The 288,358-nt window shown below is 32.9% G+C and overlaps 2 protein-coding genes across 4 annotated transcripts in view; both read left to right on the forward strand.

Annotated features, from left to right (window-relative positions):
• Positions 1 to 50,405: 50,405 nt before the first annotated feature.
• Positions 50,406 to 237,666, forward strand: LOC126881398 (cytochrome P450 4V2-like). 2 transcript variants are annotated; one of them, XM_050645661.1, is made up of 8 exons: positions 50,406 to 50,618; positions 108,747 to 108,947; positions 140,787 to 140,972; positions 175,162 to 175,532; positions 188,198 to 188,266; positions 202,232 to 202,403; positions 216,931 to 217,104; positions 237,348 to 237,666. In XM_050645661.1, the coding sequence occupies exons 1-8, from the start codon at positions 50,408 to 50,410 to the stop codon at positions 237,506 to 237,508; spliced, it is 1,545 nt and encodes a 514-aa protein (XP_050501618.1). In that variant the 5' UTR covers positions 50,406 to 50,407; the 3' UTR covers positions 237,509 to 237,666. The 2 variants fall into 2 exon arrangements, with proteins under 2 accessions (XP_050501618.1, XP_050501620.1); XM_050645663.1 differs by lacking the exon at positions 50,406 to 50,618 and adding an exon at positions 73,380 to 73,396.
• Positions 237,667 to 272,419: 34,753 nt separating this feature from the next.
• Positions 272,420 to 288,358, forward strand: part of LOC114332797 (probable tubulin polyglutamylase TTLL2) — a 312,654-nt gene continuing 296,715 nt past the window's right edge. For both annotated transcript variants that reach the window (XM_050645643.1, XM_050645638.1), the window contains exon 1: positions 272,420 to 272,587. The gene's annotated coding sequence lies outside the window, so the exon portion shown is untranslated. The remainder of the gene's footprint in view (positions 272,588 to 288,358) is intronic.

Raw genomic sequence — 288,358 nt, forward strand, 5'->3', positions numbered from 1 at the left:
ACATGGGGGTGGGGGGGAGGAAGCACGCAACACCCATCACAGCATCATAAGCAGGTTTGTTTGATAAACATATTTAAAATTAACTGGTAAAATTTTTAAAGGTTCCTACTCCAGTAGTTGTCGGACGCACCAAAGTTTAGAATATTTCCGAAACGCCCCCCTCTAGAAAATTTCCGAAATAGAAAAGTTGTCCGACTCGATATGAATAACTAAATAAAAATAGTCAGTTTTTTTAAGCGTGGGGCCAAGACCTAAATATTTATAGTTATATAAATAGTATATTATGTTATAGCTATAGCTGATTGCTAATTTTAATTTTGATTTAGTTATTTATTGTTACTTTTTTGTTGTTTTAAGCTTGTAATTTTTGTTAAACAAATACTTTTGTACTGGTGCTAGATGAAGAGGCGTATACAGTGATGAGCGCGCTAATAACTGGCAAAATAACGCAAACGATGAAAAACATATTAAGTTGTGATATAAAAAGAAATGAAACTAATGAAGGTGAGAGATTTAGCGATAAAAACCTATATACTTACATTATATTTATGGTTTTCCACCTTTAGACATATGTCAACTAAAACTGTCACTGTCACAGTGGCAGTTGCCAAACTCGTCTGATACGTGTAAAGGTGGGAAACAAGTAGAATGTAAATTTATAGGTTTTTATCGCTAATTCTCCCACCATCACTAGCTTCGCTTCTTGTTATCTCACAAGTTAATGTCTATTCCATCTTTTGCGTTATTTTGCCGGTTATTAGCGCGCTCATCACTGTATTATAAGCCTTGAAACCGGTAGCACAAATCTAACACCAATAAAAACTAATTAAGTTTTTCAGAATTGACTATACTCAATTTACAATCAAGATGAAGTAGAAATAAACAAACCAAGACACGTTAAATGCTACTAGGAGCACTCCCAAATCATAATTTACAATGTTTTGGAAATCATGATTTTTGATTTACAATGTATATACATTGTAAATTATGACTCGGGAGTGCTCCTAGGAGCATTCAACGTGTCTTGGTTTGTTTATTTCTACTGCATCTTGATTGTAAATTTAGTATAATTTCCTATACATTTGAATTAATCTTAAATTTTTTGCATTCGTTCCTAAAAATTTTACGCTCTACTTTTATGCTTGTATGCATCCTGCAAATACTCCAGTTTCAAATTATCAGTAGTAATTGCACAAGAGCTCTAAAATTATTGAATTTTTCCCGAGTGACACTTTGACAGTTTTAATTATGTCAAAGTGTCACGGGGGAAAAATTCTATATTAATTTTAGAGATCGAGTGCAATTTGTTGCGATTATTTCATGAATAAAACTGTTCAAAACCAAAATTTTATGGTAATTTATTTATGTAAGTACAAATTAGTATCTACAATTAAACACACAGTTGTTATAAATATTTTACGGTTGAAACTCATCACTTTTATAATTTTTAAAACATTAATTGTCATTAATGTCACTGAATGTATTTTTTCATAGCAACGAAGGGCACCTGACGTAATATACTTGACGACGGGAAATTATCAAAAATTATCAGTTTAATTTAGATTTCTGTAGCTTTCTATTGGTCAGAATCTCCTATGAATGAAATAATCTTTAATATTTCTACATGCTAGTAGATCATAGTACATCATATTACTTTTAATTAGTAAGTACTTCTACTAGAACTGTGTAACATTATAAACGTCAAGTAGTTCTTAATCTATTTTCAAATAATTATTTTATTCCAATTCAATGAATAATTCATTATTTTCTTAACTTCTTCTATTATTTTTACTGGTTTTAGTTAAAAAATTAATTGGCGCCCTCTCTATTTTTTTCTCTATCCGTCGATTTGTATTAGAAACATCTGATTCTATCATACGACATTTTTTATGTTATTTGCTTTGCTGTAATTTCGATGGCAGTAACAACTTCATCTCCATCATTCGGCCACATCAACCTTCTATGGAAGTGGCAGAATTATTTTAGCTAGGTATTTAAAAAAATGTAGCCTGGTAATATAATTCATATTACTGTTCGATCTGTTGTAGTAAGCTTAATTTCATAGTTGTTCTTATAATCATTTTATACATATATTCAACCTCACTTGTCCAAAACCACATGTTCGATTTTATAATTTTATACTTTCATTACTTATATGTATGTAGGAATCTTACAAAATTACACTACTTAATGGTAATAATAATTCTATTTACTTTATCCTTGCCATCTGCTAGTTTTTTATTATGTTTTGAAGAATGGCAAGGGACTTTTCAATGCTTTTTGATGTCACTAATACATAGTTTATAGTCTAGCTTTTTTGGCAGAATCATAAAGGAACCTTTCTCCTTTCGGGAAGACTCCCTGAAGTCTCCTCCACCGCCGGCGATGTAATCCCGATGCACCAATGAGTAACAACTACCAACTGCAGTAGACCTTGTGGCCACATCTCGGAGCTCAGTCAGTCGCAGAACCAACAGTGAACCGACGTCAAGAAGTCAAATACAAAAAGCCATAGATACATTCCAAATTGTTAACTTTCGGTAAGATTTTGAATACACCATTTTTTGTATATTATTAATGAAAAATAAACATGATTATACCAAAGTCACAATAAAGAGGCACTAGAAATAAACAAACCAACACGTTGAATGTTACGAGGAACACTCCCGAATCATGATTTACAATGTATAAACTTTGTAAATCATGATTTGAGATTTACAATGTATAGGTATACATTATGATTTTAGAGTACTCTTCGTAACATTTAACGTGTCTTGGTCTTGGTTTGTTTATTTCTAGTGCACCTTTATTGTGATTGTAGTATAGTTAGAGTTGCACAAGTTTGACTTGAATGTTTGAACTTAACTTGAGTTTGACTTAATTTCAAGTCAAACTCAAGTCAATCCCTCTAACAAATAATTCAAGTCAAGTCAAACTGGTCAATTGTACAGGTTTGAAAATTCAAACTGTTTGTCAAACTAGTTTCGAAGAGTTTGATTTATTCGCTATCAAAAGTGTAAGTTTTATATCGAAAAAATCAATGTTTTCTGCTTATAACTCCAAAAGTTTTCGTTTTATCAAAACAACTTTACTTATCAAAAATGCACCTTTTAAAAAAATAAACAAAACGGTTTTTTAAAATTTTCTTTAAGGCCAATAGTAATCAAGATATACTTTATTATATATTAGCTCTTCTTCGTCAAATTCTAAATATTGTACTTTCAAAGTCAAAAAACGGGAAAACTAGGCGTTTTTGAGGACAACTTGTGTAAACTAATTTAAAGTACCTACTTAAAAATACATATCTTCAGGAATCAAAAAACTCTCTACCTCAAAAATTAACGGACTTATAATGAAAAGAATGTCAGTCCCTATCTTTTTCAGCGAAAAAGTTATCGCAAGCAACCCCCTAATCACCACCCTAATTAAAATTAGTCATTGACCTTATTTGGCCTTTTTTATTTATATAATTAATAGTATTAATTATATAATTAATTATTTATATAATTAATAGTATTAATTGTATAGTATTAATAAGTTCTCGAAGTTTGACCGGCTTAGAATGATTAGTTTTTACAAAATATAGTTAAAAGCGAATAACGAGTTTTTTCCGTTTGGAAAAAAATGGCTTTTTTTTCAGAAGAGCAAGATTAACATCAGAGATAGGAAAAAATGTTTTAAAATGAAATTGTACTTTATTTAATTTCCAAGAAGATAGTTTAAAAACATTTTTATACGGCAAAAATTGAGTGAGCTATTGATGATTAAAACTTGTAATAACATGCAAAAACCCCCTTTACCAACAGTTTCACAGTCACCTCTTTTCGCGACTCAAGATTTTAAAAACATTTCATATTAATAGGCTTATAGACCTTATAAACACCTACAAAATTATTTTTTAACAATCTTTCTAAGATAAAAAATAAAAAAGTTACGGTTAAAAACTCAATATATTTTTTTGCAAAAAAAAAAAGGAGAAATCCAATTGGAAGCATAATAATTTAAGTTAACGGTGTATTTAGTCATTGGCCTTATTCATTTTTATTTATTTATCTACTCTCATACTTTAATACATCAATTATGATTTCACTACCTGTATCATAATGAACTTCATTATGATACAGATTTTCATTATGATTTTTAACCAATAGAATCGCGACGTGACAGTCACGTTAAAGGTGGCACATGTGTAGTGACCAATGTCGAGTCAAGTACATACGCTTTCACAGTTATCGATATGCAAACAAACTGACTAATTTAAAAATTTGTCAGTTACAAAATTAATAAACTTGAATATTTTTTTGTTGTGAATGATCGTAGATAAAATCATGTATACAACATGCATTTAATTATCATTATGAAGCTCGTAATCTATAAGAAATTCGCCGCTACGCAGCTCGTTTTTTATTCTTCTTACTCGCATCATAATGACCATCATTAAATGCTCGTTGCATAATATTCTATTATGTATTATTAATAGATTCTATAAGTTTGACTGGCTTAGAATGATTAGTTTTTAAAAAACTGGACTTAGAAGCGAATAACGAATTTTTGCAGGTTGGTAAAAATGCCATTTTCTTCAGAATAGAAAGATTAGCATCAGAGATACGAAAAAATGTTTTAATATAATATTGTAGTTTATTTAATTCCCAAGAAATTGGTTTGATTTTTTCTACGGCAAAAATTGAGTGAATCGTAAATGAGTATATCGAAAAACATTGAATTTTTCTATAGGTACAAAACTAAAACTTCCGATAGAGAATAAATCGAAAATTATTAATTTATTAAAAACATGTATAGAACATTTTTTGCTCAGAATGAATGTTTTTATCAAATTTTGCTGTCAAAATATAAAAAAAATTCCACCCCCGAGATGGGGTGGCAACCATCCCCATGGTAAAAGCGCCTTTCGGAATCATATAGATTTTGATCCTTGGACTATCCACTACTTATTCTCAAATTTTCAAGCAAATCGACCCATTCTGTAAAAATTGCGAGGTGAAAAGCTTCAGTTCCTGGCCTAATGCTAGTAGTATTTGTTTACCTTTCATCATCATCATCATCATTGGCTCGACAACTCTTTCTGGGTCTTGGACTGTTCCAGGATTCTTCTCCATTCTGATCTGTTTCGTGCTTTTTTTTCTCCAGTTTTTTATTTTTAAGGTTATTATATAATTTTCTATTTGTTCTAAATATCTCAGCCTCGGTCTTCCGCTTGTTCTTTTTCCTACTGGCATCTGTTTGAATATTTTGTTTGGTATTTCGCCTTCTTCCATTCTTTCTACATGTCCCATCCAACGCAGCCGTCCTATTTTAATGAATGTTATGATATCCGGATCCTGGTATACTTTGTATAATTCAAAGTTGTACCTTCTTCGCCAAATTCCGTTTTCTTTTGTGCCCTTATATATGTGTGTATAATTTGTTTACCTTTACTCAATTTTAAAAATTATCTACAATAGAACACTGACAGTTTCACAGGAAACTATTTTAAACACGCACAACAAAATTAAATAAAAAAAATACTAAATGAAGAGTTTTTGGGTTAAATGGGATCTATGTAGCTATTTTTATAATTTTCTGCTTTTATAACCGATAACAATAAACACCTGCACCGTCTTAAAAAGGTTTTGGAAAGTTAAAAAGGATAGGAACAAAGAACCTTCAAAATCTGTTTTCGTACCAACCACTTTTAAGCATGTTAATTCCTTGAAATTTTATGGTCAAATTTGGATGAACGGGGTCGAGTTCGCTCCCAATGGTAAGAATTTTACCTGAACTAAAAAAGGTAGAGTCCGAATTGGCTCCCATAGACAAAATTTATTTTACCTAAACATGTCGAAAATATCACCCAGCGTTGTCACTTCTTTCAAATTTTCTCTTTTTGTTAGAAACAGGTACCTTCTTAGAAATATCCGGCATTATCGAAATGCCTCCCACTTTTTCAGGTAAATATTTTCATACATAGAATGCCACCCAGGTACAATCGAAATGCCTCCGGTTTGTTAAACCTTTAGGCTGATATTTTGTCTACTTAATCTCTGAATAATGAGACAATGTTGCCAAATCATAATTTAAATAGGTACTAAAATGTACATATGGTAACATAAATATTTCACAGTATGACATATTTCTTTTTAGAAAAGAAACTTGTTCCGACAATCTAATAGCCAGCTTTTCTGGGTAATTCCAATTCCGATTCTTATCTCTTCTTAACGATTCCATGAATAGGTACTTTTAGCTTAATCTTTTTGTTTGTTTATATTGTACTAAATATGTACTAAATATGTATCAATGTACTAAAAAAACCTGCAAAGCATTTGTAAAAACACAGGGATGTGAAAATACGATAATTAAATCAATATTAGATCATAAACACGAGAAGTTGTCTGCCGAAGTTTACAATAGAAAAGTCGTAAGCAATCCAATAAAAAGAGCAGCCGTGGAAGATCTCAGCGAAAAACCAATGAAGCTCATCTGTAAAGAACTTAAGAAGACAAATATAGAGACATTTACTATCAATGATATCAATAAGTTGAGACAAAATTTATATTATGCTAGAACCACTGATTCTTTAATTAAACTTCCCAAAAATATATCTGAATTTCATCAAGCTCTTGATTTATCTTCTATTATTTATTATTACAAATAGAAATGAAAATTTTATAATTAAAAATGACAAAGATAATCATATTGTTATATTAACATGCTTATCAAATCTTCGTTTTCTTTCGACTGTTTTCAGTTGATATGTTGACGGAACTTTTGAATACTGTCCTCGTTCTTTCACTCAATTGTTTAGTATACATGGCTTGAAAAATGGACATTATATTCCTCTTGTCTTTTGTTTACTTCAAGATAAAAAGTCGTCTTCATATTATCTCGCCTTTAAATATATCATAGAAGAATGTTTTACAATTAATTGTCCTCTATCCTCTAAAGTAACAACTTCAGACTTTGAAATTTCCATTCATAATGGTATTCGTATAGCATTTCCTGAAGCAGATCTTCATGGATGTCGTTTTCATTTGGGACGGGCATGGTACAGAAAGGTTCAAGCACTGGAATTAGCTCCAGAATACCAGAAAAAAGGTGTTAACTCAACCGAAATTACGCATTTTCTTATTTATATTTTTGGTCTTTCATTCTTATATCCTGAAGTTCTTAGCGATTTTTTTGCTATAAATTTGGCAGAAATTAAACCAGTCGATGAAAGAGTCACCCAATTTTGTGATTAGCTTGTTGATAATTACATATCTGAAAATTCAACACTTCCTCCACATCTTTGGGCTGAGCACTCTTCATGCTTACAAAGAACCACAAACCCATGCGAAAGTGTTCATTTCAAGTATAATTCTTCTTTCTACTGCCCTCATTCCAACATTAATAATTTTATCTAACAATAAAACACTGAAAACGTTTGTTTTCTATACTTCCACAAAATTTATTATAACTAAGTGACTACAGCTGTTTCGGCGGAGCGCCTTTCTCAAGTGATATAGTTTACAATGTTTTTGCCTTTTTACTCCCCACTTATGTGTTTAAACAGCTCCCCACTCCTCAACCTCTTCAGTTGAAGACTTAAAAAGGCAAACACATTGTAAACTATATCACTTGAGAAACAGTGCACTCCGCCGAAACAGCTGTAGTCACTTAGTTATAATAAATTTTGTGGAAGTATAGAAAACAAACGTTTTCAGTGTTTTATTGTTAGATAAAATGAACTTCCATCAAGTAACGGTCGAATCCATCAATTATTAATAATTTTATTGATATAATTTTACAATTTCAAATAAATACCTATATTAAAGTGAATTCTGTTTCGACACCAAAAAAAAAAATGTTGCCGAAAATAAAGCAAAAATAAATTTTCTAAATGAAAAATTTTAGAATTAAGAGAATGTAAAATAAATAGATTAGAATTTGTCAAAGTAGTATCATATAAATTTAGGAAAAATATTTTGTAATTTTATATTTCTATACACATTTTTTAATATTTTTCAAATAAGTTTTTTGTGATGTTATTTTTAATAAACCTATAAAATATGTACTTATTATGTTTATGTTATAGTTATTAAGGTACCAAGGGTATTATAAGGATAATAACGCTTGAAGTCAATGGTGTATATACCGAGGGCCTTTGGTCCGAGGGATATAAGTTGACCGAAAGCGTTATTATCTATAATACCCTCGGTGCCTTCAACGTTTAATGTCCGATTAAATTATTTTTTATATGCAAAAAATTTGAGTGAATTTTTAATTAATTAGTTTTAAAATAAGTACATTTACCAGCAATAGTCGTAACGTAATTGTGGTAACCATAGTTTTACTTAGGTTGTTATTTGTCAACTTGACAGTATTTAACTAGCCATTTAAATTTAATGCCCTATGGCGTTAGGGCGTTGTTTTTAAAAATAACGCCCTAGGGCATTATATCATACTTAACTGACTTCGAAATCATGTCATTATTTGTTAAATAATATACCAGTCGAACATTAAATTATTAATGTCCGACTGGTTTATTATTTGACAAATAATGACATTATTGCGAAGTCTATTAAGTACGATATAACGCCCAAGGGCGTGTTATTGAAAAATAACGCCCTAGGGCCTATTAAATTTAAATAACGAGTTAAATACTGTCAAGTTGACAAATAAAACTCTAAGTAAAACTATGGTTACCACAATTACGTTACGACTATTTCTGGTAAATGTACTTTTTTGAAAACTAATTAATTCAAAATTCATGCAAATTTTTTGCATATAGAGAATAATTTAGTCGGACATTAAACGTTGAAGGCACCACGATTATTATAATAAAAACGCTTTCGGTCAACGTATATACCTCGGGCCGAAGGCCCTCGGTCTATACACCAAAGACCTCAAGCGTTATTATCCTTATAATACCCTTGGTACCTTAATAACTATAATAATAAAAAAGAATGGTTATTATAAAATATATTATAATGGTTATAAAACTAATTGTATATTATGTATAAGTAGTTAGTTGAAATTTATAAATACCGCCTAGTGTGAATAACAAAATACCACTTTTGCCAAAAATTTACAAAGGGAGGAAGTAGTGGCAACGTTTCACCTTCACATAAAGATTAGAAGCATGTAATTTATTTAAAGCTTGGGAGGCAATTCATATGTGACCATTTTAGCGACAGGTAAGATCCCTTTTTCGGGAGGCATTTCATATGCGGCCGAAATATCTATGGGAAAGGAGGAAGACCTAACCCTTCGGTCCTACCTTAACTTTCGGGTATTAGAGTGTAGAGCGCAAACCGGCCGATTTCAGGTAAGAGCGCAAAACGGTCGAGCGCATACCGGCCGACACCGATAATTTGTGTTAAAATTGCCACATATGCCAATGTTGAACTAAAGCAAACTCTAAAAGTATTTGTCTAAAAGTATAATTTTCCTATAAAAAGTCTATATCACTATGTAAATTTCTTAAGCAGTATAAATATTACACGATTTGGCAACAATGTCTAATGTTTCCGCGATTATATGAGAGCCTACCCGCATTCATGCGGGAGCCAATTCGTATCCTTCTAAAATATACCTGAACGAAGCGGAGCGAACTCGACTTCACCCATTTGGATTATCTACATTTTTTCAATACAAACGACCCAGAATCTCATAACATGTGGTGTGGGTACTAAAATTATATAAGTCAAGCTGCGTAAGTGAAAGCGGAAAGTACTAACAGTAATAAAATGGAATAAAATCAATATTTATACATGAAAAACAGGCTATTGACTTATACTCTTAGTACAGAAATGATTAATAAACATTCAAATAGAAGAATCCTGAAAGGTCCATTTTATAACTTATACTTAGTACATAGCACGTTAGATATAATATAGAGATTTTATATAGATTATTTGTATTTTTCAATTTAATCATATATATAAACACAACATTTTCACTTTAAAAAAATTCGATCATGTTTTGACCGAAACTTCAAAATTAATGTGTACATTAAGGGGTACAAAAATGTTATTCTGATTAAACGCTTAGTTTAGCATAACCAGACTCAGACAAAGACTCAGACCAAAGACGGTTAGTCGGCGCTTAGTCTTCTTCCTTTTATGTTATCTTCTTTTTCTTCTTAAGGTGCCTATTCGTTCCGGATGTTGGCGATCAGCATGGCTATCCTAACTTTGCTTGCTGCTATTCTGAATAGTCCGGTTGTCGATGTATTAAACCACTTTCTCAGGTTTTGAAGCCAAGATATTCTTCTTCTCCCTGGTCCTCTCTTTCCAAATACCTTGCCTTGAAGAATGAGTTGCAACAAGTCATATCGCTGTTCATTCCTCATAACATGGCCAAGATATTTTAGTTTGCGCTCTTTGATTGTGTTAATAATCTCGCATTCCTTGCTTATTCTACGTAGAACCTCAACATTAGTCACACGATCCACCCCCGAAATTCTTAAAATGCGCCATAACACCACATCTCGAATGCCTCGAGTTTTCTCAAAGAAGCCTCGAAAAATGTCCAGGCCTCTACTCCGTATAACAACGTAGAAAATGCATAGCATCTGATTATAGAGATTTTGGTAGCAAGTGGTAAATCGTGGCTTCTGAAAAGACACTTCCTCAGTATGAACGCTGATCTCGCTTTTCCTATGCGTTGTTTTATTTCACTTGAGTGGTCCCACTGGTTGTTTATGTTGGCACCAAGGTATGTGTAGCTGTCGACCCTGTCAATTAGTTGTTGGTTAACCAAAAGCTGTGTATTTAATATTTCGCGCTTACTGACTACCATGTACTTTGTTTTTTTCGTATTAAGATCAAGTCCGTATTCTCTACTTATATATGATATTCGCGACATTATTCTTTGCAAACTATCTAGACTGTCTGCAAAAACTACAGCGTCGTCGGCATATCTAATGTTGTTCAGACGCACTCCATTGACTAATACGCTTTCCTGTAGTTCTCTCAACGCTTGCTCGAAGATACATTCAGAGTATATGTATATTAAACAGCACCGGGGACAAGATGCATCCTTGTCTCACTCCTCTATCTATGGAGGCTGCCTCTGTCAATTGGTCATCCACTTTAATATTGGCGATTGGTTGTAATACAAATTATATATGATTCTCAAATCTCTATCATCTACTCCAGCTTCTTTCAAGATATTTATGAGTTTATAATATTTTACTCTATCAAATGCCTTTTTGTAGTCGATAAAACAAATAAACACGTCACAGTTAACATCCCTGCATCTTTGCATAAGCACTGTTCTTCGCATTTTTTATATATTCTGCCGTGTATCACTTTCAGAAACGTTTTAAGTAAGTGGCTCATTAGGCTAATAATTGTTCTGTAGTCTTCACATGTTTTGGCATTTACTTTTTTGGGTAAAGTTACGAAGGTCGACTTTAACCAGATTTGGGGTATTTTTCCAGTTACGTGTATTTCGTTAAATACAGTTGTTATCCATTTTATTCCTTGTTCATCCATAAGTTTTAGGAATTCTACATAAAACTGGTCAGATCCTACAGCTTTACCATCTTTAGTTGTTTTAATAGCTGACGTGACTTCTTCAATGGTAATCGGTGTGCTGTTTGGCATGGCATTCAGTGTCTTCAATGGTATTCTGCCTTTCATCTGCAAAAGTTATTTCCACATATTCCTTCCACGTGTCTAGTTTTTCTTCCACACTTAACAGTGGTTTGCCTTGGTTATCTGTCAAACACCCAACTCTTCTAGGTTTGTATAAGCCTGCAGCTTCTTTAACTTTTTTGTGCATATTGAATGAATCGTGTTTATGTTGCAATTGCTGGATTTCCGCACACTGTTGTCTAAGTCGTGTATACTTAGCAATTCTAATTGCTTTTTTGAGATCTCGTTATCTATTTGTTTGTATAATGACATGTCCTGATCTTTGGACTTTCGCCTCTCTTCCATTATATCTAAAATCTCGTTTGCCATCCACGATATCTTCTTTATTTGAGGAATTTGGTGGTTTGAGGAATTTCTCACGTATGTCTTGTGAAACTGTATGCAACTTTTCTATTTTTCTGTTATGAATGGCAGTTATTAATATATGGCAGTTATGAATGGCAGTTAAGAATGGCAGTTATGAATATGCTTGTTATGCAAAACTAAAAACCCTATTAGACAGAATGTCGCTTGGTTTATTTTTGTTTTTCTTAGTAACCGTTAACGTGACAATAACAGGGATTTTTCCAAGATAGTTTTAGCTATGTGTCACCAGAATTCGCTGTTATCTCGATTTTAAAGGAATGTCGCTTGGTCGAGTTATGCATAACCCTGTCCTTGTTTGTGATTTTCTAACGCTGTGCTTTATTTTTACATAATAGAAGTACCTATGTATGTACTATGAAATTTTCATTGTTTTGAAATCACCTGCCGCAACATCAAATAAATCAGTATATTATTTATTTTTCTTAATTAATACTGCTTCGACTACAGATTGTTTCTCTTAATTTTTGCAGTGGGAATACCTTCAATATCAGACTCAATTTGTTCTGGTACTTATTCTGAACCGAAAAATATCCAAATTCAGATATTATCACCCAAAGCCACACACTTCAAAACTAACGTAATAAACAAGCCAAACATAGACGTCTAAATATGAATTACAAACTAATTTGCGGAGTAGCAGAGTACCTACAGATTGAGACCTACCCAAATAAGTCACAACAAAATCTGTACGATCTCAATTAGAATTGGAAATAAACACGTTGCCAGTATGATATTCAACCTTCAAACAGTTTGAAGAAGTTTGATTTCAAGTCAAACCTAAAGATATCGAAATCAAGTCAAGTCAAACTTTTTTACAATAAAAAGTTTGATTTTCAAGTCAAGTCAAGTTTGTTGAATAAAATCAAACTAGTTTGACTTGATGCATCTCTAGGTATATTTTACCATGTAATAGCGTTAATTCCAATGCAGTAAAATTACATTAATAGAAAATTCGAGTATACAGAATTTTTAAACAGGGGAAAACTAAAGAAAACAATTTTAAATAAAAAAAATTAATCTACACATTAGAAAGAATCATTACATAAAAAAAAACAAGAAAAATGTACAGTGTGTTAGATTGTTACCTTTATTGGTCATCTATTGGAAAATCAAGTTCACCATTAAATCCTTCAATGTCATCTTCCACATCATTGTTACTAAACAAGGAGTTATACACTGGCCTTGCATCCAATGGTATAAATTGCAGCAAAGACCTTTTTTTATTGCCAAGACTGTGTTGTCATTGTAAAATGATATTTATTTATCTATTAACTTGCAGTAAGGACCATTGACAATTCATAAATTGAATTTTGTTGAATTGATAAAAATCTGTTGTTATTGGAAGCGATAGTGTACTAAACCAGTGTTTTTCAATCGTCGGGGGGGGGGGGGGGGGTCGTCAATTGAAAGAAAAAGTTGAGGTTCTTACAACACAATTTTAGTGGGAAGGATGTGCTTGTTTGTTTTTCAAAAGTTTATCAAATTGTGGTACTATTTTTGAAAGGTTACTAATCAAATCATTTTCTAATTGGCGTATATTTCCCTTTTTAGTTTTAATGTCTACCACTGAAGAAAATGTCAGTTCACATAAGTATGAAGTGGCGAATTGCACTAATATTAAGAGATTCCCTTGCCAGCTCTAGATATTGGTGTTTTATTTTTATCCAAAATACGTCGACACTTTGCGAATAAAATTCCATTTTAAGCATGCCATCAGTAGCTAAATCTAGAATACATCCTTTCATTTTTTTTGTTGACATGAGTCAGATCTATTGATGTGTCCAACAAAGGGTTTAGAATCCATCTACGCCTATTGTCAGCTTCAGAGTGCAACCCTGGAAAGTATGTCAAAAGTTGCTCTTGTAAATTATGCAGGCTCTGTATAATGCAAGGAATGTGAGCTGATACTGCAAAACTTTGGTCTGTTGAATTATTTTCATCAATCTTCTGAACACATGTAAAAGACAATAGTTTTGTTTTGCAGAGAGGTTGACCACAAACGAAGTTTTGCGTGAAATGTTTTTCCTTTATCTTTAGCTGTTAAAATATTCTTTTTTCTCCCTTTAAGGTTCTTGTTCAAATTGTTAAGGTGGCTAAAAAGATCTGCCAAAATGCTAATTTCAAGAGCGAATAGGTTCAGAAAAATAATTATTCAGCTCTCAGTTCCAGAATTCTTGTCAACACTATTCCTCTTTTGGATAGCCAACTGACCTCTGTGTGATAAAGGAGATTTTGATGAAGCGAGTCCATACCTTCACAAACGATTCTGAATAGCCGGGTTTGCAAAGCTTTATCTTTGATAGAATTTACAATTTTTATTGCCTCCTTGAGCACGTTATTTATATCAAAAGGTACTACATTAGAGCCTGTCGATGAAGAAAACAGTATGTCCAGGATATGTATTTGGCACTATCAGTAGTAATTGCACAATAGCTCTAAAATTCTATATTAATTTTAGAGATCGATTGCAATTTGTTGCGATTATTTTATGAATAAAACTGTTCAAAACCAAAATTTTATTGTAATTTATGTAAGTACAAATTAGTACAATTAAACAAACAGTTGTTATAAATATTAATTTGACGGTTGAAAGTCATCACTTTTATAATTTTTAAAACATTAATTGTCATTAATGTCATTGAATGTATTTTTTCGTAGCAACGAAGGGCATCTGACGTAATACACGGGAAATTATCAAAAATTATCGATTTAATTTAGATTTCTGTAGCTTTCTATTGGTCAGAATCTCCTATGAATGAAATAATAGATTTTATTTTGCAATGAGTCCGCTATTTTTGCCATTCATAGCTTTAACGCCATCGCTACAAATAGCGATATATTTTTCCCAATCAATATTGTAGTTGCAAGTGCTTTCTAAAAACATATCGTACAAACACTGGCCAGTAGTGTTTGCAGGAAGTGCTTTGCAAAATAAGATTTCTTCCATGATATTGTCATCTGCTTCAAAGCGCACAAATACTGCAAACTGTGCACAGTCGGAAACACCTGTAGATTTGTCAAACTGAAAAGCAAAATGTTGGCTTTTCTTTAATTTTTGGCCCGCGTGAATAAAAGATAAATGTAGCAAAATAGGAAAAAATTATTACCTAGCGTATGTAGTTTTTAATTAAATTATTTCTTTGGCTTTCTATGACACCAGGGGGTCGCCAGAATATTTCAACCTGTAAAGGGGTCGCAAAATCAAAAAGATTGAAAAACACTGTACTAAACAGTGGTACATAGATACCTTTTTTTATTGCTCAGAAAGTGTTACGACGTTGTAAAATGAGATTTATTTATTAATGACTTGCAGTCCCAACCATTGACAATAATTGATATCTATGAATTGAATTTTGTAGAATTTTCAGTATTTTGTTTTTATACAAAACGTTAGGGTATTTGAAGCAGTCTGAAGTAAATCGTGTTTTTTTTATTCTTAGAACTATTTTATGCCTTATATATAGAGATTTTATATAGATTATTTGTATTTTTCAATTTAATTATAAATAAATACAACATTCTCACTTTAAAAAAATTCGATCATTTTTTGACCGAAACTTCAAAATTAATGTGTACGTACATTAAGGGGTACAAAAATGTTATTCTGGCCAAACGCTTAGTTTAGCATAACCAGACCAGAGACGCTTAGTCGGCGCTTAGTCTACTATTGCGAAACTAAGAATGGCCGTTATGGATATAGTCTTGTTATGCAAAACTAAAAAGCCTTAATAGACAGAATGTTGCTTGGTTTAATTTTGTTTTTCTTAATATCCGTTAACGTGACAATAACAGGGATTTTTTGCAAGATAGCTTTAGCTATGTGTCACCAGAATCCGCTGTTATCTCGATTTTAAAGAAACGGCGCTTGGTCGAGTTATGCATAACGCCGTCCACATATTTTTGAGTGCCATAAAGGCATTCAAAACTTATCGTTATTAAAATTGGGGTTAAAATGGTGTGTTTTAGGCAGTGTTGACAATCGTCCGATAATCATCCGATTTGCGTACCTTTTTGAGAGTTGTATCTTCTTCGTATCTTGAAATAAATCGGATATTTGCGTATATTTTTCAGTGTATCTACCATCTACTAAAACTTTCTCATCCATATATTCCCAACACCAACAACACATTAATTTTCTTTGGTTCCACCCAAATTTTATACTGGATGAATATTAGTGACATCCGATACTTTTCATCTTTTGACAAAAGGGACATATGCCAATTATTTTGTTTAGAATTTAAATGCAAAAGTGCGTCCACTTAAGGCATACTAATCCAATTCAAATTTCAAAAACCGTCGGCCGATGTTATTTATGAGTTTTTAGTTTTTAGTCTTTAAACTTATGAAAGCTAATTCACGCACGATTTAGTTTTATTTTCATTTTATGTAGTGCAGTGCTTAAGTAAACGTCTGTTGAAATAAGTTTTGGTTTGTGAAAATACTTTCCGGCACAGAAACGTCACTTGCAGGCACACTACTGTCAGTTATTCTGTGGGAAAATATTAAGTTTTTTAACATAAAATTGTGCAGAAAAATGCATTTGGAATAGTGGTTATAGAAAAATCTACTTATTTGAAACTAGTAATATCTAGATATCTACTAGTTAACTAAAAAATTCTTCAAATTTTTTGCCTATAAAAATTATTTAGTCGGGCATTAAACGTTGAACGCACCACGGGTATTATGGATAATAACTTTGATATCTTAATAACTACAAGCCTGTCAAATAAATTTCTATTGTTTTAATTGTAATAAATCTTTAGTTGTTAAATAATCTTTAAACGTATTCATTTTTTTCGAATCCTGAGAAAACTAATAAATATTTTTGAAAAATTTGAACCCAGAATGAAAGATTACATTATTACCGAAGGCCGAAAGTCCCTTAGAATAAACAAAATGTTTCTTTTGAATGAGATATTTGAAATTAAAAATCAAACTCAATATTCTCTTTTCCTTTCACCCCTGTAACTTATTAGAATAAAAATTATAGAAGTCTTCAGGGATTTTCGGCCCTCGGTAATAATGTGATATTTCATTCTGCGTTTAAATTTTTAAATAATACTTATTAGCTTTCTCAGGACTCGAAAAAATAATGCATTTTAAAAGCATTGACCAGAAATTTTGCGCCTATGCTATTAATGTAGCTGTAGTTTTTTTTGTATTGATTTATTTATTATTTATTTTTCTAGTATTTAGTTTTAGGTAGTTATTACGTTTTAATAAAATAATATTTAAAAGTGTTTTTTTTTACTTAAATAATTATAATAAATATAACGATCCAAATACAGTGGAACCCCGATAAGTCGGCCCCCTATAACCCGGAAGTCCGGCTAACCCGGACCGAGTTTCACCAGATAAACATTTTGATTTTCAATATTTTGTATTTTGACAAAGACCCGATTTGGGCGTCGAAACAATAAAATTATTTTTTTTAGTTAAATTGTGGCTAATTTCCCATCAAAATAGTTAATCATCAGACAAACATTTCAACAATAAAAATGTTTGTAATATGATATTTGAGAGATAATGTGTATTTGTGTAATTTGAACTATACGATAGTAAAAATGAGTCATAGCACACGGCGCAGAAACAACAGGCACCTGTCTGTAGTACCTATTCCTTTTTATTTCAAACTGTCTTAGCAATGTTTAGGAAAGACTATTTAAAAAATTCTTTTATAAACAGTGGTCTTTAGTTTTCACTGTTCCTTGTGACTTCCTTGTGACTGTATTGTGTGTCTTGTATTGTTCACTTCCGTTTGCTTACGTTTGTGTTTGGTGTTTTAAGTAATTTAGATGTGTAGGTACTGTGCATATTTATAAATATATTTCATGTTATTTCAATTCTAACGGAGTTTATCTGTAAGTATACCGTATTTTATTAATTTTTACCATATTCTCCGGCTAACCCGGATTTTCGATAACCCGGATTTTCGATAACCCGGATCGGCCGCGGTCCCGATTAATCCGAGTTATCGAGGTTCCACTGTAATGAAATATTTAGATTTATTTATTTATTTAGAATTTAACACTTACGATTAGTGTTGCCCAAATGCAAAACCAAGACGAGACTTGGACAGTCTTGGTCTTGGTCTTGCACCAGTACACCTGGTCTTGGTATTGGTCTTGGTATTGCACTCCCAGTCTTGGTCTTGGTCTTGGTCTTGCAGCAAGAGTCTTGCAAGTCTCGCAGTTACCCACTAGCATATTGCTATTTATTAATAAACAACTCACATTAGGTGGGTTTGAACCCACGATCTAAACTATCCCTGCCTATACTCTAACTAACTGGGCTATCTACCATGTCCCACAGGAGTCAGTCTGTTTCTTAATAAACGTTTGCATATTTAATAACCTGACATGTGCTAAAACATGGTGAAAACACAAAAAATCAAACAAATGACATAAACTTATCGAGACTGTATTTTAAAGAACATTATCTGTCTAGAAAGGGATTGATGGACTCTCACATTAGGTATATGCAATGAAATGGAATAAAAGAGTTCTACAATTTGCCATTTATTCAAATAAAAAATAAAAAAATACAAATTAAATTACAGCACAGTACGCAATAGCTTTGACACTATTATTAGTTGAAAATTTTTGTTTGCTATTAGTTGAAAATTTTAAGATTGACTTTTTTTAACAAGAATTAATACAAAGTAATACACGCAGTTTAATTATATAACATTTATACAGAGTGAGTTTTATGTATGGAACGCCTCAAATATCTCGGAAACGACTTGAACGATTTTTATAGAATTTGGTGAGTAAAGGTCTTCTAATGCGGCCGATATTATAGTGGTAATTACAGATTGTTACCAGATCTTGCGTTTTTTTGAAAATAAAATGAACTTTAGTATTTCGAATAAAACACCCTATATATTTTTGCATTTTGAACCATAATAACTACTAATTAATTTTCATGTAATATTTCCTATACCGAAATGCCGTAATTTCTGAGTTATTTCTATATTTATTTAAAAACAAAATTAAACAGATTATAAAAATCAATTGTTTCAGCCCTGGCAGACTTACTTTAGGTTCTTTGAATCATATGGAACAAAAAAGGTCTTTTGTAGTTTTTGTCTAAAGTTATTCGTTTCCGAGTTATAAACAATTTAAAACTGAAAAAAATCGAAAAATGACGATGTTCAAGGCTTAAAAACACAAGTAATAGCTATTTGTATAACAAGGAAGGAAAGTGCTACTTTTTCTCCCGAGAATGAAGTTTACTGCCCGACGCGTAGCGGAGGGTAGTAATCATTCAAGGGAGGAAAAGGCACTTTACTCCCATGTTATACATATGGTTTTTCCACCTTCCTCAAATAACAAGTCATTTTTTCATTTTTACTTAATTTATTTTATGTAACTAACCAATAAAATTTATTAGAACTAAATCTAACAAGTAGGTACAATATAACTGTCAACTGTCAAATATAAGTCAAATTACTAATGTAAACATTGTTAAATCAAAATAACAATTTACTGTTTTTTACCATTCTGCAAAATACAGAGTGTTTTATAAATAAATGTTAAAATGTATAGATACTTACGTAATTGAAAATAGATATTATACAGGGCGTCAATAAGTTATATTTCATGAATAACATACCATGACCTTACTTTTACTTTTCCTCCCTAGGGAGGAAAAGTACAACTTTGCTCCCTACAATCAGGTCCGGAAAAGTATACTTTCGGTAGAGGTAGGTGGAAAAAAATATTATTTTCGAAATCTCGAAGTGCCTAAACTGAAGTTTAAACTTTATTTATCAGTTGTCGATAAGCAATTTGATTATTTCATTTTAAAAAACATTGCTTTTTAGTTTTTAATGCAGCCCGATCACCCATCCTCTCATAAGTTCTTCATTAACAATAAAAAAACAATGGCAAAATCACACATCGGCCAATATCTCTTTTTATATAATAATAAATATCTCTTTTTTTGAAATTTGAAGGTTTTGTAGCATTTTACCGTGCGCGAATGATACATGGTCGTCAGGCATCATTTTATCTACTGCTTTTTCAGCAAAAAATTTTGTTTGGTCGATTGATCTAATATCTAATTGCACACCCTGCAAAAAGTAGGACGTTTAGTCTTTACGATATGGATAAGGAAAAACAATTGAGTGGTTGTCCGTAACAGTGAATATGGTATTCGTATTATATTTTTATCACCTTATAGGCGACATACTTCTTTAAAAGTTTCAATGCGATATTGTTATACACACAACACAAGATTATTTTATGAAAGGTTGCTATTCTCAAAATCTAGACAATTGCTCAATTGTAATTAATTTCGGAGCGAAGGCGTCGTCTGATATTAGGAAAGAATGAAATATTTTATTTTTTCATTGTATAATAATTTATTATGACCTCTGAGTAGGTATCCAAGTGTTCATATTTTTAATTCGGTATGTATGTTCATCGTATTGTTAAATTTTTGTTACATATTTTTTTGTATCTCAGTCTCTCAGCATATACCCGAACTAATATACAGGGTGTAACAAAAATACAGGTCATAAATTAAATCACCTATTCTAGGACCAAAAATAGTTCTAATGAACCTAACTTACCTTAGTACAAATATGCATATAAAAAAAGTTACAGCCCTTTGAAGTTACAAAATGAAAATCGATTTTTTCCAATATATCGAAAACTATTAGAGATTTTTTATTGAAAATGGACATGTGGCATTTTTATGGCAGGAATATCTTAAAGAAAAATTATAGTGAAATTTGTGCACCCCATAAAAATGTTATGTTTATTCCCTTAAACCCACCCAAACTTTTGTGTACGTTCCAATTAAATTATTATTGTGATACTATTAGTTAAATTCAATGCTTTTAAAACTTTTTTGGTTCTTAGTATTTTTTCGACAAGGCAGTTTTTATCGAGTTGCGGCTTCTTTTCTAATATGTATGTTTACGTAGAGATTTTATGGGGGTTTTGTTCCTTTAAACCTCCCAAATAGTTGTGTACGTTTCAATTAAACTATTACTGCGATACCATTAGTTAAACACAGTGTTTTTAAAACTTTTTTGCTTCTGTGTATTTTTGCGATAAGGCACATTTTATCGAGATGTGACTTCTTTTTTAATATGGTTTAAAATATACCTAAATATGTAAATCATAAATAAATTTTCCTATTATTATCAAGTCTCCATAATCGTACTTAGCCATATCACAGATGTACATAACATATTATTATGTGGCCATATACAAATATGTGGTGGATTTGACAAATAATATGCAAAATATTTCGACAAATACTGACTTTTCGAAAAAGTACCAAGAGGCAAAGAAGTTTTTAAAGCATTGTGTTTAACTAATGGTACTACAATTATAATCAAATTGAAACTTACACAAAAGTTTGGGGGGTTTAAAGGAACCAAAACCCCATAAAATTTTTATGGGGTGTCTAAATTTCACTATAATTTTTTCTTAAGATACTACTGCCTTAAGAATGCCACATGTTCATTTTCAATAAAAAATCTCCAATAGTTTTCGATATATTGGAAAAAATCGATTTTCATTTTGTAACTTCAAAGGGCTGTAACTTTTTTTATGTGCACATTTGTACTAAGGTAAGTTAGGTTCAATCGAACTATTTTTGATCCCAAAATATGTGATTAAATTTATGACCTGTATTTTTGTTACACCCTGTATTATTCCATAAAACGACACTCAAACTGCAAGACGCAGGAGTCTCGCAGGCTTGGTCTTGTTCTTGCTCAAGTCTTGCACGGTCAGTCTTGGTCTTGGTCTTGATAAAATAAGGCGGTCTTGGTCTTGGTCTTGGTCTTGCTAAAACGCAAGAACAAGACCAAGACTGCAAGACCAAGACCGATTTTGGGCAACACTACTTACGATAATACAAAATACGAATAATAGGTTTAATCTAGCATCAGTTTCAAACGGTTTGAAACCATCAGCGAATAGTCGACCAGCGCGAGTAGAGGGGATAGCACTGGTGACTGTATTATGTTCTTTCACTGACCAATTGTTTGCTGACGGTTTCTGACTAGTTTGACTGTTTGCTAGAACAAACCTATTATAATAATAGTAAGTAAATAGTATTTACATACATGAATTAGGTATAATCAGCTAGGATACGAGATTTTCATCTATAAACGAAAATTTTTTAAACTGTGAAACAGAGAATCCAGTAGAGTAGATTAAAGGGCCGATTGTTCGAACGCTACTCAGAAATGGAATCAACTGATCATTATCAAATATTTAATTACTGTCAATGTCAACTTTGATTGGGTTGCTGAAAACATAATTGATTACAATTATGAGATTAATTGATTAATTAATCAATTATGATAAATATTGTTACGTTAATTGAAAATTAATAATTAATTAATCAATTAATTATGTAAATTATCATAATGATAACTGATTCCAATCAACTGATTGGCGTACGAACAACGGATTTTGTTATTTGATGGTTGTTAAGGGCACTAAAAGAATAACATTGGCAACATTGATTTTAATAACAGAATAATTTTTGAGCTAGTGTACCTTTTCGTGACAAATCGGATATTTTTCGAGCGATCATCGGATAATCTAGAGAAATGCGATTGGCAACACTGGTTTTAGGGCACTTTTCACATTCTGTTGAGTGCCATTAAACATTCAAAACATCGTTTATTAAAGTATTTTTATTTGTCTAGCTCAGTCTGCAAATATTTAAATTTATATTTTTTTAAATTCTCGGAGGAGGCCATGGCCCCCATGGCCCCCTCCCTGGAACCGCCCTTGGAACAAACCTAGCATTAACTGCTACAGTTGTGAACAATATATTGGGAAATGGGGCAATACAGGTTTACAGACATAAACTACACCACCATAATCCATATATTATATTTAAAATAATTATAAGAAGTTTTCGGTTCTCCAAAAAATGTTATTATAATTTTAATAATCACACCAATGCCCGAGAGTGGTCTATTAGGGCATTTTCAAATATGTTTCGAACAATAAAAAAATCACGTTTTATCTACAACAACATTAGTGTTTTTAAAATCAAGAAAGGTACATAAAGTGTTCCAATAGACCACCGTCGTGCATCGGAGTGTTAATATTGGAAGTGCAAAAGGATGTCTGTTTGTATGACTTTAAATCAAAGGACTACAAAAACAGAGTCAAAAAATTAAAGTGCGCAATTCCAATATTACAGCAACTTTTTGTTGAAATGATAGATTATTAGCCATAATATACTAACGGTATGAATTTACTGTATTCTATTTGTTCCGTCTCCTTATAATTTAAACTCCTGGACAAAATTAACGCACAACTTTAATTAATCTAAATATTTACAATATGAACACAAAATAAAACTAAGTTACATTGAAATAATAATACACACCTACAAATAAGTCCAACATGACTTTATCATGACCTTAATTTCCCTTATTGTTTCTTTAAAAAATTGTTTTTGTCGGATATGCGTAAATAAGCTAGCATAACTCCAAATTGCAAAAATGCAAAAACACAATACCTGGGCATCTGGGCCAACACTAATACCGTGTAGACCCTCCTCTACTTCTTAAGACTGCATTATGCGTCGAGGCATGCTTGATTTCAAATGTTCAACAAAAGCTTGCGTAATATTCTCCCATTCTTCAATAACGCCCTCAATGAGTTGGTTGTGTTTGGCAAGAGTTTGGCAATAGAGCAGGCCTGTCCAACATACGGCCCCCGGGCCACAATGCGGCCGCGTAGGCCCTTCATCCGGCCCGCGAGTCCCTTCTCACCGAACCCACACCCACGCAGAGCCACAGAGCTCACGCACATCCAGTGATGCCACAGCTACCGATTTTTCGGTAGATCTACCTGAAATGTCCGAAAACCTGTAAAATCTACCGTTCTGCCGAAATCTCCTTTTTTCTACCGCAAAAACAAAATTATTACAAAATTTCTTTAGCGGATAGATTTGGCAACAGAGTTTGGTTAATTTTCAAGAATTTTTGAATCACTTTACTTAAATAGCTTGTAACACGTGCGAGCCAGGCAGCAGATATCAGATACGGATTTACTAATACTTTTATGACCACTTACCAGTCCTTTGTGCTTTTATAAATACGATTTTGGGGGTAAAATGTATCTACCTGAATGAGTGAATAGTGAAGGATTGTGGCTTATTTTGATATAGAAGATAATTCCAAACTAAAAATAGTATTTACTATTAAAACCTTAAACAGGAGAAACTTCTGTACCTGTACCTTTTAACTTTATTATTTATACTCGCGTATAAATACGGCTAAAGCAAGAAACCCATTATGAACGGCCAGCACGGCACAGCCCGGCACGGCACAGCACAGGCCGGCCCATCCAAAAACCCATTTGTAACGGCCAGCGCGGCACGGCACCGGAAAAATGATCATTTGCCATAAATGATAATGTATTTTTATTAATAAAATATATACAGAGAGGGGCTAAATTATCGAATAAATTCATTTTCTCTAAGTGGACGGCTTTGGAAGAAAATACCAAAACAGGTCGATTTTTACTTTTAAATTACAATTTTTTGGCATATACAGTGGAACCTCGATTATCCGTCACCTCTGTTAACCGTCAGGGTCCATTAAGTTATATATTGTATACACAAGTAAAAATTGAGTCATCAATTCATTTTGTTTGAGCATTGCGATAAGCCAAACGAAATTCATTGAAATGTACACGTGCAGTTATGCCATCACCGCATTTTTTTATGTAAATAATTTTTGTTCTTATTCAGGGCTCTGGATTAAATTTCAATTTAAATAGGTAATGATAAATGATACCATACAGTAAAACCTCGATAGAACGGACCTCTACTTAACGGACTTCGGATATAACGGACAAAAAATCAGATCAAATGTAAAAAAAATTGAATGCAAAAAAAATTGAATTCTAGAAGGAAAGACAACAAGGACACGAACTCGGCACTGCTTTGTGCTAATGCCAATGGATCGCATGGATTGACTACTATAATAATTGTTGGTAAATCTCTTAAACCTAGTGTTGTCAAAGATATAATCATCAAAAGGCATCATCTGCCCGTTTCGTATTATAGCTCTAATAGGGCATGGTTCACCAGATATTTTTAAAAATTTCTTTTTAAAGGATTTGTACTTGCAGTGAGAAAATTTCAAGAGAAGAAACTGGTAACACTGCCTAAAGAGGTGAAATGTTTATTGCTTTTAGACAATGCTCCTGCTAATCCCCCTGAAAGTATTCTAAATTCCGAAGATCGCAACTTTAGTTGTATGTTTTGCCAAAAAAATACATCGCTTATTCAACCCATGAATCAGTGAATAATTTCTTCAACCAAATGAAGTATATCGTAGAAAGTTTTTAGATCAAGTAGAAAAGTAAAAAACTAGTGAACAAAACTTTATTCCTTTTTTAACTTACAGATTTGTATATACAGTACCCACATAATTAAAAAAAAATTTGATTGATTTTAAACCTATTTTTATACAACGGACTTTCGGCTTTAACGGACATCCCGTTCCCCCAATTAGTCCGTAATATCGAGGTTTGACTGTACTTTTAGAGCTCTATTTTTAGAATCGCAAGCCGAAAATAAAAATGTACATCACACAAATTATTAGTTAATATCTGTGTGTCACCATAACAGTATGATTTTTATTTTTTTAATGTTCTGTTAACCGTCTTCTCGATTATACGTCATACCCTTGGTCCGGTGCCCTGACGGATAATCGAGGTTCCACTGTATTTCATACTAGAGACGTCATTCATCTGAGCCTAATGATGTAATCGATGATTTTTTTAAATGGGAATAGGGGTTGTGTGGCATCTCATTTGAAAGGGTGTTCAATCCTCTATTCAGTAATATAAACAATAATATCATTATTTATACAGGGTGGCCAAAACAATAATTTTTAAATTACATTAACTGACGCAAAAAGAAGAATGTATGTAATTTATTTAACTCAAAATACATTGTACTGCTGTCAGTAAATAGAAAAAAATGTTTATTTCACAAATAAACATTTCGTTTCACTTAAATTAAATCACAAACAGCCTCCCACCTACCTCTTGACAGTTTGAACATTTAATTTAAGCGAAAAGCAATGTTTTTTTGCCAAATAAACATTTTTTCTATTTTCTGACATCATTAGAAAGTATTTTGAGTTAAATAAATTTCATACATTCTTCTTTTTTCGTCAATTAATTTAATTAAAAAAGTATTTTTTGGCCACAAATGAGATGCCACACGAACCATATTCCCATTTAAAATAATCATAGATTACGTCATCACGCTCAGATGGATAACGTCACTAGTATGAAATATATGCCAAAAAATTGTAATTTAAAAATAAAAATCGACGTGTTTCGGGATTTTTCTCCAAAGCCGTCCATTTTAAAGAAAATGAATTTATTCCATAATTTAGCCCATCTCTATATAGGAGAAAAATGTTATGTATTGTTTTAATTTTATTTTAGAAACGCATCATGTCATCTATGATATATTTTAAAAACTATCGTATAATAAAAGTTTTTAAAAGACATAAACTACACAATTTTAATGAATATGCATCATGTTAAAAAAACGAATTCATGGTTAAAAGATAATGTACGTACCTGTCCATTGATCAAAATGTTCGGATATTTGTACCTATGCATTGTCCTTTTTCTTGCTATCGTGATAACCTGGGTCCGATGCATCATACAAAAATGGGTATTCTCTGACACTCTCAATTAAAAGTTCGTCCATATTATTTCAAAAGAAACAACGCGCTTTCAATTAAAAAATCAACAATATAATATTTTATAACAATTATGACACACTGGCGCCGACTGGCCGTTGAGGCCGTTCGACTCCAACGGATTTTATTCTACTCGGAGAATTTCGGCCGTTCCGTTTGCGTGCTGGCCTGTGCCGGGCCGGGCTGGCTGCTCATAATGGGTTACGTTGCATTTAAAACTATACAAATGAATTTGGACTGTCCTGTGCCGTGCCGGGCTGTGCCGTGCTGGCTGTTCATAATGGGTTTCTTGCTTAACGGTAAAGCAAGAAACCCATTATGAACAGCCAGCACGGCACAGCCCGGCACAGCCCGGCACGGCACAGGACAGTCCAAATTCATTTGTATAGTTTTAAATGCAACGTAACCCATTATGAGCAGCCAGCCCGGCCCGGCACAGGCCAGCACGCAAACGGAACGGCCGAAATTCTCCGAGTAGAATAAAATCCGTTGGAGTCGAACGGCCTCTGAACGGCCAGTCGGCGCCAGTGTGTCATAATTGTTATAAAATATTGTATTGTTGATTTTTTAATTGAAAGCGCGTTGTTTCTTTTGAAATAATATGGACGAACTTTTAATTGAGAGTGTCAGAGAATACCCATTTTTGTATGATGCATCGGACCCAGGTTATCACAATAGCAAGAAAAAGGACAATGCATGGGTACAAATATCCTAACATTTTGATCAATGGACAGGTACATACATTATCTTTTAACCATGAATTCGTTTTTTTAACATGATGCATATTCATTAAAATTGTGTAGTTTATGTCTTTTAAAAACTTTTATTTTACGATAGTTTTTAAAATATATCATAGATGACATGATGCGTTTCTAAAATAAAATTAAAACAATACATATAACATTTTTCTCCTATATAGAGATGGGCTAAATTATGGAATAAAATCATTTTCTCTAAAATGGACGGCTTTGGAGAAAAATCCCGAAACACGTCGATTTTTATTTTTAAATTACAATTTTTTGGCATATATTTCATACTAGTGACGTTATCCATCTGAGCGTGATGACGTAATCTATGATTATTTTAAATGGGAATATGGGTCGTGTGGCATCTCATTTGTGGCCAAAAAATACTTTTTTAATTAAATTAATTGACGAAAAAAGAAGAATGTATTCAATTTATTTAACTCAAAATACTTTCTAATGATGTCAGAAAATAGAAAAAAATGTTTATTTGGCAAAAAAACATTGCTTTTCGCTTAAATTATATGTTCAAACTGTCAAGAGGTAGGTGGGAGGCTGCTTGTGATTTAATTTAAGTGAAACGAAATGTTTATTTGTGAAATAAACATTTTTTTCTATTTACTGACAGCAGTACAATGTATTTTGAGTTAAATAAATTACATACATTCTTCTTTTTGCGTCAATTAATGTAATTTAAAAATTATTGTTTTGGCTACCCTGTATAAATAATGATATTATTGTTTATATTACTGAATAGAGGATTGAACACCCTTTCAAATGATATGCCACACAACCCCTATTCCCATTTAAAAAAATCATCGATTACATCATTAAGCTCAGATGAATGACGTCTCTAGTATGAAATACAGTGGAAGCTCGATTATCCGTCAGGGCACCGGACCAAGGGTATGACGGATAATCGAGAAGGCGGTTAACAATTAATAATTTGTGTGATGTACATTTTTATTTTCGGCTTGCGATTCTAAAAATAGGACTCTAAAAGTATGGTATCATTTATCATTACCTATTTAAATTGAAATTTAATCCAGAGCCCTGAATAAGAACAAAAATTATTTACATAAAAAAATGCGGTGATGGCATAACTGCACGTGTACATTTCAATGAATTTCGTTTGGCTTATCGCAATGCTCAAACAAAATGAATTGATGACTCAATTTTTACTTGTGTATACAATATAACTTAATGGACCCTGACGGTTAACAGAGGTGACGGATAATCGAGGTTCCACTGTATATGCCAAAAAATTGTAATTTAAAAGTAAAAATCGACCTGTTTTGGTATTTTCTTCCAAAGCCGTCCATTTTAGAGAAAATGAATTTATTCGATAATTTAGCCCCTCTCTGTATATATTTTATTAATAAAAATACATTATCATTTATGGCAAATGATCATTTTTCCGGTGCCGTGCCGCGCTGGCCGTTACAAATGGGTTTTTGGACGGGCCGGCCTGTGCTGTGCCGTGCCGGGCTGTGCCGTGCTGGCCGTTCATAATGGGTTTCTTGCTTAAACGTGCAGATACAGTTCCAGTTCGGAAACAAAGCGAAGATCAGCGAATACTTAAGGGCGATACAAGCAATTATAACGGACTTAGTGAAGATTCTTTTGGCGATTTGGTTCATTTGTGTTGCAGTGTTGATTTGTGTTTGTTGCAGAACATGATGTCATCAGAAAAAAAACGTAAAGTTGACAAAGAATGTCGAATATTTAAAAACAGTTGGACTGACACCTTTTTTATCATAGAACAAAATGGTAACATACTGTGCCTCATATGTCATGAAAAAATATCAGTTTGCAAGGAGTACAATATAAAGCGGCATTATTTCACAAAACACGCTTCTAAATACGATGAATACCAAGGTCAAATTAGAATCGATCGAGTAAATTCGTTAAAAAAAAATATGATCGGTCAACAGGCGATGTTCAGAATACCAACAGAAAACTCCGAGACAGCCACAAAAATTAGCTTCATGATAGCAGAAGCCATTGCCAAGCGAAGCAAACCCCTATCAGACGGAGAATTTGTCAAGGAATGCTTGGAGATGTTTGCACCGGTAGCGTGTCCGGAGCAAGAAGCATTAGTTAAAAATAAAAGCTTGTCACATCAAACCATAGCAAGAAGAATTGATCACATGACCAAAGATATTGAATCGTCTTTAAAAACGCAATTGAAGAAATGTGTTTTTTACAGTTTCGCACTCGACGAAAGTACTGATGTATCAGATACCGCACAGTTGGCAGTTTTTGTAAGAGGGGTAACAGAAGACTATACCGTGATCGAGGAATTGCTTGATTTGCGTTCAATGAAAGATACAACCACCGGAAAAGATATCTACGAAGAAGTAAAGAGTTGCATAGAAAAATATGAACTACGAATCGAAAATCTTTGCGGATTGACTACAGACGGTGCGCCAGCAATGACAGGAAGAACAAGTGGTTTTGCAGCTTTAATGCGCAAGAACGTCACACATACAATCATACAGCATCATTGTATTATTCATCAAGAACAGTTGTGTGCAAAAGTACACGTGATGGATAAAGTAGTGCAGACAGTTAATTTTATACGTGCAAGAGGACTGAATCACAGACAGTTCCAGGCTTTTCTGTCTGATGTCGGTTAAGATCACGAAGACATCGTGTACTTCAGTAGCGTTCGCTGGCTCAGTAGAGCATCCACACTTAAACGATTCTATTCGTTGCTCGACGAAGTAAAGATTTTTCTTGAAAACAAAGGTCAAGAAATTGATTTCCTAACTGATGAGCAGTGGTTGGCTGATCTGGCTTTCCTGGTTGACATTACTAAGTACCTCTCTGATCTTAACTTAAAACTGCAAGGAAAAGATCAATTATGCACGCAGTTATATGAACACATTCAAGCTTTCACAAAGAAGCTCATATTGTTAGAAAAACAACTGGAACAAAAACAGTTGGTTCATTGGGAGACTCTATCTGCCAGAAATCAAGAAATGTTGGACTTAGCCAAGTACGTGTCATTGTTGCAAATATTGAGGAATGAGTTTGAAGAGAGATTCGTAGACTTCAAATTACAAATTCCTAACATGAAAGTGTTCCAAAATCCGTTTGAAATTGAAATTGATGGTGCTGTGCTGAACTTACAGATGGAATTGATTGAACTGCAAAGTGACTCTCTTCTAAAAACGGCATATCAAAGTTGCCTTCCGAACGGATTAATTGAGTTTTATAAAAAATATATTAATCGGAACCAATACCCAAACCTTACCAAATTAGCTCTTCAACAAATATGTTTATTTGGTAGTACATATATTTGCGAGCAGCTTTTTTCTCGCATGAAATATAATAAATCGAAAACGAGATCATCTTTATCAGACAATCATCTGACAGGCATTCTGCGCATAGCTACTTCTAAAATACCAGCTGACATAGATACACTGTGCAAACAGAAAAAATGTCAAACATCTCATTAGTAATAAGGTTTTTAGAGTGATAAGTAAAACTAAGGTTTTCTTCCTTAATAACGTAGGGACGTAGAAAATATTCTTGTATATTTTTATTAACTGTTGTTTTTTTGTTAAATATTTCATTGATTTCAATTTGTTATTGATTGATTTTCTTTTGTTTGTATATAAAAAATACCTAGGTATTTGAAATAAAGATATCCAACTTATTTACTTTTTTTTTCTAGGTACTTATATTATAAGTACCTACTTCCTATTTAACCTTTAACTACGGGCGCCCAACTATGAATCTCAAATACGGGCGCGGTGTACTCTATACACCAGTTACAAATAGCTACAGAAACAAAATTTCTTTAATAATTAGAACTATATTAAATTGCACAACTTATGTTTAATCAATAATTACTTATTATACAATAAAAAATAAAACTAAAAAATAATTCAAAATGGTAAACCAGTGAGAAAAAACGAAAACAGTAATTTATTTACATATTGAAACACCAACCTAAAAAAATATGCGAAATTTTTTAAATTTTTAACTAGGTAGAAAAATAAACACATACGAGTCTTTATTCACTTTCGTCTTCTTCCTGGTTATTTGAGTTAATACACTCAGGACAAATATTGGTGGAATGTTCTTTGCAAACCAGTCTCCTGCATGTCTGACACGAAATGGTTGTCACTCTATTTTTACGCATTCCGCAGCAATAGCACCTTCCTCGTATTTTTGCTGGTGGTTCTTCTTCTTCTTGTTCCACTACAGTAGCTTTATATTTCTTCAGGAATAGTTTTAAATCTAAGGGCAAACTCTGTATTTCAGCTCGTTCTGAAAGGTGTGGTCTCAACAAAGATAAAGATAATTCCTTTAAAAATATCCTTCTATATTTTTGAGGATTGTTTATATTTGCAGGATTATAGAGGATTTGGCTGTTAATTTCTGCGATGTTTAGGAGCTGAAAAAATAGAATCATCGGCCACCTTTGCGTTCTCCTTGATACCGAGTATGTACCGCACATTTTATCTACTTTGTCGACACCTCCTTTGTGAGAATTATAATCTAAAATTATATTTGGCTTTTTTTTCTCCGGATCTACTGCAGAATCATTATGCATGGTTGATGACACTATAGTTACCTCTTTTTGAGATCCGAAAAGGGACGATCCAACTTCTCTTTCTTTATGTGGTAGGAACTCCAACGGCAGCTCCCGTTTATTTTTCTTTAGTGTGCCAACCATTATTACTTTATCTTTCAAAAGATCATTGGCCAATGAGTAACTTGTGTAGCAATTATGACATGTCAAATTCCGGTTTTTCCCTTTCCAGTCTTGAAGTAAACGGTGTACAATATCAGCAGGTTTATTTGATTTGTTTTAAGGTCCTTGTGGCTGATTACCACAATACACCTCTAAATTTGTAACATAAAATGTCTGGGCATCACACAATACAAATACTTTTAACCCATACTTTGCAGGCTTGGAAGGGATATATTGAATAAAACTGCATCTACCTCTGAAAGGTATTAACATTTCGTCAATTGTTACTTCTTCTCCTAAACAGTAGTTATTGTTGCATTGCTCCACAAAACGATCCAGTGTAACTCGAATAGCAGCAAGCTTATCAGTTTCCTTGCGTATCCCTCTACTATTTTTGTCATCAAATCTTAGAGCAGCAAGCAAAATAAAAATCGATCAGCACTCATGCACGCTCTAAATATTCCTGAGCCGGTTCCGTCTTTAGTCCACAATTCAAGAAAATGTGTATGGTTTTGCTTTTTAGTTCCTGCAAGAAGTAGTAGTCCGATAAATGCCATAATTTCTGTTTTTGTTGTGTCTTTAGCCCGTCTCGTCCGGTTATACTTTATTCGCATATTTGCAATTTTCAAGTTTGTACACTCAATTATATTTTCAATAATGTCGTCACTAAAAATTTTTTCGAAAGCACTTCTCTCATTGGTAATATCTCTAGCACTCAACTTTGGCCCAGGAATTATTTTTACAATAATTTTGCTGGAAGTTTTGCTAAATTTGCTCACCACTGAATTTTTATACCACTTTGTTTATCTTTCGCTACAAAATACTCATCTTCATCGCTTTCTAAACTCTCACCATCGCTCTCGTTATCTGAATCAGAAGACTCTTTTTCATTTAGTTCTATCTCTGACTCAGTGTTATAATCGTTGTCTTCCGTAATTTCTTCCTCTTCTTCTGACGAACTAGCACCCTCTTCTCCCCTAACTTCTTCCTCAGGTTCTTCTTCGAACAATGCTTCAGCCATAGCTCTAAGCTCATCTTGTGTGAGACTTTTAGGGTTTCTAACACGCACTCGATCCCTATAAAAAATATTTCTCCTAAGTTTCCATTTCACATTTTTGTATAAAAAGTACAATGTAACACTTAGGTACTACACAGTAAATAACTCGTTTGCAGGTAATTTAAAGTTTAATATTCGTTAAATTTACTTACATAACTATGTGCGTGGTGTACTGAAGGCACCGCTCGGGAACTCACTTTGATATTTTTTATCACAAATCAACTATTCGATCAAAAATCACGTATCGACTGTAACAGACAATGGTTGATACTATACTGATGGGTTACGTCGAGCGCCGTAAACGCAGACAATAGTTTTAAGAAACGGCAACCAACTTAACACGCATGGTGTACTGTGTACACCGTAGCCCGTAGTTAAAGGTTAACCTACTTATCTACTTAAGTTACTGTTTTTTACTAAAAAAAGGTAGTTTATCTTTCAATACTTGCTGCCCATACTTAAAGTATCACTTTTTTGCAATGTAATAGCAAAAAAAGCAAAAAATAAAGACTACCGAAATTTGACGATTTCTACCTAAAAAAATCTACCGAAATTTGATGGATTCTACCTGAAAATTAGCAGCAGCCTACCGAAATTTTGTCCAAGACCTGTGGCAACACTGCGCACATCCATCCATCCAATAGTCAGTCGGCCCGCTACAGTTACAAAATTACAAATCCGGCCCTCCACAAAATTATGTTGGACAGGCCTGCAATAGAGGGTCTACGACTTCGAATCTTTTTTTTGAGATAGTCTCATAGATGCTCTATAGGATTCATGTCCGGACTGTTAGGTGGCCACTCTAATAATGGAATATCAACATCATTTAGGTAGCCAATAACCTGTCGAGCCACATGAGGACGAGCGTTGTCTTGCATGGATAAAAAATTAGGTCCAAGAAACGGAGCAAAAGGCATTACATGTTCGACAATAATGTTGTCTAAGTAATAATGGGCATTCATCGACCTCGTACGTGTGGGGACCAACTCCGTACGATCTTCAAAACAAATTCCCCAAAAACACTTTAGAGCCACCACCAAAAGGTACTTTAGGAGAGATATTGCAGCTGGCAAACCTTTCTCCTCACCTTCGCCAGACACGCTCACGACCATCTGGAGCTTTTAGGCTTACTCTAGTCTCATCGGAGAAAAGAACTCGTTTCCAATCATCGATGGTCCAATTTTGATGAAATCTTGCAAAATTCAATCTCTGAACACTGTGTTCTCTGGTAAGCAAGGGTTTTTTTGCCGGTTTCTTGTTGCTCAACTCTGCTTCATGTAAACGTCTTCTAACTGTTCGAGACGATATCACGACATTCTGAACATCTGCTAGTTAATTTTTTAGCAAATTGCTAGTGACTCTCCTATCTCTGAGAGCACATTGTCTCAAAAAACGATCATCAATTTGATTAGTGCAACGTTTTCGCCCTTGCCCTGGTCTTCGATGGTACGACCCTGTTTCATTTGCCTCACCTTGAGACTGATGCTGGAATGATGTCTTCCTAACAAACCTGCAACGTATCGCATTGGATATCCTTCGTCTAGGAGAGTCGATGCTCGCACTGCCTCCTCCATTGACAAATTCCTTTGGCGGTTCATTTTTTTATTTGATTTCATGCAAATGAACTTCCAAACATGCATGTGATGAAAAATGTCACAATAAAAAGCTTTTTGCACAAGCAACTTTGCTTTAATCGGCACTTTTTATGAAAAGTTTAACTCACTTTCAGTCTAAAATGAAGTTTAAAACAAATTATTATTAAAACAAGACTATTATTAGCTTACATAACAACTGTCACTGTCAAACAAGGTCCATAAGTAACGTGTCGTACAGTAAATTATCAATAAATAAAGATTATTGAGAAAAATATGAGTGGTGCGTTAATTTTGTCCAGGAGTTTAGTTACTTTTATTTTCTCGATTTTATTTTACGATGTAAATTCATATCAGTGATTCTTAAAGTTTTGGGTAAATTAGTTTCCAGAAATCTCTTAGAAGATTTAAATACTTTCATTTTTACCTATATTTCTGGGTAACATTTGTCATTTTTATCCTAATCCTTTAGAAATTAACAGTTAGGCGAGTCAAGCGGTTATTGTCAGCCTCTGAGGAGGACAGTGATGCCGATTTTGTAATTACGTTTTTGCCAAGGTGAAATTTTGTAGGATAAATAGACATTTTTGTGTTCCCCACCAACAAGGATTTCTGGTGGGGAGTTGTTTTGTATTTTTAGTAGTATTCAGTAGCCAGCGAAAATTAGATCTGTAAACACCTATAGTAATCAATAAATAGTTTTATCGAAAATTGTCGTCGTGTATTATTTTAATTTGCTAAAGTAATATTTTATAGCACGTATACTCACATGGCCCTTCAAGATTGATGTAATTAATGGTTTTCGTGTCGTATTTGAAGAACTGACTTAGTTATTATTGTCGAAAAAATAGAACTTTTTATTGTATTGTGATTTGTCGCGCTTTAATCAAAATAAAGTGAACATTCGAATACTAGTGGTGCTATAGAACCGTAGTGAAGTGTTTCAAGAATACATTATCGCCTTTTTATCGGAATTCTCAACGATTTATCACACATCGTCGTCATATTCCTGTACCATCAAGCAACAACGGTCATCATAGCATAAAATCAATTGTGAGCTGTTATCACCAGAAGCCTTGAAAGTCACCAATTCAGAGTAAGTCATTTGAACCACTCAATTAATCTACTATTTTTACTCTATTCCTTTCACTACTCATAAAAATTAATATCCTGTCTATTTCGAGTTTGCTCAAAATTAATTAGTATGAACTTAATACACTGATCATATAATTTCAATTATTTATTACCTACCGTTTTGTCGTGAGAAATTTGTGTTTTTCGGTTATTTGGTTTTATTTTTATTTATGCATAGATATTCAGCCCTATTCTGTAACTTTTAACAAATCGAATAGAAATGACCAAGTCGAATCGTAATTACCCGAAATCGGAATGTTTGATATCTATCGCGTCATTTTTGTGTTTGGATTGGTATTCTGTAACTCATATCGTAATCAGTTTAAATCGAAATCTGTGACTTCTATTTCACGCGTTTCTGAGGTGGTGGCAACCCTGAATTAACCAGCGAAATTAGTGTTCTGTGACCTGTTTGTTCTGGATCTAAATTTGAAATATGACACCGTTGCCATATTCTCAATGTTTTCATATTTTCTTCATACTATCCTCAAGTTTTAAAAAGTAAGCAAAATATTTGTGTAAATACTGGATGCAAAAAGCTCAAAAGCGGATAAATGGTTTTAAATTAAAGTTAAGTAAAATTGATATAAAAAATAAGATAAACTGATAAATAAAAAAGATAAGTAAAGATAGGAAGTATAAATGCTTTTAAATCAAAGATATTTAAATTGATGTTATTAATTCATTATTAATAATGAATTATTTAAAATCTATATTACTAATAATATGCAGTCTTTAAGATTCGATTCCAGCTGAAATAACTGCTAAACAACTTTTCCAAAATGGCATCTTTTCTATAATTTGTTCAGACTATGAGCGTTGACTGATAAATATACAAGTATACTGGTATATTATATTTATCAATTAACGCATAAGAAATATATCGTATGCTATTCTTGTGCATTATACCATTGATTAAAATTGTACAAGAAATAAGCGAACAAAATATGGCAACACTGTGGATGGGAAACATTCAGACGCCAAGTAGCAAATAAATAAGGTTAGGTCCAATACGGCTTTTCATCGATTATCATTTGTTTCGAGCTTCTGTCATGTGTCAAATAATATTAATATATCTCCGACATACGTCTGTGGTTTTTATCATTGGTAGGATTATACCAATATCGTATGACGTAGATATAGTAATATTATGTGACACATGACAGAAGCTCGAAACAAATGACCGTGAACGAAAAGCCCTATTCATACGCGTACAACATGTCTAAATGAAATCTATAATTCTCTAAATAAATAACACCACAGACTAAAAATTGAGCAACTAAAAAAAGGTACAAATACTATAAATAAAGAGTAATCAATTATTTTTATATATAAAATATAAACGTCAAAACAAAACAAAATGCGCTTGCGTCAATCACGCAATTCCGATAATCGAAATCTCATCTCGACAGGGTAAATGCTGTCGAAGTGATTTCTATTCACATTACTATTGTAGAGATTCCGAAGTAGTTATGGAATACGGATTTGGACTATTTCTATTCGACTTTGCCACTTCTATTCGATTTTACTGACTTCCATCATCGAAATGAGTTACAGAATAGGCATGATTATAGAAATTTAAAATGACTGAAGAAGTAATTAAACCCCTAATGTCAAACACGGTAATGCCAAGCGACCTTTAACGGTACCTATATGAAATTTTTTTAAATAAATACAATCACGAAAAAGATTTTCTAAGCTTACAAAAACGGTATCAGGACATAGAAAAAGTTCGTGAATATTTTGAAGTGGTTCAAACGGAATTAGAAATATTACAAAAAGAATCGGATGAACTTTACTAATTATCGTTTAGAATTTGAGGAAAAATATTATAAAACATACGCATAAGGAACGTTAAGTAAGAATGAAAAAGTGGATTAGGAGCTAAAATTAATAAATTTAACACCTTAAAATGGAACAAGGATAAGGATTCACTTCTTTATTCAGAAAAATGTAAATTTTTCTAGTGGGTCTAAAATAAACAAGCAGTTAGAATTCGTAAGTCCTAGTTTTTCACCCAACGTTACCGGAAGTAGATCAGGAAGTCGGCACTTGAACTGTTCGTGTAACTTTGCGTCTATTGATATACGATTTCACAAATTTTGAGTGAGTTTTGTCAAACTTCCGGTTATAACTTTTTAACCGGAAATGGCTTAAAAACCGGGATTAAACATTACAGCTCAATATTTCTGTGACTATAATGTGTCACTTCCGGTTACAACTGTTTAACCGGTGATATACTACAGTAAACTCTCTTAACGGACACCTCTCTTCTCCGGACACCTCCTCTATACGGACGATTTTAAGACAAAAATTATTCGGCCATATAGGAACCTGTACCCTTTAACTCCCTTCGACGGACACTCTCAACAACGGACGCGGACAGTAAATAATATGTAAATGCGGACAGTAAATTTACATTTTTTTCCAAATATTTTACAATATAAAACTATGTGTATATTTGTATATGTTACAGTGAAAGTTGACGTTTCAGGGAAGGTTAACCTTTACTAGTCACGGTCGACTCTCGCTGGGCATCTTAGTGAAAGTTGAATTCTGAAATAACAAGATCAACTTTCACTAGTGAAGGTTGACCATTCTTAGTGAACGTCAACCTCCCCTACAGCAGTCTAGGGAAAGTTACACAGACGTACAAACAAGATCAACATCCACTAGTGAAGGTTGACAATTCCTATAGTGAATGACAACCTCCTCTACAACAGTCTAGGGAAAGTTAGAGAGAAATAAAAGACTAATCTTAAATCACGTATACTTTTATAACAAAAGTAAATTTAGAATTTGAAAGATGAACAAATAAGAACAAAATAAAACGTGAAACTATAGTCTACAATTTAAAGACTATAATAGAGACGAAAATACTATAGCCAACAATAATAAAATTATTTGTTGCAACATGATAATGCTTTATGGCATTTGGAATTGCATAAAACATTGTTTTTTATGCAGTAACACTTCTTTGTTTGGCACTTCTTGTTACAACTGCACTTAAAAAATCCTTGCCCACTTCCGGTTGACTGAGTAGTAGCAACTGTTCGTAAAGTAAGTGTCTTTTCCATTGGAATTTCATCTTCTTTTATAATGTTTACTGGACAAGTATTAAACTGGGATCTGCAAATAAAAAGATACTTGCAGGCTTAAATGTAAAATTACTAATTATTATACTATGCGGTATTAAATACGTTCAAACAAGTTAAACTTCATAAAAGTATTAAAAATGTAAACTAAATTGACGACAGGTCAAGGTCGTTCGCCCGCCGTGCACATCCGCCAGATGTTCAACATTTCCTAGGCTGATTCCGTGAAGGTTCACCTTCCCTAGTGAAAGCTGATATATATTTTCTACTATCAACATTCACTGGTCATTTCAGTGAAGGTCGACAATCACTAGCGACGGTACACCTTGACTAATATTCAGCTTTCACTGTAACATATATAATACATTTATTATTTCAAATCAAGACAGATGTCCAAGACCTGATATTTGATACTGTTCACGTTATCAACACTACATAAGTAATAAAAAATCTAATGTTTTTTTTGGTCGGCGAAAGAAATGCGTCACCAGGAAATTTTTAATTGTGTTTTGACTGGTACAAGGATTTAAGAATTTTAACCGGAATGTCTGATTAAGCATATCCAATAGACGTCGTTGTATTTGTATTAGTGTTTTCTTAAAAATTTTATTTTCGGATTAAATTTCATAAAAAATTTTGTGTCCAGTTTTAGATTTTTTTAAGTTTGAAAGAAAAGAGAGAAGCACAAGTTAAGTGTTAGACAGTTAGCTGAAAAATTTGGAATTGGAAAACCACAAGCCAGTGAAATTTTGAAACATAAAAGTGGTTTAATTAATCAGTTTCCTGAGAACGGAAACCTGGAAACGAAAAGAAAGTTTTTAAAAACCCATAGTACTGCATTAGACCTATAAATAATGGTTTTCGTTTGGTTTTGTGAAGTGTGATCTAAAAATATGCTTGTTTCTGGTAAAATTATTCAAGAAAAGGCATGAGACGTTGCAATGGAACTAAGCGTTGATATGAAAGATTCTTGTGGATGGCTCTAGAAATTTTGTAAACGACACAATATTTCTTTCAAATATGTATGTGGCGAAGCAGCTGCTGTAGGTTTATTAGTAGTTTTTAACTAGAAGAAAAACTGCTCATTTTAATGACAGTAGGTAGGTACTCTCCGCGAGACATTATTAACGCAGATGAGACGGGATTATTTTTTAGAGTTTAGAGCATTACCCAAGAAAACTTATACCCTGAAAGGAGAAAGGTGCATTGAGTCAAGGCTTCTAAGGAGAGGATCACAATTCTATTTTGTACCAATATGATATTTTGATAGAAGAATGCAGGGAGTAAGTCGAAAAGTTCAATAATCAATGTTCACAGCCAATGCTGCGTGGTCATCCACAACTTGTGTTATGTAATATTAAACTAGTATCTCTTTTTATATAATATTATACATGCATACATGCACTTATGTTTAAAACATTTAAGTTAATATTTTTTTCTCTTCAATGGACACCTCCTTTAAACGGACACTTTATGCGAAACGACTACTGTTTGTTAAAGGGAGAGTTCACTGTAATCGAAATTACATATTTGTTCTCGTCTTACTAAGGCGAGTAGAATAATATATCGTCCTAGGTCAAATTTCTCACCTGTAATACCATCTTTGGGTTATATGTATGTACCACATTCGACACATAATTTGTCATTGTATACCTATCTGTTCTAATAACAGCGGAGTTGTGTTTACGGACGGAAAGATAGGCATGGATAATTCAATATTTTTGAAATTTTAAAGTTGTTAAATGTAAAAAACTACTTCTTGTTAATGAAGTATATAAAACCGGAAAAATACCTCAGGAATGGTTGGTGTCCACCTTGGTAACAATACCTAAAACAATATATGCCAAAGATTGTTCAGACTATAGGACAATATCACTAATAAGCCATACCCTCAAAATATTTCTAAAGGTGATTCATGGAAGATTATACAGAAAGCTAGAAAATGATATGGATGATACCCAATTTGGGTTCCGCAAAGGACTTGGAACAAGAGAGGCATTGTTTGCATTTAATGTCCTCTCTCACAGTTGCTTAGATATGAACCTGGATATTTATTCCTGTTTCATCGACTTCGAAAAAGCGTTCGACAGAGTCCGACATGAAAAACTAATAGAATTATTGAAAAACAGAGATATAGACAGACGAGACTTACGAATTATCATCAATCTGTATTGGAATCAAAAGGCCAATATAAAGATAGACGAACAAGAGTCCGAGAATATTGATATAAAGAGAGGGGTAAGACAGGGTTGTGTACTGTCGCCGCTACTGTTTAACGTGCACAGTGAAGCCATATTTCAGGAAGCGATAGCGGAACTAAGTGATGGAATCTCTGTAAACGGAAGAACAGTAAATAACATAAGATTCGCTGATGACACCGTTATAATGGCAGACACCCTTGAATCGCTACAAGAATTTTTAAATAGAATTAACGATTATTGCATTTGATATGGACTCAAAATAAACAAGAAAAAAACTAAATTTATGATTGTCTCAAAAACACAACATGGAAATGAAAGGTTAATACTAGAGCAAACCCAAATAGAAAAAGTAAAGACATACAAATATCTGGGAACCTGGGTTGATGACAAAAATGACCAAAGCAAAGAAATTACAGTCCGAATTGAAACTGCAAGGCAAGCATTTATAAAAATGAAGACACTGCTTACAAACAAAGACCTTCAGTTGCCTCTCAGATTGAGGGCTCTAAGATGCTACATATTTTCTATATTACTATACGGAATGGAAGCTTGGACATTGAAAAGGCAACATATAAGAAAAATAGTAGCGTTTGAAATGTGGTGTTACAGAAGAATGTTGAAAATTCAGTGAGTTCAAAGGATTACCAATGTTGAAGTGCTAATAGCCATTATGATATCCAACCTCCGCTAGGAGATGGAACTTTAAGAAGAAGAAGACTTCTTGTATTCAATAATATAAGTAAATTAAACTTTCTTAGTGATGCATACGAACAAAAAAAATTATACTGTACTGCAATATACACTCATCGGCACAAAATTCCGCCACCCAAAATTTTGATTAAGTTTGACAATCTATAACTTTCTTATTTGTACTCCAATTTTCAAGATTCTTACATCAGATTATAGGTACATGTATTGTTGTCGTTTGTTATTATTCCGGTAACAAAAATTTTTGCTTAGATGGCACTATACGTATACGGGGGTGAATGGAAACGTTGTATTTTCTCCTAATTTTAAAAAATTCTGTGGAAAAATTGAAGCGGTGATTTTGTTTCATACTTCCTTTGTATTATCCTGGAGGTAGGTATTACCACATTACTAAGGTTTTGTTTTTTGAATTATCCGAATACCTTGTAATAGCTGTAAATAAAAAACTGCTTTGAAGTTTTCATTAATAATTAAAAATATAAAAGGCACTAAAATTAACAAAACAAAACAAAATTAAGAACGAAACAAAAAAATTCAATAGCCGGTATGTCCACCTCTTTCAGCAACTACTGCTGGTAATCTGTTTGGCATCGAATAAAGATGTGTTATCCTTGCCTGGGGAATAGCCCGATACTCCTCTACCAACGCCATAACTGTACCAAATTTTCTGGAGACCTAAGATGACGGCTAATAGCTTTTTTTAATTCATCCCATAAATGCTCAATAGGATTGACGTCTGAGATGCATGCAGGCCATTCTAATCTTATCAATCCAGCCTCTATTTTATGAGTTTATCAGTATTTTTATTTACAAAAAATGGTACAGCTCTTACAAAAAAAAAGATATTCGAATAATTAAAAAACCAAAATTTTAGTGATGCCTCCGGGACCCGGGATAATACGACAAGTACTATGAAACAAAATCAGCTCTTACATTTTTTCACAGAATTTTTTAAAGTTAGGAGAAAATACAACGCTTCCATTCACCGCTGTATAATGCCATGCAAGCAAAATGTTTGTGTTACCGGAATAATTCCAAACGATATCAATACATGTAGAGGAACCCGGGGTGGAACGGGGTACCTAAGTTTGATAGTAATTTGTGCGATATTTAATGAAACCACACCATCATTTGACAAATCTTATGTTTATTTATTTATTTCTTTACCTGGAAAATATAGCTAAAGTTATAAAAAACAAACGTTTCTGAGAAAAATGTGCATGAAAATGAAGGGAAATTTCCCATCGTGCCCCACTCCTGGGGCACAATGGGGTGCCCCATACTATAGCTAATATCACTGGCAAAGTTCGCAGACGAGAACACTTTCATCATCGTCACTATCTAAACCAGCACATGCTAGATGTGCCAATTTCTTACAAATGCTACAAGAACACCAGCCTTCATCGGAGTTAGAGTAGTAATCATGGCAATACAAGCAGGCCGTATCTTCTTCTTCTGCGCTATCTTCGGATTCAGTTTCAGATATTTTTTGTTTCTTTACCTTAGTGTTAACCTGTTTGTTTTTATTTTCTTTCCCTTTTAATTGAGTTTCAATTTTTCTTGGTTTGTTTTTATCATTTTTAAACAATAATCTCTGTTTAATTTTTTTCTCTTTAGCTTCCTTAATAGCTTGCATCTTTTTTAAAGGTTCTTCCAGTTCAACCTTATAAGGTGAGGCGGTAAGGGCAGCAGTCTTTCCACGCTTTTTACAGCTCTTTTTGTTCCGGCAACGGAATTAGGTCTCTTGGCGACGTGACTGAAAAATGTGTGTCGGCATTAGTACGAACAGGGGAATCGGGCATCTAAGAACATCCGGGTTTAGGGACATTCACTGGTGGGGGAAGATTTTCGTCAATTGTCAGTACGAATGGATTATTTTGGACAGGATTAACAACTACGCGTGTGGGATGAACATGGGGTGAGGAGAAATGCTTCTGTACTGGTGTAGTTGGCGTTGAGTCAGTTGTCTCTGGCATAGCCAGCGATGTTTCCTGGAAGGAATATCTGTTGTTGCTGATGGTAGAAAGTCATCATCAGTGAATTTATTCATATTGGATGGCCAGATACCAGATTTTTCAAAGCCATTAATAGCAGTTCTCATATTTGCTGCACTTAAGAAAGCCTGGCCAAAAAGTGTTGATACGTCGAAAAGCTAAACCACTCTCCTTGGATGCGACCTGAGCCACTTCCTTATTTCATCTTCATAATACGAGCTCAAGAGCTTCATGAATGCAACGTGCAATGTTTGAATTTTGTGAGAGCAATGAGGAGGAAAGCACAATATTAACACAGCACTGTCACGTGCTAGATCTATTGCGGCCAAGTTCTTTGTATGTGACGTATGCCCGTCAAGAAGTAACAGAACTGGGTCTTCTTTCGTCGCTTTAGAAAACAGAATAAACTGTTGTAGCCATCTTACGAAAATCTCTGAAGTTATCCAACCAGAGTCACTAACTTCAGCCCAGCCTCCTGGTGAGAGACCTGTTTCAAATTCACGTTGTTTCTTTTTTCGCAGAAATATTAACATTGGGGGCATGTAACATCCGGCAGCTGAGCAATATATTTCGGCTGTAACAGTGGTGCATTTTCAGCAGAACTTAAGACACCTAGTTGACGTTGTCCTCTAACAGCTATTATTTTCGAGAACTGCTTGGGAACTGCTCTAATTCGTGCTTGTCCAGAATTTCATTAAGCAGATTAAAAAAATTCGATACTGATACTCTATTGAACCCCATAGCCCGTGCTCCAGAAGTTGCTTCGGGTTTTCTTAAGCTTAAATCAGGGTGACGTTTGAAAAAACCTTTACACCAGTCTTCTCCTGCCATTTCCGATATTCTGTTGAAGTTATGCTTGCAGTTATTCTTTTCTGCTAGCTGGTATGCTAGTCGGCGAAACTCTTTCATAGTCATATCGAACAGTTGTTTTTGCATATTCAGATAAACGACAAGGGCAAGCTCTTGCTCAATAGTGAGAACAGTTTTATATTTTCCTAACGTTTTATCAATCATAGAAAAAAGTGTTCTGTGATTGGGTAGAATGCGATCTTACCCTTCCAAAAATATGTCACGTATTTCAGCACCTGGTTAATTGGAAGGATGTTACAAATCTGGCCTTCACATAAGTGGTCTGTAGCTTTGACATGATAGGTGTGAAATTTTAAACGTTCTTGTTGTTGATTGGATAGGAAGGGTAGCGTAATCTAGCCTCCATGCTAGGTACATCATAGCCTCCATACGGTACTTCCCATATTTAATATTATTTTATTCAAGTGGATAATAAAGGTAAAACACAAACAACTTTTGTTTCTTAATTATTTATTTATACAATAATGTAACATTTTACATAGAAATATGAGTATTTAATTTGGATTAAATAAATGTTTACTTGTTGAATTTTTTCACCGTCTGCACACAACAGCTGAACGGAGCCATTAGACCTAACAACAAAACGCGAAATAAAGTGTGTATTTTAAAACTGTTGGATAGACAGTACCTACAATTCGAAAATCTCTACCTTACAATCAGAAAAACTTACCTTTAAAAAGGTACTCGATTACAAAATAACAAAAATACCAAAAAACACGACTGAATATCAGCTTTTTATGGTGACACAAACACATCACATAACCGACCATATAAAATAACTGAACGACAACGAAAGAACGAACACGAACACTGAACACAGATTCACAGATAGCGCAGGATTTGTCAAAAGTCATGTTCCACCAATCACAATGCCGACATCAGCGCCTCTGACAAAATGGAAGGAAAATAAATACGATTACATATTTTTTATTAGAGTGCGCGGGGCATGTTATCAATGACAGCGTCTGGATTCTCTCGTCTTTTCTGAACATATCGCTCCAGCGTTGATGATGGGACACCAAACCGATTAGACGCAGCCACATATACCAATTGTCCACTGATAACCGCATCTACAGCTTGCTTCATAACATCGGTAGACCACGACTGCCGGGTGGCTTTCTTTTTGTAGTTACGTACCATCTGCGATCAATAAAAAATATAATCAATGGGAGAATTTCAAACGAGAAAATACGAGAAGAAAAATATTTATCAATACTAAATATAATCGGGGGCGGAATGGGGTATACCCCATTGTGCCCCAGACAACCGTTCCCAGAAGCACTAGTGTTATAATAGGTTAGGTTTATTAGACGCGACTCTTTACTACAGTTTTAGAAAGCTAAAAGTATATTGAAACAAACATGTAAGGTTAATTTCGAAAAAAAGAATAGTAAACAGTATAATTACCTTAGCGACACAACGAAAAAATTAGAATTTACAGGTTTCTTCTTTGATCTCCGATAAAACACCAACCATGTCTACTCCCAGACTGACAATGACCACTTCATACGACTCGAAATGACGAACTACGCGTTTTGTGTGATATTCGCGCGTCTATGTCGTTTGTAGGACTCGATTCTAGATCCTGATCCGTTGCTTAGCGGCGTGTAATTTGTGTTGCCTATATAAACTTGAATCGCGAAATGGGCCTGTTTTTTATTAAAAAAATATTACAAATGTATATACAAATCAATGTAGTTACTATTTTATTCTTCCAAGAAATAAAGTCGTCATGGTTGGAAAACTCTATTGTATCGTATTGCTTAGGAATGCTATGAGAAGTTTTATAATGTTTAATAAAGGCCTTTTTAAAAGTTGCATGATAATTACACAGAGAATATTTATTTTGAATTGTTTTAGTTTCTGCAGAAACCGAAGCAGAAACTGATACATGTGTGTGCACTTTTTTGACATGAACGTTTAAATTTGACTTATATCTAAATTGTCTAATACCACAATGTGTGTACTTATAGACGTTGCCTTTAAGCACTTTAAAGGGGCAATTACATCCAATTTGTCGGGATGCGAACTTTTTACATGTAGTTTTAAATCATGTTTACGTGTATACACTTTTCCGCATTTCACGCACTTATTAATTCTTTCCACACCGAACATTTTCGTTGTCAAGAAAATGAAATACCTACTCAAAAGCAAACACCGAACTGTGAACAGTATACAGTAGAAATTGTTAGGTTCAGGAAACAGTAGAAAGTAGAAACAGTAGATTCAAGTTTATATAGGCAACCCAAATTACCCGCCGCTAAGCAACGGGTCAGGATTTAGACAGAATAGTTTGTAGGTAATATCACGTCGGTTTCCCATTCTGCCCCGGTACCCCGTTCCACCCCGGGTTCCCCTACCAACAAACTGGTACAACAATCTTTAAAATCGGAGCACAAATAATAAAGTCGTAAATTGTCAAACTCAATCAAAAATTTTGGGTGGCGGAATTTTGTGTCGGTGAGTGTAGAAAAAAAAATCCATAATAAATGAAATATTTTTAAAATATAAAAATAATATTAGAAGTGGCTAATAGAGAATACAGCATAATTTTCTTGATAATACGTAATTACCGTCGAGAGTGGATTCACCATGTTATTGTATCAAATTATAGTTAAAAATTTCACGTAATTTTACAGTTGGCAATGAATCTAAAACAAATTAATAATAGGTTTATTTTTGTAGTTTCTATAATTTTATCTAATGTTTATCTAATAATCAAAAATTAATAAAAGAAAAAAACAAATTAAAACCGAATTAAAACAATCATCATACCAATTTTGAACCACTAGTAAATATTCCCTCAACAATTTTTACAGTATTTGATACAATTTCCCAATTCTCATTATCCGAATCATAAGTATTAGTCCATTCACTCACGGTAAAATATTGCAAAACCTCTAAATTTTAAAGAACCGCTTGGATTGATATGAAATTTGAAATACACTTAGCTAACACGTCAGTCAAAGAAAAAAAGTGATATTGTGCTTATGTGTGTTTTTGGGGATGAGTTGCACCCTTTCTCGGGGGTGAAAACATATGCGTTCAAAACCGTGGTTTTTTGTTGAAAAATGAACATATTCACTCGCAAAAACTCGAGTATTAATTTAGTGAAAAAACGCTATATAACAAAAGTTGCTTAAAAGTGGTCAGTTTATCTATTCATTTTTTTCGAATCCTGAGAAAACTAAAAAGTATTTTTGAAAAATTTAAACGAATAATGAAAAATTACGTTATTACTGAGGGCCGAAAGTTCCTTATAATAACTTTCTCTTTTATTTTCACCCCTGTAACTTATTAAAATAAACATTATAGAAGTTTTTAGGGACTTTCTGTTCTCAGTAATAATGTAATCTCTTATTCTGCGTTTAAATTTTTCAAAAATATTTATTAGTTATCTCAGGATTCTAAAAAAATCCATACATTTAAAACACATTGAAATTTTTGATTGGCGACATTTTGCGCCTTTCCCCTTAATAAATAGTAAGTACTTTATCGAGAAAAACATTCTTAGCAAAAATATAGTTTATGAAAAATTCAAAAAATGATGTATGTGTATGAGGTCTCTTTACACCCAATAGAAGCAGCGTTGTAGCTACTAAAAAATGAGTTCATATTTGTGAAATTCCAAATCGAATATTTCAACGTGAAATAACCAAAAATTTAAGCACCTCTTTGGGAAGACTGTTTACAACTTTTTTAAAGTGTTTAAAAAAAGCTTTATTTTTGTTTTTTAAAAAAGTTTCTAGCATTAAAAGTAAGCAATCTATGCTCAAAATAAAGTTGGTCCCTTTTTTTGGCAAATATATCGTGAAAATCACCCCCTAATTAACGTCCCATATGAAATTATTCGTTACCACTTCTCAAGTTGCTTTACTCGTGTATTTATTAGTTATTATGGTCTCTGTAAGTTTTATCTGTTCAAAGTGCTTATTTTTAAAGGGCTGTAGTTAAAAGGGCTTGAACCATTCACTCATCACGTCTGTATGAAAATTTTGAACAACCACATCTTAACCAATTTTTCTCTTACAGAAAAACAAAAATCCAAAATTTTCAAATAAGCAAAGCCTACATTTTTTTACTCTTTGAGATTTTTGGTATCACTAAAAATTTTTAAGTAATTTTGACAAAAAAAAGAAAAAATTAAAAAATATATATAATACATAAGTAAAGCAACGTGTGAATCTCAAAATTTCGTTTGAGATGCTTATTAGGGAGTGATTTTCCCGATTTTATTTACCAAAAAACAACTTTCTTTGGGCGTAACTCGCTTACTTTTCATTCTAGAAACTTTTTTACAAAATAAAAATAAAGCTTTTTTAAACAATTTAATAAAGTTGTAATGAGTTTTCTTCAAAAAGTGCTTAATTTTTTGGTTATTTTACGTTGAAATATTCGATTTGGAATTTGACGAATAAGAACCTATTTTTCATTAGCTACAACTCTGCTTCTTCTGGGTGTAGAGACCTTATACATACACCATTTTTTTCACATTTTTATAAGCTATAATTTTGATAATTTTTTTTAATACTTACTTTTTGAGCTATTTGGGAAAAATGGTCTAAAAACGTGTTTACTCACAATCGGTTAGTAATTTATGGATTTCTAACCTTTGAAGTATTCAGGAAGCGACTTATTACTTACTTTACTTTCCCAGCTAGCCGGGAAAGTACTTTCCCGGCTAGCATCTGTCACTTTTCTACCTGCAAATGTCAATGTCATTTTTGATTAAAAGATGGTTTAGAAAGAATATAATCCACTCAACATTTATTTAATTAAGAAACAACAACAGCAATAACAAAAAGAAAACTATTTGGAATTATAAATATTAATAGTTACATTGGAATTATGATTACTATTAACGGTTAAAGTAAGACCGTGTTGCTCAAAATTATGAGTTTCAGAAATAGATGATGACGCAAGGTTATTAAATGATTTCAATAATAACAAGGTTACTTAAAATAATTCATCTTATCACATAATGAAAATGGATACAGATATTTGAAACGAAATTATTATTGGTAGATTGTGAGTATTAGAAATCCATAAACTACTAACCGATTGTGATTAAAATAGTATACAAACCTCGCGGGAACTCATTCTAGCCTCGCGTCTGTAGTTTACCTCGGTGCTTCGCACCTCGGTAAACTACCTTGCCGCTCGGCTGAAATAGAGTACTTTCCCGCTAGGTATGTAATATACTATTTCTTTTTGGTAAAAAATGAACATAATATTCACTCGCATATAACTCGACAAGTATTGACTTAGTGAAAAACGCTATAGAACAAAAGTTGCTTAGAATTAGTCAGTTTATCCACTTCTGGACTTATTTTTAACGTATATTGTTTCACCCTCAAGAAGGGGTGAAACTCACCCCAAGGTAAAAGCAAACATTGGCACAATATCACTTTTTTCCTTTAATATGTTAGTATGTTAGCTATAGCTATGTGTATGCCAAATTTCATGTCAATCCAAGCGGTTCTTTAAAACTTAAAGCAAAATCCGTGAGTACATGCACTATGCAGGTATAAGCAATTTAAATTCAAAATTTGTTAAAGTAAAATCCAATGTCATCCCAATGCCAGTCACCAGTCAGTTACAGTGCGCCAACCGTATCGATACCATGTTCGTATTATTATTCTGTGCAGCAATCGTTTCGGGGATTTTGTGGCTAATATATTCTCACAGAAACTTTGTAAACAGACGAAAAAAGTACTTGCAGAATGTGCCGGGACCAAAGCCGAATCCCATTTTTGGGAATATGTTGGAGTTTGCTGGCCCCTCTTACAGTAAGATTTTATTTTTAAACAAATCAGCAGAACCATTAATTAAAAATGTTTTGATATCTAAAATATGTATCGGAATAAATGGAACTGTGTAGGTACATTTCTATATTATGAAGAATTTAGTAGTTATTCGTTACAGTTATCTGTGATTAACTTTTGAGTTTTCTGGATTCTACTGCCTGTCATTCGGTTTCTTGTTTTACTTTATATCTTTTTGTGCTTATTACTGACGCTCTTTTTAATTTCGAATAAAAAAAATAAACATTTTTCAAAAACGTTTTTTCTTTGAAAAATGTTTTTCCACCTATTCTAAATATTACCATTTTTGTATTTACTTTATTTCTTTCCTATCTGATACTTACTTTTGTGTTCACATTTTAAGAATATTTATTAATTTTCCGTTTAAGGAGGTGAACGCAAAATCTTGGTCCAATGCTATTTAAATGCATTTTTTTTTTCGAAACTTGAAAAACTAATAAATATTTTTGAGAAATTTAAACGCAGAATGAAAGATTGCATTATTACCGAGGGCCTAAATTCCCTGATAACTTCTAAAAAGAAAAAAATGTAGTGTGATTTTTAATTTCAATTATTTCATTCAAAATAAACTTTTTGTTTATTCTAAGGGACTTTCGGCCCTCGGTAGTAAGTAATCTTTCATTCTGCGTTTAAATTTTTCAAAAATATTTATTAGTTTTCTCAGGATTCGACAAAACTGAACGCAATTAAATAGCAATCAAGATACAATTGTAATACCGTAGATACGGTATTACAATTTGTATTATTAAGATTGATCATATTTCTTGAATATAATACTTACGTACCAAATATTTGTTGAGTGACTTCAATAAGGAAAATAAGTAAAAAAAAAATAAAATGTTTATGAATCTGCTGTTCGTCTTGTTAATTTTTTGATATTCCTTGAATGCTGTGGTATGGGAAGCACTTAATGCGTGGCAGTAGCATCTTCATGCTCAATCGTTGCCAATCCTGTGAGTTTAGCACAACCGAATGAAAGCTAAGAACAGCTTAACTCAGTGGTTCTCAATCTTTTTGAGGCATGTACCACAAAATACTTTTTAATATTTTTGGTACCACCTAACTGAAATAACTACCTATCTAGATATGTAATCTAATTAACTGTAATAGTGATGATTTTGACAGTTTTGCGTTTTGTGTACCACCGCAAATAATGATATGTACCACCAGTGGTACATGTACCACAGATTGAGAACCGCTGGTTAACTTATATCAGGGATAAACAGATGTTATTACCCTCTTCTCGGTGTGTGAGGTTTTCCAGAAGTGATCCTATACACCCCATTTATAGCATAGTATTTGAAAAATAACAAAAAAACAAGCAGCCTCAATTATCCAAAATCAAAAAAATGGATCCAGTTAGGTGCCATGCACCTATAGATGAAGAGGAGTTTGCTGGCCCTCAGCCAAGCCGTGATGAAACTCAATAACCCTTGAGCCGAACTCAACAACCACCGAAATATGTCTAGCGAGCGAGAGCATCGTGGTGTCCTGGTATCCGAGTGAGTGGTGTGATGGAATGGCTGATCTCCATATTTCCCTTGGGGGAGGGGACTGCCAATGAAACACCAACCAAAAGATATAAAAAAGATAAATCCATAAAAGACATAAAATATATAAATAATAACTTCTATTGCATAACAAGTTCCCTTAATTTCGTAACTAGCTGGTTTATTGGGTTGAATTTGTATGCCTATGGTTTAAGTTTCATGCCAGCTAAAAAGTATATTTTTATAAAAATAAAAAATAAAAATGTATACCATTTTTATTCTGTTGCATTGCGAAGGTAAAACAATCTTATCTTTCAATTAGAATACGGAGCGCAGTCCAGCACTCTGAATCGACGATTTTCGACTCTTATTGGAGTCTCATCGGAGAGACGTAGGCCTACTGCTCCATACTCTAAGTGACCAGTAAAGAGAGTTTATCCCCCACACCGCAACTGACGTGAATGGTTTAGGTGACTAGCGTCATCTGGCAATTAAAAGATAAGGTAAAGTTTTTAATCCTAACAGCGACATTAGTAATATTGAAAAATATTAAAAATATTACTAAAATATTTTTAAATTGAAAACTTATTGGTCCATTTCCCTGGTACAGCTCCAAGGCTTCTAGAATATGCAAGTCAAATGGATGCTGCAGTGAAGACAAAAAGGAAGGAATTCTACACTATGCAATTCACTACAACTTGGTAAAGTTCCAACGGAAAATGGACCTAATTATTCTGTAGGAGTAATACTAACATAAAAATAAAAATGTATACCATTTTTATTCAGTGGCAATGGGAAGGCAAAATAATCTTATCTTTCAATTAGAATACGGAGCGCAGTCCAGCACCGACGAGACTCCAATAAGAGTCGAAAATCGTCGATTCAGAGTGCTGGACTGCGCTCCGTATTCTAATTGAAAGATAAGATTGTTTTGCATTCGCATTGCAACTGAGTAAAAATGGTATACATTTTTATTTTTATATTAGTACTACTACTCCTATAGAGTAACTAGGTCCATTTTCCGTTGGAACTTTACCAAGCTTCAGACGGGGGTTGTGAATTGCATATTGTAGAATTCCTTCCCTTTCGTCTTCACTGCAGCATCCATTTGGCTTGCATATTGTAGAAGCCTTGGAGGTGTCACCAGGGAAATGGACCAATAAGTTTTCAATTTAAAAATCTTTTAGTAATATTTTTAGTATTTTTCAATATTATTAATGTCGGTATTGGGATTGAAAACTTTACCTTACCTTTCAATTGCCAGATGACGCTTGTCACCTAAACCCTTCACGTCAGTTGCAGTGTGGGGGATAAACTCCCGTTGTTGGTCACTTAGAGTATGGAGCAGCAGGCCTACGTCTCTCCGATAAGACTCCAATAAGAGTCGAAAATCGTCGATTCAGAGTACTGGACTGCGCTCCGTATTCTAATTGAAACATAAAATTGTTTTGCCCTCGCATTGCAACTGAATAAAAATGGTATACATTTTTATTTTTATATTAGTATTACTCCTATAGAGTAACTAGGTCCATTTTCCGTTAGAACTTTACCAAGCTGCAGGCGGGGGTTGTGAATTGCATAGTGTAGAATTCCTTCCCTTTTGTCTTCACTACAGCATCCATTTGGCTTGCATATTGTAGAAGCCTTTGAGGTGTCACCAGGGAAATGGACCAATAAGTTTTCAGTTTAAAAATCTTTTAGTAATATTTTTAATATTTTTCAATATTATTAATGTCACTATTAGGATTGAAAACTTTACCTTACCTTTGTATATTTTTATGTTTCAACAATTTTTTTTTTAATTTTGGACCTTGTTATGGGGGAGAAAATTCCTCCTACCGGCAGACTGGAGAAGTGGCAGACTGACATGGTAGTGTGAGCGTTAGCATTGTAATGGAATACGGTATTTTATGTGTCTCGAGGTCTAGAAATGTCTTCCAAGAAGAGTAACAATGACGTGGATTCTTTTTAATATATTTGTGGCGAATTCATTAAAGTGGGAGCCAAAAAATTTGGTTTGCCAGCTCTACAAGAAGTTTAAAACAATTGTTTTTCACAATAGTAATAGACTTCCATCTCTTTCTCTGGTTCATGCTGTAAAATTACCAGAGCGTTAAAATGGTGCTTCAAGTTTTGAAGTATGAAGGGTACGTCTGGCCAGTGATAAGGGATTTGAAAATGTTTGGTTTTCTGGTAAGAATACAAGGCGGATACACTAAATATCCATATTACCTTTGCTTGTGGGATAGTAGAGCCGATGTTTTTCACTACTAGCAGTACTCATGCTCTCATCGAAGCGAGTTTCAAATGTGGAGTTCCATCATGCTTCAATGTCTCCATTTCACATAAAATTAATTCTCATCAAGCAGTTAGTAAAGACTTTCAGTCAAGACTCTGAGCCCTTTCAATTTTTAAGACAATTTTTCCGAAACTGTCAGAGGCTGACAATTACCAAGAGCTTATTTCTAATATGCTTAGCAGCTTCAAAGTCATGGGTTGCAGGATGTCTCTAAGTACACATACTACATGCTCACTTGGATCAATTTAAAGACAACTTAGGTGCATATTCAGAAGAGCAACAGAAACGTTTTCGACAAGATGTAGTGTCCAATAATAAATATTGAGAATTCATATTCGATATTGAACAGAATTATTTTATCACCCAGTAGACCGCACGAATTTATTTATTTTATATTCACGCACGTAGATTAATTAGTTTAGATACAAATTGGTCAATTATCAACAATATAATTTGGAAATGTCACGAAACTCCTGACAAAAGTAGAATTATTTACCTTAATTAGATATACAAATCACGGGGGACTAGCGTCACCTATGACCCAATTTAAGCTTCTATAAAACTAGGCTCTTGGGCCTAGAAAGAGAGTTCTCATTCAATCTTCAGCTAATCGCGTATCAATTATCAGTTAGTGTTCGGCGGTTCTCCCGGGATTGAAATATATCCTTGTGTTCGTCTATATCAATAAACGTATTTATCGCTACTCACGTCTTTTACATCCTACGTATTTACACATGGTCCTTATCGAGAAAAAAAAAAGGAGGCCTACAAGTACAGTCCACACCAATCGAAATCAGTAGCAAATAGACGACACTAGGCCCGGGAGAACAGAACCCGAGCGAAGCAGAAGCCGTATCCAGAAAACTACAGGCCAGAAGCCGTATCCAGAAAACTACAGACCAGAAGCCGTATCCAGAAAACTACAGGCCAGAAGCCGTATCCAGAAAAATACAGGTCAGAAGCCGTATCCAGAAAAATAACGGTCAGAAGCCGTAACCAGAAAAATACAGGTCAGAAGCCGTATCCAGAAAAATACAGGTCAGAAGCCGTAACCAGAAAAATACAGGTCAGAAGCCGTATCCAGAAAAATAACGGTCAGAAGCCGTAACCAGAAAAATACAGGTCAGAAGCCGTATCCAGAAAACTACAGGTCAGAAGCCGTAACCAGAAAACTACAGGCCAGCTGCCGTATCCAGAAAACTACAGGCCAGAAGCCGTACCCAGAAGAGTTACTGCAGATCCAGAAAGAAAACTGCAGGTCAGAGGGCATATCCAGGTGCGCATGCAGAGCCAGTCCAGAAACATAAAAAAGAAAAAAAAACCGTAAGTTTTTGAACAAATTAACATTTTTCCAACTATTTCGTATCGTATAACGCAATATTCTTTCCAATTTTAAACCGAATTATTCGACCTATACATATTTACAAAAATTTTAGTGCATTCTATACAATAGTTGCCATTCAAATAAATTTAAATATTTACTAACTATTTACTCTTTTATTTTTGTTAACTATATTTGCCTATATTTATTTATTGATTCTAACTATATTTGCCTTATATATTAACTATACTTTGACTATATAATAATAATAAACGGTTAGCCCTACAAATATTTACTACCTACCTATTTCTTTATGTTACAAGTTGATAAAGAAAAAACATTATACCCTAATAATTTCATAGTGCTTGGTATTTCATTTACATAATTTTAGATCGCATTATTTTAAATACTCATCGTAATACAGAGGTTGTATTCTTATTATTCTATTTATAACTGTGCAACATAATACTTTGATTGACATTAACCCACATATAACACTGACCTACAGATAAATAAGCAAACCTCAGCAAGGTCTACAGAATTACTATTTACGATTCAGCAAAAGGTGAATCACAGTAAATTGAAAATATAAATAGTTACGAAAAAATACGGTAAAAACATTTATTACTGCATAAAATAGAAAGTAAGTGGATTTAAACATGGAAGCGTTACAGAACAAGCAAGCTGAGCTTGGAGGAGAGATTTCTAAACAGGTGTCGTCTCTTAAGAGAGACCCTGGATCTCGCAAGAATCAACAATACATTAAAGAGCGTCAGGATAGATTAGAGGATTATTGGACAAGGTTTGGGCATAACCACGAGAAATTATTAGATAGCGGAGTAACGAAAGACAAGTACTTCGAAACAAAATACTACGAGCAGGTTTTTAAGACATATATTGAGGGAAAAACCCTATTGGAAGAATATGGAAGAATATTGAAAAGAGGAAAGACAACAAAAGGAAAGGAGATACAAATAAGAAAACAAAAAATCGAGGAATTATTACAAGAATATGAACAGGAGTTGCAGTACGATGAAGAACTGCAAGCAGAATTGAAAGAACACATGGAGAAAATAAACACACTCATCATAGAAGCAACAGTAAATGATGAGCTAGACGTTATAGACAGTGATGAAGTAGAGAGGATAGATCAGCTAAGGAGGAAGGTCAGGGAAACGATAAAGAAAATGCGGCCTGCAATGCAACGACCAGAGAGCACACAGAGAAGAGAGGGAGTAACATTACCGCAGGTAAAAATCCCTGTGTATGAAGGAAGATATGAAACGTGGAGAACTTTCCACGATCTGTTTACAAAGGTAATACATGAAAACGAACAGTTGTCGAGAGCAGAGAAGATGCAGTACCTCAAAACACAAGTAAGAGGGGAAGCCCACAGGATGATACAACACTTGCACATAACCGAAGCCAACTACGAAGTGGCATGGAACATGTTAAAGGAAAGATATGAGAATCCGAGGATGACACTGTTTAAACTAATAGACAGGATGTTACTAGCACAGGAAGTAAAGGATTCTTCCGCTAGAGCACTGAAATCACTACATGACACCTTCCATGAGTGCCTGGAAGCCATAGGAGGGTTGGGAACAGACACGGAAGCGTGGAGCCCATTGATAGCGCGAATTAGCATAACAAAATGGGACAATGAGACAAGGAGACTATACGAAAACCACAGCGGAGACAGTAGAGAGATACCGACGTTCAAGTCAACACAAACGTTTCTACAGCGACGATTCCAAACACTGGAACTGCTGGAGTCAGAAAAGAGACAAGAGAAACAAGGAGGCACGGGTAAGAAAACAAGAATGGGTTGCGTGATATGCAACGGAGATCACGGAGTACCATACTGCAGAGAATTTCTGGAACTCAAGGTAAAAGACCGGAACAGGATAATACGAGAAAAAGAATGGTGTGCGAATTGTCTAGCACATAAGAAGGAGAAACAATGCTTTTCACAGGTTAGGTGCAAACACTGTGGCGGAGACCACCACCAAACGTTGCATTATGAAACAGGAAACACAGGCAACAGAAGAAACACAAATGAAACAAGAGGAGAACAGATACAGGAAAGAAATGGAAGAGAATCAAGTAGAAGAAGAAACGGGTACCAATCGGACAGGTACAGAGGAGGAAATAATTATTCCAACAACGCCAGAGAACAAAATAACGGAAGACGAGACAATACGCAAGGGAACAATGGGCAAAGAAACAACAACACACAGCAAAGAGGACAGAACTCAGTTAACTGTGCAAGCCATAAGGAAGGTGAAGCATTACTAGCCACAGCAGTGGTACGCGTTAGGGATGCGAATGGAGAGCCTCACATAATGAGAGCATTGATCGACCAAGGGTCACAATGTGCATTTATAACGGAACAAGCGGCGACGGCGCTAGGAACAAAAAGGCAGCCAATACAGGCGACCATATCCGGAATAGGCTCGTCAGGGGAAAAGACAGCCAACTGGAGTATGAAACTATTGATCGGAAATCATTACCAAAGTGACTTCGAGATGGAAATAGAGGCACTGGTACTACCGAAAATAACAAGGGATTTACCGGAACAGGACATAGTCCTACAGGATTACAACGAGAAGAATGTGCTACTGGCAGACCCAAGATACTACAGGGTAGGAAAAATAGACTTATTGCTAGGAGTAAAAGAATATAGTTACATATTGACAGAAGGGATGCACAGAAGAAGTAATGGACTACTAAGTCAAAACACCAAACTAGGATGGATAATTTCGGGGATAGCGAAAGAAAGGGAGACTACTAAAGCAGAAGTATGCTGTATGATATCCAGACAAGAAATGGACATACAAATAAAGAAATTCTGGGAATTAGAAGAAGTGAATCAAGAAACAAGTTTATCAGTAGAAGAGCAAGAATGTGAAGAAATGTATCGTCAGACAGTAAAAAGAAATGAAGAAGGTAGATACGAAGTGAGAATTCCGTTTAAGGAAGACGTCACAAAGTTAGGAGAATCTAAGCAGCAGGCATTCGCCAGATTGATGCAACTTGAAAGGACGTTCACAAAAGACAAACAGTTAGAAACGAATTACAGACAATTCATGGAAGATTATGAAAACCAAGGTTATATGGCAATAGCGGAAGTCCAGGGAGGAGGTTACTACCTACCTCATCATCCAGTGAGAAAGGAGGACAGCACTACAACAAAAATAAGAGCCGTGTTTGATGCATCAAGTAAAAGCTCATCAACAGTAAGCCTAAATGATATTATGCACACGGGGCCAAAATTACAACAGGATTTGACAGATATACTATTGAGATGGAGATCCCATAAGGTAGCATACTCAGCGGATCTGGAGAAAATGTTTAGACAGATCAGAATGGCAGAAGAAGACCAAATGTATCAAAAGATACTCTGGAGAAAGAACACAAAGGATCCAGTGCAAGAATATAAATTGAAGACGGTGACATACGGCACGGCCGCAGCACCATTTTTAGCATTAAGAACAATACAACAGTTACAAGAGGATGAAGGAGGGAATTTCCCTACAGCAGCGAAAATAATAAAAGAAAATATGTATGTAGACGATATATTAGGAGGAGCGGAGACGTTAAAAGAGGCAGAAGCAGCCCAAAAGGAACTAATACAAATTTTTAAGAAAGGTGGATTTACACTTAGAAAATGGTTGAGCAACGAAGAAAAAATAATGGAGAACGTACCGGAAGAAATGAGGAATGTAGACTCAAAAGCATTCAAGCAAGAAGAAATACGAAAGACGATAGGAATACATTGGTCACCCAAAGAAGATACAATCAGATTCAAGATAGAAATAACGACGACAAAGAAAATAACGAAAAGACACATACTGTCAGAAGTAGCAAAACTATATGACCCATTAGGATGGATAGCACCAGTAGTAATTCAGGCGAAAATGTTCATACAAGAACTTTGGGAGCAAAAGACCAGTTGGGACAAAGAATTAACTAGCGCGCAACAAAGCCGGTGGAAAGCATATCAGGCACAATTAATAAATCTTGAGAGAATAACATTATCCAGGTGGAACAATTTAAATAAAACAAACAGAGTAGAACTACATGGATTCGCAGATGCGTCTCTGAAAGGATATGGAGCGGTTATTTATTCTAGGGTATTAGACCCGGAAATTAAAACAAATCTATTGATAGCAAAATCTAAAGTCGCACCATTGAAAGGGAAAACGATATTACCAAGATTGGAATTGTGTGCCGCGGTACTATTAGCAAATTTAATGAAGAAAACCCTACAAGCATTGAACAGGGAGAACATGGCAATATATGCATGGTCGGACTCAACAATAACCCTGGCTTGGATAAAGGGATCATCAAAAAGATGGAAAATGTTCGTCGCCAACAGAGTAGAGGAGATAAAAGGAGTTATAGCGCCAGAAAATTGGCATAAAGTGGATACGAAAGAAAACCCAGCGGACATCCTCTCACGTGGAAGTACCGCTTCAGAGTTATTAGAAGCAGAGTTATGGTGGAAGGGACCAACTTGGCTAACGAGTAAAAAAGCACTGAGGTTACCGGCAGAGGATATACCTGAAACAAATGAGGAGGAAGTCAAAACGAAAGTAACGACGCACATGGTAACGATAAAGGAAGACATATGCGAGAGATTCTCGAATTTAGAAAAAATGAGAAGAGTGGTATCATATTGTATGAGATTTGCAAACAACTGCAGAAAGAAGGACAAAACTCAAGGACAACTTACAGTCCGAGAATTAGAGGAAACATTGTTAAAAGTGATAAAACTCACACAAATTAACAACTTCAAGCTAGAAATAAATAAACTGGAAAAGAAACAGCAACTAGACAGGAAGAACAAATTAGCATCATTGGTACCGTTCCTGGATAAACAAGGGATTCTAAGAGTCACCGGAAGGCTAAGGCACACGAAGCTACAGTACGCGGAAAAACATCCTATAATTTTACCTAAGGACAGCGCATTAACAAAGTTAATTATATCGGACAGTCATACAAAAAATCTACATAGCGGACTACAACAGACATTACAATACATAAAGAGGAAATATTGGATAATAAACGGAAGAAGAACCGTGAAAAGTCAGTTAACTAAATGTATAAAGTGTAGGAGGTATAAAGGACAAGTAGCACAACAGTTAATGGGAGACCTGCCGGAGGACAGAGTGAACCCGAGTCATCCTTTCACGAATACAGGGATAGATTACGCCGGGCCGATAAAAATAAGTACTACGAAAGGCAGAGGACAAAGGAGTTATAAAGGATACATTGCAGTATTTGTGTGTCTGTCAACAAAGGCAGTACATCTTGAGGTAGTAAGTGATATGTCTACAGATGCATTTATTGCGGCGTTCAAAAGATTTACGGCACGCAGAGGACAGTGCGTCAACATTTACAGTGATAACGGAACCACATTGGTAGAAACGGCAAACTTACTAAAAAAAGAAAATCAAAACCTAGAGGACGAGATGAAACAAGGATTAATTGCACTAGGCACCCAGTGGCACGTCATACCTGCATATGCGCCACACTTCGGAGGATTGTGGGAAAGCGCCGTGCGAATAATGAAATATCATCTGAAAAGAATCATAGGGGAAACAGTACTGACATATGAAGAACTGAGTACGGTGCTGACACAAATAGAAGCCTGTATGAATTCGAGACCATTATGTGAATCATCAGAAGACCCAGAAGGAAAAATAGCAATCACACCAGCTCACTTCCTTATAGGGAAAGAAATTGTATCACCGAATCGGGAAGAAGAGCTCACGACGTACTTGAAGATGCCAGCAAGGTGGCGAATATTGGAAAAAATAAAAAGGGATTTCTGGAAGATTTGGAGGCAAGAGTACCTGCAACAGTTACAACAAAGAAATAAATGGCATAAAACACACCCAAACATAAAAAAAGAAGAAATAGTCATAATTAAGGAAGAGGATACACCTCCAGGTAGATGGCCACTAGCAAGGGTAATAGAAACACACCCTGGAGCGGAGGGATTAACCAGAGTAGTGTCAGTGAGAAAGGCAAACGGGAAAATAACAAAAAGACCTATACATAAGCTGATAAAATTAGAAGAAGAGAAACAGGAAAAACCAAAGAATTCATCAGGATCAAGATGGAAGAAAATATTAATCGCAATAATGTTTTTAACACTATTGAAACCCATGAATGCAGAACTGTATAAAATATATAATCCGGAACCAGGGTTATTTACTGAAGACCTTGGAGAGGTTTACATAGATCGAGGAACATTCCGAATAAAAGTGCTAATCGAAAAAGGAAGAGTTCAAAAGGAGCATCAACTGATAGGAAGTATGATACAAGGCATACGGGATCTGTGCCAAGAGACAAAAATCGTAAATTGTAAGGAGATAATAGGGAAGTTAGAGGAAGGACAAAGGAAGGCGGAGTCAATAAGTGAAGCGTTGACAGTAGAAATAAAAGGAAGAGAAAAAAGAGGAATATTAGGCACAATATTAACCTCCATATTTGGAGTGAACGACGAAGCCTATAGTGACATTGAGACACTAGACAAAAACCAGAGAGAATTAATAAAGGGGTCACAGCATCAGGCAAAGATAATGTTAGAGACAATAACGTCAATAAACCACACGGAGATGAGGATAAATGAACAGATGAACAAGTTTAACAAAGCACTATTCACAGGCCTACGAGAAATATCAAAAGGACTCAATGAAGTAGAAGACAAAGCATTAAGACTAGAAACCGAATATAGCACGTTACGAATACAAACCATAGCATTACAAGTTACGGAGTTCATAAACGAATATATTCAATTTTACGAGGGAATATTAAACCTGCACTACAACCACGGCCATTTCGTTGATATAATAAAGCCGGGTCAAATAACCAAGTTAATAGAAAGAGCGGGGAAGATACTACCACAAGGAGTGGAAATACGACGACAACCCATTATAGAAACAGAGGTCAGCCATGACGACAAGTATACAAAGGTCATCGGCTACTTCATAGTGACAGGGAGAAATAATTACAGCATGCTCAAGATCACCGCGATACCACTTAAGGTCGAGGGGTCAGTGTTGCATTCGTTTGTCGCCCCAAGAAATCTACTGATTGTAGATTATAACACTCTCCACTACTTCGAATTGACCGCAGAAGATAAAGCAAGATGCTTACAGCTGGCACGGGCACAGATAGCGTGCTCTCCAACGGCCGTAATGAACAGGGATACCAAACCAAACTGTATACTGGAAGAAATTTATGAGCGATCTAAGAATAGCACATGTCCAGTGGTTACCCGGGCAATACATCAAGCTCAGTGGAGTAAGATGGGTACACCCAACCTTTGGTTAATAATCACACCGATTCCGATACACCTGTCCATTATCTGTGATGGAAATCGGAACGAAAGGGTTCTGGAGCGAGTCTCATTTCTGAAACTCTCGCCCCGATGCATCGCCCAAACGAAAAACATTACATTACTTCCCACTAGCAGCGGGGTGGAGACAGCGATAACCAGCTACCTGAAGACTCCGATCACTCCTGTAGCGCAGTTGCTGACGATGCCAAGACATCTGTTAAATACGATTCAACCCACACACATTAACACACAAGGCGATGAATTCCGTACTATACTATTGGACGAAGAAAGTCTGGAGCAAGAAGTAGCGCATACGCCCTGGCGAAAGATACATGAGTCACATTGGACTTATTTAACGGCCACCGGGGTCATTACTTCGATTGTGGTGATTGGTCTGCTGATATTGTGGAGATACTGTCCTGGTATACGAAAATGTCGCTCAGGCAAAGCACTTAGGCAGACACCCGACCACGAGGTAACTTCTTTAGCTCGTAACCGGAAAGACGCCTCCCCGTCGACTTCCAAAGCCGACATCCCCCTCAACACTTTTTCATCTAGTAGTCCCAATTTTGATCTAAATATAGAGTCGGACGGTGAAAGCTAAGTTAACAGTTGGAAAAATATTGATTATTCTTAAACTACTTATTAATAAATTACGTATGTTGTCATATTGGAGATATGGTTGTTATATTTTATATTTATGTTATACTTGTAAACCTCGAACACTGATACTTGGGACAGCTTCCGGCGGGCAGTATGTCCAATAATAAATATTCAGAATTCATATTCGATATTGAACAGAATTATTTTATCACCCAGTAGACCGCACGAATTTATTTATTTTATATTCACGCACGTAGATTAATTAGTTTAGATACAAATTGGTCAATTATCAACAATATAATTTGGAAATGTCACGAAACTGCTGACAAAAGTAGAATTATTTACCTTAATTAGATATACAAATCACGGGGGACTAGCGTCACCTATGACCCAATTTAAGCTTCTATAAAACTAGGCTCTTGGGCCTAGAAAGAGAGTTCTCATTCAGTCTTCAGCTAATCGCGTATCAATTATCAGTTACAGTGTTCGGCGGTTCTCCCGGGATTGAAATATATCCTTGTGTTCGTCTATATCAATAAACGTATTTATCGCTACTCACGTCTTTTACATCCTACGTATTTACACATGTAGTGAGCTTTGAACAACTGTATCAAGGAGAATATAATGAGATCATGATAGGTAACTACGTTTGGGGGCTCCTTCGAGACAGTCCTTGTTTTCACAGTGTAAATACCAAAGCTATTCATTTTTAATTTTTTTTTTATTCTTTTTTGTATTTATGGGTTTCACATATTGCGCCGTTTATAATTAAAGTTAATAAAAATATCTATATAATTCAAAATTTGTTTACTTAAAAAAATTTAAATTAAAAAATAGAGCTTTTTCATACAATTTTAAATTTCGTTTTGGTAAGTACAAAAGCAAATTTTATTAGATAAAAATATTTTTTCTTTCTTTAATTAGGTTTAAGTAATCAAAATCAGAGGTACAGGACTCAGACTCAAAATTCATGTTGACCTGTGTCACCTGACCATGGCCTACAAGACTGTAGGTAGAACAATGTAGTTTCAAAAGCCTACATTGCGATTAGTTCTCAATCAATCTATTAAGATTTTTAGTTAATTCTTAATAGTTCTTATTTATTTAGGTACTCTTGCAAATAACATAATATATCCCAAGACGTTAAAAAGTTTGGAGCCTTTAATAATTTGACCCATGAATTGTTTTTCATTAGAAATATACTAAACAAAGCCATCATCGTTCCAATATTAGGTGATATTTAGTGGATTTTCAAGTCATATTATTCCTTAATTCTAAATTGTGTTTCCGTTTCTATTGAATTCTAATCAAGCAAATTGTCTCTATTCTGTGAAATTTGAATTATCAATTTAAAATTTTTATACGTTTATTGACCTATCGGTGTTCATTATACTATAGCTCTTTATCTTAAAATAAACATTATTGTTCAAAGGAGACATTATTTTTATTTTTATATAAATATAATCCTGGCTTCATTTTTTGATTAAATTATCTTATTAATTAAATTTATTAACTAAGCATACAGTGATGAGCGCGCTAATAACCGGCAAAATAGCGTAAAAGATGGAAAACATATTAAATTGTGAATTAAAACGAGATGAACCTAGTAGAGGTGTTAAATTTGGCGATAGTAACTTATAGATTGACATTATATTGATTGTTTCCCACCTTTAGACGTATTAGAGGAGTATGTCAACTAAAATTGTCACTGTGACAGTGGCATTTCTCAAACTCGTCCGATACGTCTAAAGGTGGGAAACAATCAATATAATGACAATCTATAAGTTACTATCGCTAAATTTAACACCTCCACTAGGTTCATCTCGTTTTACCTCACAACTTAATATGTTTTCTATCTTTTGCGCTATTTTGCCGGTTATTAGTGCGCTCATCACTGTATAGGCTATTGATTATGTATTATAGAAAGGAACTACAACGTTAACGGGGTTTTATTGTTTAATATAGTCAATGGACCTCTAGATATGAAAAACCCGCGGAGTGCTACCATTTAAAGGGGTGCGTTTTTGAGAAAGGGGTGAATTAGTCCATAGGCACAGGGCGAATTAGGGTGAGTTCTATGCACTTTTGATACAAACACGTCTACATGATAATTGTTCCAGGTTAAATTTACTATTGAAATATCACATTTCAAAGTGAAAAATAGTTTGTTTTGCAAAAATATAGTCAAAAGAAAAGCAAGAAAACAACAAGAAAGATAGCAATTTTGTTTTTTGTCCCATAACTTTTTTCCATGGGGATATAGGTAAAGGCTTTGCTTTACAGAAAAAAACATCAGTCCTTCCTCTTTAAAATGGTGTTTGGTAGAAGTCTCTATAGTTTATAGTTTCTAGAATATGGTTTTTCTAACTTCGCTACTCACAGCATTTTCCTTGTTACTTCGCAAACTTGTTCTATAACTTTCTTCTACGCAGCTTTAGGTATATACGATGGTACATTTAGTAGGAAGAAAAGTCAATTATCTTTAAAATGGTCTATTGTAGAAGGCTGTATGACTATTTTATGATTTTTGAAAATTGTATACTTTCAACGTTTTTTGATATATTTTTCGATTATTTTTAAATTTCTCATTATAATTTTTTTATTGTATATTCAGGTATATACATTGTGCATTAAAAAAGAAAGCCTATTTTCTTTCCTTTAAAATGGTGTCTTGTAAGAAATTCTAGGACTCTTTTTAAACAAGATATGCGTTCTCAAAATGTGGCATATACACATAACTTTATGAAAAAAAAAATTATTCTTTATAAATTGCTCTACATAATCTAAAACCTGAGATGCAATCATCAGATATTAAATTTTAACAATAGTGTACGAGGTATGTTAAAAAAGATGAATGTCGCTCAAGAGTGAAGTACCTTTATATTTCACAATATCGAAAAGTGTTATTAAGAAAAGTTATTTGGAATTAAAAATTATGTTATAATATGAAATTATATTCTTCTAATTGAAAAAAATAAAAAAATTTTAAATTTTTCTCAAATTACGGATACTCTTGAATATCCTACGAATATCTTGTTTAAAAATAGTCCTACAATTTTTTTCAACACACCATTTTAAAGTAAAGAAAACAAGCTTTTTTTATTACACAATTTATATATTTAAATGTACAAGAAAAAAAGTCATAATAAGAAATTTGCACAATAATCATAAAAAATATACAAAATCATCAAAAGTATAAAACATTGAAAAAACATAACTTGCTTAAAAATAGTCGCACAACCTTATACGAGTGCAATAGACCATTTTAAAGGTAATTGACTTATATTTCTACTAAATGCACCATTACATACCGTAGAAATGCGTAGAAAAAAGTTACAGAACAATGTTTGCGAAATAATGGGGAAAATGGCCCTAAAAATGCTGTGAGCGGCGAAATTTGAAAAATCCTATTTCGGAAAATATAAATCCTAGTGATTTCTGCTGAACGTTATTTTAAATAGAAAGAACTGAAGTTATTATTTGCTGAAGCAATACCTATACCTATATCCCTAAGGAAAAAAAGTTGTGGGACAAAAAACAAAATTGCTTTCTTTGGTGTTTTTTCTTGTTTTCTTTTGAATATATTTTTGTAAACAAAATATTTTTAACTCTAAAATGTGATATTTTGATACAAAATTTAACCTGGAACAATTTTCCTGTAGACGTGTTTGTACGAAAAGTGCATAGAACTCACCCTAATTCACCCTGAGCCTAGGGACTAATTCGCCCCTTTCTCAAAAACGCACCTATTTAAATGGTAGCACTTCGAGGTTTTTTCAAATATAGGGTCCATTGACCATATGAGACAAAAAAATCCCATTAACGTTGTAGTTCCTTTTAGCTCTCCTATTTTGAACATAATCGATAGCCTAATATTTAAGATGAAGAGACAAAAGCAATGAGAAAATATAGTAGGCAGTTAGAGAAGTATCAGTTACTTGATGGATGTTAATTTTAACTAACAATAAAACACTGACAAACTTTTGCTTCCAATATTTCTACAAAATTTATTATGTGTAAATGTCACTACAGCTGTTTCGGCAGAGTGACTTTCTCAAGAAGTGATGTATTTTACTGTGTATCTGCACTTTAAAGTCTTATAGACTGAATAGATTGAGGAGTGGAGAGCTATTTGTCTCGAGTTGGTCATTCAAAATTATATCAATATTTTTAATTTTTTTAATTTTCATAGATTCTCATAAACATGGATTTAGGCCCTTCAGGCTCATTTACACTTGGCAAGTTTACTGGCTGTAAGTACATGCGGCCACTAAACTTGCCATGTGTAAACAACAGTCGGCAAGCACCTGCTAGAATTTAACAGACCGGCTAGTTTACTTGCCACTTGCCTACTATATGCACTATAGTATAGTATAATTGGTCCAAAGTGGAAGTTCTCCTCTAACACCAAATTGTTCAATATGGTCCACATAATCTTCAGAAAAGAGTCACACCATTTTGAGCGTCGGGGAGAGAGAGGGGGGAGAAATTGGCAAATTCTTAGTTTTTTATGCTTTTATCATGAACAACATTTTATACAAAATTGTTCTACATTAAATTTGAAATAAAAAAGGCTCTATGCATAATCCTTCGAGAATGAACGGTTCCAAAGTTACGGAGGTAGTATAGTATAATTGGTCCAAAAAAAGGCCTAACCCAGAAATCCAAAGTGGAAGTTTTCCTCCAACACCAAATTTGTTCTATATGGTCCACATACTGTTCAGTAACAAGTTACACCATTTTGAGCGTCTGGTTTGTGGGGCGGGGGAGAAGGCGGTTCGGCTAGTAGTTTTTGAAAGTTTTTCGTCAATATTTCTAAAACAATGCTTTAGCGAAAACAACGTTCTATACGAAAATTTTCTACATAACATTTAAAACAAAAAAGTTCCTATACATAATTCTTATAGAATCAACGGCTCCAGAGTTACGGAAGGTGAAAAGTGGAGGTTTTCGATACTTTTTATATTTTTTGGGCAATTAATGATGATTTTGGGTGGTGAGGTTGACGTTGCTTTAAGGGCTTATCACTAACATACCATCGTCCGCTAAAATAGCAAATTTTATTTACAAAACACAATTCTGTCAAAGAAAATTTTTTTCATCAGTAATAATATTATAAATTGCCCAAAAAATATAAAAAGTATTGAAAACCTCCATTTTCATCCTCCGTAACTCTGGAACCGTTGATTTTGTAACAATTATGTATAGGAACTTTTTTGTTTTAAATTTTATATAGAACATTTTTGTATAGAACATTGTTTACGCTAAAGCATAGTTTTAGAAATATTGACGAAAAACTTAAAAAAATTACTAATTTACCGACTTCTCCCCCATGTCCCCCTCAAACCGGACGCTCAAAATGGTGTAACTTTTTACTGAACAATATGTGGACCATATAGAACAATTTGGTGTTGGAGGAAAACTTTTACTTTGGATGTATAGGTTAGGCTTTTTTTTGACCAATTATACAATTCTACCTCCGTAACTTTGAAACCGTTCATTTTAGAAGGATTATGCATAGGATCTTTTTCTATTTCCAATTTGTAAAACATTTTTGTATAGAAGGTTGTTCATGCTAAACCGCATATTTTCAGAAATATTGACGAAAAACCTAAAACTGCGAATTTACCGATTTCTCCCCCACACCTCCCTTCCCCACAAACCTAACGCTCAAAATGGTGTGACTTTTCTCTGAACATTATGTATGGAACAATTTGGTGTTGGAGGATACCTTTCACTTTGGATGTCTGGGTTTGGGTCTAGTTACACCATACTACTAGTTGTTGTGTACTTTCCATGTGTACCTAAATACTGTACCAGTTCGGACAAGTAAAAGTTCTATTTACAGTGAGTGGGATACTAGCAAATAAAATTGAAAATATTTAGGAAAACCACAAGTCAGTTTAGTGGCCGCAAGTACTTTCATCTATTAAACTTGCCAGATGTAAATGAGGCTTTACTTTAAATATGATGAAGTTGAAACTGTTCATTAAAAGAATGATTAGATCTACAAGGTGATTTTGAATTTCGGGGGTTTATTATACAGTTTTTGGTTTAAAATTTTGATTATGGTTTGTTCGTTGTACACATTGTTTATTGCTATTTGCTTATGATATATTCAATTCTACACACAGCGTGTTATATAGTATATTTCGAATTTCCTAAACCTGTTGTCCGATTTGCTAGGAGTACTCCCGAATCATAATTTACAATGTATAAACTTTAGAAATCATGATTTGGGATTTACAATGTGTATGTAAATTATGATTCGGGAGTGCTCCTAGTGGCATTTAACGTGTGCTGGTTTGTTTATTTCTACTGCATCTTGATTGTAAATTTAGTATAGTTGATTTCAGTCATATCATAATTGTACTTAGTCTTTGACTTTCTTCCTGACCTAGTCTCATTAGGTTATGTATGTCTTTTTCTTCGTCTTTGGTTTATTGGCCTCCGCCTTCTTGGATGTTTGGCTAGCTCATCGCCTCGGAATAAAGGAAAAATGCCTTATTCACCTACAATTTGGAGTTGATATGGGACAAATACAACAAAGGTATAAACTTTCCTCGCTCAGTGATAACTGCCGACCATTATACAATCTGCTTTAATAAGCCACAATTTTAGTTTAATATTGAGTTTATTTGACGTTTCTTATTCGATTTGACATTTACTTGTCAGCCGAATCAAATATTGTCCTTTTCATGATCATTTTTCAGTGCGTAACAAATGATAGGAAAAAGGGTAAGTCCGTGATAATACACATTTATGACATTTATTCTAACAGGACATTTTAGTTAAATCTGACAGTTGTCACATTTTATTTTCAATTTGGAATAAAAACAAATCAAATGTGTTTCTTGCATTTATAAAATGGTATTTTCTTTGATTTGTATAGTCTTATAAATTATACAGATTATATTTGTAATATTATTATCTAATTAAAAAGAAATTATTTTTTTTTAAAATGGCGCCACCTATCGACAACTAGAATAATTAGAAGAAATCTTATAAAAATGTCACCGACGAAATGTAATCACCGACGTGCCTTTTTTCTGTCACATACAATTTAATGCGTTAGAAAGAAATCGAAGAACTGTGACGCACTGAAAGATGATCATGAGAAATACTGTACCATAAGACATTAAAATAAAGTGTTTTTCGACGGCATACGTATAATATTATGACTGAAGTCAACTAGTCACGTATAAGAACTACCTTTATCTTGTACTATCTCACAACTTAAGAGCATACAGTAGCGTGTCATCAATATAACTTCGGGAGATAGTATCATACCTTTTTTCGTAAAGTCTGCGAAACTTTGACAACAGTGGTAATAATTGACATTATCTAAAATCAATATTTTGACAACTGTCTCATCAATTGACTCATAGGCCTGCTAAATGGAATTAATTGAAAACAATTTTATTATTAGTAAATAAATATTTATAAAAATAAACCAAAATGTGTGAAAATTTTAAGTTAACATAGGTGTTTGCACAAAATAATAATAAAACAATAATAAATAATCATTTCCTTGTGAAGGGAAACAAGAGCCGTCTTATTTTCTTTAGCTCATAGAGCGCCAAATGCACTCTAACTAGTTTCAACCCCTTTTTTTACATAGAACTTTAAATGAACTTTTCCCATTTTTTAAACTATTGATAATATTTTTAGAATAAAAAATCCTCCTAAAACTTTATATAATTAAACGTAAAATATACCTACCTACATATAACTAAAACTCACAATTAACAATAATCCAGTTTTTCAAATAGGCCAACAACTTAGTCCTATTACACAAAAATACAGAGTGGGCCAAATAAAAGGAGCCACCCCGATATTTGGCAGTATTTATTGGATTTTAAGAAAATAAAAAAACAGGTCAATTTTTGATCTAACGGGGACACATTTTTACGGTACAAACATCTGTCATTTGTCAACTCCCTCCCTTCCACTTCCCCCACCCCTTATTTTTAAATAGGGAATAGGGGGCGTGTGCTAGCTCATTTGAAAGGTTATTCAATTCTCTATTCAGTAATATCAACATTGACATAAAAATTTATACAGGGTGTCCAAGAAAAATTATTTTAAATTAAATTAATTGACACAAAAAGAAGAATGTATGTAATTTATTTAACTCAGAATACATTCTACTGCTGATAAAAAACAGAAAACAATGTTTATTTGATAAATAAATACTGTTTGTTGCTTAAATTCAATATTCAACCTACCAAGAGGCAGATGGGTGGAAGCTTGAACATTAAAATTAAGCAAAAAGCAGTGTCTATTTATCAAAAAACATTTTTTTCTGCTTTCTGCCAGCAGTAGAATGTGTTCTGAGTTAAATAAATTACATACATTCTTCTTTTTGTGTCAATTAATTTAATTCAAAATAATTTTTCTTGGACACCCTGTATACATTTTTAAGTCGATGTTGACATTACTGAATAGAGAATTGAATAACCTTTCAAATGAGCTAGCACACGATCCCTATTCCCTATTTAAAAATAAGGGGTGGGGGAAGTGGAAGGGAGGGAGTTGACAAATGACAGATGTTCGTATCGTAAAAATGTGTCCCCCTTAGATCAAAAATTGACCTGTTTTTTTATTTTCTTAAAATGTAATAAATACTGCCAAATATCGGGGTGGCTCCTTTTATTTGGCCCACTCTGTATAATAGATTAACTACAAAATAAACACTATTTTTCTATGAAACAACAATAACGAATTCTTAAAATTCGATAAAAATAAAAGAACGTGGCTCACGTGGGCCTCGATTAGAGGAATTTATTAAATTAGATTAGAAACGAGATTAGAGAAAATCTGATGCAGGTTTGTCAAAATGACAGTGACAATTTCTCTTTGTTGCCTAATTAGTTAGTAGTTATAATATGTTCAATTTCTTGCAAGAAATAAAAAATTTTAGTAGGCCCAAAATGACACAAAATCTGTGCATGAGATAAAAAAGCTTATTTGAAGAAAGTGTAATTATTTGTTCTTCTTAATGGCGGTACAGGCTCCTTTTTGCAATATTTTATTTGGAATTTATAGGAATAAAAGGCAGATTTCGAGCATATAGTTTAATCAAATCTTGCCCAAGTATACTTTGGCTAACTTAGCATCATCAGGGGCATTTCGTTAAAACAGGAAGATATCCCAGCAAAATGTAGATAACATTTGTATGGCTAATGCATGGATAATATTTGTATGGCTATGGTAAGGTTCTTACATTTCTCTTGCCAAGATGTAGTATCCGGCAAATTTTAATTAATTTTTGACCTGTTTGTCCTTCGTCCAGTGTGTGTTTGATAGTATTTATTAGTTACAAAATTCTTTGAATTGCGTTCTTGCCATACAAATATTATCTACATTTTGCTTGGATATCTTCGTGTTTTGAGGAAATGCCCCTGTTGGAATTCCGATAAAATTGATTTGGTTGTTTAAATAGTTCGAAATCGTGTCCCTTTTTTTCCCTTGTCGACGCCGATGTTGTTCCTGGCGATCATGTTATCGAAATTCACATGTGGCGAAGAAAGGGACTTTCAACCACTTGAAATCCAAAAACTCTGCCCCTACGAGAAAAAGAAGAGATGCATCCCGACCACTCGAGTGAAAAGACGTGAAATAGTGAATCCGTTCGTTTGTTGTTTTCGATCGTGGTGTCTCCAGCCAGATGTGGTAAGCTTAACCTGAATTTAATTACCTATATAATATATCCTTTATTGTTTTTTGAGTCATTTAACACCCAACAAATTTGAATATGTGTATATGCGCCTATTGAGAAAGTCCACTTTCCTTTCCATATTAGAGCCATCAGAAGGGATAAAAAGATTGTGATAAAAAGATAAAAAGCAGGTGTTGTAATTATAGTTTGATTGCTTGTTTTGATTTTATTAATTGTTTCGTTCAACACCTGCTAGTAACCATACAGCCCCTGATGATGCTAAGTTAGCGAAAGTATACTTGGGCCAGAATTGATTAAACTATATTCTCGAAATCTGTCTAGAAATACTTCTATTTTAATATTTTATTTAGTTATAGATTAATTTCCACATACTAACATATTTCTAAAATTGGGCTCTGTACCGCCATTCTTTATTATATTACGAATATGAGTGCCAAATATCTCGACAAATTATTCAAAATTACGACGGCAATCTTGGACCGCGTTTGTTGCTACCTGTTGATCGCTACTGTTTCCTCTTAAGTATGTTTTCCATCTTTTCCGTTATTTTGCAGGTTATTAGTGCACTCATCACTCTATATTCCATTTTATTTAAGATGTTAAACTAGTTATGGCAGATTAATACAGTGATCAACGCGCTAGTAACCTGCAAAAGGAAGCAAAAGATGGAAAACCTAACACGTTGTGTAATAAAAAACAGAAATTAAACTAGTAAAGGTTTAAAATTATCGATAGGAACCTATAAATTTACATTACATTACATATATTATGTTCCCACCTTTAGACGTATTGAAGAAGTATGACAACTGTCACTGTGACAGGAGAATTTTATAAAATTCCCCTGTCGCAATCGGCTAAAGGTGGGAAACAGTGTAATGTAATGCAAACTTATATTAGGTTCCTATCGATAATTTTACACCTCTACTAGTTTCATCTGTTTTTATTCACAACGTATTATGTTTTCCATCTTTTGCGTTATTTTGCCGGTTATTAGCTCGCCCATCATTGTATAATATGGTTCGAATTGTGTACCGACCGTCAAATGCATAATGTAGTAAAAAACATAATATATTTTATTTGTAGACGATTGTCATGTATCTAAAATATCAAGGTCTATGAGTTTTATAACAGCAATTTTATAAAAGTAAAAAATAGTAGTAACTAATCAATACCCCGTTTACGTTCGTGAGATCAAAACACTTCAGATAATTTAAATTTTGTTACTTTGAACCTATGTCTTTAAAAACATATAATTTAAAAGTTGTATCTAATTTGATAACAACTACGTTGAATTTAATTAAATGAAACCACGATGAACGATGCTAGATAACATTGAATTATATTGTAATAGAAACAAACGTATTAAAAGGCAGCAATAGAAATTAAAAAATATTTAAAAATTTAAATACACGAGATGATGCTTAAAGACTCCAAGTCCAAAGATCAACTGCATGAAAATCAATTCTACATAAAAACGTAGAAATTAAATTGTCGAACCTCGTTCAATCGCATGCGCACAGGACTGATCACAAGAACTGCAGGTCTTCTTTGGTTTTCCTCTCCCAGTCCTTATAGGAATCCCAGGTCAGAAGTTCTTCGTATTGTATGATTATTGTTCCAACGTTGAACATGTCCAATCCATCTTAACCTAATATATGTAATAAAACCTATGAAAAATTCTAGCTCTTGAAGATTTTAACCTTCTCGTTCTAGCCTAGAGGAATCACGTAAGACTGTAGAAACTCTTATTTATTTATCTTAACTATAAAGAATAATTTAGATACAAATTCATAATAGAAAATGCGCCATCAAGGTAACGTTTTGTGACTGTCTACCTTTGTATTTGTTATATATGTACTTCAGAAATACCATCTCTTGTAATTTGCAGCACCGTATTATACAAGGGAAGACTTCCAAAGATATTTTGACAACCTCTTAAAACATAATAGATAGATACTAGATACAGATGGATTCAGTTTTCGCATGTTATGTGGAAATGTCCATGTCAAAATTTAACTTCGGATTTCCTTAAAAGAAATTTCTTCGAACTTCTTAAACCTGTTGTCGGGTTTGAGTGATTTTTTAGTATGTTATAGCCTTATTATTTAAGAAAATCGATGTAGTAATCTATTGAAATTAAAATTCAATTATAGCCCTAGGCTTTGTTAATATTTTCTTTTTTTTATTCATTTACTTATGTTGAACCATAGAATATAAAATATGTAAGATTATAAATTTAGAGATTAAGTTTAAGATTAAGTTTTTCAATTTAAAAATCTTTTAGTCATATTTTTAATATTTTCAATATTATTAATGTTGCTTTTAGGATTGAAAAACTTCATCTTTCAATTGCCAGATGCAGCTAGTCACCTACCCAATTTGTTTCAGTTGCAATATGTGGGAAAAGCTCTCTGTGCTGGTCAGTTAAGATATGAATAACAAGCCTGCGCTCTCTCCGATGAGATTCCAATAAGAATCGAAAATCGCGATTCAGAGAGCTGGATTGCACTTCGTATTCTAATTGAAAAGTAAGATTGTTTTTCCTTCGCATTGCAACTGAATAAAAATGGTATAAATTTTTATTTTATATAATGTACTTTTATATTAAAAGTGAGATGTGCAATTTGGTCTTGATCAATATCATTCCAAATCCCGAGAACTAGTGTTTCTACCTCTTGTAAGGTCCTAGTAGGTGACAAACGCTGTCCTGTTCTTCTGCCAATTATCTCACACAAATGTCCGATCGGGTTAAGATCTGGACTATGCTATGGCCAATTCAAAGTCCGAAGATTTACCTGTTGTAAATATTCGATTATAGTTTGTGAACGGGAGGTCTTGCATTAGCAAAAAATTGTTACCAATATAAAGAGCCGATAGTATGGGCCTTCGCTATGTAATATCACTGCTTGAACACATCGCGGGTCAGATTCCTTGTAGCGCGTTCCATTTCCACCAAACAACAAAAAAATACGGACTTAATTGATACTTTAAATAATAAATCTACTAATTTTCACAACAAACCAGATACTTTTTGACTGTTAACAATTTGACAGCTACTCAATTGTTAATTGCTCATAGCCTATGTACTTTAGGCTTGTCTGTTAAGGCTATGGGTACATAATTCGCAAATATTTTACGTGTATCCCTACTTTTTCTGTCTTTACACGGCAAATTACGTGTAGTAAAATTCACACTGGTGTGGATATGTAAACATTACTAGAATGTCATTCTACTTGAAAATGTCATAATTAATTTAAAGAGATGGCTTTTGAATGTTCTTGGATAACTGTTATTTTTATAATTGCAAATTATTAATTCAGTTAATAAATGTGATAATTTTTTCACTAACTATGTTTTCAGTGATTGTAATAATTTATTTGTACAACAAAAACTAATAATCAATCGAGAAAAGAGGAAAAGTGTTAAAGTGATTTTTTAATAATATGTTGTTATTTTGGAACGCTTACAATTTTGAACATCTCTAACAACAAAATACTTGGATCACAGGATATATCTGATGTATTCTCTGCTTGGATCTTCCACAAATAATACACAATAAATAACTTTTTATTAAGTTCACGTCTTAAATCAATTATTTATCAAATACACTATATATCAATAATATTTAATCAATTTCTCAAAATATTCCCGATGCAATGTCAAATATTTAAAATTGTCACTGATTGTCAGTGTCTGACTGACAATATATGCTGACAATATTATATTCGGTTGAGTGCGTTGTAAGACAAAGACAGATTTGGAAAATATTACCACGGCATTGTGTTCATTTTTTTCAAATCCTGAAAAAACCAATAAATATTTTTGAAAAATTTAAACGCAGAATGAAAGACTAAATTATTACCGAGGGCCGAAAGTCCCTTAGAATAAATAAAAAGTTTATTTTGAATGAGATATTTGAAATTAAAAATCACACTAAATTTTCTCTTAGTTTTTTCACCCCTGTAACTTATTAAAATAAACATTATAGAAGTTCTCAGGGACTTTCGGCCCTCGCTAATAACGTAATCTTTCATTCTGCGTTTAAATTTTTCAAAAATACTTATTAGTTTTCTCAGGATTCGAAAAAAATGAATCCCCATTTGAATAGCATTGCAGCCGAAAATACGTACCGATCCTCTTAAACTAAGCAGAAAATGAGGATTAATTGATGAAAACAATTCTAGTTGTTTCAATCACATATTTGCTCCAAACCAATCCAACATAAGCAAATGAATCAAAAAAGAAAATGTTAATAAAGCCTAGGGTTACAATTGAATTTTTATTTCAATATTTTATATGTGCTAGAATATTCCACAGGGTGTTCCAAACTTTAAATAAGAGAACACACTATGATTGTTACACCCGGTATAAAATGACGTACCTGTCTAGCAACAATATTATTACATACAGATTTTCTTAAATAATAAGGCTATAACATACAAAATAATTACTCAAATCGGACAACAGGTTTAGGAAATTCGAAAATGCGGTTTCCCAACTTCATTGCACAATTATACCTGTTCGTCCCAAGAAAATAGCCGCAACTATTTTCTCCACTCGAACGCTCACTGTCCACGCTTCGCTCAAAAGCCACCTCCTGACCGCCCACGAGGGACGCAGGTTCGCCTGTCGTTGTACAATGGTTTCTAGGGAGACTGGTCGAGAGCAAAGCACGGACAGTACACGTAAATGTCTATGGAACCAACAACAATCCATCAAAACTTTCTTCTCTGTTGACTTTTGGCCTTCTGGACACCACCGTCCGGCATAACCAAAGAAAAACACCAGGACACGACACTTGCCCCAGTGTGTTTTTCGGACTGTTTGCTTTTACTGCCACACAATACATTCACTACAAACCCTGAAGAGGACAAAATCCTAAACGGGGACGCACATTGAACGCATTTCTTCTTAGCAATTATCTAGAAAAGCAAATCAAACAATGTGGCATGGAAATTCGAAATATATTATATAACACGCTGTGTGTAGAATTTAACATATCATAAGCAAATAGCAATAAACAATGTGTACAACTAACAAACCATAATCAAAATTTTAAACCAAAAACTGTATAATAAACCCCCGAAATTCAAAATCACCTTGTAGATGTAGATCTAATCATTCTTTTAATGAACAGTTTCAACTTCATCATATTTAAAGTTAAGCCTCATTTACATCTGGCAAGTTTAAGAGATGAAAGTACTTGCGGCCACTAAACTGACTTGTGGTTTTCCTAAATATTTTCAATTTTATTTGCTAGTATCCCACTCACTGTAAATAGAACTTTTACTTGTCCGAACTGGTACAGTATTTAGGTACACATGGAAAGTACACAACAAATAGTAGTATGTGTATGGTAACTAGACCCAAACCCAGACATCCAAAGTGAAAGGTATCCTCCAACACCAAATTGTTCTATACATAATGTTCAGAGAAAAGTCACACCATTTTGAGCGTTAGGTTTGTGGGGGAGGGGGGTGTGGGGAGAAATCGGTAAATTCGCAGTTTTAGGTTTTTCGTCAATATTTCTGAAAATATGCGGTTTAGCATGAACAACCTTCTATACAAAAATGTTTTACAAATTGGAAATAGAAAAAGATCCTATGCATAATCCTTCTAAAATGAACGGTTTCAAAGTTACGGAGGTACATAGAATTGTATAATTGGTCAAAAAGAAAGCCTAACCTATACATCCAAAGTAAAAGTTTTCCTCCAACACCAAATTGTTCTATATGGTCCACATATTGTTCAGTAAAAAGTTACACCATTTTGAGCGTCCGGTTTGAGGGGGACATGGGGGAGAAGTCGGTAAATTAGTAGTTTTTTTAAGTTTTTCGTCATCTAAAACTATGCTTTAGCGTAAACAATGTTCTATACAAAAATGTTCTATATAAAATTTAAAACAAAAAAGTTTCTATACATAATTGTTACAAAATCAACGGTTCCAGAGTTACGGAGGATGAAAATGGAGGTTTTCAATACTTTTTATATTTTTTGGGCAATTTATAATATTATTACTGATGAAACAAATTTCCTTTGACAGAATTGTGTTTTGTAAATAAAATTTGCTATTTTAGTGGACGATGGTATGTTAGTGATAAGCCCTTAAAGCAACGTCAACCTCACCACCCAAAATCATCATTAATTGCCCAAAAAATATAAAAAGTATCGAAAACCTCCACTTATCACCTTTCGTAACTCTGGAGCCGTTAATTCTATAAGAATTATGTATAGGAACTTTTTTGTTTTAAATGTTATGTAGAACATTTTCGTATAGAACGTTGTTTTCGCTAAAGCATAGTTTTATAAATATTGACGAAAAACTTTCAAAAACTACTAGCCGAACCGCCTTCTCCCCCGCCCCACAAACCAGACGCTCAAAATGGTGTAACTTGTTACTGAACAGTATGTGGACCATATAGAACAAATTTGGTGTTGGAGGAAAACTTCCACTTTGGATTTCTGGGTTAGGCCTTTTTTTGGACCAATAATTATACTATACTACCTCCGTAACTTTGGAACCGTTCATTCTCGAAGGATTATGCATAGAGCCTTTTTTATTTCAAATTTAATGTAGAACAATTTTGTATAAAATGTTGTTCATGATAAAAGCATAAAAAACTAAGATTTTGCCAATTTCTCCCCCCTCTCTCCCCCGACGCTCAAAATGGTGTGACTCTTTATATGATATGAAGCTTTGCTTAAATGTATTAGTGGACCTATTTAACAGGAATCATCAGGGTAAATACCAAATTATTAATTGAAGTCCACCTTCAGAATTTTTTGTAAAAAAGCAAAACACAAATCAGTGTAATTACCATAAATTTATTAGTGTAATGGGTCACGCGCAGAAGCTTTTTCTACAATTTATTCAAGTACGCATTAACCGTAAGTGTAATGATAAAAAATATAATCCACACAATTTAGTTTGAGAAATTATTTTTGGAACAAAAAAATAGATACTACTTTTTGAAATGTAGTCATTGAATTTTACTCATTTCCCTATTATAGAATTAACCCAATCATCGAGAGTAAAAAACTTAAGACACCAGGTAGCCGTCTCCGTGCTTTTAGAGGCGGCTCTAGCCCAAGTAGCGCCCGTGTGCAGTCGATGCCCTGGCGCCCTTTGGTAGACGCGCAGTCAAAGTAGAATAGTCAAATAGGTACCTACCTAGTACTAGTACATAGGGTATAGAGGGTATTAGGTACGTTTATAATGTAAACAAAAATCCAGATGCAAATAGTGTAATATTAAAAATGATGTCCGGAGCCAATAGGTATTCACGGCGTTAGAACAACCTACCCAAATCTATTAAAATTATTTAATTAAAAATTAATTTTTTCATCTATGAGGCAGTGGCGGCTCGTGATTTTTACAATAGGGGAGGCTATACCAAACTGTAAAATACCTAGACAAATTTGCAGTAGCAAAAAAATCCGCCAAAGAAATCTAATTTAAGGCCCCATTTTTTATTTACATTTTATAATATCATCATAATTCATAATTTCATAATATCATATCATTTTAAAAATAGTAAGTCTAATTGTAAAAGTGTATTACCAAAGTTTGTGTCGTTTATTTGGTAACAATTCTATCTCTGTAAGTAGATATGCATATCAAAATAAATACAGATTTGAAGTTTTGCAGACTATACAGGTTGAAGGTTCACATTTTTTAAGATACTCAACTGAATTTTTTCAATTCTAAAAGCGGCCTACTGCGGATCCAAAAACACAGTAAATTACCGATATTTTGCTTTGCATTACAAATATCGGAAAAAGTTATTTGAACAAGTTGTTCCAAATATTATTCTAACCCCACATACCAAATTGTATCACAAAATTCGCACTTTTAGTTTTTTCATTATTTGTAGTCAGGATCTTAAATTGGAGCGGAGGATGCTGGCCGATCAGCCGCCCTTGCTAAATCTCCGGGCAGCATGTGCGTTAAGCGATAATGCAGCTTTAAGGAGACTGGGTTTCCTTAAACGCTGCTGGGCTGCGCGAAGCATTAGCAAGTGAGACTTTCCGGTTAGCAGCCTCCGCTCCAATTTTAGGATCCTGACCACAAATAATGAAAAAACTAAAAGTGCGAATTTTGTGATGAACTTCGGTATGTGGGGTTAGAACATTTAATTGGAACAACTTGTTCAAATAACTTTTTCCGATATCTCTAACTCGAAGCAAAATAGCAAAGTTAACAAAACAGTGTAGCATGTGTAAAAATTTATGGGGGGCTAAGCCTCCCTTGCCTCCTCTGACCAGCCGCCACTGCTATGAGGTAAGGTTGAAAATTGGTTGAGGAAATTAGATAGGTTTGAGTACACGAGTAAATAGTACTTTTAGGAAGGAATTGGTTTTAGATGAATAAAAAAGATCAACTTTGTGATTATTATATGAATTAAAAGATTGCTGCCCGTCCGTTAGACGGACAGCCGGGCGGGTGGCAATCTATAAATCGCGCTTAAGTGCCAATGTACTTTTTCATTAATCATTTTAAAGCATATTTTATGTTGAAACAAAGTAAAGGACCCGCTCTTTGATGCTCGGCGCCCCCAACATCCCGGCGCCCGTGTGCACCGCACACTCTGCACAATAGGTAAAGCCGCCTCTGCGTGCTTTTACAATAATAGCAAAATAATAGCAAAAATAAAACAGTGGTCAACATATTCGATATGTGTAAATTACACACCACATATCCAAATTTTTGTTTTAATTAGCTTAATGCCTCGACAACTAATGGTCATTGGCATGGTACAGTTGAATAATTTGAAATCAGATGCCTAGTTTAGTGTCTGTGTTGAGTAAAATAATATTATTGTTACTTTGAAAAGTCGACTTCATTGTCTTTGCAACGTCTGCGGTCCCTCCGATAAGTACCGATCAAACAAGGATATCCAAAATTTGATTATATTCTTGTTTGTGGTTGACTCTTTTTTACAAACTTTCGATATACTTTAGCAATCATGACATTACTTGTTTTAGGAACCCTTGGGCCCTTCACTGTCATGACGCCTGTACCAGTTCCTAATGTTAAATAGTTAATTACTAAATTGTATGTCCACAGCAGGCTTGGGCAAACAATATGTATTAGCTACATGTCAAATGTGGACTAGGCAAAATTTTTTTTATAAATCAAAGCAACTGACAACATTAAAATGTGAAAACCTTGAACTGACCATTATTAGAATAGATAGGCTAACAAATGAGGTGTCGAATAAGAGCTTATTATCCAAAGGTAGTATTAGAGGTGAAAATTTCACCTCGGACTTCCGCTTTCAGAGTTGCAACCAGAAGACCTGTTTTAATGTCGCCGAAAAAGTACAGGCGATATATTATATTATATGATACGCCTATAGGAGTACGTGTCTGATGAGAAGAAATATATAAGGATATTCACTTCACCCTATTATCTTGGTGGTTCAGGCATGTTATTTCGAATTTAAAATCTTTGTTGTCTTAATGTAGCCATGTTTAGGGATTTTTTAAATATACCCTTTACAAAAAAAATTAATATTTTTTGTGATCCATGGTATAGTATACAGCCAGCTACAGGAATTCAATTTCCTTGTGAATTAAAAAAAATGGTAGAAAATTAATTCAAATTAAATTTTAGAATGAAAACTAGTAGAATAGAGAAAGTAGTTTTACATTTTTATATCGTGTAATGGCATTCATCATCTCGTTCGCACAAAATAAAGTTCAAGATTCCAAAATTGTGCATCCGTTTCGTTCATTTACGTTCATCCCGATAAGATGGATAATAATTTTGTTTTCTGAACGTGTTCTGACTTTTTCTTTATTCGACTTTTTAGAAAATTTGGTATTATTATGTGCCAAAAAAAGTTTCGTCATTATCTCTGGTTCCAAAGTTTTACCTTCTTCTTTCTCTGTGTTTACTTTTTCATGGTGAGCCAGAGATTTATGGTTTATTATTTGGAATGATATAATTTTCCCGTCGCCAGTTCTGTTGTCGATTTGGAAGGATTTGATTAATAATCATTCTCTGATCAGTCAACGCGCCAAACTCAGTCTATAGAGCTTGCACCCATTGCTGGTCTTGTTCATAAGACATTATTCGAAGGTATAATACATAGTTATAGTTATTTTAGCTGGCTACCGTGGTAAAATGTAATAGAATTCAGACATTACCTTAAAAATTAATTTAATTTCAAAACATCATATCACATTTATGCTGAGGCCACACTAACCTCTAATGCCGTTAATTAACGCAATATTTGCATTACAGAGATGGCAAATAATGCGTTAATTAACGGCATTAGACGTTAATGTGGCCCCAGCATTAGTGTAGGTACTATGATACTGAGCATGTGCGAACAATCATGGACAGCGTTAACTAACAGCTAAAGATTGACTAACGATTGAGGTATAATAACATACCCCAGATACCTAAGTAAAGGTTTAGGTAAAAACGTGACCGACTCGTTTCATAAAATAATCTAATGCAATTGGGTAATTTGCTTTTAGTCCATTGAAATGTTACATGTAGGGTTGCATTTCTTAGAGGAGTCAATTTTATTTTTTTAATGTGTAGGGGAGTTCAGTAGCAGCTTAAGTTCAAGTTTTTGGGGTCGCCGCCCTTGTCCCCCGGCCGCTATATTGGAAAAAGGGATGCAAAGGGCTTTCGCGCTGTATCTCCTAAACTAGCAACCATACAGAAAATGTAATTACATATAAAACGTAGAAAATTAAAATTTTACAATTTTATATATATTACTTTTTTTCGTCAAGTGACCAACAAAAAAGTTATAAACAAAAATAAGAGAAGTTTCTTTTGAAGGTTGTAACTTTTTTTCCCTTTATTTTACAATAAAATAGCATCATAGCGATTTTATAAAGGATTTTTCAACGAACCATTTACACTATAAAGTTGTTTCAGTTTATTTATTTATCTAGGTTTTACAGCGCTTCAAACTTAACCAGATTCTCGAATTCTCATAGGAATAGAATAAAAACAAAACCTTGGACTTACTTTTCTATCTATAATCTATATATTTATTTATTATGGTTATAACATTCCTATGCTATTACTCAGCTGTTTTTGACCCTTTTCTTGGCCACCTATGAGGTAAGTCTGAAGGCGCGTTTTTTGTGTCGTATCCCCAATAGGCCTAATTCACGGACAATTTTTAAAGAAAATAATATTATTTATTATATTTTAAAATATATCTGTCATAGTTATTAATTTTTCATTTTTTTCGATGGCCCAGGTTGTGAGTCAAGATCTGAATCAGTATCCGGGGTGAATTTTTGTGGTATAATGAGAGTTAGGGTAGGCTTCATTGTGGGTAATTCATCTACCAATTCATTTTCTTTAATATATAATGATATGTCCACGATGTTGCTGCAACTTTCACCACCAAAATAGAGGCACACTGCTGAACATTTGAGGTCTGCTTTTCGGCAACCACATGCACTTCCAGTTTCCATTGCATCTGCTAAAGATGAATTTCATAAGCTCGGGCATACTGGATTCTTGGAAGTCTGGATTGGTATCCAAAATTTGCCATGCTTTTTCCAGCCCCAATTTTCTGGATCACAATGTTTACTGAGCCATAACTCAATCTGGTGACACACACGGATTCTGTGGTAACGGGCTGCATCTTGTGTTGGAGGAAGTGAAAAGAGATTAAATGCATTTTTTGTCACTGTTTTAGCGAATCGTTTGTATCTCAGGGTTTCCAGAGAATCGTCTTTATTTCTGCGATATAAAGAGATGAAAAACGTTAGCCGACGACAGTGATGGCTCGACTTTCCCACTGACAAATAATTTTCCCTAGAGGTTTCTTACAAATAAAATAACCACCACTCATGATGCGTTCTTACAAGAAACACAAAATGCTTATCAAATCATAACAATATAAATTTTACCCACAAGACGACAATACTATTACCTATAAAACTCAAAATACTTTTCACAATTTTTAATACGACAGCACGTGGCCAAATAGGTCGCACAACTGTAAGAATAAGGTAGAGGGGGACCGACTGCTGTGCCACCTAGGATAAATTATAATAATCAAAGTAATAGCAGGCAGATATTCAGTCCGGTACGGAAGAAAAATGACGTAATTTCAAATTTTGTCCATTCCTGTTTATTGCGCAATTAACTTCTAAAATAAGCCAACTAACTAGTGCTAAGCCACTATAGGATAGTTGCGTCGTTACTGAAATACGCGCTATGTTCGACCTTGTTTCAGAGGCATAAATAATGACGCAACTGTAGATAGGGTTGAAAATGGGGCGATTAAATTAAGATAATGAAATTCGAACCAATATCGATGAAAATAAAAGCCATCGTTGTCAAAAAACAAACGCCATACCCATGCTCCTGGACGATAACTCTTCATTTAATCCCTATTTTAAATATTTCAAAATCGTTTTTTTGTGCTCTTTTGAAGAATTTTGCATTTTTAGGTTGCGTCATTCTTCTTCTGGACCGCCGAATTTGTCCTCAAACAACTTCTTGGGTGTTTTCTGTAATATGCTTAGGGTTCTAAGCTTTGTAGTGGGGAGAAAGGTCAAAGTTAGATTAATAATAGCATAGGAATGTTAATATCGTAAGAGATTGTATGAATAAAACAATATTAAGATAGAAAAGTAAGCCTAATGTTTTGTTTTTATTGTATCCCTATAAGCATTCGAGAATCTGGTCAAGTTTGGAGCGCTTTAAAACCTAGATTTAAATAAAATTAAACACATTTATAGTGGAAATAATTGTTCTCTGAAAAACTCTCTACAAAATTGCCATACTTACTTACTTAGTCCTAAGCCTTTCTACCTTTAAGTGTAAGGCTGGTGGAGTTGAGTTTGGCATTGTAGTCTCCATGCTTTCGGATCTTGCGTTAGGTTTCTTGCACTTTCCAATGTCAATCCCTTCTTCTCTACTTCTTTCCTGATTTCATCTAACCACATAACTCTTGGTCTTCCTCTTTTGTTTTTCCCCTGCACTCTCGTTTCGAACACTCGTTTTGTAAGCCCCTCGTTCGATATTCTACACACGTGCCCGAACCATCTAAGTTGTCCCTCCACTATTTTTTCATTGATTGGTTCCAGTTTTAGGTTTTGTCTAATTGTTTCGATTCGTATTTTGTCTGTCCTCTTTCTGTTTGCTATTCTCCCCAGGAACTTCATTTCCATAGCATTGACTCTGGATTTTTGTCTCCCCGTCAATGTCCATGTCTACATGATTGTTGGTCTAACTACTGATTTAACTACTGCCGCTTTTACTTTCTCCGGTATCCCTTTTTCCCCAAAAATGTTGTTTTCATAGCGTTAAACAAGCTTCCTCTTCGTCCCATTCTCTCGTTTATTTCCATGTCTGGTTTACCATTTGCTTCAATGATTACTCCTAGGTTTTTAAAATATTCCACTTGCTCTAGTTGTTTCCCGTCTAATTCTGTTGCGTGTGTCTTCTTCGTATTTGAAATTATCCTTGTTTTTGTTTTCTCTGTATTAATTTTCATATTTATGTTTGATAGTTCTTCTTCTAGGATTTCAAGATTGTTCTGTAGGTCTTCTCTGTTTTCTGCTATCAATACCATGTCGTCTGCGAATAGTAGCTCCGATAGTTGAGTCCGTTTCATTTGCCAGTATCCTAATGTTAGTTTTCTCATTCTTCTCTTGGCTTTCTTTATCGCTTCATCCAGTACCACTGAGAATAGCAGTGGACTCAGCACGCATCCCTGTTTGACGCCTTGACTTGTAGTAAATTCTCGGGATTCCTCGTTATTGGTTCTTATTGTATTTATATTATTTTTGTTCATATACTTTATTACTTCTATTATGTGTCTGTCGACTCCCATTTCTTTTAGTGTCTTCCATACGTCCTTTCTTCGGATTCTGTCAAACGCCTTTTCCAGGTCAATGAAGCACATATGTATCTCTCTATTCTTCTTGATTACCTTCTCACTTACTTGTCTTAATGTGAATATTAGGTCTTACGTGCTTCTGTCCTTCCTGAATCTACACTGTGTGTCTTCCATAGTTGGGTTTTTATTGTTGTCTCTATTATTCTTGCGAATACCTTCCCAGGGATACTTGATATGGTGATACCTCGGTAATTATTACAGTTTCTCTTGTCTTCTTTTTTGTGTATTGGTAGTGTAATGTCTTTCTCCCAGTCCTTTGATAATTCTGCTCTATTTATGATATCATTCATTAGTTCTTTCATGCTATCCATTCCCTCTGTCCCCATGAATTTTATCATTTCCGGGGTAATATCATCCTTGCCTGGTGCTTTGCCCAATTTTACTCTTTCTATTGCTTTCTCTAATTCCTCTCTTGTTATGGATTCCACTTGTTGTTCTTCATTCCTTTCTTGTATCTCCCCTATGTTGTCCGTGTCTGCATGAGTTAGCTCTTTGAAATGTTCTCTCCATCTTTCCATTATTTGTTTTTCTTCTGTTAGTACGTTTCCATTCTTTTCTTTTATATTGGGCATCGTGTGCTCTTTCTTTTGTCTGAGTTGTTTTAATGCGCCGTAGAAGAGTTTTTGGTTTTCCCTATAATTTTTTGTCATTTTTTGTCCAAATCTCTCCCATGACCTTTCCTTTCCTGCTTTCACCGCTATTTTAACCTCTTTTCTTTTTTCTTTATATGCCTCGTAATCTTCCGGGTGTTTTGTACTTAGGTATCTCTTCCATTTTTCTTTTTTGTTCTTTATTTTCTCTCGTCTTTCTTCCGTCCAACATTCCGTTCTCCTCATGTTAGTATTTGCTATTTTTGTTTTCCCACAAGATTTCTCAGCTGCTTTGATTATGCTGGTTTTTAGATATTCCCATTTTTCTTCTATATTTGTATTTCTTGCCCTACCTTTCAGAGTATTATTTAATTTTTCTTGGAATTTCTTCTTATATCTTTCCTCTTTTAATTTGTAACTTTTTATTTTTTCGTTTACTACCTTTCTTCTCTTTTCTTCTTTTTCTTCTGTTGTTCTAATTCTCATTATTACTAGATGGTGGTCACTGCCAATCTCTGAGCCTCTTTTCACTTTCGTATCCTGTACTCTTTTCCATTTGTTGCTGCTTACCAAAAACTAATCTAATATTGATTTTTCGTTTCTGCTGTCTTGTACTCTCGTGTATTTGTGTACTTCTTTATGTTAAAATTTTGTATTTGTTATAACTAGTTTGTTCTCCATACATATTTCTATTATTCTTTCACCATTTCTGTTTAGTATTTCTTCTCCTTCTTTTCCCATGTACTCCTCTATTCCGCTGTTGTTGTTTCCGACTCTACCGTTTAGATCTCCCATTACAATTATGTTTTCTTCGCCATTATCAATTTGCATTTGGAGCTCATCGAAAAATTTATCTTTCTCTTCCTTTCTTGCATCTTCATTTACTCCGTAGGCTGTTATTATTGTCCATATTTCTTCGTCCATCAGTTTCATTTTCACCGATAATATTCTCTGGTTAACATATGTTTCTTCTATAACGTGTTGTAGTCTATTCGGTGCAATTATTATCCCGACTCCTTCTTTTGCTCTCTCTTTTGTATCCGCTCCTACCCAAAGTAACCACTATCCTTTGTGTATTTTCTTAAGACCTTTTCCTATCATCTTCGTTTCCGTTATTCCTAGTATTTCTATTTTTTGTTATATCATTTCTTCTACCAGTTCTTCCTCTTTTCCGTTGATGTTTCTCACATTCCATGTTCCCATTTTTATCTCTCCTTTTTTCTGCAATCTAGTTTTCCCTTTCTTTTTATTTTCATCTTCGTTTACCTGTGCATTATCTTTTTCCCTATCGCTTTTCCCATTCATTGCCTTGGTCGTCATTGTTGTGTGTTCGGTCTCATTATTTTTTATTACTTTTTTGGAGTCCTTTCCCCGATGTTTCTGTGAATTTGTATAATTTTCTCATTATTATGGTCCCATTTCCACTCCTTCCCATTAATCTCCAGTTTCATATATTCTATCTTCGTAGTATTACCTTTGTCTTTTTCTTCTTTTGCCATTTTCCTAATTTTTGCCATTTTCCTAATTTTTGCTTGTATTTCCCTTTTCTTTCTTGTTAAATCTGATTCTATATACAACTTTTGTCCCTCTAGATTCTTCAGTTTTCCTTTGTTTTTTAGTACACTTAGCTTATCCGTTAGGTTTTCCATTTCTGCTACAAAAATTTGGTCTCCGATCTTCACCGCTCCTCTCAGTTTGACCTGTAATTTCAGATTTCTTCCTATGAAGTGTTCTACTGACTCCTTTACTGGTTTTCTGTCGTTAGGATCCAGTGTTAGACCCTTTAATACTATATTATTTCTTCCTCTATCTTTTTCCAATTGTTCTATCCTCAAACAACTTCTTGGGCGTTTTCTATAATATGCTTAGGGTTCTAAGTTTTGTAGTGGGGAGAAAGGTCAAAAATAGATTAATAATAGCATAGGAATGTTAAAATTATAAGAGATTGTATGAATAAAACAATATTAAGATAGAAAAGTAAGCCTAATGTTTTGTTTTTATTGTATCCCTATAAGCATTCGAGAATCTGGTCAAGTTTGGAGCGCTGTAAAACCTAGATTTAAATAGAATTAAACACATTTATAGTGGAAATAATTATCGTTCTCTGAAAAACCCTCTGCAAAATTGCTATAATGATATTTTATTGTAAAATAAACTGAAAAAAAGTTATAACCTTTACAATAAACTTGTTAAACAATTTTTACTTACTTTTGTTTATATATTTTTTGTTGGTCACTTGACGATAAAAAGTAATAAAAACAAAATTGTAGGAAATTTAATTTGCTACATTTTATTAGTTTTTGTGTAGGGTTGGTAATTTACGAGATATAGCGCGAAACCTCTTTACTCCCCTTTTCCAAGATGGCGGCCTGGAGACAAGGTTGGCGACCCCAAAAACTTGAACTTAAGCTTCTACTAATCCCCCTACACATTAAAATAATAAAATTGACTCCTCTAACAAATGCAAGGTATGGCCTAAAAATGTACCATTTCAACGGACTATTTTTAAATAGGTGATTAGGAAATGAATTAAAATCTTTTGTTTATACTTCTTTTTAAGCAATTTATGATGATTGTTTCGAAATCCATTTATAATATTTTTTCATATGAATCCATTTATCTTCCATACAGTTTAACTAATAATTATATGTAAATGAAGTGTTTTTAAAGCTCGTATGGAGTGCTAAAATTTGCATTTTTAACACGGTTGTAGAAAATAGTTATTTATGATATAAGTGTTAAAAGTACACGTTTAAGGCACGCATGTGAAAGTTTGCAGAATGAGCGATAGCGAGTCCTTAAAAATGTACTTTTTAACACGCATATCATACAATATTTTTTCTACAAACGTAATTAAAGGACAATATCTACAAAAACTTTTACTTGAACTTGACTGACATTCCAATTTTATATTTTTTTGACAATACATCAAAATTGCATATACGGTCAATACGAACTGCAGTGCCTTAAATTTTTTTTAAAGCGCTAGTGCCTTAAAGTATCATTTTTAACGCTCGTATGGACTGCTAAAAATTGCATTTTTAACACGGTTGTAGAAAAAAATATATAAAAGGGTTTTTTAAATCATTGGTGGATCAATTAAGAGTACCACCACTATCTAAGCTGTTTAAAATAGTGGTCTCAAAATCAACATGCCAAATATAATTTCTTAACATTTCAGAGATCTCAAAACTAACCTCTACTTACGCCATATCATGAACACAAATCAGAATCTAATGTTGCTTGATGAGTTGGAACTACTCCCATTTTCGCCGCCTTAAATTTCAAAACTTGTGTTTTCACCTTTTTGGTTAGATTAAAGCCATTTCTATAATATTTATTTTAATAAGTTACATGGGTGAAAAACTAAGAGAAAATTTAGTGTGATGTTTAGTTTCAAATATCTCATTCAAAAGAAACTTTTTATTTATTCTAATAGACAAGGCGGAAACGGCGGGTTCGTTGGGAAAAATATTCCCATGAGATATTTTTGCATAATCACATTCGTGAAACATCCCAGAATAAGGTTCAAGAAGTCGCCCACGAGAAAAGTGGGCCAATTTTTTTTAACAATTTTTTTTTAATCAAATTGAAAAAATCAATATTTTGGCCCGGACTAATTTTTTTTAGTTTTTTTGGACTATTCTGGACAAAAAAGATCTCTTATAATTTTTCTCTAAAGTTGATCTTTTTCGAGTTATAAGCAAGTTAAAATTTGAAAAACGCGAAAATGGCCATTTTTAAGGCTTAATAACTCGGTCAAAAATTATTATTTTGAAAGTCAGAAAGTGACTAAATCAAAGTTTAAAGTCGCCGTTACATGATCCTGAAGAAATCTGTGTCATTAATTTACTACTAAGCTGTTATTTTTAATTAATAACAATGAGTGGTTGTATCGTATTGACCCTGCTGTAAATGTGAGTGCGAGTAAGATGCACAATTGGACTGCTGGAATAGCTTCTCTCTCGCACTCAGCATTTACAGCCCCGCACACGTGCATGGCGCTTATTATTATTACTTAAAAATAACAGCTTAGTAATGAAATAATGACAAAAATTTCTTCAGGATCTTGTAGGGGAGGCTTTAAACTTTGATTTAGTCACTTTCTGACTTTCATAATAATAACTTTTAACCGAGTAATTAAGCCTTGAAAATCGCCATTTTTCGTTTTTTTCAATTTTAAATTGCTTATAAGTCGAAAACGATTAACTTTAGAGAAAAATTATAAGAGACCTTTTTTGTCCAGAATGGTCCAAAAAATTAACTAAAAAATTGTTCGGGCCAAAAATATTGATTCTTGCAATTTGATTAAAAAAAAATTGTTAAAAAAAAATTGGCCCGTTTTTCACTTGGGCGACTTCTTGAACCTTATTCTGGGATGTCTCACTAATGTGATTATGCAAAAAAATCTTATGGGAATATTTTTCCCTTCGAACCCGCCGTTTTCGCCTTGTCTATAAGGGATTTTCAGCCCTCGGTAATAATTTATCCTTTTATTCTGCGTTTAAATTTTTCACAAATATTTATTAGTTATTTCAGGATTCAAAAAAAAATAACACCATGTCGGTAGTAATATTTTCTAAATCGAATATTCGTAGTCCAAGATCCCAATAGGAGATCAAAATGTACCCATCTGCTTGCCGGACGAAACATTTTTTTTTATTAAATTCCATACATAAACAAATATTTATAGCATGGGTTGCCTATCAAAATCGTGTCATAGCTATCCTTAAGGGAGGCAGAATGAGTTGAAATCAATATTCCAAACATATTTTTTTAAAGTATGGTAGAATTATTTTATTTTTAAATTAAATAGTCATATTCAGTACAATTCATAGATTACTCAAGAATAAAAATCAAGAAAAAATACTGAAAAATAATCCAACGGTGGCCAATTTTTAAAAGTCACCTTAAAATATAATGAATTTTGCGGTGGAAATCAGAACTTACCATTGAATCATATTAAACAAAAAATTCAAAAATATTTTATTAGCTTATGAGTTTTTTGAGGTAACTCTGTATACTTTTTTAGTTTTATCTAATTTTGACTTTTTGATACCACACAGAAGTCAAAACAACAATTTTTTTTGTAAAAAAGGGTGAAAATTAACATATTTTTTTATTGTTAAACAAAAAATGGGCATGCAACAAAAAATATCTCGACAGGTTTACCTCAAGGAATGTCTAAAGAAAATATATACAAAATTCCAGGTGAGTTGGTCAAGTAGTTTTTGAGTTACAATGTCTACAGCCGTTGAAAAAAGGAGTTTTGAGAAAAACGCGTTTAACTATTGTCAACTTTTATTTTCAATTCCTTATTTGTCTTTCAAATCGTAAAATAATGCACACCGGAATATCTTTTTGAATCGCGAAGTAATTTACAAAAGAAAATAAAAACAGCTGTTGACCGTTGTTCACTACGTTCAAGCGTGCTGGCGCGAACCAGCTGCAAATCGAGTCGAAGCTAGGGCTATTTAACACTATCTCCTTACCTCCCTACCTTCGACTCGTTTATAGCAAGTTCGTACTCCAGGGAAATAAGGTTTTTGTCGGGACACTTGAGCAGCCAGGTTGCAAATGGGTTTTTTGGGTACTATATACCTAATACATTATACATACAAAAATGCCCGTCACAGTTCGGACGAGAATTTTAGTTATTAACAAATAAGGGTCAAAAATGGTAGTTTTTTCGTTTAAATCGCTACAGGTAAAAATAGGATAATTAAATATCTTATTTATAGTATTCTTCTTTTAGTAGATGAGCCAATGTTTAAAATGACAGTTTTTTAATTTTGGTCCGATCATTTGTTGCTTCGAAAATTGCAAAATAAAACTAAAATTTCGAAAATAAAAAATTTGCTATAACTTTCGCGAAAGTGACCTTACGACTTTTATATTTCACAAAAAGTTGAGTCAAAGAGTCCATATACTGCACAAAAAGTTTTAAGATGATTCGTCAATTAGTTTAAATTTTATTCAATTTGTTTATCCCAAAGAGTTTTTCTTTGTAATGTTATTGTTCAGAAAATAATAATTATATAGAAATTCTGTGAAAACCACATGAAATAACAATAGTCTTTTTTCAAATTATTGAAGAAAATCATTAAAAATTAATTTTTGTCACTACGAAAACATTTTACTAAATTGGAGTCATTTTTGGCTTGAAAACAATTTGAATAGCTTTGTTAATATTGGCTGTAGAGTAAATTTACCTTGGAATTTCAAAAGCTGGTATTTTTACACAAATTTTCAAAACAAACTTTTCGCCTATGTTAATTACGGTCAAAGTTAGCCACTTTTATTATTTAATTCACAGTTACTTCAATATACATAAAATTCTCCTGTAACAGTGTTAGTTACCATACTACTCCGAAACGGCTTGGCCGATTTTTATGAAATTTTACAAGTATATCCTATGGGACTGAGAATAGGTTTTAATCTATTTTTCGTACACATAAGTTATAAGGGGGTTGCCCCCCTGACATTTCTTTAAATTTTTTTGGACAAAATTGTCTATCTTAATTTTATATGATGTAGGATTAAAAATACATGCAACCCTTAATTTACACTTTTCCATCACCAACCCCTATTTGTTAATACCCATCTAAATATTTACATCTATAAAATTCTCCTGTCACAGTGTTAGTTGTCATACTCCTCCGAGACCGCTTGACCGATTTTTATGAAATTATACATGTATATTCGGTAGGTCTTAGAATCGGTCGTAATCTATTTTTCATATCCCTGAGCGATAAGGGGAACACCCCTAACATTTTGAAATGTTAGGTGGGGATTTACGTACATAACGTACTCTACAAGACTACGAGTACATACAATTTAAAAAAATTATGATCAAAATCCATCAACAAGCTCTGGAAATATTAATCGCAGCATATTATGTTTGAAGAATCAGTTTCATTTTTTGAGTACACGGATTTTAATATTCATTTCCACCGACCACAAATCGATTTCGTTAAAACGTTATTTTTAAAGCTTTATTAACAACTCTGTTGACGTTTAAAGTTTACTCAAACTTTTACACATAAACTATATACCTTCAACTTCGAAATGGCGCTAGTTGGGTTGCTTAATTGTTATAAACAAAGTAGCTGTAAATTAAATAAAAAAAGTGGCTAACTTTGACTGTAATTAACCTAGGTAAAAAGTGTTTTTTTGAAAATTCGTATAAAAATACCAGCTTTTTAAATCTCAAAGTAGTTTTAATCTACAGTCAATATTAACAAAGTTATTCAAATTGTTTATGAACTAAAAATGACCCTACTTTAGTAAAATGTTTTCGGAATGACAAAAATGACTTTTTAATGATTTTTTTTAAATACTTTGAAAACATGACTTTTCTTCTTTCATGTGGTTTTCACAGAATTGCTATTATATTACTATTTTCTGAACAACAATATTGCGAAGAAAAAGCTCATTGGGATAAACAAATTGAATAAAATTTAAACTAATTGACGAATCGTCTTAAAATTGTTTGTGCATTATATGGACTGTTTGTCTCAAGTTTTTGTGCAATATAAAAGTCTTAAGGTAATTTTCACAAAAGTTATAGCATTTTTTTTATTTTCGAAATTTTAGTTTTATTTTGCAATTTCTGAAGCAACAAATGATCTAACTGAAATTCAAAAACTGCCATTTTAAACCTTGGCTCATCTACTAAAAGAATAACGGTATAAATAAGAAATTTAATTACCCTATTTTTACCCGTAGCGATTTAAACGAAAAAACTGCCATTTTTTACACCTATTTGTTAATAACTAAATTTCTCGTCCGAACTGTGACGGGCATTTTTGTATGTATAATGTATTAGGTATATAGTACCCAAAAAACCCATTTGCAACCTGGCTGCTCAAGTGTCCCGAACATGGTATATTTTTGCCTTATTTCCCTGGAGTATTCGTGCCAACGCGCTTGAGCGTAGTGAGAAACGGTCAACAGCTGCTTTTATTTTCTTTTGTAAATTACTCCGCAATTTAAAAATATATTTCGGAGTGCATCAATTTACCATTTGACAGACAAAAAAGAAATTGAAAATAAAAGTTGACAATACTTTAAACGCGATTTTCTCAAAACTGCATTTTTCATGCTGAAGACATTGTAACTCAAAAAACTACTTGACCAACTCAACTGGAATTTTGTATAAAGAATAGAATAGAAATATGCTTTATTGTCATGAAAAAGTGTACAATTATCTCGACAAAGCTTATAAAAAGTCAAGAAAACAAAACAATAACAATCCTTCTTCTTCTTCTTCCTTCTTGTATGTAGGCTTTAAAGCCTGTTTCTTCTTCAATATTATCCTCCTAAATTGTTTAGGTTATCGCACCACCTTTTTCTTGGTCTGCCAATACTTCTTCGTCCATTTGGTGACTTATCTCGTGCTATTCGTACTATCCTATCCTCTGCCATTCTACTAATGTGTTCGTTCCACTCCTGTTTCCGTTTTGTCAATATTTATAGCATGGGTTGCCTATCAAAATCGTGTCATAGCTATCCTTAAGGGAGGCAGAATGAGTTGAAATCAATATTCCAAACATATTTTTTAAAGTATGGTAGAATTATTTTATTTTTAAATTAAATAGTCATATTCAGTACAATTCATAGATTACTCAAGAATAAAAATCAAGAAAAAATACTGAAAAATAATCCAACGGTGGCCAATTTTTAAAAGTCACCTTAAAATATAATGAATTTTGCGGTGGAAATCAGAACTTACCATTGAATCATATTAAACAAAAAATTCAAAAATATTTTATTAGCTTATGAGTTTTTTGAGGTAACTCTGTATACTTTTTTAGTTTTATCTAATTTTGACTTTTTGATACCACACAGAAGTCAAAACAACAATTTTTTTTGTAAAAAAGGGTGAAAATTAACATATTTTTTTATTGTTAAACAAAAAATGGGCATGCAACAAAAAATATCTCGACAGGTTTACCTCAAGGAATGTCTAAAGAAAATATATACAAAATTCCAGGTGAGTTGGTCAAGTAGTTTTTGAGTTACAATGTCTACAGCCGTTGAAAAAAGGAGTTTTGAGAAAAACGCGTTTAACTATTGTCAACTTTTATTTTCAATTCCTTATTTGTCTTTCAAATCGTAAAATAATGCACACCGGAATATCTTGTGACAATAACAATCCAATTTACTAAAACTACATAAATCGTCAATATTTTTACAATAATAATAATAGGTTTGTTCTAGCAAACAGTCAAACTAGTCAGAAACCGTCAGCAAACAGTTGGTTAATCAGTGAGAGAACATAATACAGTCACCAGTGCTATACCCTCTACTCGCGCTGGTCCACTATTCGCTGATGGTTTCAAACCGTTTGAAACTGATGCTAGAACAAACCTATTAATAATGAAGTTAAAAAGAAATAATCAATTGCAAAATTTAAATAAATTGCAAATGCATACTCTACCTAGTAATTAATAAGTTTAAATATATATTTTCTTTAGACATTCCTTGAGGTAACGCTCTCAATATATTTTTGTTTTATGATTACTTTTTGTTTAACAATAATAAATATGTTGATTTTCATCCTTTTTTGCAAAAAAATTCTTTGTTTAGATTTCTGAGTGATATCAAAAAGTCAAAATTAGATAAAATCAACAAACTTGACAGCGTTACCTCGAGAAACTCAATAAGATAATAATTTTTTTTTGAATTATTGGTTTACCATGATTCAATGATGAGTTCTGATGTCCACCGCAAAATTCATTATATTTTAGAGGTGTCTTTTGAAAATTTGCCACCGTTAGCTTATTTTTAAGTATTATTACTTAATTTTTTTCTTGAGTAATCTATGAATTGTACTGAATATGCCTATTTAATTTTCAAATAACATAATTCTACCATACTTTACAAAAAAAAATGTGTTTTTAATATTGATTTCAACCTCTTCGGCCCCCATTAAGGATAGCTATGACACGATTTTGATAGGCAACCCATGCTAGAAATATTTGTCTATGTATGAAATTTAATAAGAAAAATGTTTCATCCGGCAATCATATGGGTACATTTTGACCTCCTATTCGGATCTCGTACTACGGCTATCTTTGTCGCAATCAGTCGAACAGAACCTGCTGACAGTGACAATTTTAGATATAGTCCCTGTGGTGAGACCGCTCCCGTCTGAAAAAAATTCTGATTCGGTTTCTTTGTGGATTTCTATTCAAAAATGTCCCCTTTAAACAAATCTGAAGGGTGCCGGGCGGAATTTTTGGTCAGAAATTATTTAAACAATTTTTTTAAACAAATACAAAAGATCACCTTTTTTGACTCGAAAAATATGTTTTAGCTTTTTTGGATCATTTTAAACAAGATCTCAATCTTTGATATTTATTTACCGATTCCATCCACTGAGTTAGTAAAGAAATCTATATTATATTCCGCAAAGAAACTGTACAATCATCTTCCGTTACAACTTAAATCTGCAACATCTTTCCCTAAGTTCCGTAAAATGACAAAATCCTATCTATCCAAAAGACCATATTATTCAATAGAAGAATTTCTTAATGAATAACTAAGAAAATTGGGTTCCATGCGCAGTAGCATAAACTTGTCAGTTCCTTATGTTGTACCTATTTTATTTTATTTGTTGTATGTTCAATTTGCAATTTATATATTGATGTGATCTTGATTATTGATATGAGATAATATTCTGATATGTCATTTAATTTAATCAATGCATTAATAATAATCTAATTAATTAACCAGATCACATATCAATATGTTTTCAATCTCAGGGCGAATTGTAAAATTAATTACTTACTTACGTGGCTTCTAAGTATTTCTCAATGGTTCCTAATCGGGATAGGAAAGAAAAGAGTAAAATAATACACACATATGGGTTACAATTATAATCAAAATATTGTTTATTTTATTTAAATGGCAATCACTGCTTAATATTTGCTAGATCTTATTATTCTTAAACATAACATTTACAAATGGGAATCTTATTTCCTTTTGGTTTCCAATTGAAAGTTTTTATTAACATTTAACTATTAGGATTTATTAGCAACTATTCTATTTAAGTTTGATGAAGCTTTTCTGATATTATTGATTATGTTCTTCAATTTTTAATGTGGTATTTAATACGAAAAACCCATACATTCATGTCCAAACAAATGAGACTGACCTTTTTCTGGTGAACTGAGAATGTCTTCACACAAGACCCGTTTCCTGCTATCCTTGGCTGCGATCAAAACCTCGTCCTGGCTTTCAGTAATGTTCTCCTTTGAAAACTAGCTCGTATAGCTCTCGTTCCTGCTTCTGTCGTGATGCTGTGTTCTACCTTTTTCGAAACTTCAATCCGCTACCGGGACACTCTTGGCTCAAGGAGGTTCTTTACTCTCAACCTGGCCTACCTCTCGTTCCACGATAGATACTCCACACTCACGGAACTACACCGGCTTTCTCACTCTCCGTACACTACCGTCTACTACTGGACTTCACTTCTCGACAGCTTAAAACATTCTGATCTCTATTTGTCATTCATTCCCCTACTTTCTAAATATCCCTTCCAGATTCACAAATCAACCTTCCACCACCAACTCTCATTCGCAGTATTCCTCAAAACCAATTTTTAATCTTTCTAAATATGCTTAATGGATTTCAAAAAAAACATAGTTAATTCCCATTCTAAAATTACTTTCTACTATTTACAAAATTTAATGACCTATTATCTACTTCAACTGAGTCTTATTTAGCATAGGCTAATGATCGAACCTTCCGCGAACAACGATAATGACCTATTATCGATTTCAACTGAGTCTTATTTAGCATAGGCTAATGATCGAACCTTCCGCGAACAACGATAATGGTACGCGCCATTCACTTTGTTTATTCTAAGCGCATTGTCCCGAGTTTCGTAAGCTTCGTCTAATCACTTCTTAAAATTAAATATAACAATTTGTTGTATACAGGTTGTTCTAAATTTATATGCCCGTGGTTGAGAAAATTGAAAATATTTTATATTAAATTGAATTCTGCTTATAATTATCAAAATTTAATTTTCATATCAAATAGAAATATAACAAATCCCCGCCTTGTATTCGATAAAATTTATCTGCATTTTTAAATAAATTTTCTCGAGGCAAAACCAACTCCCTGTATATTTCCTAACTTTAATCTACGTCTTATATCCTAACTTACTATCTACTTCATGTAATTCTGTCTTTTATTCGTGATATTTGTATACATCGTGAATATTATAAATTCCTCGGATCTTTTCCGAGTTCCTGTGCCTCAACTCATAACTATTTATCCCATTTTCATTATTCACGATGTACGGGCCTTCGAAAACAGGCATCAACTTTGCGCAAATGCCCCCAGGACGATTTGATACTCGTAATGCCCTCACGAGTACTTTTTCACCCTTTTGGAAAGTCACTGGTCTTCTTTTTCTATTTTGTTCCTGTCTTTGGATATATTTTTCGTTGTTTCGCCGTAATCTTCTCTGTACGGTTTCAATCACCTGTTGATATTCTTTTGGCTCTTGGTCTTCCCATGGCCTTATCGGCAGTACACCCTTCATGATGTATTCTGGGGTCTCTTTTGTTACTGTGCTCGGAATTGTATTTAGATACCTTTCTATTTCCGCCATTTTCCTGTCCCAGTGGCGATGTTGACCATCTGTTGCAATGCGAAGAAATTTCGTCACTTCCTGTATGAATCGTTCCGAAGGATTACTCTGTGGATGCCTGATGCTGACAAAATTTGTCTCTATTCCTCGTTCTCGAAGTTGTCCCTTGAAACGATCATTTCGGAAATACGTTGCATTGTCCAGTAGAATCTTTTTTGGTGTTCCTACTATGGCTATAAAATTGTCGATTTTTCTTAATATTTCTTCCCCCTTTGTGGTGCGGCAACTATATAATTTTACGTATTTTGAAAACACATCCACCATTACCAGAATATGTTTGTTCCTTTTAGTGGTCATAATTAGATCGCTTAACATATCTATTGCTACAATGTCTAGTTTGTTTCGGGCTTCAATATTTTTGGCAACATTTTCGTTTTTGAAATTCCGACTCTTATATTTTTGACATACATCGCACTTCTGGGTAATTTCTTTGCAATGCGGTAATCCTGTCGGCTGATGTAATTTTCCCTAAAAACGAGCCAAACTTTTCTGCTACCGATATGCCCATTGTCCTCATGTAATTTCTTTATTATCCTTTCGGCCAATGTGTGTGTCACTAAATATAGTTCCTTTCCGTCTATTCTCTTAAAATATATGTTATTTTCTACTTCCGCTCTTCTTTTCTCTCTTTCCTCTAGGTCTTCCTGGTTTGTCCTTATCTCATTTAACGAATATATCCCTTCTTCTTGTATTAATCTATTTAGTCCCACCTGTAGAGTAATTGTTTCCTTTTTTCCGGTGTCCTCATCCCGTGTTAGAGCGTCGGCTATTATGTTGTCTTTTCCTTTTATATATCGGAACTCAAAATCATACTCCTGTAATAATAGAATGCCTCTATGTATTCTATTATTTACTAATCTATTCTTCATGATATGTACTAAAGCTGCATGGTCTGTTTAGATTGTGAATTTTGCTCCCAATAAGTAAAACCTCAATTTGTTTACGCAATATAGTACACTGGCAAACTCCAATTCTGTAACACTATATTTTCTCTCATGTGTTTTAGTCACTCGAGATATAAAACATATCGGCACTTCTTGGTCGTTTTGTATTTGAGACAGAACTCCTGCAAATTTTTGTATGGACGCATCAGTTCGGAGTATAAAAGGTAAATTGTAAATGGGGTGGTATATTTTCGTTCCTTTTGCGAATTCTCGTTTTAATGTTTCGAAAGCTTCCTCCTGTTCTTCTTTCCAATTCCATTTTATTCCTTTTTTAAGCAATTTTATCAGAGGGATTTCCTTTTGGCTCAAATCGGGAATCAGCTTTTTAAAATAATTAATCGTGCCAAGAAAACCTCTCAATGTTTTCAAATTCGTTGGTCTTGGGTATTCATCTATGAGCTTGACTCTGTCTTCGGCTAATCTTACTGTTTTGGTGTCCAATTGAAAACCCAAATAAATGACTTCTTTTTGAAAAAATTGACATTTTTCAATGTTTAATTTCAATCCCGCTGTGTCCAATTCTTCCAGAATTATTTCTATGTGTTCCAGATGACTCTGAGTATCTTGTGAAAAAATTAATAAATCATCGATATAATGAACTATGAAATCTTCATGGCGATTCAAAATGGTATGTAGAGCTCGGACGAATGCAGCACAAGCACTCTGCAATCCAAATTACACTACCTTAAACCGGTAGACAATACCATCAATAGAAAAAGCGGTGTAGTTTCTACACTTTTCAGCTAACGGTATCAACCAAAAACTGTGTTTTAAGTCAATTTTTGAAAATATGTGTGACCCGGTGATTCTTCCAAAAATGGCCTCGATGTTTAGAGGTGATTCATATTGTGATACAGTGTGCTGGTTGATATTCCTGGCATCTAAACATAATCTCAATTCTCCATTGCTTTTCTTTACTATCACAATCGGGTTAACATACGGTGAATCACATCTTTCGATGATTTGATCTTCCAACATTTTATTTATTTCTTCTTTCACCTCTTGTCGATACTTGTAAGGAATCGGGTAAGTCTTTGATCGAAAATTTCCCAAGTTTTTCACCTCAAATGAATGTTCGTACTTTTTAGCCACTCTGTTTTCCTCATTGATCAAATTTTCGTAGTTTCTTAACATCAACCGCAATTATTTTTCTTTCCCTTCTCCACATATCAATTTTCTGTCTTTTTTCTCAGATTCTTCACACACGTTTACCGTACATTCTGCATCCTCGTTTGCATATACCTCCTCTTCAAATACTACTGTTTCAATCATATTCTTTTCACTTTCATTTTTTAGCTTTATTTCTTCTTCTCCTGAGCTCGTCTCTTCTTTTGAGGAATCCCACGTTTCCTTTGTTTCTGATACTCTCAAATTTTCTTCTTCTGGGCTCAACTCTTCTTTTGAGGAGCCACAGGTTTCATTTTCTTTTATCTTTTTCTGACCTTTTCTCCTTTTTTTTCTTTGTCCTTGCTTCGCTGCCAAATTCATTTCCACTGTTTGTTCTTTACCTGATTCGTCCATATTTTGTTTCTCATGTTCCTTGTCCTGTTCTTTTTCTTTTTCTTCTGTTAGTTTCATCGTATTATTTTTAAAATCTATCACTACATGTTTTTCTGCCAATTCGTCAACTCTTACTATCATGTCATGTGACATGTTTGGCATTATTACACATTGTAGTGCATACATATTCTTACCCAGTCGTACCATTACTCGTATGCCTTCATTTATAGTTGCCAGTGTCCGTTTGTTTGCGCCCACTAAATTTACCCTAGGTATTTTGTAAATTAAATTTGTTAAGTTAACTTCTTCTATTAGTTTTCTGTTGACCAATGTTATTTCAGATCCAGTGTCTATCATAATTTTAATTGGTTTCTCGTTGATAAATCCATCCACAAATTTTAAATTAACTCCATTTTTCTTTTCGTTGTTTCCTGCCAATTTAATAAACTCCTTGGGGTGACAAAAGATTCCTGTTTGATTTTTGGTTTTTAGTGAGCGCCGTCGTGAAAAGACGCCCGTTGCTCATCGTTGTTTATATTTTCGTCATAATGTCTCTCTCCGTCATATTCATCTGTCTGGGTATTATTTACTTCTCTTCTATTTTCTCTTGGTCTGTCGGATCTGTTTCGGTTTTCTCGATATCCCTGTTCATTTTGTCTACCATTATTTCTGTTTTCTTGATTTGAGCGTGTGGTGTTTCTATTCTGGTATTCTCGATTTCTGTCCTCATTCCATTGCCTATTTCTTTGTTCATAATTTCCTCTTCCGTTGTCTCTATTTTCGTTTTCCCTTCTGGGATTAAAATCTCGTCTTGTATAGTCCCTCCTATTTTGATTTCTATCTCTGTAATCTTGTGTTTCACGGGGCCTGTAATCTTCTCGCGACCTTCTTGATTTTCTTTCTCTTAGACGTGATTCTCTTATTTGTAGGAATTGGCATAAACTATCTATGTCTTTGTAATTTTGCAATGTGATATGGTCTTCCAGCGTTTCCTCGAAATGTCTTGCAATCAGTTCGACTAATTGTTCCGATGAGTAATTATATTGTAAATGTTTTGCATTATTGTAAATTTGCAAAGAATATGTCCTTTCTGATACACCCATCCTATCATTGTATTTCCCATTTTGCAATTCCTTGTTAATTTCCAATTGTTGGACCTTTCCCCAGAAATAATTCAAAAATTTTTGTTCAAATTGTTGCCAATTGCCGAATTCTTCTTCTTTGCTATCGAACCATAGGCTTGCTTCATATTTGAGATGGTTTCTGATAGTTTCTTTTGCTGTTTCGAAATTTCCGATGTGCTGTATTTTCTTTTTCAGGCTATTTATGAACGGCACTGGGTGTAATCTTCTTACGTCCCCGCCAAACCTTATCTTCACGTCATCTGTGCTATGTATAACCATTTCTCTTCTTTCTCCGACATTTTGTTGAGTACTGATTTCCGCAATCTTTCTTTCGACTTCTTCTATGTCTGCTTGAATAGCGTTTTGCAACTTGTTTTCCAAACTTTCCATTTCTTTTTTCTGGCAATTCGTTATCTCCTTTATTTTATTTTGAATTTTCATTTCTTGTTCTTTCATGTGATCCTTAATTTTCATTTCATACTTTTCTATGCGTTCCTCCATTTTCTTGTTGTTCTCTTCTATGTCTTGTTTTGTTTCCTTCTGATTTTCTTGCATTATTCTTTTTGTTTCATCCATTTTCTGATCCAATTTTTGTTGTGTTTCATCTATTTTTTGTTGTGTTTCATCCATTTTTTGTTGTGTTTCATCCATTTTTTGATCCACTTTATCCATTTTCTTTGATGTTTCTTCCTGATTTTTATCCATTGTCCTTTTTGCTTCATCCATTATTTGTGACTGGAGTTGCATCAGTTGTAATAGTTTATCTATTCCTGATAATTCTTGCTGTTCTGATGCCATGATTGTCGTGTCTAAGATATCTTCTTGGTCTGAATGTTCTTTTTGTTTTTTGTTGTCTTTGCTTTGGCTTCTTGTCACAGACATTTGTTTTCAAGAAGTACTATCCCCGCCAAATATGAAATTTTACTAGTGTTACCAAGACGACTTTTTCTCACCCAAATATTATAAATTGTCAATAAATATATCAAATGCAAATATCGTAAAAATAAAATATTAAATCAGTTATGTAAAATTTGTACCTAAAGAGATCTAAACTTTTATGTTATCAAATGTAAGTATCTCACTTTTTACAACAGGCATATAAATTTTCAAATACCGGCTTTACTCTTTCTATCCTTCAAATTTGCCACTAGAAATACTTTTCAATGCTTTCCACGTTGGACGACAGTTCTCTTCTTTCTCCGACATTTTGTTGAGTACTGATTTCCGCAATCTTTCTTTCGACTTCTTCTATGTCTGCTTGAATAGCGTTTTGCAACTTGTTTTCCAAACTTTCCATTTCTTTTTTCTGGCAATTCGTTATCTCCTTTATTTTATTTTGAATTTTCATTTCTTGTTCTTTCATGTGATCCTTAATTTTCATTTCATACTTTTCTATGCGTTCCTCCATTTTCTTGTTGTTCTCTTCTATGTCTTGTTTTGTTTCCTTCTGATTTTCTTGCATTATTCTTTTTGTTTCATCCATTTTCTGATCCAATTTTTGTTGTGTTTCATCTATTTTTTGTTGTGTTTCATCCATTTTTTGTTGTGTTTCATCCATTTTTTGATCCACTTTATCCATTTTCTTTGATGTTTCTTCCTGATTTTTATCCATTGTCCTTTTTGCTTCATCCATTATTTGTGACTGGAGTTGCATCAGTTGTAATAGTTTATCTATTCCTGATAATTCTTGCTGTTCTGATGCCATGATTGTCGTGTCTAAGATATCTTCTTGGTCTGAATGTTCTTTTTGTTTTTTGTTGTCTTTGCTTTGGCTTCTTGTCACAGACATTTGTTTTCAAGAAGTACTATCCCCGCCAAATATGAAATTTTACTAGTGTTACCAAGACGACTTTTTCTCACCCAAATATTATAAATTGTCAATAAATATATCAAATGCAAATATCGTAAAAATAAAATATTAAATCAGTTATGTAAAATTTGTACCTAAAGAGATCTAAACTTTTATGTTATCAAATGTAAGTATCTCACTTTTTACAACAGGCATATAAATTTTCAAATACCGGCTTTACTCTTTCTATCCTTCAAATTTGCCACTAGAAATACTTTTCAATGCTTTCCACGTTGGACGACAGTTGATGTGATCTTGATTATTGATATGAGATAATATTCTGATATGTCATTTAATTTAATCAATGCATTAATAATAATCTAATTAATTAACCAGATCACATATCAATATGTTTTCAATCTCAGGGCGAATTATAAAATTAATTACTTACTTACGTGGCTTCTAAGTATTTCTCAATGGTTCCTAATCGGGATAGGAAAGAAAAGAGTAAAATAATACACACACATGGGTTACAATTATAATCAAAATATTGTTTATTTTATTTAAATGGCAATCACTGCTTAATATTTGCTAGATCTTATTATTCTTAAACATAACATTTACAAATGGGAATCTTATTTCCTTTTGGTTTCCAATTGAAAGTTTTTATTAACATTTAACTATTAGGATTTATTAGCAACTATTCTATTTAAGTTTGATGAAGCTTTTCTGATATTATTGATTATGTTCTTCAATTTTTAATGTGGTATTTAATACGAAAAACCCATACATTCATGTCCAAACAAATGAGACTGACCTTTTTCTGGTGAACTGAGAATGTCTTCACACAAGACCCGTTTCCTGCTATCCTTGGCTGCGATCAAAACCTCGTCCTGGCTTTCAGTAATGTTCTCCTTTGAAAACTAGCTCGTATAGCTCTCGTTCCTGCTTCTGTCGTGATGCTGTGTTCTACCTTTTTCGAAACTTCAATCCGCTACCGGGACACTCTTGGCTCAAGGAGGTTCTTTACTCTCAACCTGGCCTACCTCTCGTTCCACGATAGATACTCCACACTCACGGAACTACACCGGCTTTCTCACTCTCCGTACACTACCGTCTACTACTGGACTTCACTTCTCGACAGCTCAAAACATTCTGATCTCTATTTGTCATTCATTCCCCTACTTTCTAAATATCCCTTCCAGATTCACAAATCAACCTTCCACCACCAACTCTCATTCGCAGTATTCCTCAAAACCAATTTTTAATCTTTCTAAATATGCTTAATGGATTTAAAAAAAAAATAGTTAATTCCCATTCTAAAATTACTTTCTACTATTTACAAAATTTAATGACCTATTATCTACTTCAACTGAGTCTTATTTAGCATAGGCTAATGATCGAACCTTCCGCGAACAACGATAATGACCTATTATCGATTTCAACTGAGTCTTATTTAGCATAGGCTAATGATCGAACCTTCCGCGAACAACGATAATGGTACGCGCCATTCACTTTGTTTATTCTAAGCGCATTGTCCCGAGTTTCGTAAGCTTCGTCTAATCACTTCTTAAAATTAAATATAACAATTTGTTGTATACAGGTTGTTCTAAATTTATATGCCCGTGGTTGAGAAAATTGAAAATATTTTATATTAAATTGAATTCTGCTTATAATTATCAAAATTTAATTTTCATATCAAATAGAAATATAACAATATATTTTGCAATAAATTGTTTTTGTCTTAGCTTTTATATCTTATACGCTCTGAGCTTCGCTGGTGTCGCTCCTAGCGGTTACTAATTCAACTTTTACCGGTAATTTTTAAATTTATTATTTAATTGTTATCGTTTAATATTTACAACGCAAAAAAGTAATTAAATTGTAATCGATTTTTTTAAGATTTTTCTAATCATTTTGACGTTCTATTGATAAAATATCAATTTCTTACTTCGGATACTTTGACAATAATCGTGTAGACGGCGCTAAGATTATAATAGATTTTTTATAATTAGATATTACGGAACATTAAAAAAACTTAAATTCAGTATTTAAAACGTAAGTATATTTAAGGTAAAAATATATACCACAGCTTTGACCAACTAATATTGTTTATAATTAATGTTTTTAATTTTAATTTTAAATTAATCACTTTGACATTTATGTCAAATTTCCAGTAAACGTTTACAAACTTGTCATACATTATTGACGATTTATCTAATTTTAGTAAATTGTAGTTTTTATTTGTTATTTATATTATGTTTGTCTTTTGACTGTATGTAAGCTTTGTCCATAAAATTGTAAAAATTTTCAGTGAGAATAAAGCATATTTCTATTCTATTCTATTCTATTCTATTCTATTCTATTCTAAGAAATATACCTTGTGATTGTTCGCAAAAATTTATAGTTTTCGAGTTACAGGCGATTCAAAATCTGAAAAATGCGAAAATACGCATTTTTAAGGCTTACAAACGCATATTTACAATACAAAAGGCAATGTTTATTTGTCAATCATCCTCTGGTTGTTTTTTAAACAATACAGTAAAAGTCTCTACAGACGGATCCTTCTTTTGAATTTCTTCTCTGAGAAACCAAATAAATTCTTTATCAACCCAAATTGTACTTAGAAACTAAATCACTATAATAGTTTACTCTTCTGCGAAAACACTTCTTAATGCTACATTATTTTATTTACAAATTTACCATATAAAGGGTCTTACAAATTTATGGTTTCGTGGTCTTTGCCATAAATTATTTTATTATTAACTTAATTTTGAAATACAACAATAAAATATGTATAAGAAATATCGACTAATTAACAAAATCTTTATTTTCAGAAATATTGGACACCATGAAAAAATTTTTAACAAATCACGGTCCGATTTGCCATATTTACCTTGGACCACTGAGTGATGCTGTGTTAGTGTCAGATGAGAAATTTATAGAATTTATCCTTAGTTCCAGTAAGATTATTGATAAAGCTAGTCAATACGACTATCTTCATAGTTGGTTGGGAACAGGACTTTTAACTAGCACAGGTAACAATTATTATACTAAAGGTGCATTTTGAACTTTTCTTCAGTTTTCTTCCACTTTCTTCGGTTCATGATCACCGGTTATAGTTTAAGAGCTAGTGAACCCTCCGAGTAACGGTCTTCCTGTAAGGCTAGAAATTTGTATAGTGATAATTCATAGCACACCAAAGCTAAAAACCATGACTTGGCAGGCATCAGCCCTGCACGTGTATCTACCAGGTAAATCGAAAAGTGCATAGTTTGGGGGTAAAATAAACTTTCTGCCAAAAAGTTTAAATTTAAGTATGTGTTTCAGTCATTTAGAAGAAATGTGTATAATGACACTCGACTCTGAACAGCATAAGACCTTGCCAGGCGAGGGGAAAGATTAGGGTTTTTTCCTAAAATTATTTTTTTGCATCGAACAAAGTTTTTTAGGTTTTTTGAATCATTCCAAACAGAAAAGGGGTTTAGTGACTTTTCTCTTAGGTTAATACAGCGTTTCTCAACCTTTTACCCTTTGCGACCCAATTTTCCATATTTATTTTCACCGCGCCCCCCTCGTACAATAACAGTATATCTATGCAATAATTTGAGTATTTCGACAAAAAACAGTAAAATCTTACTTTTTAGTATTGAGTGCTCTTTGTGATTATAACTCCTCATTACTGTTCATGTGTATTTTATTTTTTATTTTGTCAGAATTTTGTTTTGCTTTGATTTTAGTAAATTAGGTAATGTTGTTGGTGTGTATTTTTATATGCTCACGCCCCTCCATTATTAAAAGCGCGCCCCCCTATGGGGGCGCGCCCCACAGGTTGACAATCACTGGGTTAATAGTTTTATTAACACATTAATATAAGCGATTAAAAATTAAAAAATTGCGAAATCGGCCATTTTTATCACTGAATCGGACATTTAACTAAAAATTTCAATGTTGCCAAGGTAGGTAGATATTCTTTAAATATCTATCGATGAAATTTCGAAGAGTTTTTTGCAATACAATATCGAAAACCCTTTGTTTTTTAATTGCTAGTCAAGCGGGCGCGACATTCTAGTATAACTGAGGACGTTTGAGTTCATAAGTTCATAGTGAGCATAAATTCATTATCTCAAGAATGGGAAAATTTGAAGAGACATCCTCTTATCCATGAAGACACGTCATCCATCAGGGCGTGAGGACGTAATCGATTATTTTTTTGAACGCGAGTAGGGGTCGTCTAATAGCTCCTTGGAAAGGTTATTTAATTCTCTATTCAGTAATATAAACATTAACCTAATTATTTATACAGAGTGTGCAAAAAAATTTTCTTCTTTTTGTGTAAATTAATTTAATAATTTTTTTTGTACACTCTGTATAAATAATTATGTTAATGTTTATATTACTGAATAGAGAACTAAATAGCCTTTCAAATGAGCTATCAGACAACCCCTACTCTCATTTAAAAAATCATCGATTACTAGTATTATATATATATGCCAAAAAGTTCTAATTTGATTATAAAAATCGACCTGTCTGAGGATTTCTCTTCAAGTTTGCCCATTCTCGAGATAATGAATTAATGCAAACTCAAACGTCCTTATCAATCTTCAATTAAGGACGTAAGCTCCTACAGAGGAGCCTGTGCTGACTCAGATCATTTCATGGTAACAGCAAAAATAAAACAAAAAACATGCAGGAGTAAAAATAAAAGCAAACAAACGAAATGGGACATTGATAAACTAAAAGAGGAGCAAGTAAGAAGGAGATATCAGGAAGAACTGGAAAAATATCTAAGAATGGATGACAATCAAGAATGTGTTGACGTGAAACGGGAGTGGAGCTGCATAAAAGACGCCATACAGGAAGCAGCAGAAAAAACAATTGGCAAAAAGAGGAAGGAGAAGAAAAAAGAATGGTACAACATCGAATGTCAAAAAATTATGAAAAAAAAAGTGGAAGCGAGATTAAAATGGATAAGAACGAACACGGCAGAAGACAGAGAAAACTACGAATTACTGAGAAATGAGGGCAAAAAAATTAACAGAAAACAAAAACGACAATGGATAGATCTAAAGATTCAGGAAATAGAGAACGAAAAATACAACAGAAATTCAAAAAAATTCTATAATAAAATAGGAAACAATAGAACATTCAAAGGTAAATTAAAAGGAATAAAAAACAAACAAGGTAAAATTGTCGAGGAAGAGAAAGAGTATAAAGAAATATGGACAAGTCACTTTAAAGAATTACTAATTGAACCAGTTATAAATGATGAAATAGAAGACGTGGACGAAGAAGAAACGAACACACAGGAACCAACATTAGAAGAAGTAGAACACATTATAACGAAAGGGAATAATGGAAAGGCACCTGGGAAGGACGGAATAAATCTAGAACTAATAAAATACGGAGGAGACATATTGCATGAAAAAATACATGAATTGATTAAGAAAATATGGAAAGAGGAGACAATGCCGAACGAGTGGGAAATTGGACAGATTACAACGATCCATAAAAAAGGCGACCAGCATGAGTGTAAGAACTACAGAGGTATTACACTATTAAACGTTGCCTATAAAATATTATCGTCAATAATACAAAAAAGGTTAACAGATGAAACAAAAAATATCATAGGACAATACCAATGCGGTTTGGTAAAAGGCAGATCAACAACAGATGCAATACATACCATTAAACAAATCATGGAAAAAGCACACGAACATCAACATGAAATAGAAATATTATTTATAGACTTTGAACAAGCCTTTGACTCAATAAAGAGAAAGGAAATAATGAAAGCCCTAAAATATCAAGGAGTAAGTAAAAAACTAAGAAACCTAATAAAAATGTCTATGAATAAATCAAAAATAAGTATCCTAACACAAAAAGGGGAAACAGAAGAATTCGAAATAAATAAAGGAGTGAGACAAGGTGACTCACTGTCAGCAACACTATTTAACCTGACAGTAGATTTTGTGTTAAGAAAGATCCATAAGGGAAACCTAAGAGCATCAGGTTACCAACTAATCGCCTATGCAGATGATATAGCGATAGTAACAAAAACACGAAAAATCATAAAAAAATTATTAGTGGAGATAGAAGAAGAGGGAAAGAAGATAGGACTAAGAATTAATGAAAAGAAAACAAAATTAATGAGACTCGGAAAAGCAGAACAAAACAGAGAGATAAGATAGGAAATAAGAAATTCGAGGAAGTACAGAAATTAAAATACCTGGGCGTTATGACAAATAACAAAGGGGAAAGAAAAACGGAGATCGAAGAAAGAATAACTGCGACAAACCGGGTATTCCAAGCAAATAGAAAACTACTAAAGAGTAAAATATTGACCAAACAAACAAAAATGAATATATATAAAACAATAATAAGACCAATAACGATGTATGCAGCAGAAACCATGACTATGACAAAAAAAGAAGAAGAGAAATTAAGGATAAATGAACGAAAGATAATAAGGACAATACTGGGTCCAGTGAGAATCGAAGAACAAGACTATAGAAGGAGAACGAATAAAGAAATTTTAGAAGAATTAAATGGTGAAGATATAGTAAAGAAAATAAAAGTACAAAGAACCAAATGGCTAGGTCACATATGGAGACAAGGACCAGAATCAGTATCAAAAGCTATAATATTGTGGCAACCAGGAGGAAAAATGAGACGTGGTCGACCCAGATCGAAATGGTTAACTGAAGTACAAAATGGAAAGAGAGGGCAATAGACCGGAAGAAATGGAGACATATTAGTGAACAAATACAATGATCATGGGGACTGATCCACCCCGTAAAACGGATCTAGAAAGCGAAAGCGGCGAAACCCCACATGGGGTGTTAAGCCATATACTATACTATACAAACGTCCTTACTTATACTACAGTGTCGCGCCCGCTTGATTAGCAATTAAAAAACACAGGGGTTTTCGATATTGTATTGGACAAAAAACCTTCGGGATTTCATCAATCGATGCTTAAAGAATATCTGTCTACCTTGGCAATATTGAAATTTTTAGTTAAATCCGATTCAGGGATAAAAATAGCCGATTTAGCAAATTTTTAATTTTTAGTCGATTATATGTTAATAAAACTATTAACCTAAGAGAAAAGTCACTAAAGACCTTTTCTGTTTGGAATGATTCAAAAAACCTAAAAAAACTTTGTTCGATGCAAAAAAAATTATTTTATGAAAAAACCCTAATCTTTCCCCTCGCCTGGCAAGGTCTAATGCTGTTCAGAATCGCCTGTCATTGTACACATTTCTTCTAAATGACTTACTCAAACACATACTTAAATTTAAACGTTACAGGAGAAAGTTTTTTTACCCCTAAACTATGCAATTTTCGATTCACCTGATAGATACACGTGCAGAGCTGATGCCTGCCAAGTCATGGTTTTTAGCCTTGGTGTGCTATGAATTATCACTATACAAATTTCTAGCCTTACAGGAAGACCGTTACTCAGAGGGTTCACTAGCTCTTAGACTATTACTCAAAATTCTTATTCTTATAAATCTTCCTAGATCTTCTAAACAATTTCAGCTACATTTTTCGTAGTACTCTATTCTATTCTTTTCTTTACTCTCAAAAAGAAATCAATAGCAATATGCAAATGACGTGATTTTTGTATTAATAATATGCTTCTGTTTTAGCCAGAAAATGTTAACTTTTTTGGTATAAGCGGGACAGCCTTATATTTTTAAAAATTTTGATAGATCTCTTTAGAATTAGAATAGAGAAACTAAAGAGCTTTTCATGGTCTGAATAACTGATTTACTTTATTTTAAAATAATGAAAAATATAATAGTAGGTAATTTAAAAAAATCCTTCACCTTCCTTTGTGGTTTTTTCTTCAGGATTATCGTAACCCACGTGTTTAATTAATCTGCGAAGAAAGTTATTAATTGTCGCATTTTAATATGATTTTTAGTTTAAAATACGTTTATTTTGATGTTTTTATTTTCACTTCGGATTTCCTAAAATTTGTGAAATATTTTCGAAGTTGAAATCACAACGTCAAAATAAACGTATTTTAAATAGAAATTGTGGGTATTTTTCAATAAAAATAGGAAGTTTTTTTAAAAATCAACAAGAAAATAGCTTCAGAACTTTATCTAAGATTTCTCCGCGGATTAGTCTACATTCGTCGATGATCCTTTTGTCTGAATTCCTGAAACGATGTTAGTCATCCAACGTAAACACGTGAGATCAGGTAATCCTAAAGGGAAAAACCTAAAAAATTATACTATGGAGAACGAGCAGTCCACTTTATGAATCCCCTACTCGTAATCTATCGATTTGGAATATTTACACTTAAAAAATTTCTTACTCGCTGCTGATAACAGAAAGGCACTTCATAGGGTTGAAATAAAGCATATCCCAGGCAACCAAATACCGTTTACAAAACGTTGAAAAGACGTCATAATTATCACCAAACCACGTCAGTGTGTTACGTTTTTTCGACTTCGAAAGTCACGTGAATATGTGAAAAAACGTAGCTTTTATGTCGTTTTTTAGATTATTTTTCATTTTATGGTTTTAAAAATACACAATAATAATTATTCATATGGGCCTTGTTGGTATGTATTGCACATTTTCATTTAACTGTTTTAAATTTAGCTTATACCAAATGGGAGACTTTATAAAATGATATATAGAATTTTCACTTTTTATATACCTAGGTATACTTACTGTGTCAAAACTGAAACAACATATAAACGAATAAATAATTTATTAACAAATTAATTTACAGTAGGAAAAGTGAAAGATTACCCATGACCGAATATATAAAACACGCTGTATTTTCCTGTCACCGTGTCACAAAAAAAATTGGCCAGCGCAAGTACATGTAATATATGTACTTATATAAGCTGTTCTTATAGTACTGGTACTAGTTTATTTTTTCTGGAACATAGAAAAAATGTGTTTAATATGATCGCCCATGGGTATTCTTTCATTTTTCCTGCTATAATTAAACTCGATAACACATAATTAGTTCAAAAATAAAACAAAACACATAACCTTAAACCGTTTTTAAGAAGGACTATTGTACTAACTTACTTGAGAAAAACCAATAAAAATCTCTTAATAATCTCTATAAAATATAACTGTTGTGAAAACAACAGTTATTTACATTAATTTGCTTTTATAAAAATATCTCTCTGTAAATCTGTTGGGACAATCTGTATTGTGTTTAAAATATTTAATTCTCTGAAAAACTTGAGTGTAGCGTTGTGTGTTTCATAAAATATACATCTGCATTTTTTATAGTTTCGGGGTAAAAGCAGGTAATTTTGCCAAAGAAGTGTAACATGTGTTTGGCCCTTTTCAGGGCGAATGGTGTAAACTAAACTATCAAAGATAATAGTGCAGAGATTTGAATAGAATTTCAGCAGTCTCTTTCTGATGTCAGAGATGAACACTTTGTTCGCTTGTGCGTCTCTTTTCGCCGTAAAAATACTCTCTCCGCAATAATTAATAGATTAAAAAGACTCTTACGTTCTCTCGTTCGCTATTAAGACTATAATTTATCGTTAAGCCGCTTATTTGTCAAAATCGTTGTTGTTAATAAATGTTTTGTTCGCCGAATACCCTTATTTATCGCTAATACACAACCCTTTCTATCGTATTAATTAGCACCTTTAAAACCAGACCAAATTAAATCTTAGAACCAGTTCTCCTAAAAGTTCACTATTTTGTTTATATCGAAGGACGGGACATACGGGTGTGGTCCTAAAATATTCACCTATGTCCAATTAGGCAAAAGGTAATAATTAAACCATTTTTGCCACGGTGGGGTGAGATTGAATAAAAACTCACACCATTTGATGGCCTACATCGACCCGGATTTTGGTTTGGTTTTCGTGTTTGTGCCGCTTTTTCGGACATTTTTGTGTGTAATACCTCTACAAGGCTTGTTAGTTCGCGTCGCGATAAACTCTAAGTAAAAGAAAGTGAAGTTATTGTGTGTGGTTAGTAGCTGCCACCTGTTGCTTTATCAATTGGACTAATTTGGTGAGATTTTTCCATTTTTTAAAACTTTTATTGCTGATCCAAGGTAAACTCTGCTCAAAGACATTTTACGGTCAAAAACACTTTTGTAGACATTTAACGTAGACGCTGTATCTCTCTGTGAAACTTAGACTCTTATTCTCTCGCCGCGCTTGTTAATTGACAAAAAACTCTCCAGTGTAATTTAGATTTTGCCGCGTATCGATAGACTCTCTCTCGCCGTGTGTTCAATCGAATTCGAGATAGAAATGGAAGACCTCAAGAAAAAAAGGACGCCTTTGAAGGCTAAAATTACAAGAATCGAAAACTGGCTCTCACAAAAGGCTAGTACGGAAAAGGATGCGCTACAATTTCAATTTCGGCAAACAGAATTAAAAACCTGTTTTTTAAAATATGAAGAAATAATGGATCAGATAGACGAGATTGATGAAGCCGGTACTGAAGCAGAAGACAGGGTAACAACTGAGCAAAAATATTTCTCTATTCTCGCGGGCCTACAGCGTAAGATGGACGAGTTATTGTTGGGCCCCCCTCCTCTCAGATCAAATAGCACTCAGTCAACTGTGGCCACTGCTAAGGTTAGGCTTCCGGAGATCACCATGCAAACGTTCTGCGGGTCATTCTCTGAGTTCAACTCGTTCTACCAGCTCTTCGAGACGCTAATAGTGAACAATGAAGAACTCAATAATGTGCAACGATTTATTTACCTTAAATCGTTCCTGCGAAATGAACCCCTCCAGTTGATCGACAACATCGAAGTTATCGACGAAAATTTCGATATAGCTGTAAAAACTCTCAAAGATCGTTACGAAAACAAATCGCGAGTGATTAGCTTACACATTCAAAAATTGTTAAAGGCTCCATCTCTAGTTAAAAGTAATTCAAAGGCGTTACGCGAATTTTTAACTCTAGCTCAGCAGACACTGCTCGCTTTGAAAAATATGTCCGTACCAATTGAGCATTGGGATTTACTATTAATTGAAATATTTTTACAAAAATTAGATTTTGCTACACATAGGGCCTTTGAATATGATATTGGGACAAAGACCTTACCTACCCTTTCACAGTTTTTTAAATTTCTCGAGAAAAAGTGTGATATTCAGGAAAAATTAAATGTTTCAGATCATGATAAAAAGGTTAATAACAGGTCTCAATCAAAAACATCTTTCTTCTCATCAGTTGACCAACCATCACACTCTTTCTCTGATAATAATTGTACTTTTTGCAGAAGTAATGCTCATAAGGTTTATCAGTGTAATGATTTTAAATGCCTCTCTTTACAGGAAAAATTTAATTTTGTAAAAGGTAAGAAACTGTGTTTTAATTGTTTGGGTAGTAAACATTTCTCTCAAGATTGCGGCTCTACTCGATCATGTACTTTGTGTGGGGGTCATCATCACTCATCCCTCCATGGAACCTCTGAAAATGTCTCTTCCTCTAGGAACATCAATAGGCAAGCTCTCTCTCGTGAGCGCAATGCTCAAACTCCTCAAAATTCTCAAGGTGCCTCTCGTGTTGTCGCTCCCATATCTACTCAGCATTCTTTTAATAATCGCAGCCAAAATGAAGCTTCTACTAGCTCATCCAGACCTCCTGTAGATATGCAAAATTTTCCAGATTCTCAGGCAGCCACATCTCTCTCCGCTTTATCAGTTAAAACTGATGTATTGTTGGCTACCGCTTTAGTAACCGTTTATTCGAAAGACGGCAGACCCATGCATGCCAGAGCGCTCCTAGATAATGGGAGCCAACATTCGTTTATCTCTCGTGATTTGGTTGAAAAGTTAAAACTCATCCCTTATTTTAAACGGCTACAGATATCAACCATATCCGAAAACACCTCACTCTCAAACGAAATGTTAAACTTAGAATTTTTCCCCTATAATGTAAAGGACAGAAGTTTTAAAACTTCTTTCGCTGTACTCGATAGTATAACTTGTAGGCTTCCTAGAGCTACTATAGATAGAAGTAAAATAAAAGTCCCACAGGATCTCACTCTCGCAGATCCCTCGTATTCTGTTCCGGGTAAAATTGATTTGCTTCTAGCTGGTGATATCTATAGTGAATTATTGACGGATGGATTTATACGGTTAGGAAAAAATCTTCCCATTCTTCAGAATACTCACTTAGGCTATGTTATTTTTGGTACAATTAATCCTCAGGTTTTTCACCGTAATTCACATTTGGCTATCTCTCAGTCAAATGTTTCTCTCTTTGTTCAATCCGAACCCGAAGAAAATCAGTTGGATAAGTTGCTTCAACAATTTTTCGAAATTGAAGAAGTTCCCCTCGTTAGTAAATTAACTCCCGATGAAGAATTAGCGGAACAAATATTTAGCAAAACTACTCTTGTATTACCTTCAGGCCGCTTTCAAGTAAATCTTCCATTTGTCTCTGAAAACGCTAATAAAATGTTAGGTGAATCCTTTAAAATGGCCTTTAAAAGATTTATGAAATTAGAACATAGGCTCTTAAAAAACGAAAGTACATACGCTCAATATAAATCTTTCATTAATGAATATCTTCTTCTCGAACATGCGAAAATAGTGCCTCTCTCTCTAACCAACGAAAAGTTAGAAAGTAAATATTTTCTACCGCATCACTGTGTGTTTAAGGAAGAATCTTTAACAACAAAGCTTAGGGTTGTTTTTGATGGTTCGATGAAAAGCTCTAGTGGTTATTCGCTCAATGATATTTTACTCAAAGGTCCTACTCTTCAACCGGAACTTTTTGACATTTTGCTACGGTTTAGATTGTATTCCTTCGTTTTTACAACGGATATACAAAAAATGTATAGACAAGTTAGAATAAATCCTGCTCAAACCTCTCTTTTAAATATTCTGTGGCGTGACTCCCCTGAAAAAGACATTGCGTGTCTTGAATTGCAAACCGTCACGTATGGAACTAAAAGCGCTAGCTTTCAGAGTACTCGCTGTTTAATGGAACTGGCACAAACTCATCAGATTGAGTATCCTCTGGCCAGTGATGCTCTTCAAAATAGTTGTTACATTGATGACATTCTCTATGGCGCTAATGATGTACAGACTCTCCTTAAAGCTCATAAGGAAATAACTAGTTTGCTTGGAACCGCTTGTATCTCTCTCCATAAATGGTGTTCTAACTCAGACTTGTTTTTAAAAAATATCTCTTCTCTCTCTTCGAACACTACTTATGTAATAGCTCCAGATAATGGCTCCAATAAGGTTTTAGGTTTATGTTGGAATCCTATTCTTGACACCTTCTCAATCTCTCTCCCAAATTTTACCTTAAAGGACTCGTACACCAAGAGAGAAGTACTGTCAATGATTGCCCAAATATTTGATCCTCAAGGCCTAATTAACCCAGTTACAGTTGTCGCTAAATTAATCATGCAACAAATTTGGATTTCCAAAATTAATTGGAACGATATCATAGATGCAGATACGTTGCATGAGTGGCTAAATTTTGTTCGCAGTCTCTCTAATTTTAAGGATTTAAATATACCTCGGTGTCTCTTTTTAAGTCAAGAAATCACTAGTGTTGAGATTCACGCATTCTCGGATGCAAGTTTAAAGGCTTATGGAGCTTGCATCTACCTACGTGTGATTTATAGATCAGAACAAGTATCTTGTTCACTTTTAGCATCTAAGAGTCGTGTCGCTCCGCTAAAACCCTTGACTCTCCCAAGATTGGAACTCATGGGTGCGCTATTGTGTAGTAAGCTCACAGCAAGGATTGCTAATATTATTGAAGAAAAACTCTCTCGCTTAGACTCTATAAATATGTGGTCGGATTCAGAAATTGTTCTCGCTTGGCTTCGTTCGCATCCCTCTCGTTGGACTCAATTTGTAGCAAATAGGGTTGCACAAATTTTAGATAATTCTCCTAACGCTCATTGGAGGCACGTACGATCCAAAGAGAATCCTGCCGACATACTCTCCCGAGGAATGCTACCCGCTGAAATACTTAAATCTTCTTTGTGGTTTCATGGTCCTCAATTTTTGAATCAATCTCGGTTGGATTTGTTGAAATACAATCCAAAAGTTTATACCTCCAAGTTACCCGAAGAAAGGAAAGTAACTCTTCACATTCGAAATGATCAAATAGATTTTTTCACCTCTCTTTCTGATAGGTTCTCTAATTTTTCAAGGTTTGTAAGAACTTTAGCATTTGTATTCAGGTTTGCCAATAATGCCAAATCGCCTTCTCATAAGTTATCAAATTCTCTTGAAGTAAGCGAACTTCAAAACGCTGAACTGAAGATTGTTAAGATGCTTCAGTATTCTTCTTTCTCGCTTGAGATTTCTGAGATTAAAAAAGGTAAAACTCTATCCAATAAGTCTATTTTACGCTTAAACCCCTTTTTGGATGAAAATGAAATGCTGCGTGTAGGAGGTCGCCTTGGTAACTCAGACGTCACATTTGACCAAAAATATCCTCTTCTCCTTCCCTCAAAAAATCGTGTAGTACGTCTCATTCTTCAGAGAGAACATATCAGACTTTGTCACTCTGGTCCTCAAAATACTTTATCTCAAATTCGACTTAAATATTGGCCTTTAAATGGACTACGTGAAGTTAAAAAGGTCATACACCAATGTATGGTTTGTTTTAGATTTAATGCCAAACCCGCTATTCAGATTATGGCAGATTTGCCAAAGGAACGTTTGCAATCCTCTCGAGTATTCGCTCATGTAGGATTAGATTTTGGTGGCCCCTTTCAGATTAAAGCTTCCAAACTCCGCAAAGCTCCCTTGATAAAATCTTATATTGCTCTTTTCGTTTGTCTATCGACTCGAGCTGTTCACATCGAAGTCGTGTCCGGCCTTTCTACAGAGACGTTTCTTCTCGCTCTAAAACGTTTTATTAGCCGTAGAGGCCTCCCTCAGACTATATTCAGTGACAACGCCACGAACTTTTTGGGAGCTCGTAATCAGTTGTTTGAACTTTATAAGTTTTTAAAAGAAAAAGAAAACTCTCGCTCTATTAATGATTTTTTGGCATCATCGCATATTCGCTGGAAAACCATAGTTCCTCGAGCCCCTCATCATGGTGGCATCTGGGAAAGCGCTATAAAGAGCGCAAAGCATCATATCCGTAGACTCATGGGTGATATTAAGCTCACTTTTGAAGAATTTACCACTGTTCTCACTCAAATTGAAGCTGTGCTCAACTCTCGACCGCTTTGCTCCCTCTCAAATGATCCCTCTGATCTAACCTATCTGACCCCTGGACATTTCTTGATTGGACAATCTCTTACGTCATTTCCTGAAAGGGATGTAATCCACATTCCCGAAAATAGATTAAGTTTATGGCAACATCTCTCTAAACTCCAGCAAACGTTTTGGAAAAAATGGTCAATTGACTACTTGAACAGACTCCAAAATCGCCCTAAATGGTGTCTTCCTCATAAGAACCTAGAGCCCAACGATCTCGTCTTGTTGATTGAAGATAACACTCCTCCTCTTTACTGGGCTCTAGCAAGAGTGATTGATGTCTTTCCCGGAAAGGATGGCCGAGTAAGAGTTGCATCGGTCAAAACTAAAGATGGAGTCTTCAAGCGCTCTATTAATAAATTGTGTCCTCTACCAAATGACTGTTAAAATTAAGTTAAGTTTAGTGTTTTCGCTTAAGAACATTGTAAGTTGATTTATGTTAGGTTAGGTTTATGTTAAAGCCAGTGCTTCAACGCGGGGGAGTATGTTGTGAAAACAACAGTTATTTACATTAATTTGCTTTTATAAAAATATCTCTCTGTAAATCTGTTGGGACAATCTGTATTGTGTTTAAAATATTTAATTCTCTGAAAAACTTGAGTGTAGCGTTGTGTGTTTCATAAAATATACATCTGCATTTTTTATAGTTTCGGGGTAAAAGCAGGTAATTTTGCCAAAGAAGTGTAACATGTGTTTGGCCCTTTTCAGGGCGAATGGTGTAAACTAAACTATCAAAGATAATAGTGCAGAGATTTGAATAGAATTTCAGCAGTCTCTTTCTGATGTCAGAGATGAACACTTTGTTCGCTTGTGCGTCTCTTTTCGCCGTAAAAATACTCTCTCCGCAATAATTAATAGATTAAAAAGACTCTTACGTTCTCTCGTTCGCTATTAAGACTATAATTTATCGTTAAGCCGCTTATTTGTCAAAATCGTTGTTGTTAATAAATGTTTTGTTCGCCGAATACCCTTATTTATCGCTAATACACAACCCTTTCTATCGTATTAATTAGCACCTTTAAAACCAGACCAAATTAAATCTTAGAACCAGTTCTCCTAAAAGTTCACTATTTTGTTTATATCGAAGGACGGGACATACGGGTGTGGTCCTAAAATATTCACCTATGTCCAATTAGGCAAAAGGTAATAATTAAACCATTTTTGCCACGGTGGGGTGAGATTGAATAAAAACTCACACCAATAACTATACAGGGTGTAACGAAAATACAGGTCATAAATTTAATCACATATTCTGGGACCAAAAATAGTTCGATTGAACCTAACTTACCTTAGTACAAATGTGCACAAAAAAAAGTTACAGCCCTTTGAAGTTACAAACGGAAAATCGATTTTTTCCAATATATCGAAAACTCTTAGAGATTTTTTATTGAAAATAGACATGTGGCATTCTTATGGCAGCAGTATCTTAAGAAAAAAATTATAGTGAAATTTACACACCCCATAAAAAATTTATGGGGGTTTTGTTCTTTTAAACCCCCCCCCCCAAACGTTTGTCTACGTTCCAGTTTAATTTTAATTGTAGTACCATTAGTTATACACAATGTTTTAAATCTTTTTGCCTCTTAGTACTTTTTCGAAAAGTCAGTTTTTATCAAGATATTTTGAATATTTTTCAAATCCACCACATTATTTGTATATGGTTAAGTACAATTATGGAGACTTGGTAATATGAAAATTTATTTATGATTTACATTTTTAGGTATATTTTGAACCATATTAAAAAAGAAGCCACACCTCGATAAAAGGTGCCTTCTCGAAAAAATACAAAGAATCAAAAAAGTTTTAAAAACACCGTGTTTAACTAATGGTATCGCAGTAATACTTTAATTGGAACATACACAACCATTTGGGGGCTTTAAAGGAACAAAACCCCCATAAAATCTTTATGTAAACATAATAAAAAAAAAGCCGCAACTCGATAAAAACTGCCTTATCGAAAAAATACTGAGAGCCAAAAAAGTTTTAAAAATATTGAATTTAACTAATGGTACCACAAAAATAATTTAATTGAAATGTACACAAAAGTTAGGGGGGGGATGAAGGGAACAAAACCCCATAAAATTTTTTTTGGGGTGCACAAATTTCACTATAATTTTTCTTAAAGATATTTCTGCCATAAGAATGCCACATGTCTATTTTCAATAAAAAATCTCCAACAGTTTTCGATATATTCGAAAAAATCGATTTTCATTTTGTAACTTCAAAGGGCTGTAACTTTTTTTATGAGCATATTTGTACTAAGGTAAGTTAGGTCCAATCGAACTATTTTTGGTCCCAGAATATGTGATTTCATTTATGACCTGTATTTTTGTTACACCCTGTATAACATATCTCTATAACACGTCTCTTAATAATCTCTATAAAATCTCTTAAAAATCAACTAAATATCTAAATGAAGTCCAATTTTAGCACACAAAGCACGTAAACATAAATGAAAAATTTCTTATGACAATTTAAGCTTATAAACGTCAATATACACCGTTAACATTAGAAGAATTAACTCGTCAAGCTCCTTCCATTTTTGTGACGTCAGACTTGGGCTGTCTGAAATGAAAACGTGTTTTTAAACGTATTTTAAAGTTATTAATCTTACGTATTTAAAATCACCTACAAAAGACGTTTATACGACGTAATGTTCAAACACGTGTATATATTCAACCAAAAGCTGACGTTTCCTCGACGTTATTGACGTCACTTGGTTGCCTGGGATTGTGGTAACTGTACATTTTGTTGAAGTGCTAGAATATATTCGGCAAATCTGAATGCTTGTCAGAATAATTGAAATGTCCGTTCCTAAAAAAAATAGGCCTGTAGGCCTATTCTTCACAATTCCCATCCAAAAATTCAATTTTTTATTCCTTTTACACACACATTTTAGAACAGGTCCAAAAATTTAAGTACCTGGGCTTTTGGATCGATAGCAGCCTAAGTACTGATCTAGAAATAAGATCGAGTATAGAACAGGCCAGAAAATCTTTCGAAAAAAACAAAGGACTGCTATGTAATTTTTCACGTGCCAAGTGAAAATGCCACGTCTGATCGACTTTTCTGTATGCAGTTGAAACGTGGACCCTTAAAACATCAACCGTAAAAAAATTATTGGAGGCCTTGGAAATGTGGATCTACCGTAGAATCCTCAAAATTTATGGACATCGTATACCTCAGACGAAGGAGCTTTGCATAGAATGGGCAAGAAACGAGAACTTTTTAACACAGTGAAAGTTAAAAACCATTATACCTATGTAGACCACATATTGAGAAATAATAAGTACCAATAAGCTCAACTAATAGTGAAAGGAAATATCGAGAGAAAAAGACTATCTAGGAAGCAAAAGACTATCATGGCTAAGAAACATCCGACAATGGCCATGACTAAATTTTAAACAGCTAATAAGAACAGCTGAAGACAGACAAAAGTTTGCGATTGAAGTAGCTAACCTCCATTGAGGAGAGGTCACTTGAAGAAGAAGAAGAAGGTCGTTTAGGTACTGCTAAATTTATGGTAGAAATTTTAAGTAGTCTCTCTAAGCCATAATTACTAAGAGTTTACTGTACCAATTTGATTCGTACAATATATTTCAATAAATATCAATTAATTTCACAGTTTTCCAACAATTAAGTACTACACGCGACATATGTATTTCTAATATTATTACAAAGTAAACAATAATTAGATTAAAAAACAAAAAACAAATAAAATCCTTTATAAAAGGTACCTATATTTAATCAAATTCCGTAAAAAGGGCTACATCACAAGCAGAACTAGTTTTCAATCTGATAACAGATCATCATCAGTGCTGACAAGATGCTGACATGCTAATGGTAGGGGAGCCCAAGCGGGGATTTTTGCAGTTACTCGAGCGCGTCATATTATCATATGGGGATAAACCTGGTGCCCTGCAGATGTACCTCCACCATATATTGGCTCTTAACACAGGGGCGTTCGTTAAGGGGGGCCCGAAAAAAAGCTATCCTTAAAATAACTCGAAATTGTTAGATTAAGATAAAGTAAGGTATCTCTTCAATCCTGACCCCCCGGAGGGAGTGTAGTGGTTGACGTGATGTGTATTGTCCGTCTCCAAAGATCTCTGTCTCTGGTTATTTCTTTGAACTCATGCATAGGTCTTTTGCACATTCACGTAATTTGGTCAATCCATCTTGTTGGGGATCTTCCTCGTGATCTTCGGCCTTCCACCGTTCCTTGTCTAATGAGTATTTCCATGTTTGCTGTGTTTGCTCTCATAACATGTCCAAAGTATTTTAATTGTTGGAGATGGACTTTACTGGAAAGTCGTTGGCTAACTCTTTTAAAATTGAATTATTTGTTCTATGGTCGGTCCCTCAAACCGATCAATTATGGTTATGTGTGGATGGTTGTTATGTAGTCTATCCACTATCATGATCTTTGTCTTTGATAGGTATGTTTAATTGCAGACCAAATATTTTACTTTTGTTTTCAACCAGTCGTATAAGATCAATCAGTTCTGCTTGAATATTTGCAAGAAGAGATGTGTCATCTGCGAAACGTAGGTTGTTTATTTTATGACCATTTATTGAGATGTCTATTTCCCATCCTTCAAGTGCTCTTCTCATAATGTGCTCTCTATAAGGTAAGGTAGGTACATGCAAAAGAGTGTATATTTCAAAAATCTGACGATTTCAGCCGGGCGTAAGGAAATGGGTAAGTCCCAAAATTTCACAAGAAAAAAGCGAATATTTCGTGAAATGAATGACAGATCGAAAAATTAAAAAATATGTGATCAATATTTTTTAAAAATCTATCGAATGATACCAAACACGACTTCGCACGAAGAGAGGTGGGGGGTAAATTTAATATTTTAAATACGAAACCCGCTGTAAAATACACTTGTTCAATATTTTTAAAAAAATATATCGAATGGCACCAAACACGACCCCCCACGGAGTTTACTTTAAAATTCTAAATAGGAGCCCTCATTTTTTATTGCAGATTTGGATTCCTTACTTAAAAATATAGTTATGTTCCTAACAAGTGCAGAAAGTCATACTTTTCCGCACGCGACTGCAGTTTGCCGAATGACGCGAAGCGGGAAATCTCTAAATATTAGTTTATTGCATGTATTATAATTATTTTAAGGCCATATTAAAATATCTAAACACGTGCGGAAAAGTAAAACGCGTGCGGAAAAATAAAATGCGTGCGGAAAAGTGAAACTTTCTAAACTAAAACACGTGCGCGAAAGTAGACATTTTTGCACGTTCGTAGAAAAATTAACTTTTATTTAAAATATTTTTTCGAATTATGGATAGATGGCGTTATAATCGGAAAAAACGATTGTTGGAAATGGAAAATTAAATTAAAAAATATCAAGCGCCCACTAAAATGGAAAACTTTACTTAACTTTTTTTGGTTTTAAGGCCTACTCTTCACAGTAGCCTTTTTATGGAATTTTATTAAAATATACCTTTTATAAAGGATTTTACTTGTTTTTTGTAATATATGGTATACAGCCAACTACAGGAGAACTTTTTTCCTCGTGGATTAATAATTAGCTACTAGCCTACGCTTAATACAGGTTGATTAAAAACGCTTCAGTTTGTAATTTTCACAGAATATTTACACTAAGCCTAGTAGGTACCTGTATACGAATTTAACACATCAAAATCTACAAAAATATACTGACAAAAGCTATCCAGTAATACTGAGTTTATTACAATCATTTTTTGTCTGCATCTCTTACTTGCTCCGTGGCGTTACAACCCTTTGTGGGTATTAGGTGTTTTCGTGGAGCACATCCTGAATGTATTCTGAACTTAACCCGGATACAAATATATGCGCAAGCGTGTCTCCGAATATATTCTGAATTTGTTTCTGCACGAACAATTTCCGCATGTTTTTTGGGTTGCCTATGCCAATTGCCTAACCTTATTCTTTTATCTTTATCTACGCTAGGACAAACAACACTCCAAAACAGGAAAAGTAATTTTACATAATATTGTGGAAATGAGATCTTTCATACTTATTTGCCAAATCTACAGCTAAGTCTCTACTTAATCTAAAATTCTGTATAAATTGTTAGTTATTAAATAGTTTCCCCACAAAAATGTTTCGCACAGTTTCCTCAAAAAAATTTGCATTTTTTGGAACATTTAAAAGTCCTACAATCTCTTCCAAATCTTCATCACTTGAACTGAGGTTCATCATCTAAAAAGTTTTTAAAAATAAGAAACTGAAATACATAATACAATTTAAAAAACCTTACCTTTTACAACATTTGTATGATAACACAACAATTCAAAATTTTAAACTTGTTAGGTTAGAAATACAATCTCGAATCTCTTAACAAAATAAATAAATTCGTCAAATCAACTTCTGCACATGTGCGGACAATAAATCCTCTCTTTAATCCCAGAACTTGTTGAACGCATTCCGAATACGTTCAGGACAAGTTGTTGCGCTCCGCGAACAGAGAACTTTTTATTCAGAGGAGGATTTTTCAACACCGCGAACAGCCAAAATTCTAATGCGCAAGCGTTCTTCCTCTGAACACGTTCAGGACGTGCTCCACGAAAACACCTATTAGCGGACTCGACAACATGCCTCCACCACTGTTCTCTGTCTTGTGTAACATCCAATTCTCCACTCCCATAGTATTTAGATATCCTGCTATATTATCGCGCCACCGGAGTCGCGGGAGTTCGTGTGTTCTTCTTCCAGTTGGGACTTCCTCCCAAGGAAGCAAATATACAATGCATACTACACTTGTCTAGTTCGACTCAAAAATAGGAGTAAGGTTACAATAATTACCATAATATGAAAATTGGCAGGACTGTGCAGAATACCATCGTAAATTAAATCTAAAAAGTCCTCATAAATCCGACCCGAGCTAAAAGATTTACGCGGAGTCAAAGGTCACCAAATATGGTTTTTAGCGATTTTCAGCGAAACGGTAAGTTTTATCATAAAATTAGTTTTAACAAAAAATATAGATTAGATAATCATCTATAAAAAATATCTTAATACTTTTTTCCTAAGAGCCACCGTTTTTGAGATACAACAATTCAAAGAATTGAAAGAGTTCTAATCGTCATAATATGTATTAGTACACCACGTATATACATAACTGAAGCTGTAATACAAGTAAACATAATATTCTACCGGTCAACTTAACTTATAAAACACATAATAATATAAGATATTATAAATATGATAATGTTTCTACTATACAGCTTGCGGTCTACCGAGGGATGCAATGTATAAGCTGTATTATTACAGTGCCAACAAAAAAATCTTAACAAAGCGAATGTAACGCGAAAATAATAAGAATTATTATTTCAATTTTACGCCTTATTCCCAATAAAAATAGTTGATATGACAAAGTATTAAAATAATTTTTCTTACTTATGCGTCTTATTCAATTTGTAAAGATGGGTTTTGTCGGAATAAACACGTTCTGTCGGTACGTGCATCGGCTAATCTAATCACTCTACCTATCCTTTTCTCAGAAGGGTTTGAACATAATGATGAAAGCCAAATTTCTAGGCAAAATGTTTATTGCTTAGTACTAATAAATATTTCAATATACAATAAGCTTTATGCAAATTTAGTTTGTTTACTATTATGCAAATTACACCGTAATCTTCCTGGGTGGCGAAATCCTTCAGGTAGATGACAACTTCGAGGTATTAATTAGTCTTGAGTACTACTTCGGAGTGAAAATACATGTTTATTTTTTAATCTATTTCGTGTTATTTTCATTGTTATATCCAAAATGTCAGAATATTGTTTTATTTGTGCTAAAATTTTAAGTGAAGGCGAAATTGTTGCCGTTGAACGTGGTATAAAAACATTAATCAATGCAAGTACTGAAAGAGCTGAAGAATTTTTAGAATTTCTTAAAGAGCAGAAATCTGTGACCATACATGTGGAGTGAAGTTTAAAAAAAAAAAACTAATTTAACTCCACAAGAAGTTATTTCTAACGGAATTAGCTTTCTTCTCTCTATGTATGGAGCGCCTAAAAAAATACGTGCTTAGATAAGTTTCGATATGCATGTTTCTTTAAAAATACTTGAAATAAAAACAAGTGCAGTTATCTTGTCTTTCTTCAACCTCAGCGGCTTCTCATCAAAATCTTTTTCGGGTATATTACCAAGTTCAAGTGTGGCTTGGTTATCAGCTAGATCCAAAAGACTGGGGATGGAAATTAGTCGACAGTTCATTAGAACTAATTCAAACTTTACTCCCACCTGCGCCGGAAAAACTCCTGAACACAATTTTCTTCAACTTCATTTTCTTCTTTTTTCATAAAAAGGGATGTAGCGCTAAATGTGGTTGCAAAAAAGTTGGACTGTTTTGTTCGGTAGCATGCATTAATTGTCAAAACCGGTCGTGCTCCAATGTTGAATCACCAACAATTGTGGATTCTTTTGATTCTATCGAAGAGCCATGCGATGTGCCATTATAGGGGCAATTTACTTGCACCCAGGATTAACAAGAAGAATAACAAGAAGAATAACAAGAAGAATAAGAAGAAGAACTAGAAGGTGAAGGTGAAAATTATGAACCAATTGGATAAACTTCCCATTTTTTTTTAATTTATACCGTTTTTTATAACTTTTATCATTTGTAACCCTTGCCAATAGGTATCAATTAACTATTCAATAGCTTCAAATTAAACAAAATCATAACATATCCGTGGAATAGGCCTGCTGGGGAAACCACGTTAAAAAACGCGCTAAGTATTACACTACCTCAAAGGTGGTGTGGAAACGTGTGCGCATATTATGACGATTACCACTTTTTGAATCGTTGTATCTCAAAAACGGTAACTCTTAGAAAAAAAAAGTAAGAAGACATTATTTATAGATAATTATATAATTAGGTCTGGATTCCGCGTATGAAAAAAAAGTTGATTAATAGCAAGCTGAAAATTTGTTAATAGCTTAAGGGTGTCTAGTCGGATAAACTTTGATATAGGGGAACACTGTAACAGGGGTAGTTTTAATTGTGGAACAGGTTAAAAATTTGGAACGGTCAGACCACGAAAACGGCACATTTGTTTTGTCCGACAGAACAGACTTAAACTTTCCGAACAGAGATTAAACTCTCATGCAAAAATCAGACTGCTATTTGTCACCTGTCATAATTCCTGTCATTTGACATATTCTACATGTTCCACTCATTAAAACGCCCATTTGGTGATAAATAGTAGTCTGATTTTTGCATGAGAGTTTAATCTCTGTTAGGAGAGTTTAAGTCTGTTCTGTCGGACAAAATACATGTGCCGTTTTCGTGGTATGACCGTTCCAAATTTTTAACCTGTTCCACAATTAAAACTTCCCCTGTTCCAGTGTTCTCACATATCAAAGTTTGTCCGACTAGACACAATTAATGCATTAAAAAATTTTCAGCTTGCTATTAATCAACTTTTTTTTCATACGCGGGATCCAGACCTAAATCTACAATTTTTGTTTGAATTAATTTTATGATAAAACTTACCGTTTCGCTGAAAATCGCTAAAAACTATATTTGGTGACCTTTGACCCCACGTAAACTTTTTAGCTCGGGTCGGATTTATGAGGACTTTTTAGATTTCATTTATGATAGTATTTTAAACAATCCTGCCAATTTTCAGAGGTCCATGTCACCAGCCCCCCCTTTTTCGATTTGAGGGTAAAAAAAAAGCTCATTCGTTTGTATTGCGTTAGTACTGGATTGTATCACCCTTCATTCGTTTGTACTGCCCCCACCCTTTTAAATCTGCCTGGAGGGGCTGGTGACATGCCATCCCCCCCCCTTTTTCGATTTGAGGGTCAAAAAAAAGCTCATTCGTTTGTATTGCGTTAGTACTGGATTGTATCACCCTTCATTCGTTTGTACTGCCCCCACCCTTTTAAATCTGCCTGGAGGGGCTGGTGACATGCCATCCCCCCCTTTTTCGATCTGGGGGTGCGGGATGGGTATGTTCGTTTGTACTGCGTTAGTATTGGATTGTATCGCCCTTATTTTGTTTGTACTGCCCCCACCCATCTAGATTGGCCTGGGGGGGCCAGTGACATGCTACCCTCTACTCTGCACTGTTTGCCTTCTGAATGTCGAAAATAGGCTATTTCGTTTCTACTGCGTTAGTACTGGATTGTATCACCCTTCATTCGTTTGTACTGCCTCCACCCTTTTAAATCTGCCTGCAGGGGCTGGTGACATGCCATCCCCCCCTTTTTCGATATGGGTGTCCGAAATGGGTATGTTCGTTTGTACTACGTTAGTATCGGATTGTATCGCCCTTATTTTGTTTGTACCGCCCCCACCCGTCTAGATTGGCCTGGGGGGCCAGTGACATGCTACCCCTCTACTATGCATTCTTTGCCATCTGAATGTCAAAAATAGGCTATTTCGTTTGTACTGCGTTAGTACTGGATTGTACCGCCCTTATTTTTTTTGTACTACCCCTACCGTTCTACATTTAAAACAGAGAAGGATTAGTGCTAGGAGTAAGGACACAAAATCAGCCAAACCTTGCGCATAGTAACACCGCGGGTGTAAAATTTGGTAAATTCGTCAAAAATGAAACGAATTAAATTTTGAAACTAAAAAACAGGCTTGCAAGCCACTCTCCACTCTCCATGGGGAATGGAAATTTACCCCCTCAGATGGATCTCGGGTAGTAGCGATTTGAAAAATGGTACATGTATTTGTTGGAGATATTTTGAACACCATTTTCAATCAGAAATCAGAGCAGCGACCTTGCCTTTTCCTACTAGGAAGAAATTTATCCATCCCCTCAATAAATTTTACAGTTTTACACGCTATCGATATGAAAATCAAAGATCTCATGCGGCGCATTCCGAAATGCACTCTTCGTTGTACAATTTCAACCTCTCTGGATAACTGATTAACTGAAACATACGTACGGCAGAATTCATTGGAATCGAAAATTATTAAATGTATTTGGAACATTTAATGAAAAATTCCCACAATCAATATCTTTCCTACCATCTAATGCGAGAGACCAGATAACAATAATTGCCGTTGCTATGTTATGATAATTTGTTTTCTAGAAAGGTTTGTATTGTTCATTTATGACTGCAATGAGATTCAGAATTTCCGTATTCCATTTGCAAAATAAATATAGTGTCAAAAACCTGCTTATGCATTTGACGCACTGTCAGTCAACGTGTTAATTGACTCTACAGATTCAGTGCCAAAACGAGACATTTTTATAGAAAAATATTTGCAAGTATATTAAATGCCAAACTGACCTATTAAATAAACAATGACATTGCAATTTTCGATTTCTACTATGGAATTATCGCTGTATAGACCAGGGCGGATCTGTTTGAGGTGGATGTGAGAGGTGGCATTCCGATGTTTGCAGATAAAATTAGGTGAAAACTTCAGTAATTATAATGGACTTATGCTCCTTCTCAAATATGTTTGGAACATTATTAAAAAAATTTAAGTTTTTAAAAATTTCGAAAAACATCGATTTTTTTCAAATTTCATTGCTTGTAACTTAAAAACGATTCATTTTGGAACAAAGTCATAGGGAAATAAAATAAAGATAATTGAATTTTGTATGATATACGACACGACTGGTATAAAATATCTTAAATGATTATCCTTTCTGACAAATAGCAATAAATACAAAATAAGAGGGCAAAATAAGCCTCTTTTTATTCAATGTTTTTCAACCACTTTGGTTGCACTTAGAACCTTCGTATTTTACTTAGAAAATTCTTACAACATACTCAATCCGTCTACCAAATTTCATTAAAATCGACATAATAGATTTTTCATAATAATTTTGCAATCTAAATTTTTTTAGAAAAAGTTCAAATTTTTTAAAAATTTCTGAACAAAAAGTAGACCTGTTAGAAGTTTGCTAATTTTTTTACGTATCGAGAGGTACCTTACCAATCCAATACACTTTACAAAATTAAAATCGGATTATTTAAGAGGTTTCAGCACTGTTTTAAGGATATAAACAATTTTTTTGCTTATAAACAAATATAGTGAGGACGATTGAGTTGGAATAAATTCATTTTCTCGAGAATGGGCAACTCTGGAGATAAATTCCTAAACAGGTCGATTTTTATATTTAAATTATAATTTTTGGGATATCTATCATACTACTAACGTAATCCATCTGGGTGTGATGACGTAATCGATGGTTTTTTTAAATGAAAATGTGGGTCGTGTGCTAGCTTATTTGAAAGATTATTCAATTCTCTATTTATTACATAATTATTTATACAGGGTGCCCAAATTTTTTTTAATTAATTGAGACAAACAGAAGAAAGAATTTACTTTAGTTAATTCGAGATACATTTAACTGTTGTCCTAAAACAGAAAAAAATGTTTATTTGATAAATAACAGAAAAATGAATTTATTCGTATTTATTACCTCAAACGTCCTCATTGTATTTGTTTATAAGCCAAAAAATTGTGTATAACTTTAAAACATTGCTGAGGCCGATTAAATAAACCAACTTAATTTCTGTAAACTGTATTAGATAGGTAGGGCGTGTCTTTATATGTAAAAAAATTAGCAAACTTCTAAATAATGGTCTACTTTTTGTTCAGAAAGTTTATAAAAAATTTTAACTTTTTTAAAAAAAATTTAGATTGCAAAATTTTTATGCAAAATCTATTAAGTGTATTTTATAGTCTTATATCACAAAAAATTCAATTATCTTTATTTTATTTCCCTACGATTTTGTTCCAAAATGAATCGTTTTAAAAACGATTGAAAAGTTGAAAAAAATCGATGTTTTTCGAAATTTTTAAATATTTGAATGTTTTTATTAATGTTCCGGACATATTTGAGAAGGAGCATAAGCCAATTATAATTACTGAAGTTTTCACCTAATTTTATCTGCAAAAATCAAAATGCCACCTCTCACATCCACTTCAAAACAGATCCGCTCTGGTCTATACAGCGATAATTCCATAGTAAAAAAATCGAAAATTGCACCGTCATTGTTGCTTTAATAGGTCAGTTTGGCATTTCATATATTTGCAAATATTTTTCTATAAAAATGTCTCGTTTTGGCACTGAATCTGTAGAGTCAATTAACACGTTGACGGACAGTGCGTCAAATGTATAAGCAAGTTTTTGACACTATATTTATTTTGCAAATGGAATACGGAAATTCTGAATCTCATTGCAGTCATAAATGAACAATACAAACCTTTCTAGAAAACAAATTATCATAACATAGCAACGGCAATTATTGTTATCTGGTCTCTCGCATTAGATGGTAGGAAAGATATTGATTGTGGGAATTTTTCATTTAATGTTCCAAATACTTGTAATAATTTTCGATTCCAATGAATTCTGCCGTATGTATGTTTCAGTTAATCAGTTATCCAGAGAGGTTGAAATTGTACATCGAAGAGTGCATTTCGGAATGCGCCGCATGAGATCTTTGATTTTCATATCGATAGCGTGTAAAACTGTAAAATTTCTTGAGGGGATGGATAAATTTCTTCCTAGTAGGAAAAGGCAAGGTCGCTGCTCTAATTTCTGATTGAAAATGATGTTCAAAATATCTCCAACAAATACATGTACCATTTTTCAAATCGCTACTACTCCGAGATCCATCTGAGGGGGTAAATTTCCATTCCCCATGGAGAGTGGAGAGTGGCTTGCAAGCCTGTTTTTTAGTTTCAAAATTTAATTCGTTTCATTTTTGACGAATTTACCAAATTTTACACCCGCGGTGTTACTATGCGCAAGGTTTGGCTGATTTTGTGTCCTTACTCCTAGCACTAATCCTTCTCTGTTTTAAATGTAGAACGGTAGGGGTAGTACAAACAAAATAAGGGCGGTACAATCCAGTACTAACGCAGTACAAACGAAATAGCCTATTTTTGACATTCAGATGGCAAAGAATGCATAGTAGGGGGGTAGCATGTCACTGGCCCCCCAGGCCAATCTAGACGGGTGGGGGCGGTACAAACAAAATAAGGGCGATACAATCCGATACTAACGTAGTACAAACGAACATACCCATTTCGGACCCCCATATCGAAAATGGGGGGGATGGCATGTCACCAGCCCCTCCAGGCAGATTTAAAAGGGTGGAGGCAGTACAAACGAATGAAGGGTGATACAATCCAGTACTAACGCAGTACAAACGAAATAGCCTATTTTCGACATTTAGAAGGCAAACAGTGCAGAGTAGAGGGTAGCATGTCACTGGCCCCCCCAGGCCAATCTAGACGGGTGGGGGCAGTACAAACAAAATAAGGGCGATACAATCCGATACTAACGCAGTACAAACGAACATACCCATCCCGCACCCCCAGAACGAAAAAGGGGGGATGGCATGTCACCAGCCCCTCCAGGCAGATTTAAAAGGGTGGGGGCAGTACAAACGAATGAAGGGTGATACAATCCAGTACTAACGCAATACAAACGAATGACCTTTTTTTGACCCTCAAATCGAAAAAGGGGGGGATGGCATGTCACCAGCCCCTCCAGGCAGATTTAAAAGGGTGGGGGCAGTACAAACGAATGAAGGGTGATACAATCCAGTACTAACGCAATACAAACGAATGAGCTTTTTTTTTACCCTCAAATTGAAAAAGGGGGGGCTGGTGACATGGACCTAATTTTCAGCTTGATGGTAATTTTTGTAACCTCGGATGTGTAAGTTGACCGGAGTATACATGTCTCTTAGCACAAAAACAGACAAGCCACCCTACAGCTAATCATCGGAAACTACTTTGTGGATCCATAGCATAGCGCTGCAGAGTGGTCCGTCTGTTTTTGACCTTAGGGTTAAAAAAAATTTAAAAAAAATTCAGAAAGATTTAACCTGCACTCAAAAATACTTTCGGGTATATTCCTAATGACATAATGTCCTCTCGAAGTTTTTGATTTCCCATGCTACTTGTACATGGTACCACAGTGCCGCTAGAGTGCATGGGGGATGGAGTGTAAATGGAGTAATATTCTTTGCATAATATCCCAGACATACTGATCGCATTAGGTTGTTGGAAAGGTGGGCTGGGTAGCGATCAGCGAAAGTATGCAACACCCAGTGCATGCCTTTTTATAGAAAACTGAAGCTCTCGTCTTTCATCATGTCGCCTTTCAACTCTTGCACAGCTTTTAGGTACACCCAAACAAAATCACTAAAGCCCACGGTATTCATTTGAAGGTCCCAGTTCATCGGTTCCCTGCATCATGTCAGTCGATTACTTCGGTCACTATAAGTGGGAGTTATGAGAAACTGAAGAGGGTTCAAAATACGTCAAAACTTCTCATCCAGCGTTAAACAGTTAGCATTATAATAGGCATTCGAGCCTTTCCAAACAGTTTATCTACAATTGACATGGTGGGCTTGAAGCGATCCCTTAGGGTGCGTTCACTACGGAGACTGTCGCATAAAGAAACGGGAGGTTACATAAGAAGAGCAGTTCCAGGACGTCCCAGGTACACGAACCCCGCAGATGGCCGTTATTTATGTTTGCAGACTTTGCGTATACCATACGTCATGTTTAGCTAAACAACTGCTAAATGATCTTTCCATGGTCTGTAATGTTCTACTATGTATCAATTCGGTTAAAAATAGATCCAGGGAATTTAGAATCAGAGCCAAAATGCATGCTACTGCTCCACTTTTAACGAAGGCACACCCCGTATGTTACCTTTAAGGTCGCACGAGAACATGTCGATTGGGATATTACGGATTAGGCTAATATTATTTTTACTGATGAGTCAAGATTTGCTCTTTTTAGATCCGACAGACACAGACGTATTCCAGTTTACAGACGCGCCGGTGAGCGATTTGCTCAGTGTAACATAAGGTGGCTCGATTATGATATAAAGAGGCATCTGCTTTGCAGATCACACAGAATTAACTGTATTTCATAGGGGGTCCCTGAGAGCTGATTTGTATATAAGTGAGGTTCTTGAAGAAAATGTAGTTCTTTGTTTTATGTAGACTTTTGTTCCAACTATTGCAGATAATTTCGTCCTTATGCAAGACACCGCTTGCCCACATGTTGCTAGAATACCAATGCAATATTTTCAAGGACACGCAACTTCGAAAGAGATAAAAATGGAGAAGTGCTGGCTACCGAAAACAAAATAATAGAAAGATGGGCTGAATATTTTAAAGAGCTTCTGAATATTCAAAATTTCACTGATAAAAACAATGAAAATGGTGGAAATGACGGAAACATGAGTATAAAACGGCCGAATTAGAAGTACCTCACCAAGCATAGAAGAAATTACGCATGCCATAAAAACGCTTAAAAACGATAAATCCCATGGTCTGAACAATATTGATGCCGAGCTAATTAAAACAGGCGGTAATGAACTCATAAGTAAAATCCATCAATTAATAGAAAAGGCCTGGCAACAAGAAATAATGCCGAAAGAATGGTGTAGTAGTATTATTGTACCCATACACAAGAAAGGAAAAAAGGAATCATGAATGAATCTCACTAATCAACACTACGTATATAATATTGGCTTTGATATTATTAAAAAGATTAGTACCATACGCCGAAGAAATAGTTGGTGACTACCAGTGTGGTTTCAGGCCTGGAAGATCGACCATTGATCAAATATTTACAATGAGACAAATGTTTGAAAACTATTGAGAATATAATCAGGACGTGCATCAGATCTTTATAGACCTTAAACAGGCTTATCGTGCTTCAATTAATCGTGCAAAATTATGGAAGGCAATGATCGAGCTCGGCGTACCCCAGAAACTAGCTGCGTTAACACAAATGTGTGTAAGTAACTCCTTTGCACAAGTTAGAATAGGGGGAAAATATCAAATGCTTTCTGCGTAAATTCTGGACTGAGACCGTTGTCCCAATTGTTGTTTAACCTGGCCTTAGATTATGTCATGCGGAAAATATATTACAAAATCAAACCAGACATAACTACTCGGGGAGTAAAAACCCTACTTGCCTTTGCCGATGACGTAGACGCAGTAGCACAATCAACATTAGAAATTAAGGATATTTTCTCGAGCTTTGAAGAATCTGCATTAAACATCGGTCTAAAAATAAATGAACACAAAACAAAATACATGGTCGCCTCAAAACAAGAACGACGGCGAATAAGGCAAAACATTATTATAAACGATCACAACTTCGAAGTGGTTAAAAAATTTAAATATCTGGGAGCAACAATCACAAAGGACAAGAAATTAGAGCAAGAAATTGAAACGAGAATAATTTCAGGAAACAGATCTTTCTTTGCAATGCAACATCTAATGAAGTCGAAACTTCTTTCACGAGGTTCAAAAATCCAGATATATAAGACCATAATACGACCAGCAGTCGCGTGTGGAAGCGAAACATAAACGCTAACAAAAAGAGAAGTAAATAAATTGCTGGTGAGGGAACGTAAAATCCTTCGAATGGTATATGGCCCTTGCAGAGACAGCGTGAACGAATGGAGGCGAAGATACAATAACGAGCTAGAGTCTGTATTCGGAAAAGAAAATCTAGACAGATATAAATATAAAGGCCAATAGACTCAGATGGGCAGGGCATGTGATATGCAGTAACGACAATCGCCTTATAAACAATGTGTTCTGGGAAAGGCCAGATGGAAGAAGGTTTGTAGGGCGGCCTAGAAAAAGGTGGAAAGATGCAGTCAAAGAAGATCTAGTAAAAATGGGAGTGCGACAATAGGAATTAGTGGAACAGGACCGACAAACATAAAAGGCAATAGTAACCGCGGCAAAGACTCACGAAGAGATGTAGCGCCATTGATGATTATTGATGATGATGATGATGGTATTCCAGAATTCAAGTTCTTGATTGGCCAGCAACTAATCCAGACGTAAACCCAATTGTGCATGTTTTAAACTACCTAGAAAGACGCATACGAGCCGGTATCTTCGCTCCAGATAACCTTGATGGACCGGGAAATGTTTGACTGAAAATTTTGATTTCGAGTATATTCGCTCTCTGATAAGAAGCCTTCCACATAGAATGAGGGACGTCATTAGGACCAGAGGTTCTAATACCAGATACTAAAATGTTCAATTTCTCCTTGAAATTACTTATTTCATAGATTTGTATTTTTCCTTTTTGTTGATGAATAATTGTTATTTTCATCTTTTTGGCCTATTAGTCTTTTCATTAGATTTAGATTTTCGTTAGATTTTTAATTTTACTAGAATAAACCAGTATTAAATATTTCTGCGCTTCATTCCCTAGTATTTCCAAAAAAATCTAAGATATACTAATCAAAACTTCTAGATTTAATACATTTATGTGTTAATTTAATACTTTTTTTGACTAGTGTACAGAGTAAGGCAAATAAAGGGCCTATTAGAAATATCTCGAGAACTAAAGGCAACAGAATCATGAAAATTTGAATTAAGGGGTTTTGAAGAGTCATCTGTTTAATGAAAATATTTTCATCTATTTGCTACTTCCGGTTATACCGGAAGTTGCTTATAACTTCGTTTTTTAAATGGGATACCCTGTATATTTATACATTTTTGGATTTTCTTCGATATCTCCTTTCTTAAAATATGAGGTTTGTAATGTTATACAGGGTACTTTAAAAGATAATTACTTTTTTTTATCAATTTCGTAGCAATATTCACACCCTGTAGAATTGTAGTTGTTTGATATCTAAAACTCTACTTACGTTCAAATGATTTTTAATATAGTCTACTAATATTAAGAATCAGTAGTATAGCTAAATTTTTAATTTTAGTATACAGGGTTGGTCGAAACACGCAATGAGTATTTTCTGAGTTTTCTTAAATGGAACATCCTGTATTTTAGTATTGTAATAAAATGTTATTTTATGATACTTTTTTATTGCTTAAGCATTCCCTATACCTAACTGCTTTAATTTGTGCTTAATTGTTAATCGCACGAAGACTCTTAACTACGTAGGTATTTTGATAGCTAAATCATTATTGGTAATTTTAAGGATCAGTCTGGATTAATATGTATTTATTTCTGAAAAATTATTAATGATTGAATATTTTCACTTCCAACCTAACAAAATTTCACGTATTTTTTGTTGCAATTAATGTTTAGTCTGAATCACCAATAACTCACAAATTAAAGCAGTTAGGTATAGGGAATATTCATAAAATAAAAAAGTACCATGAAATGTCATTTCATTACAATACTAAAATACAGGGTGTTCCATTTAAGAAAACTCAGAAAATATTCATTCCGAGTTTCGACCAACCCTGTATACTAAAATTTCAAAATTAGCTATACTAATGATTCTTAACAATAGTAGACTATCTTAAAAATCACTTGAACGTAAGCAGAGCTTTTAATGTCAAACTATTACAATTCTACAGGGTGTGAATATTGCTACGAAATTAGTAAAAAAAACGTAAATATCTCCTAAAATACCCTATATAATATTACAAAACCTCATATTTTAAGAAAGAAGATATTGAGGAGAATCCAAAAATGTAAAAATATACAGGGTGCCCCTTTTCAAAAAACGAAGTTATAAGCAACTTCCGGTATAACCGGAAGTTGCAAAGAGATGAAAATATTTTCGTTTAATAGATCATCCTTCAAAACCACTTTATTCCAATTTTCATGATTCTGTTGACTTTAGTTCTCTAGATATTTCTAATAGGCCAGTTATCTGCCTCACCCTATATTTTTGTAAAATAGTTGTAGTAGGTATCATTACATTTCTAGGGCAAAAGTGGAAACAGAGAAGAAGAACGATAACTCCAGCGTTTCATTTTTCAATTTTGGATAATTTTGTAGATGTTTTTAACGATGTAGGAGAAATATTTGTTCAAAAACTTGAAGAGCATGTAGGCGAAGAAAATTTTAATATCTATCCTATGGTTTCATTGTGTACTTTGGATATTATTTGCCGTAAGTACCTATATTGTTAAAGTACAGGAGTAGTAAATTACAATAGATTAAAAAATAACAGTTATTTATGCACCAAGAGTGTTATTAAGATGAATATGCCCAGAGAGCATTCAGCCAGAGGGCCGTTGGTCCGAGGGATGGATAGTATGTAGATTATATTTTTAGTAAATTTAGGTATTCAAATATAAAGAAAATAAACAAGCCATGCGATTTACGAAGGATTTTAACTCTGCAAAATGCTTGTATGAGCGTCCAAATGCTTATTTTTAGGGGGTGCATCTGAACTTCAGGGAATTGCATGGTGCAATTTCTATTTTGAAGAGGTATTTTTTAATATTAAATCTATGTTCTAAGAAATACCGTTTTTTTTAGACTTTCTGTCTACCAGGTGGTCAAAAAAATACGCGTGCATATGAATGAAAAGCGCTATAGGTAAGTGTGATAAAAACTGTTATCTATGGCTCTTTGCGTCGTTGATCACAGTGATTCTATTCGCTCGAGTAAAATCACATCACCTAACGATACCCATGTTGTTATGCCTTAAAATTTTTTGAGTAATTATTATATATTTTAGATTTCTCAGATAATTTTTTTATTAGTTAAACAAAGATAATACCTACTTACTGTAAAATAAATTTTGCAAATATGATTTGTAAACCTTTTAAAATATTAGGGTAAAATGTAATTTATCGGAAAACTTTTTTGGGAGAGAGAAAACGATCTTGGGAGTTGCCCACATATAATGTAAACACATCACGATTTTAGAAATGCAGAAATTATAAGGCTAATAAAAAATCTGAGCCTGAAAAATATTGAAAAAGTGTGATCCATCCACTTTGCTTCCGTGCAAAGCCAAACTGACACATTTTCTAAGAACACGCAGTATATCACGAGAATTTGGCTAAACGCATATTTGCAATTTCCCAGTTGTATACACCTAAAGAAAAAAGATGTATGTATACTACATATGGACAAATCAGTTTATGATACTATGGTTCATGAGAGAACCATAGATAATTTCAGAAATATTTCTGACGGTAAGCTTACATAATCTTTTAACTAAAATCATTTTCTTTTATTAATTCAATATTTTTCTTCTTCCTGTGTCTCATCCTTTCAGTACAATTACGATCATCACGGCTCATTTTATTCTGTCTGCAGCGGTTCTATTTTTTCTTTTTACACTCCACTACTTTAAAATTTTAACAAGGATATGCGTCGTCTTCCCGCTGTTCTTTTTGCTTCCACCTTCCTTGTATATAATCGCATCAACTCATGTTTTTAATTTCTTAGTATGTGACCAAAGTAGTCCATTTTTCTTTCCTTCTTAGTTTTGAGTATTTATTTTTCCTTTTTCAACTTTCTTAATGTTTCCGTGTTTGTTACGTGTTGTGTCCATGATATTTTTTATATTCTTCGATAACACCACATCTCAAAAATTGTTTTTTTTTTCAGTTGCGTCCGTGACTGCCCAGGTTTCAAATCCATATAAAAGGACAGATAATGTGTAGCAACTCATTTAATTGATTATTAATTAATGTTTAAATAATTCAATAAACACATACAACTTTTTACACATCATAATATAAGGAATCTGAGTCTCCGTTTTTTTTTTCTATCATATTCGCAATATGTTTTAGTACGTATGATCTTCTTTTAATTATTAAAAAGATATCTAATGAAATCTAAAATACACTAACCGGCACCAAATTCCGCCACTAAAAATTTTTGATTAAGTGTGACAACTTGTAACTTTTTTATTTGTTCTCAGATATTCAAAATTCTTCTATCAGTGTGCAGGTACATGTATTTATATCGTTTGTTATTATTTCGGTAATAAAAACATTTTGCTTAGATGGCATTATACGAGGCTGAATGAAATCGTTGTATTATCTCCTTACTATAAAAAAATTAGGGCACTCGTGGGAGTGCCGACAGAAGCGAAAACTTCTTACGAAGCAAGCTCATTCGGGTACCCACTCTATCCCTCCTCCAACCATTATAACTTCGGCCGAACTTATGCGCAATTCAACCTATAGTATATGTATACACCGTTCTTAGGCGTCAACGCCCTTCGGTAGGGATCTATGGAGGAGTATCACCAAGCCGGAAGCCCTTATCCCTTCCCGTACCGCTCCTCCATAGGCCGATCAGACGCCAGTTTATTCCAGACCAAGCCGTAGACTCTATTGAGTTTTATACTACGGCGTTGGCCTTTTATAAATTTCATGACCTAGCTGAGGCTCGAACCAGCGACCGCAAATCGTAAATCCACTAAACTTGTCGATCGACTGAGCCCCAGCTAACTGGACCGTCAAGACCGACACCTATAGTATATAAATTACTAATATCTGCCGTGTCGATAACGATCGCGAGTTCCCATTCAAAGAGAAGTGAAATACCTACATTATATACCCATTGGGTACATCCTATATAATAATATTTATATATACATACACATAATACATAAACGTACATAATTTATTTCGGCGAAGCGATGAAGGTCACGAATTCAATGCTTTTTCGCCATCCAGAAAGTGCACAAAATCGCTACAGAAGTTTTCACTTTAAAAATACTTTAAACACTAATCACTTATAATGATTAGAGTAGGGACCGTGTGGCCCCTTATGCGCTTGCTTCGCAAGCTTCTTCTTGTACACACTCTATCCCTCCTCCAACCATTATAACTCCGTTCGAACTTGTACATACTCAATTCAACCTATAGTATATAAATTACTAATATCTCGCTGTAACGATGACGGTTGCGAATTCAATGCCTTTTCTCAATTCAAAAAGAAATTCTATACCTATATTATACACGCGTTGTGTACGTCCTATACTATTTATATATACATACACCTAATATGTGGGTACCATAAACGCAAAAATTTCAAACCAATAAGCCTGTTGCCACATCCGTACAGAATGCTTACCAAAATACTACTTACAAAAAGAATTACTAACAGGCTATCAAATAAATTCGATAGTTATCAGCCTGTTAACATAGTACCATAGAACACCTACAGATAATAACGATACATATCGAAAAGTGCAACGAATACAATGAACCTCTTCATTTGGCATTTGTGGATTACAATAAGGCATTCGATTCCATAGAATTCTGGGCCGTATTAGAAGGAATGAATAACGCAAGGATTAATTCTGGATATAAAATACTCCTCAAATACATATACGACAATGCAACTATGCAAATAAATGTATCAGAAGGTCTAACAACAAGCAAAATATGAACGAAGAGAGAAGTTAGACAGTGGACAAAAACAAATGAAACAAAAGTGACGACAAATCAATATATCACAATCGACTTAGATGAAAGTGATATCGAAAGTGTCGAAAAGTATATATACCTAGGTCACACGATCAAACTAGGCAAATCGAATCAAACGGCAGAAATAACTAGAAGAATCCGAATGACTTGGGCAGCAGTAGCAAGACTCAGTAATGTGTTGAAGAACAAAATGATAACAATAACTCTAAAGAAAAGGGTATTCAACAGTTGTATTCTACCAATTATGACCTACAGAATGGAGACGATGACACTTACAGAGGGATTAGCCAATAGATTGAGAAAGACACAGAGGGCGATCAAACGAGCTATCTTAGGGGTATCTCTGAGGGATCATATACAAAATGAGGACGTGCGAAGCAGGACGAAAGTGGAATATGTAATTGGAAGGATTGAGATGCAAATGAAACAGACCTGGGTAGAACACGTGGCATGATAAAACATCGAAACGTGGACGAGAAACATTGTACATTGTAGACCACGCGAGCACAGTCGTAGTATAGGAAGACCACAAAAACGATGGCTAGACGACATTAAAGCAAAAATGGGGAGAAACTGGCACCAAATAGCACAAAACAGAGACGAATGGAGAACTCATGGGGAGGCCTGTATCCAGGAGTATTATTGTAAATTATGACGGTCACGATGACAGTCGCTAAAATAGATTTTACATTTATTTTAAATTTAAATACTTCTACACAATTTATATATACATATACATAATAAATAGGGATGTTCACTAATTTTTAAATATAGTTAAATTCAATAGATTACAAGGTATATAAAAACGTAACAATCATAAAACTGTTTAAAAATGTATATTTTTTAAGATAAATGAGTTCATAATGTTGATTTTCTTGGAGGCTAGAAAAACGGTACCCTGCAGCGAGGCTACGGTCTGTGACGTCAGCAGTCGTAACGTCTTTGATCGACGACTAGTTTTGTATACTTATTTACGAAGTGTATTTGAATGTGCGCAGTTTTTTACGTATTTAATTATTAAAAATAAAGCCAAATAAGTGGTGTTTTGTTCCTGGGTGTGTAAATACATCAAAAAACAGTTCTGACAAGATTTTTATTACCATTCCAGCCAATTTAAAACAGTAAAAGAAATGGTTTGTTGCAGCTAGAACTTAAAATAACTAACTTAATAAAATAAACATTATAGAAGTTTTCCAGAGACTTTCGGCCCTTGGTAATAATGTAATTGTTCTTTCTGCATTTACATTTTTCAAAAATGCTTATTAGTTTTCTCAGGATTCGAAAAAAATGAATGAATTTAAATAGCATTGGACCAAGATTTTGCACCTACCCCCTTAAAGAGTAAATGAAAAAGTTTCGGGACCTCAAATTTGTATTCCTTAAACTGGGATATTCCTAAAAACGGGATTCTAATAATACATACAGTAAAAGTAAACCTTGAAATAACTACATGTGGATGTAGGTATGACTTTATATTATATTAAAATCATTAATAATTTAGCGAAAAGATTGGTTGAAATGAAAATGTATAATATCCAAGTTCAAAAATATTTTTTACCTTGGAACAGTTGTCAACTCGAAATACGAAACAACCGAAATAAGATCTAGAGTTGAAAAAGACATAGCAACATTTAACAACATGCATGAGAAGTATTTTCACCCATTGCGACATAATATCTCTCCCACTAAAAATGCGGCTGCTAAAATGTTATTATTTCCGGTCTTGCTATATGGTGCAGAGGCCTGGACAATAATGGAAACATTAATGAAAAAGCTAGAGGCATTCGAGATGTGGGTGTACCCACGTATCCTCAAAATATCCTGGGCGACCCACACCAACGTACAGGTATTGCGTCGAATGGGAAAACAAAAAGAAATCTCTTTTACAATTAAGAATCGAAATCTTAAATATTTCGGTCATATCATGAGGCATGATAAATATCGTATACTCCAACTGATAACGCAAGGTAAAATAGAGAGCAAACACGGATCCGGAAGAAAAGACACTCATGACTTAAAAACTTACGCCAATGATTTGGACAAAAATCGATCGAGTTATTCAGAAACGCCTCAAATGAAATTAAAATTGCCATGATGATAGCCAACGTCCACAACGGACAAGGCACATGAAGAAGAATAAAAATATTTTTAATACACCTAACCAAGGTAAAGGTAAAGGCTGGTAATAACCAGCCAATGTATGTATACAATATGCATGCGTACAATGCATGCATACAACTTTCTCTATTTTTTTTTTGTGGAGTATTAAGCATTTATTGTTTTAGCTTAAAGAAGACATGGAAAATTATATTATGGAATATACACTCAGTAAAGCTGTGGTAGATTTATTTTTTTACAAGATGCAATAAATCATACACCATTGTTACATCTACACTACAGTCGGTAGTTTATACGAATCGGCTTTCTGAAAACCTTCTTCCATTTTATTTGTTAATTTTTGTAAAACCCAAAATATGTCCTTACAAACAGTCTATCCACTTTAAACTAAACAAATTCACTATAAAACTCCACTTTAACCCTGATAAAACAAGAAGAGAACAAAATAAAATGACCTGAAACGTCAAACAGGTAAACAGTAACACTATGAGAATGGCGCGCGCTTGGGGTATGCAACTAGTGACGTCAGGACAATAGAGAAGCGTTCTTGAAATTTAAAATAATGCTAGATTTCTAATAAAGATTTTTTATAGAAAGGCTTTTTCAATTTTTTTGAAATTTTGGACAATTATTCCTAGGGTGTTTCTTAATCGTTTTACATGTTTGAAATGAATTTTTAATTTTTTGTGAACATCCCTATTATACGTACAAAATTTATTTCGCCGAAGAAATGACGGTCATGATGACGGTCGCCAAATAAATCCTTTTTCCCCTTCTTAAAATAGGTTTTACATTTATTTTAAATTTAAATACTTCTATACAATTTATATATACATACACATAATATATGTATATGTACAAAATTTATTTCTCCGAAGAAATGACGGTCGCCATGACGGTCGCCAAATAAATCCTTTTTCCATATCCAAAAATAGGTTTTACATTTATTTTAAATTTAAATACTTCTATACAATTTATATTATATACATACGCATAATGTATATACCAACAAAATTTATTTAGACGAAGAGATGACGGTCGCGAAATAAATCCTTTTTCCCATCTTAAAATATGTTTTACATTTATTTTAAATTTAAATACTTCTACACAATTTATATATACACACACATAATATATAGCATAAGCGATGACGGTCGCAATGACGGTCGCGATGACGGTCGCGAATTCAATGCGTTTTCCCCTATCCAAAAAGTGCACAACGTCCCTAAAGAAGTTTTAACTTTAAAAATTCTGTGGAAAAATTGAAGAGCTGATTTTGTTTCATAGTACTTTTGTATTATCCCGAAGGCATCACGAAGATTTTGTTTATGGAATTATCCGAATATCTCTTATATTATAAGAGCTACGCAATTTTTTGTAAATAAAAACACTGATTGACTCATAAACATAAATATCTTAAATAGAGATTTGATTGATAAGCTAAGAATCGTCTGCATAAAGCCCAGATCTCAATCTTATCGATCATTTATGGGATTAATTGAAAATAGCTATTCGCCATAATTCTAGGCCTCCAGAAAATTTGTATATTTTGATGTAATTTGATATTCGAATAATTCAAAAAACAAAATCTTAGGGATGCCTCCATGAAAATACAAAAGGAGTATGAAACAAAATCAGTTCTACAATTTTTCCACAGAATTTTTTAAAATTAAAAGAAAATACAACTATCATTCACCCCCGTATAATGCCATCTGAGCAAAAATTTTTTGTTACAGGAATAATAATAAACGGACTACATCGAAAATCCGACAACAAATAATAAAGTTATAAGTTGTCAAACTTAATCAAAAATTTGTAGTGGCGGAATTTTGTGCTGGTGAGTATACTTACTCCAACATCTTATGGTACAAAAACATGGGTATTGTTGGCTCACTTGCTCCAGCGGATGGCTGCGATTGAGGACGCAAACAGCTCTCGATATACGCTCTTTTTCACACTGCAGATTACCTATGGCGCTTTCTATTCACAGGCACGCGTAATTTTTTTATCGCCTGCCAGGTAGAAAATTTCAGCAAAATAACCTGTGTTTCTTTGAATATTTATTTTTAATATTAAATAATACCCTGCCAAAATAGCAATTGCACCCCCTGTTCAGAGAGAAAGTACACAGCTACACATATATAGTTGTGTATTGTATATTGGTTAATAGTATGTATAGATTAAGCTGCAATTCTCTGAAGTTCAGATGCATCCTCTGAAAATAATCCTTTGGACGTCGATCATCTTGAGAGTTAAAATCCCTCGTAAATCGAATGGCTTGTTTATTTTCTTTATATTTGAATATTTAAATTTACTTAAAAAATAAATTAAAAGTCACCTCAAAGATATTTTTTGTAATAACAATTTTTTTCTTTTTTTAAATTTGGGGAGCATTTTTGTGGAAAATGACCGCTACCCTCCAGTCAGACCTGCATTTTTGTATTAGGCTGTCATGGAAGAGTTTCCTGAAAATTTTGCTGATTGCCTCAAATACCTGCCCAAAAATGTCTAACAGTTCTCGGACCATTTCAGGAAAGTGCAAAAATTGGACTTTCAGTATTGATTGAGCCTGTTAAGATAAGGTTAAAATATGTTAGTTCTATAATATCCTACTCCTTTAAAAATTGTTTAAAATACAAAACACTTCTTTCTATATCATTTGCGGTTTTTTTTGCGTTTTATAGGATATAAGTGTGTTTATGGTAGCGGTATCTAAGGTAAAATAAGCAAAGAAATGCAAGTGAAAACTAAAAATTTTTAATTGTCACTTTATTGGCATAATTATTTAATTTTAATAATTACAAGCTATTGTCATTTATTAACTCTATAAAACATAGTTATAGTAATTAACTGCACTTTATAAGTGTTTTTTCTATTCTCATACTATAAATATATCCATTATGTATGATGTCACTACCTGTATCATAATGAAATTCATTATGGTACAGATTTTCATTAAGATACAGATTTTTTAAAAAATAGAATGGCGATATGGCATTCGCGATAAAGGTGGTACACGCGCAGTGACCAATGGCGAGTCAAATACATACGCTTTGACAGTTCTCAATATGTAAACAAACCGTCAAACTGACAAACTACTGAATTTATTTGTGTTACAAAATTAATAAATTTGAATATATTTTTTGTTGTGAATGATCATAAAAAAAATAGTGTATACAACTTGCATTTAATTATTATCATTATGAAGCTCGTACTCTATACGAAACTCGCCGCATACGGCTCGTTTTGTAACCCTCATAGTCGCTTCATAATGACCATCATTAAATGCTCGTTGCATAATATACTATTAAAGTTCATCTCCTAGTATTAATATGGAAGAAACATTAATTACCAGCAAAAATTATAGGTAAAAGAGACACGAAATAGTTATTAAGGTACCAAAGGTATTATAAGGATATGGTTGATTCCACCAACATACGACTGTTTTGGATTATCGCGACAACGAATATTTCAGTGTACAACACAAGAAGTACGAAAGTAAATGGCTTTAATAATAATTATTCCAATAAACAGCAATGTAATTTGCAATTTATTTCCGTTCTTCATATTTTGCACAATAAAATATTCGTTGTCGAAATAATCCAACACAGTCGTATATTCGTGAAATAGGGATTAATAATGCTTGATGTCAATGGTATATATACCGAGGGCACCCGAGGGCCTTTGAAAATTTTAATGAATTTTGAATTAATTAGTTTTCAAATAAGTATTACCAGCAATAGTCGTAACGTAATTGTGGTAACCATAGTTTTACTTAGGTTGTTATTTGTCAACTTGACAGTATTTAACTAGTTATTTAAATTTAATACCCCAAGGCGTTATTTTTCAAAATAACGTCCTAAGGCATTATATAGGGGAATGCAATTAGAACGAAAGCATTCATTGTTTCGGAAAAATTCAAACAAGCTTATATTTTTCTAAAACTTTTTTGTTAGTTTATATACATGTTAAAGTAAAAAGTTCTACTCGCGGATTTGGCCGCTAATTGTTTAAACAATAACAATGGTTTTGCATTAATGATTTTAAAAATATCGTTAAATTCATCATTTTACTTTGATCAAATATGTTTCTAGTTTGTTTTTGATTATACTGAATCCGAATATGGCATTGCAATTTGAAAACTCTTATACAGAAGCTCTTATACAGTATGTCTGCGTAGCTAGGAACCACATGGAAAACTTTTTTATTATCAATTTTACGAAAAAAGTTATTCTTCATAAAATGCTCTGGATAGTCAAAAATCTAAAACTCAACCATCAGATATCAAATTTTATCGATTTTATACGAGTTATGTCAAAAATATGAATTTCGTTAAAGAGAAAAGTACCTTTATATTTTCAGAATATCAAAAAATACTATTATGAAAAGTTGTTTGAAATTAAAAACTATGCTTAAATATACAATTACATTATTCTAATCGAAAAATTTTTTTTTCAATTTTTTCTCAAATTACGGATACTTATCATCATTTTATTGCAATTATGATAACTATTTTATTATCACTTTTACGAAAAAAAATTATTCTTCATCAAATGCTCTCCCTGGTCTAAAATCTAAAATAAAACCATCAGATATTAAACTTTTTTAATTTTATACGAGGTATGTAAAAAATATGAATTTTTCTTAAGAGTTAAGTGCCTTTATAGCCCAATAAAATAAAATAAAACCAAAATGTAATTCCATACAGGTTGGAATAAATTTTTTATTAAAGTTTAGGTCAAAACAAAAGATATTTTCAAGAAAGTATATGATTCATATGAGGGGATCATTGTTTAAATAATTAAATATTAGTAATTTTTGCAAAAAAATTACTTTTTAACTGCTGCGGCAATGCTTGTTTTTATTTAGGATTTTACAATTTTTTTTCTGCAAAGATGAAGACACAGTCTTTTATATGGGACTTACTAAATTAAATTTGACCCTTAATTTATTTAAATCCTTGTAAATCAAAATTGAAAAACAAATTTCCAAAAAAATATTATTTGCAATATATGCACTATAAAATATTTTATTATACAGAAAAAGTTGCGCTATGATATAACTATAAATTGACAAAAAATTGGTTGATAAATATTGAGTAGTTTATGAGATATTTAATTTGTTTATTAAAAATTACCATTTTTTCAATTGCAAAAACGCGGTTGCTACCGATAGAGTATACAAGTTTTAAACGTCTCATTTTGTTTGCTTTTATGTGTATTTTCGACAAATGTATTGACAAACTCAAATTTTAATTAAACACCCCTTCAAAATGGCGTTTGAAAATCGGTGTAATTTGTTTAAAACTTTTTTTTTAAATAACATCACCGAGATTAAAAATTTTGAAATTATTTTTCGATATTCATGTTCCTGGTAGTTTTGGACACACTTACAAAAGAAAAAAATTTTCTAGATCCATTTCTTGCCGAAATAGCTTTTCCAAGTTTAAAAATTCATAATTTGTCTATTTATCAATATTAACATTTTAAAGTGCGTGAGTACATCTATCAACCCTACTACTTGACAATGTCATTTACACATTAAAGTGATTATAGAGTTAAAATGGAGTTAAAAATATAATAGAGTTAAAATTTAAGAATATTTTAAAAAATAATGATTTTCGTAGCGACCATAACTGAAAACTTTTTGCATGAAGAGTGGTGTAGTAGTACTTTGCAATATCTTCTTTAATAATGGACCAATTTCAATGTTTCTTTTTAGTTTATGGTAGTATATAAAAATAGTATATCTAAATGACACTTTTAACAATAAATAGTCGTCAATTTGTTATAAACAATTTTTTTTTAAATTTTTTTTCTCTAGATGTTATAAATAAAAGTTGACACAAAATATTTTTATAAAAAAAATAATACTGAATTAGCATTAAAATTTGTTAAAGGCTTTTTGCTACGAGCGTGCAAAAATGTCTACTTTCGCGCACGCATTTTAGTTTAGAAAGTTTCACTTTTCCGCACGCGTGTTACTTTTCCGCACGCGTGTTACTTTTCCGCGCGCGGTTTTTACTTTTCCGCACGCGTGTTAATTTAGATATGCTAATATGGCCTTAAAGTAATTATAATACATGCAATAAACTAATATTTAGATATTATTTACTAATTTATTTCAAATATATCTTAATGTGTTCCTGTTTTAATGAAATTAACGCGACAATTCGATGAAATAAAATTATTTTGACATAATATTCGAAAGTCAAATCGGTAGACAATAACAGTCGTTTTGAATCATCGTCATGGAAACCAAGATCGTCGTCATGCTAACTAGTTATATTGAAAGTTTGGTTTTGACAACCTTGTCAAAGAATTAATTTGTGTATGTATTTTCATATTAATTAAATTAATTGGTTAAGATTTGATAATTTTTTAAAGACTCTTAGAAAAAATATTGCTTTTAACTCTTGTAGAAAGTCTCTTTTCCGCACTCGACTGCTTGCCGAACTCCCGCTTCGCGTCGTTCGGCAAACTGCAGTCGCGTGCGGAAAAGAATGACTTTCTGCACTTGTTAGGAAAATAACCATTTTCTTTGTACTTTGTATTAAAATATATATGTATTTTACAATTAATTTTATAATCTTTTTAACAGGTAATACACTAAGAATTGTGTATATATTTTTTAATTTTTATTCACTTGTATACATAATATATTTATATAGAGGTTGTCCTCCATTATTGTTATATATTTAATTTTGTAGGTATTCACATTATTTTTGCAAGATTTTGCCAATGATTTTTACAAAGAACAAAGTTTCTGTGATTCTTTAACGAAATTTTACTATTTTGTTAAATTTTTAAAATAAAAATTTATTTTGATGTTTTTTTGTGATTATCTTTGGTGAAGTTTTATTTATCACAATATTAGACAAAAAAATTTTTTGAAAAAAAAATTGTTTATAACTAGTTAATGATAATTTTTATCAAAAAGGTCATGCAGATGTTATTATTTTTATATGCTACCCCAAATTAATAGAAAATATTGAAATTGGCCCATTATTAACGGAGATATTGGAAACTACTCCTCCGCCAATTTTCAGACAAAAAGTTTTTATTTAAGGTGCTACGAAAATCATCATTTTTTAAAATATTCTACAACTTTTATTATGTTTATAAATGACATTGTTAAGTATTAAGGTTAATAGATGTACTCACGTACTTTTAAATGTCAATATTAATAAATAAACAAATTATAAATTCTTAAACTGGGAAAAGCTATCTCGGCCAAAAATGCTTCTAAAAATTTTCTATTTTTTTTGTGGATATGTCAAAAATTACCTAGAATACGAATATCGAAAAATAATTTAAAAATTTTTAATCCGGGCGATGTTATTAAAAAAATAAGTTAAAAACAAATTATACCAATTTTCAAACGCCATTAAGGATTTGTTTAATTGAAATTTTGATTTGTCAATACATTTTTTGAAAACATACATAAAAACTAAAGAAATGAGATCTTAAAAATTTGTTTACTCTATAGGCAACAAGCGCGTTTTTGCAATTGAAAATATTGTAATTTTTTAAAAACAAATTAAATATCTCATAAACTAATCAATATTTATCAACTAATTTTTTCGTCAATTTGTTATGATATTATAGCGCAACTTTTTCTGTAAGACAAAATATTTTATAGTGCTTCTTTATATTGCAAATAATATTTTTTTGGAAATTTGTTTTTCAGTATTGATTTAAAATTATTTAAATAAATTATGAGTCAAATTTAATTTAGCAAGTCTCATATAAAAGACAGTTTCTTCATCTTTGCAGAAAAAATTGTATAATCCTTAATAAAAACACGAGTTACTGCAGCAGTTAAAAAAGTAAATTTTGTGCAAAAATTACCAATTTTTAATTATTTAAACAATGATCCCCTCATATGAATCATATACTTTCTTGAAAAAATCTTTTGTTTGGACCTAAACTTTGATAAAAAATTTATTCCAACCTGTACGGAATTACATTTTGATTTACATGTATTGTAATTTTATTTGATGGGTCTATTATTGTTCATAATATTTTAATTAGAAGGATGTAGTTGAACACTAAGACGAATGTTTTAATTCCAAACAACTTTTCTTAATAACAATTTTCGATATTGTGAAATTTAACGGTACTTTACTCTTGAGTGAAGTTCATATTTTTTATATACCTTTTTTTTCGTAAAACTGATAATAAAAAAGTTATCAATAGGTTCCAACTTACGCAGACATACTGTATAAGAGCTAAAAAAAATTTTTTGCTGAACATTTATAATTGTTGAAGTTTATTATTAAATGTATTTTAGGTAAGTTTTATAGAAAAAAGTTTTGATCACTTTATATAAACATTTTTTTAGCTGGTAATTTTCGGTTTTTGTATTACATTTTTGTTATCTTTCTTAATTTTCTCAAAAAGAAATAGTCTATTTTATCTCTAAAGTAAAATAATTTAGTGCGTTTTAAATATTACATCCAAATCTTTAAAAAAGCACTTACAAAACTGTAATAGACCTGTTCAAACTTGAGTAATGCCGTCTTAAAATGGTAGTAATTCTATAAATCTACGAAGATTTCAAAAATTACATTTTTTAAGACGTCATATCGTTTGAATTAAATTTTTGAGATTTTTTTAATGAAACATCATTTAGCATGATGCTTGAAAGGTAAGTTGTGCAAAACTGAGTGTTTTATAAGAAAAATTGTTTTAGTTACACATTTTAAAATCATTTTTAAACAAAATTCATGTAAGGCTTATTTTCCGTCCCCACCGTACTTATGCCCATAAATTTTATTTCTTTTTGTTACAACCATAAGATAGCTTAATTATTCTTCTTTTGGGTTCAATTTGTAAAATTTCATTTGATCCATTAGTTAAAGAATTACATTAAAATAACTCAACCGTGCACTTCGCCGTACGCTAGTTTAAAGTGCGCCAATGTTTGTGAGAAGGGTGACTTTAGCGTTATAAATAAAAAATTATAGAAGATACAGATTTAATTTTAGAAAACTCTTTATATAAGTTTTTTTTTTGTAAAATTTTCTGAATTTTTCAATGGTCAAGTCAGTTTCGTTCTAAAATTTATATTTTCGGAGTTATTTAAAAAAACATCAAACTTTGTAGTTCATTTGTTTAATAAAAATGAAGCACCCACTTCTCGAGTAGAACTTTTTGATATGTTACTTATTAAACATTTCTTAATGAAATTACAAAAAGTTCTATCTTGTTTGATTTTTTCCGAAGTGAAAATCTATATGCACTCCCCTAATATCATACTTAACTGACTTCGAAATCATGTCATTATTTGTCAAGTAATATACCAGTCGGACATTAAATATTGAAACAACATGCAAGGTAATCAATACGATGTTTACATTGTATTCTTTTTCTCATGATCATCTTTCAGTGCGTCACAGTTTTTCGATTTCTTTCTAACGCATTAAATTGTATGTGACAGAAAAAATCGCACGTCGGTGATTACATTCCATCGGTGACATTTATAACATTTATTCTAGTTATTCTAGTTGTCGGTAGATGGCGCCATAGTAAAAAAAAAATAATTTTTTGTTAATTAGATAATAATACAAATATAATCTGTATAATTTATAAGACTATACAAATCAAAGAAAATACCATTTTATAAATGCAAGAAGCACATTTGATTTGTTTTTATTCCAAATTGAAAATAAAATGTGACAACTGTCAGATTTAACTAAAATGTCATGTTAGAATAAATGTCATAAATGTGTATTATCACGGACTTACCCTTTTTCCTATCATTTGTTACGTACTGAAAAATGCTCATGAAAAGTACAATATTAAAAATTAATTAATTGTCAGTAATTCAGTAAGTTACATTTCTAGGTTGCATGATTTAACGAAATAGGATATCGAAGGTCGTCTAAAGCATGAAAAAAATGTATCAATTACAGTTGTTATGTTTGTTATACCAAATATACAGGGTGCCAGGCGGTGTCGTGGTCGAAAAATTGTTTAAACAATTTTTTCTACAACCGTGTTAAAAATGCAATTTTTAGCACTCCATACGAGCGTTAAAAATACTACTTTAAGGCACTAGTGCTTTAAAAATTTTATGGCACTGCAGTTCGTATTGACCGTATAGGCAATTTTGATGTAATGTCAAAAAAATATAAAGATGGAATGTCAGTCAAGTTCAAGTAAACGTTTTTGTAGATATTGTCCTGTAATTACGTTTGTAGAAAAAATATTGGTTGATATGCGTGTTAAAAAGTACATTTATAAGGCACTTATGTGAATTGCAGAATGAGCGAAGCGAGTTTTCAAACTTTCACATGCGTGCCTTAAACGTGTACTTTTAACACTTATATCATAAATTATAAATATTATCTACTCTATGTCATATTATGTATAAGTTTTTAGTTTGTGAAAACTGTCATTATAGATAGCAGTGCGTGAAGGGTTTAAAGCGTGCGATAAGTAACAATGTATTTTAAATCGGATTTACTTTTTCGCACTGTTGTGACACACTTTCATATAATCAAATATCCTTAACTTTCGCGTTGTCATGGTAATGACATAATGAGCAATAAATTACAACAAAAATTTTGACAGTTTTGTGGTTTGAAAGAAATTAGGATTTTTAAATGTCAAAGTTCTAAAAATTGTAGAATAGAAATGAATTGAAGTGACGAAGGTTACAGTTTTTTTATTTGTTTATCTTAGATAAAATATTGTATAAAACTGTGCGTGAAGTACTTTTTGCGAACTTACGCGATATATAATAGCACTCGCTCCGTTGTCGCCCGTGCTCTAAACATCGCGTGCGTTCGCAAAAAGCATACTTCATGAACTGTTTCATAAATAACTATTTTTTAAACAAATTCAAAAAATAATGTTTTCATTTCGAACAAATTTTTTTAGATAATCTGTATCATTGTGAACAAAAAAATGCATATTTTCCAATTTTTCTCTAAAATTGACTGTTGTCGAGTTATACGCGATTTAAATTTTAAAAAATGCGAAAATTACTTTCAAGGCTTAATAACTCGATTAAAAATTATTATTATGAAAGTCAAAAAGTGACCAAATCAAAGATAAAAACCCCTCCTTCAAGATCCTGAAGAAATTTTTGTCATTATGTTATTACAAAGTTGTTATATTTAATTATTAACAAATAGCGCGATAATCCAGGCTCTATCGTCGCCCCCGTTAGCGAAATTATTTTGATTAGATTTTTTTGCACAAAGTTACTCAAAAAGAGGTCCTTCTAACAAATCCACAGGGTGCCAGGCGGTGCCGTGGTCGAAAAATTGTTTAAACTATTTTTTCAAATTCACAAAAATAATTTTTTCACTTCGAACTAATTTATTCGAACTTTTTTTAGATAATTTGGGTCATTCTGAGCAAAAAAGGTGTCTTGTTATTTTTCTTTAAAATTGATTGTTGTCGAGGTGTACAGGACTTATATTATCATTCCAAAGTAAAAGCAACTCATATTCATTTAATTTTTAAATATCTCAAAACAAACATTGCCTGTTGTTGTAAATAACTAGGTGACACAAATTTCCCAATATAATGCACTTGTTTCAATATCACCTTAGTCAGCTATTTTGATATAATTATTTCATTAGGTCGAATCGTGTCAACAATCATAATAAACAATTGGGATTGATTATAGATACGTAACAAGTAAAGAAAGAGATCATTCATTATTCAGCATTCATTATTCAACCATCAAGGTAGTTATAATATAGACTTTCGTCCACCAACTTGTTACTGATAATAAGTAGTAGTGTTCAATAAATAAAGTATGAAGAATAGTGTATTCCTAACAACCAACCCTCTTCTCAGAGTAACTACCCCATTACGAAACGTATTCTATTATATGGCGACCTGGAGAGACGAACTGGACTTCTAAGGTAGGGATCAGGAGAGATGGCGAGCTTCTATAATCGGAAGAGAAGGAAAAAATTGGTAGATGAAGTATGAGATGGATTTGGAGAGACCTAGCCGCAGGGTAGAAATGGTAGATGTCGGCAGGAATGAAGTTCGGAGTCTTGGGACCACGCCCAGCTTCAAGAGGACTTGGAAACCAAATAAACAGTAGTGGACAATGACAATAGTGAATGTGAGTAACTCTTAACTATTTTTTTAAATTGCATACAGTCTCACAGACACGTACAAATTTTCTTTTTGTAAATAGAATGCATAATATATAATTATTATGGAAGTATTAGGGTAATTATTTTTTATTACAATTAGTAAATTAGGTCTAGTTTTCATATTATTGGTTTCAAGAAACATACTTATTTAATTCAAATGAGGTCATGTAAGACTGCATCTCAATTAGAGAAATAGAGACTTTTTTTTGTGACGTAATTAGTGACCATTCGCGAACCGAACCGAACTAAGCTGAACTAAGTGAGAAAAAACTATTATTTAGTAAACAGCAAAAACTCACATTATTTATTCAGCGTTTATTCATAAGTTTTTCTCGTTCTTAACTTTTAGGTTAATTTTATAGGTAGTAGACGTGCACATAGTATAGGGCCCTAGATAGGAAAAATAACCCTAGATAGATAGATGTTATATAGATAAATAGGATTGAAAAAGAATAGTCCTAGCTAGATAGAATAATGATAGGTAAATAGATTTTTCGTGATTTTTTAAATAAAATATAGTCTATTTTTATTACCACTTTCTTCCGAATTTTTATTGAATGTTGAAGTTTTGATACCGACAATAAGATTTTTGATTTCAAGTTTTTAATATTGGTCGAATTTTAGTATAAATTTATATGATTTTTAATGTTTTATGATAATGAAGTAACGGAGCCGGACATTAGGGCGCGGCCACATAGGCGCGACCGTTTAGGCGCGGCCGTTTAGGCGCAGGGACATTTAGGCGCAGGGACATTTAGGCGCAGGGACATTTAGGCGCAAGGACATTTAGGCGCAAGGACATTTAGGCGCAGATACATTAGGAAAATTATTGAATAATAAAGTAGAATTAGTTCATTTCAAGCACAAGTTTATTATTATTCTATACAATAAAGGTCACAATCATATTCAACACAAACTATTCGTATAGGTATGTACATAGCAAGAGTAATCCGCACTTAGTAAAACCTAATTAATAATTAATAACAATCTATTGTAGCAATAATAATATTTAAAATAATGATAATAACAGTACTATTATGCGTTCATCTCGTAATTATGAGAGATGCCCCTAAGAAATTCAATAATGTTTCTATTTTCGTAGTCTCGTACAAGATTCTTTATTCTTACGTCGGCAAGAGTATATTTGGATCTTTTCGTTGGAGGTTCATTACCAGCAACCAGTTGCTCAAAAAACATGTCCCTACCTCGCTGTACTGTTTTTAAGCCATCAATCAATTTCCAAATACTAGGATGATTCATACTTAATTCTATTTGTAGTCGCCTATGTGCCGCCTCGGCATGATTATTTGTTCTGTCTGTGTCAGACAAAACACGATTGTGAACGGACCATAATTCTGGGCCAAAAATGGCAGGCCGCCTTCCATTCCCGCGGCGATTTGGACGTCCAACATAGGTATCTTCAAACCACTGCAGCAACGGTTCTAATTCTGGAGGCAATGAATGGGATAATTCCTCAATGGCGTTATCCAAATCATGTACTGGAATAAACGCTAACGACGTTATCATACGCGCGTGCAGAGCAAAATCAGCATCATTATTATAACGACCCATCAAACCACATTCGCCCAAATGTTTTCTTAAGTTTTTCGTAAGGTGGAACAAACAACCCAGCATCTGAGCATTTGGAAATGCATCTCGAAAGGCATTTATGGCTGCCAATTCAAAATCGCAAGAAATTTTATTTGGATTTAAATTTGGCCCTATGTTTTTGAGCAACTCTATCATTCTTCTATAAGTGACACCTTGTTTGTTTGGCAATAATGCATATGCTACAGGATGAACTCCACCAAATCTTTTGGCCATTATTACATATATTTGTGAAAAAAAGGCGGTGCCGTTGAAAATGTGCCATCCACAAACCAATGCTGCGATGGTACCAATATCTGTAACAAAATAAACACTAATTGGTGTGGTACTTGACAAACTCGTGCCATATAATTAGCTCACGCATATACGAAGTATATATAGTGAGGTTTACGAGATAAGTCCACTTTTATCATTTTTAGCGCACTTACTCGTGTAATTTTTAAGTTTTTTTGAAATATCCTCTTAATTATTAAATATTTTAAAATAACTTAAGTAGAAAAAATCTGATGTGGTCCAACACATGAGCTCACGCATATTGAAAAAAAGGACAAAAGTGTACCTATCTCGTAAAAAATGTTAAACAAACAAAAGTTACTTCTCTTTATAACCTACATTTTTTATACTAAAGTTTTTTAAAAATATTTAATAATTACCAAGATATTTCAAAAAAACGGTAGAAATTTGACCATTCCAAAGCACACTTTACTCCTGTCATTTTTTCATTTTTTTTTAAATATAAAGGTAATTTTTTAATTTTTAATTTACCTCCCGACAAAAGACAAAAGGATAGTCCCATTAAGAGACAAAACCTTAACAGTTTTTCAAAATATCTCACCTCATCGATATTCTTTGCTCGGCCAAATATTAAAATTCTGTCTGCGTCTGGACCGCTATCGGCTAGCAAAAAATTTTCTGCCGCTCCATTTGTTGAATAGGTTCTATATTCTTCGGGAATAATCAAGTTTTCTATCCGTAGAGGAACTGGAGGTGCGGCATTTATTAGATTCCTCTTTCTTCGTATCATTTTCTTCAACGATGTACTTTTAGGTAAAGCTGCTTGGGCGGCTTGCGACAAGTTAACTTCATTTAGACAAGTATTAATAATTTGAGATGTTTGTTCCATTGTTTCTTCAGCACGTATTCTCATTTTTGTACGCACAACATCAGCCTCAACCTTAGCCGCATTACTATCATGTGAATGTTGATGAATTTCCTTCACAATCACATTTTCCAATGTATGAATACGTTTTTTACAACCGTTGTTTTTTTGCTCACATCGCCAAAATTGTTTTGTTTCACATGCACTAAGTCTATCAAAAATATAACAATACCCATTGCTATGAAATTTCTTGTTTCCTTTCTGCGAAACTACTTCCATTTTTCACAAAACACCACAATAATCACAAAAAATATCACAAACAGCTATACTGTCAGAAAGCTAGCACACTAGTAACTAAATGAGAGCATGTTTACCTGTATTTATTATAGTATTTATATACCTGTAATAATCCTACGGCGGCCAATCACGATGCTAATTACCTGTAAGTACCATTGTAATCTACTGATGGGGGTTGTAAATATTTAAACTGTATATTGCCTTCTAAGAAAAAAAAATATACAATGTTTATTGTGGGATTGTTTCTTTTAGAGGACAAAAGAAACTAAGTGGTTTTTTTTTTTCGGGGAAATATTATACTTGTATAATCCCTCTGGCCATAAAATGTCCCAAAAGTTTACACCTTTTCGGGCAGAGCCGGATTATATACAAATTTTGTTTACCTGCATACCTTATATTATTATATTTTAAGTAGGTATATTCATTCTACAAGTTCCACTTCTGAATACCCCTCTTAACTTAATGTATCTGCGCCCAAGTGTCCCTGCGCCTAAATGTCCCTGCGCCTAAATGTCCTTGCGCCTAAATGTCCCTGCGCCTAAATGTCCCTGCGCCTAAACGGCCGCGCCTAAACGGCCGCGCCTATGTGGCCGCGCCTTAATGTCCTGGACCGTGAAGTAATGAGATAACTGATTTTTTTAATATATTAAAAGCGTAATTAATATGAGACAATCTAGACAAAACAAAAAAAAACACACTCTTGTCAAGAAAACTGGTACAAAATGAAGATCAGAAGATTTTAGCATACCCAATTTTTGTTTTGAAGTAATCCTATTCTCAACTAAGGGTGAGCAGTAGGTCCAAATAGGAATTTAGGGATGCGAGATGTAGAAGATTTTTTTTAAGCGCACAACTATCCATTTTGTCTTTTTTGGAACAAACCTTCCCACGACTAAGGACGTGGAGAAAGGACCGGAAGCAAATACAAGGATTGAAAGCTGCGAAAAACCCACCGAGTAGGTAAGGGTTAGAAAAGGAAGAATATGTGAAGTAAATACGAGTTTAATGAAGAAATATGAAGAAGAAGAAATATGTTTAATAGTACACTATGAAGAAAGTACTAAGTATAAAGAAAATGAAAATATGTATTAGTAAAGTACCAGTCAAGAAGAAGAGGAAGAAATCGGAGAAACTTTTTTTAATTGAAGAATATGTAAAAGGTCAGAAAATCAAATTATTATTTTAAAAGTGAAAGAAGTATATTTAAAAAGTAAGTTCAAATGTAAGAATTAAAGTTATAATTTTATTTTAAGTAGGGAAAAGGTAAAATATACATTACAATTTCTGAGTGTAGAATTTCGCGAGATATAAGGAAGTAATAAGTAAGAATAGACGATGTTTGAGGACTAATTTTTTTATAGGGTAATAAGTTGTATATTTGTATATATTATATTTGTATTTTATATTTGTATATATTTGGATAAATCTTTAACACAGTAATGAGTTGGTGACGTTGTTTAGAAAAATTTTCTTCTTTGTCGGAAAGGCAGAGAAAATAAGGTACATCTCTCAGAAAATGTTTCTTGTAAGGGTCGGGGATGTACAGGACTTATATTATCATTCCAAAATAAAAGCAACTCATATTCATTTAATTTTTAAATATCTTAAAACAAACATTGCCTGTTGTTGTAAATAACTAGGTGACACAAATTTCCCAATATAATGCACTTGTTTCAAGATCACCTTAGTCAGCTATTTTGATATAATTATTTCATTAGGTCGAATCGGGTCAACAATCATAATAAACAATTGGGATTGATTATAGATACGTAACAAGTAAAGAAAGAGATCATTCATTATTCAGCATTCATTATTCAACCATCAAGGTAGTTATAATATAGACTTTCGTCCACCAACTTGTTACTGATAATAAGTAGTAGTGTTCAATAAATAAAGTATGAACAATTAGTGTTTTACCAAGTCAACCCTCACCTCCAGTTAGTCAACTACCCCACAACAACCAAATCCTTTTATAGAGGTATACGCGATAGGCTTATTTATTAAGCTTTGAAAATAGAATTTTCGCATTTTTCAAATTTTAAATTAGTGCAGCCGATATGTGAAACAATTATGCATTTAATGATAGAAGTATAATATAATATTAACCTCATATACTACACACATAAAGCTTCAAATTTAGGTACGAGGCCATCTCAGATTTTTCCTTTTATAAAAATGGCGGGCATTCAAAATGGCGACTATACATATGTGACTAATAGCACGATAACTTTTAAACGAGACGTCAGATGTCAACCAAATTTGGTATATAGGTTCTCTTTTTAATGTATAAGATCGAGGTCTTGAACCGGAAGAATGGGTTTACCAAAAGATGTGTTTTTCCTAGTTTTTATGTAAAAATAAGTTGTTTTTTTTTAATTCTTTCACTCTGTATGCATTAATTTTTCAAAAAGTTAATACCGCCATTAAAAATAGCGTAAAAATATCTTTTCAGAAATATTTTGAACTTTTTAGTTATGTTAATTACCATTTAATAAATGCATAACGTATCTTCACATGTACGTATGTGCGGCAGATTCGTGCAAATATTATAAGAATTATTGTGCGTTGAATGGTAAAAGCACAAAATTTGCAAATCCACGGGGAAAAATTTCCTGTAGTTGGCTGTATACCATTACAAACACATAAAATCCTTTATAAAAGATATATTTGTTAAAATCCCTATACAGTGATATATCAAAGACATAACTAGTTTTCAATCGGTTTACCGATCATCATCAGTGTAATCCTAAAATGTGTATAACCAGATAAAATGATGCAAAGTATTTAAAATGTTGACTAAGGTTATAAAAAGTTATAGGCTATACTCACTCAGAATCTAAAATGCTAACCAACAAAGTAAAAAATATTTGGGTATAAATCCTTTATAATTGATCCCTCATAGGAACATATGAAAAAGATGTGATTAAGAACATGGATGTATAAAATATCCAATGTTTTACGCCCGAGGTACCAATGAGCTCAATTTGACTAGTTCACATCATGGCTGTATGGAAGCAAGTAATTTTGATAACGGAAATTCTGAATGGTGACATGACAGGAATGACAGTTCCACAGGATGTTATAATTTCCCTGTTGTTTTGTGATATTTATTGTAAAATTTGTTAACTTAATAACAATAAGAACAGTCGTTCCCACTGTGGTAAATAGTCTATTAAAATGGAAATAGACTTGATGTAAATGTTAGAATATTGTAATAAAAGAAGTAGGCAAATCACATTACACGTAACACAGAAAACTTAATAAAAGTTCTCAAACCCTTTATATGTGATATCTAGGGCTTAGAAAAGAAATTATATGTTTATTTAAAGTTATTAGTTATATTAGAATAATTGGAAGTTGTTACAGTATGTGGAAGTACCATAAAAGATCATTAGTGGGTGACAGAGGTGTAGAACTGTTTTGTGATCTGGGAGGGATATGGGATATATAATATAAGCTAAGATACATGTATCCAGGCAGTATGCAGGGATCTTGAGAAATGGTCACATGTATCTTAGCTTGTATTATATATCCCTCCTAGATCAGAAAACAGTTCTACACCTCTGTCACCCACATAGTGATCGTTTATGGTACTTCCACATACTATAACAACTTCTAATTATTCTAATATAACTGATAACTTTAAATAAACATACAATTGCTTTTCTAAGCCCTAGATATCACATATAAAGTGTTTGATAACGTTTATTAAGTTTTCTGTCTTACGTGTAATGTGGTTTGCCTACTTCTTTCATTACAATATTCTAACATTTACATCAAGTATATTTCCATTTTAATAGACTATTTACCACAGTGGGAACGACTGTTTTTATTGTTATTAATTTAACAAATTTTACAATAAATATCACAAAACAAAAGGGTAATTATAACTTCCTGTGTAACTATCATTCCTGTCATGTCACCATTCAGAATTTCCGTTATCAAAATCACTTGCTTCCATAAGGCTTTTCATTCACAGTCATTTGTTCCGAGCTTCTGTCATATGTCACATAATATTAATATATCTACGTCATACGTTATTGGTATATAACAATGTACAAACCAAAGACGTATGTCGTAGATATATTAATATTATGTGACAGATGACAGAGGCTTGAAACAAGTGAAAATCTATGAAAAGTCCTATACAGCCATGTTGTGAACTAGTAAAATTGAGCTCATTGGTACCTCGGGCGTAAAACATTGGATATTTTATACATCCATGTTCTAAATCACATATGTTCCTATGACGGATCAATTATAAAGGGTTTTGTATACCCAAATATTTTTTACTTTGGTGGTTTGCATGTTAGATTCTGAGTGAGTATAGCCTATAAGTTTTATAAGCTTAGTCCACATTTTAAATACTTTGCATCATTTTATCTGGTTATACACATTTTAGGATTACACTGATGATGATCGGTCAACCGATTGAAAACTAGTTATGTATTTGATGTAGCCCTGTATAGGGATTTTAACAAATATACCTTTTATAAAGGATTTTATGTGACATAAAATTTTGTCCACATATAATACACATATAAAAGTTCAAATTTAGATATGAGGCCATCTTAGTTTTCGTTCCTTTTACAAAAATGGCGGGCATTCAAATGCCGACTATACATGTGTGACTAATAGCATGATAACTTCTGAACAAGACGTTAGATTTCAACCAAATTTGGTATATAGGTTCTTTTTTTGACGAATAAGATTAAGGCCTTGAACTGGAAGAATCGGTTTACCGGAAGTAGTGTTTTTACTGTTTTTTTATGTAAAAATATGTTGTTATTTTTCAATCCTTTCACCCTGTATATAAGTATAAATTTTTTAAAATGATAATACCGCCATTAAAAAGAGTGTAAAAATGCTTTTTAGGAACCATTCGTACTAGGAACCATTAATTACCATTTAATAAATGCATAACCTATGTTCACATGTACCTATGGGCGGCAGATTCATTTTGATTGCCCGTCATTTTGGTAAAAGACAAAATCTGAGATGGCCTTATATTTAAATTTGAATCTTTGTATGTGTAGTATGTGTGGTCCAAAGTATATGCTTCTACCATTAAATGCACAATAATTCTTATATTATTATTTGCACGAATCTGCGCACATAGGTACTTACATGTGAAGATACGTTATGCATTTATTAAATGGTAATTCATATAGCTAAAGAGTTCAAAATATTTCCTAAAAATATTTTTACGCTCTTCTCAACGCCGGTATTGCCTTTTTTAAAAATTAATATATACAGGGTGAAATAATTTAAAAAATAAACAACATATTTTTACAAAAAAATTAGGAAAAACACAACTTCTGGTAAAACGATTCTTCCGGTTCAAGACCTCGATGTGATACATCAAAAAATACCCTATATATACCAAATTTGGTTGAAATCGGACTTTTCGTTCAAAAGTTATCGTGCTATTAGTCACATAATATGTCATAGTCGCCATTTTTATTGCCTGCCTTTTTTGTAAAAAGTAAAATCTGAGATGGCTTCATATCTAAATTTTAACCTTTATACGTGTGGTATAATGTGGTAAAATTTTATGCTTCTCCCATTAAATGCACAATAATTCTTATAATATTTGCACGAATCTGCCGCACATAGGTAACATGTGAAGATACGTTATGCATTTATTAAATGACAATTGAAGACATAAGTTAAATCACGTATAACTCGACAACGATCAATTTGAGAGAAAAATCACAAAATACCTTTTATGCTCAGAATGACCCAAGTTATCTAAAAAAATTTGTTAGAAATGAAAACATTGATTTTTTTATTTGTTTAAAAAAGTGTTTAAACAATTTTCCGACCGCGGCACCTCCCGGCACCCTGTGGATTTGTTATAAGGACCTCTTTTTGAGTAAGTTTGTGCAAAAAAATCGAAATGGAAAAATTTCGCCAACGGGGGCGACGATACTCTATCTTGTTAAAAAGCTCAAAAGAGCTCATTCCAGAATTCTGGAACCCTGTACCAATTTACACAGGTCTAGTGGGTGGGTGCCATATATATTTGGAATCACTTCCATGTCTCCGAAAAGTGTTTGCCGCCTCCGATCCAATGCTTCACACTTGATGAAAGATATGGTTGGCTGTTTAAGGTTCTCTGGTACAGAGTCTGCAGCTCAATTCTCCATGAAACAGCCGAATTGTATGCAGGAGACCCTTAACTGGCGCATGCCCAGTGAGGACACCTGTTATGACTCGGAACTGATTCCTGCTTGTTTTCAGCAGTAATTCAGCCCTACTAGCACATGTCCGTCCGATATACATCTTGCCATGTGTTTGACCGGGTACACGACAATTAGACCGAAATCAATAGACCGAAAGGAGTCGACCGAACTCATTAGACCGAAAAGCACTTTACCGAATCCTCACTAGACCGAACAGCCTTAGACCGAAATGGTACAAAAATTAATAAAGATTAAAATAAGATTTTGTATATCTGTCTTTTTGTTTATTGTGTTTTTTTGTATTATTTTATATATATATATATATATATATATATATATATATATATATATATATACTGTGTACAGTACACCACTGTACTGTACAGTCTGATATGAAATAATTTTCATTCGTTAAACAAATTAGTGAAGGTAAAAATAAATTAAGGGTAGGGTGACGTTAACACCATTTTAACTATTTCTATATCCAAATAATATTTAGTTGTAATTACTTTGTAATTTGTCTTATCTCTTTTACTGCGACAAGTAAAAAGAAATTAAGGGTAAATTTTATTTGCTTCTAATTTGGTTTTAATGATTATGACAACAACCATTATGGATAAAGGGAGGTTGGTGTTACCCTTTCTCAGATTAGAATCCTGTTTGAGCATCCTGTATTATGTACCTATATGCTTTTCGGTCTCCTACTGTTCGGTCTAGTGAGGTTTCGGTAAAGTGCTTTTCGGTCTACTGCTTTCGGTCTAATGATTTCGGTTTCTTTACAGTAAACCGTTTGATCGGGTATACTCTCCCAGTGTGAGTTGTGTTGGCTTCGGATCCAGGCTTTTTTACGTTCGCGGACGGTGCTTTTGCCACTCCCACGACCGGCTCTGGACCCAGGTATTTTGTAGCTGATGCTCTCCTGACAAGTGCATCAGCTCTTCCATTGCCGTATATGCCCCGATGAGCTGGAACCCATACCAGTATTATAACACTGTTAAATTGCGCCAGTCTGTCAAGTTCTTGTCGACATTCCGACATTAGCTTAGAGTTCACCTTAGGGCTTATAAGAGCCCCAATGGATGCTTGGCAATCTTTGCATATGTTAACCCGCTGCAGTTCGAAACAAAGTGAATGGCAGTTGGAAAGATTAATATAGATCAAGGTCAGCTTTCTCTTGATGGAGAGGAGTTAGAACGGGTAAATCATTTCAAGTACCTTGGCAGCTGGTTAAATGTAAATTGTGACTCTGATGAAGAGATAATAATTAGGATCGAAATATCACGGAAGACTTTTATGACCTAGAAACCAGTTTTATGTAACAGAAACCTGTCGATGAATATTCGAAAGAAGATGCTGAAATGTCATGTGTGGTCTATCCTATTGTATGGTTGTGAGACATGGACGTTAAAAACCACAATGCTAAACAAAATAGAAGCATTCGAATTGTGGTGCTATCGACGAATTCTAAATATATCGTGGGTTTTTCACACTTCTAATGAAGATGTTCTTTAAATGTTGAATTCAGAACGTCTGCTCATAAGCATCATAAAGAGGAGAAAAACAGAATACTTCGGCCATATAATTAGAGGACCTAAATACCATCTGCTTCGCCTTATAATACAAGGAAAAGTGGAGGGAAAGAGATGGATGGGTCGAAAGAAACTTTCATGGCTGAGTAATATTAGACAATGGTGTGGCTGCACAGTAGAAGAATTATTTCGCGCAGCTGACGATAGAGAGAGATTTCAGGAAATTTTAGACATGATGACGGAAAACGTCTGAATACACACACGGTACCTAAAGAAGAAGGAGAAATTCGAAGGCCCTCAAGTTGTTTTCTCTTGCACACTGCAAGATTGCAAAAATCTCTGCCTGAAATACGAAGGTATATTCTTCCAGTGAAATAGAAATGTTGAAATTTCCACCACTACAGAATATTCCTACGCCCGAACCTTCTGCAGTTTTAGACACGTCCGTATACCAGGTGTAAGGTGTGACCCAGAAGTCGGGTCGAGATTTTCCTTTCCAATTTGTCTCGTGGGCAAATCTCCACTTGAAAAGGAACTTCGAGCTTCTATCTGGATATCACATGGTCAGAAATCATCATCCATTCGGCATCATTAGTTTCATTTATTATTCTACTATGTCCTGATTTAGCTGGTACGTTGCTCAGGTTTTCTCGTAGTCTATAATATCCCATTCTCGCCTCACCTCTTATTGTTATATGTAAAGGAGCAAGATCCAATAGTGCCTATATAGCTGCCCAACGTGTGTCTCTCATAGCCCCCGTGATCCCGAGACAAGCAAATCTTTGGACCTTGCTTAATTTGATGATGGCACTTTTTTGCTGCACTTTTGACCACCATTCCACTGATGCATATATGTAATTGTGGGTTTTACCACCATATTATAAATCCAATATACAATGTCTGGTCTCAAACCCTACAATTTTGCACGAGTACGTCTGGCTACCATTAACGAAGTTACAACTCCCTTCGTTATTATTTCTATCTGCTTATTCCAAGTGAATGTTGAGTCTAATATTATCCCGACATACTTGACTTCACTCACCAGATTTAAATGTATACCATTTAGACTTAGAAGACCAAATTCCTCTAAATTCCTTCTTTAAGTAAATTTCACGATTTTTGACTTTAGAGGATTGATATTAAGCCCTACGTTTGAATTACATTCCGTAACTACGGTCAGAGCCTGTTGCATTCGATCTCTGACTGTACCATTAAATCTTCGGTGGGCTAAGATTACTAGGTCATCCGCATAGCCCAGGACATGAAGCCTATCGTTGTCGAGTCTAGCTATCAGGCCATCCATGCCAGATTCCACAATTAAGGAGATAAAACTCCCTCCTGCTGGCAGCATCTGGCTACCTGAGCTCACGGTTATTAGACTTTATTACGGTTGTCTTGTCCGACGGTGGTGGGGAGACTTATATTTTTGACTTTACATCACAAGAATTTACATTCCCATATTTTTAAGAAATAGACAAATAGTACACATTTTATCTTATACCGGGTGGTGAATCGTAAAAAGGGCCATAGGAAACTCAATGTAAAATTCTGAATTGTTGAATTCCTGCTTCCCTAATTATTTTACATCAAAAGTCATGAGAGAATACTTGTAGAGAATTAAAATCTGTATTAAAATCAAAAGTTAAAATTGTTCTACGATTTAAATGCATTCCAAAATTTTGAAATATATGATACATTTGCCACAATAGGTATGCGTGTAAAAGTAAGGCCACACGTTACTATTTAACTGACAGTGCTCACACCATTGACTGAATAAAAAAATCTTTATTATTAATCCTTTCTCCGCAACTGAGGGTATCTTATCAACTGTATTGTTTTTAAACAATAGATGATAAAATAAAAATATTGACAGTTCAAAAATGTGAACATTATTGCATTGTGTGTGGCCTAAGTTTGGGCTGAAAACTAAAATGTATTACATTTTTACAAAATTTTGGAATATGTTTAATTACGTAGACCAATTTTAACAGTTATTTCCAATACAGATTTCAATCCTCTACAAATAGTTTCTAATGTCTTTTGATGTACAATAAATATTAGGGAAGCTGGAATTCAACAGTTCAGAATTTTACATTGAGTTAATGCAAAATTTTGACGCATGTCAAAATTCTCAATGTGTTTTAATTGTATTAATTTTTTTCGAATCCTGAGAAAACTAATAAATATTTTTGAAAAATTTAAACTCAGAATGAAAGACTACATTATTACCGAGGGCTGAAAGTCCCTGAAAACTTCTATAATGTTTATTCTAATAAGTTACAGGGCTGAAAATAAAAGAGAAGTGTGATATTTAATTTCAAATATTTCATTCAATAGAATCTGCTTGTTTATTCTAAGGGGCTTTCCGCCCTCGGTAATAATGTAATCTTGCATCCTGCGTTTAAATTTTTCTAAAATACTTGGTTTTCTCAGGATTCGAAAAAAATCATATTACGATTCAAATGACAGTAAACTCTCGTGACGTAATCTCACCCTTAATGTTCATTGGTTAGTCGATTTGGGCAACCGTAGTAATGTCTAAGAACCGTGACCTGAGCTGACACTGTATCCCCCAGCAACGTAGCGTATATCGTAGGGCTTCGTTGGAGGTGTTGCCAAATGCTCCCTCAATATCTAGAAATGCACCCAACATCACCTCTTGGTTTTCTAGAACGTACTCCATCCTCTGTACGAGATGGCGCAGTGCCGTTTCTGTGGAGAATTTCGCTCGATAAGCATTTTGTCCCTGATGTATCGGACTTTCAACCAATACACCATATCTGATATGCCAATAGAGCAGTTTTTTTTGCCCATTTATAATTCTTATATTACCTAAGTACTATATTTTATGGGAATAAATTACAATTATAATTAGAAATATGTTAAATCTAATCTAGCTTTCCAACTGTAATAGCCCGGGAGGTAGTGTCAAATTTAACCGGAGCATTTTAGCATGACTGTTTTCCTTTTATTTAGTTAGGTGTTCCAAAGCTTATTAACAAAAAATGATGTGTCAGCTGGCCCAAAACCGGGGATTTTAGCCAAGAAAAGGTAAAATGTGAAACTTGATGGAAAAACGCTACAACCTATATGTCAAATATTTATCTCCGTGACTTACGTGTATAATAATAGCCAAGAATACCTAGCTACTGGCTTTCATATTCACCCTTTCATATTCACCCAGACGACTCTGGTTCAAATCCTGGCCCTGAACATCTTTTTTGTTTTTAAAATTGACATTTTATTTGAAACATGATTATTTTTTGATAATACCACGTTTTTATTATTTATATGACACAATATAAAAAAGTCTGTACCTATGTCTTTTACAGAATCTTAAACTATGCATTTGATCATAATATGATAATATCATAATTATAATATTATTATGATTGACCTCCTTAATAAACAAATTTGTTGAACATAATCCCCTAAAACTTACTTAGTTAGTACGACCAATCTAAAAAAGGGGGTAACCCTCCCCCTGCCATAACATTTATAGATCTTACGACTGCCTATGACAATGTGTGGAGAGAGGGCCTTATTTATAAGTTGATGAAAATCATATCCTGCCTCAAAACTTGTCAGCTGATAAACAATCTACTAACTAACCGACTGTTTCAGGTATATAAATGATGCACGGAGTAACGTTAGAAAACTTAACAACGGCTTACCTCAAGGCTCAGTGCTAACTGCTTTATTATTCAACCTTTACACGGCTGATATACCTGAAACAAAATCGAGAAAATTCGCTTATGCTGACGACCTGACCATTGGCTTCTAATATAATAGTAAAGAAGCTGGAGAAGGAGCTCTAAATGAGGACCTAACTACACTAAATAACTAATTTAAGAACTGGCGATTACGTCCTAACACATGCAAAATTGAAACCTGTCTCTTTTGCCTGTCGATTTAACTTGCGGGCGATACTCTCAATATAACTCTAAATGATAGAGCTATCAGACATAACAACAACCCCAAATATCTAGGTGTCACACTTGATAGTACATTCACCTTCAAAAGTCATCTTACAAACGCAGTCAGTAAACTCAGGACAAGAAACAATATAATAATAAAACTTGCTGGAACAACTTGGGGTGCTTCTGCAGATACACTTCGAACCTCTGCTATAGCTTTAGTTTTTTTAGTGGCAGAATGTTGTGCACTATTAGTATGGCTAAATAGTGCACATACAAACAAAATCGATGTCTTAATCAAACCTTAATCAAACTCAATCAAACCATGAGAATAATCACTGGAACAATAAAATCAAACCCAGTGAGATGGCTGCCTACTTTGAGCAATATTGCTCACTAGATCTACGCCGTACAGCAGTATTAGTGAGAGACTACCAGAAAATTGTAGCTCACGTACAATTACCAATCCATCAAAATATACCAGACATCTCAAAAGAGCACCAGCGACTGAGATCTAGAAATCCTACAATCAGATCTGCCTGAAAAATTGGTGATTCCTATGATATATATACGCAATGGTCAACAGGATGGATGCCAACAATAGCAGCAGACTATACTCAGATATCCACCCCAACTCAGGGTTTAATCGGATCAAATCTGTCCCGGCCCACCTGGGCGAGGCTTAATCGCATACGTACCGGACACGGTAAATGTGCTGATTCTCTGTTTAAATGGGGTCGTGCGGAAAGTCCACAGTGCGATTGCGGATCACCTAGACAGACCATTAGACCATAATCCATAGTGTTTTAGACTGCCTACATCGTGCCTACCGTGGAAACCTCCAGGCCTTTGTGGAATGCTCCCCAGAAGCAATTAAATGGCTACGTAAATTGAACATTAATATTTAAGTTCATTGACTATATTTTAGTGTTTGAATAATATATTATATTTGTGTATTTATCGTACTGCAAAAGTCCATACGCTAAATAAAATTAAAAACAGGTGAAGTAATAGTGATATATGACGTTACAGAGCCACTGTGACCGATAAATTAAAAAAAAAAAGTGAAAAAGTTAACGTTTTTCAATTATCTAGTGGTTTTTAGGTCAACGTCAACTTTTTTGATTAGTATTTATTTAATGTATTCATGAAAATAAGCTTAAATTAAAACAAAATTAGTATGACTGAATATGTATTTTCAATAATAGGTCTGGATCCCGCGTATGAAAAAAAAGTTGATTAATAGCAAGCTGAAAATTTTTTAATAGCTTAAGGGTGTCTAGTCGGATAAACTTTGATATATGGGAACACTGGAACGGGGGCAGTTTTAATTGTGGAACAGGTTAAAAATTTGGAACGGTCACACCACGAAAACGGCACATTTATTTTGTCCGACAGAACAGACTTAAACGAACAGAGATTAAACTTTCATGCAAAAATCAGACTGCTATTTGTCACCTGTCATAATTCCTGTCATTTGACATATTCTACATGTTCCACTCATTAAAACGCCAATTTGGTGATAAATAGCAGTCTGATTTTTGCATGAGAGTTTAATCTCTGCTCGAAGAGTTTAAGTCTGTTCTGTCAGAAAAAATACATGTGCCGTTTTCGTGGTCTGACCGTTCCAAATTTTTAACCTGTTCCACAATTAAAACTTCCCCTATTCCAGTGTTCCCATATATCAAATTTTGTCCGACTAGACACCCTTAAGTTATAAACAAATTTTCAATTTGCTATTATTCAACTTTTTTTCATACACGGGATCCAGACCTAAAACTTTTAAACGAGATATCACTTGCCAAAAGGTCCCATTTAAAATTATCAGTCACAGTGACTCTATTACGTCACCTGTTATGACTAACTGAGAAGCCTACATTCGTCTATTCCCTCCCTCCAAATTTCACTAAGTATTGTAAGTATAACAGTTCAAAAGAGACGATGTAGAAGGGGAGAGGGGATTTCAACTAGCACTTTATATCATATTTATATATTTTATATATTATATAAATTTCACAGAAGCCGCAATGGGAGTGTCCGTTAATGCACAAACTGATGGCAACTCAGAATACGTTAGGAATGTAAAGGAGATGTGCAGAATTCTAACCGATAGAAACTTTTCTCCACTGGATCCAAGTCTCTACCCATTTACTATAAATTACTATAAAGAATTAAAAGCTATTAAAGTTCTTCATGATCATACTGATTCAGTAGTTAATAGAAAAATAGAAGAGTTGAAAAAATCCGAGGAGAAAAATCAAAATTATGTTGACGATGATGGCGTAAAAAGAAAGTTTGCCTTTTTGGATTTGCTGTTAAAGAGCACAATTAATGGAAAGCCACTAAGTAAATCAGATATCCGAGAGGAAGTTGACACATTTATGTTTGAAGTAAGTTGTTGATGGCTTCTCATCAGTATTAGCAGTGATACGTCACAATGACGACCTCTCGTGGATTTCGGCTGAACTAGCTTTGAGAGTGTTTTCAATGTCAAATGCTGAGCGCATATCGCACATGCATTTGAAACAAATAGGTAATACCTACCTATTCATTATTTATTTTTACGTGGTTTTTTACAAATTTTATATACATACAACTTATATAGCTTAAACTTATTAGTTTCTATGTCTGTATTTTATTTTGTCGTATGTTCAATCTGCAATTTATATTAATAATTTTGCAATACATATATCGGTTTTGTTTTTTCTTTACTTTATTAACTTGTATTTTTTTTATATTGATGATTTATCAAACAGAAAATTGTATTTGTTATTGTTATTTTCTTTTATAACTCTATGTTAAACTTTGTCCATACAATTGTATAATTTTAAGTGGCAATAAAGCATATTTCTATTCTATTCTACGCTAACATCGACGCCGACTTTTATTGAAACGTGAAGATTTCATTTTAATCATTTTATATTACCCAATAATTAATTTAAAACTAATTTAAAGTAAAAATAATTAATGAATATTACCGAATTGTTTCAAATGCGTGTGCGCTCAGCGTTTGACATTGAAAACACCCTCAAAGTTAGTTCAGACCAAATCCACGAGGGGTCGTCATTGTGACTTAACATCGAACATTGAGTGCCTCAAATTTTCACTTGTTCATTTCATTATCCAGTTTCATTGATTAAACATTTATTGATTAAATATTCCTAAATGTAATATAGAATGTTCTTAAAATCTTCTTTTTTGCTTACGTTCTCAAAAAACTTGTTAAAATTTGAAACTCGAAAACAAGTTCAATTTGATGATATTTCAGTAAGAAGTGCTGTTGTATATTTTGCTGTGTGACAATTTTATGTGCATTTCAAAATTTTGTTTAACTCAGGTATTACAAAATGAACAACCATAGATGAAAAATGTGATACTTATCTTAAACCTGAGAAACATAATATGTAATATTAAAAGATAATAACATTGGCATATCGTCACCCTAAAGTGTTAACCTGCTAAGTCCATTTTAACTAATTTTACAGGAGAGCAAAAAAACGTAAAAATACAGTTTTGTTTAAAATATTAATCTAATAACTCTATTCATTAAGAAATGTCTTTATTTACAATATGCTGATGAAATTTACAAGATATGTGTTGGTTATTAGCTAAAAAGTGTTACTTTGGCCTTGACTTGACAGGTTTTCAAGGATCTTTTAAAATAGAACTACATAGATCTGGTTGCTTTAAAATAAAATGAAATTATTAATACAAAACGAAAACCATGTCTTAAATTAAAGTTATTGAAAAAGTAGATTACTATACTATTAATAATGGAACGTTTTTTCACTATTTATGGGAAAGATCGTCGTAAAATGTGTGGTAATCAACGGGCAAAGTCTTCTTAATAATTTGTAGATTTTCTTTAAGGCAGGATTGTCCATTCTTCTGTGAAATGCATCTTATAGTGAATTTGTCTTTCGGGTGAATATCGAATAGCGCGAACATCGGTAACTTTTGCATCGCTCTTTAGGGTCGATTCTCACTATACCTCCCGTTTACTTTCAATACGCATGGCATTCAGTTTCCATAAAATATTATTAAATACAAATCATATAGTATATGCCCACTTTCCGTTACATTTACCTACCATTCCCGAATCTTTGCGTTCAATGTCGGCCACGTATTTTTCGGCGACGTCTCGGATACCATATGGATAATGTGAATATTGCTATTACCTCGCGGTTCAGTCACGTATTTTTTTCTACGACAAGGTGTGACTTGTCGGGTAGAGTATGGATTGGGGGAATACATAGCGGTTATGGATAGGGGGAATACATGGTGAGAAAAATTTGGACAATAAAAAATTTATAGAACTTCTCTGACATGACTTTTTAATTTTGAAAATAAAAAATACAGTGATAATACATTTAAAGACGGCAATATTTTGGGCGGCTGTTACCAAGGAATTAAAATATTTTCTTCATCCAATATCTTCTCAAGCAATTCCGCTGGTTCATCGGCGGATTGATAACCTCTACGGAATATTGTCACTCCATTTTTTGCTTGTTCGGCCGGTACTTCTATCGATTGATGATTTATTTCTTGCTATTTTGACCACACGTGTCTCTCTATTCTGCTATGTGGTTGTTCCATTCTTTTTTCTTCTATTTAGTGTCCATTCGTTTATACATCCTGGGATATATAGTCCTGAACATTTCAGGGACTACCTTCTTCGCTTTCCGGTGACACAATTATAATATGTCTGCTTGTTCCAACTGCGTCGCTTCACTAGAAACAAAGTTAGAGAACTATAGGTTCTTCCAAGTTGTGCGTTACCTTTTTCGCTTTCTGGTGACACAATAATTATAATATATCTGCTTGTTTCAACTCCATTGCTTCACCACAAGTGAAGTAAGAAAACTATAGGCTCTTCCAAGTTGTGCGTTACCTTTTTCTCTTTCCGGTGACACAATTATAATATATCTGCGTGTTCAAATTCCGTTGCTTCACCACAAGCGAAGTTAGAAAACTATAGGCTCATCCAAGTTGTGCGTTACCTTTTTCTCTTTCCGGTAACACAATTATAAGGTTTGTTTGTAGTACGATCCAATCGATCAGCAACCGTTGCCAACCATCAGACGCATGCGCAGTTAACAGTTCGCGCTGCGCAGTTAACAGTTTGAGTTCGTAGACTACGAACGCGCTTGCGTCTGACGGTTGGCAACGGTTGCTGATCGTTCTACGAACAAACCTATAATATATCTGCTTGTTCAAACTCCGTTGCTTCACCACAAGCGAAGTTAGAAAACTATAGGCTCCTCCAAGTTGTGCGTTACCTTTTTCGCTTTCTGGTGACTCAATTATAATATATGTATCTGCTTATTACAACTGCGTTGTTTCACCAGAAACGAAATAAATCTATAGGTTCTTCCAAGTTGTGCGTTACCTTTTTCGCTTTCCGGTGACACAATTATATTATCTGCTCGTTCCAACTGCGTTGCTTCACCAGAAACAAAGTTAAATTTTTAATTTATGAATGTTTTTTATATTCATAACGATTTCCGAAGTGAAAGTCGAAACGTCAAGTAAACTTAATTTCAAACTCGAATTGTGGCTTATGCCCAAATAAAATCTTATTTTGTATTTCTCACGCCGCGGCGCGCCGGTAAGAAAACAAATGTGAAATAACCTTTTTTGTATACAATTTTGTATACAGTTTTGTATACCTTTTTTGTATGTTTTGTATAAAATGTATACATATTTTACATTTCTATTATTAAATTTTCTTCAGACCACATATTTTCATCAAGCCGGAAAAAACACGTGTATTTGAATCAAAAATTTAGGGTAAAATGTTACTAAACCGGTACAAAATGTGTGGAATATTAAATGGGGAAAAAACGTGACGTCTAGTGAGAATGGTGGTTAAATTAATGGAAGGTGTATGGAACGTGTATGGCAAGTAAACGGAACGTATAGTGAGAATAGAATTTTAATGGGAGGTGTTAATGTCACCTTGCTCGTTAATGTCAACAGTTTGAAGTTCTTTAATATTTTAAATTACACAAATAAATTGTTATGATCTTTACCCATTTATGTGCACTTTACTAGTTAAAAGTAAATTGTTCAACGTTTGTCATCATTTTTAATTTACAAAAATAATAGTTGTAAGAGATATTATGATCTATCATTTTGCACGCCCTATTATTTTCTGAGAATATTATCTTGCATGCCATATTATAAATTATATTAGTGACGGTTTTTATTTTATTTAAATTCTATGATGAACTTAAAATTAGAGAATCCAATACTTTTTGCAAAATGTATTTATGCATATAGTTGGCGTTATAAATGGTTTTTCGGTACCGGGTTGCTGCAAGTGAAAAATCTTTCATTTATTTTCATATCCTGGTATATTCTATTTGTAACTATTGTAATTATACTAAGTACCAGTGGTTTTGCGTTTGCAGTGGTCTCGTGATTGCAACGCAGATCTCACTCTATTATCTATCTTCTACGGCACTTTGGTGATTTCCCAATTAAGCATTGTTTAAATGTATATGTGTGTATATGCATCCACACCTGTCCTGTTGTTCTAGATAGGGGAGAGTTATACAAAACGGGATACCATTCTTGTTTATTTTTATTACGGAAAAAAATGTTAAAGAAATTATCATATTATTATTTTTTATAGGTATAACATTTATTGAAGTACACAAAAAACCTATTTATAGCTATTTTTAATGACTGGAAAATAGTAAAAAAAATATTTATTAAAGTCCTGCACATCCCGTTTTAGCATACCACGGTTGGTTAAAACGGGATAGGTTCACAATATTTAATTTTTTTCATAAAATTATCTAAAAAGTAGATTTAAGTAGATATAAGACTGCAAAGCAAAATTTACCTTTACCGAAAAAACAATATCTTCAGTAGTCAGAAACTTAGAAATAGGCCTTTTTTATGTTTTATTGCAAAGTGGGAAATAAGACCTTTTATTTAGGAGTAGCTACGTATATCGGAACAAAAGGCACATAAAAATATGTTGCTCTTTTCTGCAGTATGAGAACACACTTTATCGCTATTTAAAAAATTAATAGGCCAACAAATAAATAAGTGGATAAAACGGGACATAAAAAACTGTATCCCATTTTATCCAACTTATAAGTGTCCTGTTTTGTCCAACTCTGACATTTTTCAAAACAAAAATGGCTCCTGCCCAAACATGACAGTAAAATTAGATACTACGCATGAGAATATTCGTTAATGAGTGCTTAATTAAATGTAACAGTCACCGGAATTATATGTTTAGATAATATGTAGGCAATATAATTTAGAAAACAACGCACATAAAAGTACAAAGTAACAAAAAAGTAGAGTCAAACAATTCTAAATACCACAACTTTTCATCAAATAATTGAATCGATGTAAAACGAACAGAGAATGTTAAGATGACGACTGAGAACAAGTTTTCGTCGTTGTCCGATTGATAGCAGCACTAGTTGGGTCTCTAGGCTAGGTATCCCGTTTTATCCGACTATCCCGTTTTATCCAACTCCCGTTTTATCCCCTACCAATAGAACATCTTTATAATAGCCATATAAGACGCGCTTTGTCGGTGTTGAGAACTTCCCCGCCCAGTCAGTCCTTCGCGAAGTAGTGACTAACTCAGAATCAAAATTTTAGAACAAATACTTTGGGGTTAACTAAAAATTTTCCGTGGAATTTATGTTAAATAATTTCACTTCTAGAAGAACCCATCAAACTCTGATGGAATCTTACCATCTACGAATAGTGCAGCCGATATGTGAAACAATTGTGTATTTAATGATAGAAGCATATAATTTGGACAACATATACTACACAATACTACACATACCGGGTGTCCACTTATATTTTCCCCCATTTTAACTGCCTATAACTTCTAAACGGCTTAAAATAGAAATATGCGGTCTTCGGTGAAATGTTTTATTTTAGTAAAAGTTTTGTCCTAATGGATTGAATTTTTTATATCGCTTTCAAATACGAAAAGAAAAATGGCGGATTTTTGAAAAAAACGTTGTTGACTTTTTTTTAATGGAACACCCAGTATATTTTTTGTAAATTGAAAGAAATATTCACCTATCCAGCGATATAAAGTTTTTCAAAATCGGTTGTCAAATCACTGAGTAATTAATTTTTAAAATGAGCGGTGCAACGTGGATATCACATACCTAAATACCTAAATAACATAACTAAGCAAAATGATATTATGTTATGTGATTTCCACATTGTATCTTTCATTTTAAAAATTATTTGCTCAGTCATTTGACAACCGATTTTAAAAAATTTAATATCGCTGGATAGGTAAATAACCGTTTTTTCAAGCTACAAAAAAATATACTGGGTGTTTCAATAAAAAAAGTCAACAACGTTTTTTTTTCAAAAATCCGCCGTTTTTTATTTAAAAGCGACATAAATTTGGTCATTTACCTAGAAACCTGAAAAAACGGTCATTTCCCTAACCAACGATATAAATTTTTTTAATATCGGTGGTTGAATGACTGAGCAATTAATTTTTAAAATGGGAGATGCAATGTGGAAATCACATAACATAATATCAATTTGCTTAGTTATGTTATTTAGGTATGCGATATCCACGTTGCACCTCTCATTTTAAAAATTAATTACTAAGTGATTTGACAATCGATTTTGAAAAACTTTATATTGCTGGATAGGTTAATGACCTTTCTTTCAATTTACAAAAAAATATACTGGGTGTTACATTAAAAAAAAGTCAACAACAACGTTTTTTTCAAAAATCCGCCATTTTTCTTTTCGTATTTGAAAGCGATAAAAAAAATTCAATCCATTCAGACAAAACTTTTACTAAAATAAAACATTTCATCGAAAACCGCATATTTCTATCTTGAGCCGTTTAGAAGTTATAGGCAGTTACAATGGGGGAAAATATAAGTGGACACCTGGTATAAAGGTTCAAATATATAAAAAATGGCGGGTATTCAAAATGGCGACTATACATATATGACTAATATCACGATGACTTTTGAACGAGACGTCCGATTTCAACCAAATTTGGTAAATAGATTCTTTTTTGATGTATAAGATCGAGGTCTTGAACCCGAAAAATCGGTTTACCAAAAGTTGTGTTTTTCTTGGTTTTTATGTAAAAATATGTTGTTTTTTTTTTCAATTCTTTCACGCTGTATATATTAATTTTTCAAAAAGTTAATACCGCCATTGAAAAGAGCGTAAAAATATTTTTTAGGAAATATTTTGAACTTTTTAGTTATGTTAATTACCATTTAATAAATGCATAACGTATCTTCACATGTACCTCTGTGCGGCAGACTCGTGCAAATATTATAAGAATTATTGTGCATTTAATGGTAGAAGCATATAATTTGGACCACATATACTACACATACCAAAGGTTCAAAATTAGATATACATAAGGCCATTTCAAATTTTGCCTTTTACAAAAATGGTGGCATTCAAAATGGCGGCTATACATAAGTGACTAATAGCACGATAACTTTTGAAAGAAAAGTCCGATTTCGGCCAAATTTGGCATTAGGGTTTTTTTGATGAGTAAGATCGAGGTCTTAAACCGAAAGAATCGGTTTACCAGAAGTTGTATTTTTACTGTTTTTTTTATGTAAAAATATGTTGTTTTTTAAATTCTTTCACCCTGTACATATTAATTTTTCAGAAAAGTAATACCTCCATTGAAAAGAGAGTAAAAATATTTTTTTAGGAAATATTTTTAACTTTTTAGTTATATTAATGTCCATTTAATAAATGCAAAGCTTATCTTCACATGTACCTATGTGCGGCAGATTCATTTTGAATGCCCGCCATTTTTGTAAAAGACAAAATCTGAGATGGCCTCATATCTAAATTTGAATCTTTATTTGTGTAGTGTGTGGGGTCCAAATTATATGCTTCTACCACTAAATGCACAACAATTCTTATATTATGCGCACGAATCTGTCGCACATAGGTTCATAGCTACATGTGAAGACACGTTATGCATTTATTAATTGGTAATAATTACCATAACTAAAGAGTTCAAAATATTTCCTAAAAATATTTTTACGCTCTTTTAAATGCCAGTATTACTTTTTGAAAAATTAATATATACATAAATAAATAACATATTTTTACGTAAAAAATCAGGAAAAACACAACTTCTGGTAAACTGATTCTTTCGGTTAAAGACTTAGACCTTTTACGTCAAAAAAAGAACCTATATACAAAATTTGGTTAAAATCGGACTTTTCGTTCAAAAGTTATCGTGCTATTAGTCACATATGTATAGTCGCCATTTTGAATGATCGCCATTTTTGTAAAACAGCAAAATCTGAGATGGCCTCATATGTGGTCTAAATTATATGCTTCTACCATTAAATGCACAATAATTCTTAAAATATTTGCACGAATCTGCTGCACTTAGGTACATATGAAGATAAGTTATGCATTTATTAAATGGTAAATAACATAACTAAAAAGTTTAAAATATTTCCTAAAACCTATTTTTACGCTCTTTATGATACCGGTATTATCTTCTTAAAAAAATAATATATACAGGGTGAAAGAATTGAAAAAAAAAACAACATTTTTTACATAAAAAATTAGGAAAAACACAACTTCTGGTAAACCGATTCATACGGTTCAAGAGCTCAGTCATACACCAAAAAAAGAACCTACATACCAAATTTGGTTTAAGTCGGATTTTCGTTCAAAAGTTATCGTGCTATTAGTCACATATGTATCGTCTCCATTTTGAATGCCCGCGATTATTGTAAAAGGTAAAATCTGAGATGGTCTCATATCAAATTTTGAACCTTTGTATGTGTAGTATATGTGTGGTCCAAATTATATGCCTCTATCATTAAATGCACAATTATTATAATATTTGCACGAATCTGCCGCACTACAAGGCTTAGATAAGTTAATTTTCCAGCAGATTTGTTTATATCAGTTTTCTATCAACCAATATTGTAAGTTTACATGTTACACATGTAACACATTTATCCCTCTCAAACAGGAAGTAGAGCTAACGTCTAAGTTAGAAGGGAGTTAAAATAAAATAAATAATTTTTGTAAAATACAGAAGAAAGAAAAAGAAGATTTTTTGACCCTTTAGTTATGTGTAGTTTCTAAAAATCCCTTAAAAACAGCAAACTGAAAATTTGTTAATAGCTTAACGGTGTCTAGTCAGAAACATTTTAGATGTATGGGAAAACTGGAACAGGGGAAGTTTTAATTGTGGAAAGTGTCATCCTGACAAATTTATCATTGTGAAAACTAGAAAGTTACTTTTAATTTTATTCAAGAGCAAACTTTATATAGTATATGAAAAATGTTTCTCAGGCAAATATATTGGGCATTTTTAATCCTTATCCGGGCAACACATTATATTTACGCAACCAGGCAACTCGGGTCCGTTGGGGCCACCACAGTTTTTGAATGTATAGTCCGTCTAGAAAGTTTCCGGAATTCTATATTTTTCCTAATTTTATTAGATTTCTTTTTTGTAACATTTTAAGACAAAAGTAATGCATCAAGTAGGTTGTGCCGATAGTAGGTTATGGACAAAATCGCATGACAACACCATCTGTCAAATATTGTTGTTTGTAAACAGACTTAAGGTTTGTGTAATAATGTCGCAAGTAGAAAAAAGAAAAGGGGTGGAATATTAGTATGGAAAGGGTGTCCAAAACGTTAAAAAGTTAGTGCAATTGACTGAACTCGGGAAAAATGCACTATATGAGACAATAAAGAGGATAAAAAATGGCATAGATATGAGACATATACAGTTCATCCAATTTACTTATCGTTGCACGTCATTATCTACGTTAGAGGTCTAAGTTGACATTGTTGCCCAATTACAAAAAATTCTTGAATTCGTTTTAAATCATACATCACACAATTTTTGCGAAAGTGGATTATACAGCAAAACAAATTAATATTCAATGTAAATAAATAAAAACTTAAGAAATAGAAAACAAGAATTAAGTTATAATCTTACGTTAAATTACATAATAAAAACAGTAAATATAATGAAACAAATACTTATAGTAAAGAATATAAACAAATATGAAGTGTCATCACCGCAACTGTCAAATAACTGTTACCAATTTATGCCAAAATATCACCTTCGTTCGATTATAGTTACAGTGTATTCCGAATAAATGTGCTTCATAAAAACGCTTTATAATCCATTTATATAAATTAAATGAAACATATTATTGTGTATTTCTTTAAGTTAACATTAATAGAAATCTTTAAATATTATTTCTACGCGTATATAATAAAATATGTCTAGTGGCTGTAATACCAGTGTACTCGGCAAAGTGATTCTAAAAAAGAACACACCTTCCGCCTAAATATTTCGTGTTGGTATCATGTGACGTCACGGCCTATGACGCGGATGACGTGCAACGGTAAGTAAATTAGATGGAGTATATGTACCAGTTTCGGGTAGACCGCGTAAGATTCGCGGAAACAATTTAAATGCTTTAGTGGCTTTAGGACGACAAAATTCGCGAACAGGTTTCGAAAATTAGCGAAAAGATTTTGAAATTAACGAATAATGAAAGTGTGCCCAGAAACTGTCCAGATGCCACTGAAAAAGCAAGGCTTCATATCAAGGAATCCAAAAAAAATCCCTACAATTACACCTCTGCAAAGGCAACGAAGAATAGATTTTTGTCAACGTTTTAGAGAAAATAATTTTAATCATGTCTTTATATCTGATGAAAGTTGTTTCCAGCTTGGTGCAAATCACCTAAAAGTCCTATCAAGAGAAAATGTTACCGTTCAAATTTCCAAATTTCTACACCTCTCTGTGCTACACCTCTCTGTATAGTTAACGGTACTGTTGATAGTGCGAAATATTGTGACATCCTAAATGGTTTTTTTCTTGAAACGGTTCATGTTTTATATCGAGAGGGGTAGCGTTTTCAGCAAGATAATTCAAGATGCCATACTTCTGCGTATACTCAAGCTTGGATGCAAGAACACGAATTGGCAACAATTCCGTGGCCAGCAGCATCTCCAGATTTTAGCCCCATTGAAAACATATAGGGACTGATGAAGATTGAAGTGGAACGAGCAGCGCCATGAGATAAAGAAGGTTTGATTCGGTCAGTTTTACAGGCCTGGAACACCATTACCGAAAATTATGGCCTTGATCTAATTTCGGGTGTACCTGGACGTTTAGTTAAGTGTTTAGATTTAAATGGAGGTTGTATAAGTAAATTAGATGAAATATTTACTGAAATTTTATATTTAAAGTGATAGAAATAAATACCGTAAAATTATAATTCTGCTTTCTTTTTTCCGGATACTTTCTAGACGGACTATACTATTTATATTTACCCATATATATTTCTAATTTTCTCTTTTGATTTTTTATTAAAGTTAAATTTAAATTATCTAGATTTAAAAAAAGGTGCTGCTATAGTTTGCGGTCTACCTCGAGGGTGCGATCTACCTGAAAGATTTTCACAAAATAATGAAATGCAAGAAAACTTTTGTAGAAAAAATATTTATTTACAAGTAATAAACATTTGGAGCCAAATAAAGACTTAATTAATAAATAAATAAAACTTCTGTAAATCTACCATGCTATTTTATTTGAAAAGAGGGATTGATGCTTACGCATACCCTGGAAAAAGATTACGGTGTTGTTGCCTTTCATTATTGTGTGAAAACCCTTCTGAGAAAAGATTGTGGTAATTAGCAGCTCATGTATAAAGTACCGACAAAAGCAATCTTTACAAAATAAATAAAACGCATAAGTCAGAAGAATATTATTATTTTACTTTTACAAATTAATAATTTGTCATATCAATTTTCTATTTTAGTTGGGACTAAGCCACAAAATTAGCTTATTCCCAACTGGAATAGCAAATGGATATGACAAATTAAATTATTAATGAGTATTAGGTTAAAAAAAAACAATAAAAATAAAAAAAACATAGATTAGTTTTCAGGACATTTTATTCACACTATCTACTTTTACTGTAATTCAATATAATTTTAGAAGCTTAGTTGTCGACACTAACATCGATATTAAACGACTGATAGCAGATACATTAGTTATTTCAAAATATGTGTAGGTACCTACCTCACAATATTATTGCATTTCACCAATGATTATCAGTTTTTAAAATTTATTTATAATAGATCTAACACCTATTGTAAGCATCTCTTTGATGTTCACATCCAAGAGATGTTTACAATGTTTGTGACACGTTTGACTTTATTATTGGATTTCCGGAATCATAAAAATCATTTAGATAATCCACAAAAACATTACCCTACTGCTAGATTTTGCGTCATAAAGGTTTAGACTTTAGGTATAAATACAAATAGGGTCCGAAGGGCCCGTGGTGCCCCTTTGCGTGACAAAATTCTTTCGACGCAATAATTTCAAAAATGATATTGAATATTTTCAATAGTTCATGACTATGTTGAAGGAAACATACTTCTAAACAAATTCAGTGATGCATAAAATTCAATAATTATTTTTTATCAGTTTATGATAAAAGAAATGTCGTCTCGGGCCCGTTGGACCCACTTTGCCCGGATAAGTGTTAAATCCGACACGTAGAACATGTCAAATGTTTGCTTTTTGTCTGAGAGTTTAATGAAAGGGTAACAAATCAATTGGAAGTTCTGTCCGACAAAATACATGGGGCGTTTTCGTAGTCTGACGTTCGAAACCTGTAACGTGTTCCACAATTAAAACTTCCCCTGTTCCAGTGTTCGCGTACATCAAAGTTTGTCCGACTAGATACCGTTTGGCTATTATCAAATTTTCAGCGTGTTATTAGTAAACTTTTTTTGGTACGCGGGATCCAAGCCTATAGAGTAAAACAATTCTATGAGATAATGTAAAACTATTAGGAAAAATATGTAGTTGGATAAGGGAGCAGCAAATATAACTGAAACTTAAAACTAATAATTACAGCTAAGTAAAAAAATTATGTATCTGCATTAAGTGTGGTGTAACAAAAATATTGAGAGTAACACTTAATAAAGAAGCAAAATTAGGTTTTATTTAGTTTGTCTTTATGTGTACATTATTTCTTATTTTTAGGGACACGATACCACATCATCCGCTATATCTTTTGCTTTATACTTATTGGCTAACCATCCTTTAGTACAGGTAATGTTTGAAAAAAATTTATACAAGTATTAATTATTTGAATATTATAATAAGAGATGGTTTCGACCAAACCTTAAATTCTGAGTACCGATGCTTCGATTTGACGTAAACGAAATTTTGTTACCAAAACATATCTATTCTTTTTACAGTACATAACTAATGATTATTTCTATCAAAATTGTATGCTATATTCATTGTTTTTCTATCTTTAGTAACTGAGTTTATTGTATGGTAATGTGTGATTGTTTGTGAATAAATAATGTAAGTTTAAATTAAACGTTGTTTTTTCGAAAATTGACAAAACTTTGCATCAAATACGCGGGTTAAAGATGTAACGTAATTTGACGTTTTATAACCAATTATTATATATTACGTTAAGATAATAGTAGGTATATTATTCAACGAGCATATGTAATTATGGCTATTACTCACGATGATTAAGTTTGCGACACGAGCCGTAGTCGAGTGTCGTAATTCATTAGAGTGAGTAATAGCCATTAAATGCAAGTAGAATACTATACTTTTTCTACGACCTTTTTTATTTTAATTAATAACTTAAAATATATAATTATCAACTACTCGAGATTAAAAATGTTGTCTTAATTATGTATTGTAAAAAACCCAACAAGAAATAGTCAGTTCAAGTTATATTCATTTTCGAAAAATTGTAGATACAAATTTGTAGGAAATAGGAAATTGCTATTATCGGTGGACGTATTTTATAAAGTTATAATGTACATTTATATTTAACTATATTACATAATTAAGACAACATTTAATCTCGAGTAGTTGATAATTATATAATTACTTATGTTTACTTATTCATTAAAATAAAGAAGGTCGTAGAAAAAGTATAGTATTCTACTTGCATGTAATGGCTATTACTCTCTCTGACGAATTACGACACTCACCTACGGCTCGTGTCGCAAACTTCATCATCGTGAGGAATAGCCATCACTCGTTGAATGTTATACTATTATCTTAACGTATTATAATAATTAGTTATAAAACGTCAAACTATGTTACATCTTTAACTCGCGTATTTGATGCAAAGTTTTGTGAATTATAATATGTTATAACATTTTTAAAATATATAACACAATATAACTTTATAAAATAAACACAATATAAGTTTTAAATTTCAATAAACCGAGCAAATACGCTAATGTCACTGTCATTGAAAATGATAAATGTCAAAATTTATAATAGTAAACAAGGTATAAAAGTAAAAAATATTTATAATACTGACCCAATGTTACAGTGTTAAAACTCGTTAAAAATTTTTTGAAGTCAAGTATTAATCTAAAATGGGTAGTTCCCTGGGTTGGCTGTATATAGTTAAAAAACTCGTAACATGAAGTAAAACCACTTCTATGTAAAAAGTATATTTAATAAAATTTTAAAAATCCCATTGGATTAAATAAAATAGGTTCATTCAGAACGTTTTCGGACCTATCAGTCCATCATCAGTGAATTCATATATACTTGCTAACTAGCCCCAGAACCAAACAATGGTTGTACTTATAATTCAATCTTACTTGGCAGACCTCATTGGCCCAAGATGGTTGTTAAGGTTCTCGTTTAGAGTCTCACCATGTTCCCGGAGGTATTTTTATAACATCGGCGTTTAGGCTATCCAATTTCACAATACTGTAATGAAGATTGAATTATAAGTACAACCATTGTTTGGTTCTGGGGCTAGTTAGCAAGTATATAGGAATTCACTGATGATGAACTGATAGGTCCGAAAACGTTCTGAATGAACCTATTTTATTTAATCCATTGGGATTTTTAAAATTTTAATTAATCTACCTTTTATATAGAAGTGGTTTTACTTCATCTTACGAGTTTTTCAATTATTAATATAAATTACAATATTTATTGTGTTAAATAAAAAAGTTTAACCCGGGATCAGCCGCGCCCACTTCTGTCACGTAAGCAGTCGCGCGATGAGAAAAAATATATCAATACGAATTTAAATACGAATTTAAAACAAATTTATATTTTATAATATTTTTATTTACCCGCTATGTTAAAAATATCTATTTTTTACAACGTTAAAGATAATTGGTTGTCACCAAATCCATAAATTCCACAAAAAATAAATAAAAAGAATAAAAAAAATGTAAAAAAATTTCCCACGCATTACTAAAATCTTTCTCGACGCACTTACGAGTGGAAAGTTGTGTTGCCAAATTTTTCATCAAGTTATCACGTAAAAGGATAAAATTTTAGATTTTTTCTAGCGGCGCGACTGCTTCCGGGTTAAGTAATTTTACAGTTTATATAATATGACTATTATTAATAGTATATTATTCAACGAGCATGTAATGATGGCTATTACTCACGATGAGTAATAGCCATTACATGCGAGTAGAATACTATACTTTTTCTACGGCCTTCTTTATTTTAATTAGTAAAAAATTTAATTATAAACTACTCGAGATTTAAATTATAATAATTTACAAAAATACCTAAATGTTATTTACCCCTAGTACGTGGCTGAATAGTTGGTTGCCTACTATTACCAAATTCTTATTTATTGTAAAAATACAACTAGAAATAGTTAATATAAGTTCTATTCATTTCCGAAAAATTATAGGCTTAAATTTGTATAATACCTGTCAGTGAATCCAATAAATAGGAAATGGCTGTTGTCGGTGGACGTATTTCATATACAGAGAGAGTCTGTAAAGTGGAATAAATTCAATATCTCAAATACTAATTGTTTTTTTGGAAAATGTTCAGACCCGTCGATTAGTATTTCAAATTGTCCTTTTTGACATTCAATAATAATGTATACAGGGTGTCCCAATTTAGAGATATGACGTCATCGTCGATTTTCTTAAATGGCAACACTGTCATTTTGATAGCTAATTTGATAGGGTTTGTAAAGTTATACATAACTGCAAAATATCAAATTTTTATTCTCTACCATTTACAATATAATAGAAAATATAGTTATATCTGCAATTTGGAATATATTCAATAATTAAAATACTAACTGTTTTTTTGAAAAATGCTCAGACCCGTCGATTAGTATATCAAATTGTCCTTTTTGACATATAATAATAATGTATACAGGGTGTCCCAATTTAGAGATATGACGTCATCGTTGATTTTCTTAAATGGCAACACTGTCATTTTGATAGCTATTTTGATAGGGTGTGTAAAGTTATACACAACTGCAAAATTTCAAATTTGTATTCTCTACCATTTAGATGATAATAAAAAATAACAAAGTTATGAAAAAGAAGTAATCAACTAATAATTGAATTTAATTATTTCAATAAATTAAGCAAAAACTCATAATGTTGCCCTCAATTATTGTCAAATTTTCAATGGGCAACGTTATGAGCATTTGCTTAATTGAAATAAATAAATTCAATTATTATTTGATTCGGTCGCTGACCAGCGAATAGAACACACGTGTTTAGCTCGTATCTTAACTCGATTCTCGGGCAGATATAGCAATAAAACAATTGTGTTATACAAAAGTGCAGTGTAACTATAAACCAATATATGTAGGTACATAAATAAACAACCTAATTAGTTAACTAATTATACAGTGAAAAAATCGGAAAAAAGTAATTCCAACGATAAGGAATTAAATTCTTGTGTAAAGTGATAAAAACTTGTGTGATATCGAATATAAACAAAGCAGGTTTTGCAGTAGGTGGAAACAAAACAATATTGTGAATGGTGTATTTCTACAGGGAAATAAAGCATATTAATAAACAGAATCAGCTGTAAGTAGAAAACTTTATTATAATATAATTAATTTTATTATAAACAGATAACCAGGGCCGGATTTTGATTTTGATTTTACCTAGGAATAAAAGTGCTGGAAAATTAGTAACGGCTAGCGCGGGTGCGGGTGGGAATTTGAACTGTGAGTAGAGTTCTCCACGAAACTTCACCCGTGACGCATTGACTAATAACTCTAGCACGAAAAATAACTAGGAATTAAGAACAATGAGTTCAGATAGCGAATTAGATGATGAAATGAAAAGGAGAAGGGAAGAGGAGGAACATCCCAGCAAAAAATCAAAAATAACAGCTAGAACATCACAAAAAACAGATGAAGATAACATAAGTGGAATGGAACAAATGATGAAAATGATGAGGGAATTAGCAATGGATATAAAAGACATAAAAAAAGAACAATATAGATCTGGAGACGAAATCACACAACTAAAGAATGAAATTAAAGAACTGAAAGATCAACAAAGCGGCTACAAAGATGAAATAAAAAAGCTGCGAGAAACAAACGAAAAAGCTATAAATCAAATAGGCCAATTAGAAAAAGAAATTAGTATAGCAAATGAAAAAATAGAGAAATTGGAAAGAGAAAGAAAGAGAAAAAATGTAATAATACAAGGAATAAAAATTGATACAAATGATCAGAAAGTTTTACGAGGGGCTATGGAGAATTTTATGGAAAAAGAGCTACAAGTTTCAGTAGATGTAAATGGAGCAAGGAAAATAGGAGAAAATACTGTCATAGTGGAACTCAACAGCGTGAAAAACAAAATAGAAGTAATGAAAAATAAAAGTAAATTAAAAACCAAAAAGGACGAAAGAATCTATATTAATGATGATATGTCAAAAGAAGAAAGAATTATTCAGAAAGAAATTAGAAGCAAGGCTATGGTAGAGAGGCATAATGGAAAAAATGTAAAAATAGGATACCAGAAGCTAATCATTAATGGTGAAATATGGACATGGAATAACAGCCAACAACAACTCATAAAAGAGAAAAATATACAACCAAAAAACTAGCAATACAACGAAAGCAGACTGAAATAACGGAGACGACATGGCAAAGTACAGGTACACGAAATAGACAAAATGTACAGATTATTAATGAAAAGCAGCCCATAAAAGAACATATATTAGTAGGAACATGGAATGTAAGAGGAACATACGAAGAAGGAAAACTGAAACACCTAGTAGATGAATGTAAAAAATATAAATTCGAAATAGTAGCACTACAAGAAACGAAACAACTAGGCCAAAACTCAATGGAAATAAATGACTATTTATTTTTCAATAGCGGAGGCGAAAATAGAATGTTAGGCACAGGATTTGTAGTAAACAAAAAGCTGAAAGATCTAATCGTTGACTTTAAACCAATTTCAGAGAGAATATGCATACTAAGAATAAGAGGAAAATACCAAAAAATAACATTTATAAACATACATGCACCGACTGAAGAGAAAAACATAGAGATAAAGGAAGACTTCTACAGTCAAATAGATACAGTATTCGAAAATATTCCCAAATACGATATAAAAATAGTACTAGGTGATGCTAATGCCAAAATAGGAAAAGAAGAAATATACACACCCACCATAGGAAAATATAGTCTGCATGAAACAACGAATGAAAATGGTCACCTCTTAATAGATTTTGCAAAAGAAAAAAACATGATCGTTATGAGCACGTACTTTCAACACAAAAGAATATATCAAGGAACATGGAGATCACCAGATGGAAAAACCATAAATCAAATAGATCATGTGCTCATCGAAAAAGACATGGAAAAATGTATAAAGAACATAAGAACATATAGAGGACCGGATGCAGACACAGATCACTTTATAGTCGGAATACAACTTAAACAGGTTATACCAGTTCTTAGAAATCAACAGAAAAAAAGGTACAAAGTAATTAAACCTATTAGACTACTGTCAGAAGAAGAACAAAGTAAATATGAAAGACTAGTCACTAGAGAACTGGAAAATATTGCAAAAAATGAAAACATCGAACAAAAATGGACGCAAATAAAAGTATGTATGACCAAAGCAGCGCAAGTCAGTAATAGAAATATAAAAGATGGATTCAAAGAATGGTTTGATGAAGAATGTAAAATAGAACTGGATGAAAGAAATAAGTTAAGACTCAAAATGATGCAAGTGAAAACACCAGAGATGGAGATACAATACAACGAACAAAGAAAACGAACTAAAAGAATCATAAGAGCAAAGAAAAGAAAGTACAACGAAGATAAATTGAAATGCATAGAAGAAAACTATAAAAATGGAGAAGTCAGGAACTTATATCAAGGAGTAAAAAATGAGAAAAAGGGGTTCCAAAGAAAACCTGTACACTACAAAAGCAAAAATGGAAGGAATTTAGTAAGCGACGAAGAAATACTGAGCAGATGGAGAGAATACTTCGAAGAGCTTCTAAATGAAATTCCCACAACAGAATATGCAGAAGAAGAAGAAGAAGGACCGAATGAAAATATTGATCAAGAAGAAATACAGGAAAGACCGCCTAATGAAAAAGAAATAAAAGAAATAATAGAAAAACTAAAGAAAAACAAGAGCCCAGGTAAGGATGAAATAACAGCTGAAATGTTTAAATATGGAGGACCAGTACTAATTAAGCATTTGGAAAAGCTGATAAAAGAAATTTGGGAACAAGAACACATACCAAAAGAATGGACTGAAGCCACACTGTGTCCAATTCACAAAAAAGGCGACAAAAGTTTATGCCATAATTACAGGGGAGTAGCCCTACTAAACGTTGCATATAAAATACTTGCAGTACATATAAAAGACAAGATAACACAAAAGATAGATAATGACATAGGAGAATATCAATGTGGATTCAGAAGAGGACGCAGCACGGTGGATCAAATTTTCCTGCTGCGTGAGATACAAGCGGAAAGCTACGAATACGGAAAATCTACAATGGCCCTATTCATTGACTTTAAACAAGCTTTTGACAGAGTTAAACGAAAAGAAATATACAAAGCACTATGTGAAATTGGAATTAGTAAAAAATTAATAAAGATGGTAAAAGTTACACTCAGAGAAACAGAGAACAGGGTTAAAATAAATGGAAAGGAAACAGATAAGTTTAGGGTCGGTGAAGGGGTACGACAAGGAGACCCACTGTCATCACTGTTGTTTAGTATCCTTCTTGAAATAGTCATCAGAGAAGCCGAAATTAACAGGACAGGACTTGTATACCAACGAAAACACCAATGCTTGGCATTCGCTGATGACATAGTAATGATAGCCAGAAGCAAACAAGAATTAAAAGAAATACTAAAAAGACTAGAGGCGATAGGAAGAAAGAAAGGGATATACATAAACGAAGAAAAGACTAAATATATGGAATGGACAGAACGAGAATACACACAAGGACAATACCTGACAATAAACACAGAGGCAAAAATATATAAATTCGAGGAAGTAGAGAGATTCCAATATCTAGGAGCGACATTCACTAGGAGACCAAATATAAAAGAAGAAATCCAAGCGAGAATTATGGCTGGCAATCGTTGTATCTTTGCTCTAAACAACTTATTGAGAAATAAGAACATATCTAGAGGGGCTAAGATAAGAATATACAAGACAGTGATAAGACCTATAGTCTTGTATGCCAGTGAAACATGGACGATGAACAAATCCGAGCAAGTCATGCTTAAAGTATGGGAAAGAAAAGTCCTAAGAAAAATATTTGGCGGAAAGATATGGAATGGAATGTGGATAAGAAGACCAAATGTGGAATTGGAGAGGATGTATGGTGAACCAAACATAGTAGGGATCGTAAAATCACAAAGGCTGAGATGGTTGGGACATATCCAAAGGATGCCAAACACGAGACTTCCCAAAAAAATACTAACGGGAGGAATAGGAGGAAAGAAGAAGAAAGGTAGACCGAAAACCAGATGGAAGAAAGATGTTGAAAAAGACATAGAAGAACTGAAAATCACAAATTGGAAAAATAAAGCAGCAAATAGGAGAGATTGGAAAGGAATAGTAAACCAAGCCATGGGCCTTCTAGGCCTGGAGAGCTAAACTATATATATATATATATTATTTGATTACTTCCTGTTCTTCATAACTTTGTTATTTTTTATTATCTTGTATATGGTAGGGAATAAAATTTTGAAATTTTTCAGATGTGTATAACTTTACACACGCTATCAAAATAGCTATCAAAATGATAGTGTTGCCATTTAAGAAAATCAACGATGACGTCATATCTCTAAATTGGGACACCCTGTATACATTATTATTATATGTCAAAAATGACAATTTGATATACTAATCGACGGGTCTGAGCATTTTTCAAAAAAACAGTTAGTATTTTAATTATTGAATATATTCCAAATTACAGATATAACTTTGTTATTTTCTATTATCTTGTAAATGGTAGAGAATAAAAATTTGATATTTTGCAGTTATGTATAACTTTACAAACCCTATCAAATTAGCTATCAAAATGACAGTGTTGCCATTTAAGAAAATCGACGATGACGTCATATCTCTAAATTGGGACATCCTGTATACATTTTTATTGAATGTCAAAAAGGACAATTTGAAATACTAATCGACGGGTCTGAGCATTTTCCAAAAAAACAATTAGTATTTGAGATATTGAATTTATTCCACTTTACAGACTCTCTCTGTATATAATTCAAATGTATATTTACATTTAACTATATGTAATATAATAATATAACTATACATAATATACCTATACAGAAGTAAAAACTTCAAATTGTATTTTGCTATAAAATAGTTTATTTAAAACTTCTAAAAGTCATCCACATGGATTGCAAAACGTTTTCGTTCTGAACAGAACATCTTCAGTGCCTGGAATGAAGTATTTCCACGTTAGATTAAGGCAAAAAGGTTAAAATTGTGACTGTTAATGAGAAAATTATGTGGAGAATACTTACATTCCGCAAAGTAGTTGTAACTAGCACACCAATGAAGGTGGTAACTTCAAAATATATGGCTTACATTATACCTTATGATAAAATATTATGACTACAAGTCGATGTTACTAGATTAAAATATGTATGTGCCTAAAGAGCAACATGCTTCCCTGCTCGAAAAAACTAGGTACTTGCCATTTGAATTAGCACAGACCAACTGATGTAAAATGAAAAGGAATGACAAAGAGTGACATGACAAGACAAGGTAAAGTCAATTTTTGGTTACGAACTTCAAAAAGTGTAGTTTTAATTTTTTTGGATTTTAATAAAATGTGAAGGTAGGTAATAGCTGATTGAAAATATAATTAAAATTGTTTAAAAAATATAAGTTGAGAATCTATTGTAAAGTCTAAATAGCAACTCTCTAATCCAGAAAAAACTTTAGGTTTGTTGGAAATAAGATCGGTATAAGTCATGGTTAGAAGCTTGACGTCATTGATTGTTAAATTTAAAGGTGAAAGTTTAATTTGGTGTAATAGAATGAGGTTTATACTATATGTAAACAATAAATGACCTGAAGTGGAGAGATTGGATGGTAAATAAAGCGGATTTTAATGAAAATGTTATTTATAGATATATGTAATGTTGGTTCAGGGTTGCCGATTTGTACATAATTATCAGATTATAACATAATTTTTATGGCATTCTGATAATAAATATTTTTTTAACATAATTGATAATTTTAACATAATTTTATACGGATAGATTTGGCAATAGAGTTTAGTAAATTTTCAAGAATTCTTCAATTTGTTTGCATTTGCATTTACTAGCTTGCGACTTGCGACACATGTTCAGCAGATACAGATATCAATTTTATGACCACCTTTGTCCTTTTATATTTGATTTTGGGACTAATGTACCTACCTGAATAGTGAATACTATTGAGGATTGTGGTTTTCATATAAAAAATATCATTAATATCAAACTAAATAACTTATGGATTAAAAAAAATGAAGACAATTGCTTTATAAAAAGCCGAGAAAATACATTTTTAACGTAAACCGATGAGTGATTTTTATGATGAATGATGATTATTGATCATCATATTATGACGAAGGTAGTTTATTTTTGAATACTTGTACCTATAGAAGTATAATAAACTATCATTTTTTTGCAATGTGATAGCAAAAGAAGTAAAAAATAAAATCAACCGAAATTTGACGATTTCTACCGAAAAATTAGGAGCAATTCTACTGAAATTTTCTCCAAGTTCTGTCCAAAAAAATTTTAACATAATTTTTGGCAAAATCTGATAATTTTAGCAACCGCTTAACATAATTTCATATCGTGACATCGGCAACACTGTGTTGGTTGCCTAACATGGTGAGGAATGTTTAAATTTGGCTGTATACTGTTGTAATGATGATTCTGTCTGTTAAAATTGTAAAGGAAATTATGGAAAAAATTAAAGTTAAAATAACTAAAAGAATACAGATCAAGAGTAAATTACAATATTAAAGAAATAATTGTAAACAATGGAATTAATAAAATAATAATGGATTAGTAACGAAAAGGAAAATAAAATATGTGACAGCAAAATCTAATTACACTTTATGTTGTTTAGGATGGAATAAAATCGTTCAAGAAGAAATACCATGAAGGCTTCCAGCAGCAGTGGTTAAAGTGTGGGTGAATAATGTAATGATATCTAATAATATAGGATAATTATGTGTTAGTGTCAATATGTAATGGAGAATCTAGAATGCTGAGTATCTGAGATAGCGAACTATGAGTTTGATGTGGTATATGGTAGGGGAGTGAACAAACTGAACCAAGTTTGATGTAATCTTAGTGCAAGTTTATAATCTTAAATGACAGAGATGTTAACCAGAATTAAGAATGATGTAAAAGAACTAATATGAAATTAAATTAAAATAGCTGAGTAATGTGGGTTGCCTAATATGTAGATGAAAAAATGAAAAAATGAACAGACTTTTCATTTTTTCATCTACATATTAGGCAACCCACATTACTCAGCTATTTTAATTTAATTTCATATTATTTCTTTTACATCATTCTTAATTCTGGTTAACATCTCTGTCATTTAAGATTATAAACTTGCACTAAGATTACATCAAACTTGGTTCAGTTTGTTCACTCCCCTACCATATACCACATCAAACTCATAGTTCGCTATCTCAGATACTCAGCATTCTAGATTCTCCATTACATATTGACACTAACACATAATTATCCTATATTATTAGATATAATTACATTATTCACCCACACTTTAACCACTGCTGCTGGAAGCCTTCATGGTATTTCTTCTTGAACGATTTTATTCCATCCTAAACAACATAAAGTGTAATTAGATTTTGCTGTCACATATTTTATTTTCCTTTTCGTTACTAATCCATTATTATTTTATTAATTCCATTGTTTACAATTATTTCTTTAATATTGTAATTTACTCTTGATCTGTATTCTTTTAGTTATTTTAACTTTAATTTTTTCCATAATTTCCTTTACAATTTTAACAGACAGAATCATCATTACAACAGTATACAGCCAAATTTAAACATTCCTCACCATGTTAGGCAACCAACATTACATATATCTATAAATAACATTTTCATTAAAATCCGCTTTATTTACCATCCAATCTCTCCACTTCAGGTCATTTATTGTTTACATATAGTATAAACCTCATTCTATTACACCAAATTAAACTTTCACCTTTAAATTTAACAATCAATGACGTCAAGCTTCTAACCATGACTTATACCGATCTTATTTCCAACAAACCTAAAGTTTTTTCTGGATTAGAGAGTTGCTATTTAGACTTTACAATAGATTCTCAACTTATATTTTTTAAACAATTTTAATTATATTTTCAATTAGCTATTACCTACCTTTACATTTTATTAAAATCCAAAAAAATTAAAACTACACTTTTTGAAGTTCGTAACCAAAAATTGACTTTACCTTGTCTTGTCATGTCACTCTTTGTCATTCCTTTTCATTTTACATCAGTTGGTCTGTGCTAATTCAAATGGCAAGTACCTAGTTTTTTCGAGCAGGGAAGCATGTTGCTCTTTAGGCACATACATATTTTAATCTAGTAACATCGACTTGTAGTCATAATATTTTATCATAAGGTATAATGTAAGCCATATATTTTGAAGTTACCACCTTCATTGGTGTGCTAGTTACAACTACTTTGCGGAATGTAAGTATTCTTTAGGCACATACATATTTTAATCTAGTAACATCGACTTGTAGTCATAATATTTTATCATAAGGTATAATGTAAGCCATATATTTTGAAGTTACCACCTTCATTGGTGTGCTAGTTACAACTACTTTGCGGAATGTAAGTATTCTCCACATAATTTTCTCATTAACAGTCACAATTTTAACCTTTTTGCCTTAATCTAACGTGGAAATACTTCATTCCAGGCACTGAAGATGTTCTGTTCAGAACGAAAACGTTTTGCAATCCATGTGGATGACTTTTAGAAGTTTTAAATAAACTATTTTATACCAAAATACAATTTGAAGTTTTTACTTCTGTATAGGTTTTTTAAACTATGGTATACAGCAACTATTGGGATTTTTCCATTGATTTTATACATAATATGTTATAACATATTTAACACAATATAACTTGAAAAATAAACACAATATTAGTTATAAATTCCAATTAACATAAACAAAATGTGCTAATGTCACTGTGACTAAAATAAATAATAAACGTCAAAATTTTTAGTAAACAAGATAGGTACACCTGGTTCCAAAAAAAACTGATACGACTCTTGAAGCGTATTTTGTAGAAAATTGAGCAGTGTATTTTGAAGGATAAATACTTAATATTTATATACTGTCAATGTCACTGCCAAATCTTAAAATTTGTCAGATAGCTTATTCCGTTCCACGGTTATTAGACTTTATTATTAATCTTTATTATTAATACTTTCTCCGCAACTGAGAGTATCTTATCAACTGTATTGTTTTTAAACAATAGATAATAAAATAAAAATATTGACAGTTCAAAAATGTGAACTTTATTGCATTGTGTGTGGCCTAAGTTTGGGCTGAAAACTGAAATGTATTACATTTTTACAAAATTTTGGAATATGTTTAATTACGTAGACCAATTTTAACAGTTGTTTTCAATACAGATTTCAATCCTCTACAAATAGTTTCTAATGTCTTTTGATGTCAAATAATTAGGGAAGCTGGAATTTAACAGTTTAGAATTTTACATTGAGTTAATGCAAAATTGTGACGCATGTCAAAATTCTCAATGTATTTTAATTGTATTCATTTTCTTCGAATCCTGAGAAAACTAATAAATATTTTTGAAAAATTTAAACTCAGAATGAAAGACTACATTATTACCGAGGGCTGAAAGTCCCAGAAAACTTCTATAATATTTATTTTAATAAGTTACAGGGCTGAATTGAATATTAATTTGTTTTGTTGTATAATCCACGTTTACAATAATTATGTGATCTATTTGATGTAAAACCTATCATTTAGATAGTTATTATAAAAGTTTAGATAGATTTAAAATAATATAAACATTTAGACCTTAATAATTAGTACAATTTATGAATTAACATAATATGTAATCAGTTGTTTGTTGTTTGTTTATTTTATTATTTGTATGTCAGAATAAATATAATGTCAGATCAATCAAATACACTGCTCAACATGATCAAATCTTACTAAGAGTCGTATCAGTTTTTTTAGGAACCGGCTGTACCTGTAAACGTAAAAAATATACCTACTGACATTGTTACAGTTAAAATTCCTTTAAAAATTTTTCAAAGTTAATTCTTGATATAAATTACAATAATTATTGTATTAAATAAACAGGTTTAAGTAATTTTATTTGCAGTTTATATACGATTAATATTAAAAGTGGCATGCGCCACTTGAATCTAACTTCAGCCCGTGAGTAATGACCCGTGAGTAATGAATTATTACTCACGGGTACAGTAATGGGTGCTATTACCTATGAAAAAATAGCGAATAATGAACATGTTATTAAACGGTCGTAGAAAAAAGTGACATTCCCACTTGAACTAACTTCAGCACGTGAGTAATGAACTATTACTAACGGGTAAAGTAATAGGTGTTATTATCTATTCAAAGATAGTAAATAATTAGCTTGTCATTGAACGGTCGTAGAAGAGGTAATATAGCTATTATATATAATATTAATATAATAGCTATATACTATATTAAAATTTAGAAATTAGTTTTTGTTTTAGGCTAAGGTTTATCAAGAACAGAAAGAAATATTTGGTAATTTACATAATGTGAAAAATACTATAAACGATTTACAAAATATGAAATATCTAGATCTAGTTGTCAAAGAAACTTTAAGAATGTATCCATCAGTTCCATTTTACGCACGAAAAGTTACTGAGGACTTTATATGGGGTAAGACTTCATTTTAAATATACATAGGAAGCTTAACTAATACTAAACTAAATACTAATACTAAACTAATACTAAAAAGCCGACCAAAATCCACACAAAATGTGTTTTACTGTAGCTGGCTGTATACCATTAATCACAAAAAATTTTATTCAAAAATCCTTTATAAAGTTATATACTTTTATTAAAATCCCTTCAAGGGTTACATCAAATCAAGAACGTTTTCAATAAAAGAATATCATCATCACTGCTAGTACAGGTTAATCACATGCTGAGTCGCCAAAAATATTTTGTTATAAATGTATTATATATACATTATTAATTATAATTCCAAATGATGGATAAAATTGTCAGTAGTAATTGCACAAGAGCTCTGAAATTATTGAATTTTTCCCGAGTACCACTTTGACAGTTTTAATTTCACGAGCCGAAGGCGAGTGAAATTATGTCAAAGTGTCACGAGAGCCAAAATTCTATATTCATTTCAGAGGTCGAGTGCAATTTGTTGCGATTATTTCATGAATAAAACTGTTCAAAACCAAAATTTTATTGTAATTTATTTATATAAGTACCATTAAACACACAGTTTTTATAAATATTTGACGATTGGAAGTCATCACTTTTATAATTTTTAAAACATTAATTGTCATTAATGTCACTGAATGTATTTTTTCGTAGCAACGAAGGGCATCTGACGTAATATACTTAACGACGGGAGATTATCAAAAATTATCGATTTAATTCAGATTTCTGTAGCTTTCTATTGGTCAGAATCTCTTATGAATGAAATAATCAGTAGTAATTGCACAAGAGCTCTGAAATTCTATATTAATTTCAGAGGTCGAGTGCAATTTGTTGCGATTATTTCATGAATAAAACTGTTCAAAACCAAAATTTTATTGTAATTTATTTATGTAAGTACCATTAAACACACAGTTTTTATAAATATTTGACGATTGAAAGTCATCACTTTTATAATAATTTTTAAAACATTAATTGTCATTAATGTCACTGAATCTATTTTTTCGTAGCAACGAAGGGCATCTGACGTAATATACTTAACGACGGGAGATTATCAAAAATTATCGATTTAATTCAGATTTCTGTAGCTTTCTATTGGTCAGAATCTCTTATGAATGAAATAATCAGAGATATGGGCCTTAATCATCGCAGGTCTCCCCGCACACCACGAGGGTTGCTGATCAGATGATTCTTTCCTTACATGACGGACGATGGATGGCAACTGAGGTCACCAGTTCTATCATCTCATTTGACTAGTCCTTACGTTTAGACCTGGATCCCGCGTACCAAAAAAAGTTTATTAATAGAAAGCTGAAAATTTGTTAATAGCTTAACGGTGTCAACTCGGACAAGCTTTGATGAACGGGAACACTGGAACAGGGGAAGTTTTAATTGTAGAACAGGTTACAAGTTTCGAACGTCAGACTACGAAAACGTCCCATGTATTTTGTCGGACAGAACTTCCAATTGATTTGTTACCCTTACATTAAACTCTCCTGCAAAAATCAGACTGCAATTTATCACCAAACCAACATAATTCCTAGTCTAAGAGCTAGAGCCGAAAAATCATCGTCATAAGTAATATATGTAGTATTCGATTGACTGTCGGAAGAGAAGCACGTGAATGTGACTCTGTTCTCTAGTGAAACGAAATCAGTATAAAAGCGGTAAGCCGTTCTTTTATTTGAATATAATTTATTAGTATCTGTAATTAGTATACAATAGAAAAACAATAACAACAAAAGTTGAGAGCAGGTCTTGTCTCCGCAGAGTGGGACTACCGCTATGTATGTTTTTATCGTTTTTATCGCATGTGTTATAAATAAAAATAAAATAGGCCAGTCCTTCAAACAATAATTATTAAATTAGTCAAATTGTTTATTTATATGAATTATTGTAAATATGGCTTACAACCAGCAGCCTGTGCTTGACACACAGGAACCAATGGTAGAAGCCAACCAAAATATGATTATGCAAGTGAACCAGGCGCTTTTTGAAGAAAATTATAAAAGGTCGCAAAACGAACAGACTCTATTTAATGCTTGGAAAGCTGCCGAGAGCCACAAAACCAAATTGTGTGATACAGTAAGCATACTTGAAAGAGAACTAGCACAGTTAAAATCTCAATATACAGAGTTGGCAACAAAAGTTAATTTAACTGAAAAAGAAAATGAAATAGAATATTTAACAGATGAAGAAGAGCTCGATAAGGAGACAGAGTCGATTAGGGTTCAATCAAGAGCCAGTAAGAAACGTAAGATGGATACTTCACCATACATCTCACCACAAAAACATAGCTCCAAAGAAACTGCAGTTAGGAAAGCCAAAATGCCTCCACCTGTGGTAGTGGAAGGCTTCAAAGAATATGAAGTCCTATATAACTTCCTTAAATCGAAGATAACAAACTTTACTACTAAACTGGTGAATAGTGAAGTGATAAAAGTTAATGTACAAGACGGTGAAGAGTACAGAAAATTAATAAAAGCTTTAAGAGAGGAAAATATCCAATATCACTCATACGAAAACAAACAAGAAAGACCGATAAAAGTTATAGTAAAGAGATTACATCACACTTGCTCGTCCCAAAAAATCGTTGAAGATCTGCAAAAAAGAGGCTATAAAGCCATAGACGCAGTTAAAAAGCTAAAGTGGCAAACCAAACAGCCATTAGACATGTTTATGTTAACCTTCAAACCAGACGAAGATATCAACAAAATATATGGGATAACGGACATCCTAGGAACAAAAGTTGAAATTCAGCCTTTTAAAAATTCCAAACTAATACCGCAATGCAAACGATGTCAAGCATATGGTCACACATGGAAGTTCTGTGCTAGAGGGCCAAGGTGTGTTAAATGCACAAAAAATCATCTTACTAAAGATTGCGACAAACCTGAAAATGTTCAACCAAAATGTGTCCATTGTGGCGAAAACCATCCTGCCAACTACCGAGGATGTATCGTCGCAAAGGAAATGCAGAAAATAAAAAAACAGAGTTCTGAAAAAGACGAATTTGCCACACCCTCCAGACAGAAGGTCAACTGAAACCAAGTCAATGCTGGTGAAAGAAAACAAGCACAGAAAGTTACTAGTAATAAGACATATAGTGCGGTAACAAAAGGTCACAATGAAAATTATCAGAATGATAAATACCAAAAAACAACAGAGATTGAAAAAGAAACAGAACAAACCCTACAAATGATATTACAGGAGTTGAAAAAATTAAATGAAAGGGTCACTTCCCTGGAATATAGAGCTCAAGGTGCTATTCCAAAGGTAAGAAATGGCTAATGATCTTAGAATTGTCGCATGGAATGCCAACGGGTTGCTAAATCATCAACAAGAACTACAAGCAATCCTTGACATCAAAAAAATTGATTTGTTTCTTGTCTCTGAAACGCATTTCACAAATCAATCCTACATCAAATTTAAAGGATATAAGGTATATCATACAATACACCCTGACAATGCGGCCAAAGGAGGCAGTGCAATCATCATAAAGGATAATATATGTCATCATGAAGAGTTGGAATATAAAACTGAACATATTCAAGCCACCACAGTACACATAAAAACTAAAACTTTTAAAATAAATATAAGTTCAATATACTGCCCACCTAAACATTCCATTAAAAAAGAGCAGTATAATGCATTCTTGAAAAGCTTAGGGGAAAGGTTCATTATTGGAAGTGACAATGCAAAGAACACACACTGGGGCTCTAGAATCACTACTACTAAGGGAAAGGAGCTTTTGTTAGCCATTAAAGAACAGAGGTGTGAAGCACTATCAACTGGTAGACCAACCTACTGGCCTACGGATAGAAACAAGACCCCTGATTTAATAGACTTCTTTATTATTAAGAATATTTCAACTAATTTCATAGACATTGATGACTGTTGGGACTTAAATTCTGATCATTCCCCTATAGTACTAACCATTAGTGACAGGATTATTAAAAAACAAAGTAACCCCACATTAACAAATAAATGGACGGATTGGGATAGTTTTAAGCTAAGCCTTGAAGAGAGAATAAATCTAAGTGTACCAATACAAAACGCAGAGCAATTAGATAAAGAAGCAGAATTGTTGGTGAACAATATCCAGCATGCAGCATGGGAAAACACTCCTACGCTGAAACCTAGGCTAAAAGGAAATAATTATCCAAAGGAAATAAGGAACATGATAATTGAAAAAAGAAAACTGAGAAAAATCTGGCAACAAACAAGGTCTAATCAAGATAAGACTAAACTAAATCGTGCAAGTCAACAACTCAAAAGAACTATCCTACAATTAAAGAATGACTCGATTAATTCTTACTTACAGGAGCTAACAGATGACGGTAGTACAGATTATTCCTTATGGAAAGCTACTAAAAGACAGAAAAGACCTATTATGCACTCTCCTCCTATTAAACTAGAAAATGGTAACTGGGCCAGAAGTAGTGCACAAGAAGCAGAGCTATTTGCCATACATCTTGAAAATACATTCAAACCAAATGAACCTCAAGGGGATGAAGAAAGATGGGAGAAACCTGTTCAACTAGAGGAAGAAATTCGGCTAACTACACCAAAAGAAGTACTTGAAGAAATAAGGGAAAATATTAATCCGAAGAAAGCTCCGGGCTATGATCTAATTACGGGTGAGCTGTTGAAAAATCTTCCCCGAAGAGTTATCGTAAAATTAACAAACCTCTTTAACGGTGCATTCAGATTAAAATATGTACCAATGATATGGAAGATGGCGGAAGTCATTATGATTCCTAAACCAGGAAAACCAGCGCATGAGGTTTCGTCATACAGACCGATATCTCTGCTTCCTGTAATATCGAAGTTGTTTGAGAAACTGCTCCTTAAGCGAATTAAACCAATTATTGAAGCAAGGAATTTGATACCGACACATCAATTCGGATTTAGAAATAAGCATTCAACAATTGACCAGGTGCACAGAATCACAAATATTATCGAAAGATCCCTAGAAGACAAGAAAGTCTGTTCAACTGTATTCCTTGATGCTGCACAGGCTTTTGATAAAGTCTGGCATGAAGGTTTAACATACAAACTAAAATGTTTTTTACCTATACAGTACTCAAAACTTTTACAGTCCTTTTACATTTTAGAATTAAGCAAGAAGAGTGTTTTTCAGACTTAAAAGAAATTAGAGCAGGTGTTCCACAAGGCAGTGTGTTGGGTCCGGTCCTATACCTACTATACACGTGTGACATACCTGTACTGGAAAACAACACAGTTGCCACCTTTGCTGATGATACAGCTATTCAAGCAGTAGGGACGACAAGTGAAGAGGCGACCAACAAGGTCCAAATAGCAGTTAACCAAATCTATAAGTGGACACAAAAATGGAGAATCAGGCTAAATGAAGCTAAATCTGTCCATGTTAATTTCACCAACAAAAAAATACAATGTATACCAGTTATAATCAACAATATCCAAGTACCATATGCAGATACTGCTAAGTATTTGGGTATAACATTAGATGCAAAACTACGCTGGAAGGTGCACGTTAAGAAAAAAAGGGAAGAACTAAATATAATATACAAAAAAAATGTATTGGCTAATTGGAAGAAACTCCACACTGTCGATGCATAATAAGTTACTAATTTACAAACAAATATTGAGACCTGTATGGACTTATGGATGCCCACTATGGGGGTGTACTAGACCAAGTAACATAACAGTAACACAAAGATTCCAGAACAAAATACTAAGAAATATTGTAGATGCTCCTTGGTATGTTACAAACAGTGATCTCCATAAGGACCTAGGAATGGAAACTGTGGATATAATCATCAAGAAGATGGCAGGAAGTCACGAGAAACGACTTCACATGCACGAGAATATTGAGGCAATCCAGCTCCTCGATACTACTGGGCAAGTTAGAAGACTGAAGAGGACAAAACCTTATGAACTAGTTTAAGTGATAGGTGATAGTGAAAAGCAGAGCATAGTGCTTGTGCGCGTTAGTGTGTATGCTAGAATAGTGCACTATCTTGTTAGGTTAGATAAGAGACGCTATGGGGCAAGCTCTTAATTTTAAGGAACAGTAATAATTTAGGTTAGATTAAAATTGCTCATTGGTCAAGTATGACCAGATTGTAATTGTAATAATCATCATCGTAGTGATGATTATGGGAAAAAAAAATAAGTAATATGGAGTTTGGCATGTGAAATTGTGTCTATTGTATATTGATAATTATGACCCCTTTCAGGCTGACACCTCAGTGGATACAGGAAGTAGCAATAAGGCATGAAAGGGAAAAGTTAGTGTAGTCTTTAAAGGTTTTCACTTCCTATCTTTTTAAACCTCCATCGATTTGCATGAAAATTGGTGACTAGTTAAAGCATACCCCAAGAAATAAAAATAATTTGGTGCCAACTTGCACTTTTACCCTGGGGATGGATACCACCCCATCTCGTGGGTGAAAACTATTTTATTAAAAATAACCCCACAAATCGATAGAGGGACAAATTATAAGTAAAATTTGTTAGACCATGTTACTAAAATAAATCAATACTTTTTGAGCTATTAAAGATCAAAGATTTGTCTGTTTAAGAGCACATGCGTGAAATTACGGATAATAAAAAGAACATATTAATTAATTGTATGTTACTAAAATATTATTTTTATATTATTTCGATATTATAAATTTAGCAAAAATGTATTCGAATATGTCAAATCGACCCATTATTGGACACCCCCAGGTTCTGGAAATATTCAGTTTATATTGATAGAAAAAATTCAATTAAATATCGAAATAATATAAAAATAATATTTTGCTAACACACAATTAATTAATATGTTTTTTTGTCATCCCTAACTTCACGCATATGCTCTTAAATAGACAAATCTTTGATCTTTAATAACTCAAAAAGTATTGAGTTATTTTAATAACATGATATAACAAATTTTACTTAAAATTTGTCCCTCTATCGATTTGTGGGGTTATTTTTAATAAAATTGTTCACCACTAGGGTAAAAGTGCAAGTTGGCACCAAATCAGTTTTATTTCTTGAGGTATGCTTTAACTAGTCACCAATTTTCGTGCACATCGATGGAGGTTTAATAAAATAGGAGGTGAAAACTTTAATGATTGCACTAACTTTCCCCTTTCATCTCTTATTGCTACTTCCTGTATTCACTGAGGTGTCAGCCTGAAAGGGGTCATAATTGTAAAATGGACACATTTCACAGGAAAAACTCCATATTACTTATGACGATGATTTTTCGGCTCTAGCTCTCCGTCTATCCAGTCATTTGACATGTTCTACGTGTCGCAGTTATTAAAATGCCAAACATATTTATCAGATAAACATTTTTCATATATTATATAAAGTTTTCTATTGAATAAAGTTAAAAACAACCAGTTTTCACAATCATAAACTTGTCAGAATGACACCTTCCACAAATAAAATCACGTTCCACAATTAAAACTTTCTCTGTTCCAGTGTTCCCATACATCAAATTTGCCCGACTAGACACCGTTAAGCTATTAACAAATTTTCATAATAGACGTTTTTTTTTTTGATACGCGGTATCTACGCCTAGTTTTACTTGATTTGTTTTGCAAAACATGGTTTTTGTAAAAACAAAATTCATGTTTTAAAAGTTTGAATTTTTTAAAAACTCACCAATGGGATATATACCTGAAAATGAAAATAATTTTTAATTTTAGTAGTGGTATGGCAAAACTTGATATGTCCCATTTTTGCCAAAATGAGATTATTTGCATGGTACATTTACTAACATTTCTTTGGTACATCTATGGTGAAGATAAAACCCTTAAGAATAGGAATTGCAATATAAATATGATATTGTGTCCGCTGTGGTACTTATTAGGTAGTGTAGAACTTAATATATTATGTAACTTTATTTATTATGTTGACAGTGATTGATCCATATTATGTCCATTTACTTTTCGTTTTTGGGTTGGCAAAACATGATATTATGTATCCTGTATAATTTGTGTGTATTCTCAAGAAAATGATTAAAAATAAGCTATTCGTTAAACAATTATCTAATGCCAGTTAATCTCGTTACACCGTTAATGTGGTAAGTTAAAAATCCCAGTGGCAACTCGTTCTGAAAATTTCAAGAAGTTAGAAGGCCTTTCAAATTGTCAAAATGCTCTACTGAAAAATTAGGCTATGTAGATGGACATACCTTTTGCCAAAACGCTACAGATTTATACTTCTTGAATCCATTTTTTCATTATTTACTTGTTATTAAAGAAAGTTACATAAAGAGATATATGACAGAGAAATTATAACTTTTAATTAGATCTGATAATGGTATAGAAAGTACACTATAAATTTTTGATACATATGTTGTTTAAGCAATATTTTAAAATTATTGAGACTGGCACATTTTTTACAGCTGCAGGTAACTGATTAAACTTAAGGAAGCTTTTAAAAAATAGCGAATTCATCGTACTTTTATACATAGTTTTAGGTTAGATATATATGTCATCTAAGCCTCTGGTATTATAAGAATGAATATTTTTGTTAAAAGAAATGAATTCTTGAAGATATTCAGGTGATAAGCCATTTACTATTTTGAAGACCAAAATCATGGTGAAATAAAACAATCTATTTTCAACAGAGAATCAGTTTAGAGTATTTAACATCGTCCTAATTGGGGTACGACGATTTGTTTTAAGATTTATTCTCATTCCACGGTTTGTAATTTTTGTAGCATGTTAAGTTTATTAAGATTAAATAAATATAAGATTGATGAGCAATAGTCAAAGTGAGGTTGAATAATTGTGTTATATACTGTAATTTTTGACTCCATTGACAAATCTTGAGATATTGTGCTCAGAAAGTATAGTTTTTTTTGATATTTTTTTATGAGCATACTCGAAATGACTGTCAAAATTCAGAATATGGTCAAGTTGGAATCCCAAATATTTAGCTATTTTAACCACTTCAATTTTTTCATTATTAATATCTAAATTTATGTTCTCAGAATCGAGCAAGCTATATTTATGTTTTGTAGTGAAAACCATTGCCTTTGTTTTTTTTTAACATTCAACTTAAGTTTATTAATTTTCAAGTATTTGTTAACCATATCTAAAATATTATTAATTTTTTGAACGGCTATATCAAAATTTTCATCACTACAACAGATTAGAGTAGCATCGGCAAAAAGGTTAATAAACTCACAATTTACAAAAATATCGATATCGTTAATGTACAGAACAAATAAAAGAGGGCCTAGTACACTGCCTTGAGGAATACCTGTATTACTATCCATTTCAGATGATAATTGGTCTTTAAAACGCACTTTCTGTTTGCGATGTTCTAAATAATTTTCTAACCATGCAATTACTGCACCTCCTATACCATACTATTTAAGTTTTGATATCAATATTGTCCTGTCGATGGTATCAAAAGATCTTTTTAAATCTAGAAATACACCGACTACGTACTTATTTTTATCTAAATTACTTTTTATGTGACATAATGTAACCTGTAATGCTGATTCACAAGAGAATTGTTTACGAAATCCTGATTGATTATTAATTAAAATTTTATTTTTTGTTACATTATGTTCCAATAATTGTTCATAAACAGCAATTTCTAACAGTTTTTCTATAGGAGGTAAAGTATTGATTGGTCGAAATTCTTCAGCTTTTGTAGTATTGGGTATTTTTTGTATGGGGGTGATAGTACTTATTTTTAATACTTCAAGAATTTTACCCGTAGCAAGAGATGTATTAATTAAATTTAACATAACGTGCCCAATGGTTTCAAAAACTTCCTTTACCATTCTGCAATTTAACGTTTCGTGTAGTGAGAATTTATTATCCAAATTGCCAACAATTTTTCTCAAACCCTGTATTGAAAGCTCTTCAAATTTATCAAAATTTAAATATAGATTATTATTTACAATACACCATATTTCAGAATTCTCAATACTTTGAACAATACTTTCAATGCTTTCAACAAAATACTCATTAAACCTGCTAGCTATTTCTACGTTGTTTGTTAACCGTTTTGGGCCTGTAGCAGTTTCAAATATTACAGAGTTTGGCATCTCTCGGCTATTATCATTGATTAATTTTTTTTAAAGTTTTCCACATTTGTTTTGGATTGTTTCTATACCTGTCAATTTTGTTAAAATAGAATCGCTCTTTTTTTAGCTTTAACATATTTACTACCTCATTCCTATGTCTCTTAAAAACTTGCCATTTATGTTGTTTTTCAATGACGTCAATACATTTTTTAAAATTTTTATAAGCCCTATCACGCTGTTAAATTTGTTTAAACACCTCATGATCAGACCAAGGTAATTTAGATTGAAACTGACATGTTACAATTGGTATTATACCATTGATTACATTTTCACAATTTTGCAAAATTTCATGGTTAATGATATTAACATCAACAGAATCCAAATTAAAGTGACACATGATAAGACTAGTTTTGATTTTATCCAAGTTTTGATTACATAAATTTCTAAACTTGGATATATTACCATCAGATATATTATAACTATTATTATTAGAGATATTTACCGAAATAACGGAATGATCAGTAATTTTTGGACAGTCGTGAACACAAGCATTTACATTATTTTGATTAGAAAGCACATAATCTACCAAAGTGTCTTGCTAGTGTCAGTAATACGAGTAGGATAACTAATACACTGTTGTATCCCATAAGCCGAAAACATTTTTTTTATTTTTTACCCATAGAAATTACTAGCTAACAAGTCTATATTAAAATCACCAACTAACACACAACGATGGTTTGTAGTAAATGAAGCATCACATATTTCTTCCAAATCTTCAATGAATTGAGCATCAGAACTGGATGGTGAATGGTATAAACACCCCACCAAGTAGACCATGGATTTAAAATCAACTTTTATTACTTTGCGCCAATAATTATTACGCAATTGAAATATTTTAAAATTTGAAAAATCATAATGTTTGTTGATGTATAATATAACACCTCCAGTGTATACACTCGTTGAGTCACAGCGAATATGGCAATAATTTTTAAGTTTCACCTCTATATCTTCAATATCTGATGTCGTCCTAGTTTCACACAATAGAATTATTTTGGGGTTATAGCAAGTTATGGATTCTTGAACTTGGTCTCTATGTTTTACTATGCTTTGGGCGTTGAGATAAATTATATCGGAGTTGAATGGTATATTACTTATATTAGGGTTTATAAGTGTTTTTGTGAACGGATTTCGAAACGATAGTTGGTTTATTATTTATATATCTAATAGTTTTGGTAGTATCACCATTATCAATCAAAGTCTGTAGTTTATTTTTAATCGTTTTAAAATATTCCTGTTGAGCCTTCGTTTGATCACCAAATATTCTGATGCTTGGAATAGAAATTAATTGTTTATTCTTAAGAACAAATTTGGCATCTTCTTTTGAATTAAGAAAAAGTTTGAGCGGCCTACTCTTGCTTCCCCCATATTTTCCCAAACGAAACCCTTTTAAATTATTTTTGTCAATGTTAAAATTTTTCAATATTTTCCCAATAGATGTTGCATCTTCAGAATCACGTTCTACTTTCGTTTTTATTTTTGATTCATTCACGTTACAAACAATTATGTTAGAAACCCGACTCTGCCTCTCAATCATCTCACATATTATTTTTTCTTTATCTTCTCTAGTGTCAGGGTCATTAATGCCAACAGAACCTGATATATTTTTTAAATGTTTGATTTCTAGCTCCATATGATTAATTTTCGCAAGCAATTTAGGGAAAAGTTTTATCCCATTCTGACAATCCTCACAATAAAATATAAGTGACCTCTTACCTTTGAGATCCATAACTTGTAGTTCTCTGGCATTCAGTCCGGAACACTCCCTATGTGTCGACCTGGTGCAGCTATCACAGTTTATTGTAACATCTCCAGTTGAATTGTTACAAATAACACACTCCATTGTAAACTTTCACAGTAAGTACCCGTACTAATGATGTTTTAAATTTTTAACGATCACTTTTTACTATCTTATCGAAAAAGTGTTAATACCTTTTTATTTGCAAACGATTCGCACTTTACACATAAATTATGCAGAAACCAATAGGATTTTTTTAAAAATAACTAGATGTATATAATATATTCACTTGTATAGATGATACAACCCAAAAAAAACTAGTTTGATTTTATTCAACAAACTTGACTTGACTTGAAAACCAAACTTTTTCTGTAAAAAAGTTTGACTTGATTTGATTTCGATATCTTTAGGTTTGACTTGAAATCAAACTTCTTCAAACAGTTTGAAGTTTGAACATCATATTGCGCAACGTGTTTATTTCCAATTCCAATTAAAAGCGTACCGACTTTTGTTTTGACTTATTTGGATAGGTCTGAATCTGTACTCTGCTACTCCTCAAATTAGTTTGTAGTTCATATTAAGAAGTATGTGCCTGGCTTATTTATTACGTTCGTTTTGAAGTGTGTGCTTTGTGAAATAATATCTAAACGTAAATATTTTTCGGCTGCAAACATGTACCAGATCAAATTGAGTCTGATTTTGAAGGTATCCCTTCTCTTCTACTGCAAAAATTAAGAGAAAAAAATCTGTAGTTGAAGAAGAATTAATTAAGAAAAACAAATGTACTGATTTATTTGATATTGCGGCAGGTGATTTCAAAACAATGAAAATTGGAAAGTGCTTACTTGTATTATGTAAAAATAAAGAACAGTGCTATAAAATGACAATTAATGAACTAATTCTTTAAGACGACATGGCAAAGTCGGAAAAAATTCATTAAACGTACTCTATCAAAAATATAATATTTTGTTGTTCCTTCATAAATTTTTGTTAAATGGGCCGTTTAAGTATCGTAACACAATTTTACAACCTCTTTATCCCATCTGTACCTTTTCATCTTTTGTTGTGAAAAAAGGTCCAGCTATTTATTGCAAACATGTGTTACTGTGATTTGTCTGGTATTACAAATTTTTTCACTTGAATACTACTGTCGTATTGTAATATGACCGGAGCGTGAGGGGGCAATATAATACAATCCAGGGGTTCTATGTACAATATAAACGAAAGTTGAAAAGTTGGGAGATTGTGATTCCGTAGTTTTTTATTTAAGTTAAAAACAATGATATGTAACGCGCTGTTCGAACCCCCCTCCCCCCGTATAACGCGCCGTAACGTTTTACATGACCCCCTCCTCCAACTTCATCATCATCAGTAGCTCGACAACTTTTTTTGGGTCCTGGCTTGTTCTAGGATTTTCCGCCATGCTGTTCTTTTCCTTGCTTTGTTCTTTCAGTGGGTAATCTCAAGTGTTTTCAGATTTTGTTCCACTTGTTCCATGCATCTAAGTTTGGGTCTTCCCTTTGACCTTCTCCGTACTGGTGTTTGCCTCATTATATGTTTTGGTGTTTCGGTCTCCAACATCCGTTTAATATGGCCCATCCAGCGCAGACCTCTGATCTTTATGGATGTTATGACGTCGGGTTCGCTGTATGCTGCGTATAGTTCAAAATTATATCTTCTGCCCCATACGTCATTGTCTTTCACCCCTTTTTATATGTGTCTGAGGATTTTTCGTTCAAACGTACCTAATAGGTTTTCATCGCTTTTCGACAGTGTCCATGTCTCTGATCCATATATAAGGACCGGTTTTTTCAGGGGTTTGTATATTTTGCATTTGGTTTTTCTCGTGATGTTGTTAGATCTTATGTAGATGTTTAATAGTCCATTTACTAACTTGCGTTACCCTCACCCAACTTGCGTTACGTAATACTTTAAAGCTTCCAAAGTAGATTAAGTTACACTTGGTGTGATAAAAAACTATCCAACGAATGCTTTGTTTTAATCTAGTCACACTCAAATATAAAAAAGTTATATCGATAAAACGAGACTTACCAGCAAGCAATTCTAAGCATACAGGAATCATTTTCAAAAAATTTACCCTATTATGATTATAATCGCTTCCTGTATCAAGTTACTTTTAATTGGCACTCATTGTATTATTAATTTTCTTATCTTAATTGGCAACTAACATGTCAATCTCGACAAAAAAGTATATCTACTAAATAAATTATTTTTCAAACTCTTTCAAACTAAATGAAGCTTCCTGTATCAAGTTACTTTTAATTGGCACTCATTGTATTATTAATTTTCTTATCTTAATAATTAAGATTATTGGCAACTAACATGTCAATCTCGACAAAAAAGTATATCTAATAAATAAATTATTTTTCAAACTCTTTCAAACTAGTTTGACACACAGCTTGAATTTTCAAACCTGTACGATTGACCAGTTTGACTTGACTTGAATTATTTGTCAGAAGGATTGACTTGAGTTTGACTTGAAATTAAGTCAAACTCAACTCAAGTTCAAACATTCAAGTCAAACTTTGGTAATGAATATTTTTTCGACTTCATTAAAAATTTTATTTACTTATAATTATGTATACTTTTAACACCTTCTTTAGGTGTTAGAAGTAGGTAATTATTTCATATTTTTCTCATATTGATGTTATATATTATTTTAGGAGACATTGCATTTCCAAAAGGTATAGAAATAGTAGTATTCCCGTATGTTTGCCAAAGAAATCCAGAATATTTTCCAAATCCGTTACAATTTATTCCAGAGAGGTTTGTGGACATAGATGGAAAAAATCCTTATAGATACGTCCCCTTCAGCGCAGGACCAAGAAATTGTATAGGTATGACTGGCTTTGACTCAAGCAAGTCTAGCAAAGCCCATTATTTTTATTTGTAATCAAAAACACTGTATATTTTTCTAGTTTTAAAAGCGCATTAGCAACCGGATTTTAACAAACTACACTCATGGACAAAAATATTGCATATTTTGAAATTAACGCGTGAAATAAAATTTTTTGTGCTGCCCCCAGTGTCATAGAAATAGAATTATCTAATAAGGTTGGAGAATGGCAAAACATAATCTTCTAAAATGTTTTTAATGTACATATCAGCTGTCATTTACCCAATCACCTCAACAAATTCGGCATCTCCTTTCCAAGAAATACCACTCCATAGCACTATGCCGTCACCACCAAAATTAACAAGCATTAACACCACCAAAATTAAACTTCGTCTACAGAGTTGGCGACCCCCGTTGAGCTGCGCCCCCCGACCCCACTTGCAAAATTTAAAAAACAAATAGCGCTGATTTATGAGCTATTCATGAGCTCTCATATTCCGCAAATTAAAAATTTTGAGCTCCTTTCACTGCTGAGCAGGAATTTAATATTTTAGTGGGGTGGGGCTGACTCAGCCCCCCCACTACTTAAAAATAGGGATATTGAATCGATTATTACGGCAGAATTACGAGCTATTTATGAGCTCTTGAAATGCTATAGTTTTGATTTTTGAGCTCATCCCCTTCACCCCTAAACAACCCTTTAGTTGATTTAACTTAAGAGAAACATGCTGAAAAAAGTTAAAGTTTACCGCATTGCGGATATAATTCCTATAGCTAATCTATTCTAAGAATAAACTCTTAAATCATGCGCATTTCGATTATTGAGCTACAACCCCTTCGCAAGAAAACCACCCCATCTTCCCGGCTTAAGAGAGAGTTGTACTTAAAACGAATTAAATTAAATATTTGGCGACTACATACCGTTTAATAATTTATGAGCTCCCAAAATACGCGTATTTAGATCATTAAATTGCAATTTCTTTTACATAGTGCAGTGACTGAAGGTAAAAATCAACTATTACCTTCAATTTGGGTGAACGTTAATAGATTTTCACGAAAATTGGTGAGTGGTTAGAGAATACCCCAAGAAACAAAGGTGACATGGTGCCACCTTGCGTCTTTACCCTTAGGGTGGATACCACCCCTTCTCAGGGGTGAAAATTATTTTATTAAAAATAACTCCACAAATCGATAGAAGGACAAATTATACGTAGAATTAGTTATATAAAGTTGTTAGGTTTTTCATAAAAAATGCATGCTTTAAAGCGGTTTTTGGTAAATCACTTAAAAATTGTAAGTTTTTACAAAAAACGTATCGTTACCAAAATTAAAGCTTTGAAAACCTTTTATTATTAATTCAAAGTGAGGTATAGGTAATAATTAAATGTATTTTTTTTGTCAGCTAGTACTCAAATCTAATTATTCAAGCCTAATTATTAACAGGAAAAGGATGCATTTTACAAAATATACTTAATTTAACATACATTTGTCAAAGTACTCAGAAGTACCTATTAACACCGAAAGAAGTTTATTATCATCAAAATTAAGTAAGTGAAGATGAAAATATTAGGACCCTTTCGAATTTTTTAGTAAAAAGTGAAAAATAAAACGAACGCCATTTACACAAAAATTAAAATCTTTAGTAATCCCTATATAAGATTTTTTTACTTTAGCATAAGTAATGACCTTAAACATTGTGACCGATTTATAACGCATATTTTTAAAAAATATATATTATTAAAAAAATTTAATTTTTTAAATTTTCGTAAATTATTTGCTTTTAATAATAATAACTACAACATTACTCGATCTTGAAGGAAAATAATAACTATAACAATACTCGATCTACGTAAAAAATGATAAATAACAAAGTTTGAGTTTTTTTATTAGCAAAGATTTTACTTGTCATTTGATTTCTGTATGAATCAAAATAACCAAGATAGAAACGTTTAAGCCTAAATTTTACTGCGAGAACAATGTAACTGGAGCCATTCAACCTATTATCCTAAAAAATTATAAAGTATTTGAAAGTTTAAATGTAATAACAGTTTTATAGCTCTTGAAATTACCATCCAAATAGTTGGAAGAAAAACAATATCTTTTACTCACAATCGGTTAGTAATTTATGGATTTCTAACCTTTGAAGTAATCAGGAAGCGACTTATTACTTACTTTACTTTCCCAGCTAGCCGGGAAAGTACTTTCCCGACTAGCATCTGTCACTTTTCTACCTGCAAATGTCAATGTTATTTTTGATTAAAAGATGGTTTAGAAAGAATAGAATCCACTCAACATTTATTTAATTAAGAAACAGCAACAACAATAACAAAAAGAAAACTATTTGGAATTATAAATATTAATACTTACATTGGAATTATGATTACTATTAACGGTTAAAGTAAGACCGTGTTGCTCAAAATTATGAGTTTTAGAAATAGATGATGACGCCGACGTTTCTGGATTTTCTAATTATATGTACAATTAATGGCGTCGTGTATCGCCTAAATGTCAGATTCAACAAACTTGTTTTGTTACCTAGCAACGGTCTCACAGGTTACTTAAAATAATTCAACTTATCACATAATGAAAATTGATACAGATATTTGAAACGAAATTATTATTGGTAGATTGTGAGTATTAGAAATCCATAAACTACTAACCGATTGTGAGTAAAATAGTATACCACTTTCGCGGGAACTCATTCTAGCCTCGCGTCTGTAGTTTACCTCGGTGCTTCGCACCTCGGTAAACTACCTTGCCGCTCAGCTGAAATAGAGTACTTTTCCGCTAGGTATGTAATATACTATTTTTGGAAAAATTTTTGGAGTATAAATTTTGATGCTATCAACTTCTTCTGGAGCTCATTTGATAGGTGCTTTGAAAGTATGTACTTAGGCAAGTATTTAGTAAATGTTATAAAGTGCATCGTCTTCCCGTTATTTAACCTTGGATCCTTTGATTTGAATACTCGCAGAAAAAATATACATTCAATTATCTATAACTTACTTTAAATTAACATTATATGGTTTTTCAAGTAATGAATTTATTATATTTTTACTAGCTTCAATTTTAGTGATAAAACATTTTTTGTACAGTTTTTTAGTTATTTATGAAAAATAGCTTTAAAACATGCATTTTTAAAAGAAAAATTAAAATATTTTATCTTTAATAACTCAAAAAGTGTTGATTTATTTTAATAATATTATCTAACAAATTTTGCTTAGAATTTGTCCCTCTAACGATTTTTGGGGTTATTTTTACTAAAGTAATTTTCACCTCCGAGAAGGGGTGACATCTACCCCAGGCTAAAACCGCAAGTTGGTACCATGTTACAATCGTTTCTTGAGGTATCCTCTATCCACTCACCAATTTTCGTGAAAATGCATGGAGGTTCACCGAAATCGAAGTTCATATTTGATTTTTAACTTCAGTTACTGCACTATAGAAAGAAAATTGCAATTCAATAAATGAAATGCGTGTATTTTGCGAGATCATAAATTATTAATCGATATGTAGTCGCCAAATAATTAATTTAATTCATTTTAAGCATAACTCTCTCTGAAGCCGGGAAGATGGGGTGATAGCTCAATAATCGAAATGCGCGTGATTTAAGAGTTTATTCTTAGAATATAAGCTATACGAATTAAACTACTATTAACTTGTTTGTAAAAACTTACAGTTTTTCAGTGATTTACGAAAAATTGCTTTAAAACATGCTTTTTTTTCACGATCTTTAATAACACAACAAGTATTGACTTATTTTAATAACTTTATATAACAAATTTTGCTTATGATTTGTCCTTCTATCGATTTGTGGAGTTATTTTTAATATAAAATAATTTTTACCCTCGAGAAGGAGCTGTATCCACCCTTAGAGAAAAGGCGCAAGGTGGCACCATGTCACCTTTGTTTCTTGGGGTATTCTCTAACCACTCACCAATTTTCGTAAAAATCGATGAATGTCATCGAAATTGAAGGTAATCGTTGATTTTTACCTTCAGTGACTGCACTATACAAAAGAAATTACAACTTAATGATATAAATGCACGAATTTGGGGAGCTCATAAATTATTAAATGATATGTACTCGCCAAATAATTAATTTATTGCATTTTAAGTAAAACTCTCTCTTAAGCCGGGAAGATGGGGTGGTTTTCTTGGAAGGGGTTGTAGCTCAATAATCGAAATGCGCGTGGTTTGGGAGTTTATTCTTAGAATATATAAGCTATACGAATTATATCCGCGATACGATATATTTTAATTCTTTTCAGCATTTTTTCTCTTAATATAAATAAATTAACGGGTTGTTTGGGGATGAAGGGGATGAGTTTAAAAGTAGAAACTGTATCATTTCAAGAGCTCATAAATATCTCGTAATTCTGCCGCAAAAATCGATTTAATATCCCTATTTTTAAGTAGTGGGGGGCTGGGGCCAGACCCCCCCCCCACTAAAATATGTAATTTCTACTCAGTGTAACGACCTCAAAATTTTTAATTTGCTGAATATGAAAGCTCATAAATAGCTATTTCTTTTTAAATTTTTGCAAGTGGGGAGGGGGGCAGCTCAACACGGGTGAGTTGGCGAACAGTATGTCAGTTGTAATCTCATAAAGAGCGTTAGTTTTGGTGGTGGCGCCATATATAGTCTAAGAGCTAGAGCCGGAAAATCATCGTCATAAGTAATATGGAGTTTGTCATGTGAAATGTGTCTCTGTTGAGTCCGCGAATCTTTACCCGTGCGTCATCACTTAAAGCATACGAAATAAGTCGGAAATCTATTTCACGCAACAACAACTGACAGAAAGTGGCTACTGCTCCGATTACGGGTTTTATTAAAAAATTTGACGTTATCAAATATATAGAATGTCAAATGTAAGTTTTGCTTCAAAATTTTTGCGCAGAATTACAGCTACATTTGAAGTAGCTTAATAAATTCTTTTATTATTATTGATTAATAAATAAACAATTTATAAAAAAATCCAATTAGTCCAGAGAAATAAGATTTTTCTCGTGACACATCCCCCTCCAGGCCGAAACCAAATTTTTTGAGTAGTATGGACGTCTATATTAATAACCTATATGTTTCCTGCAGCTGATTTTGATGATATACATAGTTATAAACAAATGAAAATCAAAAAACGCTAAATTTTCGCTTTTTTCGTCTTTTACTAAAAAGTGAAGCATTTTAAACAAATTTGAGAGTAAGAAACTAATAAATCATATAAAAAACTTCAATATGGCGTTCGCTGCATATCTATATCCTTATTTGTTGCTTAGAAAATTGCAGAATAAGTCATACATTTTGAGATTATATAAATGTTCATGACTTATGTAAAAATTAAGTTAGAACTTTCTTATTTCACAGAATGCTGAGACTTCTGGTGCTTAAATTATATTCTAAATTTAAAAGTAATTGGTCAAATAGTTTAAAAGTTATTTAATTTGTTTATCCCAAATTAATGTTTTTTGCGACACTATAAGTCAGAAAACGATGAGGTTATAGTAATACTTCCGACAGTTTATGGAAGAAGAAAATTTATGCTATTAACTAAATTTAAAAAAAATGACAAAAAATAATTCTAAATAGCGTAAAATTATTTTGCAAAAACATGTCGATTTTTTGCTTATAAACAATTAGAATAACTTTTTAACCGTTACCTGTCGAAAAATTATTTTTCCATACTTAGAAAGACTGAATTTTTATACATATTTGTAAAGAAAAAAAATTGTCCTGGCACAATTAGGGACGAAGTTAGCACCCTTCTTTTTTTAATTCACAGCAGCTTTGTTTATAACAATTAAGAAATAAAATTAGCCGCATTTAAAAGATCATACTTCAAAATTTTAACTTACCAAGTATACAAAAGATTTCCTTTCAAGGAAATCGTCCACAAAGTTTAAAAATATGGCCCTTAAAATCGGCCGGCGTTGAAACTTGGGATAGCGATGAGAGGGGGGAAGGAGCTGTTAACTGTATCTCTGGTTCTCGATTATTTATTTCGTTGTTTCTTTTTTTAATTTGTATGTACTTTTTACGTACATTACGAATAGGCTTTATTTAAATAAACTAATTGTTATATACACCATCAAATTTGTTTAAACAATTTTTTTTCAATTTTTTAAATAATATTTGATGTAACTTTTATTGTAAAATGTACATATTAGTTATCCAGGGCGTAACAAAAATACAGGCCATAAATTAAATCACATATTCTGGGACCGAAAATAGATCGATTGGACCTAACTTACCTTAACCCTTAAACGCCCAACCTTTTTTAGGTTCCATGTACGCTCAAGGGTGGGTAAAAAATGTCCACCTCGAAAATAGCTAATATATTTATTGAGAGTTGTTGAAAATGGATTAAGCTTAAGAATCTTATGCTTAATAAACCTTAAAATTTACAAACCTTACTCATTGCCTCCTCATTGGCGGATAATTATGTAGATTATGTAATTATACATCGATAATTATATGGATAATCTTCCTACCAACGAGAAATTATATAGAAATCTTTAGTAACAAGTTTTGCCAAGGGTGTACTTTTTATGCCCATCCATATTTAACTCAAGATGCTGCTTTTATTTTCAAATATATTGGTAGAACCAAATTAACATTCGATAATGGGCTGTCTTTTTAACAATAAATAATTTAAAAAAAAATTAAACACGTAATAAATATGTTACAACGGAATACGCATAAGGTGGACATTTTTTACCCACCCTTGGGCGTTTAAGGGTTAATACAAATGTGCACATAAAAAAAGTTATAGCCCTTTGAATTTACAAAATGAAAATCGATTTTTTCCAATATATCGAAATCTATTAGAGATTTTTTATTGAAAATGGACATGTATTATTCTTGTGACAGGAAGATCTTAAAGAAAAACTATAGTGAAATTTGTGCATCCCATAAAAATTTTATGGGGGTTTTGTTCCCTTAAACCCCCCAAACTTTTGTGTACGTTCCAATTAAATTATTATTGTGGTACCATTACTTAAATTTACTGTTTTAAAACTTTTTTTGCTTCTTACTATTTTTTCGATAAGGCAGTTTTTATCGAGTTGCGGCTTCTTTTTTAATATGTTTACATAAAAATTTTATGGGGGTTTTATTCTTTTACACCCCCCAAATGTTTGTGTACGTTCCAATTAAACTATTATTGCGGTACCATTAGTTAAACACAATGTTTCTAAAACTTTTTTGTCTCTTATTATTTTTTCGATAAGGCACCTTTTATCAAGATGTGGCTTCTTTTTTAATATGGTTCAAAATGTGCCTAAAAATGTAAATTATAAATAAATTTTCATACGATTACCAAGTCTCCATAATCGTACTTAACCATATTTACAAATATGTGGTGGATTTGACTAATATTCAAAATATCTCAATAAAACTGACTTTTCGAAAAAGTACTGAGAGGCAAAAAAGTTTTAAAACATTGTGTTTAACTAATGGTACCACAAAAATAATTTAATTGGAACGTACACAAAAGTTTGAACGTACACAAAACGACACCCCATAAAATTTTTATGGGGTGTCAAAATTTTACTATAATTTTTTTGTAAGATGCTCCTGCCATAAAAATACCACATGTCTATTTTCAATAAAAAATCTCGCGGAATTTTCGATATATTGGACAAAATCGATTTTCATTTTGTAACTTCAAAGGGCTGTAACTTTTTTATGTGCATATTTATACTAAGGTAAGTTAGGTTCAATCGAAGTATTTTTGTCCCAGAATATGCGATTAAATTTATGACCTGTATTTTTTTTACGCCCCGTAATTATTATATACTAATCCTATTCAATTATTCCTAAATCTAACATTGGCTTATAATATTGAATTGAAAATAAAAAATCTCAAATAAACTAAGTTTTATTTCTTGATAAACATGCTACTAGAAAACGAAAAATGAAATGTAACAAAATTAGAGAGAGGATAAAAAGAACAAAATTATTTTCAGAAATTTTCTACAACATTGTAATAATTGTATCTTACAAGATTGAAAGTTATAATTTTAAGATTGCAAAAAAGCAAAAATTAAGATCATACATTTTGGTATTATAACAAGACTATTAAAATAAATTTAAAGGAGATTTATTTAGGAATACTTGTATTTTTATGAAAAACGTAACAATTATCAGTTACCTATTTATTATAAGTTATTGTAAAGTCAAGTGCATATGATCCAATCCTATGATTGCCAACAAAGTCATTCTAAAAATATCGTAAAAGAATTTCCAAAAATTGTTTACACAATTTACATAGTTATTTAAATAACCACTTTATTAATAAAAAACATATCCGTAACGTACGCAAAGAGTACATACAGATTAAAAAAAGAATAGAGAAAGATAGAGGTTTTGGTTATCGAAGTCCATAAACTATTTATATCTCTGTACTAACAAGTAGTCGGTGCAACCAGTTTTGCAAGAGCAGATAGTTTATTTTAATAAAATATCTGGTATAAAGATATGCCATGGGCAGGGGGGGGCGTGGCCCCCCTAGCTTTTCGGGTGCTGTTAACTATTTATCCAAAGTATACAAAATATAATGTGCAACATCTTCACGTCTGCCCCCCTGAAAATTTTTATATGGGCGCCCGTGTATAAAGAAGAACTGTTGATCGGATTGATACTAACGGTTCTTAGCTTCATTTTCAACCCCAATCAATTACGTTTATCTCTTGTTTGGTGGTTCTGTAACTTCAGTTTTTCATTCATCTAATAGCATGTTTACCAGTAAATAGTGTATCAAAATCTTATTTGAGATTTTCTGATTTCCATAGACCAATATTATTTTTAGAAACAATTGAATGGGATAATTTGTTTTTTCATACTTTAAATTATTACTAAGTTTAATAAAAAACTATGTATTATTATATTATTCATAAATATTCATGTTTTGTGATTAAAACTACTTCAAATATTATAAAAAAAATTGAAAAAAAAAAATGTTTAAACAAATTTGATGGTGTATATAACAATTAATTTATTTAAATAATGCATACTCGTACTGTACGCAAAAAGTACATACAAATTAAAAAAAGAAACGTCGAAATCCATAGGCGAGAACAAGAGATACAGCTAATGGTTCCTTCCCCCTTCTCATCGATCTCCCAAGTTTCAAAACCGGCCGATTTTAAGGCTCACATTTTGAAGCTTTGTGTAAGATTTGTTTGTAAGTATATATTTTTTATATTTAGTACATTAAAGCTCTGAAGTATGTTCTTTCAAATGTGACTGATTTGATTTCGTAATTGTTATAAAGAAAGCTGCTGTGACTTAAAAAAAGGGGAGGGGGCAACTTCATCCCTAATTGTCCTAGGACAATTTTTTCTTTTTTTAAATTTGTATAAAAATTCAGTCATTCTAAATATGGAAAAATAATTTTTCTACGGGTAATGGTTAAAAAGTTATTCTAATTGTTTTTAAGGAAAAAATCTACATGTTCTTGCAAAATAATTTTGCGATACTTAGAATTATTTTTTGTCATTTTTTTTTAATTAAATTATTAGCATAAATCATCTTCTTTCATAAACTATCCAAAGTATTACTGTAATTTCATCATTTTCTGACTTACAGTGTTGCAAAAAAAATTAATTTGGGAAAAACAAATTAAATAACTTTTAAACTATTTGACCAATTGTTATGAAATATAGTGTATAATTTAAGCACCAGAAGTCCCAGCATTCCGTGTAATAAGAAGGTTCTAAGTTAATTTTTACATAACATATGAATATTTATAAAAACTCAAAATTTATGAATTGTTTTGCAATTTTCTAAGCAACCAATAAGGATAAACATAGTCAGCGGACGCCATATTGAAGTTTTTTATACGGTTTATGAGTTTCTCACTCTCAAATTTGTTTAAATTGCTTAACTTTTTGGTTATAGACGAAAAAAGCGAAAATTTACCGTTTTTTGATTTTCATTTGTTTATAACTATGTATATCGTCAAAATCGGCTGCAGGAAACATATAGGTTATTAATATAGATGTCCATACTACTCAAAAAATTTTGTTTCGGCCTGAAGGGGGTTGTGTCACCAACATGATATTTTTTTTCCTTATTTCTCTGAACTAAATAACATATTTTATTTTTGTTATTTTATTCACTTTGACGGAAATCTAAACACAGTCATTTCTTTACTGTGTGAATGACGTTAGCTTTGTATGTTTTAAATATTACTTGCCTAAATATAATTATTTACCTTAAAATTTCAAAGCCCAATATAAAATTAGTTGTGAAAACAACTGTTTGTGTAATATAAAGAAACTTCAAAACGCAAAAATTCGACAAAAACCGCAAAAAGTTCAACTGACTGACAGCCACAAAATTAAACAAATCAGAAACGTCAAACAAATTGTGCTTAAAATATGAAAACATACCGAATCGTCTTTTTTTGTACCTATCTCTTTTCAATGCACTGAGTCTAGATGGTTCATAAAAATAACATGTGTTGTTACTTAATAACAAACGGCAGCTGGTTTGTCATGAGTTTCATGCATGGAAGAGAATGATGCTAGATAAAAAGTATGTGTTTTATCTCGCCAGGTATTAATGACGCACGGGTAAAGACTCGCGGACTCAACTGTATTGTATATTGATAATTATGACCCCTTTCAGGCTGACACCTCAGTGGATACAGGAAGTAGCAATAAGGGATGAAAGGGGAAAGTTAGTGCAGTCATTAAAGGTTTTCACCTTCTATTTTGATAAACCTTCATCGATTTGCATGAAAATTGGTGACTAGTTAGAGCATACCTCAAGAAACAAAACTGACGTGGTGCCAACTTGCACATTTTTGCCCTGGGGGTGAATACCACCTCTTCTCGCGGGTGAAAACTATTTTAATAAAAATAACTCCACAAATCGATAGAGGGACAAATTTAAATAAAATTTGTTATACCATGTTATTAAAATAAATCAATACTTTTTGAGTTATTAAAGATCAAAAATTTGAATTTTTCGTGAAAAAAAAATGCATGGTGTAAAGCGGTTTTCCATAAATAACTCAAAAACTATAAGTTTTATCAAAAAAGTTATAATTATTAAAATTGAAGATAATAAAAAATAAAATAGATTTCTTATTCGAAAAACTTTTTAGTTTTAATTAAAAGTGAGTTATAGGTGATTTAATGTATATTTGTTTCGGCTAGTACCTACTCAAATCTAAGTATTCAAGCTTAAATAACGGAAAAACGATACATCTTATATTAGTTATTTATGAAACAGTTCGTGAAGTATGCTTTTTGCGAACGCACGCGATATTTAAAGCACGAGCGACAACGGAGCCAGTAATATATACTTCGCGTAAGTTCGCAAAAAGTACTTCACGCACAGTTTCATACAATATTTTGTCTACGATAAACAAATATAAAAACTGTAACTCTTCGTCACTGGAATTCATTTCTATTCTACAATTTTTAGAACTTTGACATTTAAAAATCCTAACTACTTTCAAACCACAAAACTGTCAAAAATTTTGTTGTAAGTCATTGCTCATATTGTCATCGCTAGGGAGCGGATTTATATGCGATCAATTTTGATGAAATATGCGCATATATATGCGGTAAAAAATTACGAAATATGCGCAAGATATGCACAAAAATTCAAAAAATGCGCATTTCAAGAAACCACAAATTTTCTGTTCTATTCTATTCGAGCGGGTTCTTTTATAGGGGGGTGGCAATCTTATTTATTATCTTTCAAATAAAATCATTTTTTTGATATATGCAATTTATTCACAGTTTTTACAAAAACTGCTACCAATAGTTACCTATTTAAAATAAAACAACAATATCACTATAAATTATCTTCGATTATAATTCACTACAATGTATTTTTCCAAATTCTTTACGAGGAAACATATTCTTTGATCAGATAAAAGATTTTTATAACTTGAAAAACTCCTTTTAACATCAATAGAAGTAATTAAGGCGTATTTAAAATAACTTGCTAATTTCCGTGAGAAAATCGTAAAACTATGGTTAAAGGTGTAAATTCTCTTAACAATAGAGGATTTAAAAGAATTACCAGAATTATAGGTACCTACTAAATATAATAAAAGTAAATAAAATTCGGATTTCCGGGTAAACCATCCTTCATCACTACAACCTACAATCATTTTATAACGGCGTACGATAAGCACTAGTAAGTACTATGTGTAAAGATCGGGTATTTTCTAAGAAAAAATGAAAGGCAGTGAATGAGCCGTCTCTCTTCAGGTAGTTCTCGAAATAATCAAAAAGGTAAAAATGAGATATTTGACTTTGAATGTTAAAAATAATATTAAAAAATCCAGTAACAACTTTTATTGTTTTAGTTTAGATATTTCGATGCATCATGCCCTATGAGACCATAGTTGACAACAATATTAATAAAATTACTTGAAACTCGAGAAACAACAGCATTTATTTAGAAAAAAATGTGGCATGTTACATTATTCCATTAATAATAAATACCCAAATTTTAGATATATGTAGATTCAGAATTTTCTATTATTGACTGAGTTCGTGGTGGTTTCAACCCTATACGTGTTAAACAGTGTTTATTTCTTTGTCTCCATCAACTTGTTGGAATTTTTGACGGGTGTGTTTGGTTTTGTCCTTTTTATTGACGGACCTTGTTCATTATCCTACAACCAAATGCAATAATATAAGCCACGTCATAAGCCACTACATTAATCTTAAATGGTAATAATGTGACAAGCCACATTTAGGAAAAAATTACATATCGCTGTATTTTCATTAGAGTCACTTCTAGACTGTACATAGTCAGGGTTACGGTCACTGTCATCGAATGTCAAGTCAACTTGACTATTTTTCTTGCTAGAATCATCAGAACTCAATCATTATCCGAATTACTTCCGCCCATGTTTGCCATTTTGATGTGGCTTGTCATTATGTCGAGTAGATACTAGAGACAAACTAGACCTATGCAATAGTGTGACCATAGATTTATCGGGCCATCTATTAACGAAGGGCTGAGATAATTTGTTAGTGGCTTGTTATACTATTACTTTAACCAAGAATAACACTAACTTGTTTTGAAATCATGTGTGGCTTGTCATTGTTTCACATTAAGCCCTTCATATATACATACGACAGTCTATGTGGGGAAATATTTTGTGTTGAATTAAAAAATTTAAAATTTTTTTTGGACTTAAATGTTTTTAAATAGGCACAAAATATGCATGTTTCTTTAAAAATATGCAAAATTTAGTAAAGTTCTCAAATATGCGAAATATGCATGCAATATGCATTTAGCATAAAATCCGCTCCCTAGTCATCGCCATGACAACGCGAAAGTTAAGGATATTTGATTATATGAAAGTGTTCCAAAAAACCCATTGAAAGTGTGTAAAAAAGTAAATCCCATTTAAAATACTTTGTTACTTCAGGCACACTTTAAACCCTTCACGCACTGCTATCTATAATGACAGTTTTCACAAACTAAAAACTTATACATAATATGACATAGAGTAGATAAAATATATTTGCTAAACACTTCTCAAAGTACTCAGAGATATGTGTCAAATGAGCTCCCGGAGAAGTTGATACCATTAAACTTTATGCTACATACAAACATTTTTCAAAGTTTAGGCTCCAAAAATTTGGAGCTTAATTATTAGGGAGCGGATTTATATGCGATCAACTTTGATGAAATATGCGCATATATATGCGGTAAAAAATTACGAAATATGCGCACGATATGCACAAAAATTCAAAAAAATGCGCATTTCAAAAAACACAAATTTTCTGCTCTATTCTATTCTAGGGGGTTCTTTTATAGGGGGGGGTGGCAATCTTATTTATTATCTTTCAAATAAAATCATTTTTTTTATATATGCAATTTATTCACAGTTTTTACTGTGACAATAGTTACCTATTTAAAATAAAACAACAATATCACTATAAATTATCTTCAATTATAATTCACTACAATGTGTTTTTCCAAATTCTTTACGAGGAAACATATTCTTTGTTTAGATAAAATATTTTTATAACTTGAAAAACTCCTTTTAACATCAATAGAAGTAATTGGGGCGTATTTAAAATAACTTGTTAATTTCCGTTAGAAAATCGTAAAACTATGGTTAAAGGTGTAAAGTCTCTTAACAATAGAGGATTTAAAAGAATTACCAGAATTATAGGTACCTACTAAATATAATAAAAGTAAATAAAATTCGGATTTCCGGGTAAACCATCCTTCATCACTACAACCTACAATCATTTTATAACGGCGTACGATAAGCACTAGTAAGTGCTTTGTGTAAAGATCGGGTATTTTCTAAGAAAAAATGAAAGGCAGTGAATGAGCCGTCTCTCTTCAGGTAGTTCTCGAATTAATATATATGAAGGGCTTAATGTGAAACAATGACAAGCCTCAAAAAGGTAAAAGTGAGATATTTGACTTTGAATGTTAAAAATAATATTAAAAAATCCAGTAACAACTTTTATTGTTTTAGTTTAGATATTTCGATGCATCATGAAACATGTTGAGATCATAGTTGACAATAATACATATTAAAAAAATTACTTGAAACTCCAGGCAGCATTTATTTAAAAAAAATGTGAGATGTTACATTATTCCATTAATAATAAATACTCAAATTTTAGATATAAGTAGATTCAGAATTTTCTATTATTGACTGAGTTCGTGGTGGTTTCAACCCTATACGTGTTAAACAGTGTTTATTTCTTTGTCTCCATCAGCTTGTTGGAATTTTTGACGGGTGTGTTTGGTTTTGTCCTTTTTATTGACGGACCTTGTTCATTATCCTACAACTAAATGCAATAATATAACAAGCCACGTCATAATCCACTACATTAATCTTGAATGGTAAAAATGTGACAAGCCACATTTAGGAAAAAATTACATATCGCTGTATTTTCATTACTTGAGTCACTTCTAGATTGCACATAGTCAGGGTTACGGTCACTGTCATCGAATGTCAAATCAACTTTACTATTTTTCTTGCTAGAATCATCAGAACTCAATAATTATCGGAATTGCTTCCGCCCATGTTCGCCATTTTGATGTGGCTTGTCATTATGTCGAGTAGATACTAGAGACAAACTAGACCTATGCAATAGTGTGACCATAGATTTATCGGGCCATCTATTAACGAAGGGCTGAGATAATTTGTTAGTGGCTTGTTATACTATTACTTTAACCAAGAATAACACTAACTTGTTTTGAAATCATGTCTGCCTTGTCATTGTTTCACATTAAGCCCTTCATATATATGTACATACGACATCCTGTGCGGGGAAATATTTTGTGTTGAATTAAAAAATTTAAAAATTTCTTTGGTCTTAAATGTTTTTAAATAGGCACAAAATATGCATGTTTCTTTAAAAATATGCAAAATTTACTAAAGCTCTCAAATATGCGAAATATGCATGCAATATGCATTTAGCATAAAATCCGCTCCCTATTAATTATTATATTATTTATATAAGTTTTTTAAATTGTTTTAAGACATTTATGTAAAATTTAGCAAAAGTGTATTCGAATGTGTGAAATGTACCCATTATTGGACACCCCCGGATTCTGGATATACCTATTCAGTTTATATTGATAGAAAAAAATTTAATAATGTTTAAAATAATATATAAATAATATTTTACTAACATACAATAAACAATTAATATGTTCTTTTTATCATCCGTAACTTCACGCATGTGCTCTTAAATAGACGCTATTGTATAGGTAGGTATGTACCTGCTACTGTCATTTCGGAGTCGGCATTTGCATTGAATATGCATATATTATATACTCCTAAACTATAACTGTTTTCAACATGGCAACAGAATACACTTGCGTGCTTAAAATAAATTGTACAATTGATACAGGTACTGCTGTGAAATTAATTAGTAAAAAAACAGTGAAAACTATAAAAGAAAAATTAAATATTATTAAAAATTAAAACTGAAATTTAATTATTAAATTATAATCCTAACTTCATTCCCGAAATTCCTTTGAAAATTATTGTGTTAACTAATTTCAAAATAAATATATAAATAGCGTATGTTTTAATTTTCACATTTTCCTAAAAAATTCGAATGTGTCCTCTTAGTTTCATCATCACTTGTTTAGCTTTGATGTTAGCAAGTTCATCTGGAGCTCACTTGATAAGTATCATTTAGTAATTTGACAAGTGTTTAATAAGTATGTATATTTTAGAAAATGCATCGTTTTCCCGTTATTTAAGCTTAAATACTCGTACTTAGATTTGACTACTAGCCTAAAAAAATATATATTCAATCAACTATAACTTACTTTTAATTAATTCTAAAAGGTCTTTCACGTAAAGAATCTATTCGATTTTTTATTATCTTCAATTTTGGTAATCATAACTATTTTGTTAAAACTTAGTTTTTTAATTATTTTAGTGCAGCCGATATGTGAAACAATTGTGCATTTAATGATAAAAGTATATAATTTGGACCACATATACTGCACATACAAAGGTTCAAATTTAGATATGAGGCCGTCTCAGATTTTGTCTTTTACAAAAATGGCGGGGATTCAAAATGGCGCCTGTACATTGTGACTTATAGCACGATAACTTTTGAACGAGACTCAGATTTTAACCAAATTTGGTATATAGGTTATTTTTTTAATGCATTAGATCGTAGTCATGAATAGAACGAATCGGTTTACCAGAAGTTGTGTTTTTCCTGGTTTTTATGTAAAAATATGCTGTTTTTTTTTCAATTCTTTCACCCTGTATGTATTAATTTTTCAAAAAGCTAATACCATTCTGGAAAAGAGCGTAAAAATACTTTTTAGGAAATATGTTTAACTTTTTAGTTATGTTAATTTGCCATTTAATAAATGCAAAACGTATCTTTACATGTACCTATATGCGGCAGATTCATGCAAATATTATAAGAATTATTATTGTGCATTTAATGGTAAAAGCATATAATTTGGACCACATATACTGCAATATAAAGGTTCAAGTTTAGATACGAGACCATCTCAGTTTTTGTTCCTTTTACAAAAATGGCGGGCATTTAAAATGGCGACTATACATATGTGACTAACAGCACGATAACTTTTGAACGAAATGTCAGATTTCAACCAAATTTGGTATATTGGATCTTTTTTGATAAATAATATCGAGGTCTTGAACCGGAAGAATCGTTTTACCAGAATTTCTGTTTTTACTGTTTTTTATATAATAATATGTTGATACTTTTTCAATTCTTTCACCCTGTATATAAGCATAAATTTTTCAAAAAGGTAATAACGCCATTGAAAAGAGTGTAAATATAGTTTTTAGGAAATATTTTGAACTTTTCAGTTGTGTTAATTACCATTTAATAAATGCATAACGTATGTTCACATCTACCTATGGGCGGCAGATTCATTTTGAATGCCCGCCATTTTTGTAAAAGACTAAATCTGAGATGGCCTCACATCTAAATTTGAATCTTTGTATGTGTATTATGTGTGGTCCAAATTATTTGCTTCTACCATTAAATGCACAATAATTCTTAAATTATTATTTGCACGAATCTGCCGCACATAGGTACCTACCTACATGTGAAGATGCGTTATGCATGTATTAAATGGTAATTAATATAACTAAAGAGTTCAAAATATTTCCTACAAAATATTTTTACGCTCTTTTCAACGCCGGTATCACCTTTTTTAAAAATTAATATATACAGGGTGAAAGAATTAAAAAAGAAACAACATATTTTTACATAAAAAAACAGTAAAAACACAAATTCTGGTAAACCGATTCTTCCGGTTCAAGACCTCGAGATTATTCAACAAAACAAGAACCTATATACCAAATTTGGTTGAAATCTGACATCTCGTTCAAAAGTTATCGTGCTATTAGTCACCTATGTATAGTCGTCATTTTGAATGCGCGCCATTTTTGTAAAAGGAACAAAAACTGAGATGGCCTCCTATCTAATTTTGAACCTTTATATGTGTAGTATGTGGTCCAAATTATATGCTTCTATCGTTAAATTCACAATTCTTATAATATTTGCACGAATCTGCCGCACTATTTATGAAAAACCGCTTTACACCATGCATTTGTTTCACGAAAAATTCAAATCTTTGATCTTTAATAACTCAAAAAGTATTGATTTATTTTAATAACTTGATATAACAAATTTTGCTTAAAATTTGTCTCTCTATCGATATGTGTGGTTATTTTTAATAAAATAGTTTTCACCAGGGTAAAAGTGCAAGTTCGCACCAAATCAGTTTTGTTTCTTGAGGTAAGTATGCTCTAACTAGTCACCAATTTTAATGCAAATCGATAAAGGTTTAACAAAATAGGAGGTGAAAGCCTTTAATGACTGCACTAACTTACCCTTTCATCCCTTATTGCTACTTCCTGTATCTACTGAGGTGTCAGCCTGAAAGGGGTCATAATTTTCAATATACAATGGACACATTTCACAGGAAAAACTCTATATTACTTATGACGATGATTTTTCGGCTCTAGCTCTCCGTCTAATAGTGCTACGGAGCGGTATTGCTTTGAAAGGACATACCGAACACGTGAAGGTGATTAGGCGAATTCTAACTGATATGTACATTTAAAACATTTTAGAAGATCATGTTTTGTTATTTGAAAGCCATATTCGATATAATATACAATATTGGTGCTAATGCACGTCTTCATCATAGTGAATACTTACCTTGATGAGATTCAATTTAAAAGTTAGAGTGGCCAGTATACAGCCCAGATCAGATTAAAGCATTCATGTGATACTTTAAAACATCGCATTCGGAAAAGAAATCCTATTCCTATGATACAGAGGGGCTAAGGGTAGCAGCACAAAATATTTCATTCCACATGCGTATGCAATATTTTTGTTCATGAGTATATATTATTATGTAAGGTTTATTATGAAGAATACAAGATGAAAGATTGAGATTATGTATAATTTTCGTTAAGAGAGTAATTACAAAGCAAAATATTATATTAATTACTTAGTTTAGAAAACTTATGTCTGTATTTGGCTAATTTAATGTCTTTATGAAGCATTTTATCATAATTTATTAGCATGATATACATCATTTCAAAATTTCACCTTGCATTATAATACAATAGCTTCTTTGAGATGGCACTATTGAATAGCTTCTAAAAAGATAAAAATATACAGCTGCTAGACTTGCCAGACCTTGATCACCATGTACATTTAAATTTATGTTTAAAAATGAACATTTAAATTTAAATATTAACGGTTTCAGATTTTTTATTTAATTTTCGAAAATAAGGAAAAAAATTTTATTCTATAAATAATGGTTTCTATACTATACATAATTATATACTTATCCTTTGTTTTACTAATAGTACGAGATCCTAATCTAGGTCGACTTTCACTCATATGTTTACCAAATGAAACATTTTTTTATTAAATTTCATACATAGACAAATACAACTTGCATGGGTTGCCTATCAATGGTCATATAGATATCCTTAAGGGGGAGGCGTAAGGTTTGAAATCAACATTTCAAGCACATTTTTGTATTTTTTTTAAGTATGGTTAAATTATTTTATTTTTAAATTAAATAGGAATATTCAGTACAATTCTTAGTATACTCAAAAAAATTCAAGGAAGAAGACTGGAAAATAAACCAACGGTGGCACATTGTTTTAAAGACTCCTCAACAAACAATCTATTTTGAGATGGACATCAGAACTCAGCATTGGACCATGCGAAACAAAAAATTCAAAAAATTTTATTAGCTTATGAGTTTTTAGAGGTAACGCTGTCGAGTTTTACAAGTTTTGACTTTTTGGTATCACTCAGCAGTCAAAACAACGAATCTTTTTATGAAAATGGGTGAAAACGAACCTATTTATTATTGTTAAACAAAAAACAAACATAAAACAAAAAACACCTCGACAGCGTTACTCACTACGCTCACTCCATGTTTTTGAGCGTAGTGGGCAACGGTCAACAGCTGTTCTCCTTCTCTTTTGTAAATTACTCCGCGATTTAAAAACATATTCCAATGTGCATCACTTATTTGACAGACAAAAAAAATTGAAATTAAAAGTTGAGAATACCTTAAACAGATGGATGAAGGTCGACCTACATTCGGATCTTAGACTATAAGTGCCTACCCTTTGTTTTAAATTGTTGTTAAGTTTTATTATTCTTGTGAACGTTTAGTCTTATTGCCTTTGAATATTGGTATTATTCTTAAATATTTTCCGTTTCTAGTTTTAAATTTATACTTAATTTTTAGGTCAAAAATTCGCCATGCTAGAAATTAAAAGTACAGTTTCCCAAGTTATTAGAAATTTTGAACTATCTCCAGCAAAAGAAGAAAAACCAATGCAGCTAGCTCCAGAGATTATATTGGTATCAAAAAATGGTATACGGCTATCACTTAAGAAGCGAGTTTAGAATATATTATGCATTTTTTAATTAGTTATATTACTGTTATTGTGATATATGTGTATACATTTCTTATACTAGGAAAAACTTCTGATAAGTTTAATTTTAGATAAGTTTCTTTGATTGAGAACTTTTTGATTTTTGACAATAAAGACAACGAAAAAACAGATCAACTTTTACTCTCTTACTACAAACTTTTGTAAACTTTCCAATTTTACAACTTCACAGAGTTTTGCAAAATATTACCTTTGGTATTTATGTCAAGAATACTGTTATGCTGAGTGTTTTGTGCTGGATATATTTATATAAATTATATTTTTGATTTCACTTTGATTGCATGTAACGGCCTTATCATTAAAAAACTAATTATATGTAGATCAGTTTCTTACTTATTTTACATACAGTTCACATATTTTCGAAGAAAAGTACCACAGAAATTATAAAATACCTACACTCTATGATTATCTCTATGATAATGATAATTTTCTAAATATACCTATGTACATACGAGTAATTATCAAATAAATCAGTATCCTACCCCAAGGTGAAAAAAAACCTAGACATTTCCAAACTCTCACAGTTCTACCTAAAAACCTTTAACACTTACACACTTCTAGTCACTTTTTCCTTGGTTGTCCTCTTCTCCTCTTTCCTTCCCCACTCATTATTAACAAGTCCTTTGATCACCTTCTATCAGCCATTCTCGAAAGGTGACCTAACAAACTAAGTCCCTTTGTTCTGACAATCTGGTTCATTTCTGGTTTCCGGTGCAGCTCTCTTACCTCTACATTTGCTCGTCTCCTCCAAACGTCTTTATCGTGGTTTACTCCTACATAAATCTTATTTAGGACACTCCGCTCCCAGATGTTCAGCATCTTTTCTTGATCTTTGTTCATGATCTATGTTACGCTTCCGTCACTATTTGGTATAGTCCCAAATTTTGCCTCTCTGGAGGTGTTTTTTGCTTTTATTAGTTTGAGTAATTGAGTTAGTTCAATTTCTGTGAGAGTTTATTTTCAGTTAGGCCGTCCGCACATGAGTCGATCGAAGACACGTCTCGAAGTTCGCGCATCTTGCTCGTCTTGTATGAACCCTGCGGCACAAGCGATTGTTCTCCGCACACTAGTTGGTTCAGTTTGCTCACATCTTCCAACTAGGAAGAACGCATTTTTTATATAACAACCAAAATGACTATTTCGATCTGTAAAAAGTGCGGTATTGTTACATTTTTAATACGATTTGAATACAATGAGCATTATACTGACAACATTTTTCTACTTCCCCAACGAATTTTATATTAAGCACCTAGAAACAGAAGTCCAATATTTTCAGAATTTTATTTTACAAACCATATATTTCCACAAGTCCGGCAATGGCAGTGAAACGGAAAGTTCGAAGTAAAATCGCTCTGATTTAAAGTGTAAATTACGTAGGAAATACAAATCCGAAAATTTAAACAACATCATCTCTTAGTTTGTGAGTGGTAAACGCCTTAGATTATGTGCATTAAAAGTCTATATATTGTAAGTAAGCAACAATTTTGATAATATCAATTTCATATATAAATAAAAGCGCAAAAGAAGGTCTTTTTCTTCCACCGGGTCGACCGGAGAGGGGACCTTATCGCTTGCCAAGTGTAAAAAATTTTTTAGATAAAAGTAATTAATTTGCGATTAATTTGTAGAAAAAAGTACCTAATTTACGAAGCGGCCAAGAAGAAGTTAGAACTATAGACAAACATTGCTAACCAGATACAGGGCCGGCTTAATAATTAATAATAATAAATTAACAATTAATAAATAAACAAATCTGTTTTTCCATGCTTCAGTATTTTGGCATTTCTTCTCTTCATTTAATTAGGTATTTTACTAGTACATGAAGAGGAGTAGGAACGAGCATAACTCGTCACAAGAAGAGCAGGAATTTCTCAGAGAAAGCAAATTAGTAGCCAGATCACCTCAACATAAAGAAAAGGTAAAACAGCCAGAACCCAGCATGGATGAAATCAAACAAATGCTGCGCGATCTTAAAAAAGACTTACATGAGGATATGGCACAAATAAAGAGAGAAATTCAAAATGACATCAGGGAAATGAGAGAGGACATAAAGGACACCAAAAAAGAGCTGCAGAAGAACCGAGAGGAAATGAAAAGCATGGCGAAGGAAATCACCCAAATGAAGGAAGAATGGACGAGAGAAAAAGAAGAACTACATAACAAAATAAAGGAAGTGGAGGACAAGATGGAAAGGATGGAAAAACAAAAAATTCTAAACAACTTAACAATAACTGGACTTCCAACGAATACCGATAATGAAGATACACTCGAAGAAGCTTTGGAAAAAATGTTTCAGACAGAACTCCTTTTGAAAACAAAGATACGTAGAGCGCAGAAGATAGGACAAGATAGATGCATAGTCGAAATGGTAGAATGGAATGACAAAATAAAGATACTCCAAGGAAAAGCAAAGCTAAAGGGAAAAGACATTTTCATAGACTCGGAATTTTCAAGAAATGAACAAAAAATCCAGAAAAATATAAGAGATATAGCCAGAGAAGAAAAGAAAAAAGGTGCTATCGTAAAAGTGGGTTATCAGAAATTAGAAGTGAACGGGAAGAAAATGAAGTGGGATCATAGGTCCCAGAAACTCACAGAGGCAAACAAGTTAAAAAACTAAAGGCCGAAACGAAACCCAGAACTATGATGACGATTAGGCAAAGAAATTGGAAAAACGAGGAAGAAAATGAATTATCAGATATAATGCAAAAAACATACAAAAATAAAACAGATTATTAGCAAAATGAAGAGGACAATCAGGAAACAGAAGAAGAAACGGACTCTCGGGTGCAGAGAGCTGATTACTCACTCACCTTAAACTCTAAAATCAATGAAACTGAAGCGAAGCAAAACAAACCCAATAATACCTTTTATCTCAAAAAACGTTACAGAATCGGAGCTTGGAACGTCAGGACCATGTATGAAGCGTCAAGACTAGCGCAAGTAGTAAAAGAAATGGAAGAATTAAGGATACACATTATGGGGCTATCTGAAATAAGATGGCCTGGGCAAGGAGAGACAACAATATCAAACGGAGGAGTGCTGTTACACTCAGGAAACGATATAAAAGAAGACAGGAGGAATGGAGTTGGGATCCTTCTAAGTAAAGAGGCAAAAAGAGGGCTAATAAAATGGCATCCTATATCAGACAGACTAATAGTAGCACAATTCAATTCTCAAATAAGAAAGATAACCATTATTCAATGTTACGCACCGACAGAGGTAAGCGCAGAAGATGAGAAAGAAAATTTCTACCAACAATTAACCGATACTATCGGAAAAGTGAACAAAGGAGATATACTAGTAGTCATGGGAGATCTGAACGCGAAAGTTGGCAAAGACAACAAGGGAGTGGAAACATGCATGGGAACACATGGACTACGGAATAGAAACAACAATGGAGAGAAACTCATAGAACTTGTCATTGGAGGAACGATTTTTCCACACAAAGACTGCCACAAAATAACCTGGATATCACCAGATAATAAAACGCAAAATCAAATAGACCACATTTTGATTAATAAAAAATGGAGAAGTAGCCTTCTAGATGTACGAAATAAAAGATCAGCAGATGTAGGAAGTGATCACCACCTACTAATAGCAGAAATAAAAGTAAAAATTAAAGCAAAACGCGGGAGTAAACAATATAACAAACGAAGAAGATACAATATACAACGACTGAAAGACAGTGAAACCCAAAAAATGTGGAGTAACAAAATAAAGTTGAACACAGAAACTGTAAACAACACACAGAAAAATATAGCAAACAAATGGGAGATGATCAAAGAGGCTGTACACCAAACCGCACAAGAAGTGTTGGGCTACAACGAAGAAAAGAAATCAGAGTGGCTAAGTGATAACACATGGCAACTGATAAAAAAGAGGAAAGACTTAAAAGCCGAACTAAATAGAATACAAAAATTAGAAGATAGAATCAGAATAACCCAAGATTATGCAGATACAAATAAACAAGTAAAAAAGAGCGCTAGAAATGACAAAAGAAAATGTACAGAGAAGATGGCGCGCTTAGCAGAAGAGGCAGCCGAAACAAATAATCAGAGAGAGCTATATAGAACCACTAAACGTCTTGCAAACAAGAACTTCAACAGTGACAAACCACTAAAAGACAAACAAGGACAACTGCTTACAACAACTGAAGAGCAAACACGAAGTTGGCATGAGTACTATAGCGAGCTTATGACAGAAGAAGAAAATGAGCCGCCGTTCCAAGAGGGTAACGACGTAGAGCCAAATGAAAATTATCTAAGGATAAACGAGGAAATTCCAACGAAAAAAGAAATAGCTGAAGCAATCCGGCACCTGAGGAACAACAAAGCAGCGGGAATGGACGATATCCCAGCAGAACTGTGGAAAGCGGACACTGAGAGAACCGTGGACCTAATAGCACCATTATTAGCAGATGTATGGACTGAAGAAATCCTACCTAAGGAATGGAATAATGGAATTATAGTCAAGCTTCCAAAAAAAGGGCACGTACAGCTATGCAAAAACTGGAGAGGAATAACGCTGTTATGTTCCATAAATAAAATATTAGCATTTATTTTTCATCAAAGAATCAACAATATAATAGACAAAACTCTCAGAAAAGAACAAGCGGGTTTCAGAAGGGGAAGATCCTGTATAGACCAAATCTCGACGGCAAGAATCATGATAGACGAGACTATAGAGAAGAACGCAGCCTTGATAATGGCCTTTATAGACTTTGCTAAAGCCTTCGACAGCATAAAACATACAGCCCTGTGGAAAATCTTAAGACTAAATAGATTACCTCCAAAGATCATTGGAATAATCAAAATGATGTATCAGCAAACAACATGTCAGGTATTGCATAAAGGGCAAATGACAGATAAAATACCAATTGAAGTAGGTTTAAAACAAGGTTGCATACTGTCACCTTTGCTCTTCAATATATGTCTTAATCATATACTGGAAAAAACAATTGAAAGAAAAAATGGGATCCCTTGGAACTACCTTCAGAACAAGAAACTAGCAGATATGGAATACGCAGATGATATATGTTTCGTAGCGAACACAATAGATGATATGAAGAACATGTTAAGGAAGCTAGAGGTGAAATCGGCAGAAGTGGGTGTTAAAATCAACACGAACAAGACAGTAGAGATGAGAATAGGAGTAACTAACTGTGACAAACTATACATCAACCAACAAGAAATAAAACAGGTTCAAGAATTTTGCTACATAGGCAGTATAATCAGTGCAAAAGGTGGAGCTCAAGCAGATATTAAACAGAGAATACAAAAAGCACAACAAGCCTTTGGAACCCTCGCAAATATATGGAGATCAACACAGATCAGCCAAAATACTAAAATAAGGCTATTTAATAGTAACGTGAAAACTGTGCTACTTTATGGGAGTGAAACATGGGCAATAACTGACGGAAATGTAAATAAAATCCAAGTTTTTGTAAATAGATGTCTACGTAAAATTCTAAAGGTATACTTGCCCAATATCATAACAAATGTAGCACTATGGAAAAAAACCAAACAAGAACCCATCAGAACAACAATAAAGAGGAAAAGATGGAACTGGCTGGGACACACACTGAGGAAAGAAAATCCAGACATAACAAAACAGGCACTCAAATGGAATGCAGTAGGACGAAGAAGCAGAGGACGCCCGACCAAAACATGGAGGAGTACCGTTGAAGAAGACCACAAAAGTATGAAGAAAACCTGGGGAGAAATAGCAACCATGGCCAGAAATAGAGGAGAATGGAGAAGCTTCGTGGATGCCCTATGCTCCTTCACGGAGTAACAGGATTGGATATATATATATATATATACACTGTGTCCGTAAAGTATGGAACAAATTCTTTTTTTAGCTAAACAGAGCATTTTAAGAAATAATCCTGAAACAGGTCGATTTTTGATTTTAATTTACCGTATTTTGAAATAATATTCTAATATACAGGGTGAATTACTTTCGAGTAATGACGTCACCGTCATTTTTTTTTTAATGGAACACCCCCATTTTGTCTCAATTTTCGGATTACTCTAGCTGAGCTGATTCCAAAAATGTATCACATGTTGATTCCAATTGGTACAGGGTGGACAAAATACAATAGTTTTTTGTGTGCTCATAATATTAAATTTTAATTAATTTTTGATATTAAATTAAAATATTAAATTAAACAATATCAAAAATTAATTAAAATCAAAAATTAATTAAAATATCAAAAATACAATAAGTATTTTTGATAATATTGTTAATTTAACTAACGCTTTACTTTATGAACACACACAAAGCTATTGTATTTTTGTCCACCCTGTAGCAATTTGAATCAACATGTGATACATTTTTGGAATCAGCTCAGCTAGAATAATCCGAAAATTGAGACAAAATGGGGGTGTTCCATTTAAAAAAAATGACGGTGACGTCATTACTCGAAAGTAATTCACCCTGTATAGTAGAATATTATTTTAAAATACGGTAAATTAAAATCAAAAATCGACATGTTTCAGGATTATTTCTTAAAATGCTCTGTTTAGCTAAAAAAGAATTTGTTCCATACTTTACGGACACAGTGTATATATAAAAATTTTTTTTTTTTTTTTTTTTTTTTGGGGAATGCAGTCAATAAATTTTTGGGCTATTCAGTGAAACACTTTGAACTTATTAGTCGAGCTTTCGAAAATTTTATTTTCTTTATCAAGACTATCTACAAATAAAAATGTTTAAATTTAGATAAAACTCAAAATATAAAACTTAACTTACTGCTCGTGGTTACAAATTAATAATTATACAACTTATATAAAAACATGAAAATTTCTTAAAAGTAATATGTAAACGTAAAAGTTTTGATAGTATGTCAATTCAATCCAACAGTCATTACATATTAACAATTATATATATATAAATATATATATATATATATATATATATATATATATATATATATATATATATATATATTTCCACAAAGCTAGTAGGTAGTGCTAGGTCTGGATCCCGTGTATGAAAAAAAAGTTGATTAATAGCAAGCTGAAAATTTGTTAATAGCTTAAGGGTGTCTAGTCGGATAAATTTTGATATATGGGAACACTCGAACAGGCGCAGTTTTAATTGTGGAACAGGTTAAAAATTTGGAACGGTCACACCACGAAAACGGCACATTTATTTTGTCCGACAGAACAGACTTAAACTCTCCGAACAGAGATTTAACTCTCATGTAAAATTCAGACTGCTATTTATCACCTGTCATATTTCCTGTCATTTGACATATTCCACATGTTCCACTCATTAAAACGCCCATCTGACGATAAATAGCAGTCTGATTTTTGCACGAGAGTTTAATCTCTGTTCGAAGAGTTTAAGTCTGTTCTGTCGGACAAAATAAATGTGCCGTTTTCGTGGTGTGACCGTTCCAAATTTTTAACCTGTTCCACAACTAAAACTGCCCCTGTTCCAGTGTTCCCATATATCAAAGTTTATCCGACTAGACACCCTTAAGCTGTTAACAAATTTTCAGCTTGCTATTAATCAACTTTTTTTTCATACGCGGGATCCAGACCTATACTACAACTTTAGAACATAACATGCACCGATCTTTAAATAAAACTAAAATTTAATCAAGCGCAAAAAACAACAAAAAACGAAAGAAACTACCTATATAACTGGAAACGTGCGTCTCACTCGAATTTTCTCGTGCATTACGGATCACAAGGAACGAGAGTCGTACAAGACGAGGAGATTTGCAATCATAAACGCTCCGTGTACGGAGCTCAATGCCACAACAAAGGAACTTGACTGGCGGGGAGAGACCTACGCGACTGGAATCGAGTCGAGTAGTTCGAACGTCGCCCCATGTGCGGACTGCCTAGAGTTATCCCTAGATAGTTTCACCGTTTTGAAGCTTAAGCTCGTACGAATACGGTTACGGCCCGAGCGTAAGATCTTATGGAAAATGGTTATATAGGATATTTTTAATATTTCGCCCATTTTAAACTCTTCGACAAAATGGTAATTACCTAAGTTTTTACAATTTCGATTTTCTACAATGTATTTCTTGCAATTTTTTTTGTGCGTTCGATATTTACCGAGATAAGGGAAAATCGTGACGAGGTAATTATTTAATTATCTCGTTATTATTTTAACAACATAAATGAATATAAACAAAACAGAGAATAATATTTTTTTACAATTTTGATTTCTTTGATTTATTGTGCTGCAATCAACATTTAATCCATTCGATGGGCCTAATATAAAATGTATTCAGATGATAATTTCTGAGTATGTTAAACAAATATGTACACTAAAGTTTCAATTTCAGTTTCTCTAACATGGGTATCAAAGTAAATGATGTGTTTATTGACATCAGGCATGCCGGTGACACAGCTACAGCGGCAGTGGCAGATAATATCGAAGATCTTCAATGCCTTATAAATGATCTAAAACTCGCGAGTAAAGCTCTGCATTTGAAAATAAATATCTATAAGACAAAAACACTTATTATATGCGTAGAAGTAATTAACCAAACGCAAAGGTATATGCCGCTGGAGAAGAAATCAAACAAGTCAGGCAGTTTAAAAACTTGGATTGTCTGCTGAACGAGGGTTGAGACCCTACGACTGAAATAAAGAGCAGAGTAGAATAATCCTGGGGTGTTGGAGCAATAGTAGCCTAAATCCTGACTTAGAAATAAGATCGATAATAAAACAGGTTTAGAATAAAACGAGTTTTATTGGATAATCGATTCGAGAATAGATTCTCGAATATAACTCGAAATTCGACTACGTTTATCAAAATGCTATGTCTGGTGACTCTTCTATATGCACTTGAAACGTGGACCCTTAAAACAGCAACCGTAAATAAATTGGAGGCCTTTGAAATGTGGATCTACCGGAGAATCCTCAAAATTTCATGGACATCTCATAACTCAAATGAAGAAGTGATGCATAGAATAGTCAAAGAACGAGAACTTTTCAACGTGAAAGTTACAAAAACATAAAAGCATAAAAAAACATACTGAGAAACAATAAGTATCAATACGCTCAACTAATAGTGAAAGGAAATATCGAGGGAACGAGAGGATTAGGAAGAAAAAGCCTATCGTGGCTAAGAAACGTCCGAAAATGGACAGGGCTAAAATTTGAAATGCTAATAAGAACAACTGAAGACATACAAGAATTTGCAATTGTAGTACCCAACTTCCATTGAGGAGAGAGCATTATAAACAGAAGAAGAAAAGCCAGAAATACTTTTTTGAGGGTCTGTAAATGTCTGATTGATCGAAAGTTGGATTTCAACCTGATATACAAGATGCTACAGTGTTACGTTTGGCCTGTTGGTTTGTACGGAATGGAAGCATAGGCGTTAAAGGCCAGCTCAATTAACAAACTTCAAGTCTTTGAAATATGGAGCCTGTGCCGAATACTTAGAATATCCTGGCCGGCAGAGTCAGAAATGACGAAGTATTAAGAAGAGCAGGCTTTCAGAATAGGGAATTTTTGGATTAGATATGTAAAAAACAAAAATATTTAGGGCCCATACTACGAGGAGAACGATACACTTTTCAGCAACCTTTACCCGAAGGAAAGATAGAGGGTAAGAGAAGTCTAGGACGTAAAAAGATATCAAAGCTGCGTAATATTCGCCAGTGGACAGGAATCCATAGCTATGAAATGCTTCGCAATGCTTCTAAATCAGATTAATTTAATCCTGATTATCTAACATCTCACCTGGCAAGACAATGTACGGTGGACTTCATATGCAGAAATACCTGAAAAAGGTATAAAAATTACGACAAAAAGGTATAAAAATTACGACACTAAATTATTCATTAAAATTCTACATAAGATATTGGGACCGTGCAAGTTCGGCAAAGCGACCTCTATTTCTACGCTCTGTACTTTTATTCGCACTTTTAATTATATTGGCCAATTATATTAGTCCTGGTTGCTGGATAATTGTCAAGGCCATAGTCCAAAAAAATAATAAGAAGAAAAAATTAAATGCAGGTTATGTTATGCAAACGTAAACAATTGTATGTAGTAAATAAAATTAGTTATTAAAATGCAGTACTGCAAGCAAAATAAAATTAATTAAATTTACCTTTATATAATAATTGCATATCATATCAATATTGTGGAGCAATATATAATTTTTCTGCTTCAATGACAGAAGGTATGAAATATACGTCAATTTGACAATTTCAATTGACAATATGAATTATTTAAGATAGTTGCAATATTTCTCCGCGACTCGCGCACGGTCGTTTCTCGTTTCCCTTCCAAGTACTTGCACACCGCGAATACAAGGTCTGACTTTTAACCTACCTTTTACAAATACTATCCAAAGAATAAATTATGTCACAATAAAACACTGAAAACTTTTGTTTTCTATACTTCCACAAAATTTATTATTTACAACTATGTTACTACAGCTGTTTCGGCAGAGTGCCTTTCTCAAGAGATATAATTTACAATATGTTTGCCTTTTTAAGTCTTTAACTGAAGAAGTTGAGGAGTGGGGAGCTGTTTGTCTCGAGTTGGTCATTCAGAATTATATCTGTATTTTTCAGTTTATTAATTTCCATAGATTCTAAAACAGATAGCTTAAGGCCTTTATTTTGGATATGCAGAATTTGAAACTCTTCATTGAAAGAATGATTATGATCTAGAAGGTGAAATGCGTATGTAGAAGTGTCTGTTTTTCTATTGTTGAAAGCCCTTTTGTGTTCTGCTATCCGTTTGTCAAAAGTTCTGCCAGTTTGACCGATGTACGTTTTCGGACAGTCACCACAAGTTAGTTTGTACACACCACTCTGTAGTTGCTTTCTCTTTCGGCTTTTATTGTTCTTAATATATTTGCTTAAGTTGTTGTTATTTCTGAAAGCTGGTATTATTCCTTTCTTTTTTATGTATCTGGCTATTTTTGTTGTTATCTTGCCAGTATATGTGAGAGAGCAGAAGGTACTGGGTTCTTTCTGTGGTAGTGGATACACTAATTTCAGGGCTTTCTTATGGAGTTTTTGATTTAAAATTTTGTTAACTGTTTGTTCGTTATAGCCGTTGTTTACTGCTATTTGTTTAATGATGTTTAGTTCTATCTCGAAGTTATTTTTTGTCATGGGAATTTCTGTCAATCTATGTATCATGCTATGGTAGGCTGCTAATTTGTGTTGTGTGGGATGGGATGATGAATTGTGTATAGTTGTGTCAGTATGGGTAGGTTTATGATATACGGAGAACTCATGTTTGTTGTGTAGTCTGGTAATCGTATCCACCACCACAGAAAGAACCCAGTACCTTCTGCTCTCTCACATATACTGACAAGATAACAACAAAAATAGCCAGATACATAAAAAAGAAAGGAATAATACCAGCTTTCAGAACTAACAACAACTTAAGCAAATATATTAAGAACAATAAAAGCCGAAAGAGAAAGCAACTACAGAGGGTGTGTACAAACTAACTTGTGGTGACTGTCAGAAAACGTACATCGGTCAAACTGGCAGAACTTTTGACAAACGGATAGCAGAACACAAAAGGGCTTTCAACAATAGAAAAACAGACACTTCTACATACGCACTTCACCTTCTAGATCATAATCATTCTTTCAATGAAAAGTTTCAAATTCTGCATATCCAAAATAAAGGCCTTAAGCTATCTTTTTTAGAATCTATGGAAATTAATAAACTGAAAAATACAGATATAATTCTGAATAATCAACTCGAGACAAACAGCTTCCCACTCCTCAACCTCTTCAGTTAGAGACTTAAAAAGGCAAACACATTGTAAATTATATCACTTGAGAAAGGCACTCTGCCGAAACAGCTGTAGTCACATAGTTGTAAATAATAAATTTTGTGGAAGTATAGAAAACAAAAGTTTTCAGTGTTTTATTGTGAGATAAAATGAACTTCCATCAAGTAACGGTCGAATCCATCAATTGAATAAATTTTGGTATAAATGTCAGTCAGCCTAGGCCCTAGACTATTGCTATACATTTTATTGGATATTTACTAAAAAAACTTTTCTGTTTCTGTGCCAAATCTATATCTAAAGAGATACATTGAGCATTTATTTTCGGGTTGCAACTATTTTCCTTTCCATAAAAACAATTATAGTATCGGATTCCAATTAAAAATGTCATTACACCCTCGCCCCAGAGGCCTACACATACCATGAATGGCACTTCCAGGCTCTGACGTAAGCTGGTACAGCTGTAAACACCCTCCACCCTTCCTACAAACTAAAAAAGGATAAAAAATTTTACTAATAATGATGAGGAATATGAATGGTGCTGAAATCGCGTGACACAGCCAAAGACGTGGATAGATTTTTTTCGGTGGAGTTCGAAAAACGATCCAAATAGATTACGAATCGGGTTATGAAGCGTAAAAGCTTAATATTGGAAAGCGGAGCAAGGAACGAATTACAATAGGTCATGTTTTATTAAATATATTTTAAAATAAGTTATTGTTACAAAAGAATGATATTATTATACCCACATATCTGAAAACTATATTTTATAGAAGCAATATTTTATTAGTGTAAATAGATTCCTACTCTATGTAACTCTGTAAAGCATTTATTATCGAGAAGAAACTACTGTGCAAACTAAAGTGCAGGTCTCTTTAGGGTATTAAGGGTACAAGTGTACATATACTCTTTCTATTCTTATCTTAGTTCATTTACCATTTACTTTGTATTTCATAGGTTATCTCTTCTTCTTCTTCTTAACTCAGGCGAGACTCGTTAGTCTCTGGCACTTAGTCATAAGACCTGTGTACCAAACCCTGTTCTTCTCCTAAAACTTTAATAAGTCCTGTGGTCTCAACGAAGGCCAACAGTTTTCTTATTGGTATTTTAGGATCTCTTCTGGTTCAAGCCTCATTTGACCAGTGAAGTCCTGCCTTACATCACCTAGCACACTGCAATGGCATAGTATGTGTATGGCAGTATCTTCTTCCATTTCGTACTTTCTGCACCATGGTTCATTCACCTTACCTAGTTTGTATAGGTGATTTCTTAAACGGCAATGTCCAGTCAACATTTCAGTGACCGTTTTGATCTCTCGTTCATAAGTTATTTAGCCTTGTAAAAATTGTTTCAACGTGATTCTTCTACTTTTGGTTATGAACATTAACACGGAAAATGATCATGAAGGTCGTCATGATATGAATCACCGATCCAAAAGTAGATACTGAGGAAAATCTCTTAAATTTAGAGGGATTAGTCATTTTATGTGCAGAAAACCTTTCATTTCAGTTCAAACATAACCTTGATGAGGACTTTCCGTTTAGTACATGGCACTAAAATACGCCAAGAGGTACCCTTTTTATTTACGTTAGAATACATATTATTAGAACCTTCTGGTGATGGTGTAGAAAGGAGAAAAATATCGTGGCTTCGCAGTCTACGTGAATGGTTCGAGTGTATTTCAACTGAACTTTTTAGGCGCGCTGCTAACTCGCAGTTGCCATGCTGATTTTCAATCTCCGCTAGGAGTGGCACGTGAAGAAGAAGAAGGTGATGTGCAAATAATAACACAAAAGGAGAGAGAGCATCAAACTCTGTTAGAGTATATATTTATTATCGTCCATATATCATCACTTTTATAGTCAAATGACCTAAGCTGTAAGCAAAAAGACTAAGAGAAAGAAGACTTTTTATTTTTTTTTTCTAATTTGGAGTAGTTTTATTGGATAGGATTAAATCTTATTACAATGCTCATTATCCGCTATTAAAGTTGTTTTCTTAATTTTTAACGAATTGTATTTTCAGCTGGCTAGTTTTCCTTGTTAATCACCTTGTTTATCCTAGTAATATTAGGAAGGGACATTAGTTTAAATTTCATTTTCTTAATTTCATCTTATTAAGAACCCAGTAGAATGTAGTTTTAAAGCTTAGTTGATTTAGAACATGAATGTATTATGATCAAAATTGGCACCAAAATTTTAATTTAATTGTTTTTTAGTGCGAACATTGTCAGAAATTAAGACGGGTAAACAGATGCGAGCTGAACTGTTCGCGCACTGCTCGCGAGCTGTCTATTTGTATTAGCAAGCAAATATACAACACAAAGGTGTTGTGTATTTTTGTAGTGCAATCAAATTAACATATTACAATTTACACACTTAATTTTACTATTTGTTCTACAATTATACAAAGTTTATTATAACAATTATTAAACTAATTTCAAGCCACACAATCTCAATGCGAAAACACGAACATACAATATCGCTGCGAAGACCGTCCAAATTGAACTGCGAATATCCTTTGTGTTCTTCCCAAAAACCGACAGGCTTTGGCTCGTGACGAGCGACGAACGAACAGCTCGCAAGCGGTTCGTCCATTGGTTGGTTCCACCGTACAAATTATACGAATATAGCATTCGCAAACGATTCGCGAACAGTTCGGCTTGCGTATGCATACCGATCTTTAGGTTAACCGGAAGCAGTCAACACCAGTACTTTACTCGTTCTTTAGCAGTCGCCAGTAAATTCACTAAGAATTATTAAGAGACCGTGATAGTGAACTCTTCAGCATATTCCATCCTGAGTCTGGAACAAAATTGTTACCACTAGACAGGTGGCAGTAATCTGGACTGGAGACCATAACTTATTGAAATGACCTGAATACAAAATTATGTATGAAAGTACAGTCTAGCTTAGAATTGGGGCAGATATATTGTTATATAATAGCCAAACTTGCCAAAAAGAGGCAGGTAAAAGCCAAATCACCGAGGAAGATATTTTTTATGTAATTTATATTAAAAACTCTAAAAAACCACTGCTTAAGGGGCACATTAGGGATGGTGCATTAATTAAAAGCTCAATACGTCAGGGACAGGATGCATATAGAGCAGGGTTATTTATGGAAAAAGAACTGCAGCATTTTATACAGAGAATGGGACACAGTATAAAAAGCCTAAATATGATGCTAGGAGTCTTACCTTCTCTCTTCACATTCGCTGCCGCCTGACGCAAAAAGGAGTTTTGCGTGCATGAGTTAGGTGCCACCGACGCGTTAAGGCGTTCATAATCTGTGGAATTAAATAGGGTTCTTTTCGCAGTGGCATTTTACGAAAGGGATGTAAGGAATAGTGATGCGCAACGTATAGCCTCTCCTATCCAAATGTCAACCTCACCTGCCCGTGTAATGGTCTTGATACTGACCTTTCGGTGCATCCTGCCAGATAACAAACGAGGCTCTGACGTCCGAGCGATTGCCGGTATAAGCAATCCCCCCACTTACTGGCCAACGGCTTCGGGCGGATGAGCTGATAAGTGGAAGGGCACCTTTTTGTCCTGAGATTGATAAATCGGTCTCGAAGGCGGATGAACCTAATAACAACGTAACGGTCAACGGCATAAAGATGCAGAAGGCAACGGGGAACCACTGCATTAAAGACTCGGAGAGTACCCCTAGTACAATTAGCATGACTACGACAAATCATAGAAACGATATTACTGATCATGGAACTCGGATACCAAGATCCGACAGAGAAGGACAATCACAAGACGGCAAGGCCTTCTCGGTCGCCAGCAGAAGAAATCCTTGCCAATATAGTGTAAAGATAAACCTCACGATCTGCACATGGAACGTTAAAACATTATACGAGGCAGGTAAGACTCATAATGCAATCAAGGAGATGGATAGACTATCAGTAGACATAATGGGAATAAGTGAAATGAGATGGACGAACTCTGGGCAATGTAAAATTAATGATCATCACATATATTATTCAGGTAACCCTAATGGAAGACACGAAAATGGGGTAGGTATAATCTTAAATCAAGAAACTGCCAGACATGTTAAAAATTTTGTACCTATATCGGAAAGAATACTCCTCCTTCAACTTAATACCTACCCAATTACAACTAACATTATCCAGGTATATGCCCCTACAGCTGACAAACCGGACGAGATAATTGAAGCATTTTATAATGAACTATCCAACACCTTAAAATGCCTCCCCAAAAAGGATTTAACTTTGATTATGGGTGATCTAAATGCTAAGATTGGTAGGGGACAATCGGGAGAATTCATAGGGCAATTTGGAGAAAGAAATGAGCGAGGAGACCGACTGGGTGAATTTGTGGCAGAAGAAGAGTTTGTGATTACTAACACTTACTTCAAACTCCCTTACAGAAGATTATATACATGGAAATCACCTCAAGACACTCCAGGCCGCATAGTGAGAAATCAAATAGATTACATCATGATTAATAAAAGATTCCGTAACAGCATAACATCAGTCAAGACATACCCAGGAGCTGATATCAAGTCAGACCATAACCCACTGATTGGCAAAATTAAGCTCAGGCTAAAGAAGGTTAGACGTAGTGTCAATCCAAAATTCGACATAAGGCTATTAAAAGACCAAAACACAGAACAGAGTGTAAAACGGTATATACAGAACAACTTGAATACCGCTATTCAATCGGATGTAATGGACCAGGAGATAGAAAAGTTGCATACAGTTTCACAAGACATACGTGAGAAATTCCTCAAACCACCAAAAGTAAAGAAGAAATCGTGGATGACAAACGAGATTTTAGATATGATGGAAGAGAGGCGAAAGTCCAAAGATCAGGACATGTCATTATACAAAAGAATAGATAAAGATATCAAAAAAGCAATTAGAATAGCTAAGGATACACGACTAAGAGAACAGTGTGCGGAAATCCAGCAATTGCAACATAAACACGATTCATTCAATATGCACAAAAAAGTTAAAGAAGCTGCAGGCTTATACAAACCTAGCAGAGTTGGGTGTTTGGCAGATAACCAAGGCAAACCACTGTTAAGTGTGGAAGAAAAACTAGACACGTGGAAGAAATATGTGGAAGTAACTTTTGCAGATGAAAGGCAGAATACCATTGAAGACATTGAATGCCAAACAGGACCCCCGATTACCATTGAAGAAGTCACGTCAGCTATTAAAACAACTAAAGATGGTAAAGCTGTAGGGCCTGACCAGTTTTATGTAGAATTCCTAAAACTTATGGATGAACAAGGAATAAAATGGATAACAACCGTATTCAACAAAATATACGTAACTGGAAAAATACCCCAAAGCTGGTTAAAGTCGACCTTCGTAACTTTACCCAAAAAAGTAAATGCCAAAACATGTGAAGACTACAGAACAATTAGCCTAATGAGCCACTTACTCAAAACGTTTCTGAAGGTGATACATGGCAGAATATATAAAAAATGCGAACAATAGATATCATGGACGCAGTTTGGATTCCGCGATGCCTTAGGCACCCGAGAGGCTCTATTCGCTGTCCAAGTGCTTATGCAAAGATGCAGGGATGTTGACTGTGAAGTGTATATTTGTTTTATCGACTACAAAAAGGCGTTTGATAGAGTAAAACATGATAAACTCATAAACATCTTGAAAGAAGCGGGAGTAGATGATAGAGACTTGAGAATCATATATAATTTGTATTACAACCAAACTGCCAATATTAAAGTGGAAGACCAATTAACAGAGGCAGTCTCCATAGATAGAGGAGTGAGGCAAGGATGCATCCTGTCCCCGGTGCTGTTTAATATATACTCTGAATGTATCTTCGAGCAAGCGCTGGGAGAACTACAGGAAGGCGTATTAGTCAACGGAGTGCGTCTGAACAACATTAGATATGCCGACGACGCTGTAGTTTTTGCAGACAGTCTAGATGGTTTGCAAAGAATAATGTCGCGCATATCAGATATAAGTAGAGAATACGGACTTGATCTCAATACGAAAAAAACAAAGTATATGGTAGTCAGTAAGCGCGAAATATTAAATACACAGCTTTTGGTTAACCAACAACTAATTGACAGGGTCGACAGCTACGCATACCTTGGTACCAACATAAACAGCCAGTGGGACCACTCAAGTGAAATAAAACAACGCATAGGAAAAGCGAGATCAGCGTTCATAATGATGAAGTCTCTTTTCAGAAGCCACGATTTACCTCTTGCTACCAAAATCTCTATCATCAGATGCTATGTATTTTCTACGTTATTATACGGAGTAGAGGCCTGGACACTTTCCGAGGCTTCTTTGAGAAAACTCGAGGCATTTGAGATGTGGTGTTACAGGCGCATTTTGAGAATTTCGTGGGTGGATCGTGTGACTAATATTGAGGTTCTACGTAGAATAGGCAAGGAATGCGAGATTATTAACATAATCAAAGAGCGCAAACTAGAATATCTTGGCCATGTTATGAGGAATGAACAGAGATATGGCTTGTTGCAACTCATTCTTCAAGGCAAGGTATTTGGAAAGAGAGGACCAGGGAGAAGAAGAATATCTTGGCTTCAAAACCTGAGAAAGTGGTTTAATACATCGACAACCGGACTATTCAGAATAGCAGCAAGCAAAGTTAGGATAGCCATGCTGGTCGCCAACATCCGGAACGGATAGGCACCTTAAGAAGAAGATTTTACGAAAGTGACTGAATATAAAGTGACAGCGAATGTGTTAAAGAATCTGATCATGGATGTACTGATAGACTGCAGTGATTTACGTTATATTCTGGACAATGAGGATGACATGTTCACCTTATTTCACGGCAAGTTTATTGGCTCAGTAGAAGTGAATAACTCTTTGCCATAACATGAGAAGTCCAAAATCATGAAATTTACCAGAAGAAGAAATTACCAGAAGAGAATCAGCTACAGAATATTTCGGCCCGTAGTCGGAGGTAAGAGTGCAAAAAGGCATTGGCCACGACCGGAAAAAGCCTGGATCTGAACATAGCGTAACTCTTACTGGAAAAATTTACCTGCCAACCAACCAACTGGTAAAATGAATATTTGAGAACATGCTCTAACAGGATCTAAATTACTGCGGAAAACCAGCACAAATCAATTTAGTCATAAGAAGCTTCCTTACTGGACATGCGTCAGTTAATGGAAATCTGCACACAATGGAACTGATTCATGTACATGTAAACTTAAGCTTCAGACTATTTAATAAAAATCCTAACAGTTAACCATATCTTGCATCACTGCGAGTCATTAAATCACAGGGTCAAATACTCTTTCAAATAAATACTCAAAAAACCTATGTACCTATCCACTAGATATGTTTATGCTGGCACGTAGTTTCAGAGGCTTAAAGTTGTGCGACTTCCAGTGACCACTTTAAAGGAAGACATAAACTTAAATTGTTGAATTAGAGAAATAACTTGGAGTCTTTTTTACCAATCATACTTAATAGAATATTTTATAGACATGGATGGAAATACTGAGAGAAAATATAATCTGAAAGGTAAATACCTAGTCCACTGAAATATTCTCAACTGCTCAAAATTGGCAAAGAAGACGAAAACCTTTTGCAAATATGTTTTCGACCCTCAGGAATCCGAATCTGAAAATAGTTTTGCGAGAAAATGCCGGGAAATCCGGAAAAATCGTAAAATAGAGCTTTTCTGCAGTTTTCTTGAATACTACAATAGCTAGCGGAAAAATAATCAAACCATCGCGTTTATTGGACGATTTTACATAAAAATAGATGTGCTTTTTTGCGAGAAAATGCCGGGAAATCCGGAAAAATCGTAAAATAGAGATTTTTTGCAATTTTCTCGACAACTACAGTAGCTAGCGGAAAAATAATTAAACCATCGTGTTTATTGGACGATTTTACATAAAAATAGATGTGCTTTTTTGCGAGAAAATGCCGGGAAATCCGGAAAAATCGTAAAATAGAGATTTTCCGCAATTTTCTCGAAAGCGGAAAAATAATCAAACCATGGTGTTTATTGGACGATTCTACATAAAAATAGATATGCTTTTTTGCGAGAAAATGCAAGGAAATCCGGAAAATTGTAAAATAGGAGATTTTACGCAATTTTCTCGAAAACTACAGTAGCTAGCGGAAAAATAATTAAACCATCGTATTTATTGGACGATTTTACATATATTTTACAATAAGAATAGATGTTTACTAAAAAATAAAAGTAATCCCAACGATAAGGAATTAAATTCTTGTGTAAAGTGATAAAAACTTGTGTGATATCGAATATAAACAAAGCAGGTTTTACAGTAGGTGGAAACAAAACAATATAATATTATTGCGAATGGTGTATTTCTACAGGAAAATAAAGCATATTAATAAACAGAATCAGCTGAAAGTAGAAAACTTTATTATAATATAATTAATGTTATTATAAACAGATAACCAGGGCTGGATTTTGATTTTTACCTAGCAATAAAAGTGCTGGAAAATTAGTAACGGCCAGCGCGGGCGCGGGTGGGAATTTGAACTGTGAGTAGAGTTCTCCACGAAACTTCACCCGTGACGCATTGACTAATAACTCTAGCACGAAAAATAACTAGGAATTAAGAACAATGAGTTCAGATAGCGAATTAGCTGATGAAATGAAAAGGAGAAGGGAAGAGGAGGAACATGATGAAAATGATGAGAGAATTAGCAATGGATATAAAAGACATAAAAAAAGAACAATATAGATCTGGAGACGAAATCACACAACTAAAGGATGAAATTAAAGAACTGAAAGATCAACAAAGCGGCTACAAAAATTAAATAAAAAAGCTGCGAGAAACAAACGAAAAAGCTATAAAACAAATAGGTCAATTAGAAAAAGAAATTAGTAAAGCAATTGAAAAAATAGAGAAATTGGAAAATGAAAGAAAGAGGAAAAATGTAATAATCATCATCATCAATGGTGCTACAGCCCTATGAAAGAGCCTCGACCTTCCCAAGTCTATTATGCCAGTCAGTCCTATCCATTGCCAACCGTTGCCAGTTTGCTGCGCCTATTTTTCTCCCATCCTCATCTACGCCATCTTTCCATCTAAGTTTTGGCCTACCCCTATTTCTACTTCCCACCGGTTGTGACAAAAGGATTCTTCTAGGAGGGTTGTTATGCTGTGATCTTGCTAGATGTCCTGCCCATCTTAGTCTTCCTATTCTTATAAGAGATACTACGTCTTAAAAAATGTAATAATACAAGGAATAAAAATTGATACAAATGATCAGAAAGTTTTACGAGGGGCTATGGAGAATTTTATAAAAAAAGAGCTACAAGTTTCAGTAGATGTAAATGGAACAAGGAAAACAGGAGAAAATACGGTCATAGTGGAACTTAACAGCGTGAAAAACAAAATAGAAGTAATGAAATATGTCAAAAGAAGAAAGAATTATCCAGAAAGAAATTAGAAGCAAGGCTATGGTAGAGAGGCATAATGGAAAAAATGGAAAAATAGGATACCAGAGCTTATCATTAAGGGTGAAATATGGACATGGAATAGCAGTCAACAACAACTCATAAGAGAGAAAAATATACAACCAAAAAACTAGCAATACAACTAAAGCAGACTGAAATAACAGAGACGACATGGCAAAGTAAAGGTACACCAAATAGACAAAGTGTACAGATTATTAATGAAAAGAAGCCCGTAAACGAACATATATTAGTAGGAACATGGAATGTAAGAGGAACATACGAAGAAGGAAAACTGAAACACCTAGTAGATGAATGCAAAAAATATAAATTCGAAATAGTAGCACTACAAGAAACGAAACAACTAGGCCAAAACCCAATGGAAATAAATGACTATTTATTTTTCAATAGCGGAGGGGAAAATATAATGTTAGGCACAGGATTTGCAGTAAGCAAAAAGCTGAAAGATCTAATCGTTGACTTTAAACCAATTTCAGAGAGAATATGCATACTAAGAATAAGAGGAAAATACTAAAAAATAACATTTTTAAACATACATGCACCGATGTGGGGTGTAAGAATGTGTTATAGAGGTAGCACCTTATATTGGAACGACCACATGAAACGTCATCGACGGGAGATTGTTTTTGATAACTGGTCCTCATAAGGCACTCAACTCTCACCACTTATGGCTCCACGTGCCATATCCCGGGCAACTGCATTGGTCTGCAGGCTAAACTAAGTGATGGTAGCCAGACATGGTGATAGGTTGGACAGTGGCAGCTGGTTGTTACAAAACTGACCATGCGGCGAGAATCATAGCCACAGAAACGGCACATATACAGCGTTGCAGAATTCGAAGGGAAACCACTGCACTATTTTCCCAAGAGAATTTTTTCCCATAACGATGACAATTTCAGTAAGTGACGATGTAATGTGTAGCGACCCGACTCACGCCATCTCGGTTCCGGGTCGGATGGTGTGAAATTTGCTACCGGCTGCCAAGGTGTGAGGGACCAGGCACCTGGCAGAAATTGTGAGACTGAATCCAAATTTTCATTTAATTTAAGAAAATGTCAGCGAATTGGTACATGGAACGTCCAAGGACTGGTCCAAAACCCAGGAAAGTTACACATAATTGAAAAAGAAATGGCAGACCACAATCTTTCGGTACTGGGACTCTCTGAAACTCACTGGAGAGGTAAAGGGCATTTTAAAACAACTGCTGGCAACGTCGTCTATTTTTCAGGCCCAGATAACAAAAGTACAAATGGAGTCGCAATAATTGTACCCTCTAAACTTAACGACTGCGTAATTGGATATAATACTATTGATGGCAGGATAATATCCCTTAAAATGAGAATATCCACCAATACCCTACACCTTTTCTAGGTATACGCTCCTACAACAGCTGCACAAGAAGAAGACATCAACAGGTTCTATGGTCGTCTAGAAGAAACTGTTCGCGCTATTCCGAAACGTGAACTCATCATAATTTTAGGAGATTTTAACGCCAAAGTGGGGTCATCTAATGAAAATATTGAAGGAGTGCTGGGCAAAAATGGACTGGGACAGAGAAATGAGAATAGCGACCGTCTAGTGGAGTTCTGTGTAGAACAACATCTTGTAGATCAACATCATAGACCTAGAATGTAGAAACAACAAGGAATCAAATAGACTATATCCTAATAAGATCAAGATGGAAGTCGTCGGCCATCGACTGTAAAACATATCCTGGCGCAGACTGTGGAAGCGATCATCAACTCCTGGTATTGAACGTTCGACTTCGTTTTTAAAGTTCCCAAAAGAAGACCCCAGAGAAAAGTCATGTCTCTAAATCCATCAAAAATCAATGACTTCCAACACAACCTAGAAGAAGCTCTCTCTTTAGACCAAGTAGATAGTGACCCTGAAAGCACTTGGATTTATTTCAAAGATAAGGTAATCGAGGCTGCAAAAGACTGTTAGACAGCGCTTTCCACTGGCCGTAAGCTATGGATATCCGATAATACGTGGACTGTTATTCATCGCAGAAAATAACACAAAGGTAGACACGGAACAAACGATGAATACAGAGAGTTGTCGAAAGAAATCAAAAAACAGTGCCGCAAAGACAAAGCTGATTACATCTCTCAAATATGCAGAGAGATAGAGGAACATGGCTGTCGAAATGAACCGAGGGATTTATTCCAGAAGATCAAACTCCTTACCAGAGAATTTAAACCTCAAACGTGGTATGTAAAGACCGATACTGACGAAATATTGGAAAAATGGCGAAACTACTGTGACGAGCTATATAAAAATAACGAGGTATCAGCAGAAAATCAGTGGCCCTCTAACTACCCTAGAGAACCTACTGTCTTACTCGCTGAAGTCAAAGATACAATTAAATCACTAAAGAGAAATAAATCCCCAGGCATTGATTCAATACCATGTGAAATACTACAGTTACTAGGTAACAAAGGACTACATATCATCCATTCTATCTGTGTCGCTGTTTGGAATTCAGGAAAATGGCCATCTGATTGGTGCACCTCAATTTATATCCCGCTACACAAAAAAGGAACTACTACCAGATGTGAAAACTACCGCACACTGTCACTAATAGCACATGCTAGTAAAATCTTGTTGCATATCATCAAAAACAGATTAAAAACCTATCTACATTACCAAATACCTCAGGAACAAGCGGGATTTGTAAAGGGTAAAGGTACAAGGGAACAAATCCTGAACCTGAGACAACTTATTGAAAAGTCTAGAGAATTTCAAGTACCTATGATTATATGCTTCGTTGACTACCAAAAGGCATTTGATTGTGTAAGCTGGATAAATCTGTGGTAAATTTTAATAGAAATGGGCGCACCAATGCACCTGGTGACACTTATTAAAAATCTGTACCAGTCTAATATAGCGACATTACGACTAGATCAGAAGTTCTCAAACCAATTCAAGACCGAGAGAGGTGTTAGACAAGGATGCGTGTTGTCACCTGACTTATTTAACATTTATGGTGAACATGTCATGAGGATTGTTTTAGAAGGATGGGCCTTTAGAAGGATAGGAAAATCTTTAACTTGAGATTTGCTGATGACACTACACTTATAGCAGCAAATGAGCAAGAAATGTTTGATCTTCTGCGAAGAGTTGAGCACGAAAGCAATAAAGTTGGTCTGAAAATCAATAAAGCTAAGACAAAAATAATGGTGGTCGATAGATTCGATGCTATTCAACTGACTAACATGTTACAGGAATACCAGATAGTAAACACCTTTGTCTATCTCGGGTCTAGTATAACTAACGATGGCAACTGTGAATCAGAAGTTCGGAGACGTATTGGTATGGCAAAAAATGCGATGAGTCGCCTAACTAAACTTTGGAAAGACTCTATCTCTCAAAATATCAAGATGAGACTGGTGAATGCCCTTGTATTCTCAATATTTCTATACGGAGCAGAGACTTGGACCCTTCGCGCATGCGAGCGCCAAAAAATTGATGCCTTTGAGATGTGGTGCTGGAGAAGAATGCTGCGCATACCATAGACAGCTCATAGAACAAACGTTTCCATTCTAAACCAACTAAATATTAAAAAAAGGCTCTCCACAATATGTCTGCAACGAATTCTGCAATTCTTTGGTCACGTGGTTCGCAGAGGTGACGACAGTTTGGAGAGATTAATAGTCTCTGGAAACGTTCCGGGGAGAAGATCAAGAGGACGCTCACCAACTAGACGGTTCGATCAAATAAAGAATTCAGCTGGAAACTCATTCTGCGAAGCTCTTAGAGTAGCTGAAAATAGAGACCAATGGAGAAAGATTGTTAGGAATATTGGAAGAAATCACGATCCTCAGTAATGGGGAAACGACAAGAGAGAGAGAGTGTGAGAGAGAGAGATGCACCGACTGAAGAGAAAAACATAGAGATAAGACTTCTACAGTCAAATAGATACAGTATTCGAAAATATTCCCGAATACGATATAAAAATAGTACTAGGTGATGCTAATGCCAAAATAGGAAAAGAAGAAATATATACACCCACCATAGAAAAATAAAGTCTGCATGAAACAACGAATGAAAATGGTCACCCCTTAATAGATCTTGCAAAAGAAAGAAACATGATCGTTATGAGCATGTACTTTCATCACAAAAGAATATACCAAAGAACGTGGAGATCACCACATGATTCACACCACAGATCACCAGATGCAGACACAGATCACTTTATAGTCGGAATACAACTGAAACAGGTTATACCAGTTCTTAGAAACCAACAGAAAAAAGCTACAAAGTAACTAAACCTATTAGACTACTGTCAGAAGAAGAACAAAGTAAATATGAAAGACTAGTCACTAGAGAACTGGAAAATACTGCAGAAAATGGAAACATCGAACAAAAATGGACGCAAATAAAAGTATGTATGACCAAAGTAGCGCAAGTCAGTAATAGAAATATAAAAGATGGATTCAAAGAATGGTTTGATAAGGAATGTAAAATAGAACTGGATGAAATAAATTCCATATTTATTACTAATCCTCATTGTTTCATGCAGACTTTATTTTCCTATGGTGGGTGTGTATATTTCTTCTTTTCCTATTTTGGAATTAGCATCACCTAGTACTATTTTTATATCGTATTTAGGAATATTTTCGAATAAGTACTGTATCTATTTGACTGTAGAAGTCTTCCTTTATCTCTATGCTTTTCTCTTCATTCGGTGCATGTATGTTTATAAATGTTATTTTTTAGTATTTTCCTCTTATTCTTAGTATGCATATTCTCTTTGAAATTGGTTTAAAGTCAACGATTAGATCTTTCAGCTTTTTGTTTACTACAAATCCTGTGTCTAACATTCTATTTGCCCCTCCGCTATTGAACAATAAATAGTCATTTATTTCCATTGAGTTTTGGCCTAGTTGTTTGGCTTCTTGTAGTGCTACTATTTCGAATTTATATTTTTTGCATTCATCTACTAGGTGTTTCAGTTTTCCTTCTTCGTATGTTCCTCTTACATTCCATGTTCCTACTAACATATGTTCGTTTACGGGCTTCTTTTCATTAATAATAATCTGTACACTTTGTCTATTCCGTGTACCTTTACTTTGCCATGTCGTCTCTGTTATTTCAGTCTGCTTTAGTTGTATTGCTAGTTTTTTGGTTGTATATTTTTCTCTTTTATGATTTGTTGTCGACTGCTCTTCCATGTCCATATTTCACCATTAATGATTAGCTTCTGGTATCCTATTTTTACATTTTTTCCATTATGCCTCTCTTCCATAGCCTTGCTTCTAATTTCTTTCTGGATAATTCTTTCTTCTTTTGACATATTTCATTACTTCTATTTTGTTTTTCACGCTGTTAAGTTCCACTATGACAGTATTTTCTCCTATTTTCCTTGCTCCATTTGCATCTACTGAAACTTGTAGCTCTTTTCTATAAAATTCTCCATAGACCCTCGTAAAACTTCCTGATTATTTGTATCAATTTTTATTCCTTGTATTATTACATTTTTTAAGACGTAGTTATCTCTTATAAGAATAGGAAGACTAAGATGGGCAGGACATCTAGCAAGATCACAGCATAACAACCCTCCTAGAAGAATCCTTATGTCAGAACCGGTGGGAAGTAGAAATAGGGGTAGGCCAAAACTTAGATGGAAAGATGGCGTAGATGAGGATGGGAGAAAAATAGGCGCAGCAAACTGGCAACGGTTGGCAATGGATAGGACTGACTGGCGTCATAGACTTAAGAAGGTCGAGGCTCTTTCATAGGGCTGTAGCAATATTGATGATGATGATTATTACATTTTTCCTATTTCTTTCATTTTCCAATTTCTCTATTTTTTCATTTGCTTTACTAATTTCTTTTTCTAATTGACCTATTTGTTTTATAGCTTTTTCGTTTGTTTCTCGCAGCTTTTTTATTTCATCTTTGTAGCCGCTTTGTTGATCTTTCAGTTCTTTAATTTCATTCTTTAGTTGTGTGATTTCGTCTCCAGATCTATATTGTTCTTTTTTTATGTCTTTTATATCCATTGCTAATTCTCTCATCATTTTCATCATTTGTTCCATTTCGCTTATGTTTTCTTCACCTGTCTTTTTTGAGATGATATAGCTGTTCTTTTTGATTTTTTGCTGGGATGTTCCTCCTCTTCCCTTCTCCTTTTCATTTCATCAACTAATTCGCTATCTGAACTCATTGTTCTTAATTCCTAGTTATTTTTCGTGCTAGAGTTATTAGTCAATGCGTCACGGGTGAAGTTTCGTGGAGAACTCTACTCACAGCTCAAATTCCCACCCGCGCCCGCGCTGGCCGTTACTAATTTTCCAGCACTTTTATTCCTAGGTAAAAATCAAAATCCGGCCCTGATTATCTGTTTATAATAACATTAATTATATTATAATAAAGTTTTCTACTTTCAGCTGATTCTGTTTATTAATATGCTTTATTTTCCTGTAGAAATATACCATTCACAATAATATTATATTGTTTTGTTTCCACTTAGTGTAAAACCTGCTTTGTTTATATTCGATATCACACAAGTTTTTATCACTTTACACAAGAATTTAATTCCTTATCGTTGGGATTACTTTTATTTTTTAGTAAACATCTATTCTTATGTAAAATCGTCCAATAAACACGATGGTTTAATTATTTTTCCGCCAGCTACTGTAGTTTTCGAGAAAATTGCGTAAAATCTCCTATTTTACAATTTTCCGGATTTCCTTGCATTTTCTCTCTATTTTTATGTAAAATCGTCCAATAAACACCGTGGTTTGATTATTTTTCCGCTAGCCATTGTAGTTTTCGAGAAAATTGCGGAAAATCTCTATTTTACTATTTTTCCGGATTTCCCGGCATTTTCTCGCAAAAAAGCACATCTATTTTTATGTAAAATTGTCCAATAAACACGATGGTTTAATTATTTTTCCGCTAGCTACTGTAGTTGTCGAGAAAATTGCGAAAAATCTCTATTTTACGATTTTTCCGGATTTCCCGGCATTTTCTCGCAAAAAGCACATCTATTTTTATGTAGAATCGTCCAATAAACACGATGGTTTGATTAGTTTTCCGCTAGCTATTGTAGTTTTCAAAAAAACTACAGAAAAGCTCTATTTTACGATTTTTCCGGATTTCCCGGCATTTTCTCGCAAAACTAATTTCAGATTCGGATTCCTGAGGGTCGAAAACATATTTGCAAAAGGTTTTCGTCTTCTTTGCCAATTTTGAGCAGTTGAGAATATTTCAGTGGACTATACCTATCATTTGATTTAACATAGTTTTTAATATGTACAACACGGGGTATTTCAGGTAGATCGCACATTTTATTTATCTCTGCAACTAACTAAAAAATTCATAATAATATTAATAACAATACATAAAATGTGGATAAGTTGTAGAAATAAAATTCAGCCTTACTCACAATCTATTTTACTGAGTCAAGGGACGACTAGAGGCATTTGAGATGTGGATTTATCGACGAATCCTTAAAGTTCCCTGGACCGCACGAATAACAAATGAAGAAATCCTGAGAAGAATTGGTACAGAAAGACAACTGCTATGCACAATTACACAGAGGACAACGGCGTACCTGGGGCACCTAATTAGAAACGAAAGATACCAGTTTCTGCAAACCTTAATTGAAGGAAAGATCGAAGGAAAAAGGGGAGTGGGCAGGAAGAAAATATCATGGCTCGGTAATGTCAAACAATGGACACGACTAAGAAACATAGGAGACCTAATACATACTGCAAGGGATAGAGAAAAATAGTCAAACGTGATCGCGAACATCCATTAGTGGATTGCATAAGAAGAAGAAGAAAGGACGACCGGTTTCTGACACTACAATTAACTGTCCATCGTCAGGTATCCGGCAAGGTAACTCAAGATTTCAAACTATTCAAAATAGTTCTAACAACATATCATAAATAATATAATAGTTCTATATTATAGTTCCAATATTACTGATGCAGGGTTTGAAAAGGTATAATATAAATAATACATGCTGGTTCAAAAAATATAGTAAAATAGATGCGTATAGGGCCGGCGATAACGGGCCTGCAAGGGATGCACTGCAGGCGGGCGCCCCCGTTTGGGGGGTGCCAGAATGAGCTATTTTTCTGCTGGTGTTTTGCAAAATACTAAAATTGAAAAATTCATTTTTTAAATGTGGTTTAAATTCGTCATAATACCCTAATCTGTGTTTGTTAGTTTTGCATATCACACATGTAAAATATACAAAAATATGCAATGCCGCATAGAATTCGTACCATGATGTAGTAATAATTTTATTGGTCAAAAATATCATATTTCAACCAAATAACTTTGCTATTAATGAGAATTCTTTGTTTATGCGCTCACCACACTCTCGGCGAAGTTACTTCGACCAAGTTGACCAAAGTCCGAAGTACCTCACTACCACTACACACTCATTCTACTTCGCGAGGAACACATTCAAGCGGTGCGATACAGACTTTGAACCCTTTGACTCGGACGCGCGAGACCGACAGAGAACGGAAGCAGAACGAAGCGAGGCACAGTTGCACAAGGTGGCCGTCTACACTCTCGTACTTAATTAACAATTGTTGAACCTCGATCGACTTCGGCGAGAGTGTAGACGGCGTTAGTTATTAATTAAATATAATATTAATTATTAATTAATTAATATAATAATTAACATAATATTAAATATTAATTAATTAATTAAATGTAATATTTAAAATAAATATTTTACATACAATTTAGTTTAGAGCTCTTTAGATTTAGTATTATTTCATGTGATTATAATACATAATAGTTTGTCAGTTGTACTCTGGAGTTAAGAAATCTAGTGTTGCATTCAAGTAATATAAAATTATATTGGTCAAGTACTCAGACGAATGTCAGTACTGTTATTAAATTACGGTTTACTGCAGAAGCATAATCTTGAGTTTTTAAAGTTAGTAATTTTATTTAGTTAAATAAAAATGGATGCAAGAAAATTATCTTGGGCACAAATCGAAAAAGAAAAGTCGAAAAAGAAGAAATGACAAAAAAAACAATCTTAGTTCTTTAAGCCAATTTTTTAAAAAAGGTAAAGTGAAGTTGTTTTGTCAGATGATGGGTCCAATAAAACTGTAACCAAACTTTATTTACCGGGGACATTTGCGGATAGCGGGACACTGGCCTAAGTCGGTGCCTCGCTGCTCGGAACACACATTTTTAGGACACAAGTCCAAAATCAAGTTATTAATAGGGAGAAAAAATAACTCTAGCTACCCCTAAAAAGAGGTGGTTTAACTACATAAAGTAATACAGAGTATGTCCCATTACCCAGAGCATCCAAGGTAACGTTCAGTACAAAGCCTCCTCATTCGTTATGTACTGCGATGGGGAGTGGTGGTATAGCTTGGAGGTCAGATAGATACCACTCCAGGTTGTGAGCGGTCAGATAGGTACCACTCCAGATTACGCAGTGTGACCGATTTGATCTTCGGACATGTGGGTCTCACTATTTCATTAGAACGCACATAATGTCCCAGATGCTGGCGTTGTACAAGTATGTGTGTGTATATGTGTGTGTGTATGTGTGTGTGGGGTGGGGGCGTCTGTGCATGTGCTAATTTTGCAGGCGGGCACCTTATACCCTAGTGCCGGCACTGGATGCGTACTAAGCGTTCATTTAGGCTACGGTGCTGTCTAGTGGTTTTCAGCTTCATTACATCATTAAAAATCGAGGAAAGTACCACACAGCCACAACAAAAAGACTACTGGAAATGGCAGAGATTAAAGTGCTGAGAAGAATTGCAGGAAATACGATGAGAAATCGAAAGAAGAGTAAAGACATTAGGAGAAAATGTAACGTACAGTGTATAAATTAATGGACCCTAAATAGAAAAAAATAATGAAATAACCAAATAAGCAGAATGGGGTAGAGTGTGGTCAAAAAAAGCAAGAGACAAATCCCAATCGATAGACGAAGTATCGGCCGACCGCTCAAAATGTGGACTGAGAACCTTCCACAGAGGTAGGTATCGATCCGCTAATGAACCAGCAGAATTGCTTGTAAAGAGCAAGAAGAAGAAAAGTTTGTTAAACAACCTCTAAACAATATTAAACATATTTATTAACTACGCAGATAGAGCTATTTAAAACCTATTACTCTTGTAAATGATACAGTGTGGTGTGGAAGGCACTTATAGAATAAAATTATTTCTGTCCTGGTTTAGAAAAATTGAAAAAAACGCTGAAACATTGTGCACTTTTTAAATATAAATTTAAATGTACAGGGTAATTCATGCAAGTTTGGCAGTGTTCATAAACTTTATTTTTAATGGAACACCCTGTATATTTTTATATTTTTAAAAACTGCCTAACAACCTAATTTCAACGAACTATATCATGTAGGGTGTATAATGAATAATGCAGGGTGAAATTTTGAAATTATAAAGTATGAAACCACTTAGTATAATATAAAAATCAGTATAAAGTATGAAATTATAAAAAATGCTAGAATACGTCAACGTTTAAATTTAAATGGGCGCTTTATAAACTTAAATATAAATGTACATGGTGATTCACGCAAGTATAGCGTAGTCCGTGATAGTTACTTTTAATGAATCATCCTATACGTTTTATGTTCTTAGAAGCTTCTTAGAAACCTCATCTAAAAAAAGTGGATTATGTAGATTCTATTATGAGTAATACAAGGTGAAATTTTGAACTGATTTATATAAATTTCATCAAGACATTAAATACAAAACTCAATATATTGGTACTTAGTTTAAAAAATTCATGTTTTTATTTAGCCAATTTAAAAAATAATACCATTATTTTTAAAGTATGACAAATTTCTTAATATCAAAATTTTATGTATTTAATAGTGACGAAAATTATACATAATTTTAAAATAAATTTCATCTTGTATTATTCATTATAGACCCAACATAATACACTTTTTTGATATGGGATTGTTTAGTAGCTTTTATAAACATAAAAATATATTGGGTGCTTTATTAAAATTAAAGATCATAGACTATGCTAGACTTGTGTGAATCACCCTGTATATTCACCCTGTAATTTAATAGTTGACGTATTCTAGCGTTTTTTTATAATTTTCTAAAGTAAGGGTCAACTATTTTATTCCATAAGTGGTTTCCATAGATAATAATTTCAAATTTTCACCCTGTATTATTCATAATAAACTATACATGATATAGTTTGTTGAAATCAGGTTCATTATAGGCAAAAATGTAAAAATATATACGGTGTTCCATTAAAAATAAAGCTCATGGACTATGCCAGGCTTGCGTGAATCAACCTGTACATTAAAATTTTAAGCGCAAATTAAAAAACGCACATTTATAATATATAAAAACCGACAGGTCTCAGCGTTTTTAAAACCTTTGTAAAACAAGGACAGAAATAATTTTATCCCAAAAGTGCCTTCCACCCTATAATATATACAGGGTGTTTCATTGGCAAAGTAACATACGTTAACTGTAGAAAGAGGACACTTAGGCGGTCTCAAAAATATCATACCTAATGGGTCTTACTTCGTTAATAACAAAGTTACTGGGTGTTTTATCTATTTTGCCATTTTCTTATTTGATTCATACCTTTTTAACCATACTGTGTATTTATTTGATATTTGGCACGCAAATATTCTTAAAGGTGTACAATCAATTAATTTATTTACAATTGTAAAAGAATCCAGGTCCGGATTAAAAAATATTGGAAACATATTCCGACCCAAAAACAACAACCTGTACATTAAAATTTTAAAATATATTTTGCATTTGAAAAGAAGATAAAAAAACCAAGTTTAGTGATATACTTTTAATTTTCGGCAAAATGATTTTTCTGGTAAAATTTTGAAATTTAATTCTAAAATTATGCGAATTGCGAGAGCTCGAAGTAGAAAAAAAAAATAAAATACGACTTACAACTTGTTAAACACACTGTATATTTATTTTATATTTAACACCGAATATTCCTTAGAGCGTCCAATCAATTAATTTATTTACAATTATAAAAAATCCAGGGTCGGATTAAGACATATGGAAAAAATGTTCTGACCCAAAAAAACACCTTGTACATTAATTTTTTTTAATGTATTTTGCATTTGAAAAGAGGATCAAAAACTAAATTTAGTGGGATTGTCCACCGCCGGAAACAACAAATGCTAAAATGTAAATTACGATATTTCCAGAACGCCGATTATAACGAAACTAAAACCAATTGTAAAGCACATTCCAGTGATAGGTTAGGTAGATACACAAGGTCAAAAATTAAATTTTTAAATATAATATATTTATTATGTACATATTATGTGCAGTAGAATTCTTATACCTGTCGTACAAAATACGCCAACGCCTGTAGTAAAAGGTTAAAGGCAAAGTCTTGCTCTTTTTGTTATTTGTCTGACTGACTTCCTAATCTCGTCAGGGTTATTCTTCATTTCTTGGAAGGCGTCTGGAATCCGGTCAAGAAGTTCTTCCCTACTATTTATTTCCTCGTTATATTCTTTGGATTTTAGATATCCAAAAGTTATGTTTCAACAAAGTTTTGTTTTTTTTTAATTTTTAAGATAGTCCCTTGATTAAAGTTATGTATTTTTTTTGGACTCTTTATTTACTATTCACTAGTTAAAGGTGAATATTTGTTATGAATTTTTTGTCGCCATAATAAAAAAATACTGAAATGTTAACATTTTACTAATTTAGGCTAAATGATGGTATTAATTAAAATTGAGTCACATTTTATTTTATTTTTACTTCGAGCTTTCGCAATTTACATAATTTCAGAATTCAAATTCAAAATTTTTCCAGAAAAATCATTTTGCCGAAAATTAAAAGTGTACCACTAAATTTAGTTTTTCATCTTCATATCAAATGCAAAATCCATTTTAAAAAATTTAATGTACATGATGTTTTTTTGGGTCGGAACACTTTAAATAATAGTCGGTGTTAACTATAAAATAAATATACAGTATGTTTAACAGGTTGTAAGTCGTATTTCAATTTTATTCTACTTCGAGCTCTCGCAGTTCGCATAATTTCAGAATTCAAATTCAAAATTTGACCAGAAAAATCATTTTACCGAAAATTCAAAGCAATCCACTAAATTTAGTTTTTACTCCATTTTCAAATGCAAAATCTATTTTAAAAAAATTTAATGTACAAGGGTGTTGATTTTGGGTCGGAATATTTTTCCAATTTTTTTTAATCCGGACCTGGATTTTTTACAATTATAAATAAATTAATTGATTGTACACCTTAAAGAATATTTGCGTGCCAAATATGAAACAAATATACAGTGTGGTTAAAAGTTATGAACCAAATAAGAAAATGGCAAAATAGATAAAACACCCAGTATCTTTGTTATTATTGAAGTAAGACTCAATAAGTATGGTATTTTTGAGACCTCCTAGGTATCATCTTTCCACAGTTAACGTATGTTACTTTCCCAATGAAACACCCTGTATATTTAAATAAAAATAATTATTAATACCTATTTAAACTTTCTAAAATTCAGAAAACAATATTTTTTATGATTAATGTAAGTACTTCTTAAAAATGTATATTGGCATTATTTTAATCATGAATGCAAATAGTTAGAAATCCTAAACTATTCTAACTGAACCCCGTATCCCCTTGTTTGTTACTGCACAGAACACAGCTGACAAAACGCCAGAGTCTGGAATGGGAATCCGACGTCGTGACGCTGTTTGAGTTTATTCCTCGCAGACTGGCGTTGCGATAGTCTCGTGTTTTTGAGTTCTCTGCAAACTCTCTCGGCAGCGGAAGTTGACAGCCTGATTTCATGTTTTTGGCTTACTCAGCGGAAGCCAAACGTCAAAGTTGATTTCTTGCTTCTACATAATAATTGGTAAGCAGATATCTTGAAATTGAAATTGTAAATTTGATAATAATATGTTAAATAGTAAATCTTTTATATAGTATAAGTAAAATTTAAATACTTGCCCTATTTATTATGCCCTGAAGCTATGTTCTTGTGACATGCTAATGCAATTTATTTTTTTTATTTTGAAATAAGCAACAATTTTACTTTGAAATTAAGTTTTGTAGTGTTTACAGTAATTTGATAGTTTTAAATTAATATGAAGTGTGGATACGCATTACACAGAAATACATATTTCTGTACAGTCATTACATTAGATTTACTGTTTTATTTAGCAAATAAGCCACAATTTATGTTTAAAATTAAATTTGTTTGACGTTTCGTCCCTGCCATTTCCAACTATCGAATGTGAAAAGTGGTACTTTTCAGGAGAGCAAAATAGCTCTTTTTTAGAGGCTCCTAAATCAGCGCATTGACAAATGGGAAATTTTTTATATTTTTTGTGTGTAATCCTTGTTAGTTTGATATCAAATTTGGACTGCTTATCATTTTTTCTTTCCAAAAAATCACATTCGTTACTTTGCTTTTTGTATTAATCAAAGATTTGTTTCGGTCCGATGATTTAAAGTAGCGAATGCATAATAGCGAATAACTGTATAATCAAATAATGAAAATCCGTTAAAATGAAATCATAAACTGCCTCACAAGAATTTCTTGGAAGCGATACTGAAACAAAATTCGCACAAATTGTAAACACGTGCATTTTATTCTTCTAATCAGTTTAGCATTTTCGACAGTTTACAGATTATAATTGAATACCTGTTGAATAAATTACAACACAAACTAACGAATGTGACACATTCGACATTTAGAGTTGTACAAATACACTTTTAGTTATATTTATTCAAAACAAAAGTATCGAATATAACCATTTTCGTCAGTTTGCAGTCAACCAAATGTAAAGATGTTCATATTCGATGGTTTAAACAGCATATTTCCCGCGCTCCTAATCAAGCTGCAATAACGAGAATTTTCCACAAGATGTAGCACGTATAATGCGAGGGCAAGGTATCGAATCTGAAAAACACGATTTTTCACATTCGATAGTTGGAAATGGTAGGGACGGTTTAGGCTTCCACTTCGGAAATCGTTATCAAAATACAAAACATTGAGCATATAACTTTGTGAGAAACTGAAGTCAAGGAAATTCTTCTTCTAATTGTGCTGTCTTCTTTTGAAGGTTGGCGATCCAAATGGTAATTGTAGCTTTGGAAACTGCTGCAGGCAAGATTTCTGCGGATGAGCGGTTAAACCATTTCGTGAGGTCACTCAATCGCGAGTTCTGGCGCCTTACCTTCCAATATCATTTGAATTAATTCATATCTTTTACCTCTAAATACATGGCACATAAATAATGTATTTTCCTTTCTTTGAAGTAATTATTTTTCTTTACTTATGCTCTGAAGCACCTCATTGTTAGTAACTGTTTGTATCCATGGAATTCTCAGCATCTGTCTGTATATATACATCTCAAAAGTATCTATTCTTTTTTCTGTTTCCGAGTCCACTGTCCAACTTTCACAGCCATACAGCAATCAGAAAAACATAACATCTGATCGTTCGGATTCTGAGCCCCACTAAGGTCAGATCTTGTAAAAATGTTTTCATCTTTATCAGTGTTTTCCTCTGTTCGACTCTTGATAGGATTTCTTTTATAGTGTTACACTGGCTATTGACATTTGCTCCCAAATATTTTATGGAAATTACCTGCTCTATTATTAATTTGTCCTTTGGCATATAAAAATGTACATACATATTTATTGATGTCTTTGAATATACTAAAATTTTAGTTTTAAAAACGTTTAGGTGTAAACCAAACATTTTGTTATTAAAATTTTAAGAACTCTGAGATTAAAGAGCAGGTATTATTAACTTTTAATAATAAATGATTAAGGTTAATAAATAAACACTCATTTTAAAAATAATATATAATTATTTACTACATTGGAATCATAAATTAATTGTGATCTTAAAACAACACCCTGTATATAACAGGCTGTATAGTGCTGTTACTATAGTGAAGTATTGACTGATTACTAGTAAGTTTATACAGGACGTTTGAGTTGGAATAAATTCATTATCTTGAGAATGGGCGAATCTTGAGAAAAATCTTGAAAGAGGTCGATTTTAATTTTTAAATTATGACTTTTTGGATACTGCATATATCATACTAGTGACGTCATCCATCTGGGCGTGACGCCGTAATCGATCATTTTTTTAAATAAGAGTAGGGGTTGATTAATAGCTCATTTTAAACCTTATTTAATTCCCTATTCAGTAATATAAACATTAATATTTATACAGGGCGTACAAAAAAAAATATTAAATTAATTTACACAAATAGAAGAATGTAAGCAATTTATTTAATTCAAAATACATGTTACTGCTATCAGAGAAACAGGTAATAATGTTTATTTCACAAATAGACATTCCTTTTCTCTTAAGTTCAATGTTCAAACTGCTAAGAGACAGGTGGGTGGCAGTTTTAACATTGAATTTAAGCGAAAAACAATGTTTATTTGTCAAATAAATATTTTTTCAGCTTTCTGACCGCATTCAAATATATTTTGAAATAAATGAATTACATTCATTCTTCTTTTTGTTTCAATTAATTTAATTTTAAAAATGTTTCTTGGAGACACTGTATAAATAATTATGTTAACGTTTATATTACTGAATAGAAAATTAAATAACCTTCCGAATGAGCTATCACACGACCCCTACTCTTAATTAAAAATATAATCGATTACGTCATTACGCCCAGATGAATGACGTCAGTAGTAGGGTGTAATTGCCAAAAAGTCATAATTTAAAAATAAAATTCGATCTGTCTCAGGATTTTCTCCAAATTCGCCCCTTCTCGAGAATTTATTCCAACTCAAACGTCCTCACTGTATATTTAATGTTCAAATACAGGTTACATAATCAGGCAATACTTCACTATAATAACGGTTTAGCTATTGGCTTATTTTAATTTTAATTTAACTCAGTTTGTTATTTGTTTGTAATCGTCTATATCTATATTTTAGACTGTACTGTTGTTTTTTCAAACAAACTTCTGTATTGGATCAGAGAATGGGACATAGATTGTAAGTCCCGAAACCGATCGCCCCTTTCACCATCAAATAAACCCAAAAGATTGTGAGATCTTTTTTTGCAACTCCTTGCATCATACACTCACTTTTACAACCATTTCATCATTTATATTTTAACTTTGTTTCTGGTTGTGTTGTGTGTTGCATATGTATTCTGTATGAGATTTACAACGGTATATTCTTCAACTTCCTTTATTCCGCGATTGTTGGTATTTTTTTTGTTTTTGACTTCTTCTTTTAGCCTACTGCGTTCTGCTTCGTTGAGTAGAATGAGGGCTGCTTCTTTGAATTTTCTCTTTTTCATCTCCTGTCTGTTTCTTTCATGATTATTGATGCATCTTTTCATTGTACTCTTTGCTCCTTATCCCAGGCATGTTCGCATATCTGGGATTTCTTGAAGTATATGTATGTTCTTTATAAGTATGTTTCATGCTCGTTTACTCTGACACTTAGTGGTCATTCAATTTGTCCCACGGAGAAACTGTTGCATTCATAGGGTATTTTGCAGATGCACACCGAGAGAAAAAAATTCTGGACATAAATAAACTTTATTAATATTTAAGAAAGATCGACTTGGCATATTGCCTAAGAAATATACCTTTGTATGTAAGATATAATTTTCTAAAATATTTCAAATAAATTCTACTATAGCCAAAGAAATATATCTTAAACATGATTGAACTATCACTTTCTGGCAAACTTCAAACCCATTTATCAGAAAGAAATTACACTTGATGTTAATTAATTTTATTAGTCATAAAAATATATTTTCTACACATTACAAAACTATTCTTTGTGAGCAATAATATTTCTTAGTAAGGAATATTATTATTTTACTATTAATAATTAATATATTTAATGTTAAGAAATATATTTTATTATATATATATATTATTATATTAGTATTATTTTAAGAAATATATAAATTGAGATAAACGTATATTTAGAGTTAAGTTAATATTTCTTGAAAATAAAGTGATATTACATACGGCGAAATAAATCATTGTGTTAAGGTAAAATCATTATTTATTAATAAAACAAGATATAAAACTTTATTATTACATACAAATATTTTCTCCACTCTTAAACCACTGGCTTCTACACAACAATAAAAGGATGGAGAGGCAAATCCAAAGAGGCAAATCCAACTTCCTCAAATTTTCCTCCTTTTGTTAATAGCACTTTGTATATCAGCAATTCACTAAAACAAAATCGTTATGTAGAAAGAGTAAACTTACTTTAATAAATTTTTTTTATAAAGATATAGATATTTATTTTGACAAATTTGGGAAAAAAAAAGAAATACACGGCCCCACAAAAGAACTATTAATACTAATAATAATCAATCATATTTAGTTCAAACATGGCATTATTTAACCTACACATCTTTGTTTATTTTTTTGTTTTTGTTAATGAAATATTAATTATTTATCTGTATAATATTAAGTCACACAATAAACATTGTTTAGCTAAAACAAGAGGGAAAATACAACCAATGTAAAACATTTAAGCAGACATAATAATATGTAATTTTCTTAATTTTTATAATCTAAAAGAGACAGCATACATAATCATTAAGAAATTTTATTACGGGAAAGTATTATTAGTTTACATCTAAGTCATTTAATACATATTAACTAATTCACGGTTTTCGGCAATAACATTTCTTAACCATAAACATATATTTCTTTTAGACTAACGACTAACTGATTTCTTTATCTCAAATAAATTAACAGAAAACATCCTCAGCGTTGCACCCGCCATGTTTGATATAGCGTTGTATTGTATATTTTTATAGAAGACGATACATTCAAGAAACCTATTATAGTTGGTACATAAGTATACACATTTGTAAAAAGGTACTTACATGTATGGAGTTCTACCATTTCTGGAAGGCCCCGCAGTTGCACCGAGAGAAAAAAATTCTTGACATAAAGAAATTTTATTAATATTTAAGAAAGATCGACTTGGCATATTGCCTAAGAAATATATCTTTGTATGTAAGATATAATTTTCTAAAATATTTCAAATAAATTCCACTATAGCCAAAGAAATATATCTTAAACATGATTGAACTATCACTTTCTGGCAAACTTCAAACCCATTTATCAGAAAGAAATTACACTTGATGTTAATTAATTTTATTAGTCATAAAAATATATTTTCTACACATTACAAAACTATTCTTTCTGAGCAATAATATTTCTTGGTAAGGAATATTATTATTTTACTATTAATAAATAATGTATTTAATGTTAAGAAATATATTTCGCAGAGATAAACGTATATTTAGAGTTAAGTTAATATTTCTTGAAAATAAAGTGATATTACATACGGCGAAATAAATCATTGTGTTAAGGTAAAATCATTATTTATTAATAAAACAAGATATAAAACGTTATTATTACATACAAATATTTTCTCCACTCTTAAAACCACTGGCTTCTACACAAAAATAAAAGGATGGAGAGGCAAATCCAATTTCCTCAAATTTTCCTTCTTTTGTTAATAGCACTTTGTATATCAGCAATTCACTAAAACAAAATCGTTATGTAGAAAGAGTAAACTTACTTTAATAGAAATTTTTCTATAAAGATATCTATAGATATTAATTTTGACAAATTTAGGAAATAAAAAAAAAACAAATACATGGCCCCATATAAGAACTATTAATACCAATAATAATCAATCATATTTAGTTCAAACATGGCATTATTTAACCTATACACATCTTTGTTTATTTTTTTCTTTTTGTTAATGAAATATTAATTATTTATCTGTATAATATTAAGTCACAAAATAAACATTGTTTAGCTAAAACAAGAGGGAAAAAACAACCAATGTAAAACATTAAAGCAGACATAATAATATATAATTTTCTTATAATCTGAAAGAGACAGCATACCTAATCATTAAGAAATTTTATTACGCGAAAGTATTATTAGTTTACATCTAAGTCATTTAATACATATTAACTAATTCACGGTTTTTGGCAATAACATTTCTTAACCATAAACTTATATTTCTTTTAGACTAACTGATTTCTTTATCTCAAATAAATTAACAGAAAACATCCTCAGCGTTGCAACCGCCATGAAGACGATACATTCAAGAAACCTATTATAGTTGATACATAAGTATACACATTTCTAAAAAGGTACTTACATGTATGAAGTTCTACTATTTCTGGAAGGCCCCGCAGTTGGTTAATAACTCCTTTCTTAATATTGTTCTGAAGCTATATATTATATCATTCTGTCCCAGCTTTAAATTGTGGCATATTTCCCAGTTAGAATAATAAGCTCCTTTATTTCAGAGTCGTCCATCATTATACCTAAAAAGCATATAAAGATACTATTATGTTTCTTTTTCAACCATTCGGATACGCAACAATATTATTATTACATCTTAAATTACTCAATTTACTTTTATTTAATACCTATATATGTACGTGCCTTCAAAATATCCGTTAATTTTTAAAGAACACCAATAAATCCAACATCCATCTATATGAACATGAACATATCACGCCATCTTGACAAACACTGACGACTAAATCATAAATAGTTAATCTGCGCAATTCTTTTGTGGAAGAAAATCTCTTTGCAAGTAACATTTCGGCATTAATGACAAAGTTTTTATTTTATTACCACAGTTACTACAGAGGGTATTTCGGAAGAATTATTTCTTGTGGTTTAAAATATTTATTTGATTGCAAGAAAATTTCTTGTTCACAAATATAAATATGGATTAACTTAACATTATATTTCTTATACTGCAAAATATTTGTAGTTTTCAATTTAAGAAATAAAAACTTTAGGATAAGAAAATTAAATGTAACCATTAATGCATTTCTTATTATTGAAGAAATTATCTGTAAGAAATTATTGAGTTGTGTTTAAAAAACTCGTTTCTTTATATGTGAACCGGTGTGTTTAAGTTAATAGGATATATGTTAACTTTTAAGAAATATTGCTCAAAGAAGTCGGTGTTTTAGGAGAAAAGAAATCGTTCTCTCGGTGTGGTTAATAACTCCTTTCTTAATATTGTTCTGAAGCTATATATTATATCATTCTGTCCCAGCTTTAAATTGTGGCATATTTCCCAGTTAGAATAATAAGCTCCTTTATTTCAGAGTCGTCCATCATTATACCTAAAAAGCATATAAAGATACTATTATATTTCTTTTTTAACCATTCGGATACGCAACAATATTATTATTACGTCTTAAATTACTCAATTTACTTTTATTTAATACCTATATATGTACGTACCTTCAAAATATCCGTAAATTTTTAAAGAACACCAATAACTCCAAAATCCATCTATATGAACATGAACATATCACGCCATCTTGACAAACACTGACGACTAAATCATAAATAGTTAATCTGCGCAATTCTTTTGTGGACGAAAATCTCTTTGCAAGTAACATTTCGGCATTAATGACAAAGTTTTTATTTTATAACCACAGTTACTACAGAGGGTATTTCTGAAGAATTATTTCTTGTGGTTTAAAATATTTATTTGATTGCAAGAAAATTTCTTGTTCACAAATATAAATATGGATTAACTTAACATTATATTTCTTATACTGCAAAATATTTGTAGTTTTCAATTTAAGAAATAAAAACTTTATGATAAGAAAATTAAATGTAACCATTAATGCATTTCTTAGTATTGAAGAGATTATCTGTAAGAAATTATTGAGTTGTGTTTAAAAAACTCGTTTCTTTATATGTGAACCGGTATGTTTAAGTTAATAGGATATGTTAACTTTCAAATTTTCTGATAAGCCCTTTATATATGGTATTGTTGTCGTCTCTGAATCTCTTCTTGTGAGTGTCTCTGGACTGTTTGTGCTGTTTTGTTGTTTCTTTTCATCAGTCTTGTGAAATCTTTGTTTATAAATGACAAAGGTTAGTCATTTTTAGTAAAAACCTTTGTTAGCAGGTTTTTGGTTCCTGAAAAGCATTTTCATTATAGCAGGTGCTTCGGGCTCTATCATATATAGGGATTTGATTATTTCTTTCTTGACGTTAATGTTGTGGTTCGAGTGGAAATTTAAATATCTATTGGTGTGGCTTAGTTTTCTGTAGAATTTGATTGTGTATCATGTGTCCTTTTTTGTGATTGACACATCCGCAAGACATGCCACTGCCACTAACAAACAATTTAAAAACCTTGCCATAGAAAATATTAATACACTAAACAAACTTTGTTCTTTGTTACTTGGTTAAAAATTTTTGTAATTACTTAATTTTATCTCACTGCTTCGTATTAGTAATTCAGATATATGTGTTATAAATTTTAAAGTAGATGACTTTATAATGTTTTCAATATTTTTGAATTCGTTAGGATTTAACTTAATTTCAAAGTAAAATTTCGGCTTATTCTAACAAAAATAGTAAATTAGATTAAAATATTACAAGAAAGTAGCTTCAAAATATTATTATGTATATTATGTATTACTATAAACTGCAAGGTTACTGTGCGCATCTCGAAATTATTTCAGGTTAAATATTGTACCTATTCCCATATAGCACACAACGTCCGATGGACGTCCATATAACGTACATTTAAAGTCCAAACTTCCATGGACCAAAACTGGACGTACTATGCACGCACATTACGCGACGTCCATTGGACGTTTGATTTCAACGTACATTGGACATCCATTTGTGGTCCATGGATATTTTACACAAAACGCGACTATTGTTATAAGTCCCAATACAAACTAAATAAGAATCTTCTTGACAACGTTGTCGCTCTTCGCGCTATCGGTCGTGAAAGGTAGTAAGTATTAGGCAGGTACTTTAGGGGATTATCGCTGTTAGTGTTGTGGAATACTGAAGAAGGATTTATTTATGGTAATTCACAGAATGGCAAACCCGCTTGTAATATACAACTACCGTACTGACTCTAAAAATAGTTTGGAACAGAAACAGAACAGAGAATAAACCTCTTCTAAAATGTGCATGCTTCACACGGCGCCATTATCTGAATCTCGTCTTTATTAAAATACATCCTGTGATATATTTGTGTTTTCTGTTTATCGTGCAAGTGCAGTCGTGCATTAATGAAGTTCCTAGTTCATATAATAAAGTATAAACACCGAGAGAAAAAAATTCTTGACATAAAGAAACTTTATTAATATTTAAGAAAGATCGACTTGGAATATTGCCTAAGAAATATATCTTTGTATGTAAGATATAATTTTCTAAAATATTTCAAATAAATTCTACTATAGCCAAAGAAATATATCTTAAACATGATTGAACTATCACTTTCTGGCAAACTTCAAACCCATTTATCAGAAAGAAATTACACTTGATGTTAATTAATTTTATTACTCATAAAAATATATTTTCTACACATTACAAAACTATTCTTTCTGAGCAATAATATTTCTTAGTAAGGAATATTATTATTTTACTATTAATAATTAATGTATTTAATGTTAAGAAATATATTTCGCAGAGATAAACGTATATTTAGAGTTAAGTTAATATTTCTTGAAAATAAAGTGACATTACATACGGCGAAATAAATCATTGTGTTAAGGTAAAATCATTATTTATTAATAAAACAAGATATAAAACGTTATTATTACATACAAATATTTTCTCCACTCTTAAACCACTGGCTTCTACACAACAATAAAAGGATGGAGTGGCAAATCCAACTTCCTCAAATTTTCCTTCTTTTGTTAATAGTACTTTGTATATCAGCAATTCACTAAAACAAAATCGTTATGTAGAAAGAGTAAACTTACTTTAATAATTTTTTTTATAAAGATATATAGATATTTATTTTGACAAATTTAGGAAATACAAAAAAAAACAAATACACGTGGTGTATTTGTGGGGCCACATAAGAACTATTAATACTAATAATAATCAATCATATTTAGTTCAAAAATGGCATTATTTAACCTACACATCTTTGTTTATTTTTTCTTTTTGTTAATAAAATATTAATTATTTATCTGTATAATATTAAGTCACACAATAAACATTGTTTAGCTAAAACAAGAGAGAAAATACAACCAATGTAAAACATTGAAGCAGACATAATAATATGTAGGTAATTTTCTTAATTTTTATAATCTAAAAGAGACAGCATACCTAATCATTAAGAAATTTGATTATAGGGAAGTATTATTAGTTTACATCTAAGTCATTTAATACATATTAACTAATTCACGGTTTTCGGCAATAACATTTCTTAACCATAAACATATATTTCTTTTAGACTAACTGATTCCTTTTTCTCAAATAAATTAACAGAAAACATCCTCAGCGTTGCACCCGCCATGTTTGATATAGCGTTGTATTGTATATTTTTATAGAAGACGATACATTCAAGAAACCTATTATAGTTGATACATAAGTATACACATTTTTAAAAAGGTACTTACATGTATGAAATTCTACCATTTCTGGAAGGCCCCGCAGTTGGTTAATAACTCCCTTAATATTGTTCTGAAGCTATATTATATCATTCTGTCCCAGCTTTAAATTGTGGCATATTTCCCAGTTAGAATAATAAGCTGCTTTATTTCAGAGTCGTCCATCATTATACCTAAAAAGCATATAAAGATACTATTATGTTTCTTTTTCAACCATTCGGATACGCAACAATATTATTATTACATCTTAAATTACTCAATTTACTTTTATTTAATACCTATATATGTACGTGCCTTCAAAATATCCGTTAATTTTTAAAGAACAACAATAAATCATAAATCTATCTATATGAACATGAACATATCACGCCATCTTGACAAACACTGACGACTAAATCATAAATAGTTAATCTGCGCAATTCTTTTGTGGAAGAAAATCTCTTTGCAAGTAATATTTCGGCATTAATGACAAAGTTTTTATTATATAACCACAGTTACTACAGAGGGTATTTCTGACGAATTATTTCTTGTGGTTTAAAATATTTATTTGATTGCAAGAAAATTTCTTGTTCACAAATATAAATATGGATTAACTTAACATTATATTTCTTATACTGCAAAATATTTGTAGTTTTCAATTTAAGAAATAAAAACTTTAGGATAAGAAAATTAAATGTAACCATTAATGCATTTCTTAATGTTGAAGAAATTATCTGTAAGAAATTATTGAGTTGTGTTTAAAAAACTCGTTTCTTTATATGTGAACCGGTATGTTTAAGTTAATAGGATATGTTAACTTTTAAGAAATATTGCTCAAAGAAATCGGTGTTTTAGGAGAAAAGAAATTGTTCTCTCGGTGTATAAATAAGTTATAGTAGAGAGAAATAAAAAAGATCTTTTGTGTAATATTTTTAATTATAAGTTTAGTATTATAAGGAACTATTTCCTATAAAGGCTTTTTGTTATGTATTCACAGAATTATGGATACTATATTGATTTCTGAAAAGTGCCCTACAAATGTCCATAAGACGTACATTGAATGTACATAAGGTGTACACTGACAGCTCCAACAACGTACATTGTACGTTTGTAGCGGACGTTCTATGGACGTCCAATTTTGTGAACTCTGGACATTCGTTGGACGTCCATCGGATGTCCATTGTTCCTTAGCGGGACGTCCATTGGACGTTCCAATGTACACAGATGTACGTTCATTGGTTGTCCATAAAACGTACTTGTGCTATCTGGGTTATACCAGGTCCGTGCAACAACAACATACCGAGCTATAAGAAGTATCCAGTTCGACAAATTAATAATTGTTATATTTTAAGAGCAAGAAAAAGATTATTTTGTTTTTCAAAAAGATGGTGACGTCACCACCAAATATCATGCTAAAAACTATAAAATCCATCACACCCTTTGACGTATTGCACGAACTTGTCATGTTGCACATATATTTGCCTCCATTCTTTAGTTTTTTATGTTGTCTGAAGTGTTTTAAATTCATCTATATCTATTTCCTTCGTGACATATCATTTTATTTGTTTGCGATATGATTTTATAGTTTTCGTGAGGTTCGTGTATTTTTTCATTTCCGCACTCTCATCAAAGGTAAAGTTATTTTCAAGCGCCACAAATCAATAGTTTGAAGTCTCTTTTGGTGAATTGAGGTTTTTCTTAGTATGCCGTATTTAAACGGGAATTTAGTTGCATGTTATTAATCTGCAACATATGCCTCCTTGTGATTGCTAAGACACCGAGCACTATCTTGAAAATATAGAATATACCTTATCCATGTAATCCCCCAAGAAATATAAACATATTACTTTGTGAATATTTAACAAAATATTGTTCTGAAGCTATTTTCTTGTGCCATTTTTATAATCAATTACTTTTAATGGGAAAAAAGCCACAATTTTACCAAAAAAGTGATTTTATTAACGTTCGAAGCCCAAATCGAGTTTCGTTGTCAAAATACAAAATACTACTGTTTTTGGGCTTCGAAACGTTAATAAAATCACTTTTTTGGTAAAATTATGGCTTATTTCCCATTAAAAGTAATTGATTAACAAAATATATTTCTTTATGTACGTGTCAGATATATACATATATATATATATATATATATATATATATATATATATATATATATATATATATATATATATATATATATATATATATATATATATTGATACATGTATCCATGTGACTTCCAAAGTAGATTCTCGTAATACGTTGTTACTTCATATATACCGTTATGACTTCCGATTTCGGAAGTCACAACGTTTTGCCTATATTTTTACGAATTTGGCTACTAGATGGTATCAGAAGGCTTATATTAAAAATTTCGCTGGAAGTCATATCGTATCTAACATACTCATAAGATCAGATTTTAGTTCGACGGTATATCACCAGCGCTAGTGTCGCTCCCGTGCTACTATACAGGCTATGTACACAACGCGTAGCGTCTTCCGTATACCACACCGCTCGGTGTGACTTCCGTTTTTTGGCAACCCTGTGTAACAGTTTCCAGACATTTATCTGTTGTAGATTCGCGGTCCTAATCGTACTTAGTGTTTTGTGTGCCTTTTGTTTTTAAACATGAATAATAGCAGATCTGCTTTACTTTTAAAGTTAGCCATAAATGAAGGTACAATAAGTGATTATATATCTCTATAATTATATATTTTCTGTACTTATTTTAATCTATAATATTTACTTACCTATTTACTTATATAAATTCATTTTTCTCGTGTTTTTGTTTACTTCCTTTTTTACAATGAACTTCTAATTTAATCTACACTCACCGGCACGAAAAACGGGCACCCCAAAAAAATGGGTAATTTTTGATGTCTCGTATCTCCCAAACCTGTTGTCCGATTTAAGTAATTTTTTTTAATATGTTATAGCCTTATTCTTTAACAAAATAGCTATGATAATATTGTTGATAGACAGGTAAATTTTCATTGTATACCGGGTGTACCAATCAAACTGGGTTTTTTTCTCAATTTTCACAACACCCTGTGGAATATTCTAGCCTTTATAAAATATTTAAATCAAAGCCTAACTATAGCTCCAGGTTTTATTAACATTCTGTTTTTTATTCATTCGCTTACGTTGGATAATAAAAAGTTAAGGACTTTAACAACTAGCCATGTTCTTTATCGATACAGGTGTTTCTAAATATAAGTGCGACAAACTTTAAGGGGTAATTTCTGCATGAAAAAATAATGATCGTTTGGCAAAAGAATTTTATATTTGCAAGCATTTGCGGACATAGCTTTATCAAGTAAACGATCATTATTTTTTCATGCAGAATTACCCCTTAAAGTTTGTCGCACTTATTTAGAAGCAGCATGTATTGATAAAGAACATGTTTAGTTGTTAAAGTCCCTAACTTTTTTATTATCCAACATAAGCGAATGAATAACAAACAGAACGTTAAGAAAACCTGGGGCTATAGTTGGGTTTTAATTTCAATATTGTATAAAGACTAGAATATTCCACAGGGTGTTGTGAAAATTGAAAAAAAAACCAGTTTGATTGGTACGCCCAGTATACAATGATAATTTACCTGTCTAGAAACAATGTTATTACAGCGATATAGTTAAAGAATAAGGCTATAGCACAGGGGTGGGCAAAAGCCGGCCCGCGGGCCGGGTCCGGCCCTTTCGCTTACTTTGTCCGGCCCGTTGAAAAACCCCGCAAGTACCTAATCTTTTTAATCCCTTTTATGTGATTTTGTTGAAATCAACAGTAATAGTTTGCATAGTGTTCACATAAATTATTAAATATATAAATAATAGAGAGTATTATAATTACGAACGGCCTTAGCTAACTATATTTTTAAAAACTGTTTAATTGTAACTATTTACTTTAAATTTCTTTTAAAATATAGGGAAATCCCCGGAGATTCATAATTGTTTATTCGGTATTAATAATCGTATTTAACTCTCAAGGTCTCAAGACAAGCACTCGGTGTTTGGGTATCTATTTCAACCATATCACTGACAGTTTATGATCTAAATACCTCAGCACTTTGGTCCCAATAATATGATTCTTTATTTATTAAATCTGAATTAAGTATGGTTGTTTGGAATACCTACTTCAGCATAAAATTCATTGTTACCGATTTTTGCCGAAGTTTTACAACTACTTCGAAAGACGCGTATAAGTTTATTTTGATTTAGCACTGGTCGTATTTCCTATTACTCCTCATATTTCTTTTGATACAGTGTGTGTTATTTTGCAAATATATAATAAATTGAAAAAGTGGAGGACATTTTGTAAGTAAAATTTGAAAACATTGTTTTTATTTTATTGTATTAAAATATTTAATTGTAAGCATTTGCAAAACGATACAATCTAAAAAAAGAAAAGTTGATTTGGAATGCAGAAATTTTAATGAAGCATGGACAGAAAAATACCTTTTTACGAATATTGGTAAGAAAGCAATTTGTTTAGTTTGCCATTAAACCATTGCTGTATTCAAGGAATATAATTTAAAGAGGCATTTTACATCAAAACATCCAAAATATGCATCGTTTTCTTTAGAAGAACTTAAAAATGCTGCAGACAACTTAGCAAAAAACTTAAATAAACAACAAAATATTTTTAGCAAACAAAGTAACATCGAGAAATCTACCACACAAGCAAGTTATGTTATTGCACACAAAATTGCTAAGAAACCTTTTTCTGAAGTAGAATTTGTTAAACAGTGCATGGTAGAAGTGTCGGAGATATGTTGTCCTGAAAAAAAACATATTTTTGAAAATTTAAGCCTGTCAAGGAGAACAATAGTACGACGGATCGAAAATATTTCAGGAAATTTACTCGACCAGCTAAAAACAATAATTGCTGATTTTACATATTGTTCTCTGGCGTTGGATGAGTCCTGCGATATTACTGACACAAGTCAATTATTAATATTTATTCGGGGCATTAACAAAAAATGTGAAATTCGCGAGGAACTTCTTAGTGTGCATCCAATGAAAGATACAACTACCGGTGAGGACTTTTTTAACGCTGTTGAAGAGTGTTTAGTTAAAATAAATTTACCTTGGAACAAAATAGTAAGCATCACTACGGATGGCTGTCCTAGTTTAACAGGGAAAAATGTGGGCTTACTAAAACGAATCAGCGACAAAGTAAAACAGTTGCAGCCAGAACAAGACATATTATTTTTACACTGCATTATTAATCAAGAAGTGTTATGTAGAAAAGTTTTAA

This window comes from Diabrotica virgifera, chromosome 1 (assembly GCF_917563875.1).
Source record: "Diabrotica virgifera virgifera chromosome 1, PGI_DIABVI_V3a".
NCBI lineage: Eukaryota > Metazoa > Arthropoda > Insecta > Coleoptera > Chrysomelidae > Diabrotica > Diabrotica virgifera.

Excerpts from the sequence above, each read along its gene's own strand:
- LOC126881398 (XM_050645661.1), top strand. The coding sequence starts at position 50,408 with ATGCCAGTCACCAGTCAGTTACAGTGCGCCAACCGTATCGATACCATG. Across the intron at positions 108,948-140,786 it reads AGGACTTTTAACTAGCACAG|GGCAAAAGTGGAAACAGAGA; the intron begins GTAACAATTATT and ends TTACATTTCTAG. Across the intron at positions 217,105-237,347 it reads AGGACCAAGAAATTGTATAG|GTCAAAAATTCGCCATGCTA; the intron begins GTATGACTGGCT and ends CTTAATTTTTAG.